We start from the raw sequence: 207,776 nt of genomic DNA on the forward strand, positions 1-207,776 counted from the left end.
TCATATCTTTCTAAAAATTTCCGCTATTAATCTAATTTCTTCTCAATTTAATTACCTGACTATCATCTTGAACTTAAATCCCTAGCAAAAGGATTAAATCGTAAACTCTGAGTAGATGCTAGAATAGCCAAGTATCATAGTTGCCAGCCATTTTTTAATCTGGATTTGTTCGAATATCAGAGTATAATTACAGTTGTGGTAAATTCTAGATCTCAATGAAGATATGTAATACCCAATACAGCTAAGGATAGCCGTGTTTCATGATGATATAAACCTGCTAAAACAAATTTAATTCTAAATTTTTAAAAAAGGAAATAGAGTTTAAGTAATTAAAGATTATCCATAAAGATATTAAATGTAATTTTTTTAATCTGGATGTATGTTTGACGACCTTAAACATTCCTTGGTTGAAGTCATCTCATTGATCATATCTGATAGATCTGACTCCATCCATAATTGAATAATCATGTAGTCTAGTACTGGATGGTCCAGCACTTCCTATGAAAAAAAGTTTATAATTTTTTTATTATTAAAATATTATAATTTCTTTCTTTCAAATTAATCTTTTTTTTTTTAATTTCTGGGACCACCGTTAGGTATTGCTTCAGAGAATGAGATGAATGATGATTTTTAGCGTGTATGAAAATGCCATGTTTGACCGGGATTCGAACCCGGGACCGCTGGATGAAAGGCCGAGACGCTACCACTCGCGCCACGGAGGCCGGCAAATTAAAATTAAATAAAAAAAAGATTCATTTTGTAAAAATGCACCCTCCAAGAAAGAATAAAAACAGTCACATTTTACTTCTGAAACAGAATTAAAATTTTGAAAGTTTTATAAAACCAGAAAATCACCTTCTGGCGCAGCCATCCGCGCAACTATATTGAAATTTGAACAGATTGGATCAGTGGGAGATGTCAGAAGATTAAGAAGACCAAGAATATCTTCCAAAAATAGAATCTTCCAAAAATAATAAAAATATTGAGTCTGTAAGGAACAGTGTAAGGAGTGTAAGGAACAATGTCCACTGTTCCTATGTTGACTTTACGGTATGGAGGATACCGTAATGTCAACACAAAAACGTTCCACTCAGTGGGCATTAATCGAACATCATTGGGCAAAATAATTCACAAAAATTTAAAAATGTTTCTTACAATCCAGTTAGCCCATAAAATGGACTCGAACGATTTTTCACAAGCGCTAAAAGTCATTCATCTCATCCTCTGAAGCAATACTAACGGTGGTCCCGGAGGTTAAACAAAAAAAAATAAAAAGAGAGATTATATGCCCACAGTATTCATGCTAATGATACTAGGCCCTTTAGAATTTCTGTATCCTTGGAATTAATTGGTTGGTGCAGTGGCATTTCCTATGGCCTTTCTAGGGTTCTTTGTTAACTATCCGGTGACTGTACAAAAATCCTAATCTGGAGCTGAGAAGCTTCTCAGTTAAAGCTGGATAATATACAAATTCACACAGCAGAATAGATGTGAATACAACGTTAAATACCTATGTCGCTAGTATAATTTATTCGTTTGGATTCAGTGAACGCATTGACCTATAAAAGAGTTCTTTGGATCTTAAGGTCAAAATGACAATCCCGAAAGAAGGTAATATCTTAATAATATTTATTTTGTGTAATTTATACGTATTTGTGATTTCTCTAGGTTTCTTCAAATTTTTTTGTATTATTAATGTATAATTAAAATTTGTGTTTGAATAGGAGTAAGTCAATATAAAATTAAACATGTACGCACGCTGAGTATTTTCACTACGTTCAGAAAACTGAAGTAAAGATTTCTCTCATTTCATTTGTGTATGTTTAGTAAGAAAGTAAATGAGAGAATGGATTTTATTTTAATGAAATATTACATTTTGATTTTAAATTGAGTTAAGTCTGTAAGTGTGTGTTTGGGTTTGGATATATTACCCTGTACACACACACACACACACACACACACATACATACGCGCGCGCACACACACACACATACATATATATATATATTCGGTTATGAACAGAAGGGATCTTACTCGGCAAGAACTCCTTACAGGATAGACACCAGACCCACAGGCTAGGCAGAGAGGCAGGCTAACAGGCAATGTTCAAGTGTAGTCTATTGATCTTGCCCTGCACTGACGGCAGTTGCCTTATCGAGGGGAAGCCACAGAGTTCTCTCTTGGTCCCTCACTCTCTCTTTCACCACGAACTACTTCCCCTCGTCCCGTTATGTTTTTAACACTCTAACTGGTACAGGTCCTATGTGCAATAGCTAACGTATTTCTTTTTAACCATTTTATTGTCGACGTTTTATTTTATATTGTTTCATTTCCAAGTAAATTTCATATTGTTTATTCTCATTTAGAATAAAATGTCTGTAATCGTGCATATTTATTTTTATTACACGTTGTTTCAAAAATAAAAAACTAATCATCATTTAATTTGAGTTTATAATTATAAAAATAATTATCTACGTTTAAATTCTCGCTCAATTAATTTGTAAATTCGTTCGTGGTTAATAATAAGGCTGTTTTTATTTAAATAACTTCAAAATAATTCTAAAAAAAAAAAAAATGGTTTACCAACAATTTTTCATTAATAAGTTTAATCATCTTCTATGTACTTTATTAGACTATAAGTCTGGAATACTTTATTTTAATGGATTATTTTTAATTTTTGGTTGTGAATTTTTAATTATGAAGTATTTTTTTTGCGTCTATATAAGCATACTATATTTTATTTACAGACCTTTTGAAGAAAAGTACGGCAATACTTTCGGTCGCAGGGTGAAAATTAATTTACTTTACTTTTTGAGATACGAGGAGTACAAAAGTACCATTCACTTAAGTGTAATTTCCTTATGAAAATAAGCCTATGTATAAAATATGTGACTAAAAAATCTCAAAAAGTACTAGGTAAATTTCATTCAAATTTAGATATGCTGTAGTAGTAAATTTGAAATTATGCATGTAAAAATTGGTTGAGTCGTTCCTAAGTTACGTTCAATTTAAGGTCGACAACTCGCAAAATAACCTCAATTTGAGGTATTTTTTTTTCGGTTGCATGGTGGGATTTTAGGGTAAAATTAATTTTTTTTTTACTTTTTAAGGTTATGAAAACTACGAAAATACCATTACATTTCCAAAACTACTACATCAATTTCATTGAAATTTAGATATGCTGTAGTAGTGTGTTTGAAGTTGTGCGTGTGAAAATTTTATAAAGATTTGTTGAGTTGTTTTTTAGTTATGCTCAATTTAATGTCGACTACACAAAATATAACCTCAATTTGAGGTTTCGTTGACTATGTAGTGGTTATTTTTCATTTTTTGCAGCGAGTTACAGTAGTGAGCGAGTTAAAACTTGATCCATGTTTGTCGGGTCTGCTCGTTAATTGAACGTATGTAATGCGTTGTACTCTGAAAATCAGTGCGTTCTGACGGCGAAAAAGTGAGGGTGTCAGAATGAAAACCTCGGTCTGCTTGCGTGTAACTGCGCAAATCTTTTTTCAATTTCTTTTATTTTAAGGGTGGAGGCGTTTATCGAGATATTTAATAATTGTGAAAGGCCAGGAGAAGACATTCTAATTATTGAATAGAAAAAAAAATTCTAAATTTTCTAGTCTGTTGACTATAAAAATTTTGACTAAAATTTTGAAATTCAATAAATTCAGAATCTTTATCACGCTTTTTTTTATGTATATTAAGTGACCTAATCATAATTGTCATAAGCAACCTGACATAAGTCACTCCATAAGATATAACCATTGTAAAATGTTACAACCATCGAATCTCAAGCTTACTAAATATAGTTTGGAATGAAATTATTTTCTGTTTTCTTTACGAGCCAAACGTACTACTGCACATCTGCATGCTAGGGCCATCAAAATTATTTGATATTCAGATTAATAAGGTGCTCCTTCATTTTGTTAAGGACTGGTTGGATAGCAAACAAAGAAGCACGTAAAATCTGAAAGAAAGAAAATCTGATCAGTGTCTCGTGAACCAAAAGTGATTTACATGTGCCATAGCCATATTAAAATTGTGCGTGACAGTAGTGTAGCGCGAAAAATTAATTTACTTTTTTCTGTTATAAAAGATGCTTATTAATTATATACATTGCTTTGGCTCCGTGTTGAAATTATTTACCATATGAAAATGAAAAAATCAGGACCTGTCAAAATAAAAGCGTTTCAAAAATGATAATTGTATTCCATTCTAGGATTCAAACTTAAAAATATAATTCATAGATAAATAATCTACTGACTGAGCAAACAAGGTAGTTATTTAAAAACTGTAATATATAAAAAGGTTAGAATTTTTTACATAATGGGTGACGTAAATGTTTCCAGTCTGATTTTTATTTTTTTATTTTTTTGTTTGATTAAGTAAAAACTTACTTTCATATCCGATTTTGAGATCTGTATCATTATTGGGCTTAAGTCCTGAAAATATTTTGTATCAACATTATCGAGAAATAGTAAAAATAGCTCCGGGTTGAATATAAACACCTTACCTACCGCATTTCTGAAAAGTATAAATTTTATTTGCAGTATCCAATTTTTTTTATTATTATTACAATGTCACTTCCATATGAGAAGAATTGGTCATTATTTTACTTATAAAGTCTAGTTTAATGTTTAAAACAGGAAAACTTTTAACATGTTTGTTTTTCTTTCGTAAGAATAACATTTTTCTCTTTTATTCTATAAAAATTACAAGCGTTAAACTACGTTCTGTTTGAATTCTGTATAATTTAAATTAAATAATTTAGTAAATTAATAAATTCTATAAGCAAGTCAAAGTACTAAAAGACTTTCCTGGCTATTAATAAAATAAATTAAAAGAGTTAGTACAAAAAACAGAATATTAGACATAAATATTTATATACATTATCTCTTTCACTTTTTGTCTTCTTTCTTTTTCCTGTTTAGCCTCCGGTAATTACCGTTCAATTAATACTTCAGAGGATGAATGAGGATGATATGTATGAGTGTAAATGAAGTGTAATCTTGTCAGTCTCAGTTCGACCATTCCTGAGATGTGTGGTTAATTGAAATCCAACCACCAAAGAACACCGGTATCCACGATCTAGTATACAAATCCGTGTAAAAATAACTGACTTTACTAGGACTTGAACGCTGGAACTCTCCACTTCTAAATCAGCTGATTTGGGAAGACGCGATCACCATTAGACCAACCCGGTGGATTTCCACTTTTAGTCTAACAGTAACTCACCGAACCACTTCTTGCTTTCACATACTGGAATTGCTTGTGACGTCACTTTAATCGCGTCGAACTTGTACTCCCTAGAAATTCGCTCTCTCACTGACCTCTTCGCAGAATACTCTCACCATACTCACATAATAACTCCTCGCTTAGAACTCTCTCGCAGACTATCTGTCAGCTCTCTTTCCCGGAGAATTTATACTCCTATCCTCTTTACCTACAGGACCGGACCCAACTCAAAGCGTGAGAATGATCGTCCGCTCTCACCTTTTCCCATAAAATTCCTATCCTGGTTCGGCAATTCTTCTTATTGAACAAAATCTCTTTAGGTGTGCCAGCGGGCAGTATTACAAAGAACGATTGTTAAACGGACCTGTTAGCTTTAAGGTTTTCTTTTAGCCCCTTTCTGGATTCTCCCATTATTATATTTTCTACTACTTTCTTCTTAATTGGCAGGAATCCAATAATCAGGTCCGTTATACCGGTCGTGTTACAACGTTTATGTTTTTTTGTTTTTTTTTGTTTATATGTATTAGTTGGATCCTAAAACGTAAAAATTTGCAAAAATCCCATACCCCATTTTTGACGTGATCACTATCCTTTCCTCTTTAATATAGCTATTTTAGGTATATTTCCGGGAAAGTAAAAATACAAATATTTTCAAATTTTCAACAACGTTATTCAGTATTCTTAAGTTTCAGAGGTAAATTGTTAAATAATAACCGAAGAAGTGTTTTTCGAATATCATGTCCAAACAAGATTTTCTCCTATTAATTGACAAAGAAGGAATTAGACTATTTTTTAAATGCAAATTTCTACTTTATGAAAGTGATGTACGTATTGTTTTCACTTTTTTCAGGTCTAAACTCATACGAAAAAATAAAACGGTCTAAATTAAAAATTTTGTAAAATATCTTTCACTCTGACGGGGAGTCTTGATCTTTAAGACTTTGGGGGTTGGCATCCCCACTGCTCTAGCTTATGCAGCTTTTCTTCCCACTACACACTGAGCTGCTGAACATTTTACACCATACACATACACTACACCACAAACACTACACAAATTACAACATATATCCAACACAAGTTACAAAATAAATTACACAACTACACTATTTTCTCGTACATTTACCTCGAAGGTGTTGCGACACCTTAAGAAACGCAACCGTAACCCAAGGTGAAAACTATCATGCCGATGGGTGGATGGCTCTACGTAGTAGTGAGTCTCAAACGATGTCCTCTGGGCACCTGGACGAACCCAGTTGTATTTAACTCTAGCTCCAGTACGCGTGCGCTCTGTAGGAATTGTCCGTTATATCGTCGGTACTCGTGGGTACCGTAAGGTAATCTCAAATAAAAATCTTTCGGTGGTTGTTGGTCCGCTTGAAAAACCAACAAAAAAACTGGGGTTTGAAGAGACTTGACCGACGTTGTAGGCCGAAGATTTAGTAATAAGGAAACTAGAAATTTTACGGTGATTGGTAAAATTTTTTTTATATGGTTTCTTTGTTTACAACAAGGAAGGTAAATCCTTTGAAAAGATTTCACCGTTCATAATAAATAGAAGCATAATAACAGCTTGTAGGTCTCCAAAATCTGTTAAAAAACTCAGGAGTAGCACCCTGCTTGTTGAAGTTAGTAACAAAGAACAAAGCCGAAAACTGCTAGCCCTTAACTTTATACGGACAGACCAAGTGATAGTGGAGCCCCTTACAACAATAAATTTTAGCAAAGGAGTGATCTTTTCCCGTAACTTAGCTGATGTAGAGTTACCGTAATTAAGAAAGAGTTGTCATCTCAGACATACCACCTTTGTGCAGCGAATTATGGGAAGAAAGAAGAAAGCCGTTCCTGGCCGAATAAATGTCGGTTACCTTTCTGTTCGTGTGCGACCATATGTACCAAACCCCAGGCGCTGCGTCCAATATCAGGGTTTTGTTCACACCAAAATTGGTTGCAAAAAGGAACAAGTTTGTGCACGTTGCAGCGGTACGGGGTGATAGCACATGCTCTGAGGAAGAAAGGTGTGTAAACTGTAAAGGTTCACATTTGGTAAGGTCTCGGAAAGCCTCTTTTATAAGGAAGAAAAAGCGATATTAAAGATCTGTACTGAGCAGAAGTGTCCTTTTGGGTGGTATGTCGGGAATACAGAAAATCCCTGAGCATGAGGAATCCCTTAAAACCTGGTGTTAGTTTCGTACAATCTCTCTCAAACAACGTACAGAAAAGAAAAAATGCGCATCGTGTAAAGAACTAGAGAAATTGGTAGAAGCTTTGTCAGAACAGGAAAAATCCCTCGTGGCTGCCATTTCAGCATTATCTTCCGGAAAGAAGGTAACTTCTGCCAGATAAACCGATGATGATCTAACTGAATCCACACCATTCCACCATCTCGAGGTTTCTATGAGAATATGGTGGCGGATGAAGTACCCCAAGAAGTAGAACACTTCTTAAAGGTCATAAAAACCAAAAAGAAAAGCCGGATAGTATTTGACAAGTAATCTACACGCAGTTTTTATATACAACAGGAGAAAAGTATTTCCTTTGGCTACTAAAATTACTCATGGAATGTTTGTGGTCACTGTTGTCGCCAAGAGGATATTGAAATCCTAATAAAGGAAGAAAATCCTTTAATACTACGTCTGCAGGAGACTCACCTCCGCCTCCAAGATGATGTGTCTTTCGCGGATACATTTGCAAAAGATGCGACTATCAAACTGAGGGCAGAGGAGGAGAAGGTGTGGCTGTTTTCCTAAAGAAAATAGTGTTGGCCACGCGGATAATGCTGCATATAAACATCCCTGCAGTCTCAGTGAAGATAGTGGCACTATTCAAAATGAATATCTGCCACTTATACCTTCCTCCAAATATCGACATCAGTGAGGATGATCTGTCTAGTCTGTTTTCCCAGATTCCTGGACCCTGCCCAATAATTGGCAATTTCAACGCTCATCACCATTCTTGAAGCTCATCGTCATGTTCCTCCCGAGAAAGTATAGTTGATCGACTGAGGCAGAACTTGCATGTTGAACGATGGATCGTACACGTTTGTATCATGAAGATGATCGATATCTGATTGATGATCTTTGATTCTATATCAGGATCTACTGCCCCACTATGAATCAGAGCTCACCACCTTTTCCCAGTCCTAAATATACATTTGCTTCCAGATCTTACTGTTGCTTTATGTTATTAGCACCCCCCTCCCCTGACGGCCTTCTCTCGTTAATTACTGCTTTGATCTTTGTCGGCATCATAAAAAGAGCGCAAATCCGGTTATCTTACGGAAGGATTTTTTATATTTTAAATAGCGTAAATTCCGATGCTGTAGTTTATACGGACGACTCTAGAAATGTTAATTCTGTTGGTTTTGCTTTTCTGGTTGACAATAGAACATACATGTTTAGCCTTCCCAGCATCGCCAGTACTTTTGTTGCGGAGCTGTATGCTATTAATAAGGCATTATATGTAATTAGTCCAATATTTCGACTTGTTTGATCAGATTTCATGAGTGCCTTAACCATTAATGACGTGTACTTCAGACACCCTGTTGTCTGTGAGATTCAGTAAGTTATATCGCAAAATGAATCAACATAATACAACTGTGTGCTTCTGCTGTCCCAGCCAGATTGGAATTTCAGGCAATGAGCATGCTGATGGTGCGGCAAAAGAGTTTTGTTTCCAGATCTGTTTCACCAATCGCGTCGCTTTGAACGATCTTGTCTGTTTTCTAAAGAGGGTGGTTCATCATGAGTGGTAAAGTGAATGGGATGCTAATATTAACAATAAACTTCATCCAATTAAGAACACTATGTCACCATGGAGCTCCTCATGGAAATATAACCATCGAGATGTCATTATTTGCCGTTTGCGAATAGGGCACACTAGGTTCATTCATGGATATCTGGTGATGCAAACAGATGCATCCGTTTGTGCACGCTGCGGCTGCCAACTAACAGTTTACCACATCCTTGCAGATTGTACCTGTTATGCATCATTGCGTCGCAAGTTTAAACAAGGGGCTAACATGCGAACTAACATCGGAACGGAACGGTACACAATGCACCGGATTTGAATTTAGTTCAGTTGCCCATCTCCCGCCTGCGGAAGAGGCTGCAGAGCCTCGCGATAGAAGCATGACAGCTGGAATGGGACACCACGACTAAGGGTAGATCCCTGTACAAGTTTATACGGGATCTGGGGAGATCGTATGCTACGAGTTCATTTTTAAGGGCAACGGGTGCCCGGCACGCTAACTTGAAGCAATATCTGTTTCGGTTGTTCCACCTGGCAGCTGATGAGTTGTGCGTCTGCAGGGAGGTCCAGTCAAATGAACACCTCATGTTTGACTGCCCTGTTCTTGGGGGGGGGGGGGCAGAGTCAGACCACCCTGGAACTTAGAGGTCAAGGGGAAAATTGGTCACTCACAAGCGGCGAGTCAATGTGGCGAGAGCCGCATTGTCGGACCGTGTGGAAGTTCCTTGATGCGGTTGCTACGTTCATCCCAACCCCGTAGAGGAAGACATCCTCCTTGTGACGCTATCGGTCGCCACACCACCCCTCCTTTCCTAGCACTGATGGGCTTTAACGGGAGGGTTGCTATGTTCAATCGACACCAGTAGTTTACTTAAGGGAAAGACTCCTAACGCACTGCTGTGGGAAGCTAACCTTGAGATATATGGCTGACCACCAGCCAATTAAGGCTCCAAGCGCTTTAATATGGTGAACAGGTACTTTCCCGCATTCAGTAATCTAGGCGTGGCAGCGAATTGCTGTCTAGACGAAGTAAATTTTAATTTATGGAGTCATATATATTTTAAATAGTTGACGGGGTGCGTCTACCCATTTTAGTGAATATGTGACAAGTGAGCGGTTAGGAAATGTAAGCCGGTGGTGTATGGCACTACGCTTAGTCCGCTCACGCTGTTAGGTAAGCTCTAGGAGCTATTTAGGACACTAGTCTCTAAACTATTTCGAGGCTCAGTAGCCGTTTGTGGCACAGACATTCGGTCTTATGCTTTAGGGCGACCGAATGGGGTGGATGGTGGCGGGAGAAATGCCTTGCAAACCAAACGCAAACTATTCTAGTGTATAATGAAATGTTGTCTTATGTTTTACGATTTCTTAGAGCCGTCCGTTTATATTCAAATATTTGAATTACTGTAGTGTGTTTTAGCTGTTTATGCCATTTGCCGTAAAGCAAACGGTAATGTTATTATTTTAATTGAGATACAGGATTTTTCCTTTTAAAATTTATTTTTACGTCGCTGGGTTTTAGTTTTTATTAAGTTTTAATTGCTAATTTTTAAATTTATTTAATTATAACCAGTATATCGTGTCCGGGTGATAATAACGCGAAAGCGTTTTTCGCTCAGGAAATACCAGTGTATTTCTCTTCAAAAAATCAGTTGTCCTTTTACACTTTGTACTATCAACATCCTGACCCCGTAGGAAAAGACACCCTTCATTTGGCAGTTTCGGTTACCACGCCACCCCCTCCGTACCTAACCATTGTGGGTCATCTTCAGAACCCCGGCAAAAAGCATCTCTCAGCCTTGTTCTTGCCTCAGTCAGGATGCCACAGATGCGAACACCACATGTGATATTCCCGTCGGTCTACTACTAGAAAATGAACTCTGTAAAACAAAACATATCTATTTCGTCGAGTCTTTAACAAGACTGAGTGACATAAAGAAACTGAAATTAAAAACGTAGCTACCTACCCGATAAGTTAGAAGTTGAGTTCAACGCGCAACCATAATAAAAAACAAGAAATAAAAATAAAATTAAATAAACAAAACACTACAAAAACATGAAACATTATAACACTAAAACAACAAACCAAGACGCAGGAAAGACCAGAACCCTATAGTTCCTCGGCAATCCGTTTTCTTGACAGGACCCGATGAAATTTTCAACGATTACTCGGTTTTTCCAATTCTCACGGAGATCTAATGTCGAACTGACAAATAGTCTCCGTGCGCAAAAGTTCGTACCTTGCACATTCATAATTACATGGTAGGATTCGTTACCATAAGCAACAAAAACCATCATTTATCATCGATTCAGTACCATACGCATTTATTTTCACGTTTATTTCATTAGAAAATATGAAACTGAAAATGTTATAGTATCTCTTTTTCAGCGAAACTTGGTCGCGTTTAAAATTGTATAACATTTGTATATTTCTACTCGTAGATTAATACAGATAACGTTGTTGACTCAAGTTTTAGTTAAGTCAGCAATCTTAGATATAAATAGAATCTAACTGGTGATTAAATTATGCTTGCATAAACTTCGAACGTTTTAAGTATTTAGATTATTACTGTACAAACGATGTAAAGATATTTGTTTAAAAGGTTTTTTTTGTCTTTCATTTGACCGGTTTGATGCAGCTCTCCAAGATTCCCGCTAGTGCTAGTCGTTTCATTTCGGTATACCCCCTACATCCTACATCCCTAACAATTTGTTTTACATATTCCAAAAGGAATTTTAAAAGGTTATAACTTTAATTTCATATTGATTTGTAAATTATAAATTACTTTTTTTTATATATATTTTTTTTAATACAACGTAATTATATTGGTTTTAATGATTATATTTTATTAAGTTTTATTATCCAATAAATTAATTATTCTATTATTATTATTTTTTTTTAAATATGATGGGTGTATTTTGTAATGTTGGCAACATAATGCTATGCCAACTGTTACAAATAAAGTGTTGTTGGTTATTTTAATTCAATTAAATTTAATTTTAATTAGGGTTATTTGAATTCAATCATATTTGCGATTTGTTAATAAACTAAACTCGTCATACCTCTGATGTATATCATACAAATTAAACATATTTTTTTATAAATTAAATTTCATTCATTTAAATGAGTCATTTAGAAATTTAATCAAATATTTTATCTTCATTTAAAATTTTTAACGAAATTTTAACTGGCTTTTTTTGCTTGCCTTAAAATGTTTAGCATCTAGCCAAATCGTATAGTTATCTTTTATTGTATGGAGTAAGCGAATGTAATTGAGAGAAAAGCCCCAATTTGTTTTTTTCTATTTTGCAATCGGACAATTTGATCAGAAGATGCTATGGATTAGAACTAATTCCTTTCTTGAATCTTATTTTAAGCCCACATAGGGTCGATATTACAAAACTACAATATGTGAAAGGTGGGAAGATAGTTATACAGAAGAAGTAGTACCGTAAAGTATAACAGTAAAAGAAGATAATATTACAAAAAAAACTGAAAGATCTTCAAAGTAGTAAAATTTACGAAAAGTTTATTTGAAGCCTTTTTCCAAATGCTATGTTTAAAAATGAAATTTTTTTTAATAATCGCAAAGGACAATCCTGATGATAACTTATCTTCTAAAAAGAAAAAAAAAAGGTAAACCTGAAGATAACCACTTACAAAATTAGAAGAAAAAAGAAGTCTTGACTATCTTTTCTGAGTTTCAGATGATAAAAAGTGTTAATTTCTAAACTGAAAGGAGGAGGTTACAACTACAAAAATGCATTACCATCTACTGTAGAAATGTTATAAGCTAGTATTTAGAACTCCAGCTGACCCAGAGCCGCTGTACAAGTGTTTGCATGGATGATCGCAAAACACAAATGTGGCATTCGATGTTGTCGTGATGGACCTAAACTGGTCGACTTATTTGGGTGTAGATCTGGATTTCTACGTTGCGTAAAACACAGTTTTGATTGGTATGAGTGTAACAATAATTTAACTTTAAACTCGTTCGTTTTCTGAGGCATTCACAATCACGAACGGCGTTGTCAAATCTGTACTAGGTGCGGGGTTCGCGCTTCCGCGTTTTCGGTTAGTTAGTTTGAGGGTATCATGTTAGGTTGGATGTGAAAATGTCCGTTTGAGGCCTTCGTGAAGGCGAAATTTAATATGTATTTACTGATGCAAATGTCTGCCGAGGCATTTACACCGGTGGCATCCCGACCGAGGCCTGGCTGATGACTGTGAGGTGTAATCAGTTAAAGGGTCTAAAGACGACCTCCGGTAAAGCCCGTAGGGCTTGGAACGGAGGGGTGGTGTGGCGACAGGTAACGTCACAAGGTGGGTGTCTTTCCCAAGGTTGGGATGTCGTGATGGATGTATGAAATGAGAAATATTCTTCAACAATTTGATATCGAACCCGGTTACAGTAATGGAAAACTGTTCGAGGATATTGACTTGCTACTCATCAATAAATAAAATAAAAATAGTGAAAAATTATTAAAAGAAATCTAGGAGTAAGCAAAGGAAGAGAGATCAAGATCTAGATGATTCCGTCTGTAGACTGGAATGAACTAATAAAGTTTATTTTTCTTATTTTTTGAAAATTCATTATTTAACTAAAAAGATGAGTTTTCAAAAACTACTGGTCGCAGGTAAATGAAATTTATACCATCAGTTGTGTATGTTATGATGTAGTTACTGAAATGTTTTTATGCTCATAGGTTTGAAAATAGGTTTTAATATTTTTATAATTGAAAAAATGTCGTAGAAACATACGTATTAAAAAAAAGTAATTCCGTTTTTTAGTAAATCTAAATGATAAAATGCCCATAAATAGTATAAAGTGAGATGTTTAAATGGTGTATTTATTTTATTTGCATGACTTACCATTGTTGAGAAAAATGTAGCTTAATATTGCAAAAAATACTTTGTCCAGATATGATGGGGTGTATCACATTTATTTTAATTTTTATATTATCAAACAAACCTTTATTTAATAATAAAATTTATTTTTGAGTCAATCCATGGTTTCTTTTTTTTTACTAATTACTACGTTACATTAGTTTAACCTTTAAAAAGTGGTTTTCTGTATTTATTTTTTTATTAATCAGTTAATAAAAGCTTAAAGTTAGTGGAGTCGTTTTGAATTACTTATAATTAACAGTTATCTTCGTAAAACACTTCTTAATTAATTGTTTTCACCACTCACTCTTATCGCTCCATTTATTCTTCAGATCGCTAAATTAAGACTTGGTAAGTAGGATTCTTCTTTTTTTAAATTATTATTTTTTTACCTCTTCTCGAAATTAATCTTTTCCGTAGTAATTCTTTATACACGGTTTCACATAAAAAATCGATTTCGTACAGAGATTGTCTTTTTCCTTTGTGATTTTATTTTAGAATATTTTACTGACACATTTTTATTCCTTAATCTTACTTTAAATTTTCTATACAAATTTGACTTCCATTCTAAAATAACGGTTTTTTTTTACTTTCTTTTTTTTTAATATTTTGCTTCGAATTTACCTGTTTACTTTTTGCTTTGATATTCAGTTTTCCTCCTCTCTATTCTTACTGTTCTTCTTTTGATTTTCCTTTTTAATCCTCTTTTCTTTTTATTTTCCTCTTTCTTGAACCAGTCGTAATCATTGGAGTTATTTGCTCCGATTAGAATATAAAAAATCCGTTTCCGTTTTATTTAGGTACTATGTTTTAACCTATTATTTTTCTGAGTAATGAATTACTAATGATTCTTACAATACCGGAAAAATTATCATAGATTCTTAATTTTCCTTTAATATTTTTTGAGATGAAATAAAACTTTCGTAGTGTGTGAAAATGCCATGCCTAACCGGGATTCGAACCCAGGACCTCCGAATGAAAGGCCGAGACGCCTCGTGCCACGGAGGCTGGAAAATTTCCTTTAAACTAAAAATTAACAGATTAAATTTCCTAGTTAATATATTTAACCTAACTGAACCTTTTAGTATGTAAATTAAATGACAAACGAATGGTTTTCACTTGGTTAAATGGTTGTAAACGACTTGACATGTAACATCAGCCACTCCTGAAAACGAGTTGACCGTCTTATGAATAACTGGTATCTTTTTCAGACTTATTGCAGAAAACAAGCAGTGAAATGGTATTATGTTAATTTTTCATGAACTCGATTAAATCCTGTAACATATCAGTACACAAAGTTCACTGAAATCTCAGTGATGTTCATTCAGCTTTGCAAAGTGATATCTTCTTCATTCTGTTTACTACAGGGACCGGCTAAGTATAAATTATTAATTACAGAGGAAGGAACTCTAATTAATAAAATTTTTACCTCAGTTGATTTACGTGTGTTATATCATATAAAATAGATAAGTGTCTTGTAAAAGATTATTAAAATAATATTTTTCCTGGATGTAAAATAATAATAACAAGAAATAAAATACTTAAGTTACGAGTATTAAATGTTCACTAATTAAGTTAAATTTTGTAATTTTATTAACAACTAAAAACCAAGGGGTTCATATTTTAATATGTTTCTGTCTAGATTTGTTGATTGAACAACGAATCCAGACGTAAAAAATTCAATACGTAATGGAATATACAGTAGACCGGATTCTGATGCTTATATTTTTAAGGTGAAAAAACGTGCCTTAATTAAAATTTTTACTGCTTCGCGTATACTAAATGTTGGCGTATTTATTGAAACAAAAATTTTCTTGGTGAATACGCTCTGAATTTTACTTACTACTTAAGAAATTTAAAGAAAAATTTGGTATACTAAATATATCGAAACACAGCCAAATTCAAGTTAAACAAATTCCAAATTAAACTAAGTCATCAATGAAGAACGTAAATGAAGATTTTTTTATATCTTCATATATCTCTTCCTTTGATACAACTTGAGCCTTGCATTTATTCTGAATTTCAGTAAACTATACGGAGCCTAAGGTACACGGAATTAAAAAAAAAAGATTTCTAATCCCCAGATTTTATAGATCTCGCAAGCCAAAAAAGTACCTAAGCAAAAAGTAAAAACCTGAAGATCACGCAGGCAAAAATCTAAGCTCTGACACTTTTTCTTCAGTGGTCAGAAAAAGGACTGTGCAGAAGTGCATTAGTGAATAAAGTGTTTAACAAACTTGCATACGGTTGCATAATTAATAAGATTAATAAGATTTTATAAGTTTCTGAGTTGTGCGGACGCCCGCGAAGGTCGCTGATATAGTTTGCATCCTGTAGGTTGCGCTGGGGTCGAAATATTTCGAAAAATTGTATGTGTGGTCCGATTTAGCTCATATTTATCCAAAACGGCAAAACATTAATTAATCATATGTAACCATATAGCGGGGGCAAACCCGCGACGGGGATGCTAGTAGATATACGATTATATATACATATATTTGTGCGCGCGCGCGAGCCCCCCCGCGCGCACACACACACACACACGCGCGCGCGCATATATATATATATATATATATATATATATATAAACGGCGAACGTAAATATATATATATATTTGCGTTCGTCGTTTTTTTTTTTGTTTTTTAGTACTGCTTTGTTTTTATACAATTATGCTTTCTGATACTAAGTTATCTTATTGGTTTTATCTTAGTATTTTATTAAGTTATCTTAGTATTAAGATTATCTTAGTGTATTAAGTTAAGTTTTCTTAGTGGTATTAAGTTAATTTTGTATTAAGTTATCTTAGTGGTTTTATTATAAGAATTACTGACATGTAATAAACGTTGATGTAGTTCAAAACAATAGAAGGAGAAGAATAGTGGTAGTAGTTGAATAAATGAAGGGAGCAATAGAAAGAATAAGTAGTCGATATAATAAAACAAGTAAATAATAATAGCAGCGTGAACGAAAAAGAACTGGTATTCATATGCAAAACGATAACTTTATGCAAAAGGATCATTGTTGGTTCTGGTAAGCTATTACACAGGAATATAATCTAACTCTACCACTTTTCTACCAGTAGTAATGTAATGAGAAATATTAAATTAAATAAAAATAAAAAAAAAATAGTATGAATGTTGGAAATTTGTATAATATTTCAATTTGATGGGTTTTGCATTTAACAAGAGTGCTTATGATGAGGACCCTTTGCTTTCCAGACCTTTTGATTAAACTCCAGAAATTATTAAAAAAAAATTGTATTAGCTAAGTCTATATAACGGGTTTTTTTTAATCGTATACATTGAATTAAAAAAATTCTTTACTTGATCTAACACCTCATTGTAAACAAAAATGTTTACAAAACGTTAACGTAAAGTTACCGTTCTGAATTTGTTTTTTTTTTTTTTTGTTAATAAAAACGGAAGGAAACTGTATTGAACGAGCAATAGACAATACTTGGTTTGAATTAAAAATTTAAAAGACATTTCAGCTCTCCGTTTATAGATCTTCAAAAACAGTGTAAATAGATGTGATTGTTTGAAAATTGACTCGAACCATATAAATTTATTTAAAACTCTATATCCAAAATTGTTTACATTATATCTTTTACAATTATATAGTTCCTTCTTCACACTTTTATAAAGAAATAATCATTTAATGGATTCTAAAAATCTATTACCCAAAAATAAACAAATTGTTTTACAATGTTTCTTAATTACCGAAAAAGATTTGTTGAAAAGGTTTTTTTTCCGTTTTTTTTAATAAAGTTAATTTCTTTAACCGTAAATACCAACAAATTAACATTTATTTACCAAACAGAAACTAAATTCAATATTATTTAAATTTGGTGTTACATAGTAACCGGTTTATTAAATGTAACTTTAATTATTGATATAAAATCCTTTCTTTCAGAATTTTATTTCCTGAAGAGTTTCAGATCGATAAGTAAATTTAATTTTGTAAATCTGTTCAATTAATTTTACGTTTACATGAAAATTCTTTACAATTTTTGTGGTTTAAGTCGGCTGTTTTTGTTCCTTTTTTCATCCTATTTACGTAAAGCAAAAACTTCCTAATGAACTATTTATACCAGTGGGTGGGAAAAAGTCCTCTGTTATTTTTTTAAGCTTCTAAATTCTGAATGGTTCACTTTCAAAGTAAATTCCTTGGCCACCTATCACTATTTTCGTGATTTTGGATCTTTTTTAGCGTAAAATAATAATGACTACAAATCTGGAAGGATAAGTATCAACATAATCGTTGTTAAATAAATATCTTTCCAAAGTAATCTTGCATTATTAGAAAGGAATAATAAAAAGCCTTTAAGGGTTTTTTTTAATTGAAATGTTTGGTTTATTTAGATGAAGATAATATCTCATATGTACTTGGAAGATGATACCTAACTTTATTATTCATCAGATAAGAATATATTTTTTATCTTGTCATATTTACTATATTATTGTTATTACTGATAACCATGTTCAAGATGGTATTAATAGCATTCCAATTATATGCACAAAAATAAGTGTATAAAAATTCTCCAAAAAAAGATCTGTTACAAAATTAATCATGATGCATATATCAATAATACTAAAATTATTAGTATTTTTAATGAAATACACTAAAATGTATAGTGAAGAATTTGATTTTTATAATAAAAATAAATAGTCCGGTCTTATTAGAATTATCTATATATATAATTCTAATATATATAGTTTTGCTGATATATATATATATATATATATATATAGTTCTGTTCTATGACTTATTCTGTGATTTGAAAAAGAGTTTGATTTTGTCAATGCAACAAAGGCTTTCGTTAATAAGGTTATATTAGTTTATTAGTTACCAAAGTAATAAGATTTTAAAATGGATAAATTCATACATTTTAAATCGTTTTTGAAAGGTTGCTTCTAGATAACTTGTGAATTATTGGTATTTATAAAAACTGAATTATGGTGTACCACAATTCATTGTACTTGGGTCGTTACTTTTTTCTCATCATTTACGAAGGAGATACTATGTTTTTTTATCAATCCGGATATTCATCAATATTATTAAAAATTACCTGTTTGTTATTTCACGCAAATGGATTCTGACAAATTCTTAAATGGTGAAGAAACAGTGCACTCTAGTTCAGGGTAAAATGCCCTGATTACAAGAAAATTCTTTCGGTCTGAGTCTTTGTTTTAGTGATTCATAATGATTGCGTATATTTTTATTTTATATCTGTATTACTATTATTATTTAGGCTAACTTTACTGAGAGTACTGAAACTAACAGATACTTTTTTAGTTTCATCTTTTAAGGCTACATTTTAAAAAAACAAGAAATCCTTAAATTTTCAAATGGATCTATTTTGCGGAAAGTTTTACTCGTTAAAAATAATAGAAACAAATTTCGTAAAAATATTTTCTCAATATATAAACACAAAAAAACATACAAATAAAACCAGAAATAACAATAAATTATATCCTATCCTCATGCTCATAACAGCATTATTTGAAACTTCAACAGAGCTTAACATATCAAAGTTGTTCAATAAAATTTCTGAAATTAAAATTAAACAAGGATTCAAATGTAAAAAATCTATTTGATCGTTTTTTTTTTTTTTTAATTTTTTTCTTCTTACGAATATTTATGATCACGGTGCTGATAAAAAATATGAATTTACAACCATAATTAAGCATGACTTCTAAACCATTGGTTATCATAAACATCGACTATGATGTTATTTACGGTATGATAATGATAGATGAGGCATATTTCTATCCGTGCAGATATATGAATAACACATTTTTCGGTATTTGGGAAGACATCCCGTATAAAATGCATCATCGCTCCTTGATAAAATTAACGTTATATATTGAGTAGTAGTTCCTTATGAATTGGTTCACATTTCCTCTGAATACCACAATAAAAAGAAATTCTGTTTACAGTCGTATCAGAACAATACGTCTTAATGATTGAAATCACCGTTCAACCAAAATAATAAAAAACCTGAAATTAGCTGAAACTGCTTAAAATAGAATAGGGTGACTATTTATGAAACTAAAAATTGTATTTTAATATTTATTTCCGAATTTCGTAATCTTCAAGAATGAGAATTCTATTGTGAAGAGATCTTCATATTTCACACCATGCGATTTTTTTGTTTTTGTGAATTTGAAGAGTAAACTATTCAAAGTAAAATACCGACGTAAATTAAAGAGATCAACAAAAACGTTTTTTTACGGCAGACATGTTTATTATGTTTTTAAACCTAAAATCTACAATTCTAAAATGTTTGAATCGAAATAATAATTCCTTCAGGATATAGTGTTGAAGTCTGTAGTTTAAAATTGTTATTTGTTTTAAAGTAGCTTTCATATAAGTAAATATTTTTTAAAGTGGATGTATGTATGTAAAGTGTCATAACAATAACGAATTTAGGCAATCTGATATGAATCACAAGACTGTGTATAAAGCCGGCACTAAATTTCCAGCTTTTTTCTTTTTTTTTTCAAAAAATACTAAAGAGGAAGAACTATCAAAGAATCAAAGTTTTTTTATATTTTTAATGCAATGGGGAACTTGCGAGATGGATTTAAATTGAAAATAAATTTTAGACAATTTTTTTTTCAATTAAAAAAAAAATTTTGTTACCATAGAGTGGAATGGGCAAAGGTTTTTTATACTGTTTTGAAGTCCTATCGGTGTAGAGAAGAAAATCGGATGGAGCTGTGTCGGGGCGCACAGCCGTTGGTTTAACGTGAAATGTTACAGACCTTGCATGAAGTACCTCCGAGCTACAGACAGACCAACCTATCTGTAGAATTAAATGGGAGAGCCACCATCGTATTTTTTTGAAAAACTGAAAGTCTCCAACCGAAAATTTTAGTTCCTTCATTTGGTCAACTCTACATATAAATTGCTCGGTCTTTATGTCAGCTAGTCATTTTTAGTGTATTGGATTGGAATCAAAATGAGACATTGACTGCGTATTAAATTTAATTTTAACATAAATCAAACACTAAATGGTACGTGATATTTATTTCGACTTATATTCGACGACAATTTTGTTCAAAATTAGTGTGTGATATAAGAAGTAAGAGACATAAGGCATAATAAGCCGCGGTAGAAGTGCTCGTGCTGTCGACGTCGTTCACTGAGCGCGCCGTGCCAGCTTTGCGACGTTCCCGAAACAGTCTCTCTCGCTCGGCATCGAACATCTGTTCGTGACCCATAACCTCCCCTTTCCAACGATAAGCGTAATTTATATTTCCGTCTGGCTTTTGCGTGGGTTGAGGATGATATATTGAATTTTTATACATGTTTTACTTGTTTACTTTAATTTTTTACACGTAAATGTCCAAAATATACTTATTATTACTTAAATCGTTCTATTTCGACAAACTCTAAACGCAAACATACGAATCACTGCGCTATCACGTCTAACTCATGAGTTATACTGAATGGAAATGAGCGAGAGCGCCAGTTTTGGCCGATCTGCGATGTGCCCCCTTCCCGCCAACCTGCTCGCCAGTAGCGCAAACTGAAAGTCGTATCGGCGAGCTGATCATGTAAGTTATAAGATGACACCACAATTACGTCTCTGAAATTAGTTGTTAGGGAGTTATTAAGGCAGGACGATATAGATATTTTCGTTATGCTACAAATTTCTGTTCTGGTACCCGTATGTTTCGGTGTGATTTTAAAGACGTTTCACTTTAATATAAATGAAAAAACTGTCATTAACTTCTTTTCGTAAGTAAGAAATAACCAAAAAAATTTAAAAATATAAAGTAATTTTTTGGGGGAGGGGCTGAATATTAAATACAATTTTTGGTAATTTGTGATCTCGATAAAACTTGAACATTTATAAAAAAGATTTTTTCCCGTCAAAAAATTTGACTTACTCCTATTCGAAAAAGGGGGATGTTTCAGCCAAAACACCCCCTTTTTCCAATTTTTTTTCAAAAATGTAATACTTTCTTCCCCTCGAAGGTAGTACCTGTCTATCAGGTTTGAAGAAAATCATTTAATAGATTCCAGAGTTATAACGCCAATATGCATACAAACGTGTGCCTGAAAAAATATAATTTTTTGGACTTAGAGCATGGAATAAGATTTTTTTCGTAAATTATTTACAATTTATTTAAATTTTTTTTTTTTAAATGTCTTCTTAAGGCACATAACTTAAAAAAATACCATTTTTTTATGCAATCTATCGCAGCATTATATCGCTGTAGCCTGGAAAGTAAAAATGATGATGTAGCCGTTTAAATATTGTACATTTAAAACTATAAATTAATGAATTTAATAACCGTTTGTTTCTGTACCGCATCCAGTTATAATAATATCTGTTAGTTAATAATTAACATCTTGTTAACAAATTTATTGTAAATATATTAAGGAATTTTGCCTATTTTACTTAAGGTTTTAATTAGAATCGTTTCAGTGTTACAGTGTTTTTAATAATCAACAAAGTTAGAGAGAGATAGAAGATAGATAAATAGAGATGCTTTCCTTTACAAATTTTAGTATCGTCTTACTAATTGATGTACCTAAAATAACAATGCAAAATGTTTTGTTTTGTTATTGTGTATCTGATTACTTTAGGTGTAAATGTATTCTTAAAAACCCAGGAATTAAAAGTTTTAAAAAAGTTACTGTTTTTTATTTAAAAAGTTGTTAGTTATGTACAACAGTTTTTTGTTGGTTTGTATGATCTAATAACTGAGTAAAACGGCTTATTTATATTTACTTCTAACAATATTCCTTTGGTTTATCGATCAATGGTACCAGTTGTAGGAGGTGACGACTTCATTCTCTTTATAAAACATTTAACGACCATACTGTATTACTGAATAAATAATAAAAATATAATTGTTCTACTCTAAGCATAGATAACGTTTAACTGATTACTTAAATTTAGATTTGAAAAATGTACCTTTTTAATAATTACCAGGGTTATAATTTATGTCTGAAGGTCATTAAAATATTGTGACAAATTTATATCGTGTAGACCTACAAGATAATTCATATGTTCCGTTTATATAATTTAAGAAATATTGTTTTACGAGGATTAAAAAGATATATAGACAGATATAAATGTAAAATAAGACGAGTTTCTAGTTGATATAATACGGAATAATAAAAATAGTAAAGTTATTTATTTTATTTTTTTTACGGGCATCCGACCAGCACCTGTTCGGCGTCAATCTCGGGCTCTCTAAAATCAGTGTTGGACTGATTTTATGTAAATTTTCTCAAGTAGTGAGTAATTTTATATCCGAACGGTAATAATAAAAATATATGTATTATAAAACTATGTTCATAATCTTTTTTCTCATAAAAATTTTGTAAAATATCTCTAAATTATGGTTTAATACTTTAAAAAAAATTACAAATATATATATTACATATGTAATATTATATATGTATGGTTTGTTCAAAAAATAACCGAACTTTTTTAATTAGCGCCAACGGAGATACTAAGTAGCGTGCGGTTGGCAGCATTGTGTTAATAGCGATTTTTGTAATGTGCGTTTTTCAGGAGTAACGATTCAAAGTAAAATTTTGCATAAAACTGAGGAAAACTTTAATAGAAACTTTTCAAGTTTTGAAACAAGCTTACGGATATGATGCTCTAGGTCGTACGCAATACTGTGAATGGTTTTCACGATTTAAAAGTAGTCGTCAGTCAACTAAAGATGACTCTCGACCAGGAAGGCCTTCGACTTCAACTGATGACACACACGTTCAGAAAATCAACGATATGGTACGTGAAAATCTCCGATCGACTGTCAGAGAACTTGCAGAAATGGTTAGCATCTCGATTGGCTCATTCCATGAAATTTTGACTAAAAAATTGAACATGCATCGAGTTGCAGCAAAGTTTGTTCCTCGTTTGATGACAGAACAACAGAAAGAACATCGAGTGGACAATTACCGGCAACTCCTTGAACAAGCCGATGACAGTGAAACATTCATGCAAAAGATCGAGGATCCTAACGGGAGACGAAAGATAGGTTTACGGCTACGACATTGAGACAAAAGTTCAATCATAAAAAATTGCATATTACAAAAATCGCTACTAACACTTAAACACGTCGCAGTCAAATAACAATAACACGAAAACTAGACTAGATATCAATAATCCAAGAACGTATGGTTACATAGGAGGTTGTGCTGCCAACCACACGTAACTAAATATCTCCGTTGGCGCGTAATTAAAAATGTTCGGTTATTTTTTGAACAGACCTCATATATTACATTAAACAAAAAAATACTCTTACATTTATAATGGCTGAACTCTACTAGAATTTTCTTTCTCTCAATGACAAAATCACGTTATTCAGATTCGTTATCAGTTGAACGATTTGTAATCCTGTCCTTTAGTCGATATTTTTAGTATACTTTTATTTGGTATACTTTTACCAGTATACCAGTAAACTTTAAAAGTATACCAGTATACTTTTATTTTTTTACGCGTTATTCAGTAATTGTCTTGGTGTGTTCTATTACGTTATTCTAATGACTTATAATTTAATCTTTTGGCTTCAATCATTATTTTCAGTAGGGTAATTTTTCATCCGGTTCCTAATCATTTTAGTAGTGACGAAATGACAAGAACATGTTAATCGGGCAATTTCATGATCTTTCAATACAAATTTGTCAAAAACATACTCTAAAACTGTGGTTTATTGTGTAATACTAATTCTATCAATTAAACCTTTATTATTTCCTTTTGAGGGAAATATTTTAATCGTAGATTGAATCATAACCTCCTTTATTGAAGCCATCGATGAAGCCTAGTCTTTTATTCCAAAAAGATAAGGTTTTTATCAGTTATGATCATTCAATTATTATCAGTGTTGTTTAAGCATCATTCAATTGAATTTTATATCATTATTTCATTCATTTTTAATCTAAATAGTGATTGAAATTTAAGGGATGAACCACTAGGAGTTTCTAATATGGATAATTTTAGTTCTAACATTCCTAATTAGAACTGGCATAATTTCTGCGGCAGAAAATTTTTTTCACTGTATTTTTAATACTAGAAAGTAAACTTGGTTATCTAAAACTCCACTTGACAGAGGTCTAACGTATTCTCTTTTGTTTTCGAAATAATATCACTGAGAACAGATGAATTCTGTGGACTTCCTAATCTAATTGTTTATATTTCTTTCTTTGATCGGGTAGGATACTGTGCGACTTCTTTTCTGCTTTTTTCATTATTAATAAAAGGTTTATTTATTTTCTTATATATAGTCTATCACCGTACAGATACAAACCGTAACTTCAGAAACAATTAATCAACAGGCACTTTAAGGTTTTAACTAAATAAATTAATCAACAAGCAACTACAAAAAAAAATTACTGCAAAAAAAATCTCAAGGAAAATCACAAGTACAACAATAATATAAATAAATATATTTATATTATTACTACATTATATTATTATTTATATTATATATATTTATAATATAATATATTATAAATAAGTAATGTGGTATCGGGTACACAATTAACTCAATGGTAACACGCCCCCTCCCAAATTTTATACGAAAGATAATTTTCTTTCCTAAGTGCGTGATAATCTTGGTAAAAGTTCTTATTTCTAGGAACTCTGTTTACAGATTTATTGAGTTTATTTGTTGTGTATTGTTTTGGAACGGAACGGTTAATATGAATTTTTGGACTGCGTTCCGATCCAAGAGAGTTTTCGGTTGCAAGACCCGATGGAACGATTTACTTGTAAACTTATCTTCCGTGATGCGCTCCCTTTCGGTCCAGAGTAGACATAAAGTCTTGCAATTAGGGATCACTCTCATGTAAGGGGTGGGTGCCGGAGGCAATTTTAGGACTTGACCCTATGTGGCACTCTAATGCAACTATTTACAGTCGAGTGCGGGTTGGTTGGTTTGCCATTAGTTTTAAGACGTGGCAATCGTACGACCAATAAACTACAATTCCTAATATCGTAGCATTTATAGAACTACTGCAGTAAACTAGTTCGTTTTCGCCAGCGTTCACCAGGTATCTTCTATTACATCTTTTCCCTCCCTAATAAGCTTTTCTTGAACGATCATAGTAGATTTATTTCGATCGCATTCCTTCATAATCAAATTCTGTAGGTCTAATAATACTTGGATATACGAAGTGAATTGGTCTTTATTTTTCCTGTTTAGCCTCCGGTAATTACCTTTCAGATAATACTTCAGAGGATGAATGAGGATGATATGTATGAGTGTAAATGAAGTATAGTCTTGTACAGTCTCAGTTCGACCATTCCTGAGATGTGTGGTTAATCGATCCCAACCACCAAAGAACACCGGTATCCACGATCTAGTATTCAAATCCGTGTAAAAATGACTGATTTTACTATGACTTGAAAGCTGGAACTCTCGACTTCTCTAAATCAGCTGATTTGGGAAGACGCGTTCACCACTAGACCAACCAATTAAAATGCTACTTTTTCAACTGAAATAAAATTGGTATCGTATTTTACGTATCTTTTAGTTCAAATTTAAGTATACGGAGTTATTTACAATTTTAAAAATTGTATCGGTGTAATCCCTCCCCATTTTAGGATATGATATGCGTATAGGTATTTTGTCAGGTATAACCTTTTGTACATTTTTAAGACGAGAAAGAATTAGTATCGTACGCTTTTTGCTGTATTATTATTTTTTAATTTTAATGTATTATAAATTTTCCTAACATTGGTAATATTTTCTATTAATTTCTATTTTTGTATTATTATTCTCTTTTAAAGAAAAAGGATTTCTTTGTACTGAAAAAGTTTGAAAAAGCTAAAAACTTTCACGGTTTTGGATAGCTGCAAATAGAGGGATCGGAGTGTAATATTATAATAAATGTTAAAGTCTAAAAATCTTAATCTTTAACTTAATGAAGTAAAAGCTATACCGGTTTTATCAAACGAGTATAATTTAATTACTTTTATATGAAAAGTCTTATTCTAACTTTTTTTAAATTATAATTTTGAAGTTATTTTTAAAATCTTTTAATGAAGATGCTCAATGGAAAATATAATCAAGATAGACTTATTCCTAATGCTCTATCTGTTAACGTAAAGAGTAATGTAGTTATTTTTATGGCTATACCACGTTATCGAGTTTGGCATATTCACTGATCAAAGCTTTTTCAGAAACTGTCGGAAGTTGTGCAAAATGCATTTACGTAGCCTGTTATTTGCATCTTGGATTTATAATAATTATACTATTCAAACATTGAAATAATAAACGTAAAATGCTCTTTTTACCTTAATTACTTGCATTATTTTAATGCCTTGTAATGGAACCCTATTTAGTACACTTACTGTATGTTAATTGCCGTAATTGTACAGTTGGATGGCTTTCACAGGCGTTTTAACTCGCTGTGTTTTTTTGTTTAGGGGTTAGTAAGTCGGGACCGCGAAAATGAAATTTCCATCCCCATTTGAAATTATGATTTGGTTCCACCTGGCTTAAATACAGGTTATTGCTACCATTTTTGTTTTTACCATTTATAATAAGAATACTGAAATTTTCTTGATTGTGTAAGGAGAAAGCCGGTTCAAAAACCGTAATGTAAATATATATTACGTAAATATATATATATGTATCTATGTATGTTACCGTTTACCGCAGTTCTATTTAAATTCCCATAGGCTAAATGGATAGAAATAGGCTAAATTACTTTTTTTGTTTTTAATGTATATATAACAATGCTTTGAAAATTAATCTGTTTTATTGTCAGCGTAGGCCTATTTAGAACAAACCGAATGAAAGCAAAATAATAAGCTAAGAGAGATTCAACAAATGGGTCGGCATGATGAGTTAGTTTCGTGATAGAACGAGATAGAAATAAAGAAAGAGAGGACGACGCACGAGCGAGAAAGTAGGCTATATGTGAGTGAAAGGAAAGTGGGAAAGAAAGAGATAGGTCGAGTGACGGGTGGTAGAAGGGAAATCCCAACCGCTGCTATATCGATATTTAGCCACGCCTCTCGACGCCATTCGAGTTCTCCTTCCACGATACGTGCCCCTCTAACGCACGCGTACTTCCTTCAACGTTGTTTGCCAGAACACCTTTAAATATAGGTGGTCCGTGTTTTTTAATCCTTTATGGTATAGCGATTTTGTAACCAAAATTTTATTCTATCAGCAGATTTCTTCTGACTGACTGTTAACTTTTCTTTCAGTTTAACTTGAAGTACACACGCTGCTTAGGTTACATTTTTTATAAATTACGGTAGAGTTTTATAAATTTACAATAGAGTTATATAGTCAGGATTTATTTTAGTGGGAATTCAAATTCAGATAGCGCAAAGTTACAACCAAAGAGTATTTATTAACAGTTCAAGTTATTTTTTTTAGAATAAGTAATTTTTAAGGGTACCCGAAGTTGTTGAAAATGTTAGTTTTTAATTATAACATAAATAACACTTCTCTCGTTTTATATTATAAAAAAGTAAAATAAGAAAAAAAATCATTGAAAACAGAACTGTTTGTACTAAACACAGTCTACATTAAATTTTCTTCTTTAAATGTATGTTGTCAACTTTTTTTTATAAACATTACATCTTTTATTAAAATTGTAAAAGAATTTGAAATTTTAGGATAAATAAATATTTTTTATTCACTAATTTCATTTTTCTTTTAAAATAAAATTCAATCGGATTAAATTTATATTATACTTATTAAAATTCACAGTATTCTTTAATGGAGATCAAATAATTGAGGCGAAGTCAGTGACAACTCAGTTTTCTCAGTAAGCCTATATTTTTTTAATGTTTGTAATCTATAAAATCTAATAAGCAAGAGATCCTATAATTATAACATAGTTTGGTGTAATTTCCCTTTCAGCGGAATTTCCCGATTATTATTTTTTTTTTTTTTTAATTTAAGAAAGTTAATGAGAGTGGGATGGCATTTGAATATTTTTTTTTTTTTTTTTTGAGGAGAAAATTGGTTAAATCTTTATAATTGAAATTATTAAATTGATAACAGCGATTTACCATGTTCGCCGATTTCAATTTTTGATAATCTTGTCTTGCACTCATTCTTTCTGGCGTAAAAATGTTTCATATAAAACGCTTTATTAGTCTATTAAATAGATAACGTTTCCTGAACAAAAGTTTTCTTGGAGTAAAGATCCTTGTAATATAAACGGTCATTTTAGACGTTGCGAGCAAAACTTATTTCTTTCATTATAACTGAAAAAAAATCTGATTTATTCTTAAGTCCTATTTGTTTAACATATTTTATAGTAAATCTATACAAAGGTCTGCACTTTGTTTAATCGGGATAGCAATAAGATTATAATGGTACAGTATCTTTATTTGGAAAAACTAAAATCATACCGTTGTATTTAGGTATAGGTATATAACGGAGTGTTATGTATATATACAATCCCTGGATTAGCAAAAGATAATTTTGACTAAAAATCTGTTTAGAATTAAAGTAAACTCCAGATTGTAAGGATTTTCCAAGTACAATTTGACAAAATTCCGGACCCCATAAGAGGAAGAGATAAAATATAGACTAAGAAAAGAGAGAAGGCAGTACTATGGACAGAAATTAATTAACAGTAGCCTCTAGATAAAGGTTTTTAATTAAACCACGATTAACGAAATTTCTGATAATAACAGGATAATGCTCTTGAATTAGAAAATAACTTGAAAAATCAAATTTAGGCCTATCATATCCTAATCTCTAAAAACGTTTTTATTTATTTATTTTACAAATTTGTAGCAAAAGTGGCAAATACGTGTGTTTAAAATGTTTTATACAACAAATCACTTAGTGTCAGTAAAAACTTCATTTAATAATAGGCCTTGTTGTAGTCTACCTCCTATTGTTGCAAAAGATAGCAGCGGTAATTATCTCAACGTCTTTTTTTAAAATATTGGGTAAATTTTCAAAATGTCTAAATTTTTCTTTTTCTGTTTAGTCTCCGGAACCACCGTAGGGTATTACTTCAGAGGATGATATGTATGAATGAACTGTAGTTTTGTAGTTTCAGGTCAGCCGTTCCTGGGATGTGTGGTTAATTGAAACCCAATCATCAACGAACACCGGTATCCACAATCTAGTATTCAAACAAAATGTCTAACTTGCTTCGCAACTTATGTATAATGTATAAAGCTACAATTTTTGTAATAAATTAATATAATTTTTTGCACACTTCTTTAATTAATTAGACTATATTTAATGATCCGTTTATCTTAGGAAATTTTAAAACACATAAGAATTAAAGATTACTGAAGTATTTAATCTAACGTAAAGGAAGAATTAATTGATATTTTCCAAATTTACCATATTTTTGTGGGAGTCCGTTTATTGTAATGATCTGAATGATTTTGAGAATAAAATTAATATTTCATCAATTTTTATAACTCAATTTTTTGCAGCATTAAATATAAAACTTTTAAAAACTATTATATAATTTCCACGTAATTTTTTTCTTAGCTTTATTGGGAATTTAATTTTTTTTTTAATGAACTATTTTATAGAAATTTAATTAATTAGTAAGTGTTATTAAATTTAAACAAAATAAAATTGTTTTTTAAAAGATTTTTAAACCGTTTAAGAGCAGAGACAACATATAGATTCGGAACGTTCCTTAAATTTAAGTCTGTCCGAATCCTGGTCAGGCATGACATTTTCACACACGTTACAAATCATTCATCTCATCCTCTGAAGCGATACCTAACGCTGGTCCCAGAGTTTAAACAAAAAAATAATAAAGAAAGTCTGTTTTTACATCAACATTAAATAATAATTTATTTTATGATACTATAATTTGGTTGACTTCATCATTTTAACAAAATTTCATCTGTCTTCCTAAGAATTGTTTTTATAAGTTACGTAATGTTTAGCTATGACGTGTAAATATTTTTTCCCCCATTAAAAACCGGTTGTAATCTTTTTTCGCTAATAAACTACCTCAGTAAGTAAAAATGATAAAAATTAACTCTTTTTTTCAAATATTCTGTAAAATTAGATATGTACCCACCGATTTGGTTTAGTGGTAAACTCGTCTTAACTCTTCGTATTATTTCGAAGTCGAGAGTTCTCAGATTCAAATTCTGATAAAGATAGTTTCTTTTATTCAGATTTGATTACCACATCGTGGATACCAGTGTTCTTTGGTGGTTGGGTTTCAATAAACCACACGTCTCAGGAGTAGTCGACCTGAGTTTGACATTACACTGATAAGTCGCTCATGACTTTAATTGTTGATGCGACTATAAATATTTAAAAAAAAATTCATACCTTATCTTCTGAACTATGATTATTGGACAGCCTATAATCCTATTACAAGGCTTACGTAAAATGCACAGATAAACGTTAGACCGTGTAATCTTTAATTGTAATAACGAAAGATAGAAAAATTCAAAATTCATTTAATATATTAATTTTTGAAGGATATAATTATAATTCATAATACAGAAATGTTCCTGATGATGGATTAATATCCGAAAGCGCTCGGACGTAATAATAAAAATAATTGATAAGTGGAAATTATTATATAATTAAACTTTAACTAGTTTTAAGATCGAGTAAATTACGATGTTTGAAAAGTAGTTTAGTTTTGTATTTAAAAATTTCCTTTTTTAATTTAATCTTTTAAATAAACTGTGAACCGATTTTGAATCCTTTTTTATTTTCATGTATACAGCCTTGACAACTCGTAAACGCTAATTTTAGAATTATGAAAATATGAATACTTTAAGAGTAAATATGACATATATATTTTTGGAGGAGTAAGTTACACTGCGATTTGACTACCGGTACAGAACGCCCTGCCTTTTTAGGTGTCCTTGAAATAACTTGAAAGTAAAAGTAAAAAAAAGTCCGGTCAAATATGCCTTAAATTGAAGTAACTAAAATATTTTAACACACCCATTAAGAGTTTAAATAAAATTTTTATTTTTAATAGAAAAGGAAAAATGATTTTATTTTATTAACGTAATTCTTTCTCTATGTCGGAAATGATCTATAGGGCTTAACGAATTCTAAATTATAATTTTTAAATTATTATTATTTTTTATTTAGTTAAATTATTTATATTTAAGAAAATTATAAAAATTTTGTTTTAAATAATATTTTTTCAAATAATAATTTTTTTTTAGTTATTTAATATAATATTTTAAATATTTAGTTATTTCACATCTATTTGGTCAATTTATTAAATATTCGTCAAATTTATACGTTTTTTAATATTATTTTCACTAATGGTTATAATTAGTAACTATTATTAATTTACTAAACTCCTTGCATAATTTATTTACGTAGCCCTATAATTAAAGGTTTTTTTACTTGATTTCTCTAATTAATAATCCGAAGAAATTTTTTGGAAAAAATAGGTTTTATTATTCATAATATTGTTTTTTCCCGACCAAATATTCATGTATTCTGGTTCATTTATGTGGGAGAGACGAATCATTTGATACCTACTTTATGAAAATTAGTCTACCCGTTCTTGAATTAGATAACGTCACAAAAAAATAAAAATAAATAAAAATATTGGGCCATTACCCAAATTTCTCTTATGTCAGGTAAAAATTATGTTAATATTTTTATTTAGTTTTGATCTTTTGGATAACGATACGCTTATGTAATTATGAAAAAGCTTTTCAGCATATTTATCCTTACACGCTCTTCAAATTATATACAATTCTTTGTATTGTAATGCTTAGGCTACAATTTAAATAAATAAACTAAACGATTTATAAATTTCTTTATAATATTTTGTGTTATAATTGTGTATTTACAACAAATATTAAATTATAATGGAAATGATAATAATAATAATATTAATTATAATAAATATATTTACTTGCTCTTTTTTCTTACCAATGGAACAATAGTAGGTAGAATTTAAATCATCTTTATTTTTAATTATTATTATTATTATTATTTTAATACTTCATAACTTAAATTTTTATGTACAACATTTCTATTTATAATAAATATTGTTATTGTTATTTATAAACTACGCTAAGATATTCATTGTAAACTGCCTTTAAAAAAAGTTTTTTTTTTAAGTAGGCTTAGCATATTTAAAATATATTTCTTAAGTTTTAATTTTATTTATTTGAATGTTACAATGAATATCCTTTACACTTTTTACAAGAATATGAACTTTTTACATTTTATTGTTTTTTAATTCATTTCATAATAAAATTTATTACAAACATATTTTATTTATAACTTATATTTTTTTCATAATAATAATAATAATAATAGCTACGCAATTCTCTATCGACAGTGACAACACAACATTAGAATATTAATTACAAACAAAATTATACAATAATTATAAGTTAATATTGTAATTAGTTATTTATAAATTTATTTATTAATTACTAAATCTTTTTAAAATAAAACTATGTATGTATAATATATGTATAATAAATCTATCAATTTTTATATATTTCTTCTTTTTTTTTACGTCTGTTGGTCATAATTTGAACTTATTTTGTTTGCTGCTGTTTATTTATTTATATTTTTTTACATATGTTTTACATTATTGCGTATTATATTAAAAGGAATTTATTCGCTTAGTGCAAAGTCTTTTTTCTTTATTTATCAATTCATGTATATATAATATATATTTATTTATATATAAATAACTTATACATAATGACTTACATCTAACTTATGAGTATATTTTTAATTTAATTTATTTATTAAATACACTTATTTACAAATATTATATATTTTTTTTAATATAATATAGTTTTTAAGTACAGGCATTTCTTATTATTGCATACATACCAGTAATGTTTTATATATATATTTATGAATATATATATATTTATAGTCTATAATCTGATGACGATACGTATTATAAATAATAGTTCACAAGCTTTCCTCTTTTCTTCCACTGAATAAGTAATGTATAAAAATTGCATATTGCACTTCTTTACGTATAAATTTTTATCGGGTAATCTAAATTATTAGATAAAAATAGAATGAAAAATTATTATTATTGTTTTATAGTTTATATAATTTCTAATCTATTATTTTTTTAAATATATTTCATTTTAACACACCGTATCATGTGTAATTTCTCAAATACCACTTCGTTAAATCATTTAAAGTTGGGTCTATTAGATTCTAGATTCAGTTAACATGTGAATTATTTGAAGAAAATAAACGGTCGTCTAACAGTTCAGGAAATAATAATCAAAATTGATTATTTAAAATGTCCTAATACGAAAAGTATTTTACCAGTTATTAGGTATATATATATATACGGGTATATCTAATGCGTTAAAAACTGCTGGCTCTAGATATTTATTTGACATCAAAAATAGCTATATTTTAAAATAATATTTGCCTTTTCGGTAAAAATTACGTTCCGTCAGCGGAGAAAATTCGATTGAAATGTATTATAATTTGATTTCTTTTATTCTAATTATCATAAGATTATCTAAATTTTAAATGTAATTTTATAGCCTACGTAATATGTTAGTTTGCTGCCGACAGACCGTAAAACGTAGACATGAACCCAATGGAAAACTAATCAAACGCTCGTTTTCAAGCGGCACCAAAAGAACGTACTGACTCCGAGCTCACTCTCGACCATACTTTCGTTAAAGGGTCAAAGAACAAGAATATGTTTAGACTTTATATTATAAATTAAAAAATTTTAATACTAATCAAGCCGGATTAGTTATCCATGATTAAAACAGTTGTTACTTAACCGTTTTTTATATAAAATTTTAATTTTATATGTGGTTTTTATATATGCTTATTTAATTTTATTTTAATTAGACAAGAAGCAGTTTTGCTCTATCTTGGCCGTTTTATAAACATTTTTTCTTACTTTGATTTTAATTTCTTTGATAATTCACATAATAACTGATCAATTTCATATATATTAGATAAAATTGTTTTTTTAATATCCTTTAAAAATATATTTCTACATTACATAAGTAATTAAGCTGTTATAAACTTAATTTTAGAAAATAATATAAATACAACAAAGAAATCAAGAATTAGAAAAAAAAATTAATTTACTTTATGTAAGCAAAAGATTAAACCAGTCTAATGATGGAACCAAAAATCTTTAGGCTAATTATGGGAAAAAATTCTCAACTAAGGCAGCTATAATACGTAAACAGATTCTTTACAATTCTCATATATAGCAATAAAACACTTTTTTTTTGCAAGGAAACGTTTTTTAACACATAAGTACCAGAAATGATATTTGTAACTCTAAAAGACGTTGTTGTATGTTTAAGAACCAATTTTGATACTCATTATAGTTTGTTGTGTTAATTAACGTTTTTAAGATTTTTACGCGTTTGCTTTTGTTTTATCACTTATCATTTTGGAAACGTTTGATTTATTCGACGATCGAAAAAATATCGTTATCGACGTTTATTTTAAATTATCATCATCATTTACAACGATATCTTACACTAACTTCGGTAATATTCGGCCTGGTCGATTGGTGTAAATTTATAATGTCATTTTAAGTTTATTCCCTCATTATTAGGGATACCAGTCTGACTACCATGCTCGACCCTGTAACGGTATATAAGATGAGCACTGTTGGTGCGGATGTTGTAAGTTTTGTCTCGGATATGCCGCCATGTTGCTTAATATGCTGGCTTGCTGGTGTTGTTGTGGATTATGAGGGCTGTGAGCCGCACAGTGACTACCGCCTCCAGGCTGTCTTCCGCCACCGCTGCCGTCTCCACCACCCCCGCACGGTTTACCATCTTTGACTAAAACTGGTACTGCTACTCTTCTCGGAGAACTTTGGGCCTGTTATTAAAAAAAATTATAATGCGATTAATATTACAATAAAAGTAATTTTAATAATTAAACTAATTTGTTAAAATTTTATCAAAAACAAAACATCCATTTATTTTCGACGAATAAATTTTATTCTTATTGTAAGCTAAGTTATTGTAACTTCGAGATTGCTGTCCGTATGATGAAAAACCTATAATCATCATAGATGATAATTACATACTGAATCAAAAAAGCTGACAAGTTACAGTTACAAGTACAGTTGTAGGACTTTCCCGTCACGCGGTTTTTTCTGATGCACAGCTTACACACACAAAACTTAGAGAATTTACAATTTTATTTAAATATAATATTTTATGTACATCTGTACGTCGGTGCTACACTAGCGCTCCTTATGGTAACAGGGGGTATTATTATCGCAGTGTACGATTTTGAAAAACTTTCTTTTTTGCAAATATTGTTATTTTTTAATTTCAACAAATGCCGCTAAGAAAAATAAGATCTTAATCTGGCAAAATCTGGAAATACTGAGGGTGACCGTGCGCGTCTGTAGCGCACGGTGCTACAGAAAGCGTTACGTTAATTTTTTAATTACAGTCTGTCTGTAATTTAAAAAAATTATAATGCGGTATTACAGTAAAAGCAAGTTGAAAAGTTGTTTAAATAATTTATTTTCAAACAATAAATATTTTTAATTATTTAGTATAATATTTTAAATATTTTTTCGTATTTAATTTCACATCTATTTGATCAATTTATTAAGTTTTCGTCAAATTTATACGTTTTTTATTATTATTTTCACTAATTATTATAATTAGTAACTATTATTAATTTACTAAACTCCTTGCATAATTTATTTACGTAGCCCTATAATTAAAGGTTTTTTTATTTGATTTCTTTAATTAATAAATCCGAAGAAATTTTTTGGAAAAAATAGGTTTTATTATTTATAATTTTGCTTTTTTTTCAACCAAATATTCAATTATTCTGGTGCATTTATGATGGAGAGATGAATCATTTGATATCTACTTTATGAAAATTAGTCCACTCGTTCTTAAATTACCGTTCTTCAATTTACGTCACAAAAAAAAAATAAAAATAAAAATATTGAGCCATTACCCAAATTTCTCTTATGTCAGGTAAAAGCTATGTTAATATTTTTATTTAGTTTTGAACTTTTGGATAACGATACGCTTATGTAATTATGAAAGAGGTTTTCAGTATATTTATCCTTACAGGCTCTTCAAATTATGTACAGTTCTTTCTATTCTAACGGTTAGGCTACTATTTAAATAAATAAACTAAACGATTTATGAATTTCATTATAATATTTTGTATTATTATTGTATATTTACAACAAATATTAAATTATAATCGAAATGATAATAATTACAATAAATATATTTAGTTTTTCTTTTTTGTTACCATGGAACAATGGTAGGTAGAATTTTAATCATTTTTATTTTGAACTTTTTTTTTTAAATTTTAAATTTCTTAAATTGTTATGTAAATTTCTATTTATAATAAATAATATTCTAGTTGTGAAGTTGTTGTTTAAGTTGAAAATTTAATGGTCTCAATCCCCCATACATAGAAGTAATCTGACAAAGTTTGGTCAAAATCGGTCCAGTAGTTCTGAAGATATAAGGTGTGAGACACCGAACCGTAAATTCGTTTGTACGCACACGTACATACGAATTTCCGGAAAATTTCCATCCGGTTTTTTGGGTTCCTAACGTGTCAAAACGTCAAGATCCGTTGAAAAACCGTACATGCCCAAATTTGGACGATTTCAACACTTTCCCTTCTACAGTTATAGCTCTGCTGTAGCGCTAGACGGAAAGTAAAAATTATACATAAAAATTAGATTCACCGTTCGTAAGACTTAACAAATATTCCATTATTATTGCCCTTCTCAGCAATAGAATAATAAATGCTCTTTTAGCAGATCTAAGAAGTTAAAAATTCCCATATGTTTTAAATTTTAACCGTGTTGTAGGATTTAAAAAATAATTTTATTAATAGCGTCCATTATAAAGCCACATAATAATTCTTATTTAAAACATGTTCATAAATAAGAAATCGCATACTATTTACAGAAAAGAACGAGAAAATATTTGTTATTTACTAATTATTCAAATAGAATCTATTTTGAAAATTCATTGTTTAACGCCATTCATCTTCGGTTAAAGAAAATCTTTCGGTATTAACTTTCAACACCAATGTAAATTGTAACTCATTGTATTTGGTTTACCATATTATATGAACATTATTTCTATCCTAAGGTATTCTGTAATCTGTCCAATCTCTAGTTTAATTTTGCTCGGTTTATGACTCTATTAAATAACGTGTCACTCTATTTCATAATATTTCTCTCATCCATGCAGCAGGGAATTCATACTTCAGTTGAAATAATTGCTGTGCTAAAAGGGTAATGAAAATAAAATATCAACGGGATGATGAGAAATCGTTTACAAAGAATAAAAATGTAGAATTTGGTGTTCATTTCCGTTGTTAAAAAATAATCATCATTAGTAGTTACGAAGGGATTAATAAAAATTGAACACAAATATATATATATATATATATATATATATATATATATATATATATATATATAAACAAAAACAAATCCTATGAAACAGTACAAAAAATGTCATGTGTTGGTAAAATTTAACAAACACTGATAACTGAAAAATAATTTATACAAACTTCCTTTGTATAATCCAAGCTGAATAGAAAACTATAAGTAATCCGAGCAAAAGTTTTGCTCGGAGCGAGTTAACTTTTTACATTTTTACAGGTAATTTTTTGTATCATTTTTTTGTTTTTTTATTATTAAATAATTTATTTATTATAATCAGTTTTGTATCTTTAATAATATTATTTTATATATATATATATATATATATATATATATATATTGCGATTGTTTATATCGAAAACTCATGAGTAATGTTAGATTTTCCCATTTTAAACAGTTGTAAAGATTCTTCTGGTTATTTAAAATATATACTTGTATATAAACTACTGTTTTTTGTATGCATTCAGTTTTCCTGCAATTATATAAACTAACTTAATAGTTATTTTGTCTTTACTACGAAAATTATTAATTTTGTAACTAAGTGTAATTCTTTTCACGTTTTTCAGGAATCATCTGACCGAATACTGTTTTATTTACAATTTGTAGTCTTGGTGATGTATTTTTATTTCTACTCGTATTTTGCCTAATATGAATCTGTGTGTGCGCGCGTGCGCGTGCGCGTAAGTATGTGTCATGTATCAATATAAACTTGTATTTGTTGATCGTTTATTTTATTTAAAATGTCATTTCTAAACGTATAAATCTGTTTTGTTGTTTAATTAGATTATTATTATTATTTTTGATTATATAATAATTTTCCCAGACGTAGTTTTTTATTGTCTTTATATGTTTTATTAATTTTAATTATGTGACTTCCGGAGTTTGATGATAGAATACATGGGTTGCTGTATTTGATGTGTAGCTGGGAGTATAATATTTCACTACTGCCGTTATGTGTTCTTTAAATTTAACGTTAATAGATTTTGTTCGGCTGATGTATTTTTTATCGTGTACATTACACCTGATATTATTTATACACTACTTAGGTAGTCTTTTGTTTTTTTAATCTATTTTATTAATGTTATATTTTAAAAATATTTTCGTAATTTTATTTACTTCATTATCATGGGTAAATCGACTTATTTTATTATTTCTTCATTATCTTTTTTTCTAATTTTTATCCTGTTTTTTAAGTCAGAAGTAGTTTTAACATTCTTTAATTAGATGTCAGTATGCAACCATCTGGGTTATCTGTATGAGTAATTTGAATATCTCGGAATGAACGTCTGTGTATTGGCTTTTGGTATATTTTCTATTTGGTATTTTTGTCATTTTTAATTAATGTAAGAATTTTTTTAGTCATGTACTCTTTTTATATAGTAAATTTATCTTTTATATTATTTATTTTTATTACTTACTAGCAGACCCGGCAATGCTTGGCTATTGCTAAATTTGAGTATATATATTGATTAAATGAACACAATTGAAAGTTTGATAAAATATTAACGAAATGAACATTACAAAACTTCACAAAATTTAACCTTTCCCTTACCATTTCCCTTTTCCCGTTTTCCTTTTTCTAATTTTCATTTTCACCCTATTCCCTTTCCCCGTTTCATCCTTTCCTTCCCCCATTTCTCTTTTTGTTGTTTCCCTTCCTCTTTCATTCATTCCTCTTTCTAAGATTTTTAGGTACTTTATGAATTTCTCTAAACAATATCATGATTAAAAAAACAAAAAATTGGGGAAATATTTCCCGAGGGTTTTGCATAGAAATACAGTCTATTTACACAAAACTAATCTTATTACATACTTTCACCTATTTTTATTGTATATTATAGTTAATGGAGAGAACATTGCCTACTAAATACGTTAGTTAGGACTAAAATACTAATACACTTTTAAATAAACTGTTCTTTCTTCTTTCCCATAATTGTGATGCTACTACGGCCGGCAGTTCAAACAAAATGTCCGGTTAAAGGGAAAGTCAGTCATTAAAAAACTTTTTAGTCTTGTCTTTGTGAATAAAAAAATGAACGCTTGATAAAGAGAAGAGCCCTTTTGTTAGTTTTGTGCTGGTCGAATACGCTTGCGTCTTCATTACAGTTTTACCCTTGTTCCGTTTGCTTTTACTTGACTTTTTTTATTCCCTATTTCTTATATCCCTTTCAGATAGTACTAGCAATGGTATAACATATCCTGCATATATAAAAATATTTAATGATAGTGTTAACTATACTATTATTAAAAAAGTAAATAAATAAAAAATTATCTGTACTTTTATTTACTATGCTTTATATGTTAATTTATCTTACTTGTGAATCATTAGGGAAATTTTCTAAATTTAAGTTGTTGAATTGCTTTAGAAACTACTATTATTATTGCCAAACTGAATTTAGGAAGCCGGAAGGTTTCCAAATTAGAAATACGGTTAGGTCTGATTTCTATATAACGTTACCTGTAGGCTAAGAATTGATTCCACAGCCGAGGCTAAAGTGGTCTCACGGCTGATCTTAAAATCTTAGTTATATATTTATTGTATGGTTTAAATCTCGTTCCGATATCCAGAAAATATATAGTTTGACTCTATAAAAAAATATTGCTTGGCTATGTTTCAAATTGCAACAAGAATTTTGACGATTTCGATATAAAAATATTTTTTTTTTAAAACTCTCGTAAAATATGTTTCATTGTAATTAATACTTTTATTAATAATTTTTAAGGTTCTGATAACTTTATTTACTACTAAACTACCTTGCCGGTCGCGGCTTCGTCCGCGCCTTATGGTTACTTGTGTTTCCCTTCGCGGTGAAGTTTTTTTTAATTTATATCTTTTAGTCAAATAACGGAGGCAGGTGCACCCAGTCGCGTCATACATTCAGTTATAGTAACTGAATTGGTTGAGCCGCAGCGCCGTACACTGTCGCACTCCTTAAAAACCGAAAAACTTCCTTAGTTATTTATCTGAAGAGGATCTTCAAGCGCAGATCTATTCAATATCTCGTTTAGTACGGTCGGAAGTAGGTACAATTTGCAGTCATTGTTCAATCCTTTTTAAACTTCCTTCTCCCCTTTCAAGGTCGTATTTCGAAAAACTGGAGATTCGTTTTTAGAATTTACATGAAAATTACACAATCAAAAATCAAGTTAATATCTTAATTTGTTACAGAGAAATTTAAAAAAATAGCTGGGTTTCGAAAAAAATTCAAAACCCATTTTAACTTTTTAAACTTGGAATTTCAAAAATATAGAAATTAGTTTTTAGGTATTTAAATAAAGATTAAACACACTAAAAATCAATTTTATATTTTCATTTGTTACTGAGAAATTAAAAATATAGTAAATTTCATTCTTACTCCATTTTAATCCTTGAAACTAGGAATTTCAAAACCTTTCTTCTTACACCGTAAGAAGAAATAATGTACATGAAGTATACATTACACACAACTTAATACATCTTATTTTTTGTATAAAGAACAAGAAAAATTGAAGCATAAAATTCTTAGATAAAGTACCAAAAATAGGAATATTTTCTGTATAATTACAGAAGATTTAATTATAATTAAATTTAAATGTTATGTTTATCGGAAAATTAAAACTTGGACAAACAAGTAAACGTTCACGTTACTTCTTTCTCGTATTTATTTAAACGACTGTCAGAGGATATCTCTGTTAATCCGAGTCACAAATTATATTGTCGTATAAACAAACTCGCGTTTGATGCATGCTAACACAAAAATTATATGCAGAGCACGCACGTACAGAATAGTTTCACGTACAGTTACGTGAAACTAACTTATTTTAGCCTGATTTTTGGTTTAATTAATTTTCAAAGAAAGTTAACATGCGTATTTTTAATTTCGTCCAAACGGGAAAAAATCATATTACACTTGATAATTGTCGAAAAATAAAATAAAAAGAAATAATTTTAAGTTGTAACACATTACAGTAGCGTTTCGTATTCCATTTTTATCCATTAATATTTATTATTGTATTCATAAATATTTTTAAATAATCTGCGAAAAGAAACCACTCTTCATATTTTTAAATACGGTGGAAGATATCAAAGATCATTCACCTCGAAACTAAGAGATTGTAAACATTAAAGAAAGAAAATTTAAACATTTCTTTTTTCTTTCTCTTATTTTGACAATAAAAAAATATATAAAAACAACTTTATTTAAAAAATAATATAATTTTTAAAAAATTCTTTTAAACTACAGGAAGAAAGATAAAAAAAAATACTATATTAGTCATATTTACCTGATTCTGTGCGTTTTGTTCTGCCATTGCTTTTTCTTTCGCTTGTCTTTTGCATTTATACCGATGATTTTGAAACCATATCTTCACCTGTAAAGAAAATAAGTATTTTTACTTAATTAAAGTTATTTTATTCCTTTTTAATTTTCAGAAATATTTTTTTATGTCGATAAGTTTAATCAGAATATTTCATTTCCTCTATCAAAAATAATATCTAATAAAAATTACAGTTTAAATTGAAGTTACATTATAAACTTCAAACAACAGGGGTAAATTTAACGGGAGAATTAAAGCGAATTTGCGTTCTCTAGGGTATTTTTTTCAAATAATTACTTTTTGTACCAATTTGGCCCGTCGATAAATATAGTTGAAAACATAAATTTAATTTCAATGAAAATGAATTACTTTTCTCATTGTTTTTGTAATCGTTATCTACTTATAATCAGTTAATTATCCTTCAGTACTATCTTTATCCAATTTTATTCTCTAAGTATTCCTGCATGTTATTTTATTTGAAAATGTTATTGTTATACCCAACCGAGAACTAGCAGTTAATATTGCTAAAGAACAATTTAGATCTGGAGTAACAGTGCAAGGTGAAAAGAAAAAGATACTACGATTTACTGATGATATAGTAAATCTAGCTGGGAGTAAAAAGGATTTAGAAGGAACAATGAACAGCATGGATGAAGTCCTACGCAAGAACTACCGCATGAAAATAAACAAGAACAAAACGAAATTAATAAAATGTAGTAGAAATAAGGTAAATGGCCCATTGTATATAAAAATAGGACGAGAAAAGGCTATCGAGGTAGAAGAATTTTGTTATTTGGGAAGTAGAATTACTAAAGATGGACGAAGCAGGAGCGATATAAAATGCCGAATAGCACGGGCAAAACGAGCCTTCAGTCAGAAATATAATTTTCTTATTACAAAAATTAATTTAAACATCAGGAAAACATTTTTGAAAATATATATTTGGAACGTAGCTTTATATGGAAGTGAAACTTGGATGAACGGAATACCTGAGAAGAAAAGATTAGAAACTTTTGATATGTGGTGTTATAGGAGAACGTTAAAAATCAGATGGGTGGATAAAGTGACAAATGAAGAGGTGTTGCAGCAAATTAATGAAGAAATAAGCGTTTGGAAAAATATCGTAAAAAGAAGAGACAGACTTACAGGCCACACATCTTAAGGCATCTTGGACAGATAAATGGGAAAACTGAGCAGGCAGGCAACGTTTGGAATATGTAAAACAAATTGTTAGGTATATAGAATACAGGACAGAAATGAAACGATTGGCACTAGATAGGGAATTTTGGAGACCTCCATCAAACCAATCAAATGACTGAAGACAAAAAAGATTTGTATATCCAACCTAAATAACGAAAATAATTTATTAATAAGATCAATATTTAGTTTTTAATAAGCCAAATAAGATAACTATAGAAATATTATTTTACAAATACAATACTTAATTTTATGATGCGTGCAAATCATTGAATTTAGTTATGTAACAGAAATAAAATATTATTAAGAGAATAGTCAATACAGAAGAAAGCATAATTTCGATTAAACAAACTTATGACCTTTATATTTCAATAATTGCTTTATTATTAAAAAACAATATAAATCCTCTTTGTTATTAAAAAACTATATGAGCAAAGGTTTGCTAAAAGTATCTAAAAGTTCAATTAGAAAATTTAAAATTGCAATTATGCCAGAAAAAAAGAGAAGAAAAAGATTTCGTTATTTATATTGATCTGACCAGGTTTAGAAATATTTGACGCGAGTCAAATATTTACGCCTATTTTATTTTCATGATTACTGGAAATTTTATCTCTAATTTTTTCTTAAAATTAAGAATTTTTTTCTAGTATCACAGGAAACATTTAGAGAAGTTTTTAAATATTTTAATTCTAGAACTAATTTTCTCTTTGGTGGGATATATTATTGATTTATTTGACGAAAAACGTATATACAGTGGATTGTTACTCGAAGATAAAGTAAATATCATTGTCTATATAAGTTTGTTATTTTACAGCATCCTTTTTCATTTCTTTTAAGGATGTAAAGCATTTGAAATACTCGTGCTAATAAAAGTAATCAAAGTTATTTTATCTAAGAGAGCTGTTCATTATATATCCAGTCCCTTTAAAAAACTAAATGAAGATGTCTATTGTAAAACTTAATAATAGCCGGCATTGCAAATGGCTTGGAACCAATGGCGGCTCGCGTATAGGCATTTTGGAACTGCAGCACCCTCTATTTCCACTTGATATTTTTCGATAACATTTAATATAATGAGTCCTTTTTTCTTTAATTCTTTCTTTATACTTGTACAATATATAATCTTTAAGCTTAATGTCAGTAGCCATCCCCCAGTTTATGAAAAAATACAAAAATCTTTGTATGGAACTGTGCGCTTCAATGTTCCAGCGGTATGGTATTTGGCTGTTGTGCGCATGCGCACATAGAAAGCCGCACGCGTGGTCGCGAGGGAGAGAGAGCACTGTCGCTCCCGAAGTGCCGCTCCTGGCGTGCTGGTGGAACGTAGTTTTTTTTTTACTTCGCATGTTATCAAAGAGAAAATTATTGATCTTTTCGCGCAAATTAAAACAAGAAGAATTGATTTCATTTTTAAATGAATAAATCAAGCTTGAACTGTAACAATATAGGTTAAAGTAAATAAAAAATGTTTGATTTTGTTCTTTTAGGATTTTATCGTGTTTCTGAATAAATTTTCTTTTTATCCATGTTTGTTTTAGACAATTTTAAAACAAAGGCTAAGACTTTTCTGGAGCAGGATCCCCACTAATTTTAACTACGTGCTGCCCCTGCTTCGAACGCTGATATGGAGTTGTCTTGTATCTGGCTAACGCTAATGGATATCATTTCATTCCTTAATTTCTCTGGTAAGCCTTGCGTATATTGAGTATTATTATTCAATAGAATGATTGTTATTTATTAATTATTATTCTTAAGAACGGCTAAGCCATTTTCAGAAGTTACTTACATACCTTGACAGGTCACTTTGATCATTCTATGTCGCACCGAAAGACACAAACATGGTTATTAGAACGAAATACATTTTTCGTATACTTTTGAAATAATAAAATTCCTAATAAGCCTATCTTAGATTAAAGGATTTAATAAAATTTTTAAAAATATTTTCTTTATTAGAAATGATTTATTTTGAATAAATCCTGTAGATTGCGTAAATAAGTTTGTACCTTGCTTTATTACGTCTTTATTATTTTATTTTTTTTTAATTTTGGCCTATCGCATTTAATTAGAAAAAATTTATTTTTTATTTACTTATAGTTATTCAAATACGATAGGGTAAATCTTATTGTAATTGTATGTAGAATTATCAGGCCTTCAGGCTTGTTTCGAATTAGATTACTTATCGTAAAGTGTATTATCCGTAATTAATTTACATAGAATTTTAGGAGGCGTTGTTATTGTACACATAGGATATAGTTTTATTTTCCCTTTATGTTATTTTTAAGTTAAATATTCCCCTACCACATAAAATGTCCCGCAGAGCGATTACTAATCTAGGGCGGTGCCATGTGGTTGGTAGAAAGGCTTTTCTTTCATTTGCCAGTTCAGTTCATGTAATTATGTATTCATCGACAACACGGTAGGGATTGAGGGACAAGCGAAGGGCGATTGTGCGGAAGGGATCTAAGTATCAGACAATGTGGCAGATGTGCATTGTTGTGATAAGTAACCCCTCGTCTTCTATTACCGCTCCACTCCATCTCTTTTACTTTACTTATTTTATCTTTAGTATACTGAACTCTGTACCCGGTCATATTATTTAGCCGGAACATTTTCTATAGAAATAATGGAAATTTGGTACCCTCTTCAATATTCAATCGACTGTAAAAGTCCTTATCGAATTTTGGAAGTTTTTAGTTGAAAAATTCGATTGATTTTGCTATAACAAGTGATTTTTTTTTTTTATTCAAAGTAAAGACCAGCTGCAAATAATATGTAAACGTTTGATTTTATTAACTTAAAAAGGTTTTTTGTTGAAAGTAATATTATCAGTGTTAAACGTAAATCTTTACAAATATAAATATAAATAATATCTAATATTCAATTTTTTTTCACCTAGATGTTTTTATGTAAGTCGATGTACGTATCTACTAACTTGTGTAAGTAAATTATATAATGTTTATACAATCAAATTATTCATTTAACTATAAAAAGTTCTTGGATGATTTGTATAATTTAATAATTTATCAGTTGAATAGTCTAATTCTGTAATAACATTACAATCCCTAATTTTTCAATTATTTATTTAAATGAACTTATTTGCTATTTGAAGTCCTTTGATTCCAATTCCATTAACAACACTTTAAAAAATAATATAAAATCTTTATTATAATATAATAATCTTAATCTCTAATCTTAATTTGTTCTATGTATTTTTAAGATTTTTTTAAACTTTCTTCGTGAGTTAGTGATATAATTTCTCATATTGCTTGACACTCACTCTCTTTATTCTGCTTAGCCTCCGGAACCACCGTAAGGTATTACTTCAGAGGATGAATAAGGTTGATATGTATGAATGTAAATGAAGTATAGTCTTGTACAGTCTCAGGTCGACCATTTCTTAGATGTGTGGTTAATTGAAACCAATCACCAAAGAACACCGGTATCCACGATCTAAATATTGCTTGACACTATATTGCTTTAACCTTAATTTTATTTTAGTTAATTTTTTCAGGTGCCACTGTCTCACCGCACCCAATCTCCAATGCAGATTATCATGAAGATCAGATACTAAATTTCTGGCGCGTATGTCCTCTTTTTAATTTATCCCATCATATATGTCAAGGGTGACCTCTGTGTTTCGTTTTGGCTGTAACCTATGTTAAAATCCTACACGGCGTTCTGTCTCTATTCGGTTCATATGTCTGAACCAACCTATTTTCGCTGTTGCATCATATCTACTTCGGTGAATATAACAGATATAGATTACTTTAATCTGAGTTTACTAATAAAAAGATAACTGGTAATAAAACCATGATTGGTAGAATGTAAAATAAGTCTTAATAGCGTGTTGTTTTTCTAAATTGTTCGTTAAAATCTTTTTTAAGAAAATCATTTTTGAATTATTTTACTGTGTATATTCATACAACAACGTTTATTTGTTTTCTTAAAGCAATATTGTAGTTCACCTCCCCGGAATCACTTTATCGAAAATAGCTTGTAGTTTACGAAAATTATATAACGTAATAACATCATATAATAATGAGAAAATTATTTATTCGCTAATTTTAAATATTATTTTTACTTTTCCAGCGAATATAGCTAGATCATGTCAAAAATAGGGATCGGGTTTTTTCCAAATCTTTACATTTTAGGTTCCAGATAGTTCATGTAGAACATGAAAATATATGAATGTATGTACGTGCGTACATACATACATATATTTCTGTGTGACGTGTTGCTTTTGGCCTTATAACTCAAAATTGACCGAACTTCATTCTTCAGATTTGGCTCAAATATTTCTATATATTTGGCATTCATCATAACAAGTTTGTTTCTGTTAATTCGTTAAGGGGGTGTAAGGAATATCGCAAAAAAAGCAATTTCGATTTTCCTCACTCATTTTAGAAAAACCTTTATTAAAATTTTTTTTTACCTATAATGCATAAATAAATAATCAAAATATTTTTTTTTCAAAAATCAATCCCCACCTCTTAAAATTTAAATATATTTTTTTCTTTTGTGGAATTTCCCTTAGGTTTAAATATTGTACAAACGTTTTTTGAAAGTTTATACCTTATATACAGAACTATAAAAAGTCTACAATTTTTTTAAATTATAAGCCTTACATCTACATTGCAGAAACAGTTTTACAATGAAAAAGCTGTTCAAGATGGTGTATAACTTGATCGACGTAGCCGGGAAAGTTGGGGAATACTTTACCAGCTTTGTTTTTAATATTATCATGGCAAAAACAAATATATAATAATACCATGAAACCTCACATCAGAAAACCGAAACTGAATATCCGAATAAAAGTAATATTCACCAATGTTTTCTTGCAGGAAGATATACGAGAATTTTCCATATTCCTACATTGTAAGTGTATTGGCATATTCTGTTCAAAAAAAAAATGAAATGTTCTGTAATCCTCCATATTATTGGAATATTTTTAATTTAGCTGTAGAATAACGACCAAATATATTTTAAATTTAAAATGTCCTTTTGCTGTTTTTTTTCTTTTCGAATAGCCCATTTAGAGGGCACGCTTAATCAATTTTTAGCCCGTGCTTCTTTCATTTTTCTAGAGTGGTGTTCTTTGTCTTCTTGAGTCCATTTTCTCCCTCTTCTACAAGTGAGTTTTTTCCTCTTCTGAAACTCTAATGCCTGTATTGTTTTTCTGAATGTTGCTCTGTCTTTTAAAATGTCCGAGTCTATTGAATTGTTTACTAGATCATTGTCTATTTCATTAAGCCAGGTTATCTTGTTCTTGTGAGTGTTATGTAGGGTGAAGATCTGTTTTGTTAGTCTGGTGTTCTCCATTCGGTATGTGTCCATAGAATTATAGTCTTCTTTCCTGATTACATCTGTTATTTTTTATATTTTGGAATATAGCTCTTGGTTTATAATTTGTTTATAATCTAATCCTGTGTTGTTTTTTGGGCCTAATATTTTTCGTAAGATTTTTTCTCTCTTTTCTCTGTTCTCTCTACGTCCTGTACTTTATGTAGTTTCAGCGTTTCTGCCGCATATAATACTTCTGGTCTAACTACCGTTTGGTAGTGTCTTAGTTTGGTGTTCCAGGAAAGGGATTTCTTGTTGTAGGTATTCTTCGTGATATTGTATGCTTTTTCTAACTTGAGTAATCTGTTTTCTAGAGCCATATTTTCACTATTGTTTCACTGCTGTTTATGATATTTAATTCTTTTTTTTTCTCCACATAAAAATCAGATTGATATTCATCTGTGTGTTTTTTACTTCCTTGTGCGATTTAAAGGAAGTACTGTGATCGCGAAAAATTTCGGTTTTCAAATTTCAACGGAAATATGCATGTTGAGCATCCCTGAATCCATTTTGATTAGTTTCGGCGTTGGGTCTGTACGTACGTATGTATCTCACATAACTCAAAAACGATTAGTCGTAGGATGTTGAAATTTTGGGTTTAGGACTGTTGTAAAATCTAGTTGTACACTTCCCCTTTTGATCTCAATCGACCGAACCAAGCGCCCAAAAAAGACCAAAATCCAAACAAATTTGGATTTTGGGCTTTTAGTAATAAGCCCTCATTGAGAGCTTTTCAACGAAATATCATCAGTGGTACTTATTTTCATTGGTTTCAGAGTTATAGCCAAATAAAATTTTAATTAATGAAATATTTGGATCTTAGGGGAAAGCACATCGGTTCGAATCAGACTTCATCTCCTTTTTTTTAAACTTTTTTTTTTGATTTAAATATATTGATTTATTAACATCCGATTGTAAAAAAGGTTTTTCGATAAATAATAATAAAAAAAACTAAATATGAAAAAATATCAAAAATTATTAATGAAATAAAATTTGATGTACTTTCATTTAAAAAAAAAAGTGTATATGTAATTTAATAGGCGTACAAGGAAGTAATGTAGTGTCCATATCAATTTTTTTATTTTTGCGACTGGTTTTATTATTTTTTTAATTCTCCGGTAAAACGTCAAAAAAATAGTAAGGGTTAAAAGATGGAAGTTTATTTTATCGTTCTCCCTTTCCTGTTTTTCTTCTTTTTCTTTGTTTTTAACAATATTTAAACGGCTTAACATTATTATTTTATTATTTTTATCGTCTTTAAACTGATGATTACTTAAGTCATTTGTCTCACTGTCGTCTTAAGTATGCAATTGCACTACAAAATTTACGTGTGAATATCGCAGCATAAGTTATTACAACGGTAGTTAGGATTAAAGTAAGTGAGCGGATGCAATAATTTGGGTAATTGAGAAACTTAATAAGAAGGGACCGCTGTCAGAGAGACTTGACTGACATGACTGACTCAAATGAACGGTCCTTCCTTCTTTTGACCGTGACTGTTGTTTATTTGTCTTATGGTTGTATAGCCCGGTACAGTCCGTAATTTTGTCGGGTCGACTCGTCTGTGTAACCTTGTATTGTTGCAACGTACAGACCGACAGACTATCAGACTGCTTGTACCGCTAATATTGACATTAGACCGGGGATGGACATACAGCAATTACATTGCCACTCGCTTTATACAAAGCTTTAGTTCTAACACAGTAAATGCATTTCTATTTGCTTTCACGATGGGTTTACACTCTCCTATTTCTGTAGTGTATAATCATCCGATATATTGGTTACAGTACAGACGCCCATTGTGTTACTAATAAGCTAAAAAAAAGATTATGGACAATGAACCGAGTAAAAACCAATTTTTTATATGAAATGAGAAAAATATTTTTAAATGTTATTATCTCACAGTACGAAACGTTTTCGTGTATTTAAAATTCAAAAAAATACTTTTTACGCCCTATATATGTTTAGTTGTAAAGTATAAACTGCTTACGTTTATGGCAGAGTAGTAGTGGCTTTATCATTCATTTTCGAAGATTTCGAGTTCGATCAACAGTCAGATAAGGCATTTTGACCATCCCTGAATCCATTTTGATTAGTTTCGGCGTGAAATCTGTACATACGTACGTACCTACCTATATATCTTGCATAACTCAAAAACGATTAGCCGTAAGATGTTAAAATCTTGGATTTAGGACTGTTGTAACATCAAGTTGTGCATCTCCCCTTTTGATTTGCAATCGACTGGACCAAAAGTGTCCAAAAAAGCTTAAAATAAAAAAAAAGGATTTTGGGCTTTTCTTAAATGCAATAATAAGCGCTCATTGAGAGCTTTTCAACGATATTTCATAAGTGGTACTTATTTTCATTGATTACAGAGTTAAGCCCAATAAAATTTTAATTAATGAAATATATTGATCTTAAAAGGAAAATTGTCCAGAATCCAACTAAATTTTTTTAAACCTTTTCTTTTAATTTAAATATATTGATTTATTAATAATTATTAACCTATGATTGTAAAAAAAAATGTACAATAAATAATAATTCAATAATAACAAAAAGTGAAAAAAAAAGAGTAGTAAAAAATATATGTAATTTTATAGGCGTGAAAGGAAGTCATGTGGTTTCTACATCAGATTTTTAAATAAAGCAAAATATAAATAAATGAATAAAAGATAAAATAATTAATTATAGTCAATTTTTGAATGAAATAATTGATCAAGCACACGTATTTTTTTTTCTTGATGATATCACCAAATAAACTTGAAGCTTTTTCGTGGGAAATGGAATATTTTAGCGTATGAAATATGTCATTCCTGATCGGGATTCGAATCCGGGACCTCGGTATGAAAAGCTGAGACGCTACCAATCCGTCACGGAGATTGGTGTATTTTAACCTAATTCAACCAGACTACATTATTTTTATTTACGTTTCTGGCTTTTTATTGATTATACGGACTGGTTTCCGTGTTTTTTTTTTATTTTGTGAAAGAACTTCCTTTGATAGTCGTGTAGTAAATTTTTTCCAAATAACATCAATATAAAAATATTATGAACAAAAAATTACTTTCTTACTTAGATAAATGAAAAATTTTGTTTATTTTTGTCATAATAAACAAAACTTGTTCTATCCTTTACGAAAGGATAAAAGAAGGTGGATGAACTATGAGTTTAGAAAAAATAAATTTATCACGGTAATATGATTTAATTAATAACATCAAAATTGATATAATCATTTTAATCACTGCTTTTACTGTGAAATTACCCAAAACCAGAGAATAAGCGTCGCTTTGGCTTTCATGGGAATACTATCGAGAAATTTGGTCTTTAGTTTTTTCCTACTCTTTTTATACAAATGTGTATTGTTTTTGTTGATCATACACATTTTTTTTTTGTGTATTATTAGTGATATGTAGAGTCTCCCACAAAGAACGAGAAACTTTCAGGACATGTTATACTGATAAAAATAATGAAAAAAACTTCGTATAAACATAGGTGTGAAAATGTTTTATTTTCGAGTTACGGCTAGCGAAAGATTTCACCCGAATTTCATCTCTTCTAATAAAAAGAAGCCTTACTGTAATTTTTGAGACCAGAGTTAATGAGTAAATATGGTGGTTTTTTTTTAATGTAATTTAAGCTGGGAAAGTGGATAAAACAGGTCCCAGAACTTTAACTAAAATATTTTTTAAGATATCTAACACAAAATTCTGAGTCGAAAAACAACATTTTTTTTTGTAATACAATAGCTTTGTTAAATGATTAATAAATTCGGAAGATTTTGTAATAAAACTTATAGAAAATTTAATTATGATAAAATTAATGTAAATATTGTCAATAAAAAGTAAATAAAAATTTTTAAAAGTCGGTTTTTTATTGAAGCAAAACAGACGAAAAATAAACAGAAAATCGTATTATTCTGTTTTCTAGGACAGCAACACAATCCTACATCATGGAGATTGTTTATAAATTCCTGATGGAGAAATGAGAAGGGATATTCCAGATGTTGTATACAGGAGAAAACTAAAGAAAGGCAGATATTAGGTAAGATAATATCATATATGATATACTAGCTTCTCCCGGCGTGCCTATGACACGCCCTCCGGGCGGATCAAGTCGATTGCAATCAAAAGGGGAGGTAACAACTAGATATTATAACAGTCCTTAATCCAAAATTTCAACATTTTACGGTTAATCGTTTTTGAGTTATGCGAAATATACATTCATACGTACGTGTGTACGTACAGATGTCACGCTGAAACTAATCAAAATGGATTTAGGGATTTTCAAAATGGGTACTTCCGTTGAAATCTGAAAACCGAAATTTTATTTTTTTTAAATTAAAATGAATATTCGAAAATAATGAATTTGAAAATTAAATGAAATCAGGAAAGGATGATGAAGGATGGTTAGAAAAAACAATTTTCCAGTTATGTCATGGTTAATTTAAGTTGGTTAATTTAACCTTTTGGTTATAGTTCATTATTTTATAAAGAAAAACAATCACATAAATAAAAGAAATATGTTATTACTGTATATTTCGCATACATATCGATTAAAGAAATAAATATGTATTACAAGTATAAATAATAACAAGTACATGTAATAAATATATAATAATATAAAAAGTATACACCTGACCACCACGAGATATGTACTAACGAGTCGGGATTTTCCACTAGTGATCGGTACATTTTGGACTACGGGTGTTTTATATGCTATGCTAAGGGGGGCGGACACACACTCATAGACAGACACATACAAATGCCCTTTAGTAGGATGGATAATTACTTTGAAAAATCGGGTTTTCTTTAAATCCGTGTTACTAAAAAGACCTTGCCCTCTATTCAATTTTGGTTTGAAGATTGGAAAAGAATACAATAAGTCCCATCTTATTGAATATGCCTAACAGACCCGTTTTTAGACCTGTTCAATTTACAAAAGACATTTTATTAAATATGACTTACGTCGATGGCATTGTATCTGGACGATATGTCACATTAGCATCATTCCTTGAGAATTTTTTTAAGATGATGGATTTTTCCGTTTTACCAAGGACTGGTGAAAGCTATTGAGAAAAGAATACTTAATATTGTTTTTTCTTTGTTATTTATACATGATTTATGGTACACAGTGAAAATTTATTTGTAAAACCTTTTATAAATAACTGATTGATAGTTTTTATTTGAATTTAAATGTGTAAAGTTTGTATGTATTTATTAAAAAAAGCTATCAAAATAAATACATGCTTTTTTTTATTGATGGCTACAAAAAATATAGGACAAGGTTTTAATTTTAATAAGGATTTATTTCGTTGAAATTTTAATATATGCTATTATTATTGTAATTATATTTTTTATTGATTACCTACCTACGTGTCATTGAAATTTTTAAGATTGAATTCAACACGATTGAATTTTTAATGTGATATTTACAATAGATAAATATAAAATAAGCTGTATAATACATAAGCCTGTTTAATTTACGTAACTGGTTATTCCATTGGTAGCCTATGACGTGATCTTCATAAATTTATTTTTAGATTATTAAGTAGTATGAAATAAATTATAATTCCGTTTAGTTATCTGTTTGACAAATGATTATATAACCTAATTATTACATCTAATAGGTGTATTGTATTTTACAGTATAGTTTTTTTGATATTATGTAGGTTGCTGTATGTAAGCCAGCTGCTGCACCCAAAAACCTGAAATTAATTCACTCATATTTTGTGTATGACCTTCATGCACGACTTACGAGTGGTTTTTAATTGTACATGAACATACTGATGGATCGCTCTTAGTATGCATTTATCCCCGCAATGCTGTTTTTATAATATGTTTTAACATCAAGTCGTGTTCAATTCTTGTAGATAAGATTAAATGCTTGGTGGCGAGTAAGAAACATATGTTTTTAATCAGACTCCAATTTTAACTTATGCTTATTTAAACTGCCAAACTGTTTGTACTTAATGTTCTTTATTACGGCGTCATCAGAATATACAAATGGATTTCCGGTGGGTACTACCTTAAATTATATAGGTTAGGCGCATTTGCTCCTAAATGTATTTGAAATACTATAGAGTTAATTTTATTATTCTTCAATAAAATTTGAAATCAACGTTTTTATTACATTTGATTTAAACGGTTAACGTTCTATCCTAGATACAGGTTCAGTAATCGGTGTTATGGTTTGATATTTTTATTATTACGTAAACTCAGACTCATTTATTATATTACTAATTCCAAAGTCTGGCGTATAACGGGTGGTATTGCTGTGCACATAGGCTGTCGGCTGGTTTACCGCACTATTAACTATCCTGAACAACTCTGACAAGGTAATGTATACTATGTAAGTATACGGAGCTACACGAGATATTTTCGTAAATGAATGACTATCTTATTGCTCCACCCGTCCTATCATTCTATCTCTCTCGCGCGGAAAATAAGTAATGATTAGAGTTTTGATTATAGAACTTTTAGATGAAGAATTAGGATTAGAAATAGTGGTTAAAAACGGTGAGATATTATCAAACATAGGAAGAGCTAACGAATCGTTTTGTTTTTGGTTTTTTTATGTTACCAAGTGGCTTACCCGTTTTTCGTACATAATAGTATTGTTTAAAAGTTTATTCAACTATTATACAAGATAATGTAAAAAGACAGACACTTGACTTCCGAAGCAGCAAAATAAACCAATTATATTTTTAGCATTATTAGGATACCGACTCCCAATCGCTATTGTGTAGTTGGAGGTCTATAATTAACAATAAATTCTAACCTTGCAATCCAGTGATATAAAAAGGTACACGCACTACATGAACAAGGAAGGCAGCTACTTATGGGTTTGATTTAAAGATTTAAAAGCTACCTGGAGTATTACAAAATAATTTACGAATCAATCAATCGATTGCTTATTTATCTTAATTATATAATAAAATTATAAAGACAAATTTTTAATCTTGATTAATCAAAAATCAATCATTTACAAAATGAAATTTCAGAGATTAATCTGGTAATTTTTTAGTCTCCTATCGTTCATATAAATATGAATTAACTAAAAGTAACAATAAATCTGTAAATTTTCACTGTCCATGATGTGAATCCAAAAATGCATTCAAAAAATATTCTTAACGTAATAGAAAAATTGCATATATTTGTACAAAATAATAGCCGGGATGACGGCTTTATTTTCTGATCATTATTAGAGAATTATTGAAATAAATACCATTATTATAAAGGGAAAATATTGTTATTGGTCAAACTATTATGAACCCCCCAGAATTTTTTAAGTCTAAGTATTTTGACCAGCTACGTGACTTACGAAATTATAAAAATATTTTTCCAAGAAAAAAGACGAATAACGATTATCTTCATTATCTAGGTTAAAATGGAGTTACATTTTGTTCATGGAGATATTGAAATATTGAATCACGATAGAAAATTTAATACTTACGGATGTGTGAGCGCGTGCGTGTGTATGTGTTAGCATCTGTTTGTTTTATCTTATATCATCGGAATTGTTTAATCCAGGATCATAAAATCTGGTCTAGTGGCTTTTTTTAATAAGAAATTGTTTTATCAAATTTTTGCAAAAATAAACGGGGATGGAATGATTAAGATTTTACTACATCTTTAAGGCGGTTTGAATTTTCTCTTAACGTGTTTTTTTAGCTTACAAAAATGTAATACCAGCAGAAATTTGTTGGAAAATGTTTTGAAATCAACCCACTTTTAAAAATTGAAATTTTTTAAATTTATCTTACTATTTATGATTTTTTTTTCAACCCATCGACTTGAAATTTTTTTTTCTAAATTAAGGATTATAACAGCGGTAAATATTTTCAATTTTTATCACAGAAGTAGAAGTGAAAAAACCTTACATCACTAAATAGAGGAATTTTTTATTTTTTTTTTTAGCATTTTAATTATTATTTGAAACTTGTTTCGTTCGTACTGGAAGCGGCTTACAATTTTACTCTGTATAATTATAATGGAAATAATTTTCAGCCGTAACAAGATCATTTAGAATAATAAATCGTTCACATTATTCTTAACCTTACAAAGGTTTAAATTTTTATTTCTTCAAACATTTGGAGAACATTGAGTGATGTGAATAAATTTTCCGATATTGATATAACATATATGATTATCAGCTTTATCATTATTTTTTTAAAAAAGGCAGTTTTATCCTCGCAAAAGATTGAAGTTTTTAAAACTACTAAATTTAATAAAAAAAATAAAGGCGAGTATGAATAAGGATAAAAGGATCATTAAAATCTACAAATCTCTTCTTACGTAGACCTATGGTGTTTCACTTGGGTTAAATTTTGAGGAAAAAATTAAAACTAAAAGAAAAGATGAGAAAACACAAAAGATAGAAAAAATGAGCGAGTGCTTGCAAGAGAGAGGGTTGGCGAGAGAGCAGTCAAACATTGTAGATGTGTGGGACGATATTAGGGTAGACCTCCCCTCTTCCACCGCTACTCCTTCACCATTCCACCGTCTCTTTTAAGTGGTAACGGTGATGGTGTGTGGTGCGGTTGCGATGTGGTTTAGGCAGCAGGAGAGAAGAATTTTACGGTTGAATGCAACTCGCGCACGCATTGTTCGCTAAGCTCCTTCTCAATCTTATTTCGCGGCTTTTGTTTCAAAAAGGGGGGAAACTCGGGGAGTAACAAAAGCGTAAACTGAAGTGGTACTGCATGGCAGGGAAATCAGGCGTCATTTGTTTCCAATATTAGCGGGCATTGTCGCTTGCGATCGAAGCAACCTCTTCAGTATATCGGAAGGGGGCTCAATCCTCCCGTCACGCTTATTCTATCGTTTTATAACCGACTGTAGTTACGTTACGTATTAGACCACCAACCTGTCTATAAAAATAATTTCGTCGTCGACTTGCCCACTTCATAGACTTCTGAACGTTTTCTTAAGATTTTTTCACGGTTTTGTTTAAGAATAAAACCTTGTTGATGAAAAACCGTTAAAATAGATTAACCTAATCCTTAATATTTTTCGTAATACAATCCGTACACAAACACTTAATAAGCTTAATCCACTTCTAATCTTTTTATTTATAAAGATGTATCTTTCTGCTTAGAAAGTTATACTTATTTCAGTTCTTTTTTTGTTTGTTTTTTAAGGTATTTTGTGGAAAGCAAAATGCTTCATTTTAAATTTAAGTTTTAATCATTAAAAGTAATTTATTTTATTGAAAAATTGAAAAAAACATATTATTATACTTTAAAAAGCATTTAAATATTATTTTTACGGCTCTGTGACACACAGAAAATACCTGAAATACAAGAGGCAGTAATTTATAACACTCTCTTACAGATTAATAATTTTCATTATGCATTTACTGTAACGAACAGAGTGAAATTATCAAGAATACTTACACTCTATTATTACAAATTTCACTTTAAAGTATACTCTTTGCTTCGTTAGAGATTACCAAAACGCATCTATCAAAATAATAAAAAATTGTCCACGGACGTGAAACAAAACGTATCAAAATATATGACTGAAAAAAAGAAAAAAATATAGAACCAATGCGTATGCAATAAGTGGTTCTAAAACGCAAACTCAAAATTATATTTTGGTATCGAGATAATATAGCATTATATATGGTCCAATTACCAACACGCTACTCTACAGCTTAATTACAAATCAATCAGTAGAACGTCTTTTATGGCCTCAGGATGGCCATTCTTTAAAAGTAATTTTTTGCAAAGTAGATTGAACCTGAATCCTGTAGCAATACAGAACAGTGTAACCAACTCATCAGGGATAACTTGCCTCATCCGCTCACCAAAATTTAAATTTATATATACGCGAAGGAAGATCTCTAAAGTAAACACCGCTGGGAAATTTCTCTCCTTAAGGTTGGCGAACCTGTGTCGTTTATGGCCATGCTAGTAATGCACAAACTGCATTGTTGTCCGTAAGTTGTCGCGTTGTAGTACCTTTGATTACGTATGAGTACCTTATAAAATGAATAGGAAAATCGATGTTGCCGCTGACTGTGAAATACCTGGAGTCATACGTTTTTTAAACCATCAAAACGTTAACAGGCTGAAATCCATAGGCAGTTGATTGCTGCCTACGATCATAATTTAATGAATGAAGGAAACGTCTGAAAATGGTGTGAAAGGTTTAGAAATAACAGAATTAATGTGCACGATGAAGAACGTTTGAGGAAGCCCTCGATAATCACCAAGGACTTGTTAAAACGCGTCGATGATGAAATTAGAAAAGATCGTCGCTCAACGATTTCTGACTTGGTCCTTCTTTTTCCTGATGTTTCAAGAGCTGTTATCGGTCGCATTTTTAATGACCATTAAGGCTTCAGAAAGGTTTGTGCACGTTGGGTGCCGCATGTCTTAACGGAACGTCACAAAAATATCCGAATGGGATCTGCTTTGGAATTTTTGATGCGCTACACAGTAAAAGGTAATGAGTTCCTTAATTCAATCGTTACCGGCGATTGAAACATGGATTTCATATTGTACGCCAGAGAGAAAATGGCAGTCAAGCGAATTTCACAGAGTGATTGGCAATCAAGTGGGAAATCTACGATCACCCACCATATAGTCCGGACTTAGCTCATTCTGATTACCATTTTTTTGGTAAATTAAATTAATTTTTGAGTGGTAAGCAATTCGCGGGTGACGATGAACTTAAAAATGCTGTTAATTAGTGGCTAAATGCACTGGCGGCAGAAGAATACGACGAGAGTATACTGAAGCTAGTGTATCACTACGATACATATCTTAATCGATGTGGCGGTTACGTAGTTTAAGAGAAATAAAAAATATTTATAACGTTTTTAGAATAAATATTTTTACAATGAAACGATCTTTACTTGTATGTTTAGGTAATACCTAGGTAGGTTTGGTATGTTGGTGTGCATCGACATATTTAGATCAGCCTAGACTGCGACAAGAAATCTTTCTTTTTTGTAGTAAGCATCAACTGCTTATTAATCTAAAGATTGGCTGTGCTATTTTCGGATATAGCTTTCAGGTCTGATGCAACCGTTTAGTTATAGGTTCTAGCAAAACAGTCAACAAATTGTATCAGTGTTTTATTTGGAATAAGTTGTATAGCATTTTTAAGGATGTTAGCTCTTCAGAATCCTGTGATATTTATTTTTATATGCGTAAAATATTAATTATTTAAATAATAGATAATTATTTTTAAATCATATATTACTTCAACGATTTTTTATCTAAATGTAGATTAATTTAAATTGTAATTATATATTCTTTACTTAAGAAAGATAAATTAATCTCTGCTTGATGTACAACGTTAATTAGTATATAAATAATTGGAATAATTTACGTAACGTATATAATTAATCGAAACTAAAACTTAAGATACGTAACATCATGTGATCTATTAGGTTTTAATTCTATTTCTGTTTGGGTCCAAAATATAAATATTAAAATAATAAATAAAGAAAGGCTGAGATCATTCTATGTGTGACATGGAAGCGATTAGAAAAGATTTAATGGACCGAATGAAAAATAAAAAACTAAAGAGGGGGTGAATAGAAATCTAATCTGAACATTTCAGAATAGAAAAGCTGATTGACTGCGACATACCATGAGGTGAGAAGGATTAATTAAAACAATGCTAGAATGATCAGTAAGCGCAAAAAAGAAAGGTTGGAAAAAATTAAGAATTATAAATAATCTACCAAAAAATGGAAGTTATCAAAACCTCAGAGGTTTCGTTGGAAATAAAAGAGAATGGACATGGTGCAAGGGGCTTGCTTCGGAGCAGATAACCATATGATACGTAATTTCAGTTTTATATATTCAATGGTTGGAAAAAGTACTTGGTCATCCCTGATGGGTTGGTTATACTGCTCTGTATTCCTACAGGATCTACGTTCAATCTATTTAGTATATAATGACTTTTAAAGAACGGTCATCCTGAGACCAGAAAAGAACTACGACTGATTGATTTCTAATTAAGATGTAGAGAAACGCGTTTCCAGTCGAACTTTATATAACGCTATATTATCTCGATATGAAAAACAAAAAAAATAATTTTGATTTTGGGTTTTAAAAAATAAATTTACCTCTTATTATGTTTGCTTAGGATCTACAACTTTTCTTATTACTGGTCTTATTTTTTCCAGACATATCTTGTGATTTGTTTTTATTTTTTATTCATAAACAGGTTTTTGAATATTTTGGTATATACTTTGTGGTAATTTCTAAGGAAGCAAAGAGTATACTTTAAAATAAATCTGTAATTTAAGATCTGAATTTGAAATCAGATATGGATAAAATAAAAATAATTTAACTGAAATATTTTATAAAAATTTAAAACAATTAAAACCCTGAAAAAATCAATTTTTCAGGGATATATAAATGAAGTAAATTGATAACATCATCAGTTTTCAAAATTTATTTTACATAAGTTTAGTTTATAAAACCAGTTGAAATCTGATAAATACATTCCCGCTTATTTCATTCCTCAACTTTTCAATTTTCAAAGAAAACTGTGATGACGGTTTGTGGAATGGGGTCTCATTTATGTATTCAAAAAACTAATTTTTTCCATTGTTACATTTACATGGTTAAAAATAAAGCATTTTACTAGGAGTAGTCCGGTAGATTGCAGATTCCTAACCCTAACGCGTGATATCAATTATTTGGCCTTAGCACAAAAAACATTATTACGTTTAATTGCATTCCATTTGTCTATAGATAATAGTAAAAATATTAATTCATGTTTATTGAATTTTAAAGAATATGACGAAATTGAAAAGCGGAAGGAAAATCGATTTGCCATTCGGGTGGATTCTTTTGTTATGCTTTAGTGAACAAATAATGAAGAGAACTATGTGTAAAATCGAACTGCTAAATTTTGTACACTTCTATTTTTTTTATTTACAGGATCTGAATCCCCCGATTAGGCTTATGTGTTTTTCATTCAGTACAGAATTCGTATTTCATAAATAACTAAAATTCTTAAAAATAAAAAATAAATTTATTAAGATTTAAAAAATTTAACTTATGTACGAATAACTTATTTTCGTATTAAACTAATACATAGTGCTAATTTTTATTTTACTTTTAATATTTTCAGAAATAAATTAAAATCGAAGGATATCAGAAATAATAAGTTACTTGCATCTTCTCTCTTTTTTTTTTTTATATCAAAAAGTAAAAACGTTTATAAAAATTAAAATTTTGCTATTAATTTCTCATCTTTTTAGTTCCTGGCAGTATAGTTCGAGAACTATGCTCTAAAAAAAGAGTAAGAGGTAATGTTCATACGTACGTATGTGCGTGTGCTAGCGTGTTTAAAGCTTAATACCTTTTCATTGGGTAAACCGGTGTGGATGAAATTTTGTACCGAGATTCGTGGATATTAAGAAATTTGTTTTATAAAATTTTGGGGTCAATATCTCCATCTCCAGGAGGTGGGTTTTTGGGGTCAATTTTCTCAAAAGGTTTTAAATATAACCCCACTTTATATTAAGTTTAGTACATACGTGCATGCTTATCTTACCATTAAAAAGAAAACAAACAAAAAAAGCTGTATTTTTATTTATTGCATATTTTTTAACAGATTTTTTTTTAATGTCCTTCTAGACATAGTAGAGTACAAGCAACACAAAATAATTCTTCGGGGGCTTATGCTATCAACTTTTTGAATTTTTCTTTTTTTATATTAACTTATTTTGGTTTATTTAAACTTTAAATATTATTAAAAGTTTAAATAATAAACTTTTAACAATAATATTACAACAAAATTTTATCGCAATTCATTCCCCGCTCCCAATAAGAAATAACTTTTTATTGGTTGTACATTTCTTTTAGGAATTGTTTTTAATTTCTTCCATTTAACAAAGAAAAATCAAACAAATTTCTTGGAAAGTGATTTTGGAGGTCGGGGAGCAGAAAAAAATACTTAATTTTTTTCAATTAAAAAATTTTATTTTGGTTTATTTAAACATATAATTTTACAATAATATTCATAAATTACTCGTACCCCAAAAAAGATATCTTAGGTAACTTTTTTCATGTATAATTATTTTTTTATAATTATTTTTCATTTATAATTATGTATATAACTTTTTTTTTATATACGAATAATTAACCAGTGCTAGAAAAGTATTAAAATTTTTTTGTCAGTTTTTCTGAATAAGCTAATAAACCAATAGTTTTCAGTAGTTGCAAGGGACTCTGGCGACGAAAATCGAAATATTCATTATATATATATATATATATACAAAGCGTAGTTACAACTCTCAATCATTAAAAATTGAACTTATTGATATAGTCGATTTGGAATAAGAAAAGTTGCTTTGATTTACCGAAAACCTCGTTGAGTACTCTACGGCCTTGAGTTCGTAAGTGTGGTGTCAGTGTAAGCGTATTATTTTCTGTAACTCATATATTTGTAAAAAAATAGAAATAAACTTTGTTAAACATACTTCATTAATACCATTGCATTATCCTTTAATAACATTTAAATCAATTAATCAACATTTAAATTAAATACCTTTAAATACTTTTAATACTTTGTTTTACTTATGTAATAAAACTAATGAAAATTTTTTTACCGTTTTAATATATTATTTTATTTTTATAAGAAAGAAAAAACGCGTTTTAGAGGTACGTTCATCATCAGGTTCTTTTTTATATAATGTTCATTTTAAAAAATTCCATTCTTGTTATAAATTAATGTTTTTATACAATTTATTTATTTTATACAATTAATTTATGACAAAATGTAACTTTTGAAAATAAATATTTTAGAAAAATGGAATTGATGATGTAAATACCACCTAACGATTACTACTTAAATCATCCGCTCATTAAAAAAAATCTATTAAAAAAATGCTTAAATGAAATATTTGATTGTTTTTATAAAAATGTATGATTATCATAAACATTTTATATTTTTATATTAATCTTTCTTATATCAATTTTTATATTAATTGTGTTCTTTTGAGAAATTCACATAATATCAGTATAAGTTTCTTAGCTCAATGAATGCTTGGTTATTATTGAAAACAATTCCATATGTGTACCCATTTAATTACTAAAGTACGATGATATTTATCTTAATTAAATGAATATAAGTAGGTGATTTTAAATAAATATGTATGGTAAATCGGTGGTTGTTGTCATATGTTTTAATTTGTGAAAGTATTAATCTTAATATAAATGTTTGTCACTTAAATTACTGAAAAACCAATTTTATTTTTTAAATTCCTTGAAAATTCTTTTCAAGTACTAAAAAGATTTAAATAGTATTCTACACAAAAAAAAAATAATTTTAATTATATATATATTTTTTAATTAACCTTTTTGTAAGACTATTTAATGTTTAGTGTTTTAAAATTTTTAAGCAATAAAAATATAAAGAAATAATTTTTTTTATTTTCAATAATTCTTTTGAAGTTACTGGTAGGTGGTATAACAGAATATACCTCTCTTAAATTTATTGAAATTTTATAAAAATTATACGAACCGTTTTTTTATGAAATCAATTTTTAAATTTAATAAAACAATTTGTTCACGTCTATCATTAAAAAGTGAATAACGTTATTTCATTCGGCTTATACTGACTGTTTGCAATTTGTATAGTTACCGTAATACAGAAATTTAATAAAAATTTATATTCGTGGAAATATTTTATATAACGTTTTTAATTTATTTTTATTATTTAATGTGATATAAAATAATATTTATTAAAAATTCCAGCTTATATCAGTAGCCTATTAATTATTAAAAAAAACATACATATAGTTATTAAAAAAATGGTACTTTGAATTCTAAACAAAATAATATATATTTAAGATTTAATTTACAGTCACTGAATTTAAAATTATTACTGTTTTAAAGGTAGGATATTGATAAAGTAAGAATAAAGAGATAGGGAGTTGGTTCCATTAAGGAATAAAACAAGGATAACGGATTGAATGAAGTGCGAGAAAAGCACTTGAAAGTTGATATCAAACATCGCATTGAAGTAATCAATTCGTATATATTGTTAAGATGTAGAGAGATATTAGTCGGGAAAGAGAAGGGGTTAAGATTGAGCGAGAAAGAGTAAAAGAGAGAGTGATATATAGTGAGAATGATAAGGATACAATGATCTCGCTGTGAATCCTTTTGAATGCTATTACTCTATCAAATGTGTATTAATTTTGTCTTAACTTATACTACGTATAAATCAAATTAATATTGTATCTCATTAAATTCAACTCCGTATCATGATTTCGTGATTTATAACAAAGCTGTTTAAATAGTAAATGTGTTAACAATAATTCATTAAATTGAGATGAGAGAAAATACATTTCTCATAATATTACTGCTACAGACCACTGCTTAGAATCCACTTTTCTAGTCAGTTAACACCATATACTAATCTAAAAATTCTTATTATTAATTTTGAAATATGTGTATGTTAATTTCTTTATGTCTGATTTCTCTCTTTATTCAAAGTGACTTACTTAAAATCCATTTTCTTAATTTTTATTCGGTATTTAAAATGTATTTCTTACTTTTAATATTTATAAATAGAATTAATTCGTTGAACATTTATATTCTAAATTTATTTTTTTCGTGTTTAACTGTTTTTGCGTTTGGTTACTAAATTTTACCTAAAATTTATATGATCAGATCTATTTTTAGTAAGTTCTATATTTTATTTTATACTGTTATTTAGATGATGTAACTTTCCCTCCTAGCGCTAGAGCAGAGCTCTAGATCGGAAACTATTGTAATCGGTCCAATTTGGTCATATGCGGTTTTCACCGGATCTTGAAGTTTTAACACCTAAGGAACCCAAAAAACCGGATGAAAATTTTCCGAATGTTAATGTTTGTACGTACGTGTGTTCGGTGTTGGCTACATCTCCAGAACTGGTGGACCGATTTTGACCAAACTTAGTCAGATTACTTTTATGTATGATGCATTGATGCCTTTAATTGTTAAACTTAAAAGGTCAAAGGGGTGAGACTGTAGAGCATCGTCGCACTCAGTATCTCGATATTTCGCCTGATTAAGATAATATTTTTCATAGACACATTTGTTGAAATTTAAAAATAACAATATTTGCAAAAAACGTTTTGCAAAATCACACCTCCACTCACAAAATATGCTCTAAACTACTGCTATTTTGTGACATCACAGGTGAGCGGTAGAATTAAAGAAATTAATAATATTTAAAGTTTAAAAAATTAACTAGGTCTGGTTGGATATCGTACTCGATCGCCCGGTTGACTCGGTACATGGTGCATTGAGACTCGCGGCTACACCAGTCTGCCGACCGTACAAACGAAATTTGTTTTATGCAAGTTGTGATTATATTATTTTAGTTAGTGCCGACCGTCGCCGCTAGTACCGCCACACCCCCGCGAATTAAATACGGTATTCGCGCGCGCTTTAGTTAGAATCATTGAATAAAATGATAAATATTTTTAATTAAGTTGTGTGTGTATGTGTGTGTAAACCGTGCATCAGAAACTACCCACAGTTGTAGGACTTTCCGGTAACGCGGCTTCAGTCGCGGAAAGCTCTTTTTATTTTAACTACAGTCTAGAAACATCATAAAAATGTTGCGAACTGTAATTATTATTTTAAAACTCCTTGATGTTTCTTATAAACGGTTCCCCTATATTAGTCCATGGAAAAATCAGGGATTTTTGTGTTATTTTTTTACTTTAGTAAATTTTGTGGTTCCAGTGGATCTGAACCATAAGTCATTTTATTATTTAATTAAAACAAAATATATATATATATAAGTGATATTCTGCTCTACATTGGATCAAATAAATTGAATCTAATTAGAATTTTTAAGCTTTCGAAATTTCTTAGGGAAGATTTAAGTTTCGATGAAACTTTCAAAGATGATTTGCTATGTTTTTTTAGAATTTGACTATCAAATATTATTGTAAGCGTTGTACTAAGATTTAAATATTTTAAACCAAATAGGTAGATATACTTAATGTATATCTACCTATTAATAATGGTATTGTGTTTTATTTTGGGTATTTTAAAAGACGACTAAATACTTTTGTTTTTTATTGTTTAGATTTTACGTAGTAATCATGTATATATATGTACATTCATTTATATATATATATATATATATATATATATATATATATATATAAATGAATGTTTTTTTTTTGTTTGTCCCGTATGCGTTCCTAAAACATTCATCCGATTGAGATGAAACTTTCGTGAGCTGTGCGCACGCCCGCGAAGGTTTCTGAATTAGTTTGGATCTATCAGGTGAGGCTGGGGTCCGAATAATTCGAAAAATTGTATTTATGGTCTGATTTCGCTCATTTCAGATTATATATTAGTTACGTGAAAAGAGATATTTTTGCGAAAAATGGAAAAAGGGAGAAAGGGAAGAAGTGGAAAAGCTATGAAGAGAAGAAGGAAAAAAGGGAAGATGCGAAAAAAGAGATGATAGGAAGAAGGGAAAAGAGAAAGATTAAATTTTGTCAATTTCCGTAATTTAAAGTTTTATCAAATTTGCATTTGTGTTCATTTAATCAATGCATATACTCAAATCTAGCAATGGTGAAGCATTGCCGGGTCAGCTAGTATAATCATTAAAAGAAACCATAGTGTAACTCCTTTTCAGCAATCGTTAGCTTTTGTTATTACGTTTAAAATACTTATCGAGAAACTTTGTTTAATAAATTAATTTAGGTTTATGTATAAAACATTTTTTTATCTTAAATTTTATTTAAACGATTTAATTTTTATACTTTACTAGCAGACCCTGCAATGCTTTGCTATTGCTGGATTTGAGTGTGTGTATATATTATATATATATATATATATATATATATATATATATAGATTAAATGAACAAAATTGAGTTTGATAAAACATTAACAAAATGAACATTACGGAACTTCACAAAATTTAACCTTTCTCTTTATCTCTTTTACCCTTTTTTCCATTCTCCCTCTTTTTACCTTCTCCCTTTCCCCCATTTCCTTTTCCCAATTTCCCTTTTCATCTTTACCATATTCCCTTACCATTTCCCTTTTCCCAATTTTCCTTTTTCGTATCATTTCCATTTACTTCCCCCATCTCTCTTTCCTTCGTTTCCCTTTCACCATTGCTCTTCGCCTTTCCCTTTTATTTTTTATCCTTTCCCCTTTCCATTTCCTTTTCCCCGATTTATTTTTTTTCCATTTTCCCCTTCTTCCCTTTTACCTTTTTCGTTTTTTACATTTTCCGATTTTTCCTTTCTCCCTTTTTCCCCGCGCGTAAATCGTTCCAGTAGTTTTTTAGTCTATAGCGGACACACATATCGGAAATATTGAAATGGAATCGTAAAATATTTACTATAGAGTGTGTTGCTTTTACGTCCAACAGATAGAGCTGTTTTTTAAAAAAAAACATGTTTTAACCTGTCACAGATGTGATATTTTAGGTATATAAATAGTATGTATATAAAAACACACGCGTATTCGAATGTAACGTTGTGTCAAAATTTCAAAGCAATCTGTAAAGAACTTTCGGAAATTTAAGATTTTGAACAAAGATTATACGTTTTTATTTATATAGATTAAAATATTTTTACATTACTTTTTTTCTTTAATACACAAAAAGTTGAGAACCTAAAAAATGATTGATTATCAATCGCTTACTTATTCTAGTAAATGTTTATTAGTCTTTAAGAATGGTGCGGCATAACGGCCTAGAGTAATGAATTTAATATAATTAATAAACAAATATCCTTAAAGATTATATTAATGTAATATACAATAGAAAAATTATTATACGCTAAAAAATGCGTATTTATAAAAGTTTTATGAACAGTGCCAAATAAGAAATAAATACAATATATAATGTGAAAATAAATTACTGACCTGAGTGGGCGTTAAGTGTATAAGACTTGCTAAGTGTTCCCTTTCAGGGGCTGACAGGTACTTTTGCTGTTTGAACCTTCGCTCCAATTCATAAACCTGTTTATAAAACAAAAGCAGATTTTATTAAATGTAATATATTATTGTATCGCAATATATAAATTACAATGGATATATTTTTACTTTTTCCTATTGGTTCTTACAAAGTCTTCTTTATACTCATAGAATTAAATTGGAAGTTTGTACAGAAGTGAATGCGGTAAAAACGCTATGGAACCCATTCAAACAATTTGTCGTTCTTCAACAAGCGAGGAACAACAGCAAGGAACATTCGGATATTACGATTGTTGATACAGGTAGCGGGTTGATGAGAAGGGATCATGTGACAAAAAAGCTTTTATTGTACTGTAGAAATTTTATTTTTCTCATTATATTATGTTTTAAATAACAAACAATTTTCCTCTAATTTAAATTAATTGGAACTTTAATAATTAAATAATTTTAATTGAATTTGTTTTTGAACATGTACTTTAAAATTAAAATAATTTTCTGCTGCTTTTAATTTTATTTTTCCAATTAAAAATATTTTTTCATAATAATAAATAATCATAAAACTTGAAAAAAAAATTTGCATAAATATTTTAAACAAAACACTAAAACTGTAAAATTTATAATAAAATATTAATATAAAAATGTATAATAAAACACAAATTAAATGTATCGTACAAATTAAATTTTAATTTGTATGTTTGTACTTAATTTAATAAAAGTGATTCTAAAATAGATAAATCTACCAAAATAAAAATCCCATCTGATCATATGTACCACAACTAAAAGTTTTTTTATCAGTATGACACAACAATTAAGGGAGTAGAAATCTTGTAAATTATTGTCAAATAAAACTAATTTTCTAAAACTTGATTTTATCGCATATCTGATTCTATTTCACGTTAAATCTTAAATAAAAATATATAATTAAATTTTTAACGATTAAATTCGACCACATAAGTCATGCCTGATCGAGTTATGACATGAGACCTTCCGGATGAAAAGCTAAGTTGCTACTATTCCGTCCCGGAGATCGCCGAATAATTAAATAACTTTTTTCACAAAATTCTACAAACTGCCTGAAAAACTGAGATAAAGGGAACATTTCTGTCTATTTTATTTTCTAAGATTGCGTTAATTTTATTTCGAAATAAATAAATATATTTTTAATCTGCGTTTTAATAAATATTATATTACGCCGAAACTATGTAGATTTGAAGAAATTTTCGTCTTGATTAAAAAACCAAAATACTTTAAAGTTTTCTGAAAAAACAAAATTTTTTTATGGGAAGTTTGATCACAATTTTTTATTTTGGGTTGCTTACATAGCTGTTTTATAGTAGCAGGGGTGCACTCGTAAATTTTCTAGTACCGGAACGTTTGATTTTGTATTATAGCAAACCGCAAGAATATGGTACACAGCCACTGGCGGCTGTCTACATGACAATGTTATGAAAGATGCACATTCATTTCGACATTTACATTGGTAAGAACCAAAACTATGTTTTTCATATCTAATTTTTAACTTTTTTTGCGAATTAGATTTTTAACGACTTATTTTATGCCAGTTTACCCGAAAATTGCATAACCATTCTCATGAATAAAAAGTATCCTATGCCAGGCTTATTACAAAAAATGGGGAGTTAATTACTTACTCGTTGCCTTCTTCAGTTAGTTAAATAATAGTTTGACGATAATCAAACAATCGATTGGATATGAACATTTCAAGACTATCGAAATATATTCAATCTTGCAAGTGAAACCTTTCCTCTGTCCACTACAACATTTTATTACACATCATAACACTTAAAGAAATTAACTTGGAATGGGCCTGTTGTACTCCAGATACTTTTCGTGCGGTTATAGCGTGAAGAAAGGTTGGGACAGATAATATAAATCAATAATTCTGTTCTAACCCTTTCCTATTGTGAACTAATGCATTATACAACTGTTTCAACTTGGCTAGGGAAAAATGTAAATCATATTAAAAAAATACATCATAATATTTAAACAAACATAGCCTAATATACTCCTGTCAGGCTTGGCATTTAACAAAATTGGATACTAATTTTTAGGAACTATTTGGACATATGTCTGTGCTTCCCAACTAGAACAAATAGAATAAGTAAATACCTTCTGGGCTGTAAAGCAGATTCTTATTTAATTTCTCCTCGTTTTATGTCTTTTCGTTGTAATGTCGTGAACAAATTAATGGTAATACTTAATTAATTAAAGTTTTACTTTTCCGTTACGTTATTCATGGCAACATTAAATTTCCCGCGATTATTGTTTCTTGCGTGAATCACTTAACCTTAAAATGTCTCATCAAGAAAGCTTCGTAGATTCAAATTAAATTGTGAAGTTATTCTAACTTCATAAAGCAATTTGTATAGTAACGGAGCGTATAGTAGAACCTAATCGACCAAAATTACGTGTATTCTAATTGGAGAATCTGGTTTGATTGACATCGTTATTTTCCAGAACGTAACTACAACGTTAAAGACTCAATATTAAAAAAAAAATTAATGAAGTACATACCGATTTAAAAATAAAAATATATCGTTAAATAAACGGGAACTAGTGCGTAATTTAATACTTTACTGACCAATTAATTAATTGAAAACATTAATTAATTAATAATCTATCGTGAAAAGCTGTTATTTCATATGAGTTAGCCTAAGCATAATGAATAAAGAGGCCGTTTAAAATTGATCCTGAGGGCAAACGGTAGGGTTGGGGTGAACGATTCATATAACACAGCAGGAGTTAGGGGTGACCAAAAGGGGGCTGATATAGTAAGTGAATGAATAAATAATTCACAACTCAACTCAACTCGAACTCACCCCCGCCTTCCAACTGTCAACAACGGGCAATCAACCAATCCGAGCGGAGTTCTATTTGTCTAATCACGCAACACATAGCGACTACTATACAGGCATAAGGGAATAAATAATAGGGGGGATGAGAGAAATATATTGCGATGGCAGTGATGTGACGCTGGTGTGGCATCATTAGTATAGAACGGTAGAGAAAGACGGGTAAAAAACTCTCTTCCATCAAATTCAAAAGAAAAATGAACGTTGTGTTCAAATTGTATAAAATAGTCGTACATAACATAACCCCTAATCAAATAACAAATCAATTCAGAAGGAAGTGTACATCATTTTTGTTATTAAAAAGTATTGTATAAAACTCTTTTTTAACTGTATTAATCGTTTGATAAGTTTTTCTTTTTTTAGATAAATTGTTAACAAACAAACAAAAAGATATCATTGAGAATTATGCAAATATAAAAATAAAGTCGATTTAAAAAACTCTATAAAATATCAGTTCTTAAATTTCATCTGTTGAAAACGGTAAAATAAACTAAATTAAATTAATAACTTGTTAAAACTTAATCTGCCGCCAACTTAAAAAAGTTAAAATTGGAAAAAAATAATTAAATAATATAGTTAGTTTGTTCCTTTTAATGTTATTAAAGAATCTTATATTTTTTTAAGAAATTATATTTTTTTAAAAAATAGATATGTTTAACAACCACTCAACGTATGTTAGGACTTAATGGAATTCAGGAATGTAGGATGTAGAAAAAAAATCGGAATTTTAATTTGTTATAATATCTCATGGATGAAGTGTAAACAGTTTATTTAAAGCTAGAAACAAAATACAAAAAGGACAGTTGTAGTTGCGCGTATGGTCGTAGATTGATTCCATATCTTCCTGCTTGATGTGTGACTGGCAAAGATGGCGGCTCCTGAACAGGAAGCCTTCTGTGTTTTGCAGATTTATAAATGTGAATCTGTAATTACAGTTCAACGCACGTTCTGTAGAAAATTTAATTGTGATCCTACAATAACATTGTCGATGACATAATTAATCAGTTTGAAACGTCTGGATGTTTGTATAAAGGGAAGAGTTCGGGATGTCCTGAGGGAAAAGTGTTGAATGTGTCAGATCTTTCTATCGTAATCTTAAAAATCTGTTAGGACGGCCGGCCGCGAACCAGTGCCGGTGATGGAGCGTGAAATGTTTTAAGGAAATACTTACTTATGCATCTGTAATGTTTACAGCTTTAATAGGCTTTGAAGCTAACCAACTACGCTGTGCGTGCCGACTTCGCGATCGAAATTTTCCAGCATAAAAATGATTTTCTTCATCGTATTGTGTTTAGTGATGAGTCGACGTTTAAACTTAGTGAAAAAATTAACACGCATAATATCTGTATCTGCGAGTCACAAAATTTCTATGAATTCTTAAAATGCGAAAGGGATTCTCCAAAATTAAATGTTTTCTGTGCGTTTTTCCGACTGCAAGTTTTTCAACCCGTTCTTTTTTGTTAAACCGAACGTAACAGGAGTTGCTCATCTGGGTACACGACACTTTTCTGACTGCAAGATGGAATAGAGTATAATTTTGACAACAAAACAGTGTGCCTCATTGGCAAAACTCTGAACGGTAAAGGTTGAACGATGTTTCCCGCTATCGATCGGCACGAACTCGATGACACAGCTTGTTTGTGGTGACCTCATAGGTCAACCGATCCTACCCCATATATTTTTCTTTGGGGTTTTATAAAAGATCTTGTGTACGTACTTCCAGTACCAACTGATCTAGCTGGCACAGAGCAGCTGACGTTTCCATTACTCTAGATATGCTGGTTTAAGTATGGAACGAACTCTCCTATGGATTGGATGTGTTTCGCGTGACGAAGGATGATCACATTGAAGACTGTAGGGAAAAAATGTAAGAGTTATTTTCTTATTCTATTTATTATTCATTACTGTAAGTCAAGTTTAAGAGGTATTAAACAGCTTTAAATCCTGGTCCTACCTGAAGGTCCTTGTATAGATTTATACAGGGGGGATGGTATGCCTCTCCTTCGTTTGTAAGGGCAACGGGAGCCCGAGTGCTCTCCAACCATGTAAATTTAAACCAGTATTTGTTTCGGTTCCCCCTGGCAGCTGGTAAGTTGTGCGTCTGCGGGGAGGTCCAGTCGAACGAGCACATGATGTTCGACCGCCCGGCTCTTGGGGGAGCCAGAACTCAGGCCACCCTGGAACTTAGAGGTCAAGGGGAAAATTGGTCACTCACAAGCGGCGAGTCAATGTGGCGAGAGCCGAATTGTCGGACCGTGTGGGAGTTCCTTGATGCGGTTGCTTCGTTCAACCGACATCAGTAGTTTGCCTAAGGGAAAAGACTCCTACCGCGCTCCTGTAGGAAGCTAACCGAGAGATATGACTGGCTACCAGCCAGATTAAGGCTCCAAGCGCTTTAATGTGGACAGGTACTTGCTGGCATTCAGCGGCCTAGGCGTGGCAGCGAATTGCTGTTTTTGACGAGATAGATTTAATTATTGATAGTCATATATGTTTTAGTAGTTGAAGGGGTGCGCCTACCCATTTTAGTGATATATGACAAATGGGCGATAGAACACGTATGCTAATGGTGTACGGTACCACGCTTTTTCCGCTCACGCTTTTAGGTTAGCTCTAGGAGCTAGTTAGGACACTAGTCGCTAAACTGTTTTGAGGCACAGTAGCCGTTTGTGGCACAGACATTCGGTCTTATGCTTTAGGGCGACGGTTGGAAGCGGAAGAAATTCCAAGCAAATCAATATATGAAGGTCCAGGATTCAAAATCCGGTTAGACATGGTATCTTTCGTAAGCTAAAAATTTCCACTCCCATATTCCCACGTGTAAGGTTCGGGATTCTACGGTGAATTAATTCATCGAGCAAAACAAAATTAAAACAGTCGAATTTAATTTTAACATTTAAAAAACTAAAAATTGTAGCTAGTCCTTTAAGCTATATTCCTAGTTTATAAAAAAAAAAAATTCAAAAAATAAGACCTTTTTTGTAAATATATAAAAATTTTATAATATTTATGAACAATAAATAACTTTTTTTTTCGGAACAAATTCTAAATCTTGCTTACAGAATTAAAATTCTTAATCTACCTTGAATTAAAATTACGTATTAGTTACATAAGAGGGTGACATGTAAAAACAGAAAGAAAACGGTGCAAATGCTTTTGGTACGTAATTGCACGAAATCATTAGTAAAAAAAAAATTTATAGCAATAGTACGATTACGGTGCAGACGCAATGCATTATCGACAAACAGAAGCATTAATTACTTAAAGTTTTCTATGGAATTGTATATGCTCAGATGCTAAATTGTAATGAGAAAAAATATTAAAGGAAGTCTGTTTTTTTATCTGAGAAAACTTGTATAAAAAAAAAAAAAGACTCAGTAAATAAAAGGAATAAAGAATGAAATTAATTTGAAGAACAACCGGTTGATGAACGGCGCCAGGTTTCTTGAAGAAGAGGTAATTTATATGCAGTCCGTTATAGACTTGAAGAAAGAAAGCACAGTGAATACTAAACTTTGTGGGTGGATAAAGAGATGCTAATATTATTAAATTAAACGATGAGTTAGTTGAAGTTAAAGAAAGCAAACGGGGTCTGGTTGATGGACAGAATCAAATACGTATAGCGTAACATCTTTTATTTTATGTCTTCTCAAATCTTTATTCATTGTCCTTACTTTTGTATGAGGTAGACTTCAAAATAGTCTGTTATAATTGATATTTAATACTGGCGCCGTTGTCAGCTGTGTTTCATATTATTTATGACGATCAAATATTTTATAACTGCAGGATTTTCATCCGTAGTTTAAATAAAAATGTACATGAATCCCCTGTAGTACTGATTTTGATTAGCAGTCGTTAGGCAGTACGCTGAAGGGGAACTGCCATATACACTTTTGATCTGCTATTGCATCAGTAATCATTGTCCGGTAGAGTATATCTCTAACAGAGAAAGCAATTTTTACTTACGTCTCATCTTTGCCTCCAAATTTAATTATTATTATAATACAATTTTTTTATTCACCACCTAAACTCTGAATTTGATTCGATCCCGAAACCTTTGCAGATCTGAAAAACTAATTGACCGTTTACTTATTTGTTCAAATAAGCTTTGTTTTACCCAAAAACACTTTAACCGTCGATTGGGGCTGATTTACAACCATCTAATTGGAAACCAAAATAGGTCCTAAGCGTACAAATACGTATAAAATCAAAACGTACAAATACTAAGTATGTAAGAATTCTAGATAGAGGTTTAACACGGATCAAAACAGCGCCTTAGAATCCAAGGAGGTCCACCACAGTAGAGGATTGACCAAGATTGTGAGAAAGTAAGAATATCGAATATGAAATTATCTACTAATTGAGATACCATGAAACAAAAAAATAATTACATCCAAAGGGATATCTCGCGGAATTTTCTTAACTAATGAACAATCATCTCAATGAAACAGTAATATCTCAGACGTTTTTGGTTTAACTATCCCAAAACGCCTATTGTAAAATAATTTGTTTTGAATGATCAATCTTTAAACTATAATAAATTGTATAAATAAAAAAAACATGTACGATGAAAATACAGTAGATTTCTAAAAACATTTTTAAAATAAAACTTACAATAAAAAATTGAATGAAATATATAATGTAAATACATTTTTAATAAAAATTGTTTTATTCTATTAGAACTCCATTAATCCTAAATTTATGAAACTGTATTTGATCCTACTAATAAAGATTGAGATTTGTGAAAAATATTTTAAAACACTGATGTATTATTATTTATTCCAACCCGGACGGAAATGTTTATTAAAGTAGCGATATAATGTTCTATAAAAATATATTGTATTTTGTATGAATACTAAATGTAAGATTCTACGTAGTGACATATATAAGCAACAGTTAAAAAAAAACCTTGAGACAGCATAAATAAAAAACAAACTAACTTTTGAGATATTGTTGTTAACATAAAAATATATTTAAAAAAAGATAAATTCATTAAAAATAATATTATTTACCGTTATTGTTTTATAAATAAATAATAAATGTTTTCTTGCTGTGTAACTGTTACGCATTTCAAGATCGTTTGTTTATTTAATTTTATTGATAGCTTTTTCATTTATCATGAATTCTCCTTTTTTAAACAACTTCGAATTATCCAGATTTCCCAACAAACGGGATTCGGAATAATACTATTAATAGATCGGCATATTTTGGGGGAAAAATTTCGCGTAATAGGATATTTCTTGTTGTTTCATATAGCCTAAAATATACTGTATAAGTATAATTAGCCTACATTATTCATTGTATTGTTAGAAATAATAAGAGTGTACAGTAACTTAAAAAGTTAATGATGGCTTAAAAATATGTGATATTGAAGTTAAGGTTAATTATATTAACCCAACTAATTAACTCTTAAGATTATTCTCTTTACGAAAGATTGTATTTTACGAGATTGGACTTATTTTTGGGTTTGTACCTTAACTTTGGTTTTTTTTTTTAACTTAATTTAATTTTAATAAAACTAATAATAATTATAATTGCTTAATTTTTATGATTTGATGATCTCCGTAGGGAGGCGTAGCGTCTCGGTCTTTCATCCGGAGATGGCGTCTTCCATACGCTACAAAATTCCATTTTCATATACCATACACGAACTTCAAGCTTTGTGGCGATACCATCAAGCCAAAAAAAAAAAAAAAATTTAACTGACCTGAGCTTGTGTAAATAATACTCTTCTTTTTCTTCTTTGTGTTAAAGGAAATTGCATAGGTTTTGAATCCGCTACACTACACGTTGATAGTGCTGACATATTACCCATATTCATCGAAGCCGTCGCTGAACTTCCCATAAGTCTTGATACTGAAAAATAAAAAATTATTTACATTTTAATTTTAATCATCGGTTATATTATAAAAATTATATAAATGTTTATATCAGCTATACGGGTTGTGCTTTCTCGTTCTTGTCATGAATCGTGCAATGATGAAAATTTGCTTTAATTAAAACATGACAGAAAAGAAAGTTGTGATACATTCTACAAACATTTTAAAATATTGTATCTTAACGTTTTAAGGTTTATTATTATGAAAATTTCTTGTGTATAATTTTTACAGTTATCTAACCTATTTATAATTACATACCAAAACGATTTTTCCAAATTTTGTTTTATTCATCCAGATTAAAACGGATACAGATACAACTTAGTTTTTGATTTCGTTTATCGAAAACGATAAACGAAAAATAATAATATTAGTAATAAATAAAAATAATAATAATAAATTATAAATTATTTTATGATCACATACTTGGAAGAGCTTTAAAGATTCTGGGTCGATCTAGACTCCTACCCCGGATCTCATATTTCATTCCCTATTTACTAGTAATTTATTCTGATTGAAACAGACATGTTTCGTATATATATATATATATATATATATGTATGTATGTAAAAAATGTATATAATTTTTTTGTTACATTTAAGTAAATTTAGGATTTTTTTAAATAATTACTCGTACATCTGTGGGTTGCACTTTATAAATCTAGGTTTAGAAAATTTACCCACCGGGTTGGTCTAGTGGTGAGAACGCGTCTTCCCAAATCAACTGATTTGGAAGTTGAGAGTTCCAGCGTTCAAGTCCTAGTAAAGTCAGTTATTTTTACACGGATTTGAATACTAGGTCATGGATACCGCTGTTCTTTGGTGGTTGGGTTTCAATTAACCACACGTCTCAGGAACGGTCGAATTGAGACTGTACAAGAGTACACTTCATTTATACTCATACATGTTCCTCATTCATCCTCTGAAGTATTATCTGAAAAGTTATTACGATTAATTATGTTTATCCAAATTAAAATAGGGGTAGTTGATCTAAATTAATTCAAGTTATTTTCCGGCCTCCGTGGCACGAGTGGTAGCGTTTCGGCCTTTCATCCGGAGGTCCCGGGTTCGAATCCCGGTCAGGCATGGCATTTTCACATATGCTACAAATCATTTATCTCATCTGAAGCAATACCTAACGGTGTACTCGGAGGTTAAAGAAAAAAAAAATTAAGTTATTTATAGATGTATTGTATAAGGCATAATTTTTGTCAAGTAATAGTCTAGCTATGAATCTATGAAATAACGGTTAGATCTTTGTTAAAGAAAAAAATTTAAATAAATGCAATTTTATTTATAGATTTAGATTGTCCGCTTTTTTCTATGTAAAACATATTACGTGAAAGTCTATTAAATTATTATTATATTTATTTAGATATTTTTACGATACATTACCGGTGCTTTATTATTTTGACATTTCCAAAAATTGAAATTTTTTACCAAAAAATGATAAATCTATTAAAAAAATTTCGGTTTAAACGGAGCCCTCCTTGATAATGTACATTGGTGTTTTATGCATATGTACCCATTCATTAGTAATTCTTTTACACTATTTATTTTTCTTACTTAATGGATTTTCTTTGCAATAATGAAATTTAAAAAACGGTTGCCTGTAACGAAGCGCTTTAAACTAGATTTTATTTTTAGCAGTTTCATATACTGGTAATTTTACATACTAGAATATTGAAATTTTATTAAACTCTTACGAATTGTTTTTGATGATTTTAGTTTCAAAATTAAGGAAAATCTTGTCTTTGTCATATAGGAATGAATTACATGCCGTTTTAATTAGCTACTTGGTTTCATTATTCATATCGATAGAATCTAATCGTAATGATATTTTACTTTTTTTTATTTTACGCATAATTAAATGTTATCCATAGTTAATTTTAAGAACCTTCAGGTAAATAAAATATTTATGTAATCATATTATACTTTGGAGACATGAGTCATAGATCATTTCCAAAAACAACATTTACTCATTCCAAAAAACATCAAACATTCCATATTAAGCTTACGGAAAGAAAGAGAAGAATGAAACATTTTTCCTGAGGCTGATATTCATAGAATCACATATACTATTGCCCATGGTAATGCTAAGCCGACCAGAATGCAAATGATATTCAAGCCTACAAGTATTAATTCTTTCTTATCCACAAACATGGGGCTATAAATACCGTTATTTTAAAAGAAGAAACTCTAACTAATATCTCTTGTACCTTTGGAACTTAACATGCATCATAGTCTATAGCCTGCAGAGAAAGAGTAAAGCAACAAATTCATGTATCTATTTACGCTAGGGAAAAACATTATATATTAACCAATTAAATAGAGGAAAAAAGCTGTCAACAAAGTTATAATACTTTCTTGGCGCTGGTTATTTATTCTTATATAGTGGAAAAATAATCGTTAGTGGTATCTAATTTTTAGTGGTAAAAATTTACCTGAGATTTATATTTTGGGGGTGGGGTGTAATTTATGATGTAAGATTATTGTTGTTATTATTATGGGTTTAAATAAAGTAAAAAATTTTCTTAAATTCAAAAAAATAGACATTTTCTTTGTTTTCTGTTCCCCCACCTTCAAAATCACCTTCCAATAATTTTTTTTCTGTGTTAAATGGATGAAACTAAAAAAGATTTCGCTAAAAAATGTGCAACCAATATAAAATTACCTAAGATTTCTCTTTTGCGGGTGAAGGTAAATTATGATGAAATTTTATCATTAGAAGGATATGAATTAAACTTTTATTAATATTAAAAGTTTAAATAAACTAATACAAGTTTCGAAAAATTCAAAAAATCGATATTTTTATACTTTGATCGGCTTCTCCACCCCTAATATTGCTTCCAAAGTATTTTTTGGATTGCTTGCACTATTTATATGTTACTATGTCTAGGAAGACATTAAAAAAAAATCGGTTAAAAAAATATGAAATAAATTTAAAAAAATCTTCTTTCGATTTTTGGGAGAGGGTAAATTTTGGGGAAAATTTTTTTTTAGAAATGGTAAGATAAACATGCACTCATGTACCGAATTTCATATAAATTGGGATTACATTTGCAAAATTCTGAGAATATTTACCCTAAAAAAATTATCTTTCCCACCCCCTGGTGATATTGCAAACAAAATTTTACTAACAAATTTACCCCTTATATCCGAGTGTTTGCCACATTTCATTAAAATCGGTTTATTCAGTCAAAAATAATTAAGTTTAAACACGCCAACATACGTAAATAAGTACGTACGAACATTACCCTAATTTTGTTTTTTGGGGTTTTTGAATCATGAAACGTCGAGAAATGCAAAAAAAATGTATACTTCATTTTTTGATTGGTTACCATAAGCTGCTTCTTGTAGCTTAGATCTAAAGCTATGATGACAGGAAAGTAAAAAAATCTGATGTGGTACCACATGACTTGACGCCTATTAAATTACATATAAATATTTTTTTTTTTAATGAAAAGTACATAAAATTTTATTTCATTAATAACTTCATTAATAATTTTTGTTTTTAAATATTATTTATTGTAAACGGTTTTACAATCAGAGGTTAATAATTATTAATAAATCAATATATTTAAATTAAAAAAAAAAAGGTAAAAAAAGTAGATAAAATCTGATTTGAATCGATGTGCCTTCCCCTTGTAAGATCCAAATATTTCATTATTTAAAATTCTATTTGGCTCTAACTCTGGAACCAATGAAAATAAATATATAACGATATATCGTAGAAAATATGTCAATGAGGGCTTATTACTGCAGTTAAGAAAAAGTCTAAAATCCAAAAGTCTTTGGATTTTGGGCTTTTTTAGACTTTTTTAGTCCAGTCAATTGTAATCAAAAGGGAAGGTGCACAACTAGATGTTACAACAATCCTAAATACAAAATTTCAACATCCTATGGCTAATCGTTTTTGAGTTATGCGAGATACATACGTACGTACAGATGTCACGCCGGAACTAGTCAAAATAAATTCAGGGATGGTCAAAATGGATATTTCCAGAGAAATCTGAAAACCGAAATTTTTCACAATCATAATACTTCCTTTGCTTCGTACAAGGAAGTAAAATATAACAGATCGAATTAGGATATTTGATAGCTTTTTAAACTTTTCTATCATATCAATGAAGAAATAGTCGTAAAATCCCGTCCTAGTTATCCCTAATTTATCTCTAATTTTTTTGGAGATAAAAATGATGTACCCGGCTCCAAGAAAACGTCATTAGATTATTCTTTAAAGATATTCATCTTTCGAGTTCCAAGCAGTTGATAATTTAAAAAAAAAGAAGAAAATCATTCTTTTATACATGTATTTAATTCATCCGTGATTTTTTTAAAATAAAATAATTCAATAATAATATTATTAAAAAAAAAAAAATAATGAAAGCTATTACCAAATCTAAATAATCGATATTTATTAATCTCGATGGTACAATATGGAGTTATACATATATGATTATTATATAATATGGGATTCGATACCATATAAAGATATCGATGTCTGTTTATCGATTTTGTCTATTATTGGTAAAATTTGTCATAATTAATTAACACTTTTTTGTCCTATTTTTAAAATTAATTTAGAAGTTCATTAAAAGTTGGGAGTTAATATCACTACAGAAAAAGACGTAAGCAGTAAGATTATAAATTATATAAGCATCATGAAATCTCACATTTTAAATCATCTCTTTCTAAAGATTTATATCCTTCATCCTTATAAATTGAGTGTTTTAAGGTTTACATATTGTGTGTTTATCTTGTACATGCCATCATGTATGTTTTCATGTTATCTTTCCTCACCCTTCTTATTAAATTCCAATAACTTATGCTGAGACATGATTCAAAATATGTAGCTATAGCAGGTGCTGTTTTATTATTATTAGACTTTCGTTTTATGCGGAACGTTTTACTGAAATCACCTCGTTCCCTATTTATTAGTGGGTTTTTCATTCGTTTTATTCTTCTGGAAACATCTCACTATATCTTTGTTTTTTTATCGATTTTCTTTTTTTACAACAATTGGGGAGGTTTTGTTTTATCTCAGCCGAGAAAACTCTTCAAAACACCCTTTATTGTGTTTAAACCCATTATTACTACGTTTTTTTGCCTTATTATTAAAAAAACCTTTTAGATAAACTTTTAAAAAAGATAAAACCGATCACAGAAAACTAAATATATGAAATAATAAAATTCCTTATATTTTTTGACTTTTTAAAGGTAACACTAAATTAAAATAAAAAATGTAAATCCTTAACTTAGAACCGACTTCATGAACTCATAAACTTATAAAGATATGAAGAAGGATTTATTTTTTAACCTTTTGTATATTTTGTACGGAGGTTTTACGTTTTTATCTTTATTCCTTATTTAAAATTGGATTAAGTCTATGAATAACACCGATCATAATTAAATAAAATCATTTTCAAAAAACATAACAGATGAAATACTTTTGCGTCTTCATAGAAATAAAAGAAGTACTTCAGAGAGATAATTTTAGGAACTACCAATGAGTGTAAGCTAAGGCTAGAAGTCTATCTATGTTATATTGTTTACCTCAAGCTTTTCGAATAATTTTCTTGAAATTTTTGAGGTAATGTTTTGAATGTTATAATGATTTCACATTATTATTGCTCTAAAATATTCCAACCCGCAGATATCAAAAACAAATTAAATTTATTCTATATATCTATGTGTATCGCAACCAAATTTTTACCCATGTTTCTTGGCATAAATAAGAAGGATTTTGGATATTTTTCATCTTGAAAAAAAAAAAATATATATATGTAGTAATGGAAATTTGCCGGTTGAAACACAAAATTTAATAAATTGAATTAATGAACTGTGAACTGTGAGTCTCTATCGCTGTGTGAGTTGGATTTGAACTGACTGATTCGAATGAAGTATAGTCTTGTAGTCTCAGGTCGACCATTCCTGAGATGTGTGGTTAATTGAAATCCAACTTCCAAAGAACACCGGTATCCACAACTTTGAATATTAGATCGTGGATGGCGGTGTTCTTCGGTGGTTGGGTTTCAATTAACTACACATCTTAGGAATGATCGACCTGAGACTGTACAAGACTATATTCATTTACATTCATATATATCATCCTCATTCATCCTCCGAAATAATAGCTTACGGTGGTTCCGGAAACAGAAAAAGAGAGAGTTATTAGAATCAATCGAATAATCATATTACAAAATTAATAGATTTAAATTTACGTTAATAATATATTAAATAAATTTAAAAAAATTATGTTTAAAAATAATGGGCTTCCTGTGGGGACTGCGTGTGAGGCTAGACTGCTGAAGTATGCGAGCACCTTGTGGGAGAACCAATCATCCTATCAACCAGTAACAAACGGAGTGACTCTGAGACGATATTTTGGTAGGTGCAATGGGGTGCTCTTATAATAACTCTGCAAACAATCGTCCTATTTTCTAAATTCAAACGGAGTATTTGTTGGTAGGTTAAAAGCTAACTTTTGCACGCATCAGGTAAACTCTTGATCTAACAGATCAAGATTATTCTGAAATATATATATATATATAAAGATGATTATCTGTTTGTCTGTTATCGCATCACGCGAAAACCAACTGATCGATTACTTTCAAATTTTCAGGGTATACTCGTGTTATCCCAGGGAAGGTTTTAAGCCATCAACCATGGCTCTATCTCCCTTGAAGGTTTAGGTATTAAAAATATTCCTCATTTCTGTCCCCCTCAAGGAGGGTGAATCTGTGAATTAAAGATATTTACTAAGGAAAATGTAGATTAATCCTTTTACTTCATTATTATATTTCTATCACGATGATAAAGAAATACGTTATGAATTTTTTGTCTTAAAGGTGTGTTTATTTTAGTTACCATAGTTACTATTATTCTATCTTTTGTAATTTTTGTTTCTTTTTCAGATTTCTATAAAGCCTGAATACTGTAATTATTATTTATTTATCTGTATTATTTTCAACCGTGAGGATAACGTACAGTACGGGTGTCCAGGGGGGTGGTCCCCTCTGGGTAGGTAGATCGGACCCATCGGGTTGGATTGGAAAGTCGAGAGTTACAGCGTTCAAGTCCGTTTTTACATGTAAAGCCAATTATTTTTACATGGATTTGAATACTAGATCGTGGATACCGGTGTTCTTTGGTGGTTGGGTTTCAATTAACCACACATCTCAGGAATGGTCGACTGAGAATGTACAAGACTACACTTCATTTACACTCATACATATCATCCTCATTCATCCTCTGAAGAGGATGAATAATAAACGGTAGTTGCCGGAGGCTAAACAGGAAAAAAGAGAGGGTAGGTAGATCGGAATGGCGACCAAAGCAAGAACTGCGGGTGTCCAGAGCGCCCGTCCGCCTGGCAAATTGGAAATGCGAGCAAAGCGAGTTCTACAGCCATGGGATAGGCCCCGTGGAGCTCCTGAGTTCACTGTGGGATTCACCTAGGCTGACCTTAGCCCCGAGGGTTCAGGTTCTGGCTAGACGGGCCGGGTCGTATATATACACACACAGTACGTTTGATCGTAAATAAAGAGTGAACATAAATAAAAATAAAAGCATGTATATAAAATTATGTGCTTATGGATCTAATCAATAATGTCCTGCATTTTTAAAATCTTTTAAAAACAACTAGGTATGAATTTTAAGACGTGAAATGCACCATCATTTTATGTTCAATTTTACATTTTTTGTACAAAAAAAACTATAATTTTAAATACCGTTGTTTCAATAATTTTATTTAATTTAAATGGTACTTATTAAGATGATTAATCAACAGATTTGATAAATGTAAAAAAATTAAATCGTCTCATATTTTTAAATTTGTTAGGTGCCAATTATTATTTCACGTACTAATTCGTGAAAATTTCAAATGCAGATATATTGATTTTTATTTTATACTATAAGTAAACCAAACTAGAAAGTAAAACATCATGATAGTCTATAGAAAATGAGGTTATTAGGCGACGGTAGTGATTATAAAATCACAAAAAGGGCATTTAAAAATCAGTCGAATCATACTAAAGTTTAAATAAAATCTTATGAACACTAAAATAAGAGAAAAAACCCATTGTAACACAGTTTAAAAAATGCTGATTAATACATATAGTTCGATTTGTTCTAATTTAAGATAAGATTTATCCGCTGGATAATCTAATCTCTGAGATTTTTTTCAATTTTAGAATATTTTTTTTTGAAAATTGAATCCTATAACCGTAATAATTTTCCAGCTTTATTTTAAAAGTTAGGTTGTGTAATATATGTTTAAAAAAAATGTCCACCTTTTGATATAAAATTCCATAGATTATTTTATTAGGATTTAAATCCGTTATATAATAACACACGGCTTTTCTTGGAAAAATTAACTGTGGTGAATTACAAACATAAAATTGAAATGTATTTAAAACAAAATAATGATAGATTTTATATTTTCATATAAAATAACATGAAAACAAAGTATATTAAGCAGGTTTTTTTAAATTATTTTACAATTATTCAAAATTATCTTTATGTCATTACCAGTTATAATAATAGAATTGTTATTATTATTTTATGAAAAGAAAGGAAACAATAAAAATTATTGCTGTAATTATTTAAATCAGGTTATGTCACAGGAAAAAATTATTACATAATATTTCTTACAAAATCTTTTTTTAATTCATATGCAATTATTTCTTCGTAATATTTTCTGAAATTTTATACTTAGTTTATTGTTGCTAAAGAAGTAAGCAAAATTAAACTTAAATTTACAAAATAAAAAAATAAAGTATTATTAAATAAAGATATTTGTAAAAACCGAATGCTAAAATACTAAAATAAACTACATAGTTCTTATTTTTTTATTAATTTAAGATATGGATTTTTTTCGTGATTTTTATATGATTGAGTGAACCTTTAGTACTTCTTATAGCATCTTCTCAATGTCAGTCCAAGCGTTTATGTTTTAACACGAAATAAATAACTAATAACAAAGAAAATAGCTTTCTGTACAAGACGCAGCCAAAGATTAGTGTGATGAATTTAGACATGACAACGAGAACTTATTAAAATGGAGTACCAAAAATTGAAATTTAATGAACATATCGGTATTCAAATTAATAAAAGCAATAATAAAAAATAAATAAAATTAGTTTTGGATAATACAAAATTCCTTTTGGTTTTACGGAAAATCCTTGTATTTCAACGGACATATCTTTTGGCGTATTATCTTTGTTAGCCCGATATTAGTATATCTACACATTATTTTTATGTATTAAGAACTCAAAATTGCTCAAAGCCCTTCACCAATATTTCTAAAACTTTTCAGGAGCTAAAAGTAGGCTATATTCAAAAACTTAGTATTCAAGAAAAAAACCATAAATTAATCCGAAATGTATAAACACTCTACGGGACTGTTTTTAATTTAACATTTAAAAAAATATTTTATTCTGTCATTAAATTTCCATTGCCAGATAGTTGATGGTTTTCGTGCATTGCTCTTATTATATATACTATTACATTTTTTAATAAACAACAAACATCGATTTCATTTTCTTCTGAAAGATTTTCTTTTAGAAATTGTATGAAACTATATTACTATTGTAGAGCATCGATCATGCAAAATAACAAACCACGTAAACTTTAAATAATCTATTCTTTTAGAAGTTTCATCATCGCTCAGTTTTTACATAAGCACACTTTGTTATATAGATATTTACTTTTTTAAGTTTATTTTATTTTAAATTTCCTTAAAACACGAAGAGGTCTTCAAATAAGCTACCATTTAGAAAAAGAGATGTTCTAAACAAATCTAAAAGTTAGAAATCTATATTAAATAAAAATTAGAATAAAATTCAGAGAATCAAGGTAAAAAGGTCTACCTATCGACCATGAGTGCAGGCTCTATGAAGTGCGGTAATAATTATTTTATCCGAAAATGCTTTTAATAGCCGTGTGACATCAGGATGTATATCATTTCATTATGATTACCCAGTTCTAAGTAATGATGTAGACAAAAAAAATTAACATATCTTCAAATATTCTACGTAGATAATATAATTTTCCGTAAAAAAATTTACATTTAAATTATCCAGTTTATTAGAGAAAAAAACAACCAAAAGAACACTTTCTCGATAGAATAAAAAAGGAACCATCATTGATATTATCTAAGTAAGAATTCAATATAAATAAATTTGCATGCACGTAACTAGAACCTTTTTCTATGAAGTTGGTTAAAAGTGGAATAAAATATTGAGCCTGTAGTAAGAAGCAAGACTAATGAAATAAGTATTTATGATGATATACATGCAGCTTTAATAGCTAATATAATGAATATATTGCTCTTAGAATATAAATTTGTCGTTAATATAGCTGCCTTTTATTCTTCTTAATAGCAAAAAATAACAACTTTTGTTCAAGTGCGGAACCGCGTACGGAAAAATATGAGCTATACAGACATACTGTATCACGAAGTTCTCCAAGGACTTACATAACCTATTCTACTCGTGAAAATAATGGAAAAAGTTCATATAAACAAATGTTTTGTTTGCAAGTTACGGCTACTGAAAATTTTGCTCGGATTTCAGCTACCCCGGTAAAATGAGATCGTACTGAAATTTTTAGAACGTGAATTAAGGAGCAGAGTTAGTAATTTCTTGTGGTTTTTGACCTGAAAAATCGAATAAAATAGATCCCACAACCGTATCAGCAATAGTTTAAGAGAAATTTTGGGTGAAAACCAATAAAATATGGTAAAAACGCTGTTTTTTTTTTTATATTTGACGTACAGTAACTTTGTTAAATGGTAATAAACAAATAATACTTATAAACAAAACTTGTAGAGAATCTAATTATGAACAAAATGGTGTAAGATAAGTTGTATAAAACAAAGAAAAGTTGGAAAAATTCGAATTTTATTTAGAAACAGTGCATTACTACATTTTTCAGGAAAGTTTTATTAAATGTAAACAAAAACCAAAATCTTTTTTGGCGATGTACATGTTTTGTTTAAAAGTTTTTATGTGTTTATCACTCATTTAGAAAAGTTTAATAAAAATTTCAGTACGACCTCATTTCAACTGGATAGCTGAAATCCGAGTGCCGTAACTTTCCCTAGCCGTAACTCGCAAATGAAGCATTTTAGGACTTATGATTATATGAACTTTTTCCATTATTTTTACCAATAGAATAGGTTATGAAAGATAAATGATAAATCATTTTCGACCAAAAATTCAGAGTTAGTAGTTTTTAATATTCTAAACCCTATTCATATTTTTTTAATTTGAAACAGACTTCTAAAAGACGAGAATTAAAGAATTATTGTAAAAGTTTTTATATATTTCATTTTTATCTAGTAGATATTTGGATAAAATTTATTTATTTTATTTTTTTAGGAATTTTTATAGCCTACTCGGTTGGTTTCAGCAAATTGTATTTTTTATTTTGATTTAGTTTTTGTTAAATGCCTAACTTATTTTATATAAAATTATTTTAGGTAATGAATTCTTTTATAAAAGAATTATATTATATTTATTTGTTGTATAATACGTACAAATGACCTCTACATTAAGTAGGCTAAATTTTCACCTTCAGTGTAGGTTATGAATAATTATCTTTTTTCTAGTTGAATATTAAAGGTTGTGATACAAACATACGTAGGTCTGTTTGTCTTGAGATCTTATGATTGGATTAGTCAACAATTCTAGCCTAGAATTTTTAAGGATATGAAATATACCTCTGTAAATTTGGAGTTAATTAATTTTCTTTAGGCTTATAAAATTAAATTATGAACTGTCATGAATATAGTTGTTCTATTGTTATTATTATTTTATTTATTTTTCCATTTATTAGAAAAATATTACATCGTACGTTTTAACCCAAAATATTTACAGTAAATCATCCCATAGGTGGACCTTTTTAGGAAACGAGTGTCTATGAATTTATCTATCAACTTTTATTTCGTTGTTCCCTAATTAATATTACTATCAATTTGAGTTATATTTACATTAAAAACTTTAAGGCTTTCAATTCATGTGATCAATTTGAATGTATGTTTAAAAAACATTAATTAGATAAAAATATAAAATAAAATAACTTTTTCACACAAACGAATTTAACCAGGTGTGCACTGATGTCGAAACGCTGTTCCGTAGAACTTTTTGGGAGAATTAAAAAATAGTCTTTCACGTAAAATTTGTTTTACGTTTTGGCCTACATTTTATTATAACATTAAGTATACATTTTTATCATATTTCTTAATGAAAAATATCATCACTTCCTTAAATGGTGTGTGATGAATTCGTGTAACGAATGTTCATGTATTAAAGTTTTTATAGACATTAACATCGTTTTGTTTGATTCCTAAACCTTACTTTTATTTTTATTGATACGTTAATAAAAAAATTATGAGTCGATAAAAAACATAACCTAAATTATAAAAATCACCCGCACGAAAACGGCCCTTGTTTAGAATATCTGTAGGCAAACGGTGACAAAATAAGTCGCTAAAAATCTAGTAAGAAAAATATTTAAACATTTGACATGAAAAACATAAATTTTGCTTCTTTTAATGTAAACATCGAAATGAACGTGTATTTTTCTTAACATTATCATTTAGCCAGCCGTCTGTGGCTGTGGACCGTATTCTTGCGGTCGGCTATAATACAAAATCAAAGGTTTCGGTACTGTGAAATTTACGAGTGCATCCTTGAATTAAATATTATTTAGATTTTCGATGTTATTTTGTAGTAGCTCAATTTGTTGAAGCGAGTGACGACTTACGTGAAATAACTATTCAAGATTTTAAGTTCAAAAATTACAACCTATACCTTTTATACCGGAATTTATTATGGCATCCTTTTTCTAAAGAAATACCCTTTATTTTTAATTATGAAAACTCTCTTAAACTTTCTTTTTTACTGCTTTTTAAAGTATATTTATAATTTTGTTATTGATTTCCGAAACGTTTCTTTTACGTAAATTAAATTTTGAATGTAACATTGTAGATTGCTAGAATAATGAAACGGTTACAAAATGTTTAGAGGTAGCCATGGTCGTATATTTAGGCCGTAAATAAAAGACTGACAGCTGGGCAGGCCAATTATGTCTGCAGAATGTTTGGAGGGGACACATAACAAGGGGGCTCTCTACCAATCGACGATCAGTATACGATTCACATTCTTTCCATCTTTATCTTTTACACTGCACATATACTTCTCTGTACGTATACACGTACGCACAAACTTAGTTTACACTCTTTTTCTGTTGTTAGCTTTATGCAATTACGATCCCTAATCCTTACCCTAGCTAACTCAGTACCCTTTAATATAAAGTCTGCTTTATTCATCTACAAACATCGAAAGAGGGAACTCATGTTGTGAGAGAATTTAAAAAAGAATAAAGTTGAACTTAATAATGAACATAAAATTATTTAATAGAAGATTATGATAAAATTATATTTTAAATATCAAATGGCTTTGTCATATAATCGAATTGCATGCTATTTGAGGATACTATTTTAGATTTGAGTCCATCCGGTTTGTCGAAGCGGGCGACGATTTACGTAAAATAGCTGAAATTCGTAACGTATAACACAATTATTATATGAATGGTATTATTGCTACAATGATATTATTTTATAAGTTGTCTAAACTGTAATTATTTCTAATGAAAACTTAAAAAGTTATTATAAGCTCTTTCTTTTTTACTCTAAATATTAATAATGAAACAATAGATTTTGTTCAACGATATTTTTAAATGATTTTTATAGTTTTATTTATTACACAGAATGATTCACGAAGAATGTAACAAACTTTCAGGACACGTTCTGCTGGTGAAAATAAAGAAGAAAGTTCATATAAACATAGGTTTGGAAACGCTTCGTTAACGAGTGTCGGCTGGCAAAAGATTTCGTTCTGATTTCTGCGCCTTCGGTAAAATTAAGCCAGACCGTAATTCTTGGGAAATATATTAAGGGGTAAATTTTGTGGTTTTTTTATGAAATCTGACTTGAGAAATTTAACACTAATTCTTTTAAAACACTAAATCTTTTGTTTGTGTTTTTCCGTCAAAAGTAACTGTAATTTTGTTAACTATTTTTTTTACGTGAATTTATATTATAAATTCAAGCAAGTTCTAGTATCGTACTCAGTATGATGAATGATTCAATTTTACTGCGCGATCAATTAAATTTATTTAACTGAATTCATATAATCCAATGATCAGTTCAGTTGGCAAGTTGATTCCTTCACACGACAGGTTAATTCTTTTCAAATACATTCTGGCATGATTTTCATAAATATTATTTTTCAACCAAAACTAGGTTGTATATGATTGATCTTCGATGATATTTTATTTAATATTATGATATTGATCTTTATCGTTGATAAAAATAAAATTATGTATAATTTTAAAAAAAGATTTAGGATATTTACTAAATAAGTAGCGTTACATAATTAGAAGACATGAATTAGAAACATAAAACTGTCTTCGTATAATAACGAAAAGATCGAGGTTGGTTTGTTGTAGGCCTAACCCCCAATTGTAACCTACCAAAATTTTGTTTTATTTCTAAAATGTGTGTTCAACAAACATAAAATTTTTACACGTGCTTCGTTTTTTCTCATTACTTTTATTCTTACTGGAATCTACGCTGTATGATCGTGCAAAGAATTCCTAAAAATATTCTCTTTTAACTAATGCGTAAAAAGTCTAACCTTTTTTCATGGTTCTCTCTCAGTTAAATGTTTTTGCCTATGTGGGTTTTTCAAGTTATCTGTCATTTTTCAAAAAATTTGAAAAATTTTTCAATCAGAAATGGAAATATTTTTATATACGAGTATGTATATTATTGTAGATGATTTTTTTAATAATTATATTTGACTATTTATTATATATATAAATGATATTTTTGTTTATAAATTGATTCAGTAATTATGGAGATGTAGGTCTAATAATAATGTAAATCAACCAGCATTACGTCGTGAAGTAATTGATATTTGTAAATAAATTGTAATTAGCTTATATTTTGCGTTCGTACGAGTAGCTTACAATAAGAAACTAATGTTGTACGGGTAAACTAAAGCATACATTTTTTTGTTCATTATTCTTGAGTAGCAACACACAACTAATAACATTAATGTCACTTTTCCTCTCAATTTTATTTTAAATATAACTTCATTGACGGCGTAATGTTTACTTTAAATTTCTGTATGCATTTTCTTGTTTAGCTTATCAAAACGACATTTAACCTACCGGTCTTTTTTTTAACCATTCCTAACGGAAATATTACTGATATTTACTATCTAAAAAAATAGCTATTAATTAGAATACTGAGTATCAATAAACACCCTGATTGGGAGAGTATAATAATAGAGTGAATATTAGGGGCACGTTACTAGGAAAATGTTATTTAACAGGATATGTTTGTAGAATTTTTGCGGTTATTATTACGGAAATAGTTTTAAAACAAAGTCAAAACATTGTACTTTTTCTTGAATGTTTTAAAAAAAACAAGTTTCAGTAATATTGCAAAAGTTGACAGAAGAATTAAAATATCTTCCTCATTTACACGCCTGTTATTAATCGAGTTAAATTTAACTTCAAACTCACTGGTAAAAATACAACACGATTAATGTAGCGTGTGTATTCTGTTTTACTTTACTGATTACTGCATCTAAGTAGGTTAATGAACTTGAAGCGTAATTTATTCGCTCACCAAGATATATTAATAATTTTAATTAGAAGAATTGAAATAAGTAAACATTTTCTTTTATCTATTTTTCATTCGGGATACGTAAATCTATAGTAACCGATGTCGTAAATTTCATAAAAGATATCGGTATCTAAATTATTTTAAAAAATTCGACTGGTAGAAAACATATGCAAAATGATTCATAAAGAAAAGGAAATAATTTTGGAACTGATTCTAGAGCTCGAAGTAAGAAAAAAATTCATACTAACATATCTCCAAAACTGTTTTGTGATCGACTTACGTCTAACGAATAATGTCACCCGGATTTCAGATCCCGCGGTCAAAAGAAGTCTACTGAAGGCGTTATATATAGGGTAAAGATGAAATTTACCCCAGTATTCCAGCTTAATCTGCTAGTTTTAATAAATAAAAAAAAATTAAAGGACCAAAAAACCCCCAAAAAATAAGTAAAACATTAAAGTTAAATCATAAAAAAAAGTATTAACTTCTTACCGAGCCAAGAAACTTTTTAGATGGAATATTGAGGTAATTTCATCTTTACTTGCTCGGAAATTTAACAGATTTTTTGGTGATCTAACTGTGAATTAACTTTCGAATTATAATTCTGAACTATAATAAACTAATAATGAATTAACGCTAATTAATTTTTAACGCTAAAATAACTTTCTTTTAGTTCTTATGATCATTTAATCTTGTTTATTTATTAAAAAAACCTTTATGGTTTCTTCTGATTTTTGGCCTGAAAAATCGAACAAAACAGTTCCTACAAATGTATCTCCCGAATTTTTGATGATATACAATGTAAAACAAAAAAATTGACGGTGACGAAAGACCGTTTTTTACTTCCTTGTATGAAGTAAAGAAAGTATTGTGATCGCAAAAAATTTCAGTTTTCAGATTTCAACGGAAATTTCCATTTTTACTATCCCTGAATCCATTTTGACTAGTTTCGGCGTGACATCTGAACGTATGTTAAATATAACATAGTACGATCTCGCATAACTCAAAAACGATTTGCCGTACGATGCTAAAATTTTGGATTTAGGACTGTTGTAACATCTAGTCGTTCATCATCCCTCTTTATTGCAATCGACTGGACCAAAAGTGTCCAAAAAAGTCCAAAATCCAAAAAAATTGGATTTTGGACTTTTTCTTAACTGCAGTAATAAGCCCTCACTGAAAGCTTTTTAACAATGTATCATAGGTGGTACTTATTTTCATTGGTTCCGGAGTTATAGCCAAATAAAATTTTAATTAATGAAATATTTTGATGTTACACGGGGAAGGCACATCGGTTCGAATCATACTTCATCTCCTTTTTTTTAACTTTTTTGTTTAATTTAAATATATTGATTTATTAATAATTATTAACCTCTGATCATAAAAAAAAATTGACGATAAATAATTCAATAATAATAAAAAGAAAATATCAGAAGTTATTAATGGAATAAAATTTTATGTACTTTTCATTAAAAAAAAAATAAATAAAAAATGTTTATATGTAATTTAATAGGCGTACAAGGAAATCATGTGGTGTCTACATCAGATTTTTTTTGGTTTAATGTACAATAACTTTGTTAAACATTAATAAATAAATAAATTTTGTTATCAAAACTTGTTGAGAATTTAATTCTGAGAAAATTGACGGATAAAGTCTTGTAAATAAAGAAAATAAATAAACATTGTAATAGATAAAGGAAAATTATAATTAATAGCTTACAATAACAATTATTATTTTATCCACCGATGTTTGAGGCGGAATAGTAGTCTTGGTTTTATATCTGAAAATCCTATGTTCGAATCTCGATCAGACATAACATTTTTCTTACGCTAAAAAATTTCATTTCATATTCAAATGGCACATGCTTCGAGCTTAAAAAAAATAATATTTAATTTTTAGATTAAATAAAGTTTAATAATTACGACATTGTAATTCATATTACCTACTTTAGGTAATTAATTATTCTTACAAATAAGATTAATTTTTCTTCTGAAAGGCTGAAACCAACCTATTACAGAGTACGAAAAATTATTCCTAATAGTTATTATTGTATTAATAATAATTATTATTTATTTCTAACTGTAATATGTTATTTCAGGTAGTTTCATCAGTTTTACTACATCATCACTGTAAATGCCTCGGATCCTTTAAAGTTGTTGATAAGAATTAAATATCTGCATGAAGTAATCTTATTTGTTTATTAATTTATGTTATATTTTTCTTTATTATATAATATTCGGTTGTTTTTATTTACATTAATATTTTTGAAAATGTATTTGTATTATTTATATACCTGACTGTGCGACGCAAAAGGAAAAAGGTTTTTCTTAGTATTTTATCATCTTCTTTGTTCCCTCGTTGAACGTAAATAACTGGACCAATTTTAATGAAACAATTATCAAAAGATTTATCTAAATTTTATAAGTAAAACCGGGTAGAGCGATACGATAAATAAATATCGTTTGGCAGATAATTATCATGATTTTATACATATGAAAAGTATTAGATTAAAATAACTTGACTTATTTTCTTATACAAAGTATTAAAATCTTCGAGTCATTTCTTTAAATGACAATAGATATATAAAGGTTTGGAAAAACTGTTTTTAATATTAAAAAAAAAAACTTTTTGTAATTGCGAATATTCCAGATTTTCTTTCTGTTTAGAGAATTCCAATGTATGGTTTTCTTCTCCGTCTTGTTGTTTTAAGATTGAAAGTTTATTTATTACATAATACGTTAATATTATTAAATAAATATTGACTATAATGTAGGAATTAGTAAACTAGTCCTTCTAATAACTGGTTATTATTTCCCCACGGAATCTAACCGATTTCAGAGAATCGTAATTTTTTTTTTGATAGTAACTTTTTATATTACATTTTTTGATTTATTGTATAATTCTTAACAGTTTTATTGTTATTCGATCATAATAACCTGACGAAAAGTGTTTAATGTCATCATTAAACGGCTTCAGTCATAATATTTCCGTTTATATAGTTTTATTATACAATAATAAGTGCTCTAAGAGGTCGGTACAGCATTATATCTTTATAATAGTAACTAATATAAACAAAATATATACGTATTAATAGCTTCTTGCATTTAAATGATGTTTAATAGGGTTCTAAAAGGAATAGAATACAAACTGTAGATTGTAGAATGTAGATTATAGAATTGTAAGAGGAGGGTTAAGTTATGTAATGAATGATGATGAAATGGATTAGTAAAGAAGGTGAGTAGAGAATTGACGAGGGAGGAGTGTTTACGGTAAGGGATGGTAGAGAGGGAAGTTGGAGATCGTTTGCTGCCGTAACCCGGTAGCGCAGATGCAATCACACGGCGGTTGAACGATATCAAAGGCCGTTCCTGGCCTGTTAGGTATAGGCAAAAGGAACAGAGGAAATAGGGGGAGGGGTGATAGGACTCACAAACTCATTCACCAAACGTAGCTTCAAGTGCTCCTACAAATCTACAACACGCCTACCTACCTTCTACTGTATATGATATATATATATATATATATATATATATATTATACCTACGGTTTATTATATTCTTTCAGACCGTCTTTAAGCATTTCTTTGGTCTAAAACTATTCACACACTCGTGTTTACGGTAATTCAAATCAGAATTATATTTTCTCTTAATAAAATTACGCTGGGAATTTTATTTACGTTAACTTTGCGTTCTAACTATATATGTTTATTAGGTAGAATGTTTTTTGTAGTTAATTATCTTCTGTTGTTAGATAGAAAGGTATATGAGCATATTCTCGGAATAACATGTCACATTTTAGATAGTTAATGTCGTAACAGTTGTAGTCTTTGTTAATAAATATCAGTAAAAGATTATTTTGATCTTGTTGTTTATAGAGTTTCACCCGCGGTATGGGTTTTAAGGTCATAATTTAAACATTTGACTTTTAATTTTTTTTTTCTTACAGCTTCAATCCTCTTTTGTTAATTCATATTGTATTAAAAACTAGGAAACCCGAATTTTCGACCTATTTGGGCGTACTCTACAGCCACTAAAGAAAAAGTGGAATTCCTGAATTGATCCACAGGCAGCTTTTTCCCATCAGTTGTAACAAAGATAACTCTCAGATCCGCAGTGTCTACAATGTGAATTGAGAGGGGCTTAACTTAACTTGTTTTAGCCAAAACATAAAGAAAAGATCAAGAATCTAAGAAAAATATTAGATGATAAAAAATAACTATTACCCATGAAGAAGATAAATAATCACCCAACAAATAAATAATCCTACCCAGATTTAACACCTCTTTAGTCGGCGGATACCCGTACCGCCCAAAATCCTTTAGGATATTATTCATTAATGATCTTGTGTACTGCATAAAAATTACCTTTTTTCTCCACAAATTAAAGAGCTACCTACACGATAACGGACTCAAACTTTCTGAAGGAACATTTTCCCCCAATTCTTGTAGATTATAGAATTTGTTTTATTTGATATATAATATTTAGCGCAGCATATTCTTTATCGCTCATTTGGAAATGTGTAATATACACTAAGTAATTCAAGAGAAGATTTTTAAAATGGGGAGCCCTCTTCCCAGTAGAAGTTAGACCGGAAAGAAGCCGTAATTTTTAAATAATTTTTAAAAAATCATGGCTTTTATGGGATATCATGAAGATCTTTCATTTATCAAACATAAGAGTTACTACTGAAATGATTCGCATAATTTAGTATGTTCTTTTTCTCCCTTTTTAAAAAGCCTGTTTCAATTAATGCGTGCCTCACTCGGAAGATTTAATAAATACTATAAGTTATAACCAAAAAAATTACAACGAAATTAGAAACCGTACGGTAAGAGTCTCGCAGATATCATTTCTTTCACTCCAAAAACAAAAATTTCTGTAATATAAATAAAACTGTTTCTAACAAAATATACTGATATCAAAAAAAGTAAGACACTACATTTCTATTATCAAAACCTGTTATTGATTTAGAACTTTCTTTAAAAAAAAATAAACGTTAAATATATGTAATATACAATAGATATACAATAATACATAACAACAGCGTTTAAGCGTTCCATATGACAAGCAAAAAAAATAAAAATTTGTTACTAAATTCTTACCGCCCCGATTTCATTTATTAAACAACGAATAATCATAAGAATTGTATTATTTCTGTAAATGTGATATGTATTACATATAAATGAATTTGGACGGACAAGAGTTTTGTAACAAATTTTTTTTTTTTTTTTGCTTATTATATGGAACGCTTAAACATTGTTTATTATCTGTTATTGTATATCTATTGTCTAAATAGACAATTTTTTTTTTTAAATTCTAAATTAATAACAGATTTTGATAATAGAAATGTAGTGTCTTACCTTTTTTGATATCAGTATCGTTTTGTTAGAAACAGTTTTATTTATATTACAGAAATTTTTGGTTTTGAGCGGAAGAAATGATACCTGCGAGACTCTTACCGTAAGGTTTACAATGTCATGGTAATTATTTTGGACGCCACTGCGTTTTATTAGATTATTCTTTTATTTTTTTAATGAATTACTGACCGTTCTCTTATAGATTTATTATTAAACTTTATTGCCTTAGAACAAACAAATTGAATTTCATGGCCAATTTTTTTTTTGTTGATAGTCGTATCATTCTTTTCATACCATATTTTTCCTTTTTTAATAAAACAAGTACAATGATCTTCACGAATCGAAGATCCTTGATATAATATTGCACTTATTACTTCGTAAATGTAACCCTCGATTTTTATCGTTAAATTCGATTTTATAAATCGAATTTATTTCTGTTTTATTTATTCCTTTTTTAATAAAACTAGTATAATCTCTTGTAAACTAATACTTTTATTTTTTTTAAAGAAGTGATGGGAATTAAAAAAATTGTTTCATCTTCAGTACTTTCATTTACATAACAGCATTTACTACTAAAAGAAGCTGTAGTATATTTTTTAAATTTTATTATTTTAAGCACATTATCAAGTTTTTGTACGCTACTTAGTACTATCAAGAACTGTTATCTAGCGGCGCGATTCGTAAAGTCACTGTAAAAAATTAATAAAATTATATATTCGAGTTCCGCGGTTCATCAAATGGAAAAAAAAACCTTGTCACCCATCATGTACTCCGGACTTAGCTCCTTCTGATTACCATTAGTTAGGGAATTGAAAGAATTTTTGAGTGGTATGCAATTCGCGGGTGAAGATGAACTTAAAAATGTTGTTAATCAGTGGCTAAATGGACTGACGGCAGAAAAATACGATAGGGTATATTGAAGCTGGTGTATCGCTACGATAAATGTCTTAATTCATGTGGCAATTGTGTAGAGAAGTAGTATCGGGTATGTAGTTTAAGAGAAATAAAAAATATTTTTAAAGTTTCCAAAATAATTTTTTTTACAATGAAACGGTCTTTAGAGATAACCTCTCGAACATAATTTTTTTTTTTTATTAAAACCTTTTAGTATTTTTTCATATTTATTTAGTTATTATTGAATTATTATTATCGTAAAACTTTTTTTATGATCAGAGGTTAATAAATAATTAATAAATCAATATATTTAAATTAAAAAAAAAGAAGTGAAGTCTGATTCGAACCGATGTGCTTTCTCCTTGTAAGATCCAAATATTTTATTAATTAAAATGTCATTTGGCTATAACTCTGGAACCAATGAAAATAAGTACGACTTATGGAACATCGTTGAAAAGTTCTCAATGAGGGCTTTTTACTGTAGTTAAGAAAAAAATCCAAAAGTTTTTGGATTTTGGGCTTTTTTGAACACTTTTGGTTCAGTCGATTGCAATTAAAAGGGAGGTACATAACTAGATGTTACAACAATCCTAAATCCAAAATTTCAACATCCTACCGCTAATTTTTTTGAGTTGTGCGTACGTACGTACGTGCGTAAAGACGTCACGCCGAAACTAATCAATATGGATTCAAAGGTGGTCAAAATGGATATTTCCGTTGAAATCCGAAAACCGAATTTTTCGCGATCACAAGACTTCCTTTACTTTTTACAGGTAAAAATTCTACTGAAAAATAAGGATGTAGCGAAAGAAAGACGTTTGTAATCAAGAAAGTCATAACTTCTAATGAGATACGTTGTTGAATGGGGATTTATTATGTTACAGTTTATATAAATGATTTTTTGGAAAAAAATTCCATAAACGAAAATTTAAAACTCCGGTTTTTAAACAGATTATTAAGATTAAAAGAACACAGTAAGCAAAATACTATAAAGGATGATAGAAAATAGTTCCTGACGTAACACTTTACGTCAAAAAATTTACTTTAAAAAATATGTTAAAAATTGTGGTTGATAATTTCCAGTGTTAATTATTTAGTTCGGGATACAATCGGTGCTAAGCTAGGGTCCGTTTTACAAAATTTTATTTTACGATTATGTGAACAACTATCATATACAACATGAATTATTGAACTAGATAATTTAAATGAAAATCCAGCCTGTAAATGAACGATAAATGTACTTTTAGATTATAAAGACTACAAACTAAAAAACCCTAACGCTAGATTTCTTGGAAAATGATCGCACCATTTATAAATTAGATAAAAACTGTAATATTTTTTGTTGTATTAAGTATTAATTATTTCCGTGTCCGTATTTTATCTTAATTCTGCCATGTGATTGCTAGAGAAGTTGTTTTTGTTATTGAGCTTCTAACATAGCTTCTCATAGCTTCTAACATGTATTTACGCGTCAAATTTAAACTATATCTCTACTCGATTCCTGACGTAATCTATTCGTTTTCTTAAATATTTCGAATTATGAGAATTTATGTATAACATATAAAAGCTTAATACAGTATCTCCCACGAAGAAACGGAAAAACTTTCACCACATGTTCTGCTGGTAAAAAAAATTAAAAAAGTTCATGTAAACATAGGTCTGAAAACGCTTTGTTTTCGAGTTACGGCTAGCGAAATATTTCGCCCCCGAGATTTCAGTTCTTTTAATAAAAAGAAGCCCTATTGTAATTTGTTGGACCAAATTTAAGGAGTAAAGTTGATGCTTTCTTATGTAATTTGAGCGGGGAAATAGGATAAAATAGGTTTCAGAACTGTAACTCCAGTAGGTTTTATGATATCCAACGTAAAACAATAAATTCAGTGTTGAAAAACAGGTTTTTTTTCGTTTGTAGTGCAATTGTTAAATAAATAATAAATGAGGCAGTGATGTGTTGTGAGTTTTAGTGTTAGTGATAAAACTTATAGAGAATTTTATTTTGAGAAAATTAATATAAATATCTATATATATATAAATGTTAAGTTCGTTTGTGTACGCTTCAAAAACTCAAAATGTCTGCACCGATTAAGCTTAAATTTTAGCACGATATATAACCCGCATCAAAGATTGTTTTTATCTATTTTTCGCATCAATCACATACCCGCGACCGCGAGAAAACAGTTTTTTTAACCGTCAGCTGTGTACCAGTGACCGCGCCATCTGCCGGTAGCGAGGGGAACACTCGCCATGCTAGCTAACGACAACCGCAGTCACATTTGAAACAATACCTGTTCCCAATTACATTGTTTATTAACAAAAAAAAAAAAAGTATCCACTTGCACCTGATTAAGATTATTATACAATCTGAATTAAATATTCACTTTAATGGAGGTACTTTTGTGTGATCGTGTCGTGATTGAGCTGCGCCTTTCACCAAGCTCTGAATTTATTAGAAAACGACCAACAGTGGGATATATGTATTAATGACGCGTGCAACACTGCACATCCAAACCAAATTCGCGCATTATTCGCAATTATATTGACCGCTTGCTTCCCTTCATCTCCCACAGAGTTATGGGAAAGATATCGATCGCATATGGCTGAGGATATTTTGTATAGAGTACGCCTAGAAAATACCAATATGACCATGGAATTTACAGAAGGCACTTACAACGAAGCATTGATAAATATTGAAGATATTTATCAAGTGCTTAGCTATTGCAAATAAAGTTCTTAGTCAATTGGGAATGCCAGCACCCACCCGAGCTGCGATTGCTTCATTTGATGTGGATTTACGCCGTAAACAGAGTTACAACATTGGTGATCTTTAGTCATATGTCCAATCAAACATTCCCAAATTAACGCGTGAACAGAAAGGCATTTATGATCGCATAATGCAAATGATAAATGACGGAGATGGGGGGACCTTCTTCTTGGATGCGCCAGGAGGAACTGGGAAAGCATTCCTCATTAGATTGATTCTAGCAACGGTTCGATGAAAAAATGACAATTATCCTGTTGCGGAATATTAATCAGCCAAAACTCTGCAACGGCAAGCGACTTGCAGTTAAGAAATTGATGAATAACGTAGTGGAAGCAACGATTTTAACGGGGCCTTTTAAATGTGAAGATGTCCTCATTCCTCGAATACCCATAATCCCGACCAATACAACATTTTAATTTAAAAGATTGCAATTCCCAATTCGATTGGCATTTGCAATCACAATCAATAAAGCTCAAGGTCAATCTTTAGATTTGTGTGGTTTAGATTTAGATGCGGATTGCTTCTCACATGGGCAACTGTATGTTGCGTGTTCCCGAGTCGGCAAACCAGATAGCCTTTATATTTACGCAGACAGTGGAAAAACAAAAAATATTGTATATCTACAAGTATTGAAAAATTAAACTTCTATGAAACGTATGCTTTGTTTTGTTTCTCATTTCTCATCCATGCAACCACAATGTGCCACAGCGAAGCGTGGCGGGTAGAGCTAGTTGTCTATAAAAAGTAAATAAAAACTTTTAAAAATTGGTTTTTATTGAAGCAAAACAGACGAAAAATAGATAGAAAACCGTATTATTCTTTTTGTACCTAATAAACATTATTTTTAATATAGAAAAACAAAAAAATTAAATACAGGAAATGATAAATGGTGACAATAAAAAATCTCAGTTATAGTAATTGTTTGAAATTCCCTCCTTCACAATGTACACTATATAATATTGCCAGGTGTAAAATATCTTCGGTGTCTTTCCCTATTACCTCAGGATCGTTTCGTATGAATTTAATAGCATTTCGTATTTTAATGAGTAACTCTTCTTTAGAATTAATTTTTGTTGGTACACTATTATTTTCATGTGGCACCAAATTAAGTAATCTAGTGGGTTAAGTCAGGTGATCGTAGTGGCCAATTTATTGGTCCACCACGTCCAAACCAGTTTAAAAAGTTAGCATTCAAGTGATTTCTAGCTACTAAAGAAAAATATGGCGTTGCACCATTTGCTATCTAGTTTAAAGGTATATCCTCCAAAAGATTTATAAATTAAATGTACATGCATGGCTAAAATGGAGAATTAGAAAATATTTTATAAAAGAAGAAAAGATGAATTTTTTTTTTAATATACGTATTCTCGCAAAAGGCAAATTAACTGAAGAAGTTTTATCTTAATTTATGAATGCTGTATATTTTTTACGATAGTCCGTGGTGTATAGAATACCTACTATTAACCGATTTACATTAATTACCGAATTCTTTAAATCGGCCAGTTTTATTCCTTATTCGTGTAACGGTAACTTGTTACAATTTTGAATCGCCAAACCACGATGTGGGGCATGAAGGAAGCCGTGACCGGACAGAACAGAACTTGACTAAACAGAACATGAACAAAAAGAATGCTGAAAAAAAGAACAGCGAAAGAACAGAACAATGAAAAAACAGAACATATCATATTTACATTCGTCTAATTTCAAGTGATTAAAGAAAATACAGGATTTATTTTTGACTATTGAAGGGAATAAGTAGAGAAATACTTATTCATATAATGTAACTAAATTTTTTAATGAAATTTATTTATAATTCCCGACACAAAACATGTGTTTAAATAAAGTAAAGAACATATAAATAATATTATATTGTCAATTCATTATTAAAGTAATTTTCTTATTAATTTTGTATTTAATAATTAATATTTACCCATAATGGCAGAATAGGGAAGAACAAATATCCATTATTGTCATTTTAGTTCGTTTTTGTATAAATACTAAATTCTGATGTCTTAAAAAATAATCAGTAGTATCATTTCACTGAATCTGATAATTAAAAAAATACTTTATTTTTTATTATTTGCGTACGTTATTTTGTTTAAACACGTGTTTTGTGTCAGGAGTCCTAAATAAACTTTATTAGAAAATTTAATTATAATTATATTACATGAATAAGTATTTCTCTAATTATTACGTTCGATAGTCAAAAAATAAATACTGTATTTTCTTTAATCAATTGAAATTAGACGAATGTAAATATATGTTCTGTTTTTTCTTGTTCTGTTTTTCATAGTTTTGTTTCTTCACTGTTCTGTTCTTTCGCTGTTCTGATTTGTCAAGTTCTGTTCTGTCGTAGAACCGAAGGAAACAATTCTGTGTCTTAAAAAATTTTCATGTATTCTCTTTTTACTGATACAATTACTAGAGGTATCTTTATTATATTATAAAAAAGTATCTCAAACATTTTTTATTGTGCCAACTCAACTCTAAAAAAGTGATGGTACTGCATTATAAAGTAGACATTACGAGAAATTCATCTAATTGATAAAATGGAAATTTTATTTTTGTATAAAAATTTATTTTCTACTGTTTATTTACCATAGTTAATAGAAGAAATAAGTGACTAAATAAGTGTTAAGGGGGTTTATACGTTAGTTTATACTGAATGGTGTGTTGTAACACGTTGTAAGTCTCGTTGAGTATTTAAAAGGCTGTATTTTGAGAAAGTAAGTTCTTCTATAAAGTATGTAGTTGAAGAGAAAGACGCTCTTAAAAACGTTTCAACAGGGCCTCACTTTCAATCTTTCTTCCCTCTTTTTCCTTCTAATATTACATCTACCTCTCTTTTCTTTTCTTTCATTTTACATTTTTTTTATTTATCCTCTCTTTTAGATCTCTTTTTATTTTTCACTAAAAGAGTTCTCAAATTGATTTGCGTTACAGAGGGGAAGAAATCTTTATAAAGAAGTCATATATGATGAAGATTTATTCCTTATAAAATAAAATAAGAAAAAATGAATGAATAAGTTCCGAGCGATTGGTTATTAAAAAAATCTTATCTGCACCTTATATATTTATTAAAACTTTTTCAATATAGTTTTCTAATTTTTCCTTTTAAATTTCATTTTATATTTTTTTTATTTCTATTTATTAAAATTTAATGTAATTTATTGCCTAAAAAATAAATACAATTTTGTTTTTATCCAATATTTTATAGATTTATATAATATTTATTAATTATAATTTTTATATTTAATATCCGGTTGAACTAAAGTTAACTTAGATTAATTTAGTGAGAAAAAACCTGGTGACTAAATTTTCGTAGAAAGATAAGGTTGAAAAATATTTATACCGTATTTTTTTACTCTTTGAATTACCTATTTTTCTAATAAACAAAAAAAATAATTTAAATAAACGCTGTAGAATGATTTATAAACTAGTTAAAATTTACAATAATTGTTAAAATTAAAAGTGAAGATTTTCTGTTCTAAACACAATAAAATGTTGTTAAACCCCTTCTAATTATTAAATAATTTGTCTTGTTTGCACAAAATAGTATTTTTTATTTTAGTTTTCCACTACATATTGAAATTAAAGCAGTTTATGTAATTCATAATTTTCCACACAAAAGTGTACATTAAATTGTTCCTTCATAGTATCTGCTATAGTCTATTATTTTGGGTTATCAAATTTACTTCTCCTGAGAGTAATGATGTTCACTATACAGGCCAGTCCCTGTAATGAACAAAGTGAAAATCCTATATGCCTTTAAATTTCGTTGGCTTAAAATGTTTATAAAATACACTATATTCGTCCCATCACAAAACACAAAAGAAAATTTCTTCGTTCCACGTTTTCTTTGTAAACCCTTCTTTGTAAAATGTTGTTAAACCCCTTCTAATTATTAAATAATTTGTCTTGTTTGCACAAAATAGTATTTTTTATTTTAGTTTTCCACTACATATTGAAATTAAAGCAGTTTATGTAATTCATAATTTTCCACACAAAAGTGTACATTAAATTGTTCCTTCATAGTATCTGCTATAGTCTATTATTTTGGGTTATCAAATTTACTTCTCCTGAGAGTAATGATGTTCACTATACAGGCCAGTCCCTGTAATGAACAAAGTGAAAATCCTATATGCCTTTAAATTTCGTTGGCTTAAAATGTTTATAAAATACACTATATTCGTCCCATCACAAAACACAAAAGAAAATTTCTTCGTTCCACGTTTTCTTTGTAAACCCGGCATAGGATGTTTTATTATTCTTGAGAATGATTATACTATTTTCCAGTGCGACTGATATGTTATGTTAGATCTACAACAATTTGATGTGCCATTTAATAGATATAGACGCACCAATTTAAACTGTATCTGTACCCATGATAAAGATTTAGTTAAAAACTAATTCCCCCTTGATAAGGTCTTATTTACTAAAACTGATGAGAAAATATCAAGTTGGTAGCTTATAACAATCTTCTTCTTCTTGTTTAGGTGTCATCCCTTCTCTAAAAATCGTTTATTATCATAGCGGATTCTAATTTTAGTATCAGCTGTACTGAACCGGTCTCTCGATGTAAGTCAAAGCATTATTTTGTTTGGTTACAAACAAATATTTTTCCCCAAAGCTCTTCTTTTTCTGCATTATTAAACATAACTGACATACCATATTTCTTACACTAATGATAAAATATGATAGATTCCTAGTTTTATTACTGTATCAACTGTCCCCTTTATTTATCTGGATGTCACTGATTTCAATTTTTAAGATTTTTTTCAGAGGTTAATTGAAGAGTATTGACGATATATTCTTGCTTTAAACTTGTTTTTACTTTTATTTCCTCTGATAATTGCCAGTCATTGCATACTGTTGGCTTTTAATTAAAGTATAAATTTGGTTTTTAGAAATGACTTGAAGATCTCAAAATTTTATCTGAACAACAGTAAGAAAGTAACTTATAACATTCTTTGTTGTCGATAGAAAACTGTTTCCCTCTATTTACGCCTAGTAATTTAAAGAGAAATAACAAATGTTATTCAGTTTTATCATTTCAAAGTAAAATAAACCATATAAAACTCAAATTTATAGGGGTGATGGTACTTTTATAGAATAAAATGAAATAAAAACGGTTTTCACTGGTTTCAATTTTCGGTTATATGTTTGTTTTTTGATAGACTAAAAGTAACGTACGAGTAAAATTTTCATTAAGTTCAATTCATTTTTGGATAGAGCCCTGTGTAGTGACACAATCAATAAGAAGACATTGTTTAGGTCCTTTAAAATTACAATATAATAACTCTTAATACACCAGCTACCTCACCAAGTTTTATGATTGTAGGTTTAAGAGTTTTTGAAGAATGAAGTAAAACATTCTTCAAGACATACATTACTTCCCATGCTTTTAGTATTTTGAAGTCACAGGCATCAAAAAGTTTAAAAATGCGATAATTTTTAACCATTAGTAATACTAACGCTGGTGATGTTTATGAGAGCAAGGAAAGAAATTTAATTTATAGAACAGATAATTAAAAAATAATAACATTTTTTATTTACAAGTCACGTTAAGTCATTCTATTGAGATATCAATTAAAAGTAATTAATTAATTAATTAATTATCTCAAAATTCAAATAATGTGTCTAATTCGTCATCTCAAAGTCAGCTGATTTCGAAGTCGAGAGTTTTAAGGTTCGAATTCTTGTAAAGACAGTTGTTTATGTAAGGATTTGAATACCAGACTGTAGGTAGGTACTGGTGTTATTTGGTTGTTGGGTTTCAACTAATCACATTGGGAAGGCAACATCAAATCAATCATAAAACCTCCCAGGAAAATTCCAAGGAACTGGAATCTCCAAGGATCGAACACGACTGAATGGCAAAAAAAAATTAATTTTAATTTTTTTTTGCCATACTTTAATTAAAAGCCAACAGTATGCAATGACTGGCAATTATCAGAGGAAATAAAAAAAAAAAATTAATTTTATTTTTTTAATTATTTTTGAATCTTACAATTAAAATAGACAACAGTAAAATATAGACGAAAAATTTAAAAACTTATTTTCTTTAGAGGAAGCTATATCCAAAGATGAAATGGAGCTCGTTGGACTTAAACGATAGAATAGATTTTCTCATGTTTCTTGTTTATTGGTTTTCTCTTATAACATAAACAATTCAATGATAATTTATGTATAGTAATGTAATAGATTGAGATTTTTAAGATCCTTTGAATATATAGTTGCTTTTTGTTAGAAGAATTATATCACTGATCAGAATTCTTTTGTATTTTTCTATCCAAATAATCACACACACGCCGTTTACGCATATTTATTTATTTACGTAGAATACTAAGTAAATATGAAATTAAATTTTATGTCCTTTTACTTTAATAAAGAAATTATAAATATAAATTCAAAAGTTCAGTGATAAAAAAAAAATCGAAAAAAAAGGATAGATTCAGAGGTTCTTACTAATTTATTATTTTACTGTAAAAAATATTTTGAACTGTATAATTAATTATGTAATAAATTTTTATACACTTATATCTGCATAAAATTTTTGTTCAAAATGAAGAATAAGTTTTTACCCTAAATTATATACTAAGGAATTCTTTTTTGTTAATATATAATGCAAATCATTTAATAATTTGTTGAATAAGTTTGAATCTATACAAAGCCCAATTTATAAACTTACAAGTCAGTTTAAATAAAAAGTAATTATTATTAAAATATATCGGAAATATTTCATACCTTTTTTTTATCCCCCTCTTCTGAGGCGGACCCATAGCTAAGTATAACTCAGCCCAGCGGAGTGTCCTTTAACGAGCCTTCCCGCCCACCACCTTTACTTCCAGCAAGGCAGGCCGGCCCACCGGTTGGATCTTTTTTATTGTGCCAGCCTCTAACCCTCAGCGAGGAGATTCCGGATCCAGCAATGCTGCAATCTCCTCCAGAAGGCCGGGTCTCGGTCTTGTCTGTGCCTTATGCCTCAAATGAGGGGTTTCCAAGAGGATTCCCCACCGGGTCTCTGGTCTTAACTCCTCCCTATTGTACGTCGGATTCTGAAGATCTTCATCACAACAGGAACAGTCATAGCGGTACACGTCATGTACGGAGTCCCCAACTGATCATCGGGGCCGGCACACCAAGACGTACCAGTCCTCACAGCTGAGGCTAGCCAACGCCTCCTGCTGGGACCCCCTTATCCGCTCCTCAACATCGTTAGCTCAAAGCACCGTCCGGGAAAAGAGGCTGAACGCATCCCAACGAGCTGCAGAAGTAATTATGTAAGTCAGTAAGGATGCAGGTGTCAAACCGGGGATCCCTGAACGAACCCTATTTTCCTCCCATTCAGGGCACTGAAACAAGGTGTGTTCGACAATGTCGTGCTCTGTACAGAACATACAGTTGGGAGCGACACGCATCCCAACACGACGTAGATAGCTTCTAAAGTTCCCATGGCACCATGGGAACATTTGAAGATTTGAACATGAACATTTGTGTAGTGTAGTAGTCGAGGTCACCAAACTTTCTTAAACACCACAGTCGCAGGTCCGGTATCAGGATCCTCGTCCAGGCTGCCGTCTCCCCAGCCAGCTACCGATCTTACCAGACATTATAGGTTACATACCTATTTACGTAGGTAGATATTTGAAATGTACTTAGCGATACGATCTGCATGTCTTGTAACTAAAATGTATTTAGGTGGGAAAATTATTAGTACGTTCCTATACAACTGTGGTTTCTTTTTAATTTGTACTACAAAAAAATAAAAATTATTTATACTCTATATTTTTCATTAATACAATTGTTCGAGTTTTTACGGATATATTTCTAGCAAGCCTATCATTCTTACAGAACTTACCAAGATCGGACTGGTCGAACTCATCCCTCAGTTTGGAGTAATTTCAACTTATTTTTGGAAATCTGTGTATGATATTTTTTTTTATAAAATTCAGGCTAGAATGTTTCTATTAGTCTTTCAATTAATTTAAAACGGATCAATTTTACTGTAATATTATACATAGAAATTCTATGCACTGACGTATCTTGTTTTGTAATTGTTGTTATGAAATATTAAAATATTGAGTTGGAAGCATATTTTTTTAATTTTTATTTTCATACGCAAAATTCAATATGTAACTACTATCTGGCTGATAGTTCTTTACAATTTTTGAATAATTTTATTGAGATATACCACAGATGACGGAACTTCTACTAATCAATTTGAAGCGATTAATCAACCAAATATCTATTCTTTAGCGAATTTAATTAAAATTAATAAAAAATATTAGACTTTATGGGGGTACATTTCATCTATTTATCGTAAACAATAATTGGTATTTTGTTAATTTTATTGACCAATAGGGGTGGAATGTTATTCAGAGTGTGAATTAACACTGTTTTTCGAAATATTAACTGTGATAGGTTTTTGTTTATACATTATTAAATTAATTGATTTTATTAAAAAACCAGTTCGCGTTTCGAGGTGATAACGGTGGAGTATCGAATAGAAAATTTCAGGGTGCTAACGGTTAACACAATATGAATGAACGAATGAATGAAGAATGCGTGTGCGTGTCAGAAAGGGGGTTGGCTGCAGCAGCAGCAACACGCGTCACCACGCACATTACTGATGTCACAAACAAATGTCATACGAAACCCACCGTATCCATATAAGTTATATATAGTCTATATTCTCCGTATAGATATATATTCTAAATGCCGGCTCAGTGTCATTTGCATTTTTGATGGTTTTCAATAACACTCACAACTCCTTCCAGTTATGAACTGGGAACTAAATTATATTTACACTGACCTAGCTAGCTAGCTAGCTATTATTACTTCAACGATGCCTCTGTGGAGAATTGCTAATAAGAATTAATATCGCAGTAAAGGGATTCGCCCTTCTCCCTTCACACAAACACGCGCGCGCGCACACATGCACACATATATATATACACATAAAACCCCCACGATCCTCTTCCTAATATTCTCTGAAACTCTCAATTTATCCCCTAACAAACAAACCTCTGTTTGACAGGATTTAATGCATATGTGTCATTACGTCATAACATATCTGCTGACATAATCACTGACTTGATATGACGATTAATTGTTAACGTTTTGTTTTGTTTACATTTATGCACGTGCGTATATAATAATGCACGCACTTAGTCCTATGTTGTTCGTATTCCTCGACAAATTAAATATTTTACAAATTAATTCATCTAATCTGTATTAGATGATATATTGAAAATACTCAACGATTCAACATATTCAACTATCGAAAAATAACAAACCAGAAATTTAGGACGGTTATTTTAAAATAAATTTACTGTAGATTTTCATATTTTGTCGGATTTAATTCCATGAAAATAGGATTATCTATGGCTTTCAGTCATCCACGACGTAATGTTCACTAGCTCGTAAATGTATATGTCAAAGGTTGTACTAGTTTTAAATTACGACTCTACATTGTTATATAAAAATAATATTAAAGTAATAATTGCTAGAATTGTTGTTTTTTTTTTCGTATTACGTAATTGTAGATCAAAATAAAAACTTATAAAAATGAAATTTATTCAGCTAAATATACTAAAACTCATGAATTCTAAATAAACCTGTAATTTAAATTGATTTTTATCTTATTTTTAAAGAATTTAGAAAGAGGAAGATAAATTGAAAGATACGGATTTGAAAAGGTACTGTCGAAATTGCTGATCGCGTTAGATGACATGATTTTTTATTTATTAATACATTTTTTGAAAATAAATAGACCTGTTAATATTTTGGAAATTATACAGAATTATTTTTTTTTTTTTTAACTTTACGCAAAAAGCTTAACAAAATTCCCAGTTCCCAATCCTTATTGGATTTTCCCGCTCAATCCGCTTCTTGATTCGACTTGTTCATCAAATTAGTTTCTTCCCGTTAAATAAGTCTACATTATATCTATTTTTATACATATTACAGTATACATAGTATACATAGTAATACATAGTACAGTATTAACTGGAAAAAATCTTATACTGTGTCAGCCTTTCAACCAGGGATCTCGGGTTCAAATCCCGGTCAGGCATAGAATTTTTCATACGCTGCAAAATTCCATTCCCATACTTCCACGTACAAGTTTTCAAAACTTTCCGGTGAATTGATTCATCAACCAAAAAAGAAAAAACATTCACGTTAATATGGAATCCCAGTGATTGTACGTAATAAGGAAGTATACTGCATTGTTATAGCGCAGAAGGCAGTCGATTGAATTTTTTTTTCGTTAAATTTTCTCGTTCTATTTAACCATCATTTCAAATAATAATGGTTATTTTTTTTAATTATATTATAAAACTGCTTATTAAAAGGAGAAAAATCCTTTCGATAAAGTATTGAAGATAGAAAAATACTAATTTTTCTTTAAGGGCTACTTTCGTTGAAAAAATTGATAAAATGAATGACATGTGACGATGGCAAAAATAAAAATTTGTATATTAACGTTTATTTATTAATTAAATTTAAACAATTTTTTACCGATATTTGAAATTGTAAATAGTAATTATAAAAAAGGAATTGGGTCAAAATCTGTTTTTTTACGTTTTACGAAAATTATCAATGATATTCTTTTTGTTTGAATGAGGTTAATAAAAGCAATGTAGAAAAGAATTTTTTGTATTGTTTATATGATTTTAATGTTTTGTTTTTTTAATAATGTTAAGACAGCATAAACTAAAGTATAGATCAGTTATTCTCAAGTAGTAGCTTTAGATTATTGTAGTAATAATTTCTTCCTAAGATTTATTTATTTAATATGATAAACTTATCAACTACTATTTTTTATTTTACCTTTTAAATTATAAAAAAAATATATATTATTATTTTACTTCCTTTTTATTCACTTAAGGGTTAATAAAGACGTGTGATTTTACCGTCTTTTTTTTAGATTACTAATTTTTCTTTTTTGTTTGTTTCTTTTTATTTCCACTTTTTTATTATTTTAAATTAATTTTTAAAAAGTATTTTTTTTCAGTTAATTTCATAATTATTCAGATTATAAAATATTATTACCTAATTATTATTATTTTTTTTTTTTTGTTATGAAAAAGCGAGCATCAATTGGTATGGCCCGGTGGAAATTGGTAGCGTATGAAAAAATGCCATGCCTGACCGGGGGATTTGAACCCAGAATCTCCGCACGAAATGCCGAGATGCTACCTACTCAGCCACGAAGGTCGGTTGAGTATTATTATTATTATTATTATTTAAACTAATGAAGTTTTTTATTATTATTATTTACACTACTTTTCAATTGTTTCGACACAAACGATCAAAGAACATGCTTGAACTTTTTTTTTTAATTTATAATATAACATTATATATCCGTTTTAGTATCCAAATAACTGCAAATGTTGGATAAAAAATTATGAATAAAAAATTATTTAGGTTTTTACTTTATAAAAAATATATATTATTACAATATATCTTCTCTATAGTTAAATTTTCAGTAATAACTGAAGAGGTCGGGAAAAAGATGTCATTGAGATTACTTCCAAGTCAGCTAATACTTTAGAAAATCAATATTACAGTTGGACGTCAGTAAGCTTATAACAATATAAGAGTCGAGCTCTTTTTTCACCGAGTATTTTTCTACTGAAGGTAAATCTACTACGTGAAAATAAATATTCAGATGTTTTACTAATTTTTTTATTCCGAAAAAATGTTTGTATTATTAAATTATCTTCTTGGTTCAATTAGTCCAAATTTTATCCAAAAATATGTTTAAAAAGTTTTCTTTTCTATCTTTAATTGTTAAAAAGAAATAAATCATGAAATGTATTAATCAAATCTGTGAAGCTACTAAGAATACGTAAATTACATAAATAATTCTGATATAAATATCAACAAACTTAAACTTTTAAATCGAAGATAATTTCCAACGTTTTTGTGTAATTAAAAATATATAGTATATATTGCTTTGTGCTCGAAAACCGTTAAAAAAATTAATCAAAAACTAAAACTAGATGGCTATTTCGATTATCTATTAACTGTACATAGTGCGGAAATTCTATAAAAAGTCAAGCAATATACATTTTTGAAAATGATTTTATTACTTATTTTTATTCCTAACTAGCTGAATCGGCAATGCTTCGCTATTGCTAGATTTGAGTATATATATATATATATAGATTAAAAGAACGCAATTGAAAGTTTGATAAAATATTAACAAAATGAACATTACAGAACTTCACAAAATTTATCCTTTCCCTTTTTCCATCCTTTTACCCTTTTTCCCTTTCCCCATTTTCCACCTTTTCACCTCCTTTCCTTTCCTTCCCCCGTTTTTCTTTTCCTTATTTTTCCCCTTCCTTTTTCCTTCCTTTCCACTTTCCATTTCCTTTTCCCCTTTTTTCTTTTTCCATTTCACCTTCTTCCCGAAAGGGAAGAAGGTGAAATGGAAGGTGAAATGGAAGGTGAAATTTTCCCCTTTTTCGCCTTCTTCCCTTTCGGGAAGAAGGTGAAATGGAAAAAGAAAAAAAGGGGAAAAAGAGAAATTGGGAAAAGGTAAAATTTCCCAATTTCTCTTTTTCAATTTTTTCCCTTTTTCCCCGGGCGTAAATCGGTCCAGTAGTTTTTTAGTTTATAGCGGACACACATATCGGAAACATTGAAATGGAATCGTAAAATATTTAGTATAGCGTGTGTTGTTTTTACGTTCAGCAGATAGAGCTGTTTTTTCAAAAAAACATGTTTTTACCTGTCGAAGGTGTGACATCTTAATTATATAAATAATAGGTATATAAAATCACGCCGTGTTCGAATGCAACGTTGTGTCAAAATTTCAAAGCAATCTGTGAAGAACTTTCTGAGATTTAAGATTTTGAACAAACGAACATTTACATTTTTGTTTATATAGATGTGTATATTGCACAAGTAGTGAACAATAAACAGCACTTCCATGGTCTAATAAGATGAAGATGATATGTATAACATGTAATGAGGTGTAAACTTTCATAAAATACAGTATTTAAGTTGTAGTTAACGCTGTAAATGTTCAAGAGTTACGTTGATTTTGATCGATTAGTTTGTATGATATAACAGAAATCTCCGGAGTTCTTCGAGACAATCTTACTGATTCGGATCCTGAAGATAGCTGCATTACTTGTTCGTGTAGTGATTGTACCTGTAACTTTTTATATGCCTTTCTTTAGCTCACTTTCGTTCCACGATAGCTCACTTTCACTCCATGGTTCACCGGTTAACGGATAGTACACATGCGCAGTAGGTTTTTGGGGTTAACACCGATGTAGTCGATCAACCAACGTTACGCTTCGAACACTTGTACGAGATATCGAAAACTCCCGTATTATATTTACTCCTGTAAATATTTAAACATCGTACTAAAAAAAGTATAAAAAAACCTTTTAAACTCATGCTTTTAAAAAAAATCTAAAAAATGGATTACCCAGTAAACATAAATAGAAGATAATTTTGTTTTCAACAAAGTATTATGAATAAAGTTGTCTATTTTCACAAGACCAGAATGAAAAGCATGGAGCGTGTTTTCATATTCAATATCTACTTAATTTTTTTTAAATACGACAAAGGTTTTGATGTAAAATGTAAATGATAGTTCCAATATACAATAGCTAGTAAGTAGATCTCTTTGGATGAACTAAAGTTAAAGTGCAGAATAGAACTGAGGTCGCGCCCCATGATTTTCATTGTGGTCTTGCGAAAATAGACAACTTTATACATATTATTTTGTTGAAAACAAAATTATTTTTTATTTATTTTTACTGGGTCATCCATTTTTTTAGATGCAAAAAATTGTTTTTCTAAAAATATGCTCTTTTCAAAAGCAAAATATGCTTTTAAAAAAGCATATTTTTAGAAAAAAAATTTTATTTACTTGTTTTGGTCATCGGAACCAAATTGTTTTGTTAATTAAAATTCAACAGTAGATTGGTAACTGGGAAGGACAGCTTAGAGGAATAATGTTAGATACTTCAAAATGGAAAGAAAGATTTTTCCAATAATGTTGTTAAAATTGCTAGCAGATACTTGAAGTCAACAATATTTTGATTTTTTACATATTAATAAACGTATTTTCAAAATCTATCAAAACCTTATGAAATATTTTGAAATTTTGTATTTTTACTTCCTTGTACGAAATAAAGGAAGTATTGTGATCGCGAAAAATTTCGGTTTTCAGATGTCAACGCAGTATCCATTTTGACCATCCCTGAATCCATTTTGATTAGTTTCAACGTGACGTCTTTACATACGTACGTACGTATATATCTAGCATAATTCAAAACCGATTAGCCGTAGGAAATTTTGGATTTAGGACTGTTGTAACATTTAGTTGTACACCTCCACCTTTCATTGCAATTGACTGAACCAAAAGTGTCCAAAAAAGTCCAAAATCCAAATACATTTAGTTTTTTGACTTTTTATTAACTGCAGCAGCAAGTCCTCATTGATTGCTTTTCAACGATATATCTATAAGTAGTACTCATTTTCATTGATTCCAGTGTTATAGCCATATAAAATTTTAATTAATGAAATATTTGGATCATACAAGGCACATCGGTTAGAATCAGCTTCATTTCCTTTTTTTTAACTTTTTTTCATTTAAATGTATTGATTATTATTAATCTCTGATTATAAAAAGAATTTACGATAAATAATAATTCAATAATAAAAATAACAAAAAAAAATATCAGAAATTATTAATGAAATAAAATTTTATGTACTTTTCATTTTAAAAAAAAATGCGTATATGTAATTTAACAGGCGTACGAGGAAGTCGTGTGGTGTTCACATCAGATTTTTTAAGAAGTTTTTTAATTATTCTGTAAAAATTGATTGCAGATGCTAAAAATATGTATAGAAACATATTTCTCTTAGTAAACATAGAAATATTTTTATTTTATTCGTATTTAATTCTTAAGATTCTTTAGAAATATTCAGCTTTTAAATTTTACCAAACTTTGGCCACACAATTATTTTAAATTAAATAAAATTTTGAAAACAGATGTGCGCATTCCTTTTTGTGCGCGTGTGTATCTGTGTTTTTGTATGTCATGTATGAGAAAAAAATGAATAATTACTAATGATTTATTTGTAATTTTTGGTGACAAAGGAAAAATATATGTATATACATATACAGAGACTACTGATGGGGTATATCTATGGTTGCTCATGTTTATTCATAGTTTGCTCACGGTAAACACGACTACCGTACCGGGCTGTATGCAGCTTTTGCTTCAGATGCAGAAGCTAGAACATCAGCATGGCGATAAGCTTCGTCAGCATTCTTCCTTCTTCTTCTTTTATTCTGTACTCCTTTCATCCCTACCTAACCATTCTCTGTGACGCGGCATTTTTATATTCCCTCCACCTCCGCACTTACTCTTACTCTTTATTCACCTTGTACATTAAGCTTTTTTTTTCTCGTCTTTCGAAGGGGGACTACCTCGTGTAACAAATCGGTCGATACAATTGATAGTAGGAGTTATATTCAATAAATATATAAAAGAACATATACACACCCGAACGTATGCGGTTATATAGATTTAATAAAAAAAAGCAACTCATCACGTTTTGTGTAAAAGAAAAGTAGTCTTTCAATTCCTTCTCTTTTGTTTTATTAAAAAAAAAATGAAGAAGGTAACTTTGATATCATCCTTTTTGGTGTGTGGTTTTTTTTGTGTGTATGTGTGTATATATATTAAATGCCGTAAAAAATATTATTTCTGGCATTATTATTATTATTTAGTTATGTGTATAATATATATAGACATATGTAAACATATATAATAATAAATATTTTTTAAAATATTATTTTTGGTCTTCTAATGAGACGATTTATATCAATTTTGTAAATCTTAATGTAAAATTTTACGAGAAAAACGATGGTCGAACACAATATATCATTTAAAAATTTAGTTAACTGTTTTCGGTCCTAAATTATTTACAAGTTAATAAAGCGCACCTAACTGGTCTAATGGTTAACTCGTTTTTGATAATCAGTTGTCCAACAGTTCATTTTCGAAGTCGAAAATTTTGAGGTTCAAATCCTGGTAAAAGTCAGTTGCTTTTATACGGATTTGAAAATGTTACAATGGATACCGGTGTACTTTGTGGTAGGGTTCAATTAACTACACCTCTCTCAGGAGTAGTCGGTCTGAGTCTGTACAAGACCACATCTCATTTATATATTATACATATCATCCTCATCTCACTGGGCCGTTGGGAGTTGCTTATTGTTTACTAGTTAAACAAACTGCAACGTACACGTTAGGAAAAATAAATAAATTACTTAATACAATAAATTAAAGTAAAAAATTTAAACAAAAGACTTATGAATTTAAAAAATAAATCAGCTGTTACTTCTGATTTAATAGATTATACTTGAATGTATTTACTACATTTTTGTTTTTCTTTAATTCTTTGTTATGTTTTTACTAAACTTTCTAATTTTTTTTATGCCCTTTCCGTCAAGATTAAGGGTTCTAATAGTTTCCGACGCTTATGTTTCTCAGGCAGTAGTAACTGAGAATATTTAAAAAATACTCTCACAGTTGTTAAAAATAAGGATAATTTATCTCTATTTTTATTTTATAAAATAAAGAACTAATATAGATTTTTTTTAAGGGTGCTTATTTTAAAATAAAATTATGAATGGCAAACCATTGAGAGTTTTATATTTTCTGGGCATTAAAATTAACAAGAATTAATTACTGCAGAGGGTAAATTTTTCAATTATTTAGTAAGTATTTTGTTTTTAATCTAATGATTCGTGAGTAAATGAATTTTTAAATAAATCTTAAATATATTTTTCTGAATAGTTTATTTATCTTATGAAGATATTGAAAGCGATCGATTATTTCAGAAGTTTTAAATGATCCTTTGATTAAATTTATGCCAAATATTAGATTTTTCCTTAAATGTTATTATCAAAATATTTTAAATTGTAGCCGTTAAAATAATTTATATTACAAAAAATACATATGAACTTTGTAAAAGTAACTGAAATCCATACGTATTTAATGAAAAACGGAAAACGCCAACAATTAAACTTTTTAAAATCTTTTTAGGCACAAAAGAGTTACATTACTTTTTTTCGTATAAATTATGTTGTGCCTGTCAGCATTATTTACGGCATTTATTTCTTAAGTTTAAGCATTTATTTGTTATCTGGTATTTTATAACAATTAATTTGTTTCAACAAACCGTATAATTCGTCGTTTGGAACTACTATTTCATGCAAGTATTACGTCGAAATCCTAGAGATCCTAATCAAACTGTAGGTACAGACAAGTACATGGATGCACAAACACAATCCACACGCGCGCGCACACATACACATACCAATATAGATACACTTAACAGCAAATATATATATATATATATCGATTGTAAAGCACAGGAGGCAGGCTGGCTGGCTGTCTAAACAAGGGCCGAGTGCGTTGTTGCCATAGCAACGGCCAGGCACTATTATTCTCAAGTGCCCCGTCCAGTCACTTTGTTCAATGTTTATTTAAAACACGGCCCTGAAACGTGCGAAATCCATCCCTTGCCAGCCTTTCTTTCTCTTTTTCCTTGTTTCTTTCAACCTTCTCAATCACCCTTCTGATTCGTTCGGGGGCAGATGAGGTCGGTCGCTTCGTATTAAGAAAATCTCCCGCGGAAAGGATAATCGGAAACTTTTTATACAATCGATACTTTAATTTGGGTCGATTGATTTTCTCCCTTACGATTTAAAAAAAAAGTTATTTGATATCGTACAAATCAATTACATTAAATGTTAACGTAAACATTTTTTTAAAACTATTTATTGAAAAAAATATGTATATATATTTCAGTTATTTGTATTACACTTAGTTTTCGTGTACTTAAGAAAAATGATAAATGTATATATATATATATATATATATATATATATAGTCCTACATAATAGTTCAGATAAAAAATAATTCACTGAAAATTTCATAGATGAATTTCATTAAAAAAAATATTAATAGAATTATTTTATTGTTTATTGTTATATAAAATACAAAATTTTTGCACGTCACAAGGTTTAATATTGTCGGAAATTTTCGCAATATTTTTGAAAAAGAATAATTTCTTTTAAAGAAACTATGATTCAGAATTGAATTTTACTAAACCTATTGAAAAAATTTACAAAACTATTTAATTTGTTTAATAATGTACGAATTATATTTACTACACTAAACAAACAATTTTTTTTCAATTTAAAACCTTTTAGTTTATCGATTGGTATTTTTAAAATAATAATTACAGGTATTTCACTATGACGCAATATTGAATTATATTATTTATATTTTTTAATGATGATCTTTTTGATATTTTAAAAAGACAAAGAAAATTTTATTAAAAAATTTACTTCACAAATGAATACAAATACTAACCTCCTTAAATTAGGCCATCGTAAGGAAGTAGTAATATGAGTACCTCCGACTAAAATTGATAATTTAAAAAAAAATCCATTTTTAATAGTCTCAACATAAAAATTTATGTAGCACATTTTTTGATAATAAATTAGGAAAAGCATAAGTAAATATTTTTAAAAATTTTTGCATACCCTTTTTAATTGCATCTTAGAAACTTTTGGAGAACTGATATTTTTTACAAATTGAACAAGCTTTAATTTTTTTTTATTATTATTATCACAAGTATGAGTTTAATAAGATAGTGGGGTCTAGGGGGCAGAGCCCCCTGACTAGCCGAGAAGGGCGACTGAAGCGAGCCCTGTTCGCGACGGGAAACGTTAGTAACCATATAACGCGGGCGTTATATGTTTACTAAAAATTTGTAAATAAAAATCGTCTCAAAATTTGTAAATAATTTTCGCTTTTGTTTTAACGAATATATTTGGCGAAAATATTTATTAAACTATATTTTAGGATATTAAGGTCGGGTTAACGATATTAAATATTTATTTTTCACACCATTATAATAAGTTTACATATTTTTTTAGCTGCAGACACAATTAGGATTTTAGAATTAAAAATTAGGGTTTTTTTATTTGTTTAGGATTTTTTTATTTAGGGTTTTTTAATTTATCTATTATGTAGATTCTGGACTGATTTATATTTGTTAATTTAAAAACTCTTTTTTAAATAGTTGTTTTTTTCTGTAAATTCGAGTGAAAACAAAAACAATAACTTTTCTAATTTCAGTTGTTCGTGAACAAAGTTTGAAAATTGAAGCGAGGTAGCATACATTTTGGTTTTTTACTATTATTATGTTTATTATTACTACTGCTGGCTTTTCCACCTGAGGTTTATTTACAAGGGAAGCCACTGGCGTTGCGGAGACTACCATTTAGGAATGCGTGAGGGAAGGAGAAGGGGGAGAATACCACATAATAATTCCTGTCACCTTCCTTCACCTATACAAATATTATTTTAAAAATGGAATGGGATTTCTTTATAATATCTCATTTAATATGTCAACAGCCAAAAAATTTTATTTTTCTTACTATATTTCTTTATGTCCTTAAGCCTAAATCTATTCTTGGACTGGATGAAATAAACTCATATGGCCTGTTCCTCTTCTTTTTTGTATTATTATTATTATTCTCATCCAATAAACGACCTTTTATAAGTACGATATATTGAAATATTCTTATACAACATATAATATTTCCAAAATAAATGTGTACAATAAGCAGTTATGATACTTTTTTCTGGAAATCAGAATGGATTTTTTTATTAATATTTTGATATTTAAAATTAATAGTCAACCTTTAATTAACAAAATTAAAAAAAAACCGTTTTCGGCTTTCACAGGTTTCATTAATAATTTTAACCAAAATTAACTGAAAAATATTTTTTTTTTACAGTAATATAAATATTTTAATTTTTTTACTAATATCCTGTTAATTATATAAAAACTGGAAGCTCTCGGAATGAATTTTACCGTAATACTGAATTTTTCTGATGCTTCCTTGATCCTCTAGGAGAGATATCAGTCGAACAATAGAGGAATATATATAGTATATATATAGTATATATAGTAGCTAGTATATATATATATATATATATATATATATATATATATATATATACTAGCATTCCTGTCGCGGCTTTGCCGGCGTTATATGGGTACTAGCGTTTCCCGTCGCGGTCAGAGCTCGCTCACTCGTCCTTCCCATCCAGCCAAGGGATTCTGCCCCCTAGACCACGCTGTGTTCATTAAACTCATGCTTGTGAGAATAATAATAACAAATGAAAGTTAAAGCCTGTTAATTTGTAAAAAATATCAGTGTATTATAATTTCTTTAACGCAACAGTCCGGTCAGTACAGATCCGAAACTTTGTGTGATGTAAGAATTTGGGTTTCAAAACAATCGGCCTTCATCTTAAAAATATTACTTATAATTGGTTACCCGTACTTCAAACAGGTAAAAATGTATTTTGCCTGTTCTTATTGTTACCCAACAAATACCGCTAGGAAATGGCGTATTTCTTTTAATTTTTCTTAAAATTACTTTTATTTTATGTTTTTTTGTCAAGTAACCGGTGGGAGATGCAGTCAGTCCCTTTATACAGTAACAGTTGCTGTGTCGGTTGAGCCGCCGCTCCGTGAAAAAAAATCAAAAATCAAAATTAAAAAAAACTCTAAAATGGTTTATAAATAGTTATCTGAAGAGCAAGCCCAAATCTAGGGAATATCTCATTTAGTAAACAGATAGTCAGAAATTGGAAAATTTTGCAAGCATTGTTAAAAAAGTTTTTACCTTTCTTCACCTCTTTCAAAGTTGAATTTTGAAAAATTAAAAAAATTGGGTTTTAGGTATTTCATGAAAATTTCATTTTAACTCTTTAAAGTCGTAACAAAAAAATCCTTTCTTAGTACTCTTACACTCTAAGAAGAACATGCATACAAATTTTCGCAACTTATCTCCAGCATTTTTGCTGGGTGTTTATGAATCAGTCAATCAGGAGAAGTTGATTTATAGGTACAGATCTTCCTTCATGCTGTTACGCATGGTTATTCTTAAATTATTTTATCAAATTTTATCTTTATATATATATATATATATATATATATATATATAAAGATAAAATTTGTATATATATAAATATATAAAAATATATATATATATATATATATATATATTCGAAAACATAATCTTTATGTTATGCACTTCATTTATTTATGTATTTTAATTTATATTTCATATTTTAACATTTTTGATGCCAGTGCAAAACCATTGTTCTTATTTATTCAGAATAAAAATTAATTTTAAATTTGCATAATTTTTACTTTCTTGTACAAAGTAAAGGAAGAATTGTGATCGCGAAAAATTTTGGTTTTCAGATTTCAACGGAAATATCCATTCTGACCATCCCTAAATCCATTTTGACTAGTTTTGGCGTGACGTTTGTACGTACGTACAAACATGTGCGTATGTATCTCGCATAACTCAAAAACGATTAGCCGTAGGATGTTGAAATTTTGGATTTAGGACTGTTGTAACATCTAGTCATGCACCTCCTCTTTTTACTACAATCGACTGAACCAAAAGTGTCCAAAAAAGCCCAAAATCCAAAAATTCTGGATTTTGAACGTTTTCTTAACTGTACTAATAAGCCCTCATTGAGAGCTTTTCAACGATATTCATAAGTGGTACTTTTTTTCATTGATTCCAGAGATATAGCCAAATAAAATTTTAATTAATTAAATATTTGAGTCTTACAAGGGGAAGGCACATCGGTTCGAACTCGACTTCATTTTCTTTTTTTTAATTTAAATATATTAATTTATTAATAATTATTAACCTATAATTGTAAAAAACAAATTACAATATATAATTATTCAATAGTAACAATAAACAAAGAAATATTTAAAAAAATCAGAAGTTATTAGTGAAATAAAATTTTATATACTTTTAAAAATGTCTATTGTAATTTAATAGGCGTAAAAGGAAGTCAATTGGTGTCCACATCAGATTTTAAAAAACATAACATTACTATTAATTCTTTTTTTCATCTTAATGGGCAGTTGATTTTATGATTTTCATTGGTTGAAATACTTTGTTAAAAATATAAAATAAAGTACTGAATACACTAAAGAACTGTTTACATTAGTAAATATTTGTTAAAAATAAATGCACATTTTGCTGTTTTATCCGTAATCATTAAAATAGTTACAATGGAATTAATAAAAATTTTATTATTGATAAAATATTAATAATATAATTATTTTATTATTAATAAGAATTTTATTACCTTCTCAAGTTTAAGTCTCATTTTATTTTTACGTTGACTTTACGAACCATTTTTCTTATTAATCTATTATTTTTTGTATATTGTGATTCTGATCTTAATGAAGGTTTTCCCACGGTTTTTCTTTAACCTTGTCGAAAATGCTGCAGCAGTTCCTTTAAGATTAATCGCATTCAGAGCAGATCCACTTTAAGACGAGTACCATTCATAACAACATTATAGATGGTACTCCATTGTGTGTTAGGAAAATCATTCAGAAGCATTAATTTATTATTTTTAAAAAATTTTAATTTAATCTTTGTCATACTGTTTGAATTTATTACACATTTGTTTTTTATTATGTTATATAATTAATTACTGGAAAATTTAAAAACAACGGTCACAATATAATTTTGTTAAATCCGTAACAGATTGATTTTTAACTGGATATTATTTCGAATACACCAAAAGACGAACAATTGTCATCGTGTGGAGGATATATAGTTACTACGTTACTACATTATTCACACTCGGTTTCTTTTCTACTGTATATTCATCCCCCTAAAGTGTGTGTAAATAAATGGACCATCTATCTATGTATATATGCTATATATATTCCATTCTTCTACTACTATTATTACTATTCCTTCCACTGAACAGGCCCTTTCACAAAAACAAACATGGATTTCATTCTACTTAACACTCGATCCTCTTCAGTATAAATCTCACGAGTAGCTATCAGTCAAGATTCGAATTCTTTGTAATAATCGATTCTAAAAAATAATAATAGTAGTAATTCTGCACATTTTTGGTAAAATTTTATAAAATTCTTGTAAAAGTTTATTTTTATTTGAAACACGAATTTTGTCGTATGTTTTTCTTTTTAGTTAAACGTGTGTAATACGCAGAGTGATTCAAGAGTAAAGAGAAACAATTTGGAAACTAATTATAGAGCTTGAAATAAGGAAAAAATTTATACAAACATGTCAAAAAACGCTTTGTTATCGAGTTACGTGTAACGAAAAATTTCGCCCGGATTTCAGTTCCCCCGGTGAAATGAGGTCATACTGATATTTATAAGGTATTATATAAGAAGTAAACTTGATGGTTTCTTTTGCTTTTTGACATGAAAAATGGAATAAATAAGTCTCACAACTATATATCCGGAAATTATCATGAAATACAAAGTAAAACAGAAAAACTTCGGTGACGAAATACGTTTTTTTTTTAGGTTTGAAGTATAATAACTTCGTTGAAGGACTAATAAATGCGTAAATTTTATCATCGAAACTTGTAGAGAATTTAATTCTGAAAAAAATTATTTAATAAAGACTATGAAAAACAAAAAACAATTAACTTTTAATATTAAAAACGAAACAGAACAAAAACTTAACAGACAAATGTTATGAATTTGTAAAAGGTTATCCTGGACGAGTAGTTTCAGAACCGTAAAGTATTCTGTAGAATTTATAATTACCTTCATGAGAATGGTACACTACTTCCCAGCATTATGTTTCATCTGAATGTCAACCGCTACATGGTGATGAAAGGGACTATGATTCTCCAGGTGGTACAGCAAAGTCCTGCAACGAGCACGCGAAGAATTCCTACACGACACAACATTCCACAAAGTACAAGAACGTTACATGCTCGCGGACTGCGTCCTTATCATATTCAGAAAGTTCAACACCTCCAGCTCGGTGACCATGCCAGATGGCCGCGGTTTTGTCAAAGGGTTAACAGTGATTACCACTTCCGTTCTTACTATTTTCGGATGAAGCTACTTTTACCCGTAATGGCATAAACAACACGCAAAATTCACATCGGTTATCTGAGGAAAACTCATGTGCTGTAGTTGAATAAAATTTCCAGAAACGATTTTCGGTGAATGTTTGGTAAGGTATGATTAAAAACTAATTAATAGGCCCTTTCATACTAGAACAACGTGTCAAGAATCATGCAAAAGTTTGTTGATAGACTTGGTTACGTCAAGTAAAACCGTGGATCCAATACGAATTATATTGTTTTTTGAACATAATGTCATTTTATAAGCTTAAAAAAACGTTTGTTTGGCATTACACATACATAGTTTTATTGTAATTTACTTTTTGCGTTGAAAATGAAAGACCCTGTATTAATCAGAATATCTTTGTAGTATATTAATAATTTTCATTATTTTATTATATTTTCGAACTTTATTATACAATAGGTGTTACGAAGTGAATGAAATTTAATCTTCGATGTTTAAAATTTCTAATTTCATGCCAATTAGAAATTGTTAAGTCATTAGTCACTCTTTATTTTAATAATATTTATGTTGTCATTTTATAGTGACTGTTTGTGTGCAAACACACAAACACCAAAGCTTTATTGTGTGTGTGTGTGTGTGTTTGCGCGCGCACGCGTGCATTAACATAAAATAAAACATGCATTTGGTTGGATAGGTGTGCCTACTGGGAATATACATTTATATTGTATATACCATTAAAGAAATCTATAGTTCTGTGCCAAATCCTGTAACTATATGTATAGCTTTAACTAGTACACACAAATATAAGACGTGACAACATTACGGAAGGTAAAACTCATTTTTGTTTGTCGAGACATCTCAGTTTAAATAAACCTTTTGTACATTTAACTTCGTCATTCATTTACACAAGTAATTTGCTTGCTCAATGCAGATTTTTATTTGTCCACGCACAACGTGTGTTTTCAAGTGGTTGACTGGTTGGTTGGTTGGTTACATATCTTTCTATCAATAATAACATTGTGAGTATTGCAATTTCACAATTAGAATTGGTTTTCCTATAACCCATAGCTGGTCTTGTGAGAGTTAGTCGATTTTAATATAAAATATAGGTTTTTTTAAGATGAAATAGGTTTCATCTAAAATTAATAATTTGGTGATTGACCAATACGTAGTTTATTATTGTATTACATAAACCACATTAAAAGTAGATTTGATTTTACTTCGTCGTGTATAAAATCTTATATATGTTAACGCGTTTCGAACCAAATTTCATCACCATTCTTTTAAACTTGTTACAAATTATACTTGTATTTAGAAAAAGTTCTTCAATAAGGAATAATTTATAGCTGAGAAAAATTTTGATTCAAAGAGCTTGCATACACATATTAAAAACATTTCATTTTCTGAATACCGGATGATCGTATATACAACCCACGGGAATTTAGTTCATTTCTACTGTATAGTTGTCTTCAATTTTATTCGATTTTGTAATAATATAAAGAAAAGAATGTAGTAAAATAATGCATGCGTTTTGTCAATATAAGATTTATTATTTTTTTCATGACTTTTGTTATATAATGAGGGGAAAATATGATTTTTTTTTTATTTTAAATGCGTATTAAAATGAATAAATAAATATTTCTAGTCTCTACGTGATTTCCAGATACAATGAGAATTGTGGTTATAAGCACAGAAAGTCGAGTAAGCATGAAAATACTCTAAGGCACATTGTTACACGACGGAAAAAGGAGTGTAGTGTATTTAAAGTGTATTAGATACACGTTACACATAAGATTACACTATAGATACACATTAGATACACATTAGAACAAGCATATTTATATATGCTTGTTCCACCGTAGCAACTCAACGGCTGAACCGATTTAGATTTATTACCCTATACTGGAATCCTTACTTTACCGGGAGTGTCATTGACTATATAATAAGCATATATGAGTATATATATATAAATACATGTTTAAAAAAAATCATATGATTTTTTGACGGGCTGCATATTCCATCGTGTATGCATGAACTAATAATAATTTTATCATGTAAATCTATTTTTTTTTTCTGAAATTACGTTTACATTTGTTCAGGCTTATTTTATTTTGTAATATTGTAGCTATAATAAATGGTGAAGGCCTGTTTGTTTCTTTGTTTGAATTTTACATACATATATATTCTGTTTTACTTATACTTTATGTAATTTTGAATGAACATCGGTGATTGGCTTGTAATACAATTTTTAATTTTTTTTTATTCTTATCACTAATATTTTTAAGCCGCATCTAAAACCGTAAAATAAAAATTTGAAAGAAGGATAAAAAAGGAAGTTAACTCGGAAAACAACAAAGAGCAATTGTTGTAGAAGCATTTTTTCTTTTCTTCTAAATTTTTGTATTCAAAGCTTTTATTTTTTTATCATAACACAAATAAAGGTTATAACTAAACATTTTTATTCTTTCATCTGCGTGTGCATGCGTATGTGTGTTTTACACAGTATTATCCACAACTTTATTGTTTGTTAGGCTACTTTATTGTTTGTTATCTACATCAGATCTGTTGTGGAAGCTGTTATGCTTCGATTTATGTAATTAGATTGTAGGGCTGCACCCTTTTACCCTTAAGGAATGGATTCATAACACATACACACACACACTCACACAGAGAAAGAGAAAGGAGAGAAAGATGCACAACGCATATACATATTACTCACTCACTTATTCCCTCCCTCGTAAACGCTTCTAAATTGACTTCTAACCCCCTATGAATAACCAGGCAAAGACATTTGTGAGCTGTCATCTTCTGGTACCGTAAGCAATATTCAGGACCCATTTTATGAACGTACAATTTCTACGTGTACTGATCTTTTTTATGTGTATTATGTATGAATGCTTTACACTTAAGCCGCAATGTAATGTAAAAAATAGCAAAATTTTCCTTTTTACATTTTTTATGTTTAGTACACGTAAAAATTTATCTTATAGTACTGAATTACAATAAAATACATTACTTTAAACCTACTGACGTTCAAATTTAGTTCACTTAAATGGTTTTTTCTATGAAAATGAAATCGTTAAGTATCTTAATAATTTTTTTTGTATTATTATTATTTACATTTCCTTGATTATTTGATAATTGTTTTCTTTTGATCTGGATTCTATTTACTGACTCAAAATGATTAACACGTTTAAAAAATGTTAATTTAAAAATAACTATAGATACATTTCACATCGCAAAATATATTTATTTATTTATTTTTAAACTAAAACCGCTCAAGACCACCTCAATTTGTATTACTAACATGATTATAGTTTTCATTTTGAAGTCTTTTATTAGATATTCAATAAAACAACATTTTAAATACTTTTATGTTATTTTATTATTTATTTATTTTTACCGGTTGTTTCTATATTTAGGTAGAAACCTTTTACATTCCGAACATTTTTATTATTTTTATTTCAAACGTTTATGCTTCCTTTTTTAGTTATTTCTTTAGTATTTCCCTCCACCACCATTTCATTTTCTATTATAATAAGTTTTTTTTTTTAAATAAAATTTTGTGACATATTTAATTTCTTTTCTGGGCAGTTAAAATTATTCTGATTGTATTAATAATTGTTGGTTGGTTGGTTGGTTTTCCTTTTCTTAATCTGACTCTTAGGCGACAATTTTCTTCTTTTGTTTGTTAATATATAAACAAATCTATAGAAGGCCTTTTAGTTAATTTAATAATTATATTATTTTTTCTATTCAGGAACGTTTTTTCAAAAAAAGGTGGAAGTTTAACTGGAATCCAGGTTAATAGAAAGACCATTTTTTTATTAGAGTACGTTTTTTTTATAATCACAGATAACGAAGCAAGGTCGACCTTTTTGGTAATTTTTTCTGCTTGTGATACAGTTACGGCCAAATTCTTTTTCCAATTTGCTATTAAACGAAACGATCTATTTCTAACGATTTTTTAAATAAAATTTTCTGTTTCAAAATGGATTAGAATAGTAAAGAAAAACGTAGAGAGATTTCCAGGCCAAACCACCACTTCTGTAGATGAACACGTACTGCCATACTACTACTTACGACATTCTTCATTTCCAGACATTCTTCATTAGGTATTTAATATTTTCACAATTTACTCCATATTTAAATCTAACATTTACCTCGTGACTAATATCATTTTACTGAACCGCGTTGTCCCTTTCTCGGTAAGTTATTACATAAGCTTACGTTTTCGTAAGGTTTTTCGATAGAATTATCGTTTATCGTTTTCCCTTTGAACAAGTTATTTATAGAAAATGTTAAAATTAAACAAAAAGAATAGGATTAAAGGGAACAAATGCTATTGTAAATATATTTGTAATTGTCGAATAATTTGCCGCCTTCGTTTCATACTTTGGTTGAGTTTAAATATTTGTTGTTCGCTGGTTCATACAAATTAATAAAAGTTTTGGCTTCGTTTATACTATAAATTGTTTTTATCATAATCTTGAACTTGTAAATTTTATATTTAATATTATTATATTAATTACTTGTACATTCATAACAAACACAAGTTGAATCTCTGGATGAAGAAACTAGACTAAACTATTCTAGTACGGAGCCAGCTTTTATAGCGCGGATGGAGCCGAATGAGCCGTCAGGAGCTGTGTGCAGCAGTCCTAAGGACTTTTAAAAATTAAAATCCTTCTTTAAATAAAGTTTAAAGTTCCTCATTTAATTACCCTGTGACTTAACAGTAGTATTTCCTAGATATAAATCAGTTAGTGAAGTCCAATATTCATGGAAAGTGTGCTTATAATATCCCTAACGGAATAAGATTATGATAAATCAATTATAGTCGCTATTACGTTTTTGTTTTATGTTTTATCACAATTTTCGTTTTATACATTTTTAAAATGGAGTTCAGTTTGTTAGATTCAATACAAAATGAGCGAGGTTTGTACTGATTACAGAAATACTATTGTATTTCTGTAATGTACTTGGGAGAAAGATAACGAAAAAACACGTAAAAAAAATTTATGTCAATCAATGTATTTCTCACAAATACAGTATTTATTATCTTCATTAATGTTCACAAAAAACATCGTTTGCATAGTTTCTTTAAATCTTATTTTAAAGGTTACAATTTTGTTATTTTATAACTTAATCTTAAAAACCGCTAAAGAGCTGGATCATTCTCTACGTCTCCCTCTTTTCACACATACTTCCGATAATCGATACGGTAAAGACTTCTCAAGGATTTTCAGGTTCCCTCACCCACATGAAGGTATAATATTTCATTAGAGATTAACAACTGTTAGCAAGCACGTGCTGGAAGTATATAAATGCTGTTGTATACAGCTGAGACAGAAAATCAATTGGCCAGTTATCTCTGTAGCTATTAACTTTGAAAGTACCTCTTCATTTCTGGTTTTTGTAACTCTACAATGTAATTTTACTTTCCCGGCGAATATAGCTGTAATAAAGGGGAAAATATGGTAACAGTGTCAAAAATTATCGGATTTTTTTGCCAATCTTTATGTTTTAGGGTCCAACTAGTACCACCCAAAAAAAAAAACCATACGTATATGTATGTATTTTCTTACGTATGTGTGTGGTATATTGATCATATTAACTTTTTTCAAACTTCGTTAAAGGGTGGGAGATATCGTGAAAAATCCAATTTAGATTTTCTTCAGAGGTATTTTAGAGAAACTTCATTAAAGTAAATCTGTATATATACGATCCAAATATTTTTTTTTTGTAATCCAAAAAAATGTTTTTCGAAGAATTAAACCCATCTCTTAAAATTGAAATTATGTTTTTTGTTCTTTTGCTCTATTTCCTTTCGGTTTAAATAATTTTCAAGAATTTTTTTAAAAGTTTTTACTTCATATATAGTTCTATCAAGGAATGTCTCAATTTTTTTAAATTATAGACTCGGACCTAAAATGAGGAAAGGATTTTTGAAAATCTACTTTTCTTATTTTAGTCTTTATTGAAGGGAGTGTTAGATGTAGAGGAAACATTACTTAAAATTTATTAAGCTTAGCCTATTTATGAATACTTTTAGAAAACATTTTTGAAAATTTACCCCATATATTCTAATATATATATATATATATATATACATATATTCTGTTTTTTGGCTCTCTTTTAATTTTTATTATTAAAGTCTTGCAATATTTTTCTAGCTTTTTTTATCTATTTAGTTATATTTAGCTTTTAAATTTTATTTTGGTAATTTACCAAAAACATTTATATTAATCTTTATATTCTGATGCATCTACTATTGGTTTACTTAAGGGATTTTTGAAAAATATCTTTAATTAAATCTTAGTTTTTTTTCATTCTTATTTACAAAATTGTTTATTGAAATTCTAGATTTAAGAAAAAATCTTGCGTAATTCTGCACAAAAAGACCGACTTTTCGTTTCCACACACTAGTTTACAGTCAGAAACACACTGATTTTCAGAGTACAACGCATTACACATTTTCAATTAACGACTAGACCCTACACGCAAGCATCAAGTTTCAGCTCACTCACCACTGTGTCTCACTGCATAAGTGCTTATGAAAAATACAAAAGTTATAGTCCATAACCTCAGTTTGAGGTTATGTTGTTAGGGAAAAATGCAACAGTAAAGAATAACCATAACCTCTAATTAAGGTTATGTTGACAACATAACCTCAGTTGAGGTTATGTTGTCTGTTGTCGCCCTTGAATTGAGCATAACTCAAGAATAACTCCATCAATCATCATAAAATTTTCACATGCACAACTTCATACACACTATTATAGCATACTTAAATTTCAATGAAATCTATTTAGTAGTTTAGGAGATTTTCGAGCCACAAATTTTATGTAGAGGCATAATATATATATATGTAAGGAAACTAAGTTTTAAGTGAATTTTATTTTTGTACACCTTTTACCTCAAAACGTAAAGAATTCATTTCCATCATCCTTTCCATTTGTGCGACCGAAATTAATAGCGTACTTTTCTTCGAAAAGTCGGTAAAAACGTTAATATAAGCAAAAAGAAATTAATTCAATAAGAAATATTCATAATGTATAACTGTCAGACAAATTTGAAGTTATTCGTTGATTTTTATTAACAATAGTTTAATATGTATTGATGAAAAATTTTTACTGAGGAAAATTAAAAGATATGTAATATTAAGAAAGTTAATGTGGAGTCGTGTTACAAGACAAATATCCTGCCATAATTACTACAATAAGTGCAGTCTTTTGTGTATATAAGTTTCCGTATTTATAACAATAGCTGTTGTTTTATGCATTATCAGAAACCGCTTCGACAGCAGAAATACTATCTGCTCGACAGAGGTAGAAATACTTTTGTAATACTTATGGAATTACTATTTCCACTGTTACTAAATCTGTTAATGTTTTGTGTGTTTTGAGATAACTTCAAAAAATATTACCTGATTTAAGATTTACATATATTAAAAAGATCACTATTTCATACTGAAAAAGAATTTAACCTGAAAAGATACATTAAATTCTACTGAATTATATGTGTATCAGCATTGTTATTTAAAAAAAGAAAAAATGTACACTTTGACTGAATCGGTAATTTATTTCATAATAATGTTTTTTTTTTTTTTTGACAACAAATAAAATAATAAACTTTTTAATAATGCAAATAACGTAAACAATAAATTCTTATATATATATATATATATATATATATATATATCAGAGAAAGATTTCAAACAATGGAAAAGAGTTCTACAGAAGAGGTTATATGAGAATGAGAATATTTGCAATCTATATTTGTCTGGTAAACTATTTTTAAAGCATTGATTCAAAGTAATTCAAAAACATACGAAACTCTCTCTGATAAATTTCAAGATGTTACCTAGATTACTTAACTGGATGAGTAATACATAGTTTTTTTGCAGTTTTTTTTAACCTGCTTTGAAAAACTCATGTTAATCTTTCTGGCAAAACCACAGACTTTTTATCCAAAAAATTCATAATCACATTTTAATGTGACTGTGTAGACAACTTAAGTTTTTAGTACAACAAGAGAAAATTTAAGGAAAAACAAGTGTTAAAAATAATTTTAAGATAAATTTTTTAATTGCAAATAAATAGCAGTGATTGAAATTTAAATTTGAGCGGTAAGATGTTAAAAAAGTAATTTCTTCAGTTTTCCAAATGAATACCGTAGGCAGCGCACTAATTATTGAAAAAAAAACTAACAAAAAACAGTTGTAGGACTTTCCCGTCACGCGGCTTTTTTCTGATGCACGGCTTACACACACAATTTAAAATACATATCATTTTATTTAAACATAATATTTTTTTGTTTATTTAATCCAATTATTCTAACTAAAGCGGGTACGCATACTGTATTTCATTCGCGTGGGTGTGGTGGTACTACCGGCTACTTTAAGTACTTTTTGCACTTATATTATTAATTTATTTAAATCTACCGCTCACCTGTGACGTCACAGCATAACAGACGATTACAGAAGCTGTATGTCAGTGCTACACTAGCGCTCCTTGTGGTGAGAGAGATACTATTGACGCAGTATACCCACTTAGTCGCTTGTTTAGAGCATTTTTTGGATTAGATTTTGCAAAATTTTTTGCAAATATTATTATTTTATAATTAACAAGTATGCCTAAGAAAAATGAGATCTTAATTAAACGAAATACTGAGGATGACCTTGCTCTATAGCTTCACTCCCTTGACCTTTGAAGTTGAAAATTTAATGGTATCAGTGCCCTATATATAGAAATAATCTGATCAAGTTTGGTTAAAATGGTCCAGTAGTGGAGGTATAAGGTGATTTAGAAGACGACACCAAATATACACACGTAAATACGAACATCCGAAAACTTTTCTACGCCTTTTGGGTTTTTTGGGTTCCTTAGGTGTTAAAATGTCAAGATCCGGTGAAAACCGCATATGCCCAAATTGGACCGATTACAATACTTTTCCTTCTGAAGCTATAGCTCTGCTATAGCGCTAGACCGGAAAGTAAAAATGAAACCTTGTAAGCTCTAAGCATACAGCACACATTATCTGCATAATTTGCCCCTATTTTAAAATAATTATGTGAAAATCCAGTTCACATTTTTACCTCTTTTTTTTTTAATCTAAATTTTATTCCGCATTTTACATATATGTATATTATCATTAATAAGAGAAGGTAGTGTTGATTTTATTTTTTTATTTACTGATCATTAATTTTTTATCCGTAAATTTTATTTTTAAAAAAACCGTTATTTTGTACTTAGTGTATTCTCTGACCGGTGCTCGCTGAATATTTTAATGTTTTTATTCTATCTTTAACCATTAAACTAATGAAAGAATAATATTGTTTACACGACTTTAATTAAATTTTTACATTTGAATTTTCAAGTGATCTATGACGTTATTACATTTTTTTGAATATGTTGATATTAAATTCATGCGATTGATTTTTTTTTTCATTGATATAGTATTAAGACAGTATTTAACTTAATTAATTAATATGCTTTGTTTTGTTTTATTATATCTACTATTAAAGCGATATGAAAATAAATTAAAGTTAAATTACGATAAGGTAATTTGAGTTTAGTTGAGGGTGGGTTATGGACGGTAGTTTAGAAGGGGTTCAAACGGTTTGGTCGTCGGTGCTGCTGCTGGTAACTGTTCTGAACTGAAGTAGCAATAGAGGGAGTGTTTGTTTACCAGATATTGGTTCAGTGCTTGTACACGGTTCATCTCTGGCAATCTCGACGGTAAACATGGAACCTTCTAAATCAAATATTTGCTCTACATTTGATCTAAACTTTAATCTCTGATAAAAATAATAACGCATTACTTTCCATCAACCGTGTTTGTCATCGAAGTAATATTAGATACACAAGTTGGTCGATAGATATTAGAAAATTAATGACGAATAGCTTTAAAAGTAAATCGTATCAACTTTTAACGTATATTTCATGTTCCTTGTTTCATTTTCAAACAGACTTTTAAGAGAAAATAATTTTGGATAACTGTTTTGTTGTTAAGATAGTAAAAAATTGTATTTTTTGAAAAAAATAATTATGGTATTAGGTACAAAGCATAATTATAATATAAATAGATTTCAAAATCTGATCTTTTGAGAAAAATTCTTCGTCGATAATTCAAATCTAATTCCGCTGGTTTTTTTTAACCAGGTAGAGAAATTGGCGAGTTTTGGAATCATTACACAAATGCTCACATGTGTGACACATTACATTACTTTAAGTAAAAATAAATTATAGATTTATTATTTAATGATATAATAAATAAGGAAGACTTCATTTTCTTCGTTTTTGACAAAAGTTTGTATTGTATTTAATCTCTTACTAATCCGTATAATGCTCCTAAATTTCAACTTATTTATATTTTATTCGTGTATTAGTTTTTCTTTTTTGCCTTCTTAATAATTTTTGTTCGGTATTAGATGGCAAAATATTTTTTAAATATTACATTTTATTAGTTTAATCTGATAAATTAAGCGCTCTCATTTAAATGGAAAAAATAAATGCAATTTTTGGCTCATAACATAAGCTAATATGTTAAATGTTATTACCAAATGGTTATGGTAAATATGATATATCATTCCCAAAATCGTACAGTTATCTCCGAAAGACAAGAAAAATACTTCATACCAGGCTTAATAGGAAAATGAACGGAAACATAGCTTTTTGTTAACTTCTTAACGGATGTTTTGTATTTCCCTTCAGGATGCAAAGTCCATCAAAATGTTAGTGACATTAAGCTCTATAAGCGACAGATTAATGGTACTGGACCGGTTGTGTAAATAATATTACTCACAAATAAAGAAATTTGATCGGTTTTACTTGTATCTCAGGTGCTTTATACACATCGTATGCATAAGAAATAAATAGTATAAAGAAACAGATTAATAAACACTATCTATCATGAAACAGTGTCGTTAATGGAATGTCAATAATATAGGCTTAATGTTTTCTAACCTAGAACTATGTTCAAACCAGCCTTCAACTGAATACATTAAACTCTGATTGATTTCAGATGTCTGTCTACTAGTTATGTGACTGTTCTGCTTGCAAGAAAAAAAATTTCCTAATTAAAAAATTCATGAAAAATAAAAGTTATATAAATAATAAAACATTATATAATAAATTATTATAATATTTATTATATATATATGTATATTATATTTATATTATTTATTATTATATAAAAAAATATTACAATTTAACCTTTCTTACTCATAAACCGTAACTCAGATTGTTTTTATTCAACTATTCTCCTTTAGACACCGAGTAAAATCGTAATGGTTCGAAGAAATGTATATTCGTTTCGTAAGTTTTACATATTTCTACAGCTACGTATATACTAACCATTTGTCAAGTTTATATACTTTATCATTTTGTCAATTTTTTATCCTAGCTGCCTATTTATTTCATACAAGAAAACTACAGAAACTCGTTTACATTCATGTTTTCTATTCATAGAAGAAAGAGAAAATGAACATATATACAGTCGTCCCACAGGAAAGGTGACTAATGTGAAATAAAATACAAGACGTTGTTTATTTTTAGTTTATATGACTTTTTATTAAAAACAGACTCCTTGTGAGTCAATACACAACTGAAAGCGTTGGAAAATTGTTCGAAAAAATTCTGATACTCAACCTTTGAAATTGCCTACAGTACCATGTTCATAGCTCTCTGGATATCTGAAACCGTGACGAAACGCTTTCCTTTCATTGCCATTTTCAGTTTTGGAAATAACCAGAAGTCGCACGGAGACAAATCAGGCTATTAAGGAGGGTGTTCAAGCATCACGATACATTTTTGAGCCAATAATTCGCATACGATCTTGCTTTTGTGCGACGGTGCATTGTTGTGCAACAAACACCATGTTCCTTGATTCCGGTATTCAGGTCGAACCCGAACAATCCTCGTCCATAAACGATTTAAAACACCCAAGTAGTAATTTGCATCCACTATTTGACCTTCTGGATCGAATTCTTTATGAATAATTCCTTTTGAATCAAAGAAAACAGTGGACAGTGGCTTGACACGTCTTTTCTGCATGCGCAGTTTTTTCAGTCTCGGTGATTCTGGACTTTCCGTTTCCAGATTTGGCGCTTTGTAAGTGGCTCGAACTGAAAACACCGTGTTTTATCACCTGTTTTGATGCAAGAAATGAATCAAAACAGGCCGCTACGGACCCCGTCTGGGTCCCTAGCGGCCATCTTTTCATGCATTGTTCCATTCTGCAATCTTTTTGTTGGTGAGTGAGTGAGTGCGACACAAAGCGACAACAGATCTTATTTTTTCCCAAATTTTCAGTTAGACTGCGATGCATAGTTGTTTTAGGAATTCCAGTGATCTCCTCAATTAACTTGGTAAATGTAAAACGATCATTTCGAAGAATTTTAACCACGTTTTGAACATTTTCTTCTACTCGAACTGTCGATGATGCTTGTGGACGTGGATCATATTCAATGCTCTCTCTATCATCACGAAATCTTGTATATCATTTAATAACATTTTTACGACTCATTGCTTCACTACGGTAAACAGTTAGTATCATTTTAAAAGTATCTGTGGCACTTTTACCCGATTTAAAATAAAACTTAATGTTTGCACGTTGCTCCATTGCTTTCACGCCCGAAGTTCAAAACATACTGTTAAAGTTTTGGTTATTACTAGCAGTCTGTGATGCCAGCGCTGTTAAATTTAAAAAGGAAGGTAGTCGAAATATTACGCTAGTTAATTCATGCGTCCGTTTACAGATCGCATTAGTAGTTACGCGAATATAAAATCAGTCAGTCACCTTTCCTGTGGGACGGACAGTGTATATTTTAGTAATTTAAAAGTGAAACTCATATAAATGGTAAATTTATTGATTATTTAATAAAAATAATTATAAATATTCAATGGGAAATAAATTATTTAATGTATATTTACTAAGAATAAAATATGACGTAACACAGTTATAAATTTCGACCCGAGAAATGAAATTTATTCATTTGAGCGATCACAGCAGAAAATGTGCTGTTCTAGATAAAGGTGTTACGCATTAACTACGGAAAACCTTTTTACATCTAGACTAAATATATTTTTTGGTAAAACCAATAATTTTTTGGAAAATTTATTTCATCGATAAACTTAACTGAGGTATTAATGAGTAATTATTTGGATAAGATTTCGTAACGATTGTTCAGAAAATATTATTTAAACAGCCGGACGTATGTATCGATTCTATAAATTTACTCACTTCTGGAGTGTATATAGTAACGGGGAGTATATATAGTAACGGTAATCAAATAATGGAAAATTTTCTACCATAAAAAGAAGTTATTTTTATATTAAGGTTTCAATTTTTTTTAAAAATCATTTATTATATAAAATAATTGTTTATCTTTGTTTTTTTAATCAATTTTAACATTATCGATACCAACAAATATTTATAAAGTATAGGTAGGTGTTCTAGATTTAATAATTAAATAGTCACCAATCCTTTTCCCGTTTAGAAGAAAATAATACCGAATAATAAATGATATCACTGCACGAAAACTAAAAGTAAATTTTAAATTCTAGAACCAGGATGAATTGATACTAAATTAAATTAGTACATATTGGTTAAAATTACTATACCATAAATCCGCTAACAACGTTTGTTGAAGCAGTTAATTTTATAACCCTTATAAAATGTGCTGGATACGTTTGTAATCCGACTACTACATTGTTTAATACACACTGATAGTCTTTTGTGGTGAAAAAAAACTGATTATTGCTGGTTAAATTTTAGCTGTCCAACGCCATCTAAAATCTGTATAATAGTTGTTTATAAAAATAATCTGCTTATCTTTCGTACGGTAATCTATATATACTGCCTTTAAAGCAGTCGTCTCTAATTTTTTTTTAACCCCATTACGGGGAATAATACATTATAAATACGTTTCATTATTGTTTATAAAAAAAAATATAATTTTTTAGATAGTTTAATAATATTTTTAATAGTGAAGAAAGAGCCGATACAACAATAAATAGTTTTGAAAGATCAAGTAGATGAAAGAGAAAGATTTAAAGGTAGTAATTTTTTAGTGAAGTTAATTAAACAAATCAAAATAAAAGCCTTTTTACTATATGAATGGTTTAAATAACAGGAAACTGGTTTGAAGAGTATCGGAAGCGGTTGACGTTTAGGGGACGCCTTGGATTCTACCCTTAGGCAAACAGGAAAGCACACGATATAAACGGCTTTGATAGTACGACTACCCCTATACTTACAACGAACACACATGTATATGTAAACACATACACATGCGTATTTAAGAGCATTTTTTGTTGTGATTTATTATATTGTCTTTTATAACTACTTTAAAGCTTAATCTGTTATTTCATTCAAGTAGAAGTATAATCGATTTTTGATCCGCTGTTAGAAACCTATATTTTTCTTTCATTAAGCACAGTGAAATAAAAATAGGTCTAAAATTAAATACGTATACTCTAAATGGACATTCTTACACATATCTTCAGTTAGAATACTAAATCGTACCAAGTTCGATTCCCAACAACGACATAGAGATCGACTTCTTTTTTATCATCCAACTTATTTATTTTTCCATTATAATTTTTATGTAAATGTTACCAGACGAATGAATAATAAACAATTTTAAAATATTTTAGCTTGTTACTCCACTGGATTCGATAGCCAACAGAAAAATTCTAGGAATTTTTCTCCATTTCATACAATTTTCATATAAAAATAAACCTAATTTAGGCAACCCAAGTTTATATATTTATCTAGCAATAATAAACTATATATATAGTTTCCATTAAGTAAATATTACAATATCAACTATCTTTATTTTCAATATTTTTAATTTTTATTAGTGTTTTTTTCCAAGTATAACAACACCAAACTGTTTAAATTAACATTAAACACTCATTTAAAAAATACTTTATTAGTAGTAAAAAAAAGTAATTCATCTTCAATTTCACGTTTTGTTTTTTAATTTGGCGCCAAATTAAAAGTCAGCAACATATTAACGCGTATAACATGGCACCAATTTCATAAAGTAAAAATTTAAGAAAGAATTTACTAGATATTTTTATTTTTTGGGTGTTTTTGTAATGAATGAATGATGAATTAATTCATTAATTGACCGCAGAGCTTTTGAAGCTATCAAAAATCTTACCAGTGTGAAAAAAAAATCGTTTGCAAGAAACACAAAACTTGAGAATCGGAGACATGAAAAAAGGAATTCAGAGAAAAGTACTTCCGAGCGGATACTGAGGTTCTTGAGAATGCGAAAATATATTGTAATAATTATTTTTTCTTAAGTTTATACAATAAATTTATTTAAAATATTCAGTCAGTGAGTTTTTCCAAATCGTTTTTAAATCTAATTTTGAAATTTAGGACACGAATATTTGTACCAATTTTAAAAGTTTTGCGTGAAAATATTTCAAATATTAGAATAAATCAATGTATAACACTCTTAATATAAGGCCGTATACATAAGGTCGTATATTAACCTTAATATAAGGCAATTATGATGATAAACAAAAGAATCTTCGAAAATCTTCAAATCTTTGAAAAATATTTGGAAAAGTTAAAAAATATTATTTTTTTTTTAATTTAAAAAACATATTACCAAATCTGCAATCTCCTCGTTTTATTTAAAACATTAAAACAACGAGTAGGCTCATAATTGTAGGTTTTTGTTTATATATATACATATATATATAAATTTATTTTGAGCTTGCAAATGTAATAAATTTTTTGTGTAATTTTTTATTTTATTATGGTCATTTTTAATATCTAGATGGTTTAATATAAAGCAGCTTAACCATTTAAAATTTCGTGGGAAACGAAAAAATAAGGGATTTACGAAATCTAAAGAATTAATGTTAAATTTAAAAATAATCAAATTGTTTGTGTTTTTTATTATATTTACTTTTTTCTTTAAAAAAATAATCAACAAGAAAACATTTTCTGTTTTGTTTAGAATATTGCGTTTTAAATTTATAAAAAGAGCCTACCGGCTGATCTAGTGGTTAACTCGTCATCGAAGATCAGTTATTTAACAGCTGATTTTCTAAGTCGAAAGTTACGTGGTTCAAATCCTATTAAAAGCTAGAGTTGCTTTTTTACGGATTTAATCCGTAAAAAAGCAACTAAAAAGCAAATCCGATATCAGTGGATATCGGTGTATTTTAGTGGTTGGGGTTCAATTAATTACACGTCTCAAGAATAGTCGGTCTGAGCCTGTACAAGACTACACCTTATTTGCATTTCATACTCATCTCATTGAGCTGTGGAGGGTTTGCTTATTGTTCAATTGTTGAACAGATTGCAACATACACATTAAGAAAATAAAAAATAAAAATGGTGTGATTTATAAATTTATTTATTTAAAAACCGAATGATGTAATCCTACATATCAGCAATGTAAAAAAAAGAGTTAAAACTAATTAAAGAAGCAGTGGTTATATTTTGCCAATTCGTTGCTTTTTTTTGTTTTTTTTATGAATGTAATAGTAGATGTACGTTGTTTTGTTAATCGTTGCCAACAGTTACGTAGTTGTTAAAGAAATAGAGCTATTAACATAATATTCTTTTTTTATTTCATAGCATATTTACTTTTTCTGCAATTCATTTCAATAACCTCTTTGATCGTTTTGTTGAGGTTTTTTTAACCAAATATAGATATTGTAAGCGAAAAGAGCTTTCATTTCGTTAAGCTGAATTATTTGAACTATAAAAACAATTAATTATACATACACACAAGGGATCTTGTAATGAAACGGAACATTGAAAAACACTTAACTATTTATGAGAGTAGATTTTTGTCAAATAATATTATTCTATGTTCATATTCTTTATCGATTATGTTATTGGAAAAGTTTTTCCAGTTGTGTTTGATATCTGACATTCAACTCGTAGTTAAGATTGTTTAGCGTTCTCAAGCAAAACAAAACTTTTCGAAGTTTTATTAAGGAATGTAAAAGCAGAATTTCACTTCTAGATCAAGGTTAAATATATTTATAAGTGGTTGTTGATTTGTTTTTAATTTTAATCCCATGTTTTCATTTTTTGTCAACGATTTTCAACACTCACGAAAAATGAGGTTTGATCTACGCGCGCTCGCACAAATTTTTTTTTGCTATTCTGCCAGTTTGTACTGTTATAAAAGTATAATTAACAAAATAAAATAAAAAGTTATTATTATTTTTATTAATTACTGTAAAACGTGCTCAATTTTAGTTCATTAAAATCCTTCAAAAGAGAATTTAATGTGGGTAAATGAAATTATAGAGATCACATACACTAATAGTGGGGTTATTATTTATTATAAAATTTACCGCTTGTTAATAAATTTACTTCAATTTAATTATAAAATAAATTAAATAATAGTTAATGCAATTATAATTATTATTGTCAATGAATATTAATTACCGAAATTAAGTATCCGATTTGAAAATTATAATAAGCTAACTTTTATTCAGTTTTCAGTACAATTTTTATAAATCAATATTTTGAATATATATATATATATATATATATTTATGAATATTAACTTAAATGTAATTTATTTAAGTTTATTTTCCTCTTAATTGGATAAAATTAAATATAATAATATAACAAGACATATTTTACTTAAAAATATATCTTTAATAATCTTTTGGATTAACCAATCAACTACACAAACTTATAAATTAAATACACTACGTTTCACTTAGATTCTCTTTTCACTTAGATTCTACGTTTCTCTTAGAGTTCTCTTACTTACTAAGAGAATAAAATTCTTAGTATGTAACAGAATTTTGTTTGATGTGTATATGAATGTGTATTGTCATCTGAGGAAGCTTAGAGAATTCTAAGTGAAACATTGTGTATTTAATCTATAAGTTTGTATAGTTGATTGGTTAACCCTAGAAATTAATAAAGATAATATTTTTAAGTAAAATATATCTTATTTTATATAAATATATATATTATTGTTTAATTTCTGTGTAGTGTACGAAGGTATAGAAATATTAAAATATTAAGTTCAATAGCATACATTTTCAGAATCTGGTGAAAATTTACTAACTTATTAAATATCTGGTAATAATATTACTTGATGAAACATTTTTAAATAAAAATTAATATTCTCGTATCAATCAACGTTTACAGTTTGCAAAAGGAAGGCGTAGGTTTGTCGTTTAATATGTATCAATCAAAACGTGCATCTTATTTGCACGCGTGACGCTGGGAAAATGAGGATTTTGAAAGAAAAAAGTCTGTGACTGTGCATCTACTTTTTCCGAAAAACAGCAATCTTGCGACATTCATAAAACGAGAATATAAAATTAAAATACTCCATTTTATAATGAATACGAAGTGGTTTCACGAAATGATGTGTTACAAAAATTTAATCGTACTTATATCCCAGTCAGGCATGGCATTTTCACACACCCTACAAATCATTTATCTCATCTTCTGAAGCAATGCCTAACGGTGGTCCCGGAGGTTAAAAAAAATTGTACTTACATAATATCGTTAAGATTACAAAATAAACATAAAACTTAAATAAGACTTAATCATAATAATCTGGTATACATTAATAAAATATATTTCAAATAATTTTATAAACTTGTAAAACTTAATATAGTATATAAATGCGAAAGTTTGTGGTGGTTCTGACTGTTTACAACAGCATCATGCGAGAACCAACCGACTTTCAAATTTTCAAGTTACATTTTTCTTATCCAGGTTTTAAGCCATTAACCCACCGGGTTGGTTTAGTGGTTAACGCGTCTTCCCAAATCAGCTGATTTGGAGGTCGAGAGTTACAGCGTTCAAGTCCTAGTAAAGCCAGTTATTTTTACATGGATTTGAATGCTGGATCGTGGATACCGGTGTTCTTTGGTGGTTGGGTTTCAATTAACCACACATCTCAGGAATGGTCGAACTGAGAATGTACAAGACTACACTTCATTTACACTCATATATATCATCCTCATTCATCCTCTGAAGAATTATCTGAACGGTAGTTACCGGAGGCTAAACAGGAAAGAGAAAGAAAGGTTTTAAGCCATTGATTAAGGTTTTAGCCCACTTGGGGGTTAAGTTGTGAAGTTTTCCTCTTGGACTACGACCTAATACTGTTTTTTATTTTTTTTTTAGACACAAAAATAACAGACTATGCGTTTTCTAATATATCCGATTTTTTTATCTCTACCTTGACCCCTATCCGAGAAATAAGGTATTCTAGGGTGATAGAAAGGGGAACCAAAAGGATTATATTTGTCAACAGCAGGAGCTTTTATGTTAACAACAAGGAAAACGATGGAAGAGAGAGAACACAGCTGGGCCCTCTGGCTAGAAAGGAATGGCGAGAGAAGGAGCCCTGACCGGCTAGTAAAATATAAAAGTTTAATAAATAAAAAATAATTTGTTTATTAGAGAAATAGTCGAAAAAACAGGTATGTAGATCTCATTCTCAAAGACAGAACTGATGGCAAGCACTAGTAAATGTCCCAAAAAAAACAATGAAAAAAAAATTAATATCACAAATCATTTCAAATATCTTAGAGGAGTAGAAACGGAAAGTATAAATTAGTGATTGAGACCAAAAAACACAAATTAGAATAACTGAACTTTAACATAAAAATATTTTCAATAAAAAAAATAAATAAAAACCCCTTTCCATAAACGTAAAATTAATACGCTATATTATAGTTATAAGACCAGTCATCTTATACATTATGGAAACTACAAATGTAACTAGAATAGAAAATCTTCTTGCAAAATAGAAAAAAGAATTTTAAGATCTGTGGTCCAAAAAGGCTACATATTGAGATAAAACGAAAAAATTGAAGACCTGAAAGTAGTAGTAAGAAAAACACGATTAAAATCCTATGGACACATAATTCAAATAAGCCAATCCATGCCAAACAAAAAGAGTTTTAGTAAACTGTGACAAAGGTCAAAAGTGACTATGTTATACAAATAAAAGAAGAGCTCAAAATGTTCAATATTACAAAAAAATTTCTAGATCGAAAGGAATATAGAAAGAAAATTGTTGAATAAAAGGTAAGTGAAAAGAAAAAACTTTACAGAGGAGAATGGACTGAAGAAAAAAGAGTTAAACAGTCCGAAAGATTTATAACTTCTGGAAGAAAAATAAAGAAACTAGATGAACTCATATTTGTGTGGTCCTTGCAGGCCTATCCGCAAAGAAAAAACAGAAGTTTTTTTCAAATCATAACATAATTATTCATTATAAAAATTACGTTTGGAAAGTTACGTTTTCTATCCCATAGATAATAAAAAGAAATCGCTCCAGCATTTTCCTGGAAGGATCAATGGAAACCGTGGCGGGAAACATTTATCAGAAGAGCATTATTAAGCATTATTTTGATAAATCATTCATATAAACACTTAAAAAGGTCAGAATGTTATATTTTAAAAACTATTATACATGAAGCATATTTACCGGCACCAAACAAAGATCTAACAACCCAATATGTATCTTAAAAACTCGTTTTTAATTTCAAATAACCCATTGCGTGATACTATGTATTAGATGTATACCTTACATCTTTCTTCTTTCCCATCTCTCTCCACAAATAAGGATGGTGTGTGGGTTTGTTTGTTTGATGTGTGTGCTCACATTTTTATTTTAGCTACTATTATTAATAGTAGCTAAAATAAAAACGTGGTTGCACCACGTGGTGCGCCGGGCGGCTGCGCGCAGCGCACGATTGATTCATTCGTTCGAACGATTTACACTCTTCGAACAATTCAATCGTGCGAAAGATTTATACTTCTTTATACGAACAATTAATCTAAAATTATATTTGTGTTTTGAGTATAAAAAATGAAAACACCTGGGGTAAGACCTGTGTTAAAAAAATCACCAATTCAAGAAACAGCAAAAATGTTCAGGATTTTGAAGCTTTTCGTTGTAAAAGTTTTTGTTGTTAGTAAGCTAAATTCATGATCGCTTTTAATTACAGTTGTCAAAAAACATTTAACGAAATCATGTGTAATGAAATATAAACCATGTAACATTTTCGCGGCTGGCCATAGGCCCACCTTTTTTCTAGTAAGTACAATACGTAATAAATATTTAACAATGATGCAAACTTAGCGATTAAGATATGTCAAAGAGAAACAATAAAATTTTGTCATGTTAAAACATGAAATCAATTTCAATTCCATGATTTCATTTCGAAATGAATTTGGTCATTCCTTGAAAATTTATCATTTAACAAAACGCCCAAAAATTATATACTTTTGAGCAACAGAAATTAAATTTTATTAATTTAAAATTTAATTTAATTTTCTTTTTTCTAAAAATATCTGGAAATTGAGTTTGAAAATAATAAGAAAAATAAGTAGTTATATTTTGAAAACAAATAAAAAGGGTATGAAAGAATATTGATTTTACATCAATGAATTTTCATTAATAACATACCGAAGCTTCTTTCACATCCTGTTGGTGACACTGGATATGTACCCCTATAGTCATTTCCTGTAATCAAAATCATGCCTTCAAAAATCATTGATTTTTATGTTCAGTCACTTTTTTCACAGAAAAAAAATTATTATAATTTATTTACTTTTCCATAGGTAATTCATGTAATTTAGTAAAAATTATGGTATTTTAAAATACCTTTATTTGTATGTTATTCAGTTCTCTTTTTTTGGGCTACAAATTTTTAAGATTTTCTTTTGGATTTTCTATTTGTTAGATTTTTTTTTTAATAGTGGAAATTTGAATAATTGAATTATAAATATTTAAATTAATCGGTTTCAATTAAAGAATTGTTTTATTCTAGTCGATTAAAGTTTTTTTACTTCTGATATTTTACTGTTTTATTTTTTGACTATCATGTATTTGTCGACGTCAGAAGAATAAGATATATCTGCGGCAAAATGTGTATAAAATACTTACTTCATAAAAAGCCAGTTAAAATTTTTACTGTTTTAAAATATTTATTTAGGGTCAGCCTATTTATTATAAAATTAATCATTTGGTAAGCTCCCTTTTATCTCAGTATTTTTGTTATCTAGGAATTTTTTAAAAATAAAGAAAATATTACGACTTATATTTGCTTGAAGGGTATAATTTAGTCGAAATAATTGTGAAAATATTAAAAAAGATTAATAAAATAAATTATAAGATAATTTCATAAATTTTCTTATAATTTAACAATATACGTATTATTATTGGGTATTATTTTCGATCGTATGGTGAAAGTAAGGAGTGAAAATGAATTTTCTTTAGGTTTTGAGGTATGAGGAGTGCAAAAATACCATTCACCTTAATTGGGGTTTCCTTGTGTATAAAATTTTGTATTAAAATTTTTAGGTATAAAATTTTGTGGTTCAAAAATCTCCAAAACAGCTACTTATATCAATTTGATTGAAATTTAGATATGCTATAGTAGTGTATCTGAAGTTGTGTATGTGAAAATTTGATGTAGATTTTTTGAGTCTTTCTTGAGTTACGTTTAATTTAAGGTCGTAAAAATTTGAGCGGGGTAAATTAAAAGCGTTGTTTGTTATGATGCTGCAAGTTAAAACGTTGACGTTTCTTTATCTGCAGTATTTATTGTTAGCTACATTAACCAAATTAAAAAAAATATATATTAAAACACTAAAACATGAAAATCAAATTAGATTAACGAAAAGTCGGTGTTATCGCCCAGAACTGCGCAGAATGTTTTCCTTTTTTTTTACTGAACAAGATTTGAATATCGTAAATATTATCGAGGTACTATTTTCATAATAATAATAGCTTATGTGGAATGATACAGAGTCAGTTTTTTAAAATATCAATAATTTAATAAATCGTTGATATGTTAACAGGATAACAAATCATGTTTCCACTTGATCAGCTATTTATTTTGTTTACTAATTTGAGGATTGATATTATGTTTTACTACTTAATAATAATTATAGCATTTACTTATAATTCTAATTGGTATAATTAAATATGTAATATTTAATATTTAGTTTTAATATTTAGTAATATGTAATATTACTTATGTAATATTTAGTTTCGTAATTATCAGTTATTCATGTTTTTATTCTATTTGTAGATGATTTGTAATAAATTAGATCTAGAGTAAAACTTAATAATTATTTTTGTTCAGGATCATTATTAAAGTTATATACTATAATGGTAAGTTACAAGAAGGTAATTAAAATTTATTGTTAAATGATAAGACATACTGCCCAGACTTAATTAATTTAATATATGTAGCTTGTCTAGTTACTCGTTTTTACTTCCTTGTATAAAGTAAAGGAAGTATTGTGATCGCGAAAAACTTCGGTTTTTAGATTTCAACGGAAATATCCATTTTTACCATCCCTGAATCTATTTTGACTAGTTTCGGCGTGACGTTTGCACGTACATAAGTATGTATCTCGCATAACAAAAACGATTTGCCGTAGAGTGTTGAAATTTTGGGTTTAGAAACTGTTGATCGCTTTTGATTGTAATCGACTGAACCACAAGTGTCCAAAGAAGCCCAAACAAAAACAAAATTTGGATTTCAGACTTTTTCTTAACTGCAGTAATAAGCACTCATTGAGAGCTTTTCAGTGATATATCATAAGTGGTACTTATTTTCATTGGTTCCAGAGTTATAGCCAAATAAAATTTTAATTAAAAAATATTTGAATCTTAGGGGAAGGCAATCGGTTCGAAGCGACTTCATCTCTTTTCTTAATTTTTTTTTTTTTTAATTTAAATATACTGATTTATTAATAATTTAAAAAAAAAAAATTACGAAGAATTTTAATTCAATAATAACAAAAAAAACACGAAAAAATATCAAAAGTTTTTAATGAAAAAAGATTTTATGTACTTTTCATTTTAAAAAAATGTGTAAGTGTAATTTAATAGGTGTTCAAGAGAATCATGTGTTAGTCACATCAGATTTTTTACTATCACGTTTCAAATCGCAATCAATAATTATTTAACAAAACTGTTGAATTTTTCATTTGAAATGGCCTTTTTTCTTTTTTGAGAATTAATTAAAAATTTTACCGCTTAGCAATATTTTTTTTAAATTTAGATTTTTCTATTGTAAAATATATAATCGTTCTAATATAACTATATAAGATTTTTCCCATAGTACCAGCGAAATCTAGAAGTGTTATAGTCAGAAGACCGAATATTTTATTTAAATGTAGGCCTAATATTATGTTTTCCAAATTTTCCGCTGATGTATCTGGATAATGTTTTCATTAATACTCTTATCAAAATAAAATTTTTCCGAAATATAATCTATTAATTTGTTGGTTAACTACTAAAAAAAAATTCTGTCACAGTAAGCGTGTCAGTCGGATGGATTTCCAGTTTTAATTAACCTCAAAAACTTATCAAAAAACTCCGTTTTTTACCTCTTTCTCCGGTTCTTGTAAACCGATTCGTTTGAAAACCAATAGGGCTCTATTCCCAATAGATCTACATCACCCCATAATTTTCGTCAAAGTTGGTTTAGATTTGGGTCCGGTATAGCGAACGAAAAACCGTATAAATGTATATGTATGTAAACATTGCAGAATCGTGTTCAGGAGAGTTCAAAAACTAAAAAAAAAAGTTAGTCCCCTTCTTTCCGAAACCCTCTTATAGAATCCGACCGTATGCTGTAGTGATTTCTACAAATTCTTTGAAAATCAACTAAAAAAATAAATATTTATTATATTATTTTTTAAGTATTTAAATTTGTCGGTTAGGATATCAAAACTTAATCAAACAAATATTTTTAGTGGCATATAATTAAATATTTATTTAAATATTACCTGTGACAGTATAAATAAAAGTATTTTGTATGCTTCACCAGTGCTACATATGCTTTGTATAGAACAGTTGATAAGCATCAACCAGTCTTATCTCTTAAGAATAATTTACTCTTAAGAAAATAAAAAATAAATTATAAAAAGAAAATGTAAAAATAATTGCGCCCAGTAGAACAAAAAACAAAAGCTGAAAATGTACTCAAAACTCCTCGTATTTTGTATCTAACTGGTTTCTGAGAACCGATTCGGTTGAAAATCAATAGGGCCTGTTGCCAATAGGTTCACATCATCCCACCAAGATTAATCAAAATCTGTTAAGATTAGCGTCCGTTAGAGCGGAGGAAATAATCTTCGTACTTACATATATATATATATAAACATGACGGCGTAGTAGCGAGTTCTAAATTCTTTGGAAATCCGTTAAAAATGTTACTGAATATTCTGTTAATAAGGTTCATTTTTTCTATATAAAAAAATTAATTTAAAAAATGGACAATTATTATTATTATTATTATTGATTATAAGGTAAACTACGTACATCAAATTATCGTATTTGTTTAGTACTTACTACGTACTTCTGACAATAAATTTAAAATTAAATACATTTGAATTTACTTAACGTTTTTAATGCCATTTCAGTGTTTTCAAAAGAAACAAGTAAATATTACGTGTTTACGCTTCGATCAGCATGTACAAATTTAACATCCTTCATAGAAACCTGAGAATTAAATAATAATTTTAATCTGACAACGAAAAAATATCAGATAATTTCTGTTAAATGGTTATAAGGTTAGAGCCTATTATGTAAATGTGATGTAAGTGTATTTTTTAATAGCCTATAACTTTCGTTTGTTATTTTTATATACAACGTTAATAATTTTTCTCTGAACTTACATAGGTAATATATTTATTTAAATACTGTACATTCCTACTTAAATGTATTTTATGAAATATATTAGTGTATTTTTTCAATTAATTTAGTTTTTAACAAGTTCAAAATTATGTACCTAATTCTTCAAGCCTATATAGTTACTAAATTATAAAGAGGAATAGGATTTTCTGAATAAAACGAATTCTATTAATTCAATTTTTTTTTCTATAAATATTTATCAGCTTAGTTTTTTTTTTCCAAAAAAAAAGAGGAAAAAAGGAGTCACGTGTTAACGTAGGGTGACTTACCAATTCTTAGGGCATTTTCTGCCGATTTTACTTCTCGTGTTTTATTACTTTAACATAAAAAATAAGAAAATCTTTTGTTTAAAATAAATTATTCTAAAAAAGAAGTTGCATTAAGAAGTCTACGTTAATTTTTGGGTGATGAAGACCAGATTGAATTTAAAGATAACTAAATTTTTTTCTTTAAATATTAAATTTACCTCTAATATAAGCTTCACGTAATTTACGTCGATAAAATTAACCCGTTTTAAAGCCCATAAACAATTTAAAAAAAAGAAATATATTTAAACGTCTTATTTTTAGAATTAATTGCAAAATCTAGAAATTGTTTCAGTTAATTTGCATGAACAATGGAATCGTTTTTACTAAATTTTACAACTTTTATAATTCGTAAATATATTTGTTTGTTTTTCATATTCATACTCTTACAACCGGAGAAACCTGTTACAATTAAATTTAACCCTATTTTATATTTTCATCCCAGGAATAATTTTGTAAAGCTATAGGATACATTTCTTTGCTTTAAATCTGTAAGTTACATTTCATGGGCTTATGTCTTGTTTTATGATTTGAAAATTAAAATTATATATTAAAAATAATATTTAACACAAAGATCAAACCTTAGAATTTATTTCCGACAAGTTGTTATTAAACCATAAGCTATATATACATATCCATAATTTTGTTATGCTCAGTTGCATTTTGTGGGGATCACGAAATTTATTGTATTATCTACAATATAAATAGGCTTATACATATAAGGTACAATTAAAAAAGAACAAGTGAGTAGAATAACAGCAAGATAAAATCTACCGTGTGGCAACAACGGGTGACCAGTGGCGTGGGTGACTCGTAACTGCACTGTCAGCACTAGTTCCTAACGGTGTCAAAAAGATAATAATTCTAGTTTTCTTAGTGAATATTTCTTTAAGTTACCGTTGAATACTTTTACAATTTTCTATCTTTTTTTTACTATTTATCATTTTATAATTTTCCTTTTTAGAAATATTTTAAAAATACTTATGGAATATTTTTTTATATGTGGAATCTGGAATAATTTATTTTCAATCTAATTATATTATAACGGCTAGGTGTGTATCAATTCTATTCTGTTCACGAAACATTTAAAAAAATATTCTCTTCTGTTTTATAATTCTGTTATAATATATAACATATATGTATTATATATTATAATATGTATTCTTTATTATATGTGTTCTTTATTATATAATTTTGTTATATTAAAATATCATTCTATTCTGTTCACGTTCATTTAAATAAATTAAGTCCACAAACCGGTCATAGCTTACCAAAAGGTGTAATATAACGAAAATATGCAGCATATTACTCGTGTATGTAACATCCGCATTCATGTCCTTGCTTGTGTGAATACGTGCATACGAGTATATATTTGTTATTAACAGGGTAATAAATCAGAGAAAATGTATGTAGCGAAATTAAATGCTTACATGCTCCCATTTTGGTACATGTAGGTTATTCAATGTATATGTATATCAATTTTTTAATGTAATAAATAGAAAAAAAAATATTGATAAAAAATGTATTAACTTAATGAATCCATAAAATGAAGCCAACATGTTAGGCCTACAGATGTTATTTTTTTACAATCCTGTTATTTTTTTTATTTTTTTACAATCCTGTTAAATATACAACAAAGTTCGTCCAATATTTTTTTTAAATGATTTATGTAAGAAAAAATGAAGTTTATTTAAACATAAAACACGGAAACTTTTCTGTATGACTTTTAAAATTACTTATTTGTTAAATATGAATTAACTTTTTAAGGCCGGATTCAGATATTCTGTTAAAATTTATTATATTAGAGCAAAATTATCGGCAAAATAATTAATGTAAACACGTTACCATTTCAAATTTTAAAACGGCAAACATATTAATTCTTAAAATCATATTTTTTCTTATACTTTGAATAGCGTTCTTTCGGTAAAATTATATTTCATTGCTTGAAGATTTAAGAATTTTATTCTAAAAAAAAGTAATAATAATAATAATAATAATATTCCACTTATATACGATGTTTGAAACAATCCACAAATGGTGGAAATGTTTTGAGTGAAACAACGCACGGATTACAAAACGGAAAACAAAACAGGCTGAAAATATCATTTTGGGCTTAAATTAAGACAAAATGTATACGTAATATAAATTTCATCTCCTCCGTAAGAAAAAAAATGAATTAAATTTTTTTCGGCATATGATACAATATATTTTCCTATTACATTAGGATTTAGTTTACATTATTAATAATAATTGCATTATACTTGCCTTAATACTGATTTCTAAGTCCCTTTTCAAGTTCAAATCCAAATAAAGGTAGTTGCCTTTACTTGGATTTGAATACCAGATCGTGGATACCGGTGTTCTTTGACGGTTAGTTTTCAATTAACCACTCGTCTCGAAATTGGTCAGCCTCAATCTATTCAAGACTACAAATTTTTCGGTACATTCACACAAATATTGATGAATCACTAATGACTTTAATTGTAGATGCGATTATAAATAAAAATATTTAAAAAAGGTAGTATAACTAAAAAAAAAAAAAAAAAAATCATTTTTGATTCTTTTTTAATTTATCTGATAAGTTTTATCCTTTTTTTTAATTACATCTTTCCTTCTTTATTAAAAAAAAAATTTTTTTTCTATTAAAAGAGATAAGATATTGTTTTTCTTCTTTTCAAAATTTGAATGTTGACTCGTTAAAATCGTTATTTTTAATCGTAACTGTACTAATATAATTTTACTGGTATCTTATTAACAACAAAATAAATGTTTAAGATTTAAACTATTAAGACATAACTTAATAAAAAAATAATAAGCCTTGAGAAACGTATTAATGATTTTAGAATTAATTTGGGTACCATTATAAAATTAAAAAAAACGTGTAATTTATATTTATTTTATAATAAATATAATAAAAATATTTTTAATGTTCAACGTATTTCCTAGTTCCATATTTTACATTCTATTTTAAATTGTTTTTTTTCTAATTTGTACGTTGCAATCTATTCAACCAGTGAATAATAAGCAACCCCTCACGCTTTAATCAGAGGAGGATGTATGTTATGTAAATGAAGTGTAGTCTTGTATAGCCCCAGGCCGACCATTCCTGAGAAGTGTGGTTAATTGAACCCCAATCACTAAAGTATACTGGTATCCGCTGTTTAGTACTCAGATCCGTTTAAAAACAACTAACTTTTACTATGATTTGAATCACAGAACTTTCGACTTGGATAATCAGCCGTGAAACTACCGATTTGCACGATGGTCTGTTAAATTATTAATTAAATAAATGGTCTGTTAAATTAGAAAAAAAAAAGGTAACGAAATACCTAAATGTTTATTTCTTCGACAGATAGAACGGTCAAATTGGAATGAAACTGGAAGTATTGTATGTAGTTTGCATTCCATTATATTTCCACTTGTTTACTTATATCCGTTGATAAATTCATTGAAATCAGACATTTTTAGAATTATTAAAACTTCAGCAACTGTTTATCGTATACTTATAAATTCTATGAAAAAATTTAGTAGTAAATATATAAAACTTTTATTTACACAACCACTAATATCATTAAATGAACTGGGTTATTCATCTATCTACTCAAATCAATTCATACATAGAATTGCAGTAATTAAGACCGAATAGTATTTTTTTTTTTATAGTATACTTTAATTCGAGCTATATGTGTCTTTTCATCAGGCTTACATAGAATTAATTTTTTTTTCAATTTTTTCTTGTTTTTTTTTTTTTTTTGTAATTTGTTTTTATCTGCTTAAATTCTAGACCCACATAGTCGTTGTATGTGACGTAATAAAAGAAACTATAATTTTATCGTATGTCAAAAATATAAGAAAACCAGTATGTTTTATTGAAAACATTCCGTAAAATAATTTTAGACTAATTTTTCGTTTTGTTTAATAATTAGTTTCCTTTTTACGCAAAGCAATATATAAATCACACTTTATCAATCTTTTACTGTCCTAAATTTTTTTCGAATTCAAAAAAGTATGAAATAAAACTAAAATTACTTTATTTCTGTTTCTCTGATTCCGATTTTGTTTTCTTTTTCGGATAATCTTTTCTTACTGTATTTTTTTTTATTTATTAATTTTTTTTTTTATACAGAACTTAGTCGAATTTAAGGAAATTTTAACATAGTCCTCTACTGCTGTAAACATATTTTTTTTTTTATATTTTCATAATATTATAAAAAACGTTTTTTATATCGTATAATTCACAGGCTTATCATTTGTTTTTCTGGAGTGTATAATTGTTTGAAATAAAACAGAACGGAAATATACATCGGCCTTTGATCTGGAGATCCCGAGTTCGAATCCCGGTTAGGCATGGCATTTTTCATACGCTACAAAATTTTATTTCCATATCCCACGCACAGCTTCAAGCTTACGTGGCGATATCAAGCCCAAAAAAAAAAAATGAAATAAATTTATTTTCAGAAATGAATGAAATTATTTTAATAATTTATTCGCGTCTTTTTTTTGGGAGAAGGGTTTATGTTTATAAATTTATTAAAGTATGTGTATTTAAATTAGATAATTTTTTTATTAGCCTACACCCATAGTAATAAGGATATGAGCACGTTTATCAATAATATAAAAAGTTATAATTTTTAGTAATTATAATTATAATAACTATATTTTAATTTTTTAGAGGTTATAATTTTTTGGGGGTATCTGGATGATGCAAAGTTAACAACACCACCAAAAACTGAATTAGTTTTATTTTTTTGTAAATAACCTTTATTACAATGAATTGGGGTAAGTAACTAAATAAAAATCATTTCATAATGTTGTATTTACAAAACGATTTAAGCAAACATTTTCAAAGGTTTCTTTTATTTTTATTTGTAGATTAATTATTTATTATTATAATATAAAATATCATATATTTAACTTTCGCTAAAGTAGGACAGATTTTCACTGCTAGAAATAATTTTTAGTAGATCTTAGTCCAAATATTTATTTATTTCTTATTTTAATATTAAGTGTTCAGTTAGAGTTATAATATTAAACTCTAGCCTTGTTTTCTTTTAACTGTAATTGCAAATCATTTATATAAAAATAGATGCCGGTTACTTTAAACTAAAAATGTATTGAAAATTAAAACAGTGTTAAGGATTTTTATAGTATATCATACTAAACCTGTAGTTAAATTTTGATGTTTGACGTTCAATTTTTTAAAGTACGGTTTATCTTGTCTAAACGAATTTTTTGCTACTAAATAAGGTATTTTTATTATTGTTTATTTGACGCTATTAAAATAGAAGTTAATTGCCTCCTGCTTTTAAAAATATGTGTTAATATTGTTTTTGTTTTGTTTCTCTATTATTTTCATTGTTTGAAAAAACAATGGTTTTGATTCCTTTATCTGTTAGAAACTAAAAATTATTGATGCCTCAATTTCCAACTTTTATCATAATTTTTTGGGAATTATTTATTATTATCTATTCACTGGTATCTTTATTTTTGTTTAGTACTTTTAATATTTTTAGTTCGCTTACTTTAATATACAATTAAAAGAAATAAAATCATTCTACCTAAACAAGGTCGTCGATGATAATATTTTATTTTTTAGTTTTATTACTTAGTAGGAAAGGTTTTTTAAAAAAATATAATTTTTGTTTTTTAATAAACAACTTATTTAAAATGTAATAGCAAAAGTGTTTAGCTGTTAAATGCTAAAAATTTTGCTATTTGTGTAAATACGTAATTTTTACCCTTTTAACTGGTCTTCTTTTTTATATATAGCTAACAAAGAAAAGTCTTTCCAGAGGTGTCACAAAATTATGAACTTAATAATTATCAGTATTCTGGGAGCATGTTGAAAAGACTCCTATCTAGATATAGTTTTATTTTTTCCATAATATCATTTTTATGAGAATTAATTTAACGTTAAAACAACTACGCAGATTTAGGAAACAGAATGATCTTATGAATGGATTTTATAACTATCGATAAGCTATATTACGGTCAAAGAATCTGTAACGGTTAAGTACTTACTTGCGAACCTGGGGTCGTTGGGGGTGGCAGGATACCATCCCGCTGTTGAATTGGAGTAAGGTATGTCGGCCGCTGTTGCACCATTATAATACTGCGGTACGTGCATATAACCTCCTGGCGTATGAGGACTGGGAGCGGTAGGTCCCGAAGACCCGCTGCTGCCTCCGCTTCCGCGGTACGGCGATCCGGGTGCGCACAGCTCCAGTTTGCGATATGATTCTTCGATGGGACTCAATATATCCGTAACAGAAAACGGCGTCGTATGCGGTTGGTGTTTAGGACTCAGCGACATCGCCAAATCCGCACCATTTAGCTCGGGTAGGAGGTCGGCTGCCTCCGTGAAGCCCGACCCGGACATCCGTGTATACCAAGTGCCTAACCTAACCTCCACTTTCGTACAACTCGCCCTTTACTCGCACGACCGTATCGCTGCCATCACCCGCATCCCTCTTCCCACTACCCCCTCCATTCATATCGTTCCCCCTATACCTAACAGTTTTACCAACGTTGCCGAATAAAAGTTCTTTTTATTTCCAAAATGAAACGAAATAGAATCGTTCTGAATACGAGCTATATTTCCGAAGAGATCGTCCACTTTTAAACAATTTACAACTATAATAATGTCGCTATATAAACAAAGAAGCCCTTATTTAATTACTGCATGATACCTGTGTTTACAATTTTACTTTTTTTCATCTTCAACGAATTGTATAAAACTGTCATGACTTTTATTAAAAAATAATTGTTCCGCACTTTTAAGTTTACTTAATTAAATTATATAACCCGAACATTTTTATTACTTGCTACAAGTTAGGCGCAATAACCATGGTAAAATTTAAAACTATGTAATATTAACCAATCTTCTCTTACATTAGTATAACTAATTTTATGTTATATTTACACTTCACTTAATATGCTTATTTTGTTGAAACTTAATCACTAGTAGTAACTCTTGAAAAAAACGTGCACAAACATTATTAAATTTCATTGTACAGTATTGATGTTTACTGAATATTTACTATTTTTTTTTACAAAAGCGCAGAACCTGCAATTTTATATTTGTTTATATTTTAGAGTTTTATATTAGTATTAGGATTAACGAATTCGTTATATCTACTGTTAAATATTTTTAATTCTGTTAATTATTATAAATTTGGTTTTATATTCTATACTCACTCAATCTATTCCATATTACTGAATAAAATTACCGTGTAAGCCACATTTTATCATTAGATAATTTAACAGCCTTAATTTTTTTTTAAATTGCTATCGTTCCCTAAGATTATATTGTCAGTGGCATTATCAAAATGAAAATCAAAACATTAGCATATACACAAATTTTGTTGTAAACGTTTATTTTTTCAATTTAAAGTTTGTTTTTATTTTCTTTATCATATTTTTAATGAAAATATAGGATTTATATTTAATAGGCTACAATTTACTTCTGCTACTTTCTTTTACGTATATTTAATTTTTATTTACAGTCCTACTTACATATTTTTACTTGTAGATTTAATTTTCTGATCTCAATATTTATCTGCAGACTTTAATGAACGTAACGTAATATGAAATCTTTTTATTGAAATTGAATCAGATAAGCTTACGTATTGTTGCTATTATAAATTAGTACAAATATTATTTTATAATACTTGTTTTTAACTTTGTAGTCTATCATTTTTAAGATTATAAGCTTTTAAGCCGATTCATATGAAATTAATTTTTAAAACTGAATTTTTAAATAAATAAAAGCAAACTGAAATGAATTATGCTAGCCCCTGTATAATTCGTTTAACTTGTTTATATCCTAATTTTATTAATTTATATGTAATAAATAACTTTATTAAATATAATATCATTTTGGTAGCTTCGTTTATAGAAAATATGTAACCGATTCATCGAATCTTTCTCAATATGTGCTTCCCTAACTCAAATAAGTCATTACTCGATAACTTGTTTAAACAATTCTTTTTATCTTTATGAAAGTAACTTAAATAAAAATTATTTTGAAAAAATGTAAAAAATTAAATTTTTTTTATATATAAATGGTTCATTTATTTATCTATTAAGATGAAAATTTTATTAAGTACATAAATTTTTATTTTACGTTAACTTCGTTAGTAAGTTACACCTACTTAATTACAACTATGCCGGCCTCCGTGGCGCGAGTGGTAGCATCTCGGCCTTTCATCTGAAAGTCCCGAGTTCGAATCCCAATCAAATCTTGGCATTTTTCACACATGCTAAAAATCACTTATCTAATCCTCTGAAGCAATACCTAACGGTAGTCCCGGAGGTTAAAAAAAAAAAAAAAATACAGTCCAAACAGTAGTGTAATTTTTACACTCTCATTATAATTTTATTTATTTATTATTTTTTTTAATATTATATATATTTAATTAAATATATTACGTACATTATTAAATCAAATCAATTTTGATTTTATAGTTAAATAGATTTCTTATTATTGTTATTATTTTCAATTAAGGTTTCTTTGTAATATCTATGTTTTTTTTTTTTGTAAATTTTTCTGAAAATATTAAATAGATAAATTTAACTTAAAATCTATACAATTTACTAATCATAAATTAGAATTTCATATATGATTTAAATATACACGAATTATAAAATTTTATAAACGTTTAATAGATAATTAAATTTGTATTCAATGATTAATTATTGGTTAATTTAATGAATAAATTAGATCTGACTAAAATAATTATTACTTCCCCTCCAAGTTTAGTTCTTTCGCAAAAATCTGCTTTATCAGAACGTTTTATCGTATAATTAAGTTAAAAATATAAATTAAAATTTACAGTTATATTTACCTATTTATCATTGATTGATATCAGAGCTTGAGATATCTTTTTAATTTTAATATTTTTAATTGTTTTTAACTAAATTTTTTATATTAAAAGATATTCTAATGAAGCAGAGATCTTTGCAAAATTACTGTATATGAAGAACAAAAAACAAAAGTTGTAATTGAAAAAAATCAATTTTACAAGTAGTTATAATATTTTGCTTCTAGCATGCAGTTTCCTAAAAAACTATTCATTAATTTATCTGCGTTGTAGGGGCTCGCTGTCTTCTTATCTGTCTGCATATCTTTTCATTTGTTCATAAATACATACTCAGCAAAGTAGATCTTACCCTTAGTAAGCAGATAGAGTAGATAAGCACTCATTTAGAATTATACCGATTTTTTTTTATTGTAGATCTAATCAGTTTATAAAATATACCTGAACCATTCTTCGTTGAATTTAGATAATAAGTCAAGTAATTTCGATGTTTCTCTTTTTTAAATATTTCCTACAGTCAGTTCTAAATAAATTTGGAAAGGAAATAAATAAAATATTGATTTATTTATAGAGAATAAGATATTTAAATAGAATCACTATTTAACCGATTTTTGTGGCGCCGATCTCAGCCGCTCATCCTTAAAGCTGCAGGTTCTAATTCCGCTCAGGCTTGGCATTTTTCATCCGTGCAAAAATGTCCTCAGTATATTTAAACGCATAAGTTTCGGACTTATGTAGTGAATTAATCATTAAAAAAAAATGCTGTTAATAAATGAAACATTTTACTGACAACGAAAAAATTTGTTTGTTCTAATTTTATAACAATAATAATTTGTTATTATTATTAATATAAAAAAAGATCACAATAGACGATACCAAGAATTTATTACAAGAAATAGATTGTTTCCGTAAAAACGAAAAAAAGTTTTTTACATCCATTTTTAAAATTATACGTCGTTAGCCTAAATATGCTGAAAACTTTAAAATCCACGTATCATTTTTGACGTTTAATAATTTATTACAGAAAACGCTTTTTCGACATTTTTCCTTGTTGGAAAAAGAAAAAAAGACCGTATTTTTTTAATAATGAGTAATAAAATATATATATTCACTAATTCTATACAAATTAATATATTATATAATGAATTTAACTAGATTTGGGTGATGGTCATAATACTTTAACAAAAATATTGGTGGACACTTGCAGTAATAATAACTTGATTATACAAAATAACTATCAATTTTTATTTGTGATAGAAATAGTTATCCTATATATATATATAAATAACCTATCTCACTGGTTTTAAATGAAAAACTCTCGATCAGAGAATTGAAATCGCGTAATGCTTATCTACGATTGAGATGAATGATCTATGATCATCTTAGATATTAAGTAAAAATCTGTAAAGTCAATTGAAAAATAATGATGATTTCTTGGAATACTTAATTCTTCTCTCGTAATAATTTTTACACACTCAAACATATAACCTTTAAATTTATTTAAATTATTTTTCCGTCATAATTTTGGCATAACTTTATCAAGATTTTGTTTTTTCAATTTTTAATTAAATTGAAGTCATTACCGAATAGCATAATTAAAATCTAAGATCTATTAGTGGTAAAAATTAATGAACAGCTCTTTATCTGTACGTAAAAATAATCTCTCATTTAATTAAAATTAAAATCAGTATAATGTTAAATATTCATAAAATATGAGTAAGCGATATTTTTGTTTCAGTAAATTTTTTTTAATTTTCCTTTTTGACATTAAATATTAGTGATAAATAATACAATTATTAATTATTAGTGATAATAATAATACATTACTATCTAGCACTTTGTTAATTATCTGATTGGATCAAATGGTATCTTTTTATATATTATAATCTTTAAGATTGTTACTTATATCATTTAATGTTTTCTTAACGTGACAAAAAGTTAACCCTCAATTAAAAATTCACTTCCCTAGCAGTTTAATGTTCAATATAATTAATATCTTAACATTTCTAAAACAAGATGTTGATGTCTACTTTAGACACTTATTTCTTCGTTAGTATAATGAAACTTGTAGAAGAAGTGATCTCGGACTCGAATCCCGGCAAAGTCTGTCATTTTTTCACATATCATTTCTTAAAACTTATTAAAACACCTATACAAACATTTCCTAGGACTTAATATTTTAATATGCTTTTTTTTGGTAATTTTAATTTTTTGTGGATTTTTGCATTCCTTCTTATGAAAATTCTATAATAGTAAATAGATTAATTGTTTTAAGTTTACTCTTCTGAGAAATTATGAGAAACATTTTCATAGACTACATTTTTTAATATAATAATTCATTCCTTGAAGAATGTATTACCGTATTAAAATAAAATATAGAAGTAAAATAAAATCAGTTACTCATTAAAAAAATAATAATATTAATAAGATATATAAATTTATTTTACTCTTTACCTATTCTTTCTTTTTTTTAAAATCCTTTTTTCCTAGATACAGTTAACAAATGAAAAACTTACCAATTAACCATTATTATCGAATAATAAACTGTCAAATTAATGTGAAAGAATCTTAATTATCTTTTATAACATATATTTGTGTTTGTGTGTGTCTTAGCCTAAATGAATAAAAAAATGTATTTTTGTTATATGAAATATAAGAGGGGGTTTTTTCATAAATGTTAGGTTCGATGGGCCTAAATAATATTTATGAAAGCATAAATAATATTTGATTTTTATTTCGTCTATTAATATTTAATTTTTTTTTTTTTAAATCCAAGCGTTTCATTAAATTTTTTAATTGAAATGCTGCATATTTATGTGTGCATTACTTATTAAATAAACAAAGTGATGTATTTTTCATTGAATTAAGCCAATTAAAGTTGCTACTTAATTCGTTGGTAACAAAATTAAAAACAAATAAAAGAAATAAATACGTTTAAAAAATGCTTTAAAAAAACAGTTAAGTATATTATGATAGTATTATATGTATGAAGTTTGCATTTCATTTCAATCATGTTTATGGTATTGTTTTTGTAGAGCACTTTAGTGGATGTAAAAAAAAACTTCAATCGTTGAAGAAGGATAAGAGCAGTAGTTTTAGTAATTGGTATGTGGAGGAGGCTTGCTATTGAGGGAATTTCCCGATACCACTCGACCGGTGCAGCCTGGCTAGAATCTCCTCTCTCCCGCCTCACTTCACGTAACAGTTTGTGGAATAAGGCGTGGTTTAAAAGGACCAATTGGAACGTGCGGTCGCCATCCCGTCTCCCACCACACACTCTCACTCAGATTGAAAGGTTTATATTTCACTGATAAACATCAGCTAGAAAAATATTATGGGAGTGTGATAAGGATGCTTGGAACCACGATAGCTTCTCGTCATTTAATTGCTCTTGACCAAAAGGCTTGTGGGGAAGCATCCTCTCCACTACTCTTCAACGCCCGCCAAATAGACCACTAATCTAATGTTTAAATATACAAGCGAGCAAGCAAAGTGATCCTTTGTCGACTACTTCTGCTTATAATACTTAACTTACGTATACTTCCACTCGTTTCTTTCGCTCTAGTATGAATCTTACAACAAAAACAACAATCTAAAATATACTTCTACTTTTCATTAAACCGCCCACTTGTAGAAAGTAATACTGTTGCGTTTCTTTATTTTTTCCTGTTTTCGTCGTCATATTTATTACCTTGACATTTAATCTTATTCTAATTTAAAGTAATCTGAAAATCGTTTAATCAGAAACGTCTTTAAATAATTTAACAGTATTACATTTTTCACAAATAGTGGAGGAATTATGTTAAAAGATGTTCTTTAGGAGAGTACGGCATAAATCGAAAATCCAAGAAGATAAATGGATTCAAAAAAGAAATTCCAGCAAGTAAAAAGATTCCTCCATAGATTGAGGTGCTAAAGTATCTAAGTTCGGTATCAGGAAATGAATTCCAAAATATTTTCAGCATTCTGATCATTATCTTAATTCTAAAACATCAAACTGTTTGACGGATGTCCAATTGTGAAGGTTCAACTTTCTGCTCTATCTCTACATATCGTCCGGCTCGTCTAAACTACAGCCAGTGTAGGATTTAGTTAGTATCTTTAAGAAAGGACCCAATAGGTAACTACGAAATTAATATTTTTCTCCAGTTACATATTTTAATTGTGTCATATTATAACAAAATTAATCTATTTTCTAAGTTTTAATTCTCTCAAAGACCAGCTTTCTCTTTCAATAATTATTAGCTGAGTGTTTAGAGAGAGAAATTTCAGCCTTTTCTTCCGATTTTCCATCCGATAAAAAATATTTCATAATGATTTAAAATCTGTTTGAAAATACATTTAAAGGAATTTTAATTTGAGTATACTTTAATTTAAGTTGAAAGAGAAAATCACTTCAAGAGAGATTTAACGTGATGCTGGTGTTTTCTCTTGAATTTACCTTTATCTCTTGTAAATTTGTTTCGCTCAAAGTAATAGGCCTATATATGAAATCTTAATAGAGTTCCTTCTACAGTCGATTTTATTATGGATATGATAATTTTCTTTACAACTCTGCTAGTGTTAAGCGAGGAATTTCTGTAAAAAGATGAACTTGTTCTCAAATAGCTCTTTGGAATCTGGAAAGGAACTAATTTTATTCAAGTTGCATTTGAGCTGATTAATGCAGAACATTTGAGCGGCTTGAATCAGTAATGAGTTTCCAGAGTAAAGATACTCCGATTTTCCGAGAGATGAAATTCGAGATACATACTTAACTGTCTTGAGAGGATCAAAAAGCTTACTTTCGAATAGAGTTCTTTGTCTCGTACTCATTTTTCTCTATAAATAAATAGTTCTTTTCTAACGCCATCTTTTTTCTATCATCCTTGATCCCATTTTCCTTTATAGAGTTCTGTAGGTTTTAACTGGATTCCAGTAGATCCATCTTAAGAATACAAAAAAAATCCCAGAGTTACTGCTCATCAGTATTTTTTAGTTTCGGTGAATCGGATTTTCTCTTTGGATCTATTTTTTATTCCATCCGGCGGCTGTACAAAAAGAATAAGCTGAGACTAGACGGATCTTTTGAACCTTTCTTATATATACTTCAATGTAAACGAAAAATTATCCGGGATGAGCATTTGCTTTTTATTTGAAGACAACAGTTCTAGGCGTGTGTTCATATCAGTTCATTTTTACCCCTACTTTCATCAATCAGTTTCTCAGCCACCATTTTTGTTAGGTTTTAACTTGGCAATGAATAAAATAAATTTGGATGGGCACGGAAAAAATGATAAAACTAGAGAAAATTAGACGTTCCAATATTTCTGTAAGGAGTAGAAGAAAATTGAAGAAATTATAATAAATTATTAGATGGAAATAATGAGATAATATAGAATATTTATTGAGCACGTGGAAGAAATAATTTCAACAACATCTTGGAGGAGAGAGTGTTGCAGATTAACATTTGGAGTAAATTTAGGCAACAGGCCGGTGCACAGATTTAAAATATTATTAAAGACAAATAGATAAATATACAGGAACTAAAGGACCCTATGAGAGAATGCAAAATAATAAAAAGTAGCTGTTGGTAAAAAATGGTAAAAAGTACTATTGGATATCAGTCGCTTTTTAGTGTGATGTGAACTCTATCGAAGGACAGAAGAGTACCATCGAATCGGCGCAGATAGTAGAGTACCAGCTTTTAAAGAGAAAATAAGGCATTCAGAAATTTGAAAGGAATAACGCTTTTATGTCATTAAATTAAAATGAAAGGCTTAAGAGCCATGATTAATAAAATCCAGTATAAAGTAACTGAAATAATAAAGGTAACTCAATTTATCACAGTACGTATAAGTGACTTATAAGGTTGAGTGATGATTTTGACAGAAATATGTCTCAGTTATATTGCAAAAAGGAAAAATGCAGTTTCTACATGTTAATGAGCTTAAAAGAATAGGGATTTGATAAGGAAGGGAGTTTCATAAAACGTTAAGAAATGAAGTAGAAGTACAAAACTTCGAAATTTGGTTGAGCACTGGTTTGGCCTTGTTTAGAAGATGTTAAAGGAACCATATTCACTATAAATTATAATAAACAGAAGGAAATATCTGAGAATATGCAGTACCAGATAGATTATTCAAATTAATTAATTGTAGAGATCAGGGGTATTATTCATAAAGATGTAACGATATGTAAGGTGTAAGGAAAAAGATCGGTGGAAGACGCTGTGGAAAATATGACCTGCATAAAGTAGAAATGTCTAAAGAGCAAGTTATCATTAAGAAATAATTTCCAGTTTTATTAAAAACAAAAAGTATTTATTTCTGAGAATGAATAGGAGGGTGATCGAGTGAGTACACTTAAAATAATAAAATAATCTTTTGGAAAAGAAGTTGCCAACCGATTGAAATAGTGATCACCATACTGGCTTCTAAATCAGTTTACCTCTAGTTGATTACGTTACAGGTTAGGGGTCAGGCCTTTCTCTCCATATTTATACTATTCCTTCCATCTTATATTACGCGTTACAATATTAACCTAAATAAGTGTATGTCGGAATACGTAATTAAATGAAATAACTTTCTTTTTCCTGTTTAGCCTCCATTATTTACCTTTCAGATAATACTTCAGAGGATGAATGAGGATGATATATATGAGTGCAAATAAAGTGTAGTCTTGTACAGTCTCAGTTCGACCGTTCCTGAGATATGTGGTTAATTGAAACCCAACCACCGGTATCCACCGGTAAGAACACCGGTATCCACGATCTTATATTCAAATCCGTGTAAAAATAACTGACTTTACTAGGACTTGAACGCTGGAACTCTCGACTTCCAAATCAGCTGGTTTGGGAAGACGCGTACAACAGTAGACCAAGCCGGTGAGTTTAATCATATGAAATATTGTTGATTTAACGTCATTGTAACCTCAGAACCAGTTGTACAATTAATCGTTTTGAATATGTTTTTACAAAATTTTAATCTCTTTCACTTCTGTTAGTTATGAACCATTCTTAGTATAAAATGGATGGGAAAAATACATTATTAAAAAATATCAATCGATAAAAGTGGATAAAGTTTCGCTATTTTTTCAGTTAACGGTTCAGCATCTTTAAAGTTTTTCTCTCAGTGAACTTTATTGACAAGTTTCTCGGTTGTACTTAAATCCCGGAAGTTTTTCTATCCATTTTCTTGAATGTTATAATTGTGCATATGTTCATGTGATCTCAAACAATATTTAAAAAAACGAGAATTGATTAAGTAATCAACATTATGACTTCAATGGCGAAATGGTAGCGTTTTGGACTTTCATCCAGAAGATCCTGGGTTCGAATTCCGGTCACTTGTTTTACCCGCTGAAATCTCCAGGCACGCATAAGCTTTAATTTTATGATGTTAATTAGTCATCTAAAAAGAAATATAAACAAAATCTAGCAAAAATTAAAAAAACAGATTACGCATTTGAAAAGATTGGATTGAAATTGACAATAAGTTATAAATCAGCGATCTCGATTTTTTCGATTTGATAAAAATGTTTCTCTTTCATAAAGAAGGTTAGAAATAAAACAAAGTAATTATAATCAAGAATTTATTTTTAATCGAAAATACAATTGCCAAAGGTTTTAAAGTCGGTTCACAATTAATTACAAATTAAGGTTATAAAATTCTAGGCATAAAAATAAAATGTATATGTTCTTTTTTTCAAGAATTATAAATATTTATACTTTTTTTCTTAAATTGATTTTTGATACATGTTCGGAATGTAAAAAAAATTGTTTTGACTGAAAAGCTTATTTTACGGTAAAGATACAATCCAATTTGTTTTTGTTGATTTACTTTTTATTAGAATTATTAAGATATTTAAGTTAAAAATATTTTAATTTCAAACAACTTTACTTCAAAGACAGCCGCTCTGTTGCGACCCGCATTCAGAATCACTGGTTTAATAAAACAGACTCGAAGTTCAGGACTGAATATGGATAAGAAAATTCATAATTTTCACAGCTGTATGACGTTTTGCCGTACAACGCCGATCGATATTTTGCGTTTACATATACCTCTACGTGTTTCTAAAACAGACCTATGTGAAACACAACTCACACACACACACAAAACGCACGCGCGGGTATGCATGACACATGAATGGATCTAGGTGAATTGAATATATTTTTTCATAGACATTATTGAATGAATCTCATTTAAATTTAACAGAATAATTTTTTAAACTTAAATTTTTAAATGAAATTAGGGAAAAAATATTTTCCTTCCATTTCATCAATTTTATAGGTTTTTGAAATTACCAAAAATTACATCATTGTTTTGTTATTTACAATTTTTTCACGAGCATTTTATTTTGTAGCCTTCCCTTAAAAGTAGAGAAATATAAACTTAAAAAATTCAGTCATGAAATCTTTATTAATGCTTTCAATTGTAGTTTATTAATCTCAGTTCTATTTACTGCATAATAAAAAAAAAATACACTGTGACATTATCAAACATCTTTCAATCCTGCCAAAGTTAACACATTTTATTTTATCATTTCATTCATCGTTAAAAAAGCGCGTAACTTTCATGATAGACGTACAAAAAACTACATTAATAAAAAAAATACATAAAAATAATAAATAAATTTCTTAAAGATGGTTTCAGCTGATAATTTTTTTAATAGAATAAAAAATAATTTATCCACCTTACTGACAAAAAAGATGTGTTTTCTCGAGATCTTAAGGTTTATTTCAAACCATCATAAGGAGATAAAAATAATATAAGTCAAAAATTAAAATACTTACACAGTCATAACTGAATGTCAGAAGTATAATAAAGACGATATAGTGAATTCTGGTGGAATAAAATATAATTAAAGGAAATCATGTTATGAAAAATGATATTTTATTTTTTTATAATTATTATCTCTTTATGTCTGTATTTAAGAAATATTTGAATAATTAATCTTTTTTAAAAAATTTTGTTCATTAAATTATTATGGTTACTATATATATGTTAATTTTTTCTAAATTTTGTGTATTAAAATGATTATAGGAAATATCTAACATTTTTATGAAATTATTTTGATTGTATGTATGAGTATTATCTAAGATGTGTTTAACAAAATTAGAATTTTCTGGTTTGTTATTTTCTGTTTTCACGGTAATTCAACCAGAATTCACTATATTGTCTTCGGTATACTTTTGACATCCAGTCAAAATTTCCGACTATACTATCAAGATATGCATTAGATTTCGGCTCACAAATACTCTACAGATAAATAACTAAAAATAATTTTCAGGTGTTTTGAATTTCAATTTTTTTGGGATGTGACGGTGTATTGAGCGGTGACTTAATCAACACAGCCGCTGTTACTGTATTGCAACGCATCTAGCTCCACCTGCCTCCGGTTGCTTGACTAAAAAACATAAAGAAAAAGTAATTTTTTGAGAAACTAATTTATGATTCGTAGGATTTTTTTAAATTCCGAATTAAATGATCAAAAATTGATTTTAGACTTTTTTTTGAAACCCAACTATTTTTTGAATTTCTTAGTAACAAATGAAGATATCACTTGATCTTTGGTGTTGTAATCTTTATGTGAATATCTAAAAGCCAATTTCTAGATTTTTCGAAATTCTGCCATGAGAGGGGTAAAGAAAGTTAAAAAGAGTTTGAAAAATGATTGCAAATTTTCTCCATTTCCGACTATATTATACGAGATATTCACTAAATTTGGGCTTGCAAATACTTTTCAGATAAATATCTAAAAATCATTTTCAGGTTTTTTAATTTAATTTTTTTAAAGATTGCGATGGTGTACGGCGCGGCGGCTCAACCAATACAGCCACTGTTATTGTATGGGCGACGCGACTGCCTGCACCTGCCTCCGGGCTACTTGATTAAAAAACATTTTTTTTAAATTCACTGCTATGGGAAACGCAAGTAATGATATAGCGCGGCCGAAGCCGCGACGGAATTTTGTACACATATATAAATATATACTGTACATGTATTTGTGAAATGTATATGTGGTTTTATATATATAAAGACATTTATATATAAAGGCATTTATATATATATATATATATATATATATATATATATATAAAGATTTAGTAATATAAATACCTGACTTCATGACAATTTTTAACCAGTTTCAAAAAATGAGAATTTTTCGATTAGATATGTTTTTTTTTTTTTAATATATGATATATCTTTATTATTTACTAAATTCACTGGTTTCAATGTTTCTTTTTTGTTTTTTTTTTTTACAGAAAACTTATACTTGTCCTGGAATAAATTTCTTCTTCGTAACTTATTAATGAAAGATTTTTTTTTAAATGTTTGTTGATCTATGAATAGATTTGAACGTTTTTTTATTTGTTTAACGTTATCACTTTTCTATAATGGATTGATACAGTACAGTAAAGTATATTAAGTACATATATAAAACAATAAGTAAAAAATAATAATGGGTAAAACATATTTCCTCATTTATGAGTGCTTTAACTCATGCGTGAGAACCTATTTGTTTTATTTCGGTCCTGTGCGTTACTTACGTAGCCTATGTTTGTCAATATGTAAGGTTCTCAGCTTTTTTATTTCTTTTGTTTGATTTTTTTTTCGTACGTAGCAGTATTTTTTGGCATACCCTTATATATATATTTTTTAAGGTTAGCAAAAAAAAATCACTTCAATAAATACATTAAAAAGAAATAAATAATACGTTCTTAATTCTTCTTTAAGTTTAAACTTAGTAAGTATGTTTCAAATTTAAAAAGTAATTTTATTTTCTTACTAGATCAAAAGATACTTTCTTAAGTTAAAACTTTAAATTATAACTTAATGAGGGTCACATTATACAATTCTATAAGAAGTATACAAGGTAATCTATTTTTACAATTTAATGAATATTTACTTAAATAGCTTAACTGATGTTTTACTTAAATAGCTTGATTTAGAATTTGGGTATTTAGAAAGAGCTTATAGAATATTCTATAAGAATAAAGAAATTATTACTTATTCTTAACATAGATTAAGAACTTGTGTATATTCTATTCTTTTATACGAAAAAATATATATAAAGGCGATCTGATTATTATCTCCTTTTAATACACTATATTTACGATAAACAAGCTTTATGTTATCTAACATAAATTTATTATTGTTGCGATAAACTGGCAAGACTGCTTATTAAAGTGACGCGAGTATGTGTATAATTCATTGAGGCGTTATAATAACATAGATAGTTCGATATCAAGAGAAATGCTTTTAGGTATAGTTTTATATATATATATATATATATATAGATGGATGTAGATCATAGCAGGAAGGTGGAACGGGGGTGATGTGTTTGTAGCCGTGGAGGGGTATAGAGGGAATGTATCACAAAGGAGGTAATGGAGCGAAGGTTCCCGGTAACCAGGTATGGTACGCTAAGCTGCCTTTATTGAACTAATCCCTGAGAGAGGCAAATCGAATTATCTGCTAGCTAATTTGAAACTTTGGCTTTATTGCTTCAAATCCTAGCAATAAGTTACGTTAGCGTTACTACCTGCCTGTGTTTCCGTTTATTGCAGTTTTCATTAACCCTTGTTATAGAGGGTTGAACGCTCTGATCATTCACCCACTCAGCTCACCTCATATTCTCTCCCTCTTTCCATCACACTATCTCACCCCCCCTCGTCCCTCTCTTTTACCTATCCTTTTGCGATATATTGTGATATATATATATATATATATATATATATATATATATATATATATATATAGGGGGAACAAACCCTCTCTCAACTTTCCCGCTCGTTTTACGTTACGCGGCATTGTCCTAATATCAATATTCAGCATTGTTACTTTTCAACTAGTTATTGCAACATCTACGTTATGTAGAGGCTAAATATTGTTGGTATAATTATCAATTATAAATATATTGATAATACGTCACTTCAAACTTATTTTAAAAAAGAATTTAATATAAACTCAAATCGTTTATATATATTTATATATACTATCAGACCCGTCACAACTTCACCCGGTCTATAGCGGCAAGAATAAAACAAAAAGAACTTCTTTTTTGTTATTGTTTGAGGTTTTTTTATGGTTACTTACATTTCCCGACGCGATCAGGAGATGTTTAACCGGTCAGGGCTCGCTTTTCTCGACATTCCCGTCTAGCCAGGAGGCGGAGTCCCTGGACACCTCTGTATTCATTAAATTCATTCTTGTGAGAATAAAATTTAAAGCCTGTTCAATTTATAAAAACTATCAGTGTTTGTAATTTCTTTAAAGTAGCAGTTTGGTTAGTACAAACCCGAAACTTTGAGTGATCTAAAAATGTGTGTTTCAAAACAGTCGCCCTTACATCTTAAAACTATTAATTATAACTGGTTACCCTACTTCGTACAGGAAGAAAATATTTTGCCCGGTTGTTAATGTTACCTGACAAATACCACTGAAGTGATTGTACTTCATTACTCTTTTTCTTTAATTGTTTTTATTTTATGTTTTTACTTCCTTGTGCAAAGTAAAGAAAGTATTGTGGTCGCGAAAAATTTCGGTTTTCAGATTTCATCGGAAATATCCATTTTGACTACTCCTGAATCACTTTTCACTAGTTTCGGTGTGACGTCTGTACGTATAAGTATGTATAAATTTTGGATTTAGAACTGTTGTAATCTAGTTGTGCACCTCTTCTTTTGATTGCAATCGACTGAACCAAAAGCGACCAACATTCAAACACATTTGGATATTGGACTTTTCTTAACTGTGTAATAAGCTCGCTCTCATTGAGAGTGAAGTGGTTCTTATTTTCATTGATTCCAGAGTTACAACGAAATGAAATTTTAATGAAATATTTGGATCTTACAAGGGAAAAGCACGTTGGTTCGTATCAGACATCTTCTTTTTTTTTTAATTTAAATGCATTGATTTATTAATAATTATTATCCTCAAATTGTAAAACAAATTTTACAATAAATAATATTCAATAATAATAATAAAAAAAAAAAATATGAAAAATATCAAAAGTTATTAATGAAATAAAATTTTATGTACTTTTCATTTAAAAAAAAAATGTGTATATATAATTTAATATGCGTATAAGGAAGCCATGTGGTGCCCACATCAAATTTTTTAATCAACTAACCGGAAGCAGTTACAGCCAGTCCCGCCGTACATACAGTAATAGTGACCCTCCAAAAAAAATCGAAATTTAAAAAAAACGAAAACATATTTTAGATATTTATCTGAAGAATATTTGCAAGCCTAATCTAGTCAATATCTCGTTTAATATAGTCGGAAACGGGGAAAATTTGCAATCATTGTTCAAATTTTTTACCTTTCTTCACCACTATCAAGGTAGAATTTCGAAAATCTAGAAATTGGTTTTTAGATATTTATATGAAACTTACACCGATCAAAAAATCAAGTGATACCTTTATTTGGTACCGTGAAATGAAAAAAATAGCCGGGTTTAAAAAAAAAATTGAAAATCCATTTTAATCCTTTAAACTTGGAATTTCATAAAATCATTAGGAACATGAATTTCTTACACCGTAGGAAAAACACGTTTACAAATTTTCATCAATATATCTTCAGTAGTGTTTATTGGGTATTGATAAATCAGTCAGTCACTCACGACATGTTCTTTTATACGTACATAAAATATTATAATAAGACATTTATAAACTAAGATTAAATTTGTTTAATTTATAAACTAATGTTTATAATAAAATATTATTTATAAATATTTTTTGTAAAATATTAAAATAAATAAATTTAAAAGTACCTTCCATTCAGTACTTTAAATTTGTGGCTACCAATAAACCTTGATCATTAAGAATAATTTTTCTATAGATTTAAATTTTATGCGGTGCTTATTATTCTTAAGTAGTAAGATATTTCAAATAAATGAACACATTTTTTAAAATTTACTTCAAAGGCCGAGACGAAATGGTAGAGTCTCGGCCTTTCAGTTTGAATCCCTTTTAGATATATTTTTACAAGCTAAAAAACTTACATTTCCATATTAAAATGACAAGTTTTTTAAAGCTTCTGAGATGAATTAATTCATCAAACAAAAAAAAAAATGTAATTTTTTTTCAATAATATATGCAACACAAATAAAATATTGATAAGAATATAAGATAAAATATGTAAGAATCTAATTCTATTTCATAATTTTATTATAAAGCTTCTGAAGTAAAAAGAGATAAATCATTTAGTTTGAATAGTAAGCGTAATAAAAGTGTTATTTTTAGGATTGAATTTTATCTTCACTTTTTTAGGCTACCTAGCTGATGTGCAACAGTGTATCATTTGGATCAATAAAAAAGGTAACAAAAAACCGCTTCAACTCCCCTAATAATCCTTGCATGGTACGCTTGTTTTTTTTTTTTTAAATGGCAAAGCACTTTTATTATTTACAATCTGATTATAAAAAAACGCTTCTGATGCTTAATACTGTTATTATGAACAAAAATAAAATAAACGTTTTATATACAATATCTAAATAGGTTTATTCCGACAGTTATAAGTACTTTAATTTATTTTCAGAAATTCAACTGAATTTGCTAGCAAAATTTTTAACTACAATTTATCTGCATAAGTCTATCTAATTAGAAAATAAGATAAACGTAAACACAAACATAATATAGGTTTATTAATATAGCTTTTTTTATCTGATTTATATTTGATTCCTTAAATTCTTAAACCAAGAAAATATTTTTTTTTTAAATTTGTAGTAACAAAAAACTTTTTCATTTAAATCAAGTTGCGTTATTCTTTATTTCTGTTATCAGTAGAGCTCATTCTGGTCCTTACAATACTTCAGCAAAATGGTGTGATAAAATTTAGATAAATGTTTTTTTTTTTTTTTGAGCAATCATTTGACTGGTTTTTATGACTGTTCTCCATTCCTTTCTGTTCTGTGTTATCTTTTATCCTCAAGATATTTATTATATCCCGCTTCCTTAATTATCTGTTTTTGTATATTCCAATCTTCCTCTGTAATATCACCTTCTACATTTCCCGCTATCACTAAATTAATTAAAGCCGAATATCTTAATATACGGCCCATCAATCTAGTTGATCTATTTGCAAGATTCTCCCACAATTTCTCTTTTGTCCTGTTTGTGTTACTACATTTTCGTTTCGAATTTTATCAATCTAATTTTCTTTATCCTTTTTTTTTGTCTTCAGTCATTTGACAGGTTTGATGCAGCTCTCCAAGATTCCCTATCTAGTGCTAGTCGTTTCATTTCAGTATAGCCCCTACATCCTACATCCCTAACAATTTGTTTTACATATTCCAAACGTGGCCTGCCTACACAATTTTTCCCTTCTACCTGTCCTTCCAATATTAAAGCGACTATTACAGGATGCCTTAGTATGTGGCCTATAAGTCTGTCTCTTCTTTTAACTATATTTTTTCCAAATGCTTCTTTATTCATCTATTTTCCGCAATACCTCTTCATTTGTCACTTTATCCACCCATCTGATTTTTAACATTCTCCTATAGCACCACATTTCAAAAGCTTCTAATCTTTTCTTCTCAGATACTCCGATCGTCCAAGCTTCACTTCCATATAAAGCAACACTCCAAACATATACTTTCAAAAATTTTTTCCTGACATTTAAATTAATTTTTGATGTGAACAAATTATATTTCTGGCTGAAGGCTCGTTTCGCTTGTGCTATTCGGCATTTTATATCGCTCCTGCTTCGTCTATCCTTATTAATTCTACTTCCCAAATAACAAAATTCTTCTACCTCCATAATCTTTATCCTTGTGTAACATCATATTTTTTTCTTTTCTGCTTTTCCTAAGGTTCTTATTTAACAGTCATAAAGTGTTAAATATCATAAAAATATTTTCAAATTTTACAAAGAAATCTAAGTGTATTTTTAATAGCAAATTTCTCTTTTCTTATGCTGATCTATTTTTTATATTTCTGATATTATTTCATTTATATTGTGAATTTTTATGGCTAAATAACAAAAACCTCTTTGATATTGTTATTACATATATTATCTTGCTTAAAAAAAAAAACGTTTTACTTTTACTTTCTTGATAAAGAAACGTTATCTCTTTATTATTTAAATTAAATAACTTTTCCGAATAAAGCGATATTATTTTATTTATTTAGAAATTTTTTAATAAGAAATTCGACGTTAAAATATTTACACAGTTACCGTACTGTTACAATCTTCAACGATTCATTATCGCTTTGTATTTTGAAATACACGACTTAGTATTTCTGGTTTTCTTTTTCATTTTGTTTAACATATGTTTATGTGATTGACGACTGTTACCCAATATGGTACCTGTAGTAATATTGCTGTAGATAGCAAACAAAACTGGACTGGTGCGGGTCAACAATCACAATGACAAGCTTTAATTCATATTAAAGCTTCTGGTCTTCGTTCCCCCATTCATTTCTACGCGTGCGTGCTTGAGTATTGACACGGACACACACACACACACTCACTAACTTATATACAATTTAGTAATATTATTTAGTCTGCTTCAACTAATCTCTGACCCTATACAACGATGAAAATCAGGTAGTCCGACCATAACTTACTTGTGTTAATCAATAATTCAATTATTTATGAAAGTTTTTATTTAGTTATTTTCTAAACTTATTTAATTATTTAACTGATTAAATTTCTTCATATTTTTTCTGATTTTTCAGCCATCTTAAGGAAAAAGGAACAATGACGCACATTTTAGAAAATAATTATACCTATTTGTTAACGTATTTATTATGGGAATAATGATTATACCCAGCTATTCAAAAAGTAAATTTAGAAATCGGTTCGGTGTTTTTTTGTTTTTTTTTTAATTTTTTGTTTTCGATTTCTTTTTATATAGTAAATTTCCGATGCACACGAAATACTTTTGTAATAAGAAATAGAGTAGCTATCAGAAACTTATTTTCAATATGAAGAAAATATGCGATCTACTCAGTTATAGAAACCTAAACAGACAAAAAGTTTACTTACTAATAAAATAAAGAGCCATGTCTGTTAATGAATTTGCAATACGCATTCAGAAATTTTATGTAAATGATGACGTATGAACTACGAGTATACTTGGAAAAACAGCTTAATAAGAAACAGAAACAATCATTATACATCTCTCTCTTGATTACACCCATCAGAAATCTTACTTATTGAAACTATGAAGATACAGACAGTGTCAATATAATTTCATTACATTTGTGGGTAAATATGAGCGAGTATATAAAATTGTATTGATACCTAAATTAACTCTCAGATATAATGGAAGCTTAAATAATGCGCATTAGTAATTTTCTCATAATTGTCATCAAAATCTGTTGTCTATGAAAACATTTTTTTTTAAATTTGTAAAACATAACGTCGCACTCATAAAGTTTTAGTTATCTTTTGATTTTCTGTCGATTGCAATGATATATTACTTAAATGTGCTTTTTGTAAAAAGCACATCTATGTTTTAAATAAATATTATACCCGTTTTAGTTAAATAAACGTGCTACATAAACATAAAATTTACCAGAAATAATCAGATTTTCTATCCGATTTGTTTTTAATCTCTTACGTCGATTAATTTTAATAATTAATATAATACAATAATAATTATTTACAATTATTTAATAATAATATTAATTATTTGCAATAATTATATTTTATATCAATTCAGACTATAATTGATAAGCCACGGATCAATCTGCTATAAGTCCGATTTCCTTGGCGGAGTGGTAGCTCCAGGCTTTTCATCCGGGATCCCGGGTTCGAATTCCGGTCAGGTATGCCATTTTTCATACGCTAAAAAAATTCCCTTTTCATATTCCAATGTACAACATACAAACTTCTCTGTAACACTCTTGCAGTAAATTAATTAATCAAGAAAAAAATATATCGAATTAAACTAATATTTACAACTTTTTGAAATACGCCTAAATGTTGTATTGGCGTTAAGGCGATTTTGAAATACAAAAACGTGATAAAACATATATTTTTAGAAGATAAAACAAAGTTATCTAATAGTAGTTTTGTAATAAAACAATTTTTTTTTTGTTTTCAACAAACAAAAAATCTTCTTTTTCAACAAACGTTGAGTAAAATTGGCACCTTTTATTGCCGTTTTTTTTTTTTTTGGAATGGTACCTTTTCAAGTACAGTTCTTCTCTTAACAATCAAACTTTTGTTTTCACTGTAATTTCTTTCTTTGAAATATACACCAAAAAGATATGATTAAAAATAAAGTACAATATAATGTAAGTAAAGTAAGTTATTCACTTTGCTATAATAAAACTTCTAACCATCCAATCTTTTCCTTTATTTGATATTCCTGTTATTCAACAAAGAGGATATTCAATAAATCTTTATTAGTTTCATTTTTTCCAAAAAAAGTTAAAGTTTCTTTTTAAAAGTTCAAGTTTTAAAAGAACTTTAGTGGAATTTTTATTTATCAAGAAGTATTCATACACTTCAATAAACGGCAGTAAAATATTCCAACTTTACTCGAAAACGATTGTTGAGGAATCTGAACGATCATTTTGGAATGACTTGTCTTCAAAAAAAACTCCAAACAAATAAAATATATAACTTTACATCATAAATATATTTTATATATATATATATAAGAACGGTTCGAGACAAAGAGATAAGAAGATAGTGAGAAAAGATGATAAACCTTCGGACGACCACAGTACAAGCCCAACAAACCCATCAAGAGAAACTCTAGGCCGGGATGCTTCCAGCTCTTCAGAAAGCGGTAGCCCGTTCTGTGTACAATTATTCGGAAGATTGACGGATTTTACGTAGATGGTACTACAGAGTGTTCAATAGTGACGCAACCTTATGGGAAAATAAGTAAGTTACAATAGTAGTTGAAAGTGATTTTCCTTAGACGATTTACGTAATTGAATACGATGTTGAGTGCTCTTAAACACATGATGAAATATTTGTTGAGGAATTGCAACGATACATCGTTCAATTTCGCCCTGCAATTCGGGAATGGTGTGAGGATCAGTTTTGTAAACAGCATCCTTAAGGTAACTCCCACAAGAAAAAGTCAGAAGAGAATAAATCAGGAGACCGAGGGAGATCACAACACCATCGAAATCACTTGTCCATGAAAATACTGATCGAAGAAAATCGTAGTGTCGTTGAGCCGTACCATTGCCCTGCTGAAAGCACTTATATACTCTAGCCGGTCTGCAGGTATAGTGTTTACAAATTATTGCACCACCCGTATGTAGCGCTGTCTGTTTACTGAGCCGTGAAAGAATATCATGAAGATTCGCCTACGTAACATTGCACACGAAACACCTACTTTTCTTCCGTGCAGCTGATGTGGATTTTCCGTACACCAAATGCGTGAATTCTGTTATTCACGTATCCATCAAGATGGAACCACGCCTTGTCAGACCAAAACCAGTCATCGAGTTCTTTCCTATCTGGAGTTAAAGACAACATGAACAACTGATAGAAAGCTACACCTTTTCCATTGTCTGTAGATAACAACTCGTGAACAACACGAATTCTGTACGGATGCATCTTTAAACACTTGCGCGATGCCGTGTGATCACTACCAACGGATAGACCAGACTGGCTAGATACGCGTCGCACAGATTTCGTGGGACTATCAGAATATGCAGCTTGCAAATCGATCAACGTTTCTGGTGTTAGCACTTTCGGTCGACCACTTTTGGCTGCATCTGTCACTTTCCTGGATTTTGGAACTTGTCGTTTAGCCGCTTGATGGAGAACTTATTTGGTGCATCCACACTGTACTTATTATATTAGTAATCATTTTGACAAACTTAAATAGATGCTGCAAATAAAAATGTATTTCCATCAAAAATTAAAGTCTTACGAAAACAGGTTTGCGAAGTAATGATTTCACTCTCACTGAAATTGTGTGGAATGTGGAAGTAACCAATTGAATTATAAAACATGTTGTTTGACTCCATCCTTTGGAGAGTTTTACTGAATTATAGGTCTACATTTTATAAATAAACAAATAAGCTTAGTTAGTCTAATTTTCCCCCTTGTATACCTATATTAAATTTGTACCAGCAAGTAAACCGTTTTGTTTGAGAGATTTTTAACTTCCAATTGACATTAAACATTTTTATATAATCGAATCAATTTAATTGATATTTTTATTTATTCACTCAAAACCCTCGGGAACTCACCCTCGCGTAAAAATGCAATCTGGTTGTATTTTCGAGAAAACATGTATTCAATTCAACCGTGTTTGTAATAAATAAAACTTTTTACAATAAAAAATTCAAATTCTTTATACTTAGTTACAGAATACACACTTACACGTAAGTCATAAAAAGAAATATTTTCCTAAATATTTTTTAATAAGTTAATTAATTATTTTTATCTAGTTAATTTTTTTTTGTAAATAAATTAAAATTTACTCTATACTTATATATATATATATATATATATATATATATATATATATATATATATATATATTCCCCTTACTCATACTCCCGAAGAGAGAGATTGATAGAAAATGTTCAACTCAGCCTTCTTTCCTTCGCTGTGTGTGCGTTTATGTGTGTGTGTTTGTGTGTTTCTCGACCTAACCGCTCAGTTTATGTAAGATGAGAACAGATGGTTGGACACCAATAAGGATCAAAGCGTACATAATAAGACTGGACGTGACCTAATCTGGGATCTAGGATGTAATCTATGATCACAGAACTCTCCGCTAGAACGTAAGTATGTGTGTGTGTCTGTATACGTGTACATAAGTCTATGTGTGTGTATCGAGTGTGTTGAATGCTTTAGCTACCTGACAATGACTTTAGTATACCCTTAAATTCCCAGCCCTGTGCCGAGAGCGAGCCCCGGGGAGTCCATAAACGTAGTAGTAAGTTCATTGTAACTGTTCAAATCGTTGAACCGATCTTAATTCCTGCCAAACAGAATTATAGCAACATTTTTTTCGGTTCTTTAAACAACTATGGGAAATCTATTCATTAAACTTCTATTTAGTTTTCCCCTGCTATTATATTATTTATTTCTTTTAAAAAGTAAATCTTAGAAAAACCGTGCTCTTAATAATGTAAAATTTTTTTAAATTGTGTTTTTTACGAAAAAATATATAAAAACACTAAGTGCTCCAATAATAAAAATTTTGATGGGTACTATATTCGTATATGCGAATGTACGTTGACTAGAAGAGTTGCTACGTTTTTACAATTGACGATAAAAAGATAATTCATACACATATTGCCCTACACCCAATAAATAAGATATAAATAATTTATCTAAGCAATATCTACCAACAGTATTCCTGAAAAAATCAGATTGATAACTTATTAACAATAAAACAATTTTTTTTAAAGTAACAATCATTTTTAAAAAAAATCACTAAAATGTTTAAAATATGAAATACAGGCAATTTTATTCAGTTTTTCAGTTGAGATTTTTTTTAAGCCGTCACCAAATTAAAAACAACTAAATGGACTTACTAACCTTAATTTGACACCAAGAACAAAACCTCTCATTTAAAAACGATTGAACATTTCTTTTAATACTTTTTATTAAGTCCACAATTTTTAGTTTTATTTATATCTGAAACATAGCACCCCCTACAAAAAAAAACACAATAGTGATCGTGTAAAATATCCTTTTTCTTTTCCAATTTTCAGTTTTTTGTACTCAAGAAGTCTTGAAACGTCACAAGATAAACAAAATGTAAATTTTGTTCGTTCGTTTGAACATGTATTTATATGTCTGTGTGTCCGTGTTTTGGCATCTACCATGAAGTTCGTTAGAACTTCACCGGTAAGAGTCCGCAGAACTGGATGGCACGGCGAAGTCAACGAGCTGTGTTTAGACTTCTAAACATGACCTAACATAAAAGTGAAATGAAAATGGGGGAAAAATTTAAAAATAAGCTTGAAAACATTAATTTCAGTTCAATTAGATTTGTAATGAAGAATACTTTCAAAAAATACCTCAAATTTTGTTAGACAACGTTTTTTTTCTTCCATTTTACGAACCGCAAGACTCAAATATGTCACTTTTCCTCAAAAACGGGGGTTTAAGAATCGTGCCGCTAGGAAGCAGTATTTAACGGCGCCTTTGAATTTACGAATAATCTCGTACAAAAACTTCATAATGTACTTGAAATAATAAAATTTAAAAGAAGATATACTACAGCTTGTATTAATACTATTGCTCTTATGTAAATGAAAGTACTGAAGATGAAACAATATCTTTAATTCCCATCACTCTATTAAAAAGAAAAAAAGAAAAGTATTAATTTACAAGAGATTATAGCTGCTAGTAAAACACAAAAAACACGAATAGTAGGAAAGTGTTGCAAATGTACAGCAAAGATTTGTTAAATTAAACAGAGATAAATTCAATCGGTAAAATTTTTATTCTAAAATTAGAAATATTTGAACTGATTGATGGAGAAATAAAAAAAAGTTAATTTAATAATAATAATAATATAAGAAGTGTGTCCACGGATACGATAAAAATCAAGGGTAACACTTACAGAGTAATAAGTGCAATATTAAATCACGGATCTTCGATTCGTGAAGGTTATGATACTAGTTTTATTAAAAAAGGAAAAATACGGTATGAAGTGAATGACTATCAACAAAAAAAAAAATGGCCGAGAAATTAAAAAAATATATATTTGTTCTAGAAAGGCAATAAATTTTAATACTAAATCCCTAAGATAACAATCAGTAATTCATAAAAAATATAAAAGAATAATCTAACAAAACGTAGTGATATCCAAACAAATTACAATGAAATTGTAAACCGTTCGGTAAGAGTCTCGCAGATATCATTTCTTCCGCTCAAAAAACAAAAATTTCTGTAATATAAGTAGAACTATTTTTAACAAAATGATACTGGTATCAAAAAAGATAAGACCCTACATTTTTGTTATCAAAATCTGTTATTAATTTAGAATTTTGTTTAAAAAAAATACATGTTAAATATGCGTAATAGATATACAATAACAGATAATAAACAATGTTTAAACGTTCCATATAATAAGCAAAAAATAGAAAAAATTGTTACAAAACTCTTACCGGCCCGATTTCATTTATTAAACAACGAATAATGATAAGAATTGTATCATTTCTGTAAATGTCATACGTATTAAACATAAATGAAATCGAAACGGTAAGAGTTTTGTAACAAATTTTTCTATTTTTTGCTTATTATATGGAACGCTTAAACATTGTTTATTATTATCTATTATTGTATAATTATTGTTTATTTTTTCAGTCACTAAGTAGAATTGGCTGGATCAAAAATGTAAAAACTTTATATGATTTCTGTACTGCAGTAATGCATCATTAAAGCTATTTGTTTGCAGTTGGAGTCTCAAAGGTGGTAGGGAAACAGTGGAGGGTCAGGGTTTATCTCTAGATGGGGTTGAATTTAAGAATAATTTTACTCGTACGAGTTTTGAGCAATAAAGAGTTTATCTTTCAATATTTTCCAGAAAATAACTTCCAAATTCAAAAATAAATGTTTTAGTAGAAATTTTCCAATTTCTTCAAGTTTTATATATTTCATTCAAACACTTATGTCTGAACACGTTAATTGTAATGTTCAACCGACACCAAACTATTTTAAATCCAATCGTTCCTAGTAAGCCAAGCGTAAAATCTTACCTTTTTAAATTTTTTTGCCATTTTCATAAGTGACATGTCATATTTCAGGTCACGCTCGATCATTTGCTTATAAATACGTATAAGTTCTTTTATTAAAATTGTTGATGCTATGATAATAATTATTATTATATTTTCTGCTAAGAACACTGTATTTTCTATGTTGAATAGTTTACCTTTCTTAGCTTCATTCTTTTATTACATTTTGACGCGTTTCGAAATAACTCTATTGTTAAAACTTATTGTACAGATACTTTTAAATTTAAAAGTAGATTTTGACAATGGAGTTATTCCGAAAAGCGTCAACATAAAGTAAAAGAATGAAGCTAAGAAAGGTAAACAGAACTCAACAGGAATTATTTTATAAAAAATTCCGTTTTATGTTGAATAATAAATAATTTATTAATTAAAGATATAAACTTTTTTAAGTTCATATCAAATCAAACCAATTTATTACCAAAAATTACTTTTTATTAAATAAAGTTTTCGTTACAATTTTTACTTTTTTGTACGAAGTAAAGAAAGTATTGAGATTGCGATTGAAAAATTTAGGTTTTTAGATTTCAACGGAAATATCCATTTTGACCATTCCTGAATCCATTTTGACTAGTTTCGGCATGACGTCTGTATCTCTCATAACTCAAAAACGATTAGCCGTAGGATGTTGAAATTTTGGATTTAGGATTTTTGTAACATATAGTTGTGCACCTCCTCTTTTGATTGCAATTGACTGAACCAAAAGTGTCCAAAAAAAGCCAAAATCCAAAGATATTTTGGATTTTGGACTTTTTTTAACTGCAGTAATAAGCCGTCATTCAAAGATTTTCAACGATATATCATAAGTGGTACTTATTTTCATTGGTTCCAGAGTATAACCAAATAAATTTTAATTAATGAAATATTGGAACTTACATGGGAAGGCACATCAGTTCCAATCCGACTTCATAACCTGTTTTTAACTTTTTTTTTTTAATTTAAATATATTGTTATTAATAATTATTAACCTCTGATTGAAAAAAAAAAATATGAACAAGTTCAGAAGTTATTAGTGAAATAGAATTTTATATACTTTTCATTTAAAAAAAATGTGTATATGTAATTTAATAGGCGTACAAGGAAGTCATATAATGTTCACATCATTTTTTTCTATAAAATTAATATTTTATTTTTTATTGGTTTTTTTATAAAACGTTTTACAAAATAGCAATATTTTAAGTAAATTTTGTAAAAAATACAACTTCTCGATTTCCAGTAATGCCTTCGTTAAAGAAAACTGTCCATTTTGTAGCAATTGTCTTGTAGTAACACTTATCTTGACTTATTATTCGGCTTACTAATACATTTTCAATAATTTAATTTTTAATTTTAAAAATCCTGACATAGGTAAGAAAAATAGCAATTTGGGTAAGAAAAATGAATCAGAAACATATTATTACTGTTTGCTAATATGTTATAAAAAAAAGGAAAAGGACAAAAACAGGTTGTAAAGAGGATTGTGCACCTGTAAAAATACGGTCCTATGTTCCTATTAGTCTTATTGAAAGAACTTATTGCATATAACCATACCCTTCGGTTTACCTTTATTTTTAAAAATGTACCTGTTTTCGCCGGTCGTTATTTTTCTGACATTTTATTCCTCTGGTCCAAATAAACAACGTGGAATGTCTTTCTCTTTTCCTTCTCTGCATTTGTTTCATCCCTTTTGCTCTCGCTGTTTGTAACCGTGTAGTACAATTTTGTTCTGCCACAGGTCGCTAGTTCATCTAATTTGGATCAAACCACCCTTCATTCCTGTTTCACTCCCTTCCGTCCCATTAACTGCTTTATCTATTATAGTAGCCACCCCCTCTGATCCGACTAACCCCTCGACAATATATTCCGGGTGTAGTTGCTTTTAATGCAATATTGACAGTAGCTTATGCCTGGTACCTCATGTCATCTTATGTAACTGTTCAACCGTTAATTAATAAAACTATGGTTAGCGTAACGTAGTGTATGTTCTTTCAAAGAATTTATTACCTTATTAAGGAAATAAGTTTATAATTTGATGTTGCAATTTATTTATTAGTATTTTTAACTTACCGACGAATATAAAAGTTATCTTAAAAGGGAAAGAATGCTGATAAATGTAAAAAATGTGATATCGAGTTTTTTGTAAATCTTTACTTTTTAGGATCTAACTCCTTGATTCTCAAACTTTTTCGCCGACCGCTCACATTGAGAATCAAAAATTTTCTAGCGCCCCCAAAATTTTTAAACTTACCATCTGTTAAAAATAATAATTTCAATTGCTATTTTTAAAATGCGCTCTTAAAAACAGCAATTGCAATTATTATTTTTAAACGTGGAATATCCTGTTTTTGAGTTGAAACTTACATTTTAGATGACAGCAATATTAAAATTGCTTTCTCTTTAAAAATTTGGCCTTTTCTCTTTAAAGTGGAATATTTCAGTTCAGAAAAATTGTAGAAAGACATACAAAGAAAAGAAATTAAATCTAAAGTCTTAAGCTTTTAAACAATTTTAATGTAGTTTACTGAAAAAATTTTGTTTCCCCCATGCATTCGATCAAACACGAAGAAAAATTTTCAAATTTTTAAAACTTTTCTTCTCACTGATTTTTTTTTAATTTGATGATTTTTTATAACCTGAAGTATACTGTCAAAAAGTAGAATATTCAAGCTTTAATTTTTTTTTATTCGTCTCTCTAAGGTTCTTGATTGCAAAGTTGAAGTAGTTTGAATGCAATCATTTTTTACCATAAAATAACCCTTAAAATCCCATAAAATGTCCCTTTAATTTTTTGTACTTGTGTATTAGGTATTTAATTTTAGTATGAAATATCAGGAAAACATAATTTTTGCCTTTTTTTAATCAGCCATCGCCTTCCTAAACCCCCCCCCCGCCCAGTTTTCTGAACGCCCCCAGTTTTTTCTGGGTTTCCTACTGCCCCTCCTGAAGGTCTCCAGCGCTTACAAGGGGGCGTTATCGCCCACTTTGAGAACGAATGGTCTAACTAGTTCATCTAGAAAAAAATAATGTTTATACGTGTACGTGTCGCTCTGCTTTTGGCCTTATATCTCAGGATTGAACAAACCGATTTTCTTGAAATTTGGCTCAAATATTTCTGTATAAGTGGCGGGGCATTGATTATAGTATTTTTTTTTTTTTAAATTCGTTAAGGTGGTGGGGAATATCGCAGAAAGATCAATTCGATTTTCGATTTTCTGCAGATGTGTTTTAGAGAAAACTTTATTAAAGCAAATTTGTTACCTACAATGTATACATAAATAATAAAAAAAAAAAAAAAAATCTTTTTAAAAAAATCAACCCTCACCCTTAATATTGTAAAGTTGTTAAATATTTTTAAAATTGTTAAATACGTATTTTTTTGTTCTTTCGCTCTACCACCCTTCGGTGAAGTATTTTTAAGTTTATACTTCATGTATTCAGCTATAAAGAAATGAATACAGTTTTTAAATTTATAGACAGCGAACCTAAATGAGAAAAGTTTTTTTTTGGAAATTTTGTTTTTCATAAATTTTGTTTTATTTTACCTTTTATTGAAGGGGTGATAAATTTAGAGAAAACATTGCAAAAGCAAATTTGTTAAGCTTAACCTATATATGAATATTTTTCTTGTATAACTTGACTGAGCCGGAAAATACTTTGCCAACTTTTTTTATGGGAATTATTGTTAAGATCATTATAGAAAATTCCAAAGGTAAGGCGTTACCAACTTGGATGCAAAAACTGCATTTAACTATTAAATTACGGTGAACTACTTTATGTAATTACGGTAATTTAAGACATCAGTTTATTTAATTTAATAAAAGTTTAAAGTTGCCCCAATATTTTTATCGTATTTCATATCCTATTTTCTAGATGAAATAATTTTTTTTTTTTTTTTTTGCCTCCGGGACTATCGTTAAGTATGTATTGCTTCAGAAGATGACATGAAATGATCATTATTTAGCGTATGAAAATGCCATGCCTGACCGAGATTTACATCCGGGAACTCCGGGTGTAAAACTCCGAGACGCAACCACTTGCGCCTCGGAAACCGATCGAGATAATACTCATGAGATATTAAAAAAAAAAAAAAACATAACATACAAATATAAATAAATGACCATTAAAATATATATATAAGATAATTTATTATTTTTGTGTTATAACACCTACCACTTTATTCCGAAATAATTATTTTAAAAAAAATATCGATTGTAAATTTGGCTGAGTGGTGTAATCTTGTACAAAGGAATATAAGTTGGTCCTCAAATAACAGAATTGGTCAAAGATGATGTATTTAACTCGATGTTAAATAATGTAGAAAGGGCAGCTTGGGCTTCATTTAAAGTATTTTGCAAAACTTTTCTTGGCAAACAAAAATCGGAGAATTACCACGATATATTTAATCAACTTCCTACTACATTCAGAGTTACGGGATGTAATATGTGTTTAAAAATACATTTCCTCCACTCACATTTGGATTTTTTCCTGGACAAACTCTGAGACGTAAATGACGAACACAGAGAACGTTTCAACCAAGATATTTCGACGAGAGAAATCCTCTCTAAAGAGAAACGGAATACTAACATGCTAGCCGATTATTTTTGGACAATATTCGCGAGGTGTCTGAGGGTATTTATAAAAGAAAAGAATCAGCGAAATCACTCTAACATAGACATGGACGAGCAAAATTAAAAATTTTACAAATTTTACAATTATTCCTTAAAAAGTTTTTGAAGCGTAATTTATTTGAAACAATAGGTGATAGAAAAATTATATTTACAAATTTGTAATGTAAACAAAAAAAATCAATAAATGGTATCATACTTAGAGAAACTTTAAAAAAATTTTGTTTGTCTATAAATTAAATTAAACCAATTACAACACAAAATCACCGTTCAATGTCGCAAATAACAATTAAAATTCACCGCCCTGAAAGATTACTTGAATAACTACTCTATTAGAATAGGAAAGCCGATAAAGATTAAACCAATGACAACAACACACATTCATCCTTGAATATCGCAGAATACACTTAACATTGACCGCCCTCAAAGATTCCTTCAGTAACTTCCCAATCAGAAGAGAAAAGCCGATAAAAATTAAACCAATCACTACACACGTTCACCCTTCAATATCGAAGAATACGGTTAACACTGACCGCCCACAACGATTACTTCAGTAACTACCCAATCAGAAGAGGAAATCAGATAAAAATTAAACCAAAAATCAAACAGTCAACCTTCAATATCACAGAAAACAATTACATTCACCCCCCAAACAGATTACTTCAATAACTCCCTAATCAGTGTATAAATTCCGATAAACTTTAAAAAACTGACAACAAGTTTTCACCCTCCTGATTGACATAATATTCACTATCCTAAGAGATTACTTCAGAAACTGTGTGCACAAAATAGGAAGCCTATAAAAATTGAACCAATGACAACACACACTAATCCTTCAATGTCACAAGTTACGCTTAACATTGACCGCCCTAAGAGGTTACTTCAATAATTACACAATCAGAAGAGAAAAGCCGATAAAAATTAAACCATTTACAACACACATTCACCCTTCAATATCACAGAACACACTTAACATTGACCGGCCTCAAAGATTACTTCAGTAACTACCGAATCAGAAAAAGAAAGGAGATAAAAATTTACCCAATAACCACAAGTATTCACACTTCAACATCACAAGTGATATATTACATTAACCGCCCTAACAGATTATTTCAGTAACTTTCCAATCACTATAGAAAAGCCGATAAAACACTGATAAACATAATTTTTGTTTTCTAATATGCGATACATGATTTTATTCTGTTTTTTGATGATGAAAACGAATATGCACTCAGAATCTTTCTATATCCCACCATTTTTGAAAAAAATTTAGATTTTTATTAAAGATAATTTTTCTTTTAGCATTTTCAGCTCTTATATTGTATATTTTTAGCTCATTTTTTATTGTTTAACTTTTGTAACATAATTTGTAAGCTATAAATAAACAATACTAGTGAAAGAATAAAAGCATGTCATAGCTTATCATATTATAGCATATTATTAGCATATCATATTATGACATCGTAGACAATACTGATGAGTGAGGCTTCATGGACAGGAATAATTACATCTGTACAAGTCAAACATGTATCTGAAAACAGAAGTGTGTTTTGTATTAAGCACTGGATTTGGAAATGGTTTAATTTTGGTCGGTCTTATTGCTGTCTTAAGTATGTTAACAGTGCTGTATCATAATGCCTAAAATTTTGTAAATAATAGGGGAGCCTTTTGTTACGTATGTGGTGAGTTTACCGTGATACCAAATAGAAAAACTATTATAACTAAGTAAAAAAACCATTCATTGTATTTTCAGTGTAAAATTGATGATCAGAAGAAGACGTACCCTCCTCGTATAATATGCACTAATTGTTCCGTGTATTTAAGAGGATGGCTGAAAGGTACAAATAAGGGTTTGACATTTGGTATACCTATGGTTTTGCGTAAACTAAAGGATAATGTAACCGATTGTTACTTTTGTTTAACGTACGTGTCTGGAATTTCTAAAACATACTATAAAATATCCTTAATTGAAATCTGCAATCAGGCCTGTACCTCACAGTGAAATTATTTCACTTCCTGAGCCACCTGTGAATGTATATTTCGAAAGCAGCGGCGAAGAATCTGGTAATACTGAAGAAGACAGAAATGATATTGATTTTGAATTATCTTCCAATAAACCACATCTTATATCACATGGTGAATTAATGACTTGATTAGGGATTCAAATTTATCAAAAAAATAAAGCTCAACTGCAAGGTCTAAAAGGTTAGCATTTACTTTTTAAAAAAATTAAATATTTTGGGTTATCAAAGTCGATAAAAATAACTTTCTCAATACTTTATTGATGAAAATAATTTGGTGTATTGCACAAATATTGATGAGGTTATGTAGCAGTTAGGGTAAATTCATAAACCTGAGGACTGGCATTTTTTCATATATTCGTCCAAGTATAGTTTTTCAAGTGGTTCTACAACACAACAGTAATAAATATCCTTCGATATCAATCGCTGATGGTATTAATTTGAAAGAGACATACGATGTGATGAAAGACGTTCTAAAAAAAATAAATTTTAAAAACTTAGCTGGAACATATATGGTGATTTGAAAGTTGCAGGTATTTTGGTACCCATGCAGTTGGGCTATACTAAGACAAGAAGGAAGTATATGTATAAGTAGGTAGAAAATATAATTAAAAAGTTCATTTTCCGCTTCATTTAAAGAAGTTTGTAAAACTTTTCTCGGCAACAAATAATACAATATTGTTAATGAACTTCCTACTTCATACAGAGTTATAGGATGCAATATGTCTTTGAAAATACATTTCTTCCACTCATATTTGGATTATTTCCCGGACAGACTTGGAGACGTAAGTGACGAACACGGTAAAGCTTTCCACCAAGACACTACCGTGATGGAAAGCCATTGTAAAGGAAAATGGTATACTTACATGCTAGCCAATTACTGTTGATCATTTTTCAGAATGTGCCTGAGGATTCTCATAAAAGAAAAGTATCAGCGAAATCAATCTACCATAGATGGACATGCAAATTTATAAACTTCACAGATTTTAATTATATATTCTTTAAAATGTTTATGACGCGTAATTTATTTAAAACTAAGCGTGATAGAAAAATTGTATTTACAGATCTGTAATGTAAGCTAAAAATCAATTCAATAAATGGTATCACAATTAGAGAAAAATTAAAAAAATTATTTTTATCAGTGAAATTAAAAAAATGACAACACAAATTCAACGTTCAATATCGCAAATTACATTTAAAATCCACCGCCCTGATAGATTACTTCAGTAACTCCCTATTGGAATGGGAAAGCCAATTTATATTAAACCAGTGACAACTCACATTCACCCTTTAATATCGTAGAATAGACTTAACACTGACCGCCCTAATGATTACTTAAGTAACTGGGCAATAAGAAGAGGAAAACGGAAAAAACTGAACCAATGAGAACACACATTCATTCTTCAATATCGCAGGATACACTTAACATTGGCCGCTCTCTAAGATAATTTAAGTAACCTCCCAATCAGAAGAGGAAAGCCGATTTAAACTGGATAACCAATGACCACACGTATTCACCCTTCAATATCGCCTGTTACACTTAACATTGTCCTCCCTTAAAGATTACTTCAGTAACTACCCAATCAGAAGGGTAAATCCGATAAAAATTAAACCAATGACAATAAATAATTCAACCTTCAATATCACAGATAACATTTATTATTCACTGCCCGAACACGTTACGTCAATAAATCTCTAATCAGTATAGGAATGCCGATAATCATTAAACAAATGACAACATAAATCGGGAAACGGTGGGTACTGTTTTGATAATAACCGTAAATTAAAAGATGGTTTCTGTTGTTGCGTTAGCATAGTTTTTATTTCTGTAAACTACAAGTACGTAAAAATAATTGGCAATGGCCGTAAACGTATCAAAAGAAGTATCAATTACCTTTTTAAAACAATACAAGGAAAACTTAATCAAAATCCGTTCAGCACAGACCACTTGTCAGTTTACTGATACTGATTTGGTTGAATTTCAATTGAACAACAGAATTTTTTTTTGAAATTACGAACGGTAACATATTCTTTATAAAATTATAAACATTTCTTTCATGATTTTCTCAATTTATCTACCGTCGTGTTATATATGGAAATAACGTTTCCTTATGATCTGCGTATAAACACTGTAATTTTATTTCTAATTATTTCTATACTTGAACAATGGTAAGTTTCCATACGTTAAATACGATGCTTACAGGCACTAATCCATAACCCACCGGGTTGGTCTAGTGGTGAACGCGTCTTCCCAAATCAGCTGATTTGGAAGTTGAGGGTTCCAGCGTTCAAGTCCTAGTAAAGCCAGCTATTTTTACACGGACTTGAATACTAGATCGTGGATACCGGTGTTCTTTGGTGGTTGGGTTTCAATTAACCACACATCTCAGGTATGGTCGAACTGAGAATGTACAAGACTACACTTCATTCACACTCATACATATCATCCTCATTCATCCTCTGAAGTATTATCTAAACAGTAGTTACCGGAGGCTAAACAGGAAAAAGAAAGAAGGCACTAATCCATACGTCGGTGTTACAAAGGTAGTAAAAACAAAAAAAAAAACTAGGTTAGGATTAGGGACAAAATTATGCGATACGTCCCGTAATTAACATGGAGATAAAATTATAATAAAAAATAATTGTGATGTTTATAAACCGTAATATTAATGATTAAACCATGTAACCAGTTCTTGGATTAATGATTACAATTATTTTAAAACAAAGTTATAACCTAAATTTTCATAGATATTTGCATGAATATTTAGGAAAACATTCCGATTTGCAAAAAATATTAAATCTTAAAAATAAAAATACGGTTCAAAAAATAAACTAAACGATTAGCAACACGAAAAAAAGAAGAGAAAGGAGAGTGAGTGAAGGGTGGGTAGTGACTTGATCGAAAGATAGCAAGGGGTAGATGACGGGTTCCTTATAAGCTAATTACATTCTGAACATTGTACAGTGGTTACATTCATCTATATAAGCGATAACAAAACGTGTTTGGAGAACAGTCTGAGGAAAATAGAGTCGTTAACATAAGTCGAAAAATATTTTTGAAGCTGGATGTTAGTAATAGTTTAGATGAAAAATTATATATTATTTGTAAATTATCCATCGAAATTTCAATTATTGTATTAAGGTAGTTAAATCGGATTCATATTTTAAGAGTTTTTTATTATTTTTTTGTATTTTGGCGTAATAAAAAAAATGTTATATCCATTGAAATGTTATTTTTAGAACTAAGGTTTTGGTTTTTTTTAGGATGCTGGACGGGGAAACACTGTTGAAAGTAAAACTAGTAAGCAAGGACTGGTACAATATATGTATTTGCGACACAGTACTCCAGCAAAAAATAACGAATCGTATGAAACATAAAAGTATTAAAAAGTACAGGTGTTGTTGGAGATGTTTTTTGAGCACCTAAGTGTTAAACGAGAGATATTCTTGAGAGCAATATACAACACGATTATAGTAAGTATAAAAATTACATTTTCTTTGCATGATTTTCCTTTTTTTAAATGTTTTACTTACTTTCTCTTTTTATTGGGTACGACCGTATAAATATAATTATTTAATAATTTTGTTTAAACATACACAATTAATATACCTCGACTAACTTTAATTTGTTACAGCAAATCTTCTACAAAGAAACGTATCGCAAAAACGAACAAGAAACAAAAACGAGGTATCAGTGTTAAACGGAAGAAAAGATTGCGATGTTTGTGTGTGATATATTAATTAAAAGATTATGTTATATTACTATTAAAGGTGTAATGTTTAAACAATTAAAATGTAAGCGTTAGTAATTTTTATTATTATAGTTTAGTTCAAATAAAGAACAATGGCCAAATTATAATTTTTTATTCATTTATTTTACTCACTTAAGATTTTAATTATCATATTTTACATAATTTTTACTATGGTTTTAAAAATGCATAGTAAATGTTTGTGAGACATAATTTATTTATTCTGTTGCAAAAAAAAAATTGAATATCAGAGAATTCACTTAACATTGGCCGCCCTGAAATATTCCATCAGTAAGTACCCAATCAGAAGAAAAGACCGATAAAAATTAATTCAATACATACTTTTAAGCTATAAATAAACAGTACTAGACAAATAATTAAATCATAATAATAATTAATCATCAATAATTTTGTTCAGTCTCATTGCTGTCTTAAGTTTATTATCAGTGCAGTGGCGTAATGCCTGGAAATTGTGTAAACGATGTGGATGTCTTTTGTAATATTTGTGGTGAATTTACCGCAATAACAAATAGAAAAAACATTACAACATTAATTAAAAATCATACCATTTGTACTTTCAGTGTAAAATCAGTGATCATGATAAGACGTCCGCCCCCCTTTAATAAGCATGAATTGATCTGTGTAATTATAAATAATGTCGAGAAGGAAAACTTTGCCAATTGGTGTACCTATGGTTTGGCGTGAACCAAAGGATCATGTAGAAAATTAGATTGTTACTTTTGTTTAAAAAGTGTGTCTGAAATTTCTAAAAATCTAAACATACTGCAACATCGGACTTACATTGCAATTTGCAAACAGGCCTGTACCACACATTGAAACTATTCCAATTCCTGAGCCACCGTCCAATGTATGTTTCAAAATAACCATTGAAGAATCAGGCAATACTGTAGAAGGCAACAGTGGTTTTGATTTTGAATTATAAGAATCAAATTGAATTAGAATCATTTTGAAATATCATATTATATCACAAAGTGAAATTAATGACTTGTTTATAAATTTAAATTTTTCAAAAAATTAAGCTGAATCCTTAGGATCAAGAAATGATATGTTGGAATTTACTTTAGAATCATAGAAATATTTTTAGTTTTCGAAGCCGACAAAAAGAACTTTCTCAGTACTTTACTGATGAAAATAATTTGGCTTATTGCAAAAATATTGATGAGCTTATGTTGCGGATAACTTTACGGACGATTTATGTTGATGACGCTTTTGCTCGTGTATCCTGCATGCTTGAGTGTCTTGGAATTCAACCTGCTTCCACGAACATCCCTTGCCCAGCAGGAAACCATCGACAGCATAAGCAACGGTGCGTAACCCGCTGAGCAATCTAGTCCTCAGAAGTGAATCAAACTCCTCCACTCACAATAACTGACCAGCACATTGCCCTGCGACAACCACTTTACAGTATATTCCCAAACTTATGGTTGTCCTTGTATTTGTTCAAAGTAAAAAAACCCGACGCTCGTCTCAACTTACCAAATACATTACGTACCTGCAACTTATGTTGTGCGAAAAAACCAACCTATTAATTCACCGCCATCATCGTTGAAGCCGCTATGCCACAAAAGAGACTTAGGGTTCACATCCGCACAAACAAAGAATCAACTGCTACCTGATAAACGTAGGATTTTATACCAGACCTCAAAATGAGATCAGCAGTATCTCTATAATGAAAATATGAACTTGAAGAATACAACTGTATTCTTGAAGTTCATATTTTCAGTTCTGATCATCGCACGGACAACAAAGTGATGATCGTTTGCGTACTGTAGAATGATTTCGTTTCTTCACACTGCAGCAGACATTCTAACAGAAACAAACTAAAAACTTTTCAAACGAGAAAAACGTGGCAGTTCACCGGACACAACATAGGATACTGCAACAAGACAACATCCAAACCCCTACTCGTGGCGATCTCGCCAAGTTCTATCTGTGCTATATAAGAACCTTACGCAATTATTTACTGAATTTTAACCATCTAACGATTTTAAATTGTATTACATTATGAAAGCCCGATTATAAGGCGCACACTACTTATTGACAGAGTGCTTATTGGTCCTTCCCAAGACGTCTGCTGGTAACACAAGTCGTGACTCCTCTCGTTTATGACTCTCATCCACAAAGTGGAAGCACACTACCTCCAGATGTTTACACCTTTCAGCTGTGTGTCCAAACTGGCGGAATTTGCACAAACGATGAACATATACTATATTTCTTGGGCCTTACACAAAGAGAAATCAGTAAACAAACTGCTTTCGGATTAAACGCCTTAAAATAGTTCAGAACTCGCATGGAACACAACAACCAGGCTGCTGGTGGTCGAGGGAGGCTCGTGGGTACAGGTTGAATTCCCAGCCACTGAAACATGCAGGATACGCGAGCTAAAGGGTTATGCGGCGAGTCGGCGTATCGACGATGTCTAGAACACGAAATATATTCTAAGTTCTCACAGAGACAATTATAAGGAGGATCACGTTTTTTAATTTTTCTAACTTCTTGTTCATCCTAGACCAAAACCGTTCAGGATCTCCACCGATCCGGGCCACCGCCATCTCTTGACCCCAAATCCTAAAAACCCCAAAATTACTCCCCCCCAAAAAATTTTCGCCGCAAAAATTTGCCGTTTGTAGGCGTTTGGTTGTTTTTTTTTTGAAAGAGTATTTTGGGTCGAAGGTCGGAAATGGCGAAAAACGGTTTTAAACAGAAGGATTTGACCTGGAGAATAATTTTGGGGAAGGAGTAATTTTTTGGGTTTTTTTGTATTTTGGGGCAGGAGATAGCGGAGGCCAAGATCGATGGAGAACCGGAAACGTTTTGATCTGGGACGAACGGGAAGCGGAAAAATTAGAAAAAGTGATCCCCCTTATAATTGTTTCTGTGAGCACTTAGACCTTACAGGATTATAATAAAAGAATGGTGCGGTTTCAGTAATTCATAGGAAGATTGTAGGAAAATTTCTAGGTGTTTTATGGGTATCCCTGAAAGCTTCCAACCCAAAAGTTTGTTTATCAGCAGTTGTAACCACAACGTCAGTTCTTGTATTGTTGTTGCGGTGAGTTTACTGAGTTACTATGTTCTCGGATAAAGACAAAGCAAAGTGTGTTTTATTGATACCTGAATTAAAATCCGTAATTTTAGTTCAACGTGCTTTTCCACGTGAATTTGGAAGGACCCACCACACAAAAATAACATAACACGTTGGTTCAAACAATTCGAAGAAACTGGATCAGTTAAGAAACAGAAATCAACCGGCAGACCAAGTGTACCAGACGAAACGGTTCAACTAATTAGACAATTGGCAATTAGAAGTCCTGGGAAGTCCATCTCCCGTCGAAGCGTCGAATTAGGTATTCCAAAATCATCAGTTCACAAAGTTTCACAATATAAAATGAAATTACATGCTTATAAAATCCAGATACTACAAGAATTGAAACCCGATGATTGTGTAAAACGTTACAATTTCGCTGTTGAAATGTTGGACAGAATAAGTGAAAACGAATCATTTTTAGATGATATAATTTTTACAGACGAAGCTACATTCCATGTGAATGGATGTGTTAACAGACATAATTCACGAATATAGGGCTCTGAAAACTCACACGCAATTATTGAGAAACAACGCGATTAGCCTAAAGTTAATGTTTGATGTAGTGTGATGAAAAATCGTGTAATAGGGCCTTTCTTCTTTGCTGAAAAAACAATTAATGGAGTTGTGTAACTTGATATGTTAACCAATTATTGCTTTCCTCAGCCGGATGAACTCGAAACCATTTATTAACTTCATTTCCAACAAAGTGCTGCTCCCCTGCACTTCAATGCATTGGTCACGGACGCTTTGAACGAAAAATTTGGAGATCGATGGATAGGCCGGCAAGGACCCATACTTTCGCCTCCAAGGAGTCCAGACGTGACACCTTGCAACTATTTCTTGTGGGGGTACATCAAAAGCGTTGTTATACACAAAAAATTCGCGACCTGAACCACTTAAAAAACAGGATTAATGAAGCAATGACATCATTAACGAAGAAATGTTAACCAATGTTTGAAGAGAAGTTGAGTATCGTTTGGACATTTGTCGAGCGACTAAGGGCGCACATATTAAAATTTATTAATTATGTAAAAAATTGTTTGAGACGACAAATTTGAAAAATAAAAAACATAAACTGTAAGTAATTCTGTTTTAAATTAAACCATGTTCAAAACCGCACCATTCTTTTATGATAACTCTGTATTTGCACATTACTCGGAATATGCCTGAGGCTATTTATAAAAGAAAAGCATCAACGAAAACATTATAACATAGATATGGATCGAAACATTATAAATTTAACAGATTTAAACTATTAATTACCTAAAAATTTTGAAGCGTTACTTATTTAAAACAAAGGGTAATATCAAACTTCTATTTACAGAATTGTAATGTAAGCAATAAAGCAATTCAATAAATGGAATCACTCTTAGAGAACCACTAAAAAGAATTTTTTCTATCAGTGATAATAAATCATAAAAAAACACAAATAAAACTTTCAATATCGGAAATTACATTCAAAATTCACCTCCCTGAAAGATTAATGAAGTAACTCAGTATAGGAAAATTAAAGCAGGAAAAGATTTAACAAATGACAACACACATTCACCCTTGAATATCAGAAAATTCACCCAATCAGAAGAAAAAATCCGATAATAATTTATCCAATACATACGCACAATTACCGTTCAATATCGCATAATACACTTAACATTGATCGGCCTCAAAGATTTTTTAAGTAACATTTCAATCAGAAGAGGAGGTTTGATAAAAACGAAAAAATGACAACAAAGATTCACCGTTCATTATCGTACAATAAACTTAACATTCACATTCCTCAAAGATTACTTCAGTAACAACCCAATCAGAAGAGCAATATCAATAAAAAAATTTAAAAAATGAAGACACACATTCACCCTCAATATCCGTGAATACATTAACACTGACCATCGTCAAAGATTACTTAAGTAACATCCCAATCAGAAATGGGGAGCAGATAAGAAGTCATTTCATGAAACGCACATTCATTATTCTATAACACAAGTTACGAATAACATCGACCGCTCTCATAGATTACTTCAGTAACTATCCAATCAGAAAAGAAAAGCCGATAAATTAAACCAATGACGACAGAGATTCCCCTCTCAATATCATAGAATACACTTAACATTGACCGGCCTCAAAGATTACGTATGTAACAGTCCAATCAGAAGAAGAAAGCAGATAAAATTTAATCCAATGACAACGCATATTTTCCCCTGTACATTCCAACTTACGATTAACTTTGACCGTCCTCATAGATTACTTCAGTAACTACCCAATCAGAAGAAGTACTCCGATAAAAATTAAACCTATGAACAAACATGCAACCTTCAATATGGCAGATTAACCACAATCGCCAAAATACATTACTTCTATAACTGTGTAATCCATATCGTATGTTGATAAACATTTAACAAATTACAAAAGATCACAAGTTTTGTGAGTTAGCATTTATAAAAAAAGAAATATATGTTAGTCCACAAATAAGAAAGTTGTTCAAAGATTATGTATGAAAATCAATGTTTAATAATATAGAAAGTGCAGCTTGGACTTCATTTAAAGACGATAGCAAAACGTTCTCGGCAAATAAAGACCCGACAATTACCGTATTGCTTATAAAATTCCTACTTTTCCAGAGCTATGAGAGGCAATATACCATTAAAAAAACTTTTCCTCCACTCACGTTAGGAGTTTTTCCCGGACAAATTCTGAGAAGTAAGTGACGAACACGGTGAACGTTCCCATCAATACATTTCGGTAATCGAGAGCCGCTGTAAAGGGAAATGAATTACTAACGTAGTAGCTTATTACTGTCGGACATTATTCGGATTGTGCCTGAGTATATTTATAAAAGAAAAGCATAAGCAAAATCATTTTATGGATATACAAAATTATAACTTTTACAGATTTTAAGTATATATCCCCTAAATTGGTTTTAAGGCATAATTTCTTAGAAAATAAATTCATAGAAAAAATTAATTTAAAGATTTTTCGTGTAAGAATAAAAAAATTCAATAAATGGTATCACACTTAGAAAAACAAAAAAAAAATTTTTGTCTGTCAGAGAATTTAAAACCATCACTACACGAATTCACCGTTTAATATCCCAAATTGCACTTATCATTCCCCGCCTTGAAAGATAAGTACGTAGCGTATTAAGGTAGCAAAGACGATAAAGATTAAACCAATGAGATCACACATTCACCCTTGAAGATCGCATAATACAGTAAACATTGACCGATCTCAAAGATTACTTCAGTAACAACCCAACGAGAAGAGGAAAATCAATAAAAAAATAAGACACATATTCACCCTCAATATCAGTGAATACAATTAACACTGATTATCGAGATAGATTACTTAAGTAACATCCCATTCAGAAATGGAAAGCAGATAAGAAGTCATACCACGACAAGCACATTCGTTATTCTATATCACAAGTTACGAATAACATCGACCGCTGTCATAGATTACTTCAGTAACTATCCAATCAGAAAAGAAAAGCCGATAAATTAAACCAATGACGACAGAGATTCCCCTCTCAATATCGTAGAATACACTTAACATTGATCGGCCTCAAAGATTACGTATGTAACAATCCAATCAGAAGAGGAAAGCAGATACAATTTAATCCAATGACAACGCACATTCACCCCTCCATATTCCAAGTTACGATTAACTTTGACCGTCCTCATAGATTACTTCAGTAACTACCCAATCAGAAGAAGTTCTCTGATAAAAATTAAACCTATGAACAAACATGCAACCTTCAATATGGCAGATTAACCACAAACGCCCAAATACATTACTTCTATAACTGTGTAGTCCATATCGGTATGTTGATAAACATTAAACAAATTACAAAAGATCTTCACCTTCACGTTCGCTTATTGCACATAATATTCACTATCTTTAGAGATTACTTCAGTAACAACTTGTACAGAAAAGGAAGCTAATAAAAACTAAACCAATCACAACCACATTCATCCATCAAAATCCACATTACACTTGGCAAATTATTTCAGTAACTTTCATAAATCCGATAAAAACACTGATAAACATAATTTTTTTCTCCTAACGTGCGATACATGATTTTAATCATTTTTTCATGCTGAAAACGAATATCTACTCAGAATCGTTTTATTCCCCTACATTTATAAAAAATATTTATATTTTCATTGAAGTATTTTATTAATTTTTCAACGTATAGTTTGCATTTAAAAAAAACGAAATATATCTTAGTCATCAAACAAAAACGTTGATCAAAGATTACGTATTAAAATCAATGTTTAATAGTATAGAATGTGCAGCTTGGACTTCATTTAATGACGATAGCAAAACGTTCTCGGCAAATAAAGATCATTAAATTACCGTATCGCTTATAAAATTCCTACTTTTAACAGAGCTATGGGAGGCAATATGCCTTTGAAAAAACTTTACCTCAACTCACGTAAGGAGTTTTTCCCGGACAAATTCTGAGAAGTAAGTGACGAACACGGTGAACGTTCCCATCAATACATTTCGGTAATCGAGAGCCGCTGTAAAGGGAAATGAATTACTAACGTAGTAGCTTATTACTGATGGACATTATTCGGAATGTGCTTGATTATATTTATAAAAGAAAAGCATAAGCAAAATCATTTTATGGATATACAAAATTATAACTTTTACAGATTTTAAGTATATTTCTCCTAAATTGGTTTTAAGGCATAATTTCTTAGAAACTAAAATTCATAGAAAAAATTTATTTAAAGATTTTTCGTGTAAGAATAAAAAAATTCAATAAATGGTATCACACTTAGAAATAAAAAAAAAAAATTTTTGTCTGTCAGTGAATTTAAAACCATCACTACACGAATTCACCGTTTAATATCCCAAATTGCACTTATCATTCCCCGCCTTGAAAGATAAGTACGTAGCGTATTAAGGTAGCAAAGACGATAAAGATTAAACCAATGAGATCACACATTCACCCTTGAAGATCGCATAATACAGTAAACATTGACCGATCTCAAAGATTACTTCAGTAACAACCCAACCAGAAGAGGAAAATCAATAAAAAAATAAGACACATATTCACCCTCAATATCAGTGAATACAATTAACACTGACTATCGAGATAGATTACTTAAGTAACATCCCATTCAGAAATGGAAAGCAGATAAGAAGTCATACCACGACAAGCACATTCGTTATTCTATATCACAAGTTACGAATAACATCGACCGCTCTCATAGATTACTTCAGTAACTATCCAATCAGAAAAGAAAAGCCGATAAATTAAACCAATGACGACAGAGATTCCCCTCTCAATATCATAGAATACACTTAACATTGATCGGCCTCAAAGATTACGTATGTAACAGTCCAATCAGAAGAGGAAAGCAGATACAATTTAATCCAATGACAACGCACATTCACCCCTCCATATTCCAAGTTACGATTAACTTTGACCGTCCTCATAGATTACTTCAGTAACTACCCAATCAGAAGAAGTTCTCTGATAAAAATTAAACCTATGAACAAACATGCAACCTTCAATATGGCAGATTAACCACAAACGCCCAAACACATTACTTCTATAACTGTGTAGTCCATATCGGTATGTTGATAAACATTAAACAAATTACAAAAGATCTTCACCTTCACGTTCGCTTATTGCACATAATATTCACTATCTTTAGAGATTACTTCAGTAACAACTTGTACAGAAAAGGAAGCTAATAAAAACTAAACCAACCACAACATACATTCATCCATCAAAATCCACATTACATTTGGCAAATTATTTCAGTAACTTTCATAAATTGGATAAAAACACTGATAAACATTATTTTTTTATCCTAAAATACGATACGTGATTTTATACATTTTTTTGATGCTGTAAACGAATATCTACTCAGAATCGTTTTATCTCCCTATTTGAGAAAAATATTTATATTCTCATTGAAGTATTTTATTAATTTTTCAACTTAGAGTTAGCATTTACAAAAAAAGAAATATATGTTAGTCCACAAATAAGAAAGTTGTTCAAAGATTATGTATGAAAATCAATGTTTAATAATATAGAAAGTGCAGCTTGGAGTTCATTTAAAGACGATAGCAAAACGTTCTCGGCAAATAAAGATCCGACAATTACTGTATTGAATATAAATTTCGTGTAGTGATGGTTTTAAATTCACTGACAGACAAAAAAATTTTTTTTTTGTTTTTCTAAGTGTGATACCATTTATTGAATTTTTTTTTTCTCACACGAAAAATCTTTAAATAAATTTTTTCTATGAATTTTAGTTTCTAAGAAATTATGTCTTAAAAGCAATTTAGAGAAAATATACTTAAAATCTGTAAAAGTTATAATTTTGTATATCCATAAAATGATTTTGCTGATGCTTTTCTTTAATAAATATACTCAGGCACAATCCGAATAATGTCCAACAATAATAAGCTACTACGTTAGTAATTCATTTCCCTTTACAGCGGCTGTCGATTACCGAAATATCTTGATGGGAAAGTTCACCGTGTTCGTCACTTACGTCTCAGAATTTGTCCGGGAAAAAAATCCTAACCTGAGTGGAGGAAAAGTTTTTTCAAAGGCATATTGCCTCCCATAGCTCTGTTAAAAGTAGGAATTTTATAAGCGATACGGTAATTTTAGGATCTTTATTTTCCGAGAAACCTTTTGCTAACGTCTTTAAATGAAGTCTAAGCTGCACTTTCTATATTATTAAACATTGATTTTAATACATAATCTTTGAACAACTTTCTTATTTGAAGACTAACATATATTTCTTTTTTTTTAAATGCTAACTATACGTTGAAAAATTAATAAAATACTTCAGTGAAAATATAAATATTTTTCATAAATGGAGGGAGATAAAACGATTCTGAGTAGATATTCTTTTTCAGCATCAAAAAAATGATTAAAATCATGTCTCGCATGTTAGGACAAAAAAAGTATGTTTATCAGTTTTTTATCGGCTTTATGAAAGTTACTAAAATAATTTGTCAAGTGTAATGTGGATTTTGATGGATGAATGTATGTTGTGATTGGTTTAGTTTTTATTGGCTTCCTATTCTGTACAAGTAGTTACTGAAGTAATCTCTAAGGATAGTGAATATTATGTGCAATAAGCGAATGTGAAGGTGTAGATCTTTTGTGATTTGTTTAATGTTTATCAACATACCGATATGGATTACACAGTTATAGAAGTAATGTATTTGGGCGATTGTGGTTAATCTGCCATATTGAAGGTTGCATGTTTGTTCATAGGTTTAATTTTTATCGGATTACTTCTTCTGATTGGGTAGTTACTAAAGTAATCTATGAGGACGGTCAAAGTTAATCGTAACTTGGAATATAGAGGGGTAAATGTGCGTTGTCATTGGATTAAATTTTATCTGCTTTCCTCTTCTGATTGGACTGTTACATACGTAATCATTGAGGCCGGTCAATGTTAAGTGTATTCTATGATATTGAGAGGGGAATCTCTGTCGTCATTGGTTTAATTTATCGGCTTTTCTTTTCTGATTGGATAGTTACTGAAGTAATCTATGAGAGCGGTCGATGTTATTCGTAACTTGTGATAAAGAATAACGAATGTGCGTTGTCATGGTATGACTTCTTATCTGCTTTACATTTCTGAATGGGATGTTACTTAAGTAATCTATGTCGATAGTCAGTGTTAATTGTATTCACTGATATTGAGGGTGAATATGTGTCTTATTTATTATTGATATTCCTCTTCTGATTGGGTTGTTACTGAAGTAATCTTTGAGATTGGTCAATGTTTACTGTATTATGCGATCTTCAAGGGTGAATGTGTGATCTCATTGATCTCGTTTTCTTTGAGAATGGAACAGCCAAACTATGGATAAATATTATGTTACTAAAGACTAATGAAAAATTTGTAAAAGCAATGAAGAATGATAATCCCGGATTTTTGCACATCAGGTAGAAATTTACGAATGTAAGTGAAGGAAAAATTAAAGAAGGAATTTTTTTTGTCCTCAAATAAGAGAGGTGGTAAAAGATGATTTGTTTAACTCGATGTTAAATGATGTAGAAGGTGCAGCTTGGGCTTCATTTAAAGAAGTTTGCAAAAGTTTTCTCGGCAAACAAAAATCCGACAATTACCACAATTTTTGTAATCAACTTCCTACTTCATAGAGAGCTATAGGATGTAATATGTATATTATGTATATAATGTAATGTACATTTCCACCATTCACATTTGGATTTTTTCTCGGACAAACTCTGAAACGTAATTGACGAACACGGTGAACGTTTCCACCAAGACGTTTCGGTGATGGAAAGCCGCTGTAAACGGAAATGAAATATTAACATGCTAGCCGAATACTGCTGGACATTATTCGGGATGTGCCTTAGGCTACTTATAAAATGAAGGCATCAACGAAATCATTTTAACATAGGTTTGGCCGCGCAAAATTATAAATTTTACATATTTATCTATATTTTCTCTAAAGTCTTTTTGAAGCGTAATTTATTTAAAACTTAGGCTGATAAAAAAATTTTATTTACAGATCTGTAATGTAAGCAAAATACAAATTCAGTAAATGGTATCACACTTAGAAAAACAATAAAAAAATTTTTTTTATCTATCAGTGATATGGGAGTTCCTTAAGAACTCCCTATCATGTGCTTATTATCAAATGATTTACTTATGGTTCCATTTAAGGAGCCGATTTTAAATATTTTAGTTGTAAATTAAAAAAACAGTTTCATCTAAATTACTGGTAGAATTATCAAGTATCTTTGTAATTTGTTGCATTCGACATCTCTCTGCACCAAGACACTAACAAGTTTTACCAAACATTTGTAAAAAAACAGCAACCGAAACAAAATTTGGCTGTATAGTGTAATTTCTTACTACACTATTATAGATGATTTTTCTAAAAAGTTTATATGCCAATTAAATTTTATTATACAATTATTATTTTTGATTTTATATTTAAAAATAATCTTCTTTAAGAGATCAAAACCAAGTAATCCAATCGGTTAATTTTGAACAACGGTTGGCTAGTTAGCTTATACAGTGTGAGCAACATAAAACCAAACCCATAATGAGACCGCTATCCAACACTATTTATGAAAGACTCTCACACAACTAGAGCGACTAGTAGATATGTACGTTACTATTGATTGTTGCTGGCGTTTTTCAGGTGGTTACGTGTCAGTGCAGTACACGTTTTGTTGCAGTGCATTATTGTGAGTGCAGTAGTGTTTGTGTAAAATGCCTAATTCAACCCAGGAGAGGATAGTTGAGACCTACATTCGTTCTGGATCGTTTGAAGAATCACGTCAAGTATTCGTAGAAACATTTCCGATTGCCTGTATCCCAGCGAAGAGTAGCACATACGATTTAGTTAAAAAATGCCGTACAAC

The 207,776-nt window shown here is 29.3% G+C and overlaps 1 protein-coding gene across 1 annotated transcript; it reads right to left on the reverse strand.

Moving 5' to 3' along the window:
* Positions 1-34,941: 34,941 nt before the first annotated feature.
* On the reverse strand, positions 34,942-158,835 carry LOC142324458 (thyroid transcription factor 1-like). The gene is made up of 5 exons (XM_075365287.1): positions 158,446-158,835; positions 77,559-77,707; positions 68,931-69,026; positions 42,489-42,575; positions 34,942-35,653 (listed from the first exon to the last, which is right to left on the reverse strand). Exons 1-5 carry the CDS (start codon positions 158,801-158,803, stop codon positions 35,396-35,398), a joined length of 948 nt encoding a protein of 315 aa, XP_075221402.1. The 5' UTR covers positions 158,804-158,835; the 3' UTR covers positions 34,942-35,395.
* Between the last annotated feature and the right edge of the window lie 48,941 nt (positions 158,836-207,776).

The sequence above is a fragment of the Lycorma delicatula genome, chromosome 5, assembly GCF_047948215.1.
Source record: "Lycorma delicatula isolate Av1 chromosome 5, ASM4794821v1, whole genome shotgun sequence".
Taxonomy (NCBI): Eukaryota; Metazoa; Arthropoda; class Insecta; order Hemiptera; family Fulgoridae; genus Lycorma; species Lycorma delicatula.

Bases quoted from the DNA above. Each gene is read 5' to 3' on its own strand.
- LOC142324458 (XM_075365287.1), bottom strand. From the start codon at position 158,803: ATGTCCGGGTCGGGCTTCACGGAGGCAGCCGACCTCCTACCCGAGCTA. The intron at 77,708-158,445 runs GTAAGTACTTAA...TTTATTTTTCAG, and splicing joins CAACGACCCCAGGTTCGCAA to TATCAAGACTTATGGGAAGT. The intron at 35,654-42,488 runs GTAAATATGACT...TTTTAATAACAG, and splicing joins AACAAAACGCACAGAATCAG to GCCCAAAGTTCTCCGAGAAG.